The sequence below is a fragment of the Pinus tabuliformis genome, chromosome 9 (genome assembly GCF_031772625.1).
Source record: "Pinus tabuliformis cultivar Carrire ecotype Pingquan chromosome 9, CPIR1, whole genome shotgun sequence".
Taxonomy (NCBI): domain Eukaryota; kingdom Viridiplantae; phylum Streptophyta; class Pinopsida; order Pinales; family Pinaceae; genus Pinus; species Pinus tabuliformis.
Window position 1 is genome coordinate 395,581,520 of NC_142307.1, and position 288,358 is coordinate 395,869,877.

The window sequence follows — 288,358 nt, forward strand, 5'->3', positions numbered from 1 at the left end:
TCTTGAAACCCAGGCCTACAAAGGATACTCTTCAAAGCTTGAATCTAAAACTGGCAACTAATCGTTTAAATCTGAGCTGGAAATGATTTTATTTTTCTTCATTACAGGAGCTCAAAACTATGTCATCTTTTCTATTCCCATCCATCCTAAAAGAAACATCAAACCATAGTCTTTTGTCTTCAAAAATAGGGTACCAAAAAGTTCTTCTAGACTAAAGTAGAATTTTCAACAAGAATTTTCAGCAACATGATCATAGTTGGCCTGTTCTTCAAAATCTGGAAAAAAATATTTTCCTCATCAGGATTGCAAAACTTTTCTACCTTTATAATGAAAATCCGAAATCTCAACTAAATTATAATAGCTAACGATTATGAAACTTAAAACAATTTAAGATAAATAAATAAATTGGAAAATGAAATTTGCATTTAGCATTCTGAAGTGAAAATGGAGAAATATTAAGAATTATCCTTATACGTTATATGTATATGTATAGTATAAAGGTTTGTATTAAAAAGTTTGAAGTATAACTAAAATTCAAAATATCATTTTTGAAAATACCCATTTTTATAATGATTTACAATGACAGTGACATTGGTTTTTCTTAAATTCCACATATTTCAGTGTTGAAATTAAAATATACAATATACAAATAGTCAATATCATAGAAGTCAAAATAAATTTTATATAGAGATAGACTTTACATGGATATTTTCAAAATCAATCATGAAGGATGATTATGGATTAGGAAAAATGAAATTGGTGAAATGTTACAGTGGTATGTTTAGTATTTGTATGTAAATTGTATAATCTATTAAAGTAATAGAAGTTGTTAATGAATTTATATAAGCGACATTTCATTATATTAAAAGGGAATTTAGATATGAAAATGGAAAATTATAGAACATGAAATAGTAATGGGTAATAACCTGTCTACTCTTTTCTTCTTTTATTTTGGCGATTAATTGTAAGAAAATATTCATGGTATAATTATTTTGAAATATTGACCCTGTTTTGATTTTATTTCTATTGGAATGTTTTTCCCCTTTTTCCTCGTAGTCATGTTTTAACATAGAATTATGTTGGCTATTAGGTGGCCTTTGAAATTAATGTGAATCTTCACTTAGTGAAGATTATTTTTCTTGTCCAATTTTGTGCATGTTTATAGTTATGGTTACATCTCCTTTTCCATGCATTAATCAAAAGTGGAATCAATTCTTTTGATATCTCTTTATATTTCATAAACTATAGCCTGAAGGAAATTTTGTGGTTAGGTAAAAAAGATATATCAAGCAATTCATAACATTAAGAAATTTCATATGAGGATGACACCTCTTTATATGCTCCTTGCAACACACCTATTTTCACAAAGATGCTAATAAAATTATGGTGGTATTGATGAGTTCACAAAGAAATCAATATGCATCTTATCTACTTGATAATGTAAAATTAAAAGCTTGGAATGAACTTGTAAAAGAGACCATTAAATATGAAGTGGCATACATGCAAACTAGTTTAGTTAATATGTAAATTAAAGAGACACTAGCTATTTTGCGAAGGTGTGAGAAAATAGTGGTGTAATTTAAGGGAACTAATAAATATAAACCTAAGATAACAAGATACTAGCCTCGGGAGAACAACAAACCTATTATTAGAATAAGGTGATGGAAAAATATATAGACAACAACCTTAAGAAGTGGAAGCAACATTAATGATCAACTAACACAGTTGAATAATAAAAAGGGTCATTGTCAAGGGCCTGAAGGGTATGATAACATTGAATTAAAGAAGTGAATCCATAATAAAATTCATCAATTTGAGAAGATAAGTTATGTGATAGTAACAATATTTCCTAGTGTAACAATTTTATACATTTCAGAGAGAGGAGGAAAATAAACTAGTATGACTAAAGGTGAGAAAACAAGGCCAATTTAATAATATTTCTATCTTTGAAGCTAGTAGACACGGAGTGGATTGGTCAACATGATTGGTAAGGGTCAAAGTGATGGCCTATAGAAGTGTCATTATAGGAAGTTCTAAGCACTTGTAATCGGTGAGAAATGACAAATGATAAACTAGGAAAATGTTCCAAGGATAATAATTGTTTAACTTTTTGAAAAAGAAATACATGATGTAGACTAATGAGAAAACATTGAGCATGAAGTGTAGGAAGAAATATTGTTGGAAATATAGTTGGAAATTCTATAATGAGACTTTGATACATATAAATTGGCAAAAGAAGTGAGATTCAACTAATAAAGGGTGCAATTGAATAAATTTCACTCACGAGTGGATTGATCATATATTGTTACCTCATACAAAACAACTTACTAGTGCGCGTCATTAGTATTGAAGGAAGTTATTGCCAAAATACAATGGGCATACCAAATCATTCATAGATGATAATGATGGTAATGGTTCCAATCATTTCAAAGTCTAAAATGAATATTTAATGAGTGAAAATTACAGTGGAAGAATCCCTATTCCAACTTGAACATGGGTGAATCTACGATAATAGAGATCAAGTGGAAACTTGATGAGAAAAGCAAATCTTTTTAGGATGAACAATGAAAATTATGCAACTAATGAATAAATCATGAGGGGGCAACAAGCCCTCATGCAGGTAGATTAAGCATAAAATAAGACTTAAATAAGATGATCTCTTGTATATGTGCTATTTGGATAAGAAAAATATGTATAGTGATCATGGAATTTTAACTTGATATTGATGATTTAAATGATTATACAAATGGTAACATATTAGCAATGAATTTCATTGGGGAAGGAAGAATAAGTGATGAGAGATTAAGACTGAAGATGGTGAGGCTAATTTGAAATTTAACGATGTACTTAGATGAGTATACCTAATATAAATAACATGAAAAGATTATCTAAAAGTAATTGGTATCTTGATAGAAACATGACACTAATAACACTAGCGAGATAACATAAATCCTAGATGGATGTTGAATGTTTGTACAAGTAAATGAAATTGATGAATCATGATAAGAATACTTATAGAATATTATTCTATATTTGTATTGAAATGTATCTCAGATTAACGATGTTTCATGATATGATGGTATGAGGGTGATCATGCTCATGTGGTTCATATTTATATAGTTGTTACAATAGTGATGATGTATACTTATGATGATGATGATATGCATAGGCATTATGATGTTATGTCTAGGTATATTGACATATTCATTTACTACGTGATGATAGGTATTTAATGTTGAATACTCATGATGGATATGATATGCATAACGTGGCATAGGAATTATGATGCTATAATATGAGGTTTAGTGACATGTGGTTCATTTATTATGTGAAGTCATGATATGTCTTTGATGTAAATATGTTGATGTCATAACTTATGATGGTATTTCATGAGGTGAAGCATGTGATAGTTTCATACAAATTTATGACATGCATAAGCATGCAGTTCGTTATTATTCATAATGATGAATGTTCTCATGATGACATGCAAGACTTGGCATGTGGATTATTTTCTATGATACTATGATGGTATAGCTAATGCATTGGTTGCATATTAAGGTGTGATGGTTGACAGGACTCCAAAAATGGGCCGAGAGGGCAGGTTTATTTGATGATCTCGTGCGAACCCATACGCACGAGGGAGAATAAGTAACACCATATGGGCTGGGGACAAACTCAATCAACACTACATATGCCAGTGGTTCCTTTGTCTCGTGTATAGCTCTTGATGGATAGCTCTAGAAGAGCTATGGGATCATCTTGAGGAGGCCAAGTGCCTGATGTTCTAGGCTAGGTGCCTAGTATTGGATTGAGATGCCGAAGTCTGGAAGGGATGTAAAGGACTTCGATGCCTGGGGCTGTGCGCCTTAGTAGTTGTGGACGGAGTGGGCTAGCCTTGCGAGATGCCCGGGGTCATTGAGTACCAGACCGGATGCCTGCCTTGGGGCAGATGAGGTCTGAGTCAGGCGTGAGCCTTGGGGCCAGCCTTGGACTAGGATACAGACCGGGTCAGGCTTAGCTTGGTGCCGAAAGTGGGAAAAATGACAGAGATTCCTTGAGATTTCCCAGGGAATTGAGGACTTTCGATGCCTGCTGGTTATACTAGTTCAGCAGAGGGTGTTGGCAACATGAAGTAAATTAAATAATAAATAATAAATAATTCAACTTAACTTCAGGACAAAGTTCCTTAAAGTGGGAGAGTATGTAATATCCATCCCCCCCCTTTTTTTTTTTACAAGATCGTCTACTCATATATTATAAAACTGCGCTATGCAAAAGCTATTACATCAGATTCAAGAAGAGAAAGAAGAGATGAAGTCCAAAACCGGGACGCAGCCCTTGACTTCTGTGAGTTTAACTTGAGGAGAATATGTTGAAATAGATATCTATTGTACTGTCTGATGAACAAGCCATCTATAAGACTTACTTTGCTATTCATAAGATTAACACCAGAATTGGTTTACTGTGTCTTCCATCTGATCATCCTTCTGCTGGTTCTCCGTGAGGTTCTTGATATGATTGATGGCCTCCTCCAAATGCTGGCACTTCTCCTTAAGATCCTCGATTTCCTTCTTTTGTTTTTCGAGCTTTTTTTCGCTTGGATCGACTGTCGGCATGAAAATCGTCTTTGAGGTCGTTATGGTGCTTTACAAACCGGGCAATCAAGAAACAATGTTCCTTGCAAAGGGTGCAGGTGTCATTTCCTAGCACCCTATCCAGAGGATTCCCCTGAGGCTCTGCTCCCTCCTGTGCCGCTGGCTGCTGTATGTTCTCTGCCATGACTGAGAAGAAGCGGGTTAGCGAACAAAGAGTTGAATAATGACTTGGGTTATACCTGAGAACTGCGTGGATGGCCTGCTGATCGAAGTAGCTCTGCTTTTTGCCTTGCTTGTTGCTGAAGAGGAGATCAAAGGGAAGGAACCACAGTGTTCTGTGAACGCACTGTTTGCTTTCGCTGTGGTGAACTGCGTTGCCACGCTCAGGACGCCCAACTCTACCAATCTGAAACTGAAGAGGCAATGAGTTTCTGAGGAAATCGGGGAAGGGAGAGGGGATATAAAGGGAAGGGGGGGACCATTCATGATGAGAGAGAGGGATATTTTTTCCTGCGGGAACTGGGAGCGGATCCTGCTTCAGATTCGAAGTGCATTCTCCAGATGGGCGGAAGTGATGTTTACCTGAAAAGTCAGAGGGGAGATCACGAGAGGATTGAGAATGCATTGCTCTGGGATCGAAGGGAGAGGGGAGAGACGGCGGTGAGGAGGAGAAAGGAGAATCGAGGGAAGAGAGACCGATGAAGTGATTGCTGATATGACAGAATCCGGAGAGGTTGTTCTGATGTGCTTTCTGACAGTTTGATTTCTTATGGTATCGCCCTTTCATATATTCTTTCGTTCTCACGGACCTGTCCATGCTGCCTGTTGACTGCCTTACTTGCTAAGGAGTCCGCCTCTGCGTTATTTTCTCTTAGCACGTGCCTAAAGGTTACTTCACCCATACTTCTGATGTTATCAGTAATCCTTATCCTTATGTTGTTGAGGCTTGCTTTGCTGAATTCTTTGTCTGTGCTCATAGCTGAGATGATGATGGCCGAGTCCCCAATAATGATGGCGTTCCTTAATCCCAATCTGGATAGAATTGCGGTGCCTAGAAGTAAGCTGTAGGCTTCGGCTGCGTTATTCGAGGCCTTTCCAAGTCCCCATTCATAGCTGTAGATGGGATTCCCCTTATGATCTTTAATTATGCCTCCTGCTCCCGCTGCTCCGGGATTGTTCTTTGATGCGCCATCAAAGAAGAGCAGGGGGCGATTTTGATTGGAAATCCATCGACTTATGTCTTCTTTAGTTCCCCTGAGTTTCCAGTTGGAATGCTTCTGATGTGCTTTGCTCTGGGGGGGAGGACTCTGAGAGTGGCCGATGTTGAATTTACTGGACCAATCCCTTTCTTCTTGTGCCCAGCTCGTCTGATCTGGGGAAGCTATGAAGTTTGCGCTGACAGCTTCAGAAATGTTAGCAATTGTTTTTGCTATGACATTGTCTAGTTTAGGCATTTTGTTGTTAAAAACGTGATTGTTCCTGGCTAGCCAGAGGTTCCAGGAAAGGGATGCAGGGATGCACTTCCATACCCTGATTAGATTATTCTTGCCTTTTCTAGAATGAGGGAAATCTTTCTTCCAGTTCTTCTGTAGATTGTGCATCTGTTCGTGGGTTCCTCGAATCTCCAAGGGGCTTGTTAACTGTTTCCAACAACTTTTAGCGAAGGGGCAAAGTAGGAAGGAGTGTTGAATAGACTCCTCCTCTGCTCGGCAGAAACAGTAGATCGATGGGCCTTGAATTCCTCTCTTCCTCAAATTCTCAGCTGTAAGAATTTTCCCTTTTAAGAGGGTCCAATTGAAGTGTTTTACCTTTGGAAGGCATTCTGACTTCCAGGCAGCTGTGTGAAGGTTCCAATTTGCTGCAGGAGTTGTATTTTGTAAAGATTTATATCCTTCTTTTACTGAGAAGGACCCTCCACCAGTGTCCCAGATGTATCTGTCCTCGTTCTCCTTGTTGGTTGGTGCTGATCCAGATAGTGAAAGCTTCAGTGTGAGCCATAGCTCTTTGAGGTCCAGAGGGAGATGCAGATCTTTCCAAGCCAGCCATCTATTTTGGTTCCATAGAGATATATCATACAGGGTGATTATCTTTCGTTCCTCCATCCAATCTTGCAGGGGCCTGAGCTCTTGAAGAAGGTTTCTTGGGTTGGAGTTCATTATTCTGTCAGACCATACCTTGGTATTCTTTCCGTTGCCTGGGAGCTTGGAGACATTTTCTCTGAAGTGAGCCAAAACTTTCTTGATGAGACGCCACATCTGTGTGCAAGGCCTGTCTGCTATTGGTTCATTGAGGATGTTGGAATTTGGACCTCTGAGATATTTTCTTTTTATTGTCTCCACCCACCACGAGCCATTTTCTGTGAGAATCCTCCAGATCAGTTTGAGCCCCAGCGCCTGGTTGGAAAGGCTTGGAATTTTTATGGAGAGGCCTCCTTTTTCATAAGGAAGAGTGATTAAATGCTGCGTTTTTTATGTCTTCTTGTTCCTTCAACTCCCTGCCAGAGAAAACTTCTCATCATGAGTTCCATGTGTTTGTGGATACTAGCAGGAGCCATAATTACCGCATATTGATAAATTGGGAGGCCTGAGAGGACAACCTTTATAAGGATGGTTCTGCCAGCTAGGTTTAGCCAGGAGGCGCCCCAGCTCTGGAGTAGGCCTCTCATCTTTTCAATATGATTTGTCCAGACCTCTGCTTTGATGTGTTCCTTTGCCAGAGGCAGACCCAAGTAAGGAAATGAGCTCCACTTTTTTTGTAGTGGAATGTCCAGAATTTGGGCTATTCTTTGCTGTGTCTGATAGGGCACATTCCAAGTGTACAGTTTACATTTCCTGTTGTTCAGTTTGCCTCCGGAAGCTTGGAGGAATGCATCCAAAACTCTTTTGAACCTCCTAGCCATCAAACTGGAGGCTCCCCCAATTAATAAAGTGTCATCCGCGAATAACGAGTGATTTATCTCCTTTATTCCTCTTTCAATGCGTATGCCTGTGATTTCTTTTTTGTTGCGAAGATTTTCGAGATGAATACTGAGAGTCTCCGCCATGATAATGTAAAAGAAAGGGGAGAGGGGGCAGCCTTTCCTTAGCCCCCTAGAACTTCTGAAGGATTTGCTGGGTCGACCATTGATCAACAGGGCAGTCCATGGATTGGAGATACACCCGTTGATGATGTTAACAAAGTTGGAGGCGAAACCGAATTTTTTTAGGACTGCACTTAAGAAGGAGTGGTCCACTCGGTCAAAAGCGTTGGCCATGTCTAGTTTGATGATCATTCCACGATCTCCTCTGTTGTGACTGCTATGGATGGCTTCCTGAATTAAAATAACATTGTCTGTGATCTGCCTCTTTGGGACAAAGCCGCCCTGATTCTCTGAAATTAGAAGAGGGAGGAATTTCTTTAACCTGTTGGCAATTATTTTTGTTATGATCTTGTATGAGACATTGCAGAGCGAAATGGGCCGGAACCTATAAAAATATTTGGGGTTTGTTTCCTTGGGAATCAAAGCTATGTGTGAAGACTTTGTGTTGTCCCCCAACTTGTGATTTTTAAATGCATTTTTAACCATTCTCACAAAATCCTTCTTTATAGTTTCCCAATGCTGCCTGTAGAATGCAACTGTAAATCCGTCCGGCCCCGGAGCCTTATCTTGCTGCATGCTGAAGGTGGCTTCTTTGATTTCTTCTGATGTAGGTTCTTGCTCCAATTTGTTTTTGTGATCCTCTGTTATTTTGCTCTCTATTACACTTAGAAATGCATCGTTGTCATATTGTTGGGGATCTGCCGAAAGAAGTGCCTTGAAGTGATTAAATGCTGCGTTTTTTATGTCTTCTTGTTCCTTCAACTCTCTCCCTTCCACTTCGATTTTGTCTATCTGATTGCTGGCTCTTCTGATTTTGACATTATTGTGAAAGAAAGAAGTGTTTTTATCCCCAGCTTTCAACCATAAGCAGCGGGATTTCATTCTTTGCTCCTCTTCCTCCACTCGGTTTTGCCGATATAGCTCTTTGTACATATTTTTTTCCTTCTCTAAGTCCTCTGCTGTGTATTGCGTCTGTTCTTTTTCTTTGTGCCAGCTTTCCATCTCTGTTATCAGCTCTGTTTTCTTTTTCCTTTCCGAGGTTGCCTTATCCCTCGCCCATTGCTTTATAACTGTCCTAAGTTGTTTTAGCTTTGTTTCCCATACGAAATGTGGCGAGCCTAATACTTCATTTGCCCACTGTTTTCGTACAAGGGTGCGAAAATCTTCATGGGAGTCCCAGGCTTTGTTATATTTGAAAGGAAGAGGACCTAAGTTTATTCCTTTGTCCAAGGTGAGGACCACGGCCTTATGGTCCGATGCTGTGCCGTGAATTATATGACTCCTGATTGCTTGGAAATTACCTGCTACACCTTCCTGAATTAGGAACCTGTCCAGCCTCTCTTTTATATTGTGTGATCCTGTTCTCTTATTGGTCCATGTGTATTTGCCATTCGACAGAGGAGTGTCGATCAGATTGAAGAGCTGAATGATGGCTTCTAACTTGTCTCTCGATGGATCTGCATGGTAGTTCCCACCATATTTTTCTTCCACCTGCCTAATTAGATTCAAATCTCCCCCAAGAATTATCCAGCTGCTGTGGATAGTGGTGAGATCCGCTTCTATAGAGTTCCAACAGCTGGCTTTGTCTCTGTAATGGTTAGGTGCATATATATTATAAATGTAATAAACTTCTTGGGTGCTTTTGTTCTTTAGGTCTGTTCTGATCCACCAGTTGCATAGCTGTGAGTTGATGATTTCCCACTTATTTTTGTTCCATAATGTTCCTATACCTCCTGAAGCCCCATCTGAACCTTTTGATATGCCTGTGTAGTTTTTGAATCTTTGGGTTTGAAGCAGAAAGTCCTGCTCGGTGGTTTTGGTCTCCTGGATTAGGAGAATATCTGGCTGTTCCTGATTTATAAGGTCCTTGATTGCTTTCAGCTTTAAGGAAGAGCCGATCCCCCTACAGTTCCAAGAGACCAAGTTCATTATTTACCAGTTGTGGGGTGGGATCCTGATTTCTCCTTGGCCTTTTCGCCACTTCCTTTTAGCTTGCCTAGGAATGAATCCATGGGTTGTTGAGTACCGGTTGCCATCTCCTTTGCTGCTGTTTCGTCCCTTAGCTCTTTATTCGTTTTTCGACCAACTTTTCTCGGGGGATCGGATGGCTGGTTGGCTTCTTTTGCTTTGTTTCTAGTGAGGATTCTTTCGATGGTAGGAGGGGGGGAGGGAGGAGGGTTGGAGCACGGAGAGGCTGGGCGAGGGGATTGAGGAGGGGAGGGCGGAACTTCAGCTGTCAGGGATTCGAAGGGGTTGGAGGAGGAGGGGAAAGCTGAGGAGGGAGGGGGAGGAGGGGGAGGATGACTTGTTGCCGGAGGGGCTGTGGAGCTATTGCCCGGGTTAGAGGAGGACTTTTTCCTTTTAACTTGTTCCCATGGTACTTCAGCATTTTCCTCATTATGTTCTACTTCATTTACTTTTAACTTGCTACATCTATTGGCAAAGTGACCGTACTCGTGACATACCTTGCATTTGAAGGGCAGCTGTTCGTAATCCAGCTGCTGAATGTGCATCCATTGATCCACCTTTAACTTAATGGCTTCTGGCAGTCCTTTCCCAAGATCAACTTCAACGCAGATCCTTGCGCATGCATGCATATTCTCCCTTGGTTCCGATCTATCTATATATTTTCCGACTGCATTGCCGATCGCTTTGACCGATTCATCCCCCCAGCAGTGCAGGGGCAAATGGGGGAGGCGCACCCAAACGGGGACCGCGTTGGGAATGTCCATTTCCGGATCGAAGTCCGGGGTCCATCTGTTCAGATAGAGACCTCTTGTATCCATGAAGTAAGGTCCATTGCGGAAGATGAGGTGCTTGTCTTCTTTAGTCTCGAACAGGAAGGTGTAGTATCCTCGCCTGCAGAATCTGATGGCGATCTTTCCTTGGATCATTGTGCTCCAGTTGCGCTCCACCCATTTTTGGACAGTTCTTGGAGATGGCCAGAGACCAGTGAACTGTCCAACAAGACCTCTTTCTGATAAAGCTATTGCCGATTTCCTTGGGAGGGAAGGAGGTAGATTCACCTCAGGGATCTCATCCAGCTTTTTTATGAACTTTGTTAATGAGGGGCGAGGTCTGGCATCTGATGGCTCTGACAGAAGAGAGGCAAAGATTTCATCTGGGTTCTATGAAGCTGGAGGAGGGGAAGCAGATCCTGCCATTGCAGGCCCGCTGAGAACAGCAGGAGGGACAAACCGTCAAGCGGCCGGATCCCCGTAGGAGGGGTCCGCGCTAAACAACGAGAACGCAGCAGAGGCCCGACCAGGCAGAGCCTGGGGGCGAGGGCAGAGGCACGGGGCGATCGATCAGAGCTCCATCGCAGCGTCGCAGTCCGTCTTCCCGCCTTTTCCAATCAATAGCAGATTCAGAAGTAATATCCATCCCCTTAATAATAAATAAAAATAATAAATAATAAATAAAATTATAAATAATAATAAATAAATCACTTAATAATAATAATAATAATAAATCATAAATGATTAAATAATAAATAATATTAAAAATATATACAAAGAAAATAAATAAAATAGTAATAACCATACTAAAGTTCTAGATAAGAATAAGGAAACTATAAAAAAGAAGGAAATAAAACAAGAAAAAGAAACTATCAAAAAGAAGGAAATAAAACAAGAAAAAGAAACTATCAAAAAGAAGGAATAAAACAAGAAAATGAAACTATCAAAAGGAAAGAAATCAAAAGAAAGTTGCATGAGACACATGAAGTGTGTGCATGTGGTTCCTCTTCCAATGTTGTTCTATTTAATAGATGGTGAGGAAGATGAGAGACATTCCTGCATTCCATCATTCCGAGAGTCTATTTTTCATTCTCTTGGGAGAATGGTGTACTAAGACTTAGGAGTCATTGGCAGTAGTACGTTGATTGAGGGCTCGGGGGTGGCCAGTTGTAGCAAAGCCTTGCGCAATTGAGCCTACGGTTGGGTGGAGAGTAGTCCCCAAAACCTTGTTGTCATCTGGCAGACATCGATCACAGGTAATATAGGTATGTACTTATTTGTTGATTCTGATTTTAATTAGGAAATTAATTTTATATTTATTTTGGGCTGTTACACCCTTTCCCCACTCTATTTGGTTTATATATTGATAAGATATAAGAATGGCTAAACAACACCAATGGAGAGGGTATTCAACTAACAGGTTATGTGGTGAAGCTACTTTTGTATGCTGACGATCTTATCTTAATTGCAAAATCTGCCCAGGGTTTGAGAGAGCATTTGAAGGCGGTAGAGCTCTTCTGTCAGGAGGCTGGGATGCAAGTAAACACTAGCAAAAGCAAAGTCATGATCTTATATTTGAAACGGATAAATCAAGAAGTTAGCTTCATATTTGAGGAAAAACCCTTGGAGATAGTGGAAGAGTACAAGTACCTAGGAATTGTGTTTCACAACGGGCTTAATTGGGAGACATCCATAACTAAAAGGATCAAAGGGGGTTGAAGAGCTTCTTACCTTCTTCAGAACAAATGTAGGAAAACATAATTATGGGACTGGAGAACCAAGAAAACTCTTTTTGGAGTGTTGGTTACCTCAATTTTCCTATATGGATGTGAAGTTTGGGGGAGAAACATGTCAACAACGCTTAATCATTAGTAACCTCAAAGTCAAGTCAACGGTCCCATATGAGATCATGCTAGCTAAGGCTGGAATGTTCCCGATGGAGGCTTCAACAATCATTCGTTTGTTAAGTTATCTAAAAAAGGTGGAAAGCGTGGAGGCACATCGTTGGCCCAAGATGATTGCCCCATAAGAGCTAAAGCGTAAGAAGAAAACTTTGAAGAAGCAAAATGACAAATGGATGAGCAAATGGGGAATTAATTGGCTAGATTTTCCTATTTCTAAAGAGAAGATAAAAATTGGGTGTTTGAAAAATTCAAGATTGCCATGTGGGAAAAACAAGTTGGCAAAAAAAAAAAAAACAACGATAAATGTCAAAAACTTCGACCCATCACAATCGCATGAAGAAAAGACTTATTTGAGTGCCGCAATCAAGGGAAAGGCTAAAATTTTAATAGTGCAACTGAGGACTGAATCTCACCATCTTAGGTGCGAAATAGGCAGATGGATAACCCCCAAAGAAGAGTGAAAAGAAAGAATTTGTATCTTTTGCAAAGACAAGAGCGGTTGAAACCGAGTGGCACTTCATCATGGAATCTCCAACTTATGAGGATATTCATAATCAGTTTGAAAATGGTCTAAAAATCCACTGTTTAAATGCTGTTTGAAGAAACGAAGCTTCACAAAACTGTGAATTTCTTGATAAAAATTTATGACAACAAAAACTATTCTTTAAAGAAACCTGAAAATGTGATGTCTGGTCCAATGTGGAGTTTAGGTCCCTTAGACGTCATTAAAATTGATCTAATATAATATAATCTAATCTTTACCCATTAGGAAAATCTAACAATAAATTGATAAAAGTGGAACGACGGTATACCACCGCTTATAAACAAGCGAAATATTACAATACAATAGAATCGCAGCGAATATATACTACCGGGATAGCCCTCGAGCTACTATAAATTTATAAATCGAATATATACTACCGGGATAGCCCTCGAGCTACTATAAATTTATAATCGAATATATACTACCGGGATAGCCCTCGAGCTACTATAAATTTATAAATACAAAGACAAGACCTCCTCAAAAGAGACAAGTCTTGCGAAACTTTGAATATTGCTCTGATCCGTTAAAAGGTTAAAAAATATATTTATGCACTCCGGAGTGCATCGGTTGACTAGGCTTTGTCTTCCCTTTTCTCCGAGTTCAATCAGCCAAGCAAAGCTTTCAAAACTCGAAGAAATGGCGGAGAGGCCGTCGCTATTTGCTTATACGGCTTGTACTTTCGCAAGGTGAGGGAAATGGGTGGAATTCTGTAACAGATTCGGCGAAACCCGTATTGAATCGAATAAAAATGAGTGGAGAATCCCCAGCACAGAACATGTTAAACCAAGGAGGAGGAGGAGTTCACGGGAGCAGCGGCAATATTGGTGCAACAACTACTACCACCTCTGCATTGGGCTCCATGGGCTCCATGATGCCCAATTCAGTTGGTAGTCCAGCCGGGGCAGAACCCCAGCTTAACGCCACTCAGTTGCCCTCCAGTCAAGGGTCGGTGCCCCAAAATACAGGGCAGGTGTCCCAAAACTTAGGGACAAGTGTTCCTAATTACCTAGGACACACACAGATTTTAGGTCAACAGAAGCCAGGGATGGGAAGACAACAGCAGCAGCAACAGATGCTTGCTTGTCCTCCGTCTGCCCTACAAGCCCAGCAGAATTTGGGTTCCAATCCTAGCCAGTCCCCAACGGGTAGCCTCTCTTCCATGCATCGATCTTCTTCGGCGAATCGTCTTGGCCAGCTTCCGTATACTTCATCTGCAGTGAGGCCTCCTCCACTTTATGGGCATGGCCAATTGCCCTTCAACCCTCATTTGCAGCATCAACAACAGCCACAAATGACAAGGTCAGGCATGATAGGACAGGGTCCAAGCCCTGGGCATCTCTCGATTCTTTCTGGCCAGTCTGGTCAGCTTTCTGGTTTTTCTCCCCAGTTCTTGCCTCAACAGCAGGTATCGTTCCTCATTCTCTCATAATTTAAATTTGAAAATTTTTCTTTCCAAATCTGATATTAATACTTGACATTTATTCATTGCATGGCAGTACCAAGTGGTAAAATTACACTAGCACAGGCTCATTTAAACTAGGGTCCGATATGCATCTCCACGTTGCATATCTCTAATTCTAATACTTAACCCAAGATATGCATCCTCGATCATCTCATCCTCGACCTATTCAATCTTGAGGTGCATACTAAACCAGGTTTTAGGTAGGCTTTTGCTAGTTACCGTATTCGATGCACCTCTTCTAGATTTATTGCACCATTATACACACAGAATGTCCTCAATCCTATCCCTACCCCCACCCTCAGCCCCACCCCGGTCCCCAACCCCAACTGTAGATACCTCACTTTTCTCTGGATTAGTTGTCCAGGTCAGTATTAATTCCATCACTTATACACCAGAAATTTCAGTTGTTCAAAAACTACTGGGAAGTTTACTGGTTTTATCTTTTGTGCCTCCACCTCCTTTATACTCAACCGTGACAGAAACAACAAATATAGAATGCCCGTAAGCAGGGTGAGAGAAAGGTCCAGATATTGGCCTCCAAACAATCATCGATCCATAACCTCATAAGTTATAACAACGTCACATAATAGTTTGAGGCTGAGCATAACGACCAGGGTGAATGAACAGCAAATTGGGGTCAGAGGACCCAGTATTTGCTTCCTTCCCTACCATTCTTGTTGTCTGGCCCAGTCATGGAACCTACATTTTCATTTCTATCCAACAACAAGTTCCCATCTGGTGGCACTTGATTGACACCACACTTTCCTCTAGCAATGAGCGGCAGTTAAATGTCTGCTTCCTAGATGAGCTATCCACCTTGCCAAAGTGTTCCAATAAGGGCAGGTCTTGAGCAACTCCTCTCCTATCTCTCGGAATTGTTCTTAGACCTCTTATTTTTTAGGAGATAGGCCGGGTACTTCTTATTTTGTTATGTTTACTAACCCTGCTCTCGATTCTTCCTCTCCTATTTCCCAGAGTTGTTGTTCGCCTAGACTTGTTAATGTTTTAGGAGATATGATAGGCAGTTCTTATTTTGTTGTTTTTACGGACCGTGCTCTTGACTCTTGATTTCCGTTGACCTTTCTTTGGTCATGAGTGGACACTGCTATAATTTCATTTTCATTTATGGCTCCGGTAGCCCCATTCCCTAGTTGAACTGTTCCTAGGATCCTATGACTTTCCTCCCTGTTGCTTACCATATTGTTGTTTAAATGGCGATGAAAAGCTAGAATGGAAAGATTAGAACAAAGCCTGGGACTTGTGGATGATGAGTAGTTCTTTTAAGAGGACGATAACATTAAGGAAGTCATTATGGAGGAGCTATTAAAATTTGGCTCCTTGCGAGATGTTTGGGTGAGGCGAGGGAATGTTTACAATCTAGCCCTGCATTCCGAATTATGACTATTTCTCCTGAAGCATGTATAATAGTTGAATAGATAATATTCACCATGACTGGGGAAGAAAGAAAGGAGGTTAAATCTGGCATGGTTAGGAGTTTTAAGGTTTTTGAGGAAGAAAGCCGGAAAGAGAATTACCACCTGTGGAGAGTGGAAAGAGAACTACCACCTCTCTTTCCGAAGGTTGTAGTTCTCTTTCTGACCCTCTTTCTCAGGCACCCCAAAATACCTAGCCATGCTGGCTTTAACCTCCATTCTTCTTGCACAACAATGCTAGATTTTCTCCATTCTTTCTATTCAGCTGTTGTAGATACTTCAGGAGAAATGATCATAAATCGAAATGTAGCCTAGGATGTAAGCAATCCCTCACCTCATCTGAACATCTCATGAGGAACCAAATTTTAATTGCTCCTGTGTGATGACTTCCTTAGAGTTGTCGTCCTCTGATAAAAGACTACTCCTTTTCTTACTATCCTAGTCTGCACATGGTTTGGGTTTGAGTTCAGGTTTGGCAACGATTAGGCTCGGTTCGAATTCAATTTTTCCAATGAGGTTTGGATGAGGTTCTCTGTTAGGTTCACTTCTCTCTCTCTCCTCTCTCTCTCTCTCTCTCTCTCTCTCTCTATATATATATATATATATATATATATATATATATATATATATATATATATATATATACATATACATATATGTTAGGTTCGCCTCTCTCTCTCTCTCTATATATATACATATATAGATATTAAAATTAGTATTATCGGAACCAGTGGAATTGACTGGTCCGACCTTTTTTTGGCCCAAAACCGTTCCGAACCGGAATAGGCTGGTTTGGTATCGAACCAACCTATTTCTTTGAACCAACGGGTTTAGGACCTATTCCGTGCAAAAAAGAAATTGCCTTTTTTCTTTTCTTTTTTTTGATATTTTAGTTGGTTGGCCCACTTCTTACTCTCCCCCAGGCTAGCCTAATATTCAAGCCTATGGCCGTCAACCTAATAATCAAGCCTATGTCCCTAGTATTGCTATGCAATATCCTTTTACTTAAATTGTTAACATTACTATGAAATGACTCAGGGTGTTTAAGAGTGGTTCCAACCTCATTGGATTTCATATGGAGAAAGTAGAATTTTAGATTTCACTCAAAATCCAGTAGACTTAACAATTTTTCAGGATTGGGGGGATTGCAATGTTTCCATTGGATTTTGTCATGTACGAGGGTATGGAACTAGTATTTAATAAATAGCACCGAGCCTTTTATGTACTTTGATATTAGTTGCATTGGTTGTCGAACTCCTCTATCATGACTCTATTAAAATTGTACCCATCACTCAAACAAAAGCTTGACATGACATGCTACGTTTTTTCTATCTTATTTTAATGCCTAAATGGTTATACTGATGGCGAAGACCCCAATATAGGCAATGATTTGATGATATATAGGCATTTGTTGTAGGATGATTTTTTTGGATGCTAGAGGCCACCTAGAGCCTATTTGTTAATGTATTTTCGGTTCAGAGATGGATTGGATTCGATGGTATTTTGGTTATGTACACCCTTGGCCATCTAGAGCCTATCTGTTAATGTATATTTGGTTTAGAGATGGATTTTTGCACTCGATGCTATTTTGGTTATGTGAACCCTTACATGTTATGTAAATGAGAACTTTTGCATATGTGTATAAATGGTTTGGATTCATATGGATGCAGTGTGCACGTGAATATATATGTTTTTCTTTAAGATGCACATGAATATATATGTTTTTCTTTAAAATATGAATATTTTGTGTTTTTGGTAAACTATTTTTTTTTTCTTCTGTTTTTTTACCAGTTCCGGTCTGGTTCTCGGTCCACAAGGTTTTTAAGTTCGATCACCATTTCGGTTCTGATAACATTGATTAAAATGAAATATAACATAAAATAGTAAGAAATCAATGGCGGCAATAAACTAAAAAATGTTATGATGGACTTGGAAATTGCAAGGATTGAGCTTGAGCTGGGATACGAGGTTACAAGCTTGAGCTGTGGACTTGGTCAACAACGATGAGGTTTAATGGACCTCGAAACACTTTAGGTTCACTGAATTTCGAACCTCAAGGCTGAAGTTTGAATCTTGTGAGATAGATCCTAGGGGCCACAAGTCCTAGTCTTTGTTCTGATTTATTCATTCTAGCTCTTTGTTGGTACTTAAACCGAATGTTTGTTCCTACAAGCAACCACTATATCGACACATACATTTTTATAGGAGCAATTTAACTATTTGATGTTTGGAATTTTTTGGCTGGAATCCAATGATACAATTTTTGACGAGATTGTGATTTTTCGTTATTTAAAATGTGTTTTTGAATGCATAAATGGATTCAACATCATGAAAAACTCATAGGGCACTTAGATTGTGTAGATTACACGGTGCAAACTTACGATTCCAACAAATCCCTGTCGGATTTTGGGCAAAATCAACAAGAAAACATGCCCAAAAAATGTTAAAACCTTGAATAATTAGGCTACACTATTTTCATATGTCCGCTGTTAGCATTTAGGATGGTTGTGGATATGAAAACCACAACTCCTGATCTTCTCTAATCATTTCTAGCGGCAGGCTGATGTATATTTGTCCAAATTGTAGATATTTCTGGATTTTATTATTATTACATTCATCCCTAACCATGGGGAGACTACTCGCTAGTCACTATTAATTTCTTGATACGTACATGAACATCTAATATGAAATATCTGTTGGAGAATCAAGTAGGGGCGGCTATTAAAACAATTCTCTTTATACTTGATAAAAGCTTGTGAATTTATGTTATCTTCTTGTTATTCTTTGTTAAATTCTTTTCATCAAACAATTATCAAGATCATAAACCATGAAGATCAAGAAAGACAATGGACACAAAATGTACTTTTACTTCTTAGCTTTGTTACTTATAATAATATGTGTGAATCATCAAACAACTACCAAAACAAGAAGAGCAAGGACACAGAATATAGGTTGCAAGCCAGGGCCAAAACCTCTCCACTTGAGAGGAAAGCCCGCAAATCTCTTCTCTTCCTTATAATTCTTCAATTGATGATTTCCAAGACCTTAAGATTGACTTCAGAGCCCTCCAAGACCAAGGCCAACCTCTTCGGATGATATACTAACCCTGATCCTTTCAAACCTAGTCAAATCTCTTCCAGTATCACTTCTTCGACCTCCAGTTGCAGAAATTTCGACCTCCACTACAGATTTGAAAATTCGTGCCCCTAGCAATTGCTTCTACCACGTGTGAGCTTCGATCTGCCTTTTGAGCCCTCCTTTGACCTTCGCTTGACCTACTTGTCTCCTTTTCTCCAAGATTGAACTTGAAGATAGAAACCCTAGGTCTTGCTGCATAAACCCTAATTCTCCTTATGCAGCAAGACCTAGGGTTTCTATCTTCAAGTTCGATCTTGAAGAAAATTGGCCCAAACACAAATCTCCTTCGTCCTTCTTCTTCGTTGCCTTCCTCTTCCTCTTCCTTCGCTAGAATGAGTGGTGAGTGGATGTGCTTCAAGTAGGATGAGTCCTCTTCTATTTATAGGCTCTTCAAGGGTGGACGTGGCTTCTCCTCTAGGTTGACTTGCCAACTACTAGGCTAACTTGGTCTTGGAGGGTATCTGGACACTTTTTAAGACAAAAATAATTTTTTTTACAAGTTACAATGTGCCCGATGGGGTCTTCAACTTATGACAATGAATCTTTTGACTTCATGACCTAGGACAAACCCTAGAAGCACTGAATGGGTGCTTGACGCATAACATAAAAGACCTTGAGCATGAAACCCATGCTCCAAAAATAATAATAATATATTTTTTGTTTTTCATTTTACAGTTTACAAGAACCAGAAGTACATTTCATCTATATAAAGACCGAACCTAGTTACGCATTTTTCAACACTCCCTCTTAACTAGGGAGGTCTTCATACGTGGTACATGGACATTCTCAATCTGAAGAGATCTCATAAGAAGTGTCGGATTGGTAACCCATTTGTCTAACATCATATCAACTAACATTGTCACATAGCAAGGCCTTGACTAACAACTCTATCTCTCCACAAGATCAGAGCACAATGTTAGTGAGATCAATGATTTATAGACACCATCATCATTGTCTCTCAAGGTGCATACTCGACCCAGGTATTCATTGAGTATGACCTTCTTTGGACTATTCTTGTCTTGGATAACTAGGCCTCAAAGAATATCGGTCCATGACTACTCTTATATTTGATGCCTTACCTCACCCTCAAAGAGTATCGAATGCTAGATGGTTACCCAATCCTCCATTTTGTCTTCCCAAGTCAAGACAAGAATGATGTGCTATCTCTCCCTCTTGTTGATTTTTAACGTACCTCGGACAAGTGGTTTCCCATTGGTTAGCCATTACCTAGGGAAAGGTGTACAAAATAATTCTTTTCCTAAGTGTGACTTTATAAAGTGAAAGAGACTTTATAAGTGGTAAAGTCAATGTTAAACTATAAAGTGAAAAGTGACTTTAGACATAAAGTACAATGTGGTTACTTTAATTAATAGGTGAGTTAAAAAACATAAAGTGAGAATTAAATGCACATTAAATTATAAAGTGATTTTTTGGGGGGTAAAATCCATATTGTTCGTACAGTGGCACGAAAATCTGTATAGTCAGTACAGAATCTGTATGGTACATCCCGTATAGTTTGTATTCGTACAATACATATTTTCAACTTCAAGTGGGCATGGAAATCGAGGCAAAATGGGCACGGTTTTCAAGGAGTTTTGGGTTGAAGAGATAAGCTTCATTTTGCTGTTTTGTTTTCTTTGCAAATGTATTTTTCCTGAACTTGAAAGATAAATAAATTTGAAGAGCTTTCTAACAGGTTTTCCCTAGAGAAGATTGAAGGGGTTTTGCCTGGGTCTAAGTTGACCAAAATCTTTGTGTATTTTTGTGTGTTGCTGGTCTGTTTATGTCCATATTTATTTTTAGCATGTGTTGACAGTGCCATGTGTTTTAATCTGAAAATTTCATTTTTAGAATTCTATATGTTGAATATTTGTCATGGGAAAGGGCATTTAACTAAATGGGAGTGATAACATGAAATTAAACCGGGTTGAGATTGCAAGAAACTTTTTAGTCATCAAATTTCAACATGGTATCAGAGCTACAGGCTGAAAAACTCAGTTTGGATAGCAAATTGATATTCTGAGACAGCAAGGTGAAGTTTCACACAGACTGAACTTTTGGGACATCAAGGTGTGCTGGAAAGTTCATTTCTCCATTTTCTTGGTTTTGTAAAATTTGGATAGCAGTCATATGGCCATGTTCTTAAGGATAGAGGACAAACTGGATGGGATATCCAACTATGCCGTTTGGAAGTACAAAATTTAGAAAGTATTTGAGGAGTCAACAATTTGCGACATAGTGTGGCAAGTGGTTGTATCGCCTACTGCTGCAAATGAACTTGCTGAATTCACAAAAAATAATGCAAAGGCAAAAAAGATTTTGATAGATAGTTTGAAGGCTCATGTGGTTCCTCAGGTGAGAGGAAACACATATGCATAGCAGATGTGGAAAACTCTAACCACTCTCTATCAGAGTACCAATGAGCGCAAGAAGATGGTACTCAAAGAACAATTGAAGAACATCAAGATGACAAAGGATGAAAGTGTAGTTCATTATCTTCGTAGGGTCAAATAGGTACGTGATGATTTGACTGCTATTGGTGAGGCAGTTGCACCCACAGAGTTAGTCAGGATAGTTGTAGCGGGACTTCCTAAGTCTTGGGAGGTCTTTGGAGATGTTGTTACCTCTAGGGAGAATCTTCCCAATTGGGACAGATTCTGGGATGATTGTGTGCAACATGAGATACGAAAGACTGGCAGTGGTGGGGTGAATATAGCAGATGAGGATGATTTAGCCTTGACAGCCAAGGGGAAGAACAAAGGGAAGGCCAAGAAAGGGGCCTCATCAGATGGGGCTAAGGGAAAGGAGAAGAAGAAGAAAGATATGAATATGTCCAAAGTCAAATTTTGGGCATGTCAGAAGATGAGACACTATGCTGCTATGTGTCCTAAGAGGAAGAACAAGGGGAAGAAGGGTACTACAGTTTCAAAAGAGGTGGAGCAGTTTGCTTCACAGTTTGACACGGACTTTGCATTTATTACTTCTACATCTAGTAGGAGTACATCATCCGATGTGTGGTACATAGATAGCGGGGCTTCCTGCCGTATGATAGGTGCATGAGAGTACTTTTCAGAGCTTGCTGAGAGGGCACTTGATATTGAGATTGTACTAGGAGATGACCGCACTATGAGAGCCGTTGGTGCGGGGACTGTGACTTTTGAGAGGGAGTCTTTGCCTCCTTTTTGTGACCTTTAAGAGGGAGTCTTTGCCTCCTTTGAAGGTCATGGATGTTTTGCATGTTCCGGGGATGAAAAGAACTTGATTTCAGTGTCTCAGGAGGGCAGGTATTGATGCATCCTAGGGGAGCTTCTATCACTTCGGCCAAAGTGATTGGAGTCCGCTCTGGGAAACTATACAAGTTCAATTCTCAGTTGGCATGAACATTGGTGAGTAGCACATCTGGTAGCACTCACACTGGTACCACTAGTAGTAGAGACTTGTGCGAGTTATGGCACCGGAGGATGGCGCATATGCATCATGGAGCTTTGAGAGTACTGAGGGAGATCACAACTAGAGTTCCTGATTTTAGTGTCGAGCATTATGAGGTTTGCAGAGGGTGTGCTTTGGGAAAGTACACCAAGTTACCATTCCCAACGAGCGACAACAGATGTACAGGTATAATAGACTTTTTTCATACTGATGTTAGTGGTTGTATGTCTCATGTGTCTTTGGGTGGTTATGAGTATTATGTTATATACATTGATGACTACTCTAGGAGGACTTGGATATATTTCCTAAAGGTCAAGGGTGAGGTCTTTAGTCGCTTTAAAGAGTTCAAAGCTCTTGTGGAAATGCAGACAAGTAGGAAGATTCGGGTCTTGATGTCAGAGAATGGTGGCGAGTACACCAATGGTGGGTTTTCTGACTTCTATGTAGAGGAGGGCATTAGGAGAGAGTTCACGGTTCCTTACAACCCCCAACAGAATGGGGTGTCTGAAAGGAAGAACAAAGCTATTGTTGGGGTTGCTAGAGCGATGATTCATGATCAGGGGTTGCCTTTGTTTTTGTGGGCTGAGGCCCACAATACTGTTGTTTATCTTTAGAATAGGAGTCCTCATAGAGTATTGAGGAATATGACTTTGGAGGAGGATTTCACTGGAGAGAAGCCTCATGTGGGGCATCTTCGTATCTTTGGATATCTCACATATTCTTATATCCCCAAGGAGCGGAGGACGACGCTAGAACCCATGGCAGAGAAGGGTATCTTTATGGGTTACAGTGAGACTTCGAAGGCCTATTGGATCTTCATTCCTTCTAAATCGAAGAGTGGTGATTAGGAGGGATGTGAAGTTTGAGGAGGAGAGGGCTTATCAGAATCACGGGAGTATGATGAGAGAGTCACAAACGTCTCCTCGGCAGGGAGGTCAGGTACAGGGAGTAGGACCTCGGGGTTCTGGATCAACTGGTACAAGAGTTACTTCAGTGTCAGTGACATTTGGGGCACCAGTGGCGAGTTCACCGAGCACTGCTTTAGGGAGTCCACTGGTACAGAGTTCTAATGGTACTTCAGTTGACACAGGCACAGGTGTTGGTATAGGTTCTTTGAGGACAGGTGCTGGTACAGGCACACCAGGGTCAGTTGGCAGACCTTCGGGTTCACCAGACTGGGGGGCAGAGTATGAGGTTCCCTATGGGGAAGCTTCTTCAGGGAAGAGGAGGCCCAAGTGGCTTCTGTTGATTTGGGGTAGCATCGGATGTGCTCTAGCCATGAAAATTGGTGGAGAGGCTAAGGCACATGAGATCTCCAATACCCAAAAAGGGTTTGGGCAGATTCTAAACAGTTTGGGAGATATTAAAATAATTAATATTTTTAATGGAGTCCCTAAGTCTAAACTTAGGGAAAATAAAATATTAATGTGAATTAATATAAAATTGTGTTAGAATGGTCCAAAAGTCATGGATCAAGCTAGATCTAATCTTAGCCGTTGATTAGAGACCTAATCTCGACCGTTGATTTGTCAACAAGAAAAGTATAAGAGGAGGTTTGAGGGTCACTTGGAGAACACACCAAGAGATCAAGATTTCGACTTTCTGGGGTTGGGATTGCTGAGAAAATTGAGAGAGTGATTAGAGTTGCAGCTGAGGGGCAGTGAATACAGAAGCAGAGAGGCAGAGATAGCACCGGGAGGATCAACACAGTAGCCGAGAGAGGGACGCAGAAGCAGCTAAGGGTTCACGTAGAGGCAGCCAAGAGTTGCGCAGTGCCTCAGAGGGCTAGCGTGGGTGACGCAGAGGGCCAGAGCACTGATGCAGTGCATCCAAAGGCTGATGCAGGCCAAGCCAGGGTGACGCTGGGCTAACACTGGGCTAGAGAGAGGCTGACGCAGTCCCTAGAGGCTGACGCTGGGGTTTTGTGGGGCAGATTGGAGCTGTGGAGCTGCCGGAGTGTTTATACAGGGTTTCAACCAGAATATCTACTTCCTAGAAGAGAGGTACTACTGCCGAGAGTTTTCTCTGTTGGGTATACCAGATTTGGCACCCAAATTGTATTATGAAACTGCTTAATAAATCAAACCCTCAGATAGCTGCACCAGTTTTCCCGCATTGGGTTTTTCCGGGGACATTAGTCCAAAAATAACGGTGTCAGTTGTGTGCTTGTTTCTATTTCATTCAATTGATGATTTGTAATGTGTTGAGCATGTACTTGTATTTATTTCCAGTATTTACATGGTAAATAACTTGTTAATTAACAGAACAAGTAAGTAGGAATAAATCAGTAAAGTGCATGAAGGGTTTCTAACATGTCAGACTTAGAAATTCCAACAGCTTCAAGACACCTTGAAGGAAGCAGAGTCCGTTGGTCCTTCGAAGAGGGTGAACAGGGAGAGTGTGCCACCTGAGCGGTTTTGCAGTTATGTAGCCAAGGTTACTAGCATTGTTGGCTATGAGTCTACTAACTATGAGGAGGTTGTCAGCCAGGAGGTATGGAGAGAGGCTATGGTGGAGTATGCCTCTATCATTAAGAACAATGTCCGGGAAGTGGTGCCTAGGCCCGAGGGAAAATCAGTTGTGACTACCAGGTGGCTCTACAAGATCAAGCATGCTGCAGATGGTAGCATTGAGAAGTTCAAGGTGAGGTTTGTGGCTAGAGGGTTCTCACAGACAATGTTTTGAAACTCCGACTTCGACTCTGACTCGGCCGAGGGTTGACTCTGACTCGGTATTGACTCGGTCAACTCGATTTCAATGACTCGGTTGTTGTAACAAATACATTAAATATTTTTTTTTATTAAAAAAACATAATTTTAAAGATTTTCATTCACGTTTCCAAACACATAGCATTTGAATATAGATAGAAGACAACATATGATCAAAGTAGGCTGACGAATATATCCATTATATCAAAATGGCACCCCGTGCACTGTCCAATACATACATGATGATGATATAGAGATCAAAACAAAAACACAACCAAGGAGGCTAGAAATGGCGTTATCCTCCAAAATAGATTGTAAGTCATCAAGGAACTAATACAAGGGTCCAAGAGTGTTCCTCACTCCAAGAAAGTCCCAAAGTGCATGTACATCTTCAAAAGGTGCATCCTCCACCATGATGTCATCTAGGAGAGACTCGATGTCACCCTTTTCAAGCATTTGAGTGACATGGCACTCCTAAGGGTAAGCACTGGCATCAAAGAGGTATGTGTTAGCCCTCCTAAGTCATCTCAATGATAACTATCCTCATCTGTGCTTTGGAAGAAGGCACCATCCACCAAAACAGGGTCAAGGCCAGCCAGGGGGCATCTTCAGTCCATTTGGGCATATCATCAAATAGTCCAACGTCCAAGCTTTTAAGTTTAGTGTTTTAGCATTTGGAGGCTCATCAAGGGGTGTAGCATCATGTGGAATCAACTCAAGGCTTGATGCTCATCTTTGGAGGGCCAAGGTTGGGTCCACAAAGTTAGGTTTGCTTTAAGAAAGGGGCAAAAAACCTATTGGATGGTTTTGAAGAAGAATGAAGCTATCCCTTAAGGAATCTCTACTACATATGTGATACCATCTAAACAAAGTTGCAAACCTCTCAAGATCAAACGAGATAAACTTATTTAGGGACAAAAAACCATTAAAGTATCATAGTGAAAACTTTGGAGTCCCCCAAAGCAAAAAAATAAAAATAAAATCGTTGTTTTTTAGTTCACGGGCCGCTGTCATCCAATTCGACCGAGTAGGCTCGGACTTGGCCGAGTCGGCCGGGTTATTATCGAGCTGGTTCACTGGACGAGTTGACCCGGTGAGGCCTGGACTCAGACCAACTCGGCCGAATCGGTTCCGAGCCGGTCGAATCTTCAAACACTGCTCATAGATAGAGGGATTTGACTATGTTGAGACCTTCGCTCTCGTAGCTTGGTACACTTCTATCCGGTCCCTTATTTCTATTGCTGCAGAAATGGGTTGGCAGATTGTTAAAATTGGCAGCTAGGGCCAAACTCCATACGGGTCATCTTATTCATGGTTGATAATATTTTTATTAGATTCCTCTCGTTGAGAGGTGTCGGATTGATCTAAAGATCATCCGATTCCGATAAGTATTTATGGAGATATGAATTTATTTTGATTATGGAATAAGTATCAAGCCGACCAGCAACTCATGTAGGCTTAGAAGCTCAACAGTTGCATCTATTCAATCATCAACATTTGTATATAAATACAGGAGGTCTTTTCCTCATTTGTACACTCTCATCTCATTACATCTCTCTCTCTCTGGTGCGCGGCGAAATCTTGCACTGGTGCGCGGCGAAATCTTGCACTGGTGCAGGGCGAAATCTTGCACTGGTGCGCGGCGAAATTTGGACTGGTGTACGGCGAAGTCTTGGACTAGTGCATGGCGAAGTCTTGGACTGGTGCATGGTGAACAACTCACCGGTGGAGACTTGACAAGTTCGTTCTAGGGTTTGCTGCCCTAGTTTAGGGCTGATCTGAGGTTTGCTACTATTGATGTAAATCAGATTTATGTACTATTTCTCTCTGCTGAATTATTGAAGATAAAGGAAGATTTGATCAAAGGGTTTCCCCATATTGGGGTTTGTCCCTGGCTAGCCGCCACATGTTGTGTTTCTTGTCTTGGCTTGTTTTCTGTCGATCGTTTAATGTTCTATCTGCACTTTACTTAATGTACATGTGATTGATAATCTATGGATAAGAATAAGAAAAAGAAGTAAACTGCTCTAAGCATAGAACATACCATAACTTAACATGGTATTAGAGCTAAGGTGAAGACAAAGCCCGAGCAAGAGCAAGAGCAATCACCGAAGAGAAGATTGGCAAGGCTATCCTAAAAAAACTATTGGGTCCTCAACACTCTTCCCTGTCGAAGACAAGCTCCGTGAGAAAGCTGACTATCACGGATGGAAGATGACTCTCAATCTAACCTTAGAAGATCAAGGAGTGTTGGACCATGTGAGAGGCAATATTGCTGAGCCTCCATCAAATGCACCTGCTGCTGCCAGGAACAAATGGAAAAGCGGCGATGTCAAAACAAATAAGATCATCCGGGACTCTATCGACAAGCGCTTGGTGGCCTATGTTTTTGAGCTAAACACCTCCAAGGAAATCTATGATAGATTGGTGAGTTTATTTAAAGTTAATGATGCAAATCAAGTTTTGTTTCTCAAAAATACACTGAAGGAAATTAAGAAGGGCAGAGATGAGAGTATGCAAGCATACTTCTTAAGAAACACCGAGATCAGGAATGATCTCCTATCTATTGGGGAGATTATTACTGATAGGAAAATGGCACTCACGACTCTTGGAGGATTACCATCTGAATGGTATGTGTTCAAGACTACTCTTCTCAACAACAATGTAATTCCTGGTTTCGAGGAATTAATGGCAAGATGCATTCAAGAAGAAACAAGGATAGAAGAGCAAGAAATGCCCATGCCTAAAGGTCCTCCTACTGCCTTTTCTTTTCATGCTAAGAAAAAAATAATTCCGAGACTAAATCAAAAGGAAAGGCTGGACCTAAGGATGGAAGAAAAGGACGATGTTACATTTGTGATAAAGCAGGTCACTATGCAAGGCACTGCCCTGATAAAAGGGACTCTCACCGGGACGATGATCAAAATCCCTCTCATGGCAATCAAAGGAATGGAAAATCTAGTAGCAGAGGTAAAAGGAGTGCTGAAAATCAAGGAAGAGAACAATCATTCAAGAAGGCTAGAAATTCCAGGTATGAATCTAACACTGTTGACAATAAGCAGGATGAATATTATCTACTAGTTGCTCTATCTACCTCTGCTCCTTCGGACTCCCTGGGAATTTGGCTTATTAATAGTGGTGCCTCAAGGCACTTCACTGGTTACAAAGAAGTTCTCCATAATCTGATAGAGAAAGAATCTAACCTGGAAATTGTCCTTGGAGATAATATGAAATATCCCGTGAAAGGTGTCGGCAATGTCTCTCTTAAATTGAATCAAGGTAATACGATCCACTTACACGATGTATTATATGTACCTGACCTCAAAAAGAACCTGGTGTCCATTTCGGCAATGGAAGACAAAGGCTACAAGGTGGCTTTCATCAATGGCAAGGTACGTGCATGGAAAATCAATATTAAAGATGCCTTCACTCTTGGTTTTTGAGTTGATTCATTATATCAGGTCGGAGGAAGTTCGCTAGGTGTCATGTCTTGTGACACATCTCAAGCCTTGATCGAGAAAACTGAAAAGAAGATCAAGATCTTAAGGACTGATAATGGGACTGAATATGAATCTAATGGGTTTCATGACTTTTGTAAAGAGGCTGGCATTAAGAGGGAGACTACACCATATTCTCTTGAACAAAATGGTGTGGCAGAAAGGAAGAACCGTACGATTGTGGAAGCTGTCCGTGCCATGCTCCATGATCAAAGACTTCCAAAGTTTCTATGGGCAGATGATGCCCGAAGTGGATGAACCCATGGATCCTATTGATCCACCTGAGCCTTCCTCTTCTAGAAAGAGGCCCTCTTGGCTCAGGGGGCTACTTGATGATGCTGAAGGACACACTGCACCTCGAGGAACCTTTCGTGAAAGTAAGAAACCTAACAGGTATCAGGGATACCTGACCATCATGAGCACGATCATACAAAACGAGCCTTCATCATTCTCATATGCTGTCAAGCATCAAGTATGGAATGATGCTATGATCGAAGAATATGAGTCTATTATGAAGAATGATGTCTAGGAAGTAGTTCCCAAACCCCAGGACAAGACAATTGTCACTTCTAAATGGCTTTACAAGATAAAGCATGCAGCAGATGGCAGTACAGAAAAGTATAAGGCTCGTTTTGTTGCTCGTGGTTTCTCCCAGAAGGAAGGTATAGGCTACGACGAAATATTTGCACCTGTTGCCAGATATACTACCATCCACTCAATCATAGCCCTTACGACTTCACAAGGATGGAACCTACATCAGATGGATGTCAAAGACCGCGTTCTTGCATGGTTCGATCAAAGAAGAGGTCTACGTGGAGCAACCCGAAGGATTTGAGATTTCTGATCGAAAATCTCATGTATGTAGGTTGAAGAAGGCTCTGTATGGGCTGAAGCAAGCACCTCGAGCATGGTATGAGAGGATCGATAGCGACTTGATGAAGCTGGGATTCACTGAGAGTGAAGCTGCTGCTAACCTTTAATTTAAGGTTGAAGATGACAAGCCTCTCATACTAGTGCTGTATGTGGATGACCTCTTTCTAACAGGTGCAGACCCTTCATTGACAAATGTAAGAGGGAGTTGGCTTTTGAATTTGAAATGAAGGACCTAGGACCGATGCACTATTTCCTACGACTTGAAGTTTGGCAGAAGTCAAGGGAAATTTTCCTATCTCAAGGAAAATATGTGGTGAAGATATTGGAAAGATTCAGTATGGTGGACTGCAAGCCTGTTACTACCTCGATGGAGATTGATTTTAAGAAGTTAAGTGGTAGCATTGTTGGACCTGTTTTACAAAATGCCACCTGAGTATCGTCAACTCGTCGGAGCATTAATGTTCTCAGTGAACTCCCGTCCAGATATATGCTTCGCAGTCAACACGTTGAGTCAACATATGGTTGAACCTCACCACATACATTGGATTGGTGTGAAGAATCTGTTAAGATATCTTCGTGGCACAATTACTTATGGGTTAAGATACACTGCTGAAGATGTGAGACTACTTGGATACATTGATGCTGATTGGGCTGGCAATGTGGTGGACCGTAAGAGCACTTCCGGGTGCTGTTTCTCCTTGGGATTTGCTTTGATATCCTAAATGAGCAGGAAGTAGAAGTCGGTGGCTTTGAGCACCGCCGAAGTAGAGTATATTGCTACTAGCACGACCTCCTGTAAGGCAGTCTGGTTGTAAAAGCTCTTTAGTGAGCTGTTTGGATTTACATTGGATACCACCGTGATCCTATGTGACAACCAGAGTGGGATTCGTTTGTCAGAGAATTCCGTATTTCATGATCGCTCCAAGCATATTGATATTAGGTACCACTACATTCGAGATATGGTGATGTGAGGAGCAATAAGGCTCCAACATATCGGTATAGATGAACATGTCACCAACATTCTGACAAAGCCCCTAGGGAAGGTCAAATTCCTGACCTTCTGAGAATGATTTGGTGTCGTTCAAAGACCCTCTGATGAGGGTTCTGTATGATGTATTGAGCTCTAGGAGCTTGGGGGGGCGTGGGGTACTTCTTGGAGTGACATATGACCACAGGGTGAATCACCATCCCCTGGTGGTGCACCTTGTACAGGGTAAAAGGATCAAACTTCCCCTGTGACACCCCGTGGCGACTATGTAGCAAGATGATTAGTTCTCCTGTGAGGTCTGGATGATGTGTTCTCCATGACGATTATGTAGCAGGATGATTAGTTCTCCTGTGAGGTCTGGATGATGTGTTCCCCATGACGATTGTGTAGTAGGATGATTAGTTATCCTATGAGGCCTGGATGATGTGTTCTCCATGGCGATTGTGGGACAGGATGATTCGCTCTCCTGTGAACGGGATGATTCGCTCTCCTTTGGACAAGATGATTCGCTCTCCTGTCGAGGCGTCCTACCCATGCAGTCTGGGACTCATGGGAAGTACCTCTCATCTGATCAATGAGCAGGGAAATGAGGATAGGGACCATAGTAGTACCGATGGACGCATCGCTGTATCTACCGTACTCCTTATGCTAGGATGACCTTCATTGATCTGGGATCAATGATACTGGTCTGGGACCAGTGGTAGGAGTTGTACCTACTATGACACCGACTTTGGGTTGGTTGAGGAGTGGTCTGGGACCAGTGGTACACACTTTGAGAGTGACCTTGAGTCAGTGGATGATGATACTGGTCTGGGACCAGTGGTAAGAGTTGTACCCACTATGACACTGACTTCGGGTCGGTTGAGGATTAGTTTGGGACCAGTGGTACACACTCTGAGACTGACTTTGAGTTAGTGGATGATGATACTGGTCTGGGACCAGTGGTAGGAGTTGTACCCACTATGACACTGACTTCGGGTCGATTGAGGACCGGTCTGGGATCAGTGGTATACACTCTGAGACTGACTTTGAGTCAGTGGAGGATGGTATGATACATCCTCGATCATTTCTTCTTCTTCATAATTCGGACAAAGCAGAGCAGAGCAAAACAGAGCAGAGCAGAGCAGATCAGAATAGGGAAGAATAGAATAGAGCGGAGTCTAGCAGAGCAGGGGTCAAGCTGTACAGGGCAATGCATTTGATGGTTGCAGATGGAGTTCTCCCTAGTTGAGAGGGAGTGTTAAAATTGACAACTAGGGCCAAACTCCATATGGGTCATCTTATTCATGGTTGATAATATTTTTTTTAGATTCCTCTTGTCGAGAGGTGTAGGATTGATCTGAAGATCATCAGATTCCGATAAGTATTTATGGAGATATGAATTTATTTTGATTATGGAATAATTATCAAGCCGACTAGCAACTCATGTAGGCTGAGAAGCCCAACAGTCGCATCTATTCAATCATCAACATTTGTATATAAATACAGCAGGTCTTTTCCTCATTTGTACACACTCATCTCAACACATCTCTCTCTCTCTTGTGCACGGCGAAATCTTGCACTGGTGCGTGGCGAAATCTTGCATTGGTGCGCGGTGAAATCTTGCACTAGTGCGCGGCGAAATCTTGCATTGGTGCATGGCGAAATCTTGGACTGGTGCGTGGCAAAATCTTGGACTAGTGCACGACGAAGTCTTGGACTGGTGCACGGTGAACAACTCACTAGTGGAGACTTGACAAGTTCGATCTAGGGTTTGCTACCCTAGTTTAGGGCTGGTCTGAGGTTTGCTGTTGCTGATGTAAATCAGATTTATGTACTATTTCTCTCTGCTGAATTATTGAAGATAAAGGAAGATTTGATCAAAGGGTTTCCCCATATTGGGGTTTGTTCCTAGCTAGCCGCCACATCTTGTGTCTCTTGTCTTGGCTTGTTTTTTGTCGATCGTTTAATGTTCTATCTGCACTTTACTTAATGTGCATGTGATTGCTAATATATGGATAATAATAAGAAAAAGAAGTAAACTGCTCTAAGCATAGAACATACCATAACTTAACATAGATCCATCAGATGGATGTGAAGACCACATTTCTGAACGGAGTTATAGAGGAGGAGGTATATGTTGAGGAGCCACAGGGCTTTGAGGTACTTGGGCGGGAGACCCATGTATGCCGGTTGAGGCGAGCACTCTACAATCTTAAGCAAGCTCCAAGAGCTTGGTATTCGAGGATTGATACTTACTTGCAGCAGATGCATTTCACGAAGAGTGATTCAGATCCGAACCTATACTACATTGTTGTAGGGGATGATCCACTCATTCTTGTGCTGTATGTTGATGACTTGTTCATTACTGGGGCAGAGAGACTGATTAGTGGTTGCAAGGAGGATCTTGCTATGGAGTTCGAGATGAATGACATTGGGTTGATGCATTACTTTTTGGGGCTTGAGGTGTGGTAGGAGGAGGGGCATATCTTTTTGGGGCAGTGGCAGTATGCTGTGGATGTGTTGAGCAGATTTCACATGGTAGACTGTAGACCCATGTCTACACCTATGATCATCAACTGGTTCACATTCTAGTTTGGTGGATCCCACATTGTATAGGCAACTTATTGGGTCCTTGATGTATATGGTCAACACAAGGCCAACTATATGCTTTGTAGTGAACACACTTAGCTAGTTCATGGTTGAGCCCAGGACGGTGCACTGGGTAGCTGCAAAGTACATTCTTTGCTATGTGCAGGGGAATGTTAATTATGGTCTGGACTATAGGCAGGGAGATGGAGTGAGGTTGGCAGGTTACACAGATTTAGATTGGGCAGGGTGTGCTTCTGATAGGGAAAACACTTCAGAGTGTTGCTTTGGATTGGGTTCGAAAGTTGTGTCGTGGTTTAGTCAAAAGAAAAAGTTAGTTGCTTTGAGCTCTTTTGAGGCCGAGTATATAGCTGCTAGCTAGGCTAGTCGTGAGGCCATTTGGCTTCACAAGTTGTTGTATGGCCTATTTGATCAGGAGTTGAGATCGACGGTTATTCACTGTGATAATCAGAGTTGTATTAAACTCACGGAGAATCCAGTGTTTCATGACAGGTCAAAACACATTGACATCAGATATCGTTTCAACAGGGACTATGTTCAGAAGGGGGCGGTGAAGTTGGAGTATATATCGACAGATGAGTAGGTGGCTGACCTTCTCACGAAGTCCTTGCCAAGAGGCAAGCATGCCCAATTTAGGGACAAGATGGGTGTGGTGAGAAATACTTTTCTCGGTAAGAGGGAGTGTTTATTTTTAAATCTACCTTGGACAAGTGGTTTCCCATGAGTTAGTCTTTACCTAGGGAAAAGTGTCCAAAATAATTCTTTTCCTGAGTGTGACTTTATAAAGTGAAAGTGACTTTAGACAAAGTACAATATGGGTACTTTATTTAATTGGTGAGTTAAAAAATAGAAAGTGAGAATTGAATGCACATTTATTCTCATCCCTTGATTTAAATGAATCTGAGCCATTAGATCTCAGGGTTGCCCAAAAGTCATTTAGGGAAACAAAAGGGGGGAAAGGAAAGAGAGACTGTATTCATTCTTTATGAGCAGATTGGAGAAAGGAGGCTGAGAGTTGGAGAAAAGTTCTGAAGGAGAAATTTGTTGCAACAAGTTGAAGGAGTGATTTCTGGGCAAGGCTGGGCACGACATTCAAGGCATAGAAGATTGTAGAAGGTACAATATGAACAACATTTAATGCTGTGAGCTACACGCCGTTCGAGAGAAGTTTTTGAGTTTTTTTTGAAAAATCCGTACAATCTTTACAGGATTCTGTACTGTCTGTATCCATACGATACATATTTTCAGCTTCAAGTGAGCATGAAAGTTGAGGCAAATTGGGCTTGATTTTCAAGGAGTTTTGGGTTGAAGAGATACTTGGAAGGATCCATAGGGCTTGATTCAGAACTCCTTAGTCTTATCAAGCTTGTGATCATCGGAGTGGTCATAGGTTTGCAGTCCATCATGTCAAACATTTTCAACATCTTTATCATGAACTTTCCTTGACCTAGATAGATTTCATCAGGTCCTTGCCAAACTTCTAGTCCCAAATGGTAATGCATCAACCCTAGATCCTTCATGTCAAATTCTGCTGCTAGTTTCTTCTTACATTCTTCGATTCGACCTTCTACACCTGTCAAGAGAAGATCATCTACATACAGAAGAATGATTACAGGTTCGCCATCTACAACATTGATATAAAGGTTCAGATCAACAAAACTTTTTGTGAAGCTTATCCATTGTAGGTATGCATCCATTCTAGCATACCATGTCCCTGGTGCTTGCTTGAGGCCATATAATGCTTTCTTCAAATCCCAAGGATTTCTCTATATAGACTTCCTCATCTATTGTGCCATTCAGAAATGCAGTCTTGACATCCATTTGTTGGATGTTCCATCCCATCAATGCTGCCAGAGAGACCAATGAACGAATCGTTGTATATCTTGCTGTTGGAGCAAATGTCTCTTTGTAGTCGATGCCTTCTTTTTGAGAGAAGCCCCTAGCCACAAATCTTGCCTTATACTTATCTATACTTTCATCTGCCCACGTTTGATCTTATATGTTATGCTCTTAACCTGCAAGTCGATACTGGAATACAGAATATGCGAAGAAATATACCCAGAACATGGAATAGTGAGAAACAACATCGAGTATTTTATTATTCAGAAAGCAATGTTCACTTGCCTCTTCGAGGGGGCAACCTCCAATAGAGCAGAGCTCGATTACAAAATAAGACACGATGCTCCTCGCAGGGAGTCTCTATCCTTTATATATGACTCATACATGCAATACCATGGATCAATACCATGGTTCTTATTAATACCATCTATCTAATACCATGGCTCATTTGCAACTAACTGTGGTCTCGTCATTAATTGCGGGTTAACCACTTACAATTATTAATATGGGCTTTATTGACTCCTTACTTAACTATAACTATGACTCGATCCTACTACATAAATAAGGGGGTTAGGGTGGGACCCTAACATGCCCTCCCCCTTAAGAATAGCCTTGTCCTCAAGGCTGAAGCTGCGGAAACTGCTGAAGAATAGTGGCTGGTTCCCAGGTTGCATCTTCCGGAGAGGTGTCTTTCCACTTGACGAGGACTTCCCTGATCATGCGGCCATGCAGGTGTCGTTCTCGTGTGTCTAGGACCTGTTCAGGTTGGAGCCAGATTGACCCTTCTTCATCCAATTCAGGTAGACTGGTTTGAATTCTGCAATTGTTCCCAATCACTTTCTTGAGGCATGAGACATGGAAAACTGGATGGATTTTTGTAGTGGGTGGCAAAGCTAGCTTGTAGGCCACTTCTCTAATGCGCTGAAGTACTTGATATGGTCCGTAGAATTTTGGAGATAGTTTATGACAACCCTTGTCTTTGAGTGAAGTTTGCCTATATGGTTGCAGCCTCAAAAATACCTGATCCCCTTCTTGAAATTGGCACTCTGAGCGATGCTGATCTACCTGTTGCTTCATGCAGTTTTGAGCTTGATGAAGATTCTCTCTAAGATGGGCGAGCATGGTTGTGCGGTTTTGTAGGAGTTGATCCACTGCTTGTACCTTGGAGCACCCCTTGATATAAGAAGTAGGGGAAGGAGGGAGTTGACCATAAACTGCTTCATAGGGAGTCACTTTGGTGGTAGCATGATAGTTGGTGTTATACCACCATTCAGTTAGAGGCAACCACTGTGCCCATAGATGTTGCTTTTCTCAAGTGAAACACCTAAGATAGGTTTCCAGACATTTGTTGACGACTTCAGTTTGACCATCCATTTGTGGATGATAGGAAGTACTGAGTTTTAGTTGGGTGCCTTGTAGCTTGAAGAGATCCTGCCAAAAATTATTGGTGAATATCGGGTCATGATCAGACACAATAGAAGTGGGCATGCCATGCAATTTGAAGATCTGATCCATGAAAGATTGAGCGACCAAAGTCGGTGTAAACGGGTGGGGTAGGGCGCAGAAATGAGCATACTTAGAAAGTCGGTCCACAACCACCATGATGACTGACTTGTTTCCTGACTTTGGAAGACCTGTAATGAAATCCATAGAAACCTCCGTCCATATAGATGCCGGGATGGGCAACGGTTGTAATGTGCCTGGTGCTTTGACTGTCTCCCCTTTGTGGCGTTGACAGACATCGCATTCTGCTACAAAAGTAAGGATGTCCTTTTTCATGCCTGTCTAAAAAAATGATCTTCTAGTGCGAGCATATGTCTTTTGAAAGCCTGAATGTCTTGCAATGGGGGATGAGTGCAATTCTGCCAAAATGCGGCTTTTGAGGGTGGATGTTGGTGATATTACGACTTTGTCCTTGTAGCGAAGAATCTCATCTTGCCACGAGTAGCCCTTGGTGGAATTTGGATCCGCCTGCAATTGAGTAATGAGTTGGGAGAGCCAGGGATGTGAAAACCATTCCCTGCGAGCCTCTTCAATCCATTCTGGAATGGGAAGGGAAATTGCGAGCAGGGTACTTTCCTCCTCAAATTGGCGAGATAATGCATCTGCTACACTATTTTCGCGCCCTTTCTTGTAAATGATCTCATAATCATATCCCAGCATTTTGGCGAGCCATTTATTTTGTTGTGGGGAGGATAGGCGTTGCTCCAAAAAATATTTAAGACTGTGATGGTCTGTGCGGATTTGGAAACGTTGCCCTAGTAAGTAAGGTCGCCAGGTATCTACTGCATGTAATATGGCCATCATTTCCTTCTCATAGGTAGATTGTCCCAGATTCCTCCCACTTAGTTGTTGGCTTGTGAAGGCCAAAGGTCGACCTTCCTGCATTAAGACCGCCCCAATACCCGTATTCGAAGCATCACATTCAATGACAAAAGATTTGGTGAAATCAGGTAGTGCTAAGACTGCAGTGGAACACATGGCATTTTTGAGAGTTGTAAATGCCTGTTGTGCATCATCATTCCAGAAGAATAAATTTTTCTTGAGGAGTTGAGTGAGGGGCTTCGCAATGCGACCATAATTGTGGACAAATTTGCGATAATAGCTTGTGAGACCTAAAAATCCTCTCAGGGTCTTCAAGGTCTTAGGTTGAGGCCAATCCTGCATTGCCTGGATCTTTTTGGGGTCCACCTTGACACCTTCACGCCCCACAATGTGGCCCAAATACTCAACTTCTTCCATGCCAAAAGAACATTTGGACATCTTAACAAATAATTTATGCTTGCGGAGCAGTTGCAAGAGCAGATCTACATGCTGAAGATGTGCAACCCAAGTGCAACTATAGATGAGGATGTCATCGAAGAAGACAAGGACAAATTTCCTGAGATACGGTTTGAGAAGGTGGTTCATAAGGCTCTGAAAGTAGATGGGGCATTACAAAGACCGAATGACATGACCACTGGTGATGAATAAGGACTAATGCTGGGACGAATGACACCTGCTTCCAAAAGTTCCTTGATTATTTTTTCTATTTCATTCTTTTGGGTGAACGAATATCTGTATGGGCGCACATTTGGTGGTTGGGCCCCTGGAACCAAGGTGATGCTATGATCATGTTCCCCTCGCGAGGGTGGAAGCTCATGAGGATTGTCAAAGACTGGCAGATGGTTATTTAAAATCTGTTGCATCTCAGGATGAATCGGCAGAGAATTGGGTTTGACGGCCTGGATGGCATTAAATTGAGCTATAACTCCATGATTGCCCTTTTTTAGCAATTTTTCCATCCTATGTGAGCTGATGATAGAGGGAGCTCCCGCCTGGAGTCCATGGAGGGTATGTGTGGAGTTGTTCTGCTTAGAGCTCATATATAACTCTTGGAAATCCATTGTGATTGGCCCAAGGGTGCGAAGCCATTCAACACCTAGGACAATGTCGCACCCTCCCATGTGTATGGCAAACACGTGGGTCTTCAACTGATAATCCCCCATTTGAAGTTTGAGTCTTGACATTTTCACAACGGCCTTCACATTTCATTGTTCCCCCATCCGCAATTTGGACTTGGAAGTTAGAATTTGCTCGTACAAAACAATGCACTGTGTCCGCGACTTTTTGATGGATGAAATTATGTGTACTTCCACTATCAATCAAGACTACTACTGGGCGATGTTTAATAAAACCTCTGATTTTGAGAGTTTGAGGTGAAGAAATCCCTGCCAAAGCATGCAGCGAAATAACTGGTTCGTCAGGGACATTGTCCTTCTGGTTGTCCTCTTCTACCTCCTCCGATTCCTCAAGTGGTGGGGCTTCCTCCGATGAGCTGTAATCAGTGGCATCAATTTGAAAAAATTTAGGCTCCTTGCATTTATGACCTGGGGAGTATTTTTCATCACAGTAGTAACATAATCCCTGTTTTCTTCTTTCGGCCATTTCTGCAGGTGACACCTTTTGAACCTTAAGTGTTTGAGTCGTGCTGTGAGCCTGTGGGGGGCGACCCTTGGCAGTGAAATTTGGGCGAATGGACTGGGCTGCTAACGCACGTTCCACGTTACGAGCTACCTTGCAAGCCTCCGACCATGTGGGAGGGTGGTGTAGTCGGACGTGGGCTTGTATGGCCTCTTTAAGACCGCTAATAAAACATTCCGTGTAGAACGCATCTGAGAGATCCCTAGTGCGGAAAGCTAAGGCTTCAAAGGCTGTAATATATTCATCCACTGTGCTAGTCTGTCGGAGCTTAGTGAGACGACCCAAAAAAGAAGATTCCTGGTCAAAGCGCTCTGTAAGAGCTTTTTTGAAGGTGGCCCAAGTCAGAAAACTTCCATTGCAACGTTGATGCCATTCCCACCATTGCCATCTTTCATTGTCCAAGTACATGCTCCCCACCATAAGCTGAGTCTCATTATCTAAGATGTTATTCAGATTGAAATACTGCTCCATTTGTGCTATCCATGCGGTTGGGTGAGAACCATCAAATTTATGCATATCCAACTTGGGAGGTCGCGGACGGGATTGTTGGTGGGTGCCCCAGAGGTGAAGAGAGTGGCTAGACTCACCCTCACTGTGTCCATTGCCAATATACGCCTCCTCGCGGGCTTCCTCCTTGCCCTTAAAGAGTGTGTTAGTTAGTCTGTCAAGCTGAGCTTGGAGGGCTTGCAAGGATTGTTCAAGTTTGTCGATCTTCTCATTGGCCATAGCTTGCGCTCTAGTTTCTACCATGCATCAGTCCGATGTACTTGAAATTTGGGACTGCCTGAATTTTTTTTCACTAACACTTGAATGGTACCACCTTGCTCAGCTTGTCGTCCTGATTCTTATGGGCTAGATCATCAATAAGCGCCCCGGGGGGTCTCAGATTTTTTATTTTTCTTCTTTCTTTCTTCTGAAAACTCCTAACGGAGGTTTACTCCTTGCTTAGGAATACTGCAGTAGCCGAATCCCCGAAATGTCAATGCTGCCAAAAGCCCTGCGAAAATCACGCCCCGGTATAGGATCCTCACACAACTACTCAGATTTGGTGGATCTGAGAGATCTGTGTGGCTGATCGGATAGCTCTGAGCAGCAGCACCGATTGCTGCTGCGGATCTGATGGATCAGAAAGGCTGGTCTGCTAACTCGGAACTACGGGATTAATGTCTGCTGCTGCTGCAACCCCACTTGCGAGATATGATCTGGCAGAGATTATGCGTGATCCCAAGATAGAAAAGGGAACTATGGTCTCGAGGAGTGTCAGGTGCTATAGATCGCAATATACATAAGGGTCTGACAGTAATACTCGGCCCAATGTTTCAGGGTTCTAACTAAGGAGGATCAACCTTACCCTTAGCCGTACAACCCGACTACCCTATCGTACGGGCGAGTAATCTCTCAGAGTGCTGTTCTCAGTGTACTGTAGCAACAAGACGACCGACGGTTTATCTATGGCGAGGTGTCAAAGGAGCTAGGGGGCTTCCGATATACCCAGAGGGTACTTGGAAGACAGTGCGTGCGCGGTTCTGTCTAATGCGCTACTACTCGAAGGGGTACCCACAGGGGTTACAAGGGAGTCCAACAAGCGTGACCACCTCTTGTATTTCCTGCGTGCATGCCTCCCCAAATCCGCAGGTTTATGCGCTCAACGACAGATCCTGTGGTTTAAAGACGCCGAAACACGTCTCTAGCCAAATTTTTTTTTGCTAAGAAATGGAGATCCCACGGCCCTGGAAAGAGTTCTGATACCACTTGTTATGTCCTTAACCTGCAAGACGATACCAGAATACAGAATATGCGAAGAAATATACCCAGAACATAGAATAGTGAGAAACAACAACAAGTATTTTATTATTCAGAAAGCAATGTTCACTTGCCTCTTCGAGGGGGCAACCTCCAATAGAGCAGAGCTCGATTACAAAATAAGACATGATGCTCCTCGCAGGGAGTCTCTATCCTTTATATATGACTCATACATGCAATACCATGGATCAATACCATGGTTCTTATTAATACCATCTATCTAATACCATGGCCCATTTGCAACTAACTGTGGTCCCGTCATTAATTGCGGGTTAACCACTTACAATTATTAATATGGGCTTTATTGACTCCTTACTTAACTATAACTATGACTCGATCCTACTACATAAATAAGGGGGTTAGGGTGGGACCCTAACATTATAGATCCATTTGGAAGTTGCCACATATTTGTCTTTGGGCCTAGTTACGATCTCCCAAACACCGTTCTTCATTATAGATTGATATTCTTCATTCATGGCATCCTACCATTCTCGATGATTGACAGTCTCTTCAAAAGTGGATGGCTCTACTTCTATTAGTTCTGTAATGTGTGCAACATACCCATAATATCTCTTGGGTTTCTTGCTTTTCTCTAAATGAGCGTTTCGTTGCCCCATGACCTTCTACATCAAGTAGTGTAGATTTCAACTAGTTAGTTCTCTTTCTTGATTCGGTGAGGAGCACAAGTTGAATGGGTTCACTGGGACACTCATCTTCATGATGAGATTCTTCTTCTTCTTTGTTAACTTCTTCTTCAAACACTGGAAGTTCTTCGTCATTAGAGTCCATGGGAAGTTCCTTAGATTTCTTGAATGCAATACTCTCATCAAATATGACATCTTGACTTACTTCTATATGGTGTCCTTCCTTTATGTAGATCCTATAAGCCTTAGAGGAGTTACTGTAGCCAACAAATGTTCCTCTCATGCCTGATGGATCTTGCTTCTTTCTTTTGTCCTTTGGTATATGAATATATACGGGACACCCAAAGATACAAAGATGTTCTACAATTGGTTTCTTCCCAGTGAATACTTCTTCGGGAGTCTTGTTGTCCAGTGACCTGTGGGGACTTCGATTTTGAATATATACTACTGTCTTTGTGGCTTCACCCCACAAGAATTTTGGTAGATCTTGATCATGTAACATTGCCTTTACACTTTCTTCAATGGATCAGTTCTTTCGTTTTGCAACTCCATTTTGTTCATGATTATATGGGACTATCAATTCCCTCTTAATCCCAGATTCCTTACAGAAGGCTATAATTTCCTTTGGATTTATACCCTCCTCCATTATCAGATCTTAGTATCTTGATTCTTCTTTCTGTAAGGTTCTCTACTTCAACTTTGAATTCTTGAAATTTTGTAAATACTTTGTCCTTAGTTTTCATTAAGTAAACCTAGGTCTTTCTTGAATAATCATATATAAATGTGACATAATATAGATGACCTCCAAGTGATTTAGGAGTCATAGGGCCACATACATTGGAGTGAATGAGAGCCAAGATTTCTTTTGACTGTGAAGCACTGCTTCCAAATGGTCTCTTGGTATTCTTACCCAATGCACATTTCTTACATACTCCTTCGTGATCTTCTTCAATTAAGGGATTCCATCTACTATGGAGCTTAGAGTTGGATGGATTTTGAAATGAAAATGACCAAATCTTCTATGCCATAACTCACACAGGCTGATTTCAATGTGAACCAAAGCTTGTGCTAGAGGAGATATCAATCTGTAGAGTCTTTCTTCTCGGATACCAATTACTTTAGCATTCTCTATGTCTGAGTTTTTACTTCGTACTACAACCTTTCCATCATTGAAAGTTACTCTATTACCCTTATCTTCTAGAGTTGACATGGAACGTAAGGTCTTATGCAAACCTGGAACAAATAGGATGTTGTTTAGGTGACTATTGCTTCCATTTTCCAGCTCTATGGAGGTTGATCCAATTCCTCTTACGGGATAACCCTTATTATTTGCAAGTTCCAATGAGTAAGAAGATTTTCCCTTTGATAATGTCTTCAATTGTTTATGATGACTAGTCATGTGCCTAGATGAACCACTATCAATTACCCAATTGCTTTCGTCTTGGAATGTGCCATTGAGTGCCGAGAAGAGACCTTCATCTTTTGCCTTGATTGCTTCATCCTTTGTAGTGAATAGGAGATTCCATGCTTCCTTGAAGCTTTTCTTGATATAGCTTGCTACCTTTGAACACTTTTTGATGAGCTTCTTCAATGTAGTGGAGATCTTCATAATGCCCTTAGTCAACCTTAGCTCTGGTACCATGTTGAGAAATCAAAAGGGTAGTGATTATATAGATTTCTCTTTGCTTGATAACTGCTTGTGATGTACTTTTACTTATTAGCTTTGTTACTTATTATTATTATTATCCAATTTTATGTGTGAATCATCAAACAACCACCAAAACAAGAAGAACAAGAACAAAAAATATAGGCTGCAAGCCAGGGCCGAAACCTCTCCACTTGAGAGGAAAACCGGCAAATCTCTTCTCTTCCTTATAGATTCTTCAATTGACGAATTCCAAGACCTTAATACTGAGTTCAGAACCCTCCAAGACCAAGACCAAGCTCTCTAGGTGATATGCTAACCCTGATCCTGTCAAACCCAGTGAAATCTCTTCCAGTAGCACTTCTTCGACCTCCAGTTGCAAAAATTTCGGCCTCCACTGCAAATCTGAAATTTCGCCCCCCTAGCAGTGGCTTTTGCCACGTGTGAACTTCAATTTGCCTTCTTAGCTCTCCTTTGACCTTCGCTTGACTTTCCCTCACTTTAGGAGCATGAAGATTACCCTTGGTAAGGTTTGCTTGACCTACTTGTCTCCTTTTATCCAAGATTGAACTTGAAGATAGAAACCCTAGGTCTTGATGAAGAAACCCTAGTTCTCCTTAGCACGTGTGGGAGAAAACTAGCCCAAACACAAATATCCTTCGTCCTTCTCCTTCTTCGCTACCTTCCTTTTCCTTCACTAGAATGAGTGGTGAGTGAATGTGCTTCAAGTAGGACAAGTTCTCTTCTATTTATAGGCTCTTCAAGGGTGGACGTGGCTCTTCCTTTAGGTCGACTTGCCAGCTGCCAGGCTGACCTGGTCTTGGAGGGTATCTGGAAACTTTTAAAGACTAAAATAATTTTCTTTACAAGTTACAATGTGCTCGATGTAGTCTTCAACTTATGACAATGACTCTTGACTTCTTGACCTAGGACAAACCCTAGAAGCACTCAATGGGTGCTTGACCTATAAAATAAAAGACCTTGAGCATGAAATCCATGCTCCAAAAATAATAATACTATTTTTTCATTCTTTCATTTTACACTTTACAACAATCAAAAGTACATTTCATGATTCATCTATATGAAGACCGAACCTAGTTACACATTTTTCAACATTCTTGAGATTATTCCTTCTCCTAGACCTTCACTTCCTCTTTCTTCTTGCTTCTTATTGCGGATCAAAGATGAGATGATTGTGTGCTAATGAGGTCGAAGTTCCTTCTATATATATGCTTCTCATGAGGCTGAATTAGGCCTCTTCTAGGCTGACTTTCTATGGCAGGACCGACTTGGTCTTGGAGGTTACAAATGACTTTCTAGACAAAAATAATATCTTTTACATGTTACGACATGCCGAAATGGGTCTTATACAAATGAGAACGACTCTCTTGAATCATGACAAATATTCTTTTGGCTTGACAAACCCTGTATGCTTGACCTAATTGACCAATCAAATGGAGCATGAAACCCATGCTTGAAAATAATATTTTTCTTTCTTCTTTTGCTTTTTACATAAGATATACATAATGACATAAGTACAATGACACTTATGAAGACCGAAACTAATTACATTTTCCAACAATATCCACATCCATAGAAAAGTATGTACAATGTACATAAAACCCTTTAGCACCATGATGTATGAAAACAAATTTTTTGTCTACAAGACATAATGTGTTTAATCCATAGATAATATCCTTTATGTGGAGATGACTGTTTTGCCACAAATTATTTAGGGAGCTGGCTTGGGTCATGGAGTGTGATTAAAGGAAAAAAAATAAATTTTTGCTGAAATGAAATGAAATGATTGCGTCAGTAATGTATTGTATTATGAAGCTACATATTGAGTAAGATTAGACTTGATATGTGCCACTTCGAAGATTCTGACAATTTTTTTGCTTGCATAGAACATGGTGACTGACAGGCCACTGAAGCCAATCGTGAGTAACACAGTTGAAATAAAATATGCACAAGGAAAACCATAGGTCATAAGACTATTAGATGTCTCTTTTGTTTACACATGATGATGGCTGCTTTAGTGCTTTCCTTAAAAAAATTGATCAACACATTCCAAGCTTTTTGCACACATTAAAAATTTATAGCCCACTTAAGTGACGGGAACAGTGTTTTGAGCTGCTGCATAATTCTCCTCCAAAGATACTTTTTGTAGTAGTGCACAACAAATCACCTCCTTTTCTTATGGAAAACTTTAATATCAGTTACTATTGGTCACTATTCTGTCTCACTGATGCCAGTTATATTACATTGTGTCTTGTAGGTGAGACAAAAGCCAGGACAACTTCAGGGTTCCCAGTTCCAGCAGCCTGTTTCTTCAGGGCAGCCTTTGCAAAGCATGCAAGCAATTGGATTGATGGGGTCAATTAGTTTAGGCTCACAAAATAGAATGAGTGGGTCTCTTTATCCCCAGCAACGCATTGGACAAGGCACATTGAGATCACCACCGTCACAGTCTCCACAACAATCACTCTCTTCTCCTCAGGTGCAGTCTTCAGTTAAACAAGTTACAAGTTTTTAGACTATTTATTTACCCAGAGCTAATAAATACACTTGTCAAATTAATTTATATTCCAACCTAAACGTTTTGCTTAAAATACAAAGCTATTGGAAAACACCCTGAATAAAGTGTCTAGGCACACCATTTTTTGGTAATATTTATTTGTCTTTGACTACAATTTTTGGGTTGTAGAGATTAATTAACAGAAAATCATTTTAGCATTGCATTTTAAAAATGGATTAGGTGGCCATAGCTACCCAGCTGCCATGCTGATTCTGTCATTTTTTTTTCTCTTGGAAATGATACAATACATTGGAAAAATTATCAATGTACATCTTCAAAAGTTCACATAAGCTCATATATAACTGAGGGGATAATCACACCATGTTTGAAACTAGGGGAGAGCGGACAATTAGAATCTTATACCACTAGTCAGCATCCACAAAAAAAAAATTGGCTCCACTTGAGGTGCAGATGAAGCAAATGTGAAAATTTTGGAAATGTGCACTCTAAAGCAATTCAGAAATTTCGCCTCATGTACTTGAGGTTCCTCAGGTCCGTTTCAATGTTATCAGAACCAAACCGGTGATTGATCTGAAAAACTTTGTGGACTAGGAACTGGTCGGAACCGGACCGGATCCAGTAAAGAACCGGAAAAAATCGGTTTACTAAAAACACACAAAATTTTCATATTTTAAAGAAAAACATATATATACATGTGCATCCATATGAATCCAAACCATTTATACACAAATGCACAAAAGTTCTCATATATGTAGTATGTAAGGGTGCACATAACGAAAATAACATTGAGTGCAATCCATCCCTAAACCGAAAGTACATCAACAAATAGGCTCTAGATGGCCTCTAGCATCCAAAAAAAATCATGCTACAACAAATATATACATATCATCAAAATCATTGCCTATATTGGTATCTTCGTCATCAATATAACTCTAAGCATTAAAATAAAAAACATAGCATGTCGAGGTAAGATTTTGTTTGAGTGATGGTTACATTTTTAGTAGAGTCATGATAGAGGAGTTCGACAACCAATGCCACTAACATCGAAGTACATAGAGGAATTGGTGCTCTTTATTAAATACAAGTTCCTTACCCTCGTACATGACAAAATCTAATGGAAACGTTACAATCCCTGCAATCCTGATATCCTGAAAAATTGTTAAGTTTGTTGGATTCTGAGTGAAATCTAAAATTCTATTTTCTCCATATGAAATCTATTGAGGTTGGAACCACTCTCAAACATCCCGACTCCTGAGTCATTTCATGGTAATATTAAATATTAAGTAAAATGATGGAAATGAAAAATTAAGGAGAATGGCACTTTTACATCCTTAATATTTCATTTCCATCCTTTTACTTTAAGAATTTAACATTACCATGAAATGCATACCAATACTAAGATTATATGCTTGCATATTACGCTAGCCTAGTGGAGAATTAGAAGTGGGCCAACCAAATGAAAAATTAAAAAATTAAAAAATTAAAAAAAGGGGCAATTTTTTAACGCTGACCTGGGATGGTACAAACCACACAAAACCGGTCTTGAACTGGCCCGTTCGGTACCAAACCGGCTGGTTCGGTGGAATAGGCTCTTTCAATACAGAACGACTGGTTCGGAGGCCTGGTTTGGACTGGTTTTGGGCCAAAAACAGTCGGACCAGCCGGTTCCACCAGTTTTGGTATGGTTCTGATAACATTGGTCTGTTTCATAGAACTCTCAGCCTTGTGGCTGGATCTGAAATATTTATTATAATAGAAAACACTTCAATTCTGTCCAACCTTTTCACTAAGCAACCTCAAGAAGATAGATACTGAAATTGTACTTGGAAAAACAATAACACAGCCTTTAGGGCACAATCTCAACCAACACAAAGATCTGAAAATTACTTTTATAACAACAGAGAGTCTAAATCTGTTTCTTAGCTTCATCTATGCATGCTAAAACACATAACCTTTCAGCCTGGCTCCCTCAACAACGTAATTCATTAAAACAGCCATGAAACTATTCATGACAGTGGGAAACCAAACATAGAAATTTACGACTGCAATAGTACACTTCATATATTACACAAATGAAGATAATGTACAATACCTTTTAGCTCATCCCAAGTTGGTACAAGTCGCTTCAGCTGATCCCATGCAAGGACCCTCCATTGGCTTCCCAAGCCCTAGTTAGGGTGTCTACGATCAACAACAAGCCCAACCAACAATACAAAGACCTAGCATGGTATCCCTGTTAGAAAATAGATTAAAACAACATTTAATTCATCTTTTCCATCCATGACAGTTGTTTGTGATATTATGTTCTTCCTTTTATTTATTATGCTTATGTTCTTATCATCAAATAAATGCCAAAACAATGAAGATCACAGCCATACAAAAATGAACACAAGATATAGGCTCCAAGCCAAGGCAAAACCCCTCCAAGGGGAAAATCCAGAAATAACTTCTCTTCTTATAGAATCAACTTCGAAGGAGATTAACAAGACCAAACCATAGACCATGGCTGCCTGCAAGAACCAAGCCAACCAACCAATCTTCCTTCTGCAATGCAAGACAAAGTCTACCAAGAGCAGCAAAACAATATCCTTACAAAGCGAGGCTCTTCTAGCCTTTTGGTTCCGCAAGAGAAGTCTGTAACTGTCCCTGCAATTTTCAGACCTGAGATACACCCAGAAACTCTAGGTTTCTCACACGTGTGAGCTGAAAGATACAAAATTCAGACCTTGGATCTCCTTTAGGGCTTCTCCCTTCCTGCGCTAGCCTTTTCCTTGCTTTCCTAGGACTTTCACACTCCTTCCTAATTGCAAACCGAATCCAAGATGCTTATGCTTGATGTGTGTCACAATAGGTTGAATTTCCATCCTTTATATAGCATTTCCTAGGGCTCGAATAGCCCTCACAAGGCCGACTTCTTCCTAGCTGGCTGACCTGGTCTTGGGAGGCTTCTAGACACTTCCAAATACAAAATAAAATTTTCTTTCCAAATACAATGACTCTTTGACTCATGTAAACCCTAGGAGACCTAATGACAAATAACTTGAGCATGAAACCCATTCTCTAAAATAGTTTTCTTTTATTCTTTACATCATTTTCTTTCTCCTTTTGATAGACAAATAATATTTGCATCATGTTATGAGTCAAATGACAATTATGAAGACTGAAACTAGTTACAATTTCCAATACTCCCTCTTAACTAGGCAGGGATTCATAATTATCCAACTAGTACAAGGACAATACTCCCTTTGAAAAGTTCTCATAAGAAGAGTTGGATTGATAAGCCCACTGTAAGCATCAACATTATGATCAACTAGCACCGTCTTTGAGGCCTAGCTAGACAAGCTCTACTTCATTCAAGGGCATTATTCAGGGAGGCTTTACTTGTGATACTGCACTACCTCTACAAGGCACATATCTCATCTGGATGTCCACAAAGTATGTATGTTCTGTTACCATTCAAACCAGCAAGGGTCCTAGGAGGGGATCCTAAAGGGAAACTACTAGGTCAAGGGTAACAATGGAGCGATAACCCACCGTCACCTCAGCTAAGGCTCTTTGTTCTTATGAACTTTTACGAACATCAAAATTCATCCACAACATACAAACTAGTCCTCCAAAATGGATAGCGAAAATATCACAAGAGCAAATAACCCAATCCAAGTGATGATGATCAAAATGAATCATCTCACTTCTATCTATTCGATTTAGCTAAATTGGCCTAATTGAGCCCCTAAAATAAAACAATGTGCATAATAACAATACTTTTGGTGACAAGCCCACCAAATAGCTCAATAATGTAAAGATAAGCCTCTCATGAGGGTCGAATGATCAATAAAGTGAGTCGTTGGGCCTTTGAGGAGGCCTAATGAAGTCCATGGGGTGCCATGATGTAGAAATGGTCTCCAAATGTTGGTTGATATGATGGTATACAAATGAGTTACCATTCCGATTCTTCTTATGAGAAATTCTTCAGATTGAGAATGACCAAGTACCATTATGAATACCTCCTTAGTTAAGAGCGATTGTTGAAAAATTTAACTATGTTTTGTCTCCATAATGACATGTAATTGTGATTTTTGTAAATGATGAAAATAAAAAAATGGAAGTATTATTATGCTTGCTTCATGGGTTTCATGAGCAAGAGATTTTATTGGCTCCCATTGAGAGCCTTTAGGATTTGTCAGTAAAGTCAAAGAGTCAATGTCATGAATGAAGAACTCTTCTTGGGGATATGACAAATGTATACGAGTCTATAAAAGTGTCTAGAAGCCCTCCGACGACAAGCACTAGTCCTCCTCTTCAGGTCGGCCTCCAAATGAAGTAAATAACACATGTCAACTCACCAAATTAGAGACACATCCCTTCGTTGAGGTCATGTCAACTTATATATATGGGTAGACCACTATATATAGTCGTGAAAGGCATTCACATTTACATAGTTCATAAATTCAGACATCTCTCTGTAATTCAGGGGAACAGTTCTATGATAATTTCGGATCACAGTTCGGATGACATAGAAGGAGCTCAGATAGATGAGAGAAGGATAACGAGGATCTTTGTTTGGGCTAATTACTGAAACATAAGTTCAAATCTTTAAGTGAAGATCTCAGTGCTACAACAGAGGGATACAGTTCGGATGAGGGTATATATACCACAACTTATATAGAAGCCATAGTTTGGTGCTAGTTCGATGCTATGAAGGAGTTTGCTATTCAGTGATATATTATAGTATTTCGGTGTTGTTATAGTTAGGGCATTTTGGTGACAATACAGTGATATGGTTCAGTGCCATCTCAAGTATGCCTACAGTTCGTTGCTATCACACTATGCTCTGAAAGGAGACGATCTCAACCCTACAAAGGTCAAAGCGAAAGAGGAACTGAAAGGAGGAAGGAGAAGATAATCATGAGAACTTGGAGTGGCTAATAGGTCAAGGGTCTTGTTCTTGGTATTCGTCAATTGGAATATCTGTAATAAGAATTTGTGCGGGTTTTCCTCTCAAAGAGTGAGAGGTTTTGGCCCTGGCTAAGAGCCTACATTCTGTGTCTCTTGTCTATTTATGTTCATGCATTGGTTATTGTTTGATGAAGAAGAACACTAATAATCTAGGAAGAAAAAGATTCCAGTCTAAAGTTGTAAAAAGCATTCACAAGTAGTTACTAATCGAAGAGAAATCACTTAATACTAATGCTCTAGATTTCTCAACATGGCATCAGAGCTAAGGTGACAAAGTCAAGAAAGGAGGGCATATAATGAAGCATAAAAACTGATAGCTTGTAAACTTTAATGTAAAAATACAAAAGAGGTATTTGAAATAATAAGTTATTATATATATAAAATGTATATGTGATGATCAAATGTTACAATGAGGACTCGCATATATACCTAAGCAGGTGTCTTTTTGTGACTGGGCATGTCTTTTAGACATGCTTTTTAACTTAATGACTATTTAACATAACCAATATCTGATTATGTTAAAATTGGCAACTAGGGCCAAACTCCATGTGGGTCATCTTATTAATGGACGCCGATATTTTCCTTGGATCCCTCTCAACGAGAGGTGTAGGATTGATCTAAAGATCATCCGATTTCGATAAGTATTCATGGAGTTATGAATTTATTTGCGTTATAAGACAATTCGTCAAGGTCGGTCAGCAACCAAATAAACCCCACATGTGCTCAACGTTTTAGTATAAATAGAGGCGGCCTTCAAGTCATTTCAACACACTCAGGATCTCTTCCTCTCTCTACTTGTCTTTGGGTTTTAGTAAGAGGAGAGATCCTAAGGAATAACGTTGCCATGATCTTGAAAAGTCGGAAAAGCCGGAATTGCCGGAAAAGCCGGAAATGCCAAAAAAGACGGAACAACCGGAAAAGCCGGAACTGTTGGAAAAGTTGGAACTACCAGAAAAGACAGAACTTCCGGAAAATCCGGAAAAGACGGAACTGCTAGAAAAGCCTAAACTGCCGGGAACAGCCGGAACTGCTAGAACTGCCGGAACAGCCGGAGCATCTGTCTCCGAAGGAGAGCAGCATGCAAGGGACAACTAATTAACATTGGGATAGTTGTATGGTACTTAGTAGCGAATACACCAAACCTGGAATGTTACAGCTAGCATGCAAGGGACAACTAGCATGCAACAACAAGCATGCTAAAGACAACAAGCATGCTAGGGACAACAAGCAAGCAAGATGTGCCAACACATAGGTCAGTGTGGCAACATGGTGCAGCAATGGCACATAATGCAGTACAGTGATGGGTAAAGTCATGATTAATGAAGCATGATGAGATGTAGCATACAGATGATGGGTGCAGCACGGTGAGGTGCAACATCATGACGAAATGCAACACAATGATAGGTGAAGTAGTCACCTTGGAGAATCAGTTGAAGCAACATGTCTTCAACTGATCTTATGTATCATCTTCTTAGAGATGATCTATGCTCTTAACTAGATAAGTCAAAGTGTTGACTTCTGTTGTAAACATACTATCTCTCTCTCTTTGTTGAACTATTGAAGAACATATAAGAAGAATTGATCAAGGGTTCCCCACATTGGGGTTTGTCCCTGGCTAGCGCCACATCTTGTGTCCTCTTGTCTTGGCTTGTCTTCTGCGATTTATGTTTATGTTCTATCTGTAGTCTACTTTAATGTTGATGTGATTGCTAATCTGGAAAAGATATTAAGCTAACTGTGAAAATTGAAACAAATTGCTCTAAGCATAGAACATACGTAAAATTAACATGGTATCAGAGCTGAGGTTTAGACAATGCTCAAGCAAGAGTGAAAGAGTAATCACCGAAGATAGTTGGGAAAGGACAAAAGGATCATTGGATCATAGGTGGAATATGGCCTACCTAAACTTTAAAGATCACTTCATTGGAAGACTGGATCTCAGGGTGGAAGGAAAGGCAAATAACTAGTTCGGCCATTATGCGAAGGAGTGTCCGAATGGCAGGGACACATCACTTGATGATGTTAACAATCATTCTAGGGACATCTTTAATGATCAAAGGAATGACAGGTAATGCAGGTCATCAAGGAAATGGCCGACTCTTCATAGAAAGCAAGGAATCCTAGGTATGAAGAATCAAATGTTGTTTTTGATAAGATAAATGTTGACACCTAATCCTCAGCGGTTGGGTGTACCCGGAATATGAACAGTCATCAAGTAGATGAACTGTTCAGACACATTTCTGTATATAAGCAATAGTTACCTAATGGAATAATCAATCAGTTTTCTTCTGCCAATTCTGGAGTTACCCTGGCCTGACATGGTATCAGAGCGCAGGTCCCAGATTCCTTGTAACTCCTCTGTTCATAACACATCTGGCCATAACGCCTCTGCCTGAAACGTTTGTCTGGCCATAACACCTCTGCCTGAACGTTTGTCTGGCCATTGATTGCCTCTGTCCACACTTGATGCACCAGCGCTGTCCACACCTGATGCACCGGCTCTGAAATCCTTCCGTTGAGGAGATTTCAAAGGAAACGGCGTATCAGATTCAAATCTTTTTCGCAAGACGCTTTCTACCAACAACATCTCGCTTCAAAGTGGAAGAGTCTGCTAATTGAGGTAAAACAATGGCAGGCCGCAAATTTGCAAACACACCAAGTCCAGCACGAAGTCCAAGCAATCCACTTTCTGGCCTCAAATGACGCTCATTATTGTCCCATTTATAGCCGCCAATAGCTGCAAGAAGCACTGCATCTGATTGCTTGCAAGCAGCCAAAGTTTCATCTGGTAAAGGAACTCCTGTTGCATCTATTGCAGCTCCACCCACAAGCATTTCATTGAACTTAAAGTTTACATCTTGTTGGGAGCCCACGAGACGCAGCACATTTTTCGCGACAGACATAATCTCTGGTCCAATGCCATCACCTGGAAGAATGGTTATTTTATATGTTTTTGAGGCTGCTGCTGCGCATCGAACCCTGGCCATCGTTGATACAGTGTTGTTCTTCGCGTGACAGACCCCAAGCCTTGGGCGCAAGGTATTGTTATTATTGTTAAGGGTGGTGGAATTAATCACGCCAAAGGAAGATGAAAGACAGTCCATTGCGCTCCCTCCGAGCTCCAAACGATAGCACCTCCTAAAGGTGAAATTGTGCAGAAGATTGGATGATTCTGTGGAAGAAATCCAGCGATGGTTACAACTATTCGAAGGCCTGAAAGCTCCTGTCAGAGAACTATTAGCACCGTCCGAGTGGTATATGTTTCCATAAAGTTTGGTATTAAACCGCATGTATATGCCTTGTTGATGATTGACCAGCATATATATATTGACCAGCTGTTTGAATAAGTTTTGAATGCGCTGTAAGCTGTTTGAATAAGTTTTGGACGCTGTTTGAATATTTTGTGGAGGATATTTTATAAAATTTTGGAGACATTTGAAGAAAACTTAGTGCATAAAGAATTTGAAATCTGTTGCCCTTTTGAGTACAATTTCACTGTATATCAGCAGAAAGTTTTTATCAGCAGAAGTTCTTTTTATCAGCAAAAGTTTTTTTTTAGCAGAAGTATTTTTTACAGAATGCATTCAATCATCTCTATGGTAGGAATAGTTCTCACTGGCAAGGAGAACTATCCTGAATGGTCCCGGATGGTAAAACACACCCTCATCTACAACAAGTTGTGAAAAGGAGTGTGTGTCGGAGAAGAAGACAAAGACCCTGTGCAGCCTACATCAGACAAAGAACTCGCCATTTAGGAAAATAAGAACAACAAAGCCTATGCATTAATCGCAGCATCTGTAAATGAAGAAGTAAGTCGTCATATTTCATCTTATTCCACTGCCTTTGAAGCTTTACAAAAGCTGAAAGAACTCTATGACTAAACTCATCATATTTCATCAAGTTGTTCAGCTCATGATTAAACTCTTCACTCTTGAACTGAAAAATAATGATCCTCTTGCTCTTGCATCTGAAGTAAAGTCTATAATGCATGATATTAAATCCACTAAGGTTGAGCTGGATATCCCTCTTATTGCCTTTCTCAAAGCACTCTCTCCTACCTACTCCAATTATCTTGAGTCATTACAAGCAAATGGAAATCTTAAAGATATAACCTTTGACTCTCTTGTGAAAAAGTTTGCTGAAAGAGAGAAAGCCTTTGGAAAGAAGACAGTCCCTGAATCTTCTAAAGAGACTGTTTGCCTTGCTCATAAAGAAAAGCATCCTGCTCAAGATTCTACAAGAGGAAGAGGAAGATACTTCAGAGGCAGGGGGGGCAGACATTCTCAAGGAGAAAAGGCAGATCTGCATTGCATTCGCTGCAAACGAAATGGATCACATGATGCTTCTACATGCAAGCTACCATGGGACAAAATTGAGCAGAGAAGAAACCAGCAGAAAGGTAAAACTGATGATACAGACAAAGGTAAAGCACCTGAATCCGCTCACTATATTGAGGCACAATATAACATTGGAGTAAATGAAGATTTGTTTAATGCTTCACTTGCTTCTTCGAAAAATGATTGGTTGCTTGATTCAGGAGCAACCTGTCATATGACTCATAGAAAAGATTTTTTTGAAGATTTCACTGACAATGTTGATGGAGCAGTATACTTTGCAGATCAGTCAAAAATCAAGCGATCAGGGCTTGGCACAATCAGGCTTAAACTGCCTGGTCTTCCAGACTTTCTTCTGGACCATGTTCTATATCTCCCACAGCTCAAGAGAAACTTGCTGTCCCTGGTCCACATCCGCCAGCAAGGTCACTCCATTCATATGTTTGATGGCAAGCTTGAGGTAAGAAAAGCATCTGACCACTCACTTGTCATGAGGGGTATAGAAGAAGAAAGGCTTCTCAAACTGCAAGGAACCTCTGCTCATGCACAACATTTCTCATATATTTCTCATCATGAAGAAGGTACACTTCCATCAAGTTTATTATGGCATGCTAGATTTGGACATTTAAACTATGACAGTCTTCGCTTATTGAAGAAAAATGGTGTTGCTGGTTTGCCTACAATTCCTAGGAAACATAAGCAATGTGATGCTTGCATTCTAGGAAAGCATAGCAAACAATCTTTTCATGATTCACATTCAAGAGCACATAGGAAGCTTGAACTCATTCATTCAGATTTATGTGGTCCAATGGCTGTTCCTTCTGCAAATGGAAATAAATATATCATGACATTTATTGATGATTACACCAGAATGTGTTGGGTTTATTTATTGAAAAACAAATCTGATGCTTTTCAAACATTCAAGAATTTTCATAAATGGATTGAAAATGATGCACAATCTCATATTGGGTCTATTCGCACTGATAATGGAAAAGAATATACATCAAATGAATTTGAACACTATCTTCGCCAACATGGGATTAAACATCAAACAACTGTGCCTTATAATCCTCAACAGAATGGTGTAGCTGAAAGAATGAACAGAACAATCTTGAATATGGTGTACGATCCATGCTTTTCTTCAAAAATGTAAAGATAATGTTTTGGGCTGATGCTGTTCTATGTGCTGCATATATAAAGAATAGATGTCCATCTAATGCTATAAGAAACAAGACTCCTTATGAATTGTGGTATGGACATGTTCCTTCGGTAAAACATCTCAGGATCTTTGGTTCCACCTGTTATGCTTTGATACCAAAGGTACATAGAAACAAACTTGGTGCTAGAAGTCGTAAGTGTATCTTCCTGGGGTATTCAAACACATCTAAAGCATACCGCCTCTATGATGAAGTAAATAAAAAGTTTGTTGTATCTAGATATGTCATTTTTCTTGAATCATCCAAATCTGACAATGTTGTTGAGCGGCAATTTGATCGCTTGGATAGATTCGCAAAAACGAAATCATTTCAAGAATTTGATAATCAGATTCCACATCTTGAAGGGGGGATTCCTATACTAGAACAACATGTGGAATCTTCTTCTGAAGAACAATCTCCCCTGCATGAAACTCCAACAACGGATGATGCTTTAAGTGATGTAATTGATAGAATTGGGAGACTCAATCTTGATTCAGTGCCAACTCAATCAACAGAGCAGCCTGGACCATCTCACAAAGGTCCCCCAAAGTGGCTGACAAAGACACTTGAAAGTGTTCATCCTGATGAAATTGGAAAAACAAGAACCAGAAATTCAAACCGACAAAATGGAGGTGATGTAGATGACTCTAATTCACCTGTTGATATGGATGTTACTTATGATTGTGAATTGAACTTGTCTACAGATTTTGAACCAACTTTCTTCAAAGAAGCTGCTTCTCATGATGAATGGAAAGAAGCGATGCAAAATGAGTATAATGCTCTCATAAAGAATGGCACTTGGAAGCTGGTTGACCCTCCATGTGGAACCAAACCAATTGGCTGCAAGTGGGTCTACAAGAACAAGTACAAAGCTGATGGCTCACTTGACAAACACAAAGCTAGGCTTGTGGCAAAAGGTTTTGCACAGAAGGAAGGGGTCGATTATGAGGAAACTTTTGCCCCCACAGCAAAATGGGCCACCATTCGGACACTCTTTGCACTAGCTGCTCAGAACGGTTGGAAAGTCCATCAAATGGATGTAAAAACTGCATTCTTGAATGGAGATCTAAAAGAGAATGTTTTTATGTCCCAGCCTGAAGGATTTGCTGTGAAAGGACATGAACATAAAGTATGCAAACTTGTGAAGTCCTTGTGTGGCCTCAAACAAGCACCACGAGTCTGGTATGAAAAGCTAACTGAGCATCTTCTGAAACTCAACTTCAATCATTTTGATCTTGATGATGCAACTTTATTTGTCAAGAAAGTTGGCAAAACAGTTGTATATCTTGTGGTATATGTAGATGATCTTTTAATGATAGGGAACAATGAAAGCTATATTGCATCCATAAAGAAAGAATTAGGAAAAAGTTTTGAAATGACTGATTTGGGCTATGTTCATTACTATCTTGGCATTGAAGTAACCCAACATCCAAAATCCATATTTCTTTCTCAAAAGAAATACATTGGAGATTTGTTAAACAGATTTGGCATGACAGAGTGCAATCCTCTTTCTACTCCAATGGAACAAAACTTAAAGCTCACATCTATTGAAGGAAAGGAATTTGAGGATGCAACAAAGTATAGACAGCTTGTAGGAAGTCTCATCTACCTCACTATTACCAGACCAAACATTTCATTTGCTGTTGGAATCCTCTCCAGGTTTATGCAAAAACCTTGTGAGGGACATTGGTCTACTGCAAAAAGAGTTCTAAGGTACTTGAAGGGAACTCAACACCTTGGAATCAAGTATACACAGGTGGACGACTTCAGCTTGATTGGATACTCTGATTCAGACTTCGATGGAGACAAAGAAACTGGGGTATCTACTTCAAGATATGCTATGAGTCTTGGATCAGGAGCTGTCTCTTGGAGATCACGCAAACAATCAGTTCCAGCAGATTCCACAACAGAAGCAGAATACGTGGCAGCAGCTGAAGCAACGAAAGAAATTGTGTGGCTCAGGAAAATTCTTGAAGATTTGTAGGTAAAACAAGTACAATCAACTCCACTCATGATTGACAACACCTCTGCAATAAAGTTGGCCAAGAACCCAAAGTTCCATGATCGTACTAAGCACATCAATACTAAATATCATCTGATCCGACATCATGTTGAGGCCAAAACAATCCATCTCCATCATTGTTCCACAAATGAGCAAATTGCAGACATCTTCACCAAAGCGCTTGGAAGAGAAAAGCTTGAAAGATTCAGAACGATGCTTGGACTCACCAACATCCCTTCAGATTAAGGGGGGAATTGTTGACACCTAATCCTCAGCGGTTAGGTGTACCCGGAATATGAACAGTCATCAAGTAGATGAACTGTTCAGACACATTTCTGTATATAAGCAATAGTTACCTAATGAAATAATCAATCAGTTTTCTTCTGCCAATTCTGGAGTTACCCTGGCTTGACAATAAAGAAGCGTTATCTTGTATTGGCCCTCTCCTTCAGATTCTTTGGGAATCTGGCTTATAGATTGTAGTGCTTCAAGGCACTTCATCGGATAGATGGGTGCACTCTCTAATTTGGTAAAGATGGAAACAATTGTGGGATTATACTTGGAGACGATGCCACCTATCCTGGAAAGGGTGTAGGGAATGTTAACTCTCAATTGAATAAGGGTAACTCGATTCATTTACAAAATCTCTTTTATGTACCTGATCACAAGAAGAACTTGGTGTCCATCTCGGAAATGGAAGTCAAAGGTTTTAGGGTGGCATTCATCGATGGAAAGGTAAGTGTTAAAACATAGATTTTTTAAAGATGCTTTTTCTCATGGGTTCAGGGTTGGCAATTTGTATCAAGTTGCAGGATGGTCCATTGGGGATCATGTCAATTGACATATTGCATCTATAACACCGGAGGTCTACCTGTGGGGCCCTACCCGATGTGAGTCAGATGGTGATAGGGATGCCTGAATTCATGAAGAGCATGAAGGTACATGTTTGAGATGTACCGAAGGAAAATCTTATAAGGGGACCATTCCCCTCATGTAGCAGGTCCACAGGTTTGGAACAACCCGAGGAGTTTGAGATTCATGATCGGGAATCTCATGTATACAGGTGGAAGAAAGCCCTCTATGGCTTGAAGCAAAACACCCCGGGCGTAGTAAGAGAGGATTGATAGCTGTCTGATGAAGTTGAGATTACCGATCCAAACCATTACCCGAAGGTTGTGGATGATAGACCTCTCATACTGGCACCTTATGAGGACGACCTATTTCTGACAGGTGCAGACCCTCTCATTTGCAGAAGCAAGAGGGAGTTGGATTCCGGATGTGGAATGATAAACTGCAAGCCTGTGACTACCTCGAGGATCTTAACTTCCAAAAGTTATATGGTAGTGATGTCGGAGTAGATTTGGGTAATGCCTTTGAGTTTCATAAACTCATTCGCATTGATGTTCTTGGTGAACTTCCGTCCGGACATATGTTTTGCAGTTAGCATGGTGAGCTCATATTTGGTTGAGCCTCATTGGATTGGTGCCAAGAATCTTCTGACATATCTTCGGGGCGCAATCTCTCATGGATTGAGTTACACTGCTGGAAATATGAAACTGCATGATTATTCGAATGTTGACTGGGTAGGCAATGTGGAGGATCACTAGAGCACTTCTCAGTGCTGGTTCTCTTTAGATTCTGCTTCGATATCATGGATGAGCAGGAAGCAGAAGTCGATTGCTATAAGCACTGCTGAGACCGAATACATAACTATGAGTATGATCTCGTGTGAAGCCACATGGTTGTAGAAGCTCTTAAGTGAGTTGTTTGTACACATGATGGATACCACTGTGATTCTCTGTGACAACCAGAGGGGGGGATTCGATTATTGAGCAATCCCGTATTTGATGATTCCAGCAGATAGACATCAGATATTGCCTTATCTGCGATATGGTAAGTTGATGAGCGAGGAGGCTCCATCGCAATGAGACTGCTGTACAGGTCGCAGACATTTTTTCAAAGCCCCAGGGAAAGGTCAAATCTGTGACTTTCCTGAATGACTTAGAGTCGTCGAGAGACCTTCTTATAAGGGTCCTGCATGTTGCATGCATTGAGCTTTGGGAGCTCTAGGGGGCTTGGGGTACTTAGTGGAGCAACATACGACCACAAGGCGACTCACCCTCCCCTGGTGGTGCACTATGAATAGGATGATTAGTTCTTCCGTGGGCTGGGATGATTAGTTCTCTCGTGGCAACTATGGAACATGATGATTAGTTCTCTTGTGGGCCAGGATGATTTGTTCTCCGTGGCCACTATGGAACAGGATGATTAGTTCTCCTGTGGGCCAGGATGATTGGTTCTCAATGGCATCCACTGAAAAGATGATTCGTTCTCCTATGGATAGAATGATTAGTTCTCTTGTCGAGGCATCCTACCCATGCAGTCTAAGACTCATGGGAAGTACCTCTCATCTAATCAATGAGCAGGGAAATGAGAATAGGGACTATAGTAGTACTATCGATGGATGCATCGATGTATCTACTGTACTCCCTATGCTAGGATGACCTCCATTGATCTGGGATCAATATGAGTGGTTTGAGTCATTCTCTTGTGACATTGATCTGGGATCAATGAAACTAAGTTGGGATCAGTATGAGTGGTTTGAGACACTCTCTTGTGACATTGATCTGGGATGAATGAAACTGATCTGAGATCAGTATGAGTGGTTTGAGACACTCTCTTGTGATATTGATCTGGGATCAATAAAACTGACTTAGGGCTAGTAGGAGTGATGTGACACACTCTCTTGAGATGAAACTGACTTCGGGTCAGTAGAGAATGGTATAAGACATTCTTGATCAATTCTTTTTTTTTCATGATTCAGTAGAGCAGAGCAGGGCACTGATGGCAGAGATAGTATGGTCGGATATATGGATCAGCGGATGGAGTTCTCCCTAGTTGAGAGGGAGTGTTAAAATTGGCAACTAGGGCCAAACTCCATGTGGGTCATCTAATTAATGAACGTTGAAATTTTCCTTGGATCCCTCTCATTGAGAGGTGTAGGATTGATCTAAAGATTATCCGATTCCGATAAGTATTCATGGAGTTATGAATTTATTTGTGTTATAAGACAATTCGTCAAGGTCGGCCAACAACCAAATAAACCCCACATGTGCTCAATGTTTTAGTATAAATAGAAGTGGCCTTCAAGTCATTTCAACACCCTCGGGATCTCTTCCTCTCTCTACTTGTCTTTGGGTTTTAGTAGGAGGAGAGATCCTAAGGAATAACATTGCCCCGATCCAGAAAAGCAGGAAAAGGCGGAAAATCCGGAATTGCCGGAAAAGGCGGAAAAGGCGGAACTGCCGGAAAAGGCGGAAAAGCTGGAACTGCCGGAAAAGCTGGAACTGCCAGAAAAGCTGGAAAAACAAGAAAAGCCGGAATTGCCGGAACTGCTGGAAAAGCCGGAACTGTTGGAAAAGTCGGAACTGCCAGAAAAGTCGGAAAAGCCGAAACTGCCAGAAAAGACGGAACTGCTGGAAAAGACGAAAAATCTGGAAAAACTGGAATTGTCGGAAAAGCCGGAACTGTCGGAAATGCTAGAAGTGCCGGAAATGCTGGAACTATTGGAAAAGCTGGAACTGTTGGGACTGCCGACACTACCGAAACTGTCGGGAATAATCGGAACTGCCGGGAACAATCGGAGCTGCCAGAACTGCCAGGCATTGCCGAAACAACCAGAGCATCTGTCTCCGAAGGAGAGCAACATGCAAGGGACAACTAACTAACATTGGGACAGTTGTATGGTACTTAGCAGGAAATACACCAAGCCTGGAATGTTACAGCTAGCATGCAAGGGACAGCTAGCATGCAACAACAAGCATGCTAAGGACAACGAGCATGCTAGGGACAATAGGCAAGCAAGGGACAACAAGCAAGAAAGATGTAGCCAACACATAGGTCAGTATGGCAACATGGTACAACAATGGCACATAATGCAATACAGTGATGGGTAAAGTCATGATTAATGAAGCATGATGAGATGCAACATAGTGATGATGGGTGCAGCATGAGGCAGCACGGTGAGGTGCAGCATGATGATGAATGCAACACAATGATAGGTGAGGGAGTCACCTTGGAGAATCAGTTGAAGCAGCGTGTCTTCAACTGATCTCATGTATCATCTTCTTAGAGATGATCTATGCTCTTATCTAGATAAGTCAAAGTGTTGACTTCTGTTGTAAATGTACTCTCTCTCTCTCTCTGCTGAACTATTGAAGAACATATAAGAAGAATTGATCAAGAATTGAAACTCTTCTTCAATCAAGGAAGCTGCTGAAAGAAGCCTAGATGACCTAAAGGTAAAATAGGTATGTATGCTTGTATTCAATATTATAAATTCATGTTGTATGGTTGCAGGTAACTTGGATCACTGCACTATCTTGAGAAGCATGATCAAAGGAAAGGAATCTCCTCCTATGAAAGGATGCCGAAAGGCTCGAGTCACACTAGATGAAATCAACATAATATATCCTCATATGAAGTATGACGTGGCTGACTACAATTGAGGAACTCTGATCGGAAGCTCTTGGGAATGAAATGTGTGAAGAAAGGAAGGAAGAGATCGTGAGATATGCAACCATGGTAAAGGCAATCAACATCCAGAAGACCAAGAAGATTTGACTAGGAGATCTCTCGGAAAGATATGAAGACTCTGATGAAAGTTTGAAAAAGATGGAAACTTATGACAATGGATATATTTGGGTGATATGTCAACATGTATGCATGATGCTGATGCAATCTAGAAGATGTCATGATGAAAGACCATCACAAAGGTAATTTTGATTTAAGTGTTCATTTCTTATTTTTGAACAAATATATGGATGGGCTTATGAAATACTGCCAAAGGAAGAACTGAGAATGTCTTCCCTAAGGACTATGTAGAAGGATGTAAGATCCTTTCGAAGAAGATGGTATGAAGAAGGCAACATGGCATGAAGCAAGGCCAGATGCAGACTGATGGATCACTTTCTGAAGAAAGGAATGACATGAATGACTTGCGGATGAAAGTGATGGATGGTCTGTGCCTTATTAAGAAGTCCCATAAGATGAAGACTTTGTGACAAAGAAATTCATGACATCGAAGGTAGGAGTTCTTCAAGCAACTGGTTGTCCCATCATCTTCGACTTCGTGACAAAGAAATTCATGACATCCAAGGTAGGAGTTCTTCAAGCAACTGGTTGTCCCATCATCTTCCTGGAAACGAGTTTCTTACTTGGAAGAAACTTGGAAATTCTTAAGCCAAGAGGGAGCTTAGGTACATTACTTATGTAGGAATGAGTACATACCTTTATTGGAATAGACATGTCCTCCCTAATTGACAAGGAGGGATAAACACATCATTCTGGTCTTCACTAGGAAAGACAGAATGAGAGGATTGGATATTCATTTGTCATCCGATACTCTTTGAGGATGATATAGGGCATCCAAGATAAGAGTAGTCGTGGAGGACCAATATTTTTTGAGGACTAGGGAGTCCAAGATAAGAATAGTCCTCGTGGAACACACCTTGAGAACCCGAGTGGGGTATGTTCTGAGAGAGACAATGATGAAAGTGTCTGTAAATCATTGGTATCGCCAACATTGAAATCAGATCTTGTGGAGAGATAGAGTTGCTAGTTAAGGCCTTGATATGTAACAATGCTGGTTGATATGATGGTATACAAATTGGTTACCAATTCGATTCTTCTTATGAGAAATTCTTCAGATTGAGAATGACCAAGTACCATTATGAATACCTCCCTAGTTAAGAGGGAGCGTTGAAAAGTGTAACTAGGTTCCGTCTTCATAATAACATGTAATTGTGATTTTTGTAAATGATGAAAAGAAGGAAATAAAATTATTTCTATGCTTGCTTCATGGGTTTCATGAGTAAGGGATTTTATTGGATCCCATTGAGAGCCTTTAGGAGTCAGTAAAGTCAAAGAGTCAATGTCATGTATTAAGAACCCTTCTTGGGGATATGACAAATGTATATGAGTCTATAAAAGTGTCTAGAAGCCCTCCAACGACAAGCACCAATCCTCCTCTTCAAGTCAGCCTCCAAATGAAGTAAATAGCACATGCCGTCTTATATATATGGGCAAACCACTATATATAGGCGTGAAAGGCATTCACATTTTCACAGTTCAGAAATTTGGACATCTCTCTGTAATTCGAGTGAATAGTCCTGTGACAATTTCAGATCACAGTTCAGATGACATAGAAGGAGCTCAGATAGATGAGAGAATGATAGCTAGGATCTCTGTTTGGGTTAATTACTGAAAGAGAAGTTCAGATCTCTGAGTGAAGATCTCGGTGCTACTGCAGAGGGATACAGTTTAGATGAGGGCATATATCTACCACAACGAGATGATGATATATAGAAGCCACAATTCAGTGCTAGTTCGATGCTATGAAGGAGCTGCTATTCAGTGATATATCATAGTATTTTAGTGCTGCGGCAATAAGGACATTTCGGTGACAATACAATGATATGGTTCAATGCCATCTCATGTATGTCTACATGTTGTTGCTATCACACTATGCTCTGAAAGGAGATGATCTCAGCTCTAAGAAGGTCAAAGCGAAAGAGGAACTGAAAGGAGGAAGGAGAAGACAATCATGAGAACTAATGTCTTGGTCATGGAGTGGCTAATAGGTCAAGGGTCTTGGTTTTGGTATTTGTCAATTGGAATCTCTATAAGAAGAATTTGTGCGGGTTTGCCTCTCAAAGAGTGGCAGGGTTTGGCCCTGGCTGAGAGTGTACATGCTGTGTCTCTTGTCTATTTATGTTCATGCATTGGTTATTGTTTGATGAAGAAAAACACTAGTAATCCAAGCAGAAGAAAAAACATTCACAAGCAGTTACTAATCGAAGAGAAATCACCTAATACTAATGCCCTAGATTTCTCAACGAGTAGATACCCCATTAAGGCAGGGCAGTTAATCACCCACCAAGGGTTGGGACAATCATGGGTTCCTGAATGATGGAGGGGGCTCATTCAACGCCCATAGGAACTAGGGTGATGACAATGGATAAGGGGTAGTGCTGATGTTTGGCTTTTGCCCATGTGCTAATTTGTATGTTCCGACCATCTTTTGCATTTTGTGGTACATTTCTTGTTGAGAGTGACCAAATTATTCTTTTTTTGTTCTTTTTAGCTGCATCAACCTCCAGGGTATCATTTTAGGCCCGACCCAAGGTGTGGGCAAGCGGAAGGGGACGCTAACTTTATGTGGGCCTAGTGGACTCATGTGGACCCAGATGGGAAAAATGATGAATGGGGTCAAAATGAGCAGAAGTGGGTGATGTACGTGGTGTCTGGAAGTGGGACCACGCAACCAAAATCAAGATTTTTCATGTAGTGCGAACCCTAAAGCTAGTGGCCAGTAAAGGAGATTCCATGGGACTGGGATACAAGGCTAAACACCAATTCGGGTGGAGGAGGCAGGAGCACAGACTTGGCCCACTCTTTCCGCTGAATCCCCCCACCAATCCATGCGACAAAGCACCCTTGAAAAGTAAGCAAAATTACTCAACCAAACCAATGAAAAGTCATACCTTTGGGGTCAGGAGGCCCACCTTCAAACATATATTCATAACTGATGGGTGAGGGACCACATGGCTGGTTTAGGTGGCAGAGAAAATGGCACATCGAGCTATCAAGTGGCTGCAAGGCGCTGTTGGCTGCTGACCATCTAGGAGATTTTTTTTCCTATGCACACTACCCGCAGGTGGTGGGTAACATCTGTCTCCAATTGGGACATGAGCTCTTGGAATGATGTGCAAAGCTACCTCAGACAGGAGGTCATGAGAACTCCAACAACCTCTTGGTACCACAAAGCTGTTTCTTGCACATATTAAAGATGAAGCACATAGGGCAACATGTTTTTGTGGTGTCTTATGATCACCCATGCTTAGTATTAGGCGATATAAATCAACAAGGAAGAAAAAACATTTTCAATTCAAGTTTAATGTAAATGCAACTAATCTATCATGATAATATCATATGATGTTAGTTGTAATGCGAAAAATTAGTATGCAATGCATCCTACCATAACATGCATATGGTAAAGCGAATACTAAGTGTAATCATAAAGCCAGTGCAACCAACATATCATCATATCAATATACATATGCCTGCCAGTGTGATTACTGATGTAGCAAATCCCAAAACGAATGCGGACACAATCACAAGGCGAGTGGGAGGTGGGAAAATATGATATCCATTCCAGGTAAAAGGAAGCCCTAGGAAAAGGAAAATAAGTCAATTTAGAAGTGCGAGGCTTTTCCTCTAAGTACATAGTGGTGGAATGAGTGATCACTCTCAAGAATTCCCTATCACGATCATTGTTTATAATGTTATGCTTTGTAGGTGCCACAAGGTCATGATGGGAGGAGAAAGGATACTTGAAATACAAAAGGGGACAACATATTGGTTGCTCAATGGAGTGATTATATCCACAATCTTGAGGGTAAGAAAGGGAAGGAGGGTTGCATCTAATGGATGGTTCTTCCTCAACATCATACCTAGGAAGGTAAAGGGGCCCATGGTCACTGGAGATCATATGAAAAGGGTGAGGGAATCATTTGAGGAAGATTCAAGATGATGAATAATAGGAAAAGGCAAAGGGGAGGGTGAAGTATCATATTCAACGAGTTTTTCTTCCCCAAAATAATAATCTAAAGGCTCAAGTGATTTGAATATAGAATCATATGGAGGATAGGTGGGAGCCTTATCGATTTCCTTATTATTAGTATCGAAGATTGGGTCTCCCATAAAAGGAGAATTAATTACTCCCAATTGCCCATCTTCATGCAAGGAATAATAATAATTCTCCTTCCCAAGGGCATCAATGGATATGTCATCATAAATAATGCCCGAGATAAAGGGAAGACCAATCTCAGCCAAATCCTCCTTGTTGGTGTCGTAAATGGGAGCACAATCAAATTGAGGACCAACAATTTCCCATTTCTCCTTTTCAATGTGGAAGTAATTTCCAATGTCATCTTCCAAGGGGCTAGTGGGATTACCTTCCCTAAGTTCTCAAAAGGAGAGTCATCGGGAGTAATATCGTTGAGAAAGGTAAGGTCAACCTCAACTTCGCTTTCCACAACCTCATTCTTCCTAAGACATGTGTCCACAAAATCTTCCTTTTCATCATGTGGACCCAAGCAAGACTCATCTTTTTGCTCATTATTTAGGTTCCCAAGGTCCCCTCCAACTTCTTCGGATTGATTCCACTTTTCCATATATTCCTCACTTTGATGATGATGCTTCACACTTGAACTTTCTTCAATGTCACCTTTATCATACAATTGATTACCCTTTGTGGGGCTTTGCCACTGATTATAATATTTGTCATTGATTAGGTCCATCAGAATATTAAAAGCACAAGTTAGGCTAACAAGGTCAAGGAGATGACTAGGATCCTTGTCATAGGCACACCTCATTATGTAGAGTTGCTTTTGTGTTGAACTATGAAACCTGAGCATGGATTCTTTATCCATATCCTCCAATAAATCTTGATAAAATTCAACATATTTATCCACATCCTTTTGCAGTTCTTGAATGTCTTGGTCATTGAGTTTTGCAAATGTAGGACTAAGATTAATCTCTCTTTTACAATAGTCCATTTTTTTATGATTTTGCATATTAGGATTAAAATGGAGTCGCTAAGGTTTTTTAAAGTGCCTTGATAGTTGGTTGCTTTAGCCTACAAGCATTAACTTTCAAGCTCAATGAAGAACTATGGCTTCGTTCTTCCAATGGAGTCGCCAGTGATGATATGTCAATATGTCATATGGGGAACAAAACACACGTTTCGTGTCCCTGACAACGACACAAAAAATGTTACCGCTCAAACTAGCAATGGTCCTAGGAGGGGATCCTAAAGGGAAACTACTAGGCCAAGGGAAACAATGGAGCGATAGCCCACTGTCACCTCAGCTAAGGCTCCTTGCTCTTTACGGACTTTTACCGATGGGAGGAGACACGATATAAAGGGAATCACTAGATGAGTAGGTCAATGAAATGATAAGGGGTGATTCCAAAGGCCTATTCACAAGAGAGACTCAATTGTATGGTTTGCTTGCTGGGGAAGCAAGGTGATAGGCTCTCTAGGAAGGGCTAAGAGGGTCCTTGAGGTTAGGGTTTGAGAGTATATCTTATCAAGGAAAGCCCCTAGGCTCAAAAGGCCCTATGAATGCTTGGCTTCTACGTGATCTTTGTGGAATTGGAGTCAACAAGTTGTGGGACCACAAAGGGCCAAGTGGACCCAGAATTAGGTCAAGGGTATGGAGTTGATCAACTAAGGATGTACTTGACCTAATTAGGGAAGGGAAGACTATCAAAGAAAGAATCTTCTTTTGATGATTTAATGCTATGATCCTAATGAGGTCACTAGCCAATGGGACACGAAGGACAAGAATCGATCTTTGAGCTAGGGTTTGAAATACTCAAGATCCCACTGTCGGAATTTCATGAAATTTGTAGGGCCTCTAGAGGACACACCATTATAGTTGTGGGTAAGAGATCAAATTCTTTTGATGGCTAAATTGTGAGAAAAGTGATGCCCTAGGTGACCTATGGAGGCTAGACCTAGAAAAAGATGGGAAGGTGAGAAAAATAAGCTTTGAAAGTGATCATCTATGGAGGATTAGTGCCTTGTCCTTTGGGAGTGATGGAGTCAAGGAAAATTTATGGTTTGGAAAGAGTTCAACCAATCAAGGAGGCCTTAAAACAACTTCACATGGCATTAGGACATGAGAGCAACTGCTTCAAAGACTTTATACTTAGATTTGCAACAATTGATGACTTAACGAGATGTATTTATCACAAATTATGTCTAGGAACATTCACCCATTCATACATGGCCCATCACATGATGCAACGCTATAAAAGATCACAATTTCCACTAATTCGTATAGAAAAGCAGTGAATTTCAGACTTGTATAGCGAAAGCCCCAACAACATTCACGTGACAAAGTAAATAACAAGAATAAGCATGAAAAGAGCACTTACATGTACAAAAGAGTATATTCAATCATTAAATCATGCCAATAATGATGCTTCAAGACAAGAGAGAGATATCCAAACATCAAAATTCATCCATAACATCCAAACTCGTCCTCCAAAAGGTATAGTGAAAATATCACAAGAGAAAATAACACAATTCAAGTGATGATGATTAAAATGAATCATCTCACTTCTATTTATACACTCTCTAATGAATTGGATTTAACTAAATTGGCCTAATTGAGGTCCTAAAATAAAATAATGTGCATAATAACTATACTTTGGGCGACAAGCCCACCAAATAGCTCAATAATGTAAAGATAAGCCTCTCAAGAGGGTCGAATGATCAATAAAGTGAGTCGTTGGGCCTTTGAGGAGGCCTAATGAAGTTCAAGGGGTGCCCTGATGTAGAAATGGACTCCAAACATAGTCTACAAGAACCCCATATAAGGGCTGGAATAATGACATAAGCCCTCCCTCTACAGCGGGAGACATCTTGGCAATTGTGGGGTCAGCTGGGCATGGTGAACCAAGTGCATCATCCTCATCCCAAAGGTGGAACACGAGCAATCAATGAGTGCTGTTTGGGATCCATGAAGTAATATCTGCTATGGTGGAAACCCATGGCTTCCAACGCTCACCCTACAATTGCTAATGTGGCCCTCTGGAGGGCTAAGACCCTGTAAAGGGAGACCAAGCCCCAAATGAAAACCCACCTGCAATCTTGCATAAGGTCCAATGCGTCCCATTGCCCTCCAATACAACAAATGATTATTATAATCGAGTAAAATAACTTATAAATCATGACATCAATGGGGTACTTCATGGTGGCATGCCCTTCCGTAGTGGGTTTTGGCATGTACAAGTGTCTCCAAGCTCAATAGGGGGTTAACCAAGGACCCTATTAGGTGGTTTCAACTTTCAACCTCTAAAGGGGGGGGACATATCCATGGTACATCCTTGAAGTGGTAGGTGGCAAGTGATATAATAAGGGAATGGAGTGGGGATCAGGGGAATCATCCAGACCACATGTAATGGTGAAAGGGTAGCTATTATAAGGGAAGCCCACCCCTGCGTATATGAGTCTAGGATGTTACACTGCATGTTTCCAGATGTTACAGTGAGTATGCTGCTCCAAGTTGTTCTAAGGTGACAAATGCTACAATTGCTTGATCCACGCATTACACAGTTTATATGATCCAGTGTCAAAGTTTTGTTATATGAAGTGCTCAAATCGCATAGGGTATATAGCATGTACAACATAATATGCATGTGATGCAAGTGGTATTCATTTAATCGCATTATCCTAAGTTGCTATTGTATGGTTGATTTATATAACTATTGCTAAGTAATGATGAGAGTTTGTGTACACCCTTATAGTATGTATCCCATTAACAGTGACTAAGACATGGCTGACAGTATATATGACATGCAGACACCCTAGATATGTATGTCATGGCAGACAGTATGTATGTATGATATGGCAGTCATCTTTATGATATGTGTGACATGGCAGACATGATCCTCATATGGATATGGAAAATTATATTAATCGCAGACAGGATCCTCATATGAATATGACATATTATATGGCAGACAAGATCCTCATATGGATATGACATATTACATGGCAGACAGATCCTCGTATGGATATGGCACATTATATTATATGGCAGACAGGATTCTCATATGGGTATGCCACTATATTAACGACATACATAATCCTCATATGACATATTATATTAATCGTATGGCAGACAAAATGTTCATCCTCATATGACATATTATATTAATTGTATGGCAGACATAATGTTCATATGATGAGAGATCTCATCTTTCATAATGGTAGACTTATTATTCGCTTGGCATGACAAACATACTCCTGCATTGGAAGAATAGGCTAGTCATAGAAGGGCTAGGACTAAGAGGAAGCTGTCCAGATTTCAAAAGATAAGTATTGTACATCTCTTTTGTTGTCTTTTATCATCACTAATGTTTCTTGATGATGATGTAAAGTCCTTAATGATGATGGTGAGGATATGAACCCATAGAATGATAAATGATACATACTCCTTGTTGATAAGTACTCCTTGCTGACTATGATTGATGTCATGAATAATGTGATTGGACTCTTTCATGGTGATTTGAACTCCTTGATACTTACTCTTTGATGATGATAATCTGGATAATGATGAATTCGATGATATAGTTGATCTATATACTCTATTTCTTGGATTTCTTGACTATATAAATGATGTGTATCTCTTGAATGCTAACATAATGTTTTGATGATGATGTGGACTCGTGGATGATGATGATGTGGACTCATGGATGATGATGTTGTGGACTCATTAATGATGAACTCTTCGATGTAAACTTCTTAATGATGATATGAATGAAGTTAACTCCTTAATGATTTGGGTGTAGGATGTGGTTCGTCCTTTGCCTACGTGTGATTGTGATGTGTGATTGTAGGATGTGGTTCGTCCTTTCCCTACGTGTGATTGTAGGATGTGGTTCGTCCTTATCCTATATGTGGTTGTGAGTAGGATGTGATATATTCTTTCTCTGCTATTGATTCAGTATCATCCTCCCCATGTAGTCCGGGACACATGGGAAGTACCTCTCATCTGGTCAATCGGTTGGGAAAAGTGGTTAGGGACCATAGCACTACCGATGGACACATCAAGTACTGCCGTACTCCCTATGACTAGGATGCATGGTGTTCTTCAACTTGATCTGGGATCAAGTCTGATTGAGGTTTTACCTCTGGATTGACTTTTGTCAGTGGAGAGTGGTAAGGTCTTGTGACTCACTCTCGATCAATTCTTCTGCATTATTACATTAGTGTTCAACAACGCATAGTAGAGACGGGATTCAAGGTCTTGTGACTCACTCTCGATCAATTCTTCTTCATTATCACATTAGTGTTCAATAGAGCAGAGTAGAGACAGGATAAGGTATTGTGACTCACTCTAGAGTTGAGATGAGTTACAAAGATGGTTCATGGCGACAAGATGGCATAATTATCGGTGACAATGACTGATGGTTTGACAGGTGGAATTCTCCCTAGCTAAGAGGGAGTGTTAAAATTGGCAAGTAGGGCCAAATTCCTCTTTGGACAACTTATTTGATAAAGATAATCCTTGCATTAACTTCCTCTTCTCTAGAGGATCAAAATCGATCTAGGATCACCAAATTTGGATAAGAAAAAGTACTTATTCACTCAAAAGAAATTCTATAAGGCATAATCTTATCAAGGTAGGAAAATTTTGAAAAATTGAAATTTCAATTTGCCTCTAAAGTGTCAAGGTCAGATAATCTCCATAAGGGAAAATCATCATATCTATTTGTATATATATAGTCACCCTCCATCGTCATTTGAGAACATAAGAGTGAATCATATCTACCTCTGGAATGTTGCTGGACTAAGGCAGAAAGAAGAGTTTGGGGAAGGATTGTCTTGACGTTTTGGTGCGGATCTCTTGAAGGAATAGGGCCGAGACATCTGAGGTAAGTGTGGGCCATTTGGTGTCAGTTTCTACTATTATTTACCTTTTGTTCTAGGCTGCAGAGCTTGTTGTAGCTACAACAAGGTTGGAGTATCTTGTTGTAGGGTCTAGAGGCCTGATGTTCGGTCTCCTTTCTAAACCGCAGGCACAAGGAGTACACCGCTGCCCTATGTCACACGGTTCGAGTTCGACAACGATTAAGTTCGATTCGAGTTCGAATTTTCCGATCAGGTTCGAATGAGGTTCGGCATTAGGTTCGACCATACATATTTTTCAATATATATATATATATATTTATATATATATATATATCTATATATGACAAAATAATAGAAAATTCAAAATCGATCCATAAACACATGAACACAAATTCTTATTAGTAAACATACATGAATAATGTAATCATTCTAACATCTAGTTAAATGTAAACATACACAATAGTAGTTTGCAAAAAGAAATGACATAATTTTCAGTCTTCAAAATTTAAATGAATGTCAAATACTAGTAATCTTTAAAAAAATCACATAATCAAAACATGATCAAAATTTAAACATACACATCATTGTAGGACATCTTCAAATTTCAAAATTTTAAACATCATCAAAGTCATAATATCATCAAAGTCATCAAGATTCAACACACGGAATTCCATCATTTGGCTCATCTAGTGAGTCATCATCAATGCTAATATAATAAGGAAGTCATAAAGACCATTGCCAAATAGTTATAATCCATAAAATTGTTCTAGGAAATTCAAGAAACATAGATAATCTATACTTATGGCCTACTAGACTCTAGTATGACCAAAAAGCTCTCAATCATCATGTGCATATGGCATAGTAAAGGCACTAGAATGGTGATCATCAAAGTTATCAATAGATGGAATTCCAACATTTGGATCATCTAGTGAGTCACCATCAGTGCTAATATCATCTTCTTCTGGCTCTAAATCAGCATCAAACCATGGCTCGGAGGAACTAGATGCATCTTTGGCCACACTACTCAAGGCCAACTTCAAATTACTGCGAACATAAACAAGGTCTTCCAACCTTGTAGACAATAATTTGTTTCTTTTCTTGGACTGGATATGGTTAAAGCTACTCCAGTTCCTTTCAAAAGCAGAGGCACTTGATCCCTGGCTCAAAATACGAACTGCAAAACGTTGCAATTCAGGAGTCTCTGATCCATAAAACTGCCACCATCTCTCTAGAGGAATATTGGGCCTATCTTGTACTGCACTAGACCTTGCAAATATTCCCTCTTCCAACCTGTATGCTCGGAGCTGCTCTCTAATTCTCCTGCATTCTTCTTGATCAGGGACCAACCGTTCAACTGCATCATAAAGGCCATTCATGACTTCTGCATCATTTGTTCTTTCTATCCCAAAGAGTCTAGGATCCAAATAACAAGTTGCTGCATGTAAAGGACTATGCAACATCTTCCATCTTTCATCAATCATCTCCCATATTGCAATGTACTCATTTTCCTCATTATTAAAAGATTTTGCAATGGTTTTTTTAGCACGATCCATGCCCTCATAAACAAAACCCATGGAAGGGGTATCACTATCAACCATGCGAAGCATATCAACAATTGGTTCACATACTTTTAAGACCTTTTGAGCATTGTCCCAAAAAACATTCCCTAAAATCACCTATTCCAACTCCTTTCCTTTAGCTTCCTTTGAAAGATGAGACTTTTCCCACTCATTGTTGCAAAAAACACCTCTTATACTCCCTTTTTCTTCAACTAACCTTTTGATAGTAATATAATATGTGGCAAACCTAGTGTCACAAGGCCTGAGCAACTCTCTAGATGCATTATTCCTGTACAAGCTCAATGTGAGTTGATGGTTAAATATGAAGTGAGAAATTTGTTTCCCCCTCCGAACTGTCTCGTTAATCCATGGAAACTTTGCCAAGTCATGTAACAATAAGCCAAGACAATGGGCAGCACAAGGTGTCCAATATATTTTTCTGTATTTATCCATGACCATTTTTCCTGCTCCAACACAATTTGAAGCACTATGAGTTATAACCTGGACCACATTTTCTTCTCCAACCTCAAGAATAGCTTCCTCTAATTTCTTGAAAATAAATTCAGAGGTCTTCTTATTCCCTGATGCATCAACTACTTTCAAAAAAAGTACCCCTTTAGGGCAAGAAACCAACACATTAATAAGAGGTCTATGATTCATATCTGACCAGCCATCTGATAAAATTGTGCACCCTGTTTCCTTCCTAGAGTCTTTGATCTTCTGCAAATTGTTTGTAACTCTTTCTTTTGACCTCTTCAAAATAGTGGTCCTTAAGGTCTCAGAACTAGGAGGGACTTATCCTTTACCAAAACCTGCCATCATCTTACATGCGTTGATGAAGTAAGGGCTTCTTGCCACATTAAATGGAATTGCAGATTCAAAAAACATATCACCTACAACATCATCAACTTCTTGTTTCTGCATGGGCTTCCAAAGAGTATTTAATGTGGCTGTCCCACTTGATTTACTGATCTTTGACTGAGATGAACTCCCAACACCAACCGTGCTTGAAGAAAGTGCAGATAATGAATTGTAATTCATTGCAATTTCTGCTTGAACAGGTTGTCTTTTGTTTTTATTCACTTTCTTAGCCTTTTGTATATTGTCATAATCTTTCTGAAGTGTCTCCTTGAGTTTTGCAGACACATTCTTGCAACCTTCAACGCCACCTCCTTTGCCATTAGTGACAGAAAGTAAGTGGTCCATGACTCTAGTTAAAGATCCAAAAAATTCATTATTACGTAACTTGCATTTCAAATGCCTCCCATGAGGCCCGTCCAATTTCTCCACATATTTCCATCCTTCTGCCGTTGACTTTGGAGGTGCCATGACAAATATGTCTGCATTTTTGTTGGCAATGGCATATTAAAATTCAAATTTAAATAAATGATAAAATAGTGAAATTCAATTTTCAATTGATTAAAAGGTAAAAAGTAAAAAAATCTATTGAATCATACTAGGTCCTAGAACCCTGTAAATTTTTTTTGGGAAGAAGGAATGCAATTTCTTTATCTCATGGAAATTTTTGGGATGTCACTGTCTAAAGAGAACAAAACACTAGTTTTGACTTTTGAGTACAATGGTGGATGGATTGAAGACATTTAAGCAGGTTGCAAATGCATCATGCATGCACTTGATTATCAACAGTTTTATATAAACTTTAAAATGTATTATTGTTTTTTACTGTTATGTGGAAATAGGAAATTTAAAGGCATTGCTTTCAAGTTTCAAACTTTCAGGCTTCAGCAATGATTACCAACAGCCAATAAGCATAATAAGGAAATGAGAAACATGGAAATCCTCTGGATATCAAATTGACGCCTCTTCTCAGATGCTTGTCCTTTATACTAAATTAAAATAAGTTAAAATTGATCCAATGCTTTTTACTTATTTATATGACATTTATAATTATGTGTGCCTAGTTTCAGACTTTCAGGCTTCAGCAATGACTACAAACAGTCAATAAACAGAAAAAAGAAATGGACACAGAGCAGTGGACCATGTACTCGATTATTTTTTTGTTCATACCACAGAGAATTGTTCTATCAAGTATGTGAACACTGAACCCCTGTTCTGGGGTATACTGCATTCAATGGAAAAACAACTCATCTCAACTACCTTCTTAACCATTCAGAGAACAGAAAATGCACTGTGTTCTTGATGCCTTAAATTTTGTTGACCTTGGCCATACTATGTTATGAAGTATGGCTCTGCTGGCTATCAGATTATTTTAGGATTGTGATTTTGGACGCCAAGGTTTTGATTATTTATTTATTATGGTGGCTGTAATGAATGAATTTATATTCCGTTCATTCTTACTGCATTTGGATAAATGCCTTTACTACTTTTTCAATAGGCTATGAGAAACGTTTTTCTTTATAAAAAAAGTGGTTGGTTGATTCATAAAACCCAAAACAAAGAGCAGTGGACCAAGTACTTGAATACTTTTTGTTCATACAACAGAGAACAGTTCTATTAAGTATGCAAACCCTTGCTGTGGGCCCTGGGGTATACTATAGGCAATGTAAAGTTTAAACACAACTCAGGCTTCAGCTCCACTACCTGCTTAACCATTCAGACTCAAAGAACAGAAAATGCACCACGTTCTTTAAAGTGAATTGAATTGAAGATTAATACTTGTATTTGCTCATGAGGCCTGGACGGGATACAATTTCTAGTGTGAAATTATACAAGTTTGAAGGACTGCATTTTCCTCTGTTTATGGCAGACGGTTCTGGTTGGTCAACAAAGATGGCTGTAGCCTGTAGGCTGTAGGTGGAGGCAGTGATAGAAACAAAAAGAAAAATACAAGCAAAAACAAAAGCAAAAGCCAGAAAGGATGACCTTTTGTCACAGGTTGCTCAAACGGGCATTATAGAATTGTTGGGTGTTGAAGAAGAAGAAGACGCTCAAATAGCTTGTGGAATTGACAAATTACGAAAAGCTCAACAGAATCCTGAGTATCCACAATTCACTCATTGTGAATTGGATCCATCTTTTTTGTTAAGCCTCAACGCTGGGCTCATCCCATTTGCAAATCGGAATCTTGCCACAAGAACACTATATCAATCTGAAAAGCATTCAAGGCAAGCAATAGGATACTATGCAACAAATCGACGTGGAAGATGTGACACTACTGCACAATGCGCATCAGTTATTTATCCTCAGAAACCTTTATTTAAGACTATGTCGTCTGAATGCATCAATAACATGGACTTCTATAATGGTCAAAATGCAGTAGTCGCTGTTAATGTTCACTATGGATAACTTGCAGCAGCAAGAGAGGAGGTTGAAGAGGTCAATAAAGCTAAACAAATGACAGAACAAACATGGAAAGATGACAAGGAGAATCTTTTGTCTTCACTGGACAAATCTGAGAAAAATAATCAGACATTACATGGAAAAATTGAAGAATACCAGCATTTGTGGAATGCTGAAAAGTCAAATTTGGAAGGCACTGTTGCAGAGCTACAAAGAGAGCATGATCGGATAGATAATGAAAGAAAATTGCTGAGACAGAAGAATACAGAGCTACTGTTCAGTGTTAAGCACTGAAGTGCCTTCCATGAAGTTCCAGTTGAGTGAGAGTCCAGCCAGAATCTCAGCGACTTTTGGTGGTGAACCTGAACGTCCTTATTTTTGGGAATCTAAAAACGCGATTTGTATATTGTCAACAAAAAATAGTAGTCCATTGTGTACAAAACTATGCCCTCGTTTACTCTAAGTCTCTAACATCATTTAGAGCTTATGAAATATATGTAATCTGTATGGAATGGACATGGCTTAAAAATCAAACACCTTGGATACAAACAAGCTAGGAAATCACAGCAAGATTCAAGTGTCTATTTAAGACTCGGGCCAAAAACAACAGAACACTAAGTTAGCATGGATGGTATGGAGAAAAGCAAAGCACAACCGTTGTACATAACATTGATGGCAGAATATGCCAAGTCTCTGAATTCTTGATCGTCAGTTGCAAGACAGTTTTTATTGAAAACAACACTATGTTTGGTTGCCCACTGTCATGTCATAAAACAGATAATCTACAGGGATGGAAACCACCAGCAACAAAACATATGTTTGGTTCTTAACACAAATCTAATAAAACCAAAAATAGCAAAACCCACGAGACTTATGTGCAGAAAAACAACGAGTGACTGTGAGACTCGAGAGTGAATGTTAAAATTGTAAATACCTCTAAACAGAGAAGACTGAAGGTGCTGCGTCACTGCGTGCACACTGTGACACTGGTGCCGCGGTGCGTTGGTGGTCTACGTCGACTGCTCAAGGCCTCAGTCCTCACGCGGCAAGCCTCGGCCCTCAGACTCACTGTTTCACACTGCGTGCCCACTGCCCACTGCCTCAGGCACGTCTTCAAAGTTTTAAACTCACTGCAACTGCAAGTGCAAAGTTGCAAATGCAAACTGAACTCCACAAATGGCACAAACAAACGCTCAGCCGGCAGTGTGTGCCAAAACGCTAGCCAGCGACGGTTTATAAAAACTTATTTGGCGGGAACAATTGCTAAAAGGTGGTATGCAGCCCCTGGTTTTCTTCTAAAACCGTCAACAAAACTGTCAAGGAAAACCGTCAAACCTGAACAAATTCGTTGAAGTTTGCGATTCGGTTCGATCAGGTCTGTGAGGTTCGTTGAGGTTCGATAAAATTTGATCAGGTTCGAGTTCGCCTTGAGGTTCGAATTTCAGGTTCGGCGAACCTGAACGAACCTGAATTTCTTTTTACAGGTTCGGCGAATTTTGAACCTGAAGCTTCAGGTTCGCCGAACCCTGTGACTTAGCCGCTGCCTAGACTGAGAGTGAAACCTTTGAATCAGTGATCAGAATCCTTTGTGGAGCATCTCTGTGAACTGTTGTATGGCAAAAGAAGGTATTCATAACATCTTGATCTACTATTTTGCTGCTTATTGATTCAAAGAAACGCCGCAAACTTTTGAAAGTTTGAAGCTCTAAGATGAGCCACAGATCTGATCCTAAGGCCTGGCAAAGGGTAGCATCTATCTTGTCAAGAAACGCTGCAGTTAAGAAGAGGTGTTCTGATTCAGTTAGAAGGGTCATCAGGTATTCGCCAACAACCCTAACCCTCTTAAGTATATCAAGATTGCAGTATTGTGTAACCATCAATTTGTTTAAAGGCTGTGCTGTTAGATCAATTTGCTAGTCTGCCTTGACTTTAGATTATTGTTCTCATATCTCTCTCTGTTGGACATTTGATATATTTAATAAGAAGATTGATCATAGGTTTTCCCCTTCTTGTGGTTTTTCCCTGGCTTGAGCCAATTCTGTGTCTTTTGTCTTGGCTCGTCTTTTGCATTTATTGTCGACGTTCTTTCTTCAATTACTATCAAAGTGATAATGGATTATGTGATTGCTAGTGGAACTAAATTGGAATTATAAATGAGCTAACATGAACATTGAAGTGATTGTCCTAAGCAAAGATTAAAATTTAACAACTTTAGACTATTTTATAAATAATAGTATCATAACAATAATAATACTAGTAGGGATAAAAATATCAATTATTGACTTGTATGATCACGATTGATTTGATTTTAAAATGGATTCCATATGTCGAGATCTTCCTTGATGATTTAGACATGACTTTCTATTTTTGGAAAGTCACGTCCAAATTGAGACGCGACTTACTATTTTTGGAAAGTCATATTAGAATTTTTAGAAATGAAATTTTATTATAGGTTGTTCAAACTAAACTGAAAGATATGATTTCTTCTAGGAGAAATTCATTGCTGAGCTGTCAAATTTTAACACTCCCTCTCAGCTAGGGAGGAATTTCTTTTTGCTTCAAAGTTCTCTGCTTCCTCTGATCTCTTTCATTCATCTCAGTTCAACTCTGCTTAGTAACATCTGTGACAATGAAGTCACAATTTAAAGAAGAATCATCCACTTGACACAAATTTGTAAAGGAAAGAACCATCACTTGTCACATAAACAAGTACTATACTCAACCAATTTTCATCTCAAAAAAATAGGTGATAAAACACACATCACATAGAAAAGACTCAAACAAGTCACACAGACAAGAATCAATCACAACCGAGTGTCAAGTGGTGGAACACCTACATCTTAGACAAGTCACATAGACAAGTCTCACTACACGTATTGGCCAGATAGGTGTCTCTTCCCACGTCCCAGACTGTGGGTCAGATGCATACTGAGGCCTACTCTTGTGGCATACAGTACACAAGAGGTCCCTCATCCTCGGGAGCTTTTCGACATCATTCCCCAATCCTGTGAGCTTTGACAGGTGGGAAACATAACTCAGTGTTCTCGATCAACTGTGACTACCTCTTGGAAGGGTCACGTCCATAAGTCCAAGTTGCTCTCTAAAAACCAAGAACTTCTCTTTCGGTAAAGGCTTGGTAAGAATGTAAACTATCTGATTATCAGTGGAGATGTGGAGCCTCACTGCTCCTCTCTGCACCATACCCTGGTTATAGTGATAATTGATCTCAATATGCTTGGACTTGTCATGAAACACAAAATTTTCTACAAGACGCATCCCTCTCTTATTATCACTATATATAACTGTTTTGTCTGGAACTTGCTCAAATACTTCCCCAAAAAGCTTTCTCAGCGAAACCGCCTCACAACTAGTCATGCTAGCAACAATGTACTCAGCTTTAGCTATACTTGTTGCAACAAACTCTTGCTCTCTACTCATCCAAGAGATCATGGTAGATCCCAAGCTAAAGCAACACCCAAAAGTGCTCTTTCTATCAGCAGAGTTACTTGCGCAATCAACATCAATTTATCCATGAATTCTTACATTTTTAGCAGTATATTTCAATCCTAGATTTGTAGTTCCATGCAAGTATCTGAGTGCATGTTTTGCAGCAATCCAATGGGCATGAAGGGGATCAATCATATGCTGACTTAAAGTGATTACAACAAAGCATATATCGGGGCTAGTGTTTACCAAAAACATCAAAGCACCAATCAACTGTCTATACTCTGTGGGATTTGTTAGATAGGGTCCTGTAGCTTTTCCACACAATTTCTTAAAGTTTATTTCCATAGGAGTATGCATGGACTTACATTCTACCATAGCAAATCTTTCGAGAAGCTTAACAACATATTTTCCTTGAGAAAAATAAATTTCACCAAGTCTTTGCTAGACATCTAGGCCCATAAAATAATGCATCAAACCAAGGTCATTCATTTGAAATTCAGAAGCTAACTCCCTCTTACACTAGAGGATAAGAGGTTCTCCTCTTGTCAAGAATAAATCATCAACATACAATACCAAAATCAATGGTAGACTTTGGAATGTCTTGAAGTAGAGGTTTGGGTCTGCGCTACTTCTTGTGAAACCAAGCTTTATCAAGTAGCTATCAAAGCAAGCATACCAAGCTCTTGGAGCTTGCTTCAACCCATATAAGGCTTTCCTTAGTCTGCATACGAGTTTCCCTGTCATGCTCTTTAAATCCGAATGGCTCTACCACAAATACCTCTTCCTTGAGGAACTCATGCAAGAAAGAAGTTTTCACGTCCATTTGGTGAAGGTCCATCCCTGGCTAGCAGCTAAGGCAACAACAGATCAAATAGTAGTATATCGAGCTACAGGTGAAAAAATCTCATCATAATCTATTCCGTCTTTTTGAGAGAATCTTCTAGCTGCAAATCTAGCCTTATATTTTTCAATACTACCATCTGCACTAGGTTTAATTTTAAACAACCATTTGGAAGTGACAACTGATTTATCTTGAGGTCTAGGAACCACTTCCCAGACATCATTTCGGATGATGGACTCGTATTCTTGAGTCATTGCATCTTTCCAGTTCTTTTGCAGCTTCTTCAAAGGTGCATGGTTCCGCCTGAATGATGTTGCTCATGGCAGCAGCGTACCCTTGAAACTGGCTTGGCTTCTTACTTTCTTTGAACGTTCCTCTTGGGGTAGCATGTGGTTCAACATCTTGCAAGTTATCTCGCAGCCATAGTGGTTCTCTTTCTGGTAGGAGGATCATGTGGTGGAGGATCTAGAAGATCCATGGAACCCATTGGATTATCAACAAGCTCATTCTCAAGTTCTGGTTCAGACTCAGATGCAAGCTCTTTTTCATTAACAACTTGTCTTTCAGCAATGGCAGGAGGAGGAGAGTCTCTTGCTTTTCTAAGAGCTACATCTTCATCAAACGTTATGTCTCTACTAAACTCAATAGTTCTTTGACCAGGTACATAAATTCTATAAGCTTTTGAATTATCACAATAACCAACAAACGTACCTTTCCTACCTAAAGCTTCCAGACTCCAGTTTGTTTCTTTTCTCTTTCGGCAGATGGAAGTACACAGGACAACCAAAGATTCTCAAGTGACTCACCTCAAGGCTTTTACCAATTAAGACTTCTTCAAGAGTTTTATTGTCTAAGGCCGATGAGGAGTTCTGGTTTGCACATAAACAATAGTATTTGCAGCTTCTCCCCACAGAAACTTCGGTAGCTTTTGATCATGCAACATGGCTCTAATTGCTTCCATAATGGTTATATTTTTCCTTTCGTCCATACTATTTTGTTGTGGATTATACGACACAATGGTTTCTTTCTTTATTCCAGCGTCTTTGCAAATATCATTGAACTCATTGGAGGTGAACTCTCCCCCATTATCAGATCAGAAAGTTTTGATCAACTTTCTCGTTTGCTTTTCAATCAAAGTCTTGAAATCTCTGAACATGTCAAATTCTTTCCATTTCTTTTTCAAAAAGAATATCCATGTCTTGCGAGAAAAATCATCAACAAAAATCATGAAATACAAGTAACCACCAAGAGAAGTAACATACATAGGTCCACATAAATCATAATGTATGATCTGAAGTACCTGACTAGTTTTTGTTTTGCTTGAAGGGAATGGTCCCTTTATATGCTTTCCACTTGCGCATCCTGGGCAAACTCCTTCGTGATCCATTCTGATCTCAGGCATTCCAGAAACCATCTTCTATGCCATAGCTCACATTGAAGATCAATTTCATGGATCAATGCATGAATGGGTTTACTATTGACTTTGTAAAGTGCTTCACATCTTGATCCAAGAGTGAAGGCTTCTCTCATACTTGAGTTCAAATGCCAAGTTAGAACTTTTCCATAAATAAAATCAACTTTCATTCCTTTATCTTCTAGAGCAGATATGGATACAAGGTTTTTTTTCAAACCAGGTACATACAAATATTCTTGCAGAAAAATAGATTTGCCATCATCTAATTGAAATGAAACAGAACCATAACCTTTAACTTGGCGAGGAGAATTATCTACAAGGATAACATTTATATTAGTCTCACTCTCAACTAGATTAGAGAGTGTCTCTTTGTAACCAGTAAAATGTTTGGAAGCACCACTATCAACTAACCAACTATCAAATGAATTTGCAGAAGGAGGACTGGAAAGAGTAGAAATAAGAAAATATTATGATTGAGTTTTTGCTGCATTATTTCTATATCTTGGATTTCATAGGATGCCCTTTTCTTTGATTTTCATAAGAGTCTTTTCTATAATCAGGTTTGCTTTTGAATCTAGGAGCTCTTCTTCATTCTTTACAGTCATGAACAAAATGACCATGTTATTGACAGTTAAAGCATTTAACTTTTCACATGTTTAGATTCCCTTTACTTGATTTGAAAGCATATTTCTTTTTATTGCCTTTCTTTCTCTTGTCATACGCTGAAAATGAGTAGGTTCTCCATCTTCATGATGTGAAATTCTCCTTCTAGAGATCATTTTTGCCTCCTCTTGGATACACTTTCCCAAGAGCTCATCAAATGTGGGAATAGTGTTGATGTTGCTGATGGTGGTTACAAAAGTCTTCCAAACAGGAGAAAGGCCTCCAAGCGCAATCAACACCATTTTTTTGTTGGATACAACTTCACTAATTGTTGATAGTTGATTCCTGATTTTAGTAATTTTCAGGAAGTATGTTTGAACAGTGTCTCTTCTATTCATCTTGATGTCCTTAATTGATTCTTCAAGACAATAATGAGGTTCAAATTACTAATTGCAAACATTCCAAATAATTTGTCATACATTTCTTTAGCGTTCTTCAAACTAGAAACATAAGTGATGAGATGATCACTAAGAGAATCAAGGATAATTTTTCTAGCTTTGATTTCACCTTTTTTATATTTGGATTTGACTACAACACTTGCATTGTGTCTTCAACATACTCCAGAACTTCATGTTCTTTAGGAGATATTTACCTTTTCTTTCCATGGACCAAAGTTTGAAGCATCATTCAAATTCTCCTCTATCTTGAAGTAGGACGAAGCCATCTCGATCAGAAAACTTTGGCAGCAAATGGGGTTTCTTCAGGTGATCTCTGATCTCCTCGGACTTGTCTTTACCAAAGCTCTAATACCATGTTAAAATTTGAAAGTTCTATGCAAAAATTTAAAAATTCTTTGCAGAAACTTGAGAGTTCTATGCAGAAAAATGAATGTACTTGCAGAAAATTGAATGTACTTTGTAGGAAGTTGAATGTACTTTGCAGAAAATTGAATGTACTTTCCAAAAAGTTGAATGTACTTTGCATAAAAATAAATGTACCATGTTTTTACAATTACTTAGAGTGCAAATTTCTTCTTCACAACTTTTTAGAACAACAATTGTAGATAGAACATAAATTTAAGGATCATATGAAGACAACCACGCACAAATATGAGGCACTGAGAGTTAAGTCCAATGACTAGGGAAAAACCCAGAAGGGGAAAACCCAAATGATTCTTCGTTTATTAGATTTCTTAATTGTTCAACAGAGTACAGAGAAAGAGAGAGAGAGAATGAATAAAGTCATCAATGTGTGATCAACTTGCAGCTGGAGTGCTCTTGCTCTTAGCGGGAAAATTTCCTCCTTCCCTTGATTAGATCTTGTCCTACACACTTGCTCCAACTCTTTCTTACTCTTACTCTTCACTTGCTCTCACACGTCTCTTGCACACACTCAACTCTAGCTCTCCTTCTTGACAATGGACATGTTATTCTCAACTCTCACTTGTTCTTGCTTAAATAGATGAGAAATGAGAGTTACAAAATGTATTCATTCATTGAGCCAATAACAAGAGAATTGAATTCCATGAGGGAGGAGTTACTTGAGGAGAAGTGTAACTCATCCCAAGAATAGAAAAAGAGGTACACTTGTCTCGAGGAGTTACATTTCGAATTAAGGAGAGAGAGAGAGTATTTGGTGAGAGTTACAAATCGAGTTGAATGAGGGAATTACAAGTGCATTTAATGAGGAGGAGTTACACTTTTGTCATACATTCAATTAGTGAGGAAGAGTTACATTCTCTCAAGTGTGGAGTTACTACTTTATTCCAATAGAGAGGTTCAATTTTCCAAGTAAGAGATTCTCAATTTAATTTACTTATTTCATGAGAGACTTCGTTTTTATTAATCCATTAAAGGTGAATGACTTTAGACTATTTTTTAAATAATAGAATAATAATAATAATAATACTAGTAAGGATAAAAATATTAATTCTTGACTTGTATAATCATGATTGATTTGATTTTAAAGTGGATTCCATATGTCGAGATCATCCTTGATCATTTAGACATGACTTTCTATTTTTGGAAAGTCACTTCCAATTTGAGATGTGACTTACTATTTTTGGAAAGTCATATTAGAATTGTTAGAAATGAAATTTTATTATAGGTGTTTCAAACATAATTGAAGGATATGATTTCTTCTAGGAGAAATTCATCCTTGAGCTGCCAAATTTTAACATAATCCATGCTCAAAAGTGTCCATGATAAGCAAACTACAATACTCAATTTCCAAATGATAAGGCATACCTTTAGGTTCGGGAGGCCCACCTTCAAACATACGATCATGGCTGATGGGCGAGGGAACACATTGCTGGCTCAAGTGGTAGGGAAATGACATAATGAGCTAGTCGGTGGCTGCAAGGGGATGCTGGCTGCCGGCTGAGGACCATCTTGGAGAGGAAATTCTCCTAGGGATATTACCCACAATATGATGGGTAACATGCACCATGACGAGGTCTTGGAGGGTCTTTTGAGTCTATTTTGAGTCAAATATTTTTTTTTTACAATATGTAACATGTCCAAATGGGTTTTGACTCTTCAATACATGACAATGACTCAATTGACTTGTAGACTAAATAACAAGCCCTAGAAGCACTTAATGGGTGTTTGACCTAAAAATAAATTTCACTTGAGCACGAAACCCTTGCCTCAAGAACAACAATAATGAATTCATTTTTCGCTTTTCGTTAAATCCATAAAATCATGATAACATATGTCGTTATGACCAAACCTAGTTACATATTTCAATGTTGGATACTTGGAGGGCCACATGTGTGGCTTTTGTATTCACATTACTTGGTCATCTTTCTATTCCTGGAGATTTTTCTTGGAGGGTGCACATGTTGGAGGTTTCTACCTTTCTATTTTTGGAGTTTGTCTTGGAGTGCACACGTGTGGAAACTTCTATTTTCTCTTTTAGGGTTTGTAGTGAACATATTTTTTCTTGTAGAGTATTCCATCTAGTTGGCACATTGCACATTCATCCATGGAGCTGTTGCACATTTACACATGCCTATTGTGGACCACTTGCTATTCTTGGAGGAGGTGGTTATGGGCATTCTCCTAGGAAGATTATTATGTTATTTTACTACTCATACCTTTTGGAGGGTTCACTTACTGAGCTCTTCTAGGTTGACCTTGAAGCACATTTTAATATATTGCGGTTATTTTGTTATATCTTGCGTGCATGTATTCCTAGAGGGCACATTCCATGTGGACACCTAGCATCTTGACTTGGTATTGTACCTATTTTTACTGGTGCATTGCTTTTAGTTTCCTTTAGCTCAATAAGCCAACATAATAATATGTGTTTTTCCTAAGTTAAAAACATAGGCTAAGTTACATTAGCAACTTGTTCGCACTAGAGCTAGTATCTAAGTAGACTATGGTTGACTTATGCATGCCTAGACACACAGGCCTGTGCAGAAGTACCTGTCGGAGCTACAAACATCAACAGAACGTTGCCATTTTTTTGGGCAGAATTTACTACATTATTTTTTTTGTATTTTCTGACACTTCGCCTATTCACTGAGTCTTTCCCAAGTCCGAGTGTGACAGTATTGGTTTGATTAGGTTAGGGTTTAACTAATAAATACTTGTATGGGATTTTGGTATCGGACATTGCCTTATATATATTGACATCTACACCATATTGTAGATGAAGCAAGAGTATCATTTGCTCTTTTAATATATTCTGGTTTGCATTCTGTGTCCACATTCTTTTGTGTGAAACTCACAAGATGTTCAATACTTCCATCTACACCTTCAAGAATCATCAACCCAGTTCAGTGATAGCCTCACAATGGAGTCAGGTTACTCTCAACTTTCAGGTCCATATGTGGGTTTGCATTTGTTCATGTCAGGGATTTAAAAACAATAATATCTCTAGTCTTGCTTATTACTGAAACAAAGCACTAAATTTGAGATTTTGCAATGTTACTTTTAGATAGAGGCTTTTCAGTGCTGATGTTGCTATAACTTTTAATGATATTCAAATCTAGGCATATGATGGTATAATTGTTGCTGTAATTTAGTGGGATGGTCATCGATGTGTATATATGAGATAATGAACTTTTTTCTTATAGAAAAAATTATATTTTAGTATTAGAGTATATTCACAAATCCATTATTGGTGCGTTTTAAAATTCACATGCACTGATTTTGGAAAATGGCTATAATCAAAAGAACAACTGATTGTGCAGAAGATACAGTCACAAAATTTGCAAAGAGTTCCATCGTTAGGATCAATGGGTTCTCAATTATCTGGCCTTTCCCAAGGTGGACAATCAGCTTTGATTCCTAGTTCAGTTCCACATCCACAGCAGTGGTCAAAGATGCACCAGACTAACTTACCATCCACAGCTCCAGCATCTTATCAACTCCAACAGCACCAGAGGCAGCAACAGGCTCAAATACAACAGCAGGCACCACCATCACCATCGCAACAACAATCAACAATATTACTTCCTCAGCAATTATCTCAACAACAGAACTCGCAACAAGGGCAACAAGAGCATATTCAGCAATCTTTGCAGTCACAACAGTTATCTCGTACAAGCCCATCAACTGCCCATTTATCTACAATGACAACAGGATCCTTGTCTGGCACTCCTGCATCAAGTTTGGCCCCACAAGCAGCGATTAACAATCAAGTAACTGAGTCAAGCTCTCATATTCTTGGGAAGCGAAGCATCCAGGATTTAGTTTCCCAGGTATACCATCCATATGGCTCGTTTTTTTGTTGTTGTATAAGAACATCTTTTGTTAATGATTTCATGACATAGTATAAAAGTGCTCTGTAACACTTTTAGTTCATGATTTTCTAGAAATATATAAAGTGGTATGGTTGATTGTGCAGTCAATGTTGATGGTGCGCCACATTTTCTTTTCTTTTCTTCACTATTAACTTCCCTCATTTCATGAAGAAATGGTTTGATAGGTGTGTGCACTGTGCAATCTATTGTTCAGGTGATCTAAGATGGCCATTATTACGAGCAGTTGTCTTGAGACAAGAAAATAGTAGCACCTTACTTGATGTTTCTAGTCATATAGCTTAAAATAATACAATCTATAATCCTAATTTAAACTAACGTTTTCCTTAATAATATAAACCTAGTCTTACTGAAAGACCTTAACGTTAGGCTTTTATCTTGATAGAATGTTGGGATTCTCTCATCTACCTGCATTGCAGATTCAATTTTCATGGAGATAGCCATTATTCATGTTATACCATCTCATAGGAGGTATTGTGTATAGAGAACAAGTTCGACTGTTGATTAGGTGCTTAGAATTGAAAGGAAAGACAATGAATTATATTTCTATTAACAAATAGACAGAAAGGAAAGGCATTGCAATTTGAATGTGTTATGTAAAAAATTAGTTAGTCGTTAATTTTAGATTTATTATTTAGTTTTAGGATTAATTAGACGAAAGGGCACGATCATAAGATCATGCCCTTTCCCCAAAGGGTGCCCGTGGCAGTATTTAAGCCAGGAAACCCCATTGTAAAAGACATCATCTGTCTATTCATTTATTAATAAAATATTTCTATATATATTTCTGTTATCCAGAAGTTTTCTGTTTCATCTGGTATCAGAGCCACCACTGCGCTTCGTCCATCCGCTGCTCAAACTATCGCACCATTCTTCCGCCCTCACTCGTCCCTGTCTCTGCCACCCCTCTTTGTCGTTAGCCGTTTTTTTTTTTTCTCCCACCAATCGCTTGATCCCCAACCGTAATCCGTTTCTCCGCCTCTAAGCCGCACTGCCCCAACCACCGTCATCCGTCAATCCACTTCGCTCGGTATTTCTGTGCAGCCTGCTGTGTTACGACTTCCGTTAAATAGACGTGCTGCCAGCTCTGTGTCACGGTGATAGTCGATACAATTTTTTTTAAAAATCAAAAGGCTCGTGCTTCCAGCGTCATACCCCCTGTTTCAGTCGCACCGCGTAAGACGTCCCGGCATAGGCTCCTGTCAAGTTCCGAGCTACCATTAAAACCTACCTGCGTCTGCGGTAATATTTGCGGTTCCATTACAGTGGGTATCACGGTAAAATCGGAAGTGTAATCTGCCACGGTTGCTGCCAATCAACACGACTGTTGACTCTCCGGCGGCCTGTCGTTTTAATTAAAGAGCGTTCAATTAAAAGACGTAAAACGTAATTTCAAGCATTTTCTGTTTCATATAACGAAGGTTATTGATTATTGAAATTACGTTATATATAGTTGTAATATATAAATAACTATATTATATAGTTATATATTATACACTATATATATATATATTATAATTATAACGTGATTTGATTATATATATATATCATATTTAATTTATATATTATATATATATATAATCTAATTATAAGTTATATTATAACTTTAATTTATATATATAAGGTTAATAATTATAAATTATAATTATTATAATTTATAATTAATTAAAAAAATTATTATTAATTAAATTAAATTATTAAATTAAATTAATTTAATTATTTAAAAAAAAAAGGGAAGGAAAAATATTTTAGCTGGCAAATAAATACACGCCTCCGCAAACCCGCTCAATGTCGACAATGACAACGGCGGATTTTCAAAAAAGGTTGTTGGATGCAGAGCAAAAAATAAATAACAACCACGACGAGGTCAGTAAAAGATTAAATGAAGTCGAGAGCAAGCTTGGGGAGCAAGCGGACAAAATCAAAAATCTTGAAGATACGACAAATCGAATAGAGATAAAGATGGAAAGTCAACATGTCCAAACAGGAGTAAACTTCAGAGAAGTCTTAACAATGCTGAAAAGTCTGTGTAAAAAGTCGAATTGTACACCCGAAGAGCTATTAAAAAAAGGTGAAGAGAATCAAGAACACATCTCGTCAGATTCAACTAAGTCCACAGACTCTCATGACAAAGTTGAATCCCCAAAAAAATCAGCGACACACCACCAAGAAGCAAGTAACACTGCCTTTACAAACAAGCAACTTTGGGATACCCTTACTAATCAACACCCTCTTTTTGCTCAACCATTAGCCACATACCAGAAGAGGGTAAAGGTTGAGATGCCTAAATTCGATGGGAACGAAAAAAACAATGTTGCATGGATAAATAAAGCAGAAGAATACTTTGAGATATATGACATCACTGACGATGACGAAAAGCTCAGACACGCATCCATGAAAATGGAGGGAGAAGCATATAACTGGTATATGTGGTGGAAAAAGACAACACATGTCATTAGCTGGAGGAAATTTAAAGATGCATTCTTCATAAGATTCCAAGGTGTAAAGGAAGAAGAGTTCTTTTCAAAACTCATTAAACTACAACGAAAAGGAAGTGTCGATGAATACACTCAAGAATGGGAGACCTTAGTAACACGAGTACCTGGGTTATCAGAATCTCGTCTAATTCAGTCATACATCTCGGGACTCAAAACCCATCTACAAGCAGAACTTGAGATGCATGATATTACATCTATAGAAGAAGCAAGACGAAAAGCAAAAATAGCCGAAAAGAAATCCGAACCAATATTTTGGTCAACAGCGGAAAAAGCTTATGCAAGACGAAGGATACCCCAGTATGTGGACTCAAATAATACAAGATATGTTCCACCACATCGTCGTGAAGATCAAAAATCTAATGTGGAAATGCAAAGGATAAAAGAGGGTAAATGTAAACGCTGTGGTGAGAAGTGGGACCCCAAACATAGATGTGCTAAAGGAAAAGAACCAAAGAACCTATATAATTGTGAAGCAACCAATGATTCAAACAGTGAAGATTATGACGTAGAAGACACACAAGACGCCCCAGAATTCTCACCAGAACTAGATGATGGAAGTATTCCACAAGTATCATTATCAGCTATGACAGGTATATCACAACCTCAGACTTTAAAGTTAAAAGGACACATAAAGAAGAACAACGTAGTGGTTCTCGTCGACTCTGGAAGCACACACAATTTTTTAGATGCAACCGTGGCAAAGAGACTCAATATCTTTTCATTTCCCTTTCCAAACATGAAAGTGATGGTAGCTAATGGTAAGAAGATTGAAAAGGTAGGGAAATGCCATAAGGTCAATTTGCAGATTCAAGACTTTAATCTAGAGTCTCCATTCTTCACAGTACCATTAGGAGGAGTAGATGTAGTCTTAGGTATCCAATGGTTACGAACTTTAGGTACTTATGCCGCCAACCATCAAGTACAATTTATAAAATTCAAATGGGGAGGTCAGAAGTACAAGCTACACGGATTCCAAGCACCAGAAAATCAAGTTGTATCATCATCTCAAATGATGAAGCTGAGTCGAAGAAGAGCACCTACTTATGTAGTACAATGTCACCAATTAGAAATGTTATCTGCAAATATGACCAGAGAAGAATCACCAGAGATTCAAGACCTACCTATGAAGATGCCGCCTAATACGAAAATTGAGCATACAATAGAAGTCAAGGCAGGGTCAGACCCTGTCAACATCAAGCCATACCGATATCCACATCACCAAAAAACGGAACTGGAGAGATTAATCCAAGACCTTTTAAAGTGTGCGACCTTGATCATCTTAGAATATCTAATCAAGTGGAAGGACTTACCCGAAGAAGACGCTTTCTGGGAGAATGAACCATCCTTCAACAACATCCGTCGTTACTTATGCTTTGAGGACAAAGCATTCTTTCGAGAGGAAGGCAATGTTATGTAAAAAATTAGTTAGTCGTTAATTTTAGATTTATTATTTAGTTTTAGGATTAATTAGACGAAAGGGTGCCCGTGGCAGTATTTAAGCCAGGAAACCCCATTGTAAAAGACATCATCTGTCTATTCATTTATTAATAAAATATTTCTATATATATTTCTGTTATCCAGAAGTTTTCTGTTTCAGAATGTTTGAAACAAATTTTTCTTGTAGCCTACTTGGCATCTTACTGATCCTGTCTTATATAGTCATTTTATACCCAAATGTCTGAGCATTCGACTTATATATATATGTTGGTTTGGAGTCTGGACATCTCCAAGTTTCCAGCCAGAGTCAACATCATCCTTTGAACACATTGGAAAAATCCATCCACAACCTCTTCATCAAACTTAAATCCCCATGCATAAGAGTATGTGGGGTTAAGGTAGAGCCCTATTGCATGAATTGAATGGAGAGTGTTGTCCCACTGCTCAGAGATCACATTCCATATCTGAACTCGTCTAATGAATGTCTTTTCCCCTTTGGCTTCATACAAGTAGCCCATTGCAGGCATCTCACGATCAACCAAACGAGGAACCTTTACTAAAGGTTCTTTGATAGCACATAACTCCTCCACTCCCATCCAGAAACCTTGATTGTGTCTCAGAAGTTGGGCTATGGCTTGCCCATCCACTTTAGTGCTATATACACAAGCATTCCATTGATTTGAAAGAAACATCCTTTGCAGCTCCAATATAGAATTATGGAAACATTAAAGATAAATGAAGCTAGTTGCAAAACATGTGATATCATGATGGACCAACTCCTTGCCCCTTGTGAACTATCTAATGAGTCTAAGAACACACACACACACATTTTGTAACACTCCTAGTTGACTCGGCAATTTTTTTGATCCAAGGAATTTTGCCCATGAACTCTAACATCAACTCAATGCTGTGGGTGACACACAGAGTCTAATATAAGCTCCAATATCTATCCATGAGCAACTTGCCAACAACATCATAATTAGCAGTATTTTCTGTAATGACTTGGACAACATATTGTGGAATTATCCTCTGGATGAGGTTGTTTGACAACTCACATAATAACAATGCATATTTAATATATGCAGATGCATCAATAGATTTGATAAATATTGCCCCCTTGGGACAATTAATCAAGAATTAAGAATGAATTTCTGTTCCCATCTGTCCAATCATCTAACATAACGATGCATCCCATAATCTACCATGCCTGTGGATGAAGTTATCTAACAACTCCCATAATAACTATGAATCTTTAACATATGCAGATGTGTTAAAGAGTGCAACCAGGGGCCAATTCCACCTCTTGGAAGCCCCTCCTTTGATGTCTCATGACACCCTTGGATCACCCTTGATGGCATCTCCCTTCACCTAAAAAATCAGAATTTTTGCACACCTACAAATGGCTTTTTTTCAAGTCGGCCTCATCTCCACAAGTTGGCTCCCTTGGTCAAGAGACATGACCCTTGGCACCCACAGACATCTCTCACAAACATGTCTCCTCTGATTGGTTCATACACTTCTGAAGCAGCTTCATCTCTCTGACGTGCGAAGAGTTTTTGGCAGCTTTGATTTCTCTGTGTTGACTTTTCTACAGCTGACTTTGACCAGCATTGACCGAGAGGTTTTTGGCATCCTCTTTCTGTGATTTTTGTGGGGCATTTTCTGTTTGGTCAGCCCGCATATTTTGGCACAGGATCCGAGGTTTTTTGGGAAGTTTGACGTGCGTTGCCCATAGGTTGACTGGTGGTTTCTCTCTCCTTTGACAACAAAATTTTGAGACTGTTTTGACCCTCTTTTGATCAGCTTGTTAGGCCGCATTGACTGGTTATTTGACCGAATTATTTGAAGGTTGTTTGTCTGGGCTTTCGAGCCCCAAGAAGTTATAAAAGAAAATTCAATGAAAGGCAAAGGCATATGAAGAAGGGTGGAAAATCAAAGGCCGGGGTAACTCATGTACCATGATTGCTCCCTCCTACATTCATACACCCAATTGTGGGCTTCCCTTATTCTGGCTACCCTTGTACTGTGGCATGTGGCTTGGAGCCTTCCCCTGATGCTTCATTCCATTCCACCATTATATCACATGACACATACCGCTTGATGGATGTACCATGGACATCACACCCCCTTTAGAGGTAGAAACCACTTAATAGGGTCCTTGGTTAACCCCCTTATTGAGCTTGGAGACACCTGTACATGCTAAAGGTCACTATGGAAGTGCATGCCACTATAAAGTGTCCATTTGATTCCATGTTTCATAAGCTCTTCTACTCAATTACTCTATTGATTTGTTGTTACTGGAAGGCGGGGTGATACATTGGATCTTATACAGGATTGCAGGTGGGTCTCCGTTCGGGGTTTGGTCTCCCTATACGGGTTCCAAGCCCTTTGGAGGGTTGTATTGGCACTTGTAGGGTGAGCGTTGAGAGCCATGGGCCTCCACCATAACAGAGAGCAAATTGCCACTTCTCCCTCGACACCATTCATTGATTGTTTGTGTTCCACCTTTTTGGATGAGGATGATGCACCTGGACCACCATGCCTAGTCGAATTCACACTTGCACCACACACTTGGCAGATGTTACAGGACCTAGATGAGGATGTCTCACCATGGGAGACAGAGGGAGGGCTTATGTCATCATTTTAGCCTTTACAGATGGTATACGCCACACCGACACGCTCTTATTGTGCCCCCACACCCACTTGGGGACACCGCATTTGATTTGCTTGGATATCAAGGGTCCAACCCCTTGGTCACTATGTTTGGAGCCCATTCTCTCACCTTGGCACACTTTGGACTCCATTAGGCCTCTTCAAGGGCCCAACCACTCATTGTATTTACTATTTTGCCCTCTTGAGTGGCTTATCTTTGTATTATGGAGCTATCTTTGTGGGCTTGTAACCAAGTCATGTCATTATTGTACATTATTTTATTATTTGGGGCTTAATTAGGCCTAATTAGGCAAATCAAACTCTTCAAGAAGGATAGAAATTGATGTGAGCTCATTTGAATCTCATCATCTCTTAGATTGGGATTATTTGTTTCTTTTGGGAATTTCGCTAAGCCTTTTGATGGATGAATTGGAGATTTAATGCATTTCAATGTTTGGAAGAGCTAAAATTATTGTCTTGGAGCTTCGATTTTCTTGCATCTTGATGATTGGAATAATGTCGCTATATTTGTGAGTACTCGTTTCATGTTTATCTTGTATTTTCTCTCATGTAATGATCGATGAAATATTTTCGTTCATGAAGCAAGTGTAATTGCCCTTATGCTTATGTGAAGTTGCTTGTTTTGTCTTTGTGAGCGATTTTTCATATGATCATTGTGAAGTATGGTGAATTATTGTCCTAGGGGTACATGATGGTTCATTATTTGCCTTGATAAGTCATCATTTGCAACATAAAAGAAGTATAAATTTCCCTTTGTAACCTAGTTGCTGCTAGGGCCATACGAAGTTGCTGGGGAACTCCTTGATTGGAATTAAGCCTATCTAAGCGTTGATCTCATTTGACTCCATTCTCCCAATTGGCTAGGCACTGGTCTAGTCCTAAGGTGATCACAAAAGAATATTCTTCTCACCTTCCTTCTTTCTAAGCCCTAACCTAGTAGGCCTCCTAGGGCATCATCTAAAATCATTTCTAGCCATTGAAAATCCTTGAAAATTGGTCAACTACTGCGCTGGGGTCTTCTTGAGAGGTCCTCCAAATTTGAGGTCGATCCCATAGTGGAATCTCAAGATATTTCAAGCCCTAGCTTGAACACCGTTCTCATCCCTAGGTTCCCTTTCTTTGGTGGCTTCATTAGGATCATTGTACTCAAAGTCAAGAGAAATCCAATTCCTTTGATCCTATTCTTCTCCCTACCTTGGTGAAGATCATCAAATTGTTGCTCCAATCCAAACCGTTCACTTTTTTTAGGCCCACTTGGGTTTCTTTGTGGTCTCACTACCTTATAACTTCCATTTCGCAAAGATCACTTAGAAACCCTAGTGTTTTAGGATTCCTTGATCTTGGGCACTTCTTTTCAAGTAACATTTCTCAAGCCCTAGGTCTAGGTATCCTCTTAGTCCTTCTAAGAGAGCCAACCATCATGCTTCCATAGCAAGTAAGCCCATTATCTGAGCATCTCTTGTGAATTTGCCTTATGAAATGTTAAAATATGCGACTACGGTCAAATTCGGCTTTGGATAGTTCCTTTGATGGAGATGATAATTGCATTGAATTCCTCTTTTCGAGAGGACCAAAATCAACCTAAAGATCACTCAAATCGGATAAGGGAAAGTGAACTTATGAAGGAAAGCCTATAAATACAAGTGACCTCAAGCTCATTTGTGTTGAAAAGTGTAACTAGGTTCGGTCTTCATAATGACATGTGTGATTGTGATTTTATGTAATTGATGTAAAGAAGAAAAATAAAATTATTTTTGTAATGCTTGAATCATGGGTTTTATGATCAAGGAATTTTATTTTTAGTTAAGGCTCCCATTGTGAGCTTTTAGGATTCGTCATCATGTCATAAAGTCTATTGAGTCAATGTCAGAGATGGAAGACCTATATGGGCATATTATACATTGTAAAATGAAGTTTTGTTTTGTGTCATTAACCCTCCAAGACCATGCCACAAGCTCCCCTTGAAGTCGGCCTAAGGATAAATCTAAAATAGGCATGTCGACCTTGTCACCTAGAGAAGACTTATTTTGGATGCACAAACCACAATAAATAGGGAAACTCTACCTCACTTGAGGATAGAATTCGGTCCAACAATCTGATCTAAGAGGTGCAAAAGACACATGAAAGAAGCCTCATCACCAAGCGAAGGAAAGGGGAAGACAACCGCGACATTTTCTGATCTGTTTTTGGGCCAATACACTCCACACGTGCGAGGAAGTGTTACTATCTATTGTAGGAGAAATCGAGATATCATAGTCTCCTTTGTAGGGCTGATGAAGAGAGCAAACAAGTTCATTATCAAGCCGAATTGAAGGAGAAAGGGTATCCATCTAGAGCGAAGGAATTTAAGAGAGTAAATCTCTCACACGTGCTGCAATTAGGGTTCTCGAGGAGGCCGAAAGTTGTAGACCTGATCCAAGAAGCCAAAGATTTGAAGGTTAGCCAAAATTGAAGGAAGACAAGCAGTTTGATTTGTGTTGACTTGGGCAAGAAAAAGTATCGATGAAGAAGTATCTTGTGACTTGGTCTTGGAGAGGTTGTTGTGTCAGGGGTCTTGGTCTTGGTATTTATCAATTGAAGATTCTATAAGAAGAAGAATTTGTTTAGATTTTCCTCTCAAGCTTGGATAGGTTTTGGCCCTGGCTAATCGCCTACATTCTGTGTCTCTTGTCTTAGGTTATTCTTTTTGCGTAAAATATTATAGTGTTCTTCTTCATCAAACAACTATCACACCATCATTGTATCAGAGCTAAGGTGACAAATCAAGTAAGGGGCATCTCATCAAGGGACACACAAGCACTCAAGGATCAAATCTCGAAGGACATCGAAGCAAGGTCAAGATCTACAAAGAAGTGTCAAAACCCTAGATCGAAGAAGAAGTCTACACCTGAAGAAGTTCAGGGATCCTCAAAAGACCACGAAGACCCTACTCAAGTGGAATAGACCTTCAAGGTCAATCAAGGACATTGTCATCATCTTCAAAATTTCTAAGGCAATTTCCCTTTCATTGAAGCAAGGTCCTTAACATTGAAGAAGATCATCCAAGAAGCATCAAAGATCTCATCAAGAAGTCACCATTGATCATCATCAATAAAGGACATCACGATCAAAGGATCTAAAGTGATCTCCCTCTTTTTGGAGTCAAGGATCATTCTTGAAGAGAACTATCTTCATCAAGGAGAAGTTCTCTATTATCTACATCATCATCAAATTCAAGGAGGCAGCAAGTGGAAGAAGCGTCTTCACAAGTAAGTATATTTATGTCTACATCTGAATGTGTCAAAATGTCTTTTTGCAAGGAAAACAACAAATTGGTTGGGGCTTCAAACTTTCTTGCATGGAAGAAGAGGACAGATCTGAATCTGATTGAAAATTAGGTCATGGAACATGTCAAAGGCCCAATCACCAAACCATCGAAAGAAGATGCTCAAGCACTTACAAAGTTTATGAAAGGGGAAGTAAGGGCTCAAAGGATTCTCATAGAATCCATCAAGGATCCCCCCATCCCATATGTATATAAACTGAAAACTTCAAAAGAAACTCTAGTCACCCGCATAGCTCCTCCTGCATGCGACCGAGAAGTTTGACTCAGATTTGACCGAATACCGAAGTTGACTGTAGTTGACCGCAGACAAGAAAGGTTGTCTTAGACATATTTTGATACGGGAAACATATTTCAAAATGTTTTTGGGTTTTTTCGCTGGATGATACTATATTGGGCTCATTGTATTATCTACTGAACATTTTATGAGAATCTAATAGAAGAAGAATATCAAAGGCTTTTCCCCTGGTTTTTGGCCAAATTTGGTGTCTCTTATTGATGTGTTGATTGTCTCCTTTTGATGTGTTGATTGTCTCCTTTGTTATTACGTTTATTGTTCTATCTTCAATTACTGTTGATGAATGGAAAGACTAATTGTAATTGGAAAGATTGTTAATTGAAGTATTGAATTGGGCTAAAGTAATTGATAAAATATAGAACAATTTGAAAAATTAACACGGTTTCAGAGCTAAGGTGAAGGACAAGCCCAAAGGGAGACCAACATTGAAGCAATCATCTTTGGAAAGTTGAAAGAGCCAATCTAGCCAAGTCAAGATGACTTCCTTCTTCAAGGAAAATGAGAAGTTAGGTGACTCATCTAATTTTGCTGCATGGAAAGTCAGGTTGGAGATCATAGCTAATATCAATGATGTTTTGGACTACATTCAAGGAAAAGTACCTTAGCCTCTGGAGAATGCTTCCGCTGTCGTCAAGAACAAGCAGATGAAAGGTGAGTTAAAAGCAAAGCAAATTATATCTTATGGTTTACAAGATAATCTACTTGTATATATGTTGGAAACCTGAGAAGGTCTAAGGACATGTAAGATAAGATAGCTGGCATGTATGAAGTCAACAATTTGAATCAAATCATCTCCTTGAAAGATCAACTCAAAGACATAAAGATGAACAAAGGAGAATCCATGCAAAACTACATAATGAGGATATCTCGTCTTAGAGATCAATTGCAAAGAGTTGGGGAATTTGTGCCTGACAGAGAATTGGTGATTGTGACTCTAAGAGGTCTCCTTCCTATTTGGGAAACCTTTATTACTACTATAAGCAACAATAATGTCCTCCCGTCATTTGATGAAATTGTTGGAAATTTCACTTGAGAAGCATCAAGGATGATATCAAAAGCATGAAGAAGGAGAGCCTGTTTCATTCATCACTTATGAGAAGAAGAAGAAGAAGAAGAAAGGAAAAGGAGGTCCATCAAATTCAATAAAGCCTCTTCCCCGAAATCCAAATAGAAGGAAGGAATTTTGAACATTGTTACCCACCATTTTGTTGGTGATATCCCTAGGAGATTTTTTTTCTCCATAATGGTCCTTAGCCCGCAGCCAATAGCCCCTTGTAGCCACCATCTAGCTCATTCTGCCATTTCTCTGCCACCTGAGCCAGCCATGTGGTCCCTCACCCATTTGTCATGATCGTATGTTTGAAGGTGGGCCTCCCAAACCTAAAGGTATGCCTTGTCATTTGGTGATTGAGTATTTTAGTTTACTTATCATGGAAACTCTTGGGCATGGATTAATGGGGGGATTTGGCAGAAAGAGTGGACTAGGTCTGTGCTCTTGTCCCCTAGGTCTCTTTTGGATGTTAACCTTGGACCTTAGTCCTGTGGGATCTCTTTTACTGACCTTTGGGCTTTAGGGATGGTACTACATGGGAAACCCCGATTTTGGTTGCGTGGTCCCACTCCCCGATCCACATATATCACCCCCTTTTTCGCTCATTATAATCCCATTCATCACTCCTCCCACCTGGGTCCACATTCCTCCACTAGGTCCACAAAGGGTCAACCAACCCCTCCCCTTTGCCCACACCTTTGGTCGGCTCTGGAACGATGCCCAGAGGTTGATGCAAAAGAAAAGAAAAGAAAAGCATAATTGGCCACATTCAATAGGAAATTGTACCACAAAATGCAAAAGATGGCCGTGACAAACACATTTAGAGTGTGGGCAAAAGCCAATACATGAGCTCTACCCCCTTCCCTGGCCATCACCTTGGTTCCTATAGGCCCTAGATGAGTCTCCTCTATCATTCAGGAACCCATGATTGTTCCAACCCCTAGGAGGTATCCACTGCTATACTTTACACATCATGCTCTCATGCCTTTGAGCCCCGAGCAATTAACTAAAGAAAAATCATAAAACACAAAAGGCATATCAAGAAGGGTGGAAAAATCAAGGCCTGGGTAACTCATGTGCCACTTTTGCTCCCTCCTTCACATCATTTACCCAAGTATGGGCTTCCCTTTCATTAGCTACCCTTGCACCATGGCATGTGACCCAAGTTTACCCCTTCATCCCTTACTCCGTTCCATCACTTTATCACATGCCACCACCATTTGAAGGATGTACCATGGAGATACCACCCTCTTTAGAAGCAGAAACCACCTAATAGGGTGCTTGGTTAACTCCCTTTGAGCTTGGAGACATTTGCACATAAGCCCACCATGGAAGGGTATGCCATTATGAAGTGCCCACTTGTTTTCCATGGTTTGTAAACTCTTTACTTGATTTCTTTAATGACTTGGTGTACTAGAGGGCAAGGGGACATATTGGATCTTATGAAGGATTACAGATGGTCTCCATTTTGGGTTGGTCTCCCTATACAGGGTCCTAATCCTCCATAGGGTTACATTGGTACATGTAGGGTGTGTGTAGAGAGCTATGGGTTTCCACAACAACAAATAACATTCCATGGATCCCCAGACTCACTTAGAGATTGCTCGTGGTTCACCATGCCTTATTGGCTCCACAACAATACCATACACTTGGCAGATGATTCAAGATCTATATGATGATGTGGCATCATCTATACCATCATCCTAGCCCTTGCAGATGGTCTACAAGCATCTTTGCTTTGTTTGGAGACCTACGAGGACACTTGTGTGCCCCCACATCCATTTGGAAGCACCACAGGTTTATTACTTGGAGAACAAGGGGCCAACCCCTTGTCCAATACTTTTGGGAGTCCTATTTCACATTATGGCACCTATGGACTTCATTAGGCCTCCTTTAAGGTCCAACGACACAGGTTATTGATCATTCGACCCTCTTTAGAGGTTTACTTCTTTGACTGAGCTAGTTTGGTGGGCTTGTCACCAAAAGCACTTGTTATTTTGCACATTATTTTATTCTAGGGTCTAACTTAGGCCAAAATAAGCTAAATTAAATTCATTAGACATTGTATAAATAGATGATGGATTGATTCATTCTCTCATCATCACTTGGATTGATAATATTCCTTTGTGAGATTTTCGCTATTCTCTTTGGAGGACCAAATTGGATGGATGCATAAATTACGATGTTTGGATATCTTCATTTTTGTCTTGGAGCTTCTATATTGGCATATGATGATGATTGGATGTACTCATTCTCACATGTAAGTGCTCTTTTAATGCTATTTTTTCATTCTTTTCTATGTCACATAAATGATGCTGGGATTTTCGCTATACTAGGCCGAAATTTTGCTGCTTTTCTTTGGTAAAAGGGTATAAATTTGTCTTTATTAGCGTTGCATCATGTTATGTGCCATGCTTGAATAAGTGAATGTTCCTAGAGTTATTTCATTGAAATTTATCTTGACAAGTCATCACATATTGCACATTGAAGTATAAAGACCTTGACGCAGTGTTTCTCATGCCTTAATTGACATGCAAAATTGTTCTATAGGCCTCCTTGACTGAATGAAACCATCCTAAGCATTGGAATCAACTTGACTCCATTTTTCCCAAAGGATTATGCACTGATCCTCCATAGATGATCACCTAAAAACATATTTTTCTCACCTTTCTCTCTTTCTCTCTAGGTCTAGCCTACATAAGTCACCTAGGGCGTCGATTATCTCACAATTTAGCCAGCCAAACACTTCGATTTTTGGTTCACAATTGTGATTGAGTTTGCTGTAGAGGCTCTCCGAATTTGAAGCAAATTTGACGGTGGGATCTCGAGATATTGCAAGCCCTAGCTAGGGGACCATTTCTTGCCCTATGTTTCCCTTGGCTAGTGACCTCATCTGGATCATTGCGTTCCATTCCAAGAAGATTTTCCCATTGATCCTCTTCTCTTCTGCAATTAGGTCAAGCCCCTCCTTGAGTGATCAATTCCTCTTACTTGACTTAATTTTGGGTCCACTTGGTCCTGGGTCGTCCCGCAGTGTTTTAAAGACAATGTCACAAGGACCATTTTGAAACCAAGTTTTCACAAAGGTATCTAGGACTAGGTCCCTCTTCATAAGTCTTATTTGCAAACCTTAGCCCTTGAAATCCCCTTGGCCCTTCTTATAGAGCCTTACACCTTGCTTCTCAAGCAAGTAAGCTATACATTTGATTCTCTCTTGTGAATAGGCCTAGGGAATCACTCCTTACCTCTTCATTGACTCATTCATCTAGTGATTCCCTTCATATCGGGTTTCCTCCCATCGGGGAAAGTCTGTAAAGAGTAGGGAGCTTTAGCTGAGGTGACAATGGGCTATTGCTCCATTGTTTCCCTTGACCTAGTAGTTGCCGCTCTAGGATCCCCTTCTAGGACCCTTGCTAGTTTGAACGGTAACAAACATCGAATGCTACAATTGTCATAAGAAAGGCCACTATGCTCGAGATTGCCTTGAGAAGAATAATGGACCACGCCACAATACTAGAAGCAACAACAACAGTTTCAGTGATCAAAGAAGAAGAGATGACCGAAGGAATGATTGCAATGGAAGAGACGAAAGAATAATAAGAGATTCTCCAAGTGATCATGAAGAAGATTGTCGTCCACAAAAGAAGTCAAAATTCTCTAGATATGAAAGTAATGTTGCAAATCAAACTAAATATATTCTTATTTCTGACCTTACTAGTTCGTCTCCTTCGGATTCGTGGGATAGTTGGTTAGTTGATAGTGGGGCCACTCATCACTTCTATGGTTATAAGCAGTGTTGAGAATATCGTTATCGGCAAAATATCGGGAAGGGTCCAGAAAATATCTTATCGGCAATATCGGCAAAAATATCGGCAAAATATCGGCAAATATCGGCAAGCATAAAAAATAATTTTTTCAAATTTTTAAATATAGCCGATATTTTCAAAATATCGCGATATTTTGCCGATATTTTCCGATATTTGCCGATATTTTGAAAATATCGCGATATTTTCTCGGCGATATATCGTTTTGCCGAAAATATCGCGATATTTTCGAATATCGCCGATATATCACCGATATTATCAACAGTGGTTATAAGGAAGTTCTCTCTAATTTGGTAGAGAGGGAGTCAAATTTGAAAAAAATTCTTGGAGAAAATTCCACTCATCCCGTTAAAGGTTTTGGGTTTGTCAAATTTCCTTCGAATTCTGGGGAATCTATTTTGCTCCATGATGTGATGTATGTGTTGTGGTTGAAAAGGAATTTGGTATCAATATCTGCTTTGGAAGACAAAGGGATGAGGGTTTCCTTCATCAAAGGAAAGGTTCTTACTTGACCTGTTTGATCACCTATGAGAGATGCATTCACATTGGAATCAAGATATGGAGGACTCTTTATTGGAAGACCTCTTATAGCATTGGTCCATGATACTAATCCTCTAAGCGAGCTATGGCATCGAAGATTGGCCCATCTACATTATGATACTCTTTGGAGGAATTAGTCTCAGGGATTCCCAAGGTTCAAGCCCATCATGATGGAGTATGTCCAGGTTGTGCCAGTGGAAAGAAGACAAGGGGACCATTCCCTCTAGCGAGAACAAGACAACTCATATCCTCCATCTCATTCAGTCCGACATATGTTATCTGATGCCCGTGCATTCTATTGGAGGCCATCTCTACTACATCAACTTCATTGAAAACTTCTCAAGAAATACATGGATATATTATTTGAAGCACAAGGATGAAGCCTTTGAAATGTTCAAGGAGTTCAAAGCTTTGATCGAAAATTAAATAGGGAAGAAAATCTAAATATTCAGGTCCAACAACAATGGAGAGTACACATCAAAGGAGTTCATTAAATATACTTTGCAATTTATCTGAGGTCACAGTCAAGGAGGTCACAATTTATATGAAAACAAAAGAGATAAGTCACGCGAATTTCACGAAAATATACGTTGCAGAACTCCAATATATGATAGGGGATGTTGTAAAGGGTCTTCTTAATATGAAATGCAACTGCTATCATGATGATACAACAATGTAACTAAATTGCCATGATATGTTCACGAAGGTTGAGGTTTGAAAATGCTTTTTAGAGGATATGGAACATGACTAGGAACTTCATTTAGAAATCATAACATTTGTGAGCAAGGCGACAAGTTCACAAACCCTAACACATTCGAAAGGATGAGAACCAAGGTTGAGTGTGGTTCTCAACACAAGATACCTACCCGTCATTGCAATGCATATTAATAGGAAGGTAATGCTTGAAAGTGCATCATAACAACAATAAATCAACAAACCCTAATGTATTTGATAGGATTAGAATCATGATGAAGAAAAGTGAGCATGAGTAATACACATCATTGTTGGAATGCACAATCAAAATTAAAAAATAAGCGTGAATTACATTATTATTCAGAAAGATGTTATATATAAATACATTGAATGACTGTTGGATTCATCTTCCAAGGTCCCTTGTACTCCATTGACTATTCACATTCCACACCCAAAACCATTAAGAGGATTAGGTGTTCAACATTCCCCCCCTTAATACGAAGGGGTATATACTAGTCCAATAAGAGAGTTATAATACAAATATACAACAATACATGAGAACAATAGGATGAAAGTGCTGTCTCAAATGAAGGTATAAGGTGGGAGAACTCGAGGTCTAAACCGACAGTGGTTTAAGGATGACCACTGACACTGGAACACTCACTGTAGTTCCCAGAACTCTTCCAAATCTGGTAAGAAGCTGTTAGTCTTCTGCCAGAGGAAGTGTCCCTAATGTTCTAAAAAGGGAGACCATCAACTTGGAAAAGCGAGGCCTCAACTCGCTGAAAAAAATGAGAATCTCAACCTGAAAAGCGAGGTCCCAAACTGCGGTGGTTTAAGGTTGACCATCGACTCTGGAACTCTTAGTGCAGTTCCAAGAACTATTCCAAATCTTGCTACATGCTGAAGTCTTCTACTAGAGGAAGTGCTCCCAATTTTGGTTTTGAAGATGACAGTAAACTGAATCATGCTCATACCTTTGATTCTGGCTGCAACTTTGATTTTGGTACAGGGGCTTTGCTTTTGGTGTTACTTTGGCTATGGCTTAGGCTCTTCGAAACTTGTCTCTGATCATAAATCCCCCCTATTAGATACAAGATGAGAAGATGATATCACTGTTACTCAGGCTTGCTTGTACATGCTTGATTAATAGGGATTTAAAACTCATGAAGCCTCACTGTTAATACCCTCTTATCCCATACAAAATGAGAGGATGAATATGTTTATAAAATGTTCACATGAATGAAGGTAAAAAAGATAGTGATCCTCCATGCACCCATCTACAATGTAATTGCAAATTCCCAGGATGTATAGTGCTTCTAAAACTGAAGAAAGAATACTCAAAACCAACATTTGAAATTTAGGTAAATTGAAAAACTGGCAGAATGACATAGATCCCTCTACGGTCTTCAACATCTCCTTAGCCATATAACTGCTAACCATAGTCTCTACTGCCCAGGGTTTCTAGGGAGCTCCCCCCCGAACCTGCTCTCGAAGCATGCTCTATGTTGCTAACACAATTTTTTTACGAGGAAACAAGAGTTTTTGAGTGGGGCAACCTAATATTCAAGCCTATGGCCGTACTAAGTCACCTGACAGGGGGACACGCGACATGCAGGACATGAAAATTCGAGTGTCCGACACGAGCACATTGACCCCTCGGAACAGAACATGTCAGGACATGTTATATATTATTTTATTATATATTTATATATATATTATAAATAATACTAAAATTTTCATTCATGATACAAATTTAGACATATATCTAGATTCTACATTGTAAATTTAAAATTTGTAAGTTTTACAAAGTAACATTATGCATACAAATCAGTGTTGCACTAATCATGATTTTATCGCGATAAAATCGTAAAATCGCGGATTTTTAAATTTTGCGATATAATCGGCCGATAAAAACGAAATTTGTTTTTTGCCCGATTTTTATGAAAAAAATCACGATTTTTTGGAAAACAATCGCAATTTTTTGTTTGTTTGTTTGTTTATGAGGAGGAGGTGACCCAAGCTACCCCTGTCACCAGTAGAGGATGTGGTCTACCTCCTGTAGCTCCTAGTTCTTCAGCTTCTAGAGTACGATAGAGTCTGCTGCCAACTCCACCGACATCTACATATAGAGGGGCAAAGGAAATCAGTAGTATTAGACTTTAGTTATTTGGTTCATTTCATTGTATATGACATTATGACTCATGATATGAGATACATTATTATATTTTTTGTTGATATTTTGAGGCTGAGTTGGGAGTCATGAGTCAGGACTTACTATTCAGGACATGATTCACGGTTATGTGTGATGTGGCACTAGAATGATATTAAACATCTTATATATTAGTTCTTTTATCCTATTTATGTGTCAATGTATTTATTTTATGTTGTAGATGCTTTAGATATTACAAAAATTGAAAAAAATGAATATTTTTGTATGTTACGATTTTTTCCCGATTTTTTCCCCGCACCGATTCAATCCTGATAACGATTAGTGCAACATTGATACAAATACAATTGTTATAGATTCATTAATGATCCAATAGAATAAAGACATGAAACTGTAGTTTTCTCTTTAAGTCATCAAAACCAAAACGTGTTACATAGGTAGTAGCAATGCCAATGTTAAATAGAAATAGCAAATACAAAACAACTACAAGCCTCAAGGTAGTAGGTAGCTCATGATTCATGAGTCATCAATCATCATCATCAAAATCAGCATCACTGTCATCGTCACCACTGCTCTCCTCTGTTGCATCCTTCTTCTCTGTATCCAATGTCATCTCTACATCTACTGGTGTGGAGGATGACCCCTCAATAATATCACCATCATCAAAAGTGACAGACTCTAGCACTAGGTCATTAAGATGCAAGTTGGCCATTTCCAACTTAACACTGCTGTCCAAACCCATATCATCAGGAAAGACATCCCACATGTTTGTCTTTCCCTTCAAGCACTCATCCCTCTGCCTGTAAATAAGACGAAGGTTGGTGTGCACATACAACATTATCTCTGCCTTAGATTGCTCAAGCCCGCTCTTCTTGACACTATACAAATTCCCATATGTGCTCCAATTCCTCTCACAATAAGAGGATGAGGTCACCTAAGAGAGGAGCCCTAAGTTGCACGAAACGGGTACGAGTTTCCGAAACGGGAAGCGATACGAAACGCGACCTCCCCAAATTTTGGAAACGGGGAAATGCGAATATATATATATATATATATATAGAAAATATTTAAATATATATATATATATATATATATATATATATGTATGTGTGTGTGTGTGTGTGTGTGTGTGTGTGCAATCATAAATCATAAATGATACATTATAATTTATTACATTTAAGATTTAATTTACATCACATTTACTCATGAATGATCACATAATGAAAATAAAAATATCGGAATATCCAAAAGCAACCTTTATTAGATATCCAAATCTCAAAATCAGCCTTTATTTATATTAATATATGAGGCTGCAAGTACAATAAAGACTATAAGGCTGCAAGAGAGAGATCCAAATCAGGATTTTCTGCATCCACATCCCATTCTTTAGAAGGACCACTGTTGTATTGGGAGTCTCCTCCTACATAGTCGAACGACCTTAGTGCTCTTGATTAAATACACGTTTCATACCCTAGTACCCTACATGATCTTGATTATTGGGAGTTTCCCCTGCATAGAGGGCTTGGTTCTCTTGATTAAATACAAGTTCCATACCCTAGTACATGATAAAATCCAATGGAAACATTGCAATCCCCCTAATCCTGAAATCCTGAAAAACAAATAAGTCTGCTGGATTTTCAGTGAGATCTAAAATTCTACTTTCTCCATATGAAATCCAATGAGGGCGAAACCACTCTCAAACATCCTGAGTCATTTCATGGTAATGTTAAAAATTTAAGTAAAAGGATGAAAATGAAAAATAAAGGAGAATATCACTTTTACTTTAAGAATTTAACATTACCATGAACTGCATATCAACACTAGGGAAAAAATTCACTTTTATAACTTTAGACACACATGTAGAAAATAAAAAAACAAATTTGAAAAAAAAAAAAAAAAAAAAACAATTCAATTGGGAAACGCGGGCTGTACAGCCAGGAAACACGTTTCCGACCGTACTGCCACGTTTCCATTTCGGGAAACGTGGCAATACGGTCGGAAACGCGTTTCCTGGCCGTACCAAACGCGTTTCCGCGTTTCGTCCCAGTTTCCAGCCGGAAACGGCCTCCCCCCCCACGTTTCCTGTTGGGTCCCTATAATACTAGTGATTACCCCATTACTATTGTAGTTATACCCCTTATTTATATTGTTGTGCCCCTATTACCCCCATATTGTTATTTCTGTGCCCCATAGAATCCCTCTATTGTTATTTTTGTGGCTTTATATTATTATTGTTAGGTCGGCTGGATTATATTGTGACTCCATAGACTCCTGTATATAGAAAGGAGGTTTTGTCATTTGTGTCATCAAAGAATTGTTCATTTATGTAATGTAAAGGAGGTTGCCCCCTCGAAGAGGCTGAATTCTAAGGCGTTGATCTATCTTTTCCATCTTTTCTTGAGCTGGTTTCATAACATTTGGTATCAGAGCTTTGGATTCTAGGGTTTCGCTGCTCCAAACAGGTCATCGTGGCATTTTCGCTATAACTTTTTTCTGTGACGTTTCAGAAGTCGCAAAAAAAACCCATTTGAGAAGAAATCGCGCTGAACTTTGGGTCCGAATTTCAGAGCTTTTTGCGCGATATTTGCGGAGATATGATCTGAGGAAGTTGGTCTTTTTGCAGACTCCTAAATTACATTCAAAACAGGTGACCTGGGGAAAATCGTCATAACTTTCTCTCTGGGGATCGGATTGAAATTTCGTAAGAAGCTACAGAAAGAGGACGGACTATAGTTTCTTATATGTGAGTTTCAAATCCAAAGGTTGAAACAGTGACTCGTGGCATGTCGTACAAGTTCGCTCTACTGAACTAGTCTAAAAGCAAGTCACTGTGGGAGATTTCATATAACTCTTCCTTGGAGAATCCAATTTGGGTCAGACTTGTGGCATTGGAAAGAGGACACAGAGGGCTACTACAGATCACAAATTCAGAACTAGATGATTGGAAAGTACAGAGATACATCAGAGGCAATATCGAGCTCCTACAAAGTGAAAAAAGGTGTGTAGATTTTCTTAAATTTTTGCTTAAGCTTGGTTTGAAAATTTATTTTGAAGGAATTCAAAGGGCATAGTAGAGCATTATTATCGGTAACTGATGCCCCGAGGAAAGAAAATGCAAACACCTAGTAAGGAACCTGAAAGCTCTAGCATGACTCATGAAGAAGAGGAAGAAATGCAACATGATATATCAAAATTACAAGACCAAGTGCAACAACTGTCCCTTGCACAAAAAGGAACAGAATCTAAGATGGATGGTTTAAAGAAAGATGTAGAAGCTAAGATGGATGGTTTAAAGAAAGGTGTAGAAGCTAAGATTGACTGTTTAAAGAAAGGCGTAGAAGCTAAGATGATTGACGTGGAAGCTAAGATGGATGATTTGAAGATAGATTTGAAGACAGACATGGACGAATTGAAGATAAATATGAATAAGTTGCTACAAGAAATGGTCCCTAAGGGTGAAAGGGTACTAAAGGAAACTCATGATGAGAACAAAAGAAATGTTAATCATGATTCCATAGACGCTAATGTTGGATTGAAGAATCATCATATTCCAAAAATCGATATGAGGAAGTTTGATGGCAAGGATCCCGCCACATGGATATTACAGATGGAGCAATTCTTCGACCTCAATAATGTGCAAAACGCACAAAAGGTATGTATGGCATCTGTATATTTGGAACCAAATCAGTTTGTATGGTATCAATGGCTTTGTTCTCGTAAACAATTTATCACTTGGGCAATTTTTACAGAAGAATTGATAGCACATTATGAGGATACAAAAAGCAACACTTTTTTTAGCCAATTGATAAGTCTCAAACAAAAGGGTTCAATAATGGAGCACATTGAGGAGTTCCAAAATTGAACATAAGGGTAAAAGATATTCCAGAGGAGCATAGGATTGATGTGTTCATAGAGTCTTTAAAGGATAATATCCAACATGATGTCCGCCTTTGGGAACCCGATTCATTAGAGAAGGCATTCAGGTTAGCAAGAAAAATGGAAAGCAAAATTATGGCAACTAGGAAGCATACCACTCACAACTATAAAGACGGAAGTGTTGTTGCCCCTAGTCTTCCATAACCTACAAGGTTGACACCACAACAATTGGAAGAAAAAAGAGCAAAAGGGCTTTGTTACAATTGTGATAGCAAATACACAAAAGGTCATAAGTGTGCTGAGAAGAAATTATTCTACATAGATTGTGAAGAGGAAGAAGAAAATGAGCAAGAATGGTCAAAAGAAGAGAATATACCCCAGGAACAAAGCCTAGATGAAGAACGAATAAATCCGACCATATCTTGTAATGCATTGGCGGGAATTACCACTCCTCAAACCATCAAGATAGAAGGACAAATCAAGAAGGAAAAGGTAATAGTGTTGATTGATTCAGGAAGCACCCACAATTTTATTCATTGTAGGGTAGCAAAAGAATTGAATTGCTTCCTATATCCAGCACCAGAGTGTCAAGTGATGATTGCAAATGGAGGAACAATAAATTGCTCTGGAAAGTGCCATAATATCAAGCTATCCATGGGAGAATATGTATTGACTAGCCCAATGCTTTCCATTCCAATGGGAGGTGCTGATGTTGTACTAGGAGTCCAATGGCTACAATCCTTGGGTACAATAGCTTTTAATTTTCAAGAACTTTTGATCAAATTTTCTACGGAAGGAAAGGAAGTTGAATTAAGGGGTATTGGAGGGAAACCAGGAAAGATAATCAACTCTAATGGCATGACTAAGCTTCTTAAAAAGGAGCAAAGAGGTGTAATTGCACAATTATGTTCGCTAGATGTTTCCACATTGGAATAATCTATTTCTCCAGATCTCCAAAAAGTCCTGGACAATCATTCCAAGGTATTTGAGACTCCCAAAGGTCTCCCACCTATGCGTGATCATGATCATGCTATTCATCTGATTCCAGGAAGTGTTCCTCCAAACATAAGGCCGTACAGATATCCCTATGCCCAAAAAAGTGAAATTGAACGTATGGTTGCAGAAATGCTAGAGGCTGGTATAATTCAACCGAGTCAAAGTTCTTTCTCAGCTCCAGTAGTATTGGTGCACAAGAAGGATGGATCATGGCGCATGTGTCCGGATTATAGGGAGCTCAACAAGCTCACTATTAAAGATAAGTTCCCCATTCCTGTCATTGATGAATTACTCGATGAATTGCATGGATCAATTTACTTCACCAAGTTGGATCTTCGTTCGGGATATCATCAAATCAGAATGAAGATTGAAGACATTTCGAAAACGGCATTTAGAACTCATGAGGGTCATTATGAATTTTTGGTCATGCCTTTTGGCCTTACCAATGCACCTTCAACATTTCAAGGTTTGATGAATTCAATTTTCAAACCATTCCTTAGAAAATTTGTGTTAGTATTTTTCGATGATATACTAATCTACAACAAGTCTTGGAAGGATCATGTTGAACATGTTGACAGGGTTCTACAACTATTGGAGGAGAAGCAATTATATGCAAAAAGATCCAAATGTTTCTTTGGAGTCCAGGAGGTGGAATATTTGGGTCATATTGTATCTCATGAAGGAGTTAAGGTATACCCTAGCAAAATTAAAGCCATTAAGGAATGGAAAATCCCCACATCCATAAAGCATTTGCGAGGATTTCTTGGGTTGACAGGGTATTATCGCAAGTTTGTTAAGAATTATGGGAGAATAGCAGCACCTCTAACAACATTATTGAAGAAAGATTCATTTTCATGGACTCCGGAAGCAACAAAGGCCTTTGAACATCTTAAAGAGGCAATGTGCCAAGCACCGGTCTTAGCTACACCGGAATTCACAAAAACCTTTATTGTGGAATGTGATGCTTCAGGAAATGGAATTGGTGCTGTTCTAATGCAAGATGAAAGACCCATTGCTTTTGAAAGTTGTCCAATCAAGGGAAAGTTTCTAAGCAAAGCTATTTATGAAAAGGAAATGTTGGCAATACTCCATGCACTTAAGAAATGGCGACCCTACCTAATGGGAAGACACTTCAAGGTAAAAACGGATCATGATAGCCTTAAATACTTTTTAGAACAAAGATTATCCTCTGAAGAGCAACAAAAGTGGGTCACAACGATGTTGGGTTATGACTTTGAAATCATCTATAAAAAAGGGAAGCAAAATGTGGTGGCAGATGCACTCTCAAGAAAGGATGAGGACGTGGAAGCATTGTTGTGTGCCATTTCTATTATCCAACCAGATTGGATAAACGAAGCAAGGAAGGAATGGAAGAATGATGAAGAGGTGTGGGCACTTATTCAAAAGCTACAACAAGATTCCAGTATTTCTGATACATTTAGCTGGCAAAATGATTCGTTATGGTACAAAGATCACTTATACCTCTGTAAGAATTCCCAGCTAAAACAAAAGATTTTTATGGAATTGCACACTTCTCCCCTAGGAGGGCACTCAGGATTTTTAAAAACTTACCACAGGGTTAAGAAGGAATTTTTTTGGGATGGCCTTAAATCAGATATTCAAAAGTTTGTGGCGGAATGTTTGGTTTGCCAACAAAATAAAGTTGAAACAGTTAAGACACCGGGTCTATTACAACCTTTATCCATTCCAATCCAACGTTGGGAGGAGGTTTCAATGGATTTTATCACAGGTTTACCCAAGTCTGAGGGAAAGAGTGTCATCATGGTGGTAGTTGACAGACTTACCAAGTACGCACACTTGTGTGCATTATCACATCCATTTAAAGCCAGTACAGTTTCTACTGCATTTATGGAAACAATTCAAAAGCTACATGGAAACCCAAAGATTATTGTAAGTGACAGAGATCCCATTTTCACTGGAAATTTTTGGACATAATTATTTTCTTGTCTTTGTGCTCAGTTAGCTCATAGCTCATCTTATCATCCTCAATCTGATGGGCAAACTGAGATAGTAAACAAATGTTTGGAAGGATATCTTCGTTGCTTTGTATCTGATAAACAGACACAATGGGTCAAATGGTTGCCTCTGGCTGAATGGTGGTATAACACTTCCTTCCATACAGGAACAAAAATGACCCCATTTATGGCACTTTATGGGTATCAACCACCATCCATCACATCATATTTAAGAGAAAATTCTAAGGTTTAGGCAGTGGAACATCACATCGAACATCAACAACAAGTCCTCCAACTCTTAAAGGATAACCTCGTGTTGGCACAAAATAGAATGAAACAACAGGCAGATCAACATCGCAGTGAAAGAAGTTTTGATGTAGGTGATTGGGTATTCCTACGGCTACAACCATATAAGCAAATGTCCCTAAAGCAAGCTAAGAAGGATAATAAATTATCACCAAAGTATTATGGTCCGTACAAGGTGTTGCAAAAGATTGGTACTATGCATACAAATTGGAGCTTCCTGCAGCTTCTCGATTGCACCCAGTTTTCCATGTTTCATGTTTAAAGAAGGTTATAGGTGACAAGCTCCCAATTCAAACAATATTGCCAGAACTTGACGAGGAAGGAAAAATTATATTGGAACTGGAAGTAGTCACAGAAACAAGAACTCGACAGCTACGAAATCGATCAATTTCAGAGTATCTTATCAAGTGGAAGAACTTATCCCCTGAAGATTCCACATGGGAGGATGAGAATTTTATGCAGAAGTATCCAGAACTACTCAAGCGTTGAGGACAACACTTTTTTGAAGGAAAGGGGCATGTTGGGTCCCTATAATACTAGTGATTACCCCATTACTATTGTAGTTATACCCCTTATTTATATTGTTGTGCCCCTATTACCCCCATATTGTTATTTCTGTGCCCCATAGAATCCCTCTATTGTTATTTTTGTGGCTTTATATTATTATTGTTAGGTCGGCTGGATTATATTATGACTCCATAGACTCCTATATATAGAAAGGAGGTTTTGTCATTTGTGTCATCAAAGAATTGTTCATTTATGTAATGTAAAGGAGGTTGCCCCCTCAAAGAGGCTGAATTCTAAGGCGTTGATCTATCTTTTCCATCTTTTCTTGAGCTGGTTTCATAACATTTCCTGAAACATAGGAGGAGCCTCATGGCTAACTGTTGTAGAGGAGGGCTTGTTGCCCCATGAGTTGCCCACTAGGAATAGGGCTTCTTAGCCCCCCTGTCTCTAATCACATCATAGCCTGCAAATTTTCGAGTGCTAGTGCAAAACTCTGTAAAGACATCCTCCCCCTGATCAAGGGATGTTCTATCCTGAAAAAGCCGCCTCAATGCATCCTTCCTCCCTCGTGAAATTTCGCCATCCATGTGAGCAGGGAATCTGAGGGAAGGTCAACCATTCAACCACTCATGGCTTTAGTATTTTGGGTTCAATGAGTGAGCCAAACAATGCAAAGGTGTGTAATTCTTGTCCCATCTGCTGACAAGAATATCCTGTATGCTGGCGAAGAAGGCCTTTGATGATGTCTCATACTCAAGACACTCACTCTATAAAATAATGGTCCTCATGGACTCAATCATGGAATCCCGTCCCTCATAAACCTCTCCTAGGATGGGTTGGTTTGTATCTGCAAATCGTAGCAAAGTAATGATATGGTCCATGATCTTAATAGCGAGATCTACCCTCTCCCCCCAAGCATCATCTAACACTGTATCCTTCACTCTTTTTGAGGCTGCTTGATCTGTCTTTCTGTAGAAAGACCAAAACTTTGAAATAACCATGGGCGCAAGAGAGGTCTTGACCTTGCTTAACCTCTTCAACATGATGAATGAGGAGGCAAATTGTGTATCTGCAATCTTCAACAATGATAGATGGGTGTAGTCTAGGACACGTTCCAAGACACACTGGACACGTGTCCTAGAGAATCATGTCCAATTCGTGGGATTCGGGACACGGGGGGGGGGGGACGAATCCGGTTTCTTAGTGGCCCTAGTATTGATATGCGATTTATGGTAATGTCAAAAGTGACATTCTCCTTTGTCTTTCATTTTCATCCTTTTAGTTAGATTTTTAACATTAGCATGAAATGACTCAGAATGTTTGAGAGTGGTTCCGACCTCATTGGATTTCATATAGAGAAAATACAATATTAGATCTTACTCAAAATTCAGCAGACTTATTAGTTTTTTAGAATTTTAGGATTGGGGAGATTGCAATGTTTCCATTGGGTTTTGTCATGTACTAGGGTATGGAACTCGTATTTAATCAATAACACCAAGCCCTTGCATGTACCTTGATGTTAGTGACATTGATTGTCAAACTCCTCTATCATGACCTTATGAAAAATGTACCCATCACTCAAACAAAATCTTGACTTGACATGCTACGTTTTTCTCTTATGTTATTGCTTAGGGGGTGATATTAATGACAAACATCCCAAGATAGGCAATGATTTTGATGATATGTAGGTCTTTGTTGTAGCATGATTCTTTGGATGCTAGAGGCCATCTGGAGCCTATTTGTTGATGTATTTTCGGTTCAGAGATGGATTGTACTTGATGCTATTTTGGTTATGTGCACCCTTACATGCTATATAAATGACAACTTGTAATTTGTGGATTTGTGGTTGATGAAGATTATAACTACTAGATGAATGATGTTATATGGTTTTTGTTATGAACAAAATAACATAAATATTGATTTAATAATAAAATAAAATAATTAATTAATTATTAAAACATTATTAATTATGAAAAGTTGACATCAAAAGACATGAACCTTAAATCCCTTGTGGCCTATCAATGCCTATAAAGGTAAACTGCCACAAGGCAATATAATTACCATTCATATTTAATTCAATGATACAATTATTATTTACTCTTACATACAAAATCTAGACATCTATACGCATATTGGCATTTTCTCCCTAACAGTATATGAACCTCACACGGTTATCAGAACCACTATAAGGTTTTCCTCCATGACGATCACGAGGGCACAAAAACTTGTAGTTCCCCCCCCCCCCCCCCCCCCCCTCAATTTTTGGCACATAATTCCACAAGGGTGTCATTGGAACTTTTCCTCTTCATCCCCTTACTCTTCAAACCCTTCCTCATCATACATTGGGTCACTCATATGGGGACCACTATTCTCTTCTTCTTCCCTTCTATTTCTGCTCCCCACCACTATTATGAAAACCAAAAGTGGAATGATACATATAAGCCAAAAGAACAACATTTTGGAATATAAGCTGCAATAAAATGAGCAAGAAGAAAGAATGGGGAAGAGTAGGAGAGGGAGGAGAAAATGCTATCAAGAATGACAAAAAAAAGGGATTTTGGGGTTTGCACTTACATGTTTATCTATTGTAGATGACAACCGTTCTTTACTCCTCCAAGCTCCCCTTCCTTCACTCCAAGCTCTCTTCTCCTCTCTTCTCCAAGCTCTCCAAAGATGCAAGAAAAAGAGAGGGGGGAAATGCCTTTAACCTCATCCTCTCTTTTCCCTAACTCACCCTCAACCCACCTAAACCTCCCTTAGACCCATGTCAAATGAAAAAAAATAAAAAAGATGGCCCCTGTGCGAAACCGTCCACCTTCTCCTGGATCTGCTCGTGATTTGCGACAAATCTGTTTGGGGTCTGTCGCTGATCCTTTTCGAAAACGCGGATCAGGGCCTTGTGGATCCTAAATCACAAGAATCATGAAAAACTAGCAAAATCATGGATCTGATTTTCGGATCCGCAGTTCTATCGGAGGATCGGAGGTGAATCAGTACAATACACAAATCCGTCTATAGATCTGGGGGGGGAGGTTACCGCAACAGTGTTTATGAATCATTCTGATATGGCACAACCAAATATCACTTCCTTCTTCGCGTGATGAACCAGAGAGGTGAGAGGCAGGAAAATAAGATGACCACGTATCAAGGGCCATGGATGAGGAGGGAAAGGAGAAATTCCACATGTGCCACTAGATCCTCTCTTGCAACCTAAGAATGGAGAATTCAACAATCAAGCTCATGAACATTCATTGAAGAGAAACCTTAGGCATACAGTCCTCTAGGTCATCTCCGAGATCACTTTCAAAGTGCTCTTCTAGATGATCAGAGGAGGACTCCTGCTAAAGATATTCTTACTCATCACTATAATAATCAAGATGATCAAGGGTGATGCTTTCCTTTGGATGGCAATGACATTCTTCAACTTCTTCATTGTAGATGAGACCCTCTTTTTGTAGGGCAATAGTCAAGTCTTGGATGACATCTTCAACATGACCCATTGGTCCCTAATACTTGAGGAATTCTTCAATAAATACCCCAATAGAAGGGATGCTCTTTGGTCTGCATCGTTGAAGCCAATCCCTTTGATCTTCCCCAAAGGAATTAATGAAGAGCCACATGAGAGCATCCTCCTGAACCATGTTGATCTTTGAGGTATACTTGAAAAATTTGAGAACATGATCCACAACTAAAGAAGGCTCATCATCGAATTTTTGGGGTATTCTTCATATAATTTGCCTCCCACCGATTTGGATATCTAGGGATTTCCTTGATATCCAAAGTAGGGAACATCTCATGCAAATCCCAATGAGCCATTGCTTTGAGCCTTGCACAACAAACAAATGGGGAGTTGCCAGGGGCAATTAAAAATGCCTCGAGAAATGCTTGCTCCACCCTACAAACATTGGATTTTGGAGTTCAATGAAGAACAAGGGCTTCATTTTTCCAATGGAGTTACTAGAAAGAGATTTATCTTGTCGCTAGGGGTGCAGCTAAATATTCAAATTTCATGAAGGTAGATTTTCTTCGTCCTTGTCAACAACACTAAAAATGTTGCTGCAAATTCTAGCAAGCTTTGGAATTGGGTACCCTACAAGGCTGACTCTAAACTAAGTGACAACAATGGGGTAGTGACCTACAATCACCATAGCCAAAACCCCCTGCTCTTTACAAATTTCCATTGATGGGAGGAGTGCCGTTATGTAAGGTCACCTAATTGGTATTCTAAGCAAGGTTACTTGGAAGCGTGGGCGACGAGCGACATTTTCAAAATCTCTTGGTTTGAGAGCAAATCAGGGCGAATTTTTATATAATATATAATTTATATATTTTGATGCATATATGTCAACGAAAGCATATATAATGATGAATTAGATATAAATAGCATAAAAACATGGATTAAACCATACAATATCTATCATCTAGAAGTTATAATCTTCATCAACCACATTCGCAAGTGACAAGCTCTCATTTATATAGCATGTAAGGGTGCACAAAAATGAAAATAGCATCGAGTGTAATCCGTTTCTGCACTGAAAATACATCAACAAATACGCTCTAGATAGCCTCTAGCATCCAAAAAAAATGCTACAACAAACTTATGCATATCATCAAATCATTGCCTATCTTGGGATCTTTGCCATGAATAGCACCCTTTAAGCAATTAACATAAGATAGAAAAAATGTAGTATGTCAAGTCAAGATTTTGTTTGAGTGATGGGTACATTTTTAGTAGGGTCATGATAGAGGAGTTCGACAACCAATGTCAGGGTGCTTGGTGCTCTTGATTAAATACAAGTCCCATACCTGTTGTCGCTGCAACAACACCATCCAAAATTTTGCCTACACTTGAATTTTGGAGCCTATTGTGGATCTTGCGATCGGTCGTTCTGTAGTCACTTCTTGGCCTGTGATGCTTTGTTAAGATTTTGGGCTCCCTTCTTGGATTGCAAGTGTCAAATTCACTTGCTCACACCTCAGCCCGTAATGGATTCATGAGATCATTCTTTCATGCAAGCTTGAAAAGGCCTAGCGCAGTCCGTCGATACAGTGTCTACGCCATGCTCAACCCATGTTGATAGTTATTGCGCATGTTCATTGACAACCTCTCACTTTTTGCTACGTTTGTACTTCTATTTTTGTAAGTTTTTCAAACTGTCACTTTTGTGCAACTTCATTTTTGTGAGTGTTGTTTTCATGTTTTCGACTGTCGCTTTTGCTTGCTTTCACTTTAATTAGTGTCATTTCCATGTTATCTTCGCTGTAACATGTGTCGCTCTCACTGTCGTTCACATATTGCAAGTGTTGTTCACACTTTTCTTTCGATATCACATGTGTTGTCTTCTGGCATGGTAAGTGTTGCGTATCATGTAAAGTGGAGTTTTGGTTTGTCTCAAGGGGTAATCTTTGTAATAATGAGTTTGTTCTTATCATGTAAATATGTATCACACTCATTCCCAAAGTTTTAAGCATTGTCACACAAGTGTCGTCATTGTTGTCATGAAGTGTATCTTTAGTGTCACAGTTGGAGTGAGTTGTTGCATTGAGGAGAAGTATGTTGTTCACGTGTTTTGAGTGTTCCTTGTCATGTCGTCAAGTGATCTCGGTGAGTGATCATGTTTAAGTTGTGCTTTGGTTCAACTTTTCCTCACTGATCCAACACTTAATCAAAACTGGAAAAACTCCTCGACCGGGCCACTCCGCCTTAGATAGCCCTCATGGACTGTGCATTGTGCAATCTCAATCCTCAAGCAACAACCTTGCCTCTTGGCATTGCACATTGTGCAGTATCTGCCTTCCGGAACTGCGCATTGCGCAATCTAAGTGCGCAAGCTAAGCCCTTGAGCTCCAGAACTGTGCAATATTTCTCTCCAGTCTAGCCTGAACTGCGCAGTGCGCAATCTTAGTCCTCAAACCTTATCCTTGAGCTCCTGAATTGCGCAATCACTTGGCCTCCCTGCATCCCAAAACTGCCCAGTGGGCAAACTCAAGGCTCAAGCCTCCACCCTAAACCCTTGAGTTCCTCAACTGTGCAGTCCCTCTGCCCAGGCCTTCCTCAACTGTGCATTGCGCCGTCTCAAGGATCAAGCCACCAGGCCGAGTCCTTGAGTCCCTCATTTGCGCAATGCCTTGGCCTGTGTCCTTCTAGAACTACACAGTGGGCATCTTTAAGCCTCAAGCCCTTGCCTTGAGATCTTAAGTCCCTCAACTGTGCAATCTCTTGAACTTGACCATTCTAAACTGCACATTGTGGAGTCTCAAGCCTTAGTTCCATGCTCTTAGTCTCAAGCCTTAGTTCCACACTCTGACCATCATTGTTGCTTCCTTGTGAACTATTTCATTGGTTGATCAACAATTCAATCATATGTATGTTTTTGTGTGCCTTTTCTAGATTAGTACTTCTACTTGTTTTTAAAGGGCCCACTTTTCCCTCCCCTTTCGGTAGAAGGACCTTGATACTTTCGGCAGCTGAACATTTCACAAGGAATACTCACTTGCTGATCCGAAGATACTTGTGTATTACTCCCTTATGCCGAACTTTGTAGCCAAGGAAAATCTACAATAATACATGGCAGCAGCGCTGATAGTCCGGATGGGGCTCCTACTCCAAACAGTGTGAGGTCTAATTGGGACTTCACATCGGGGAGACCCTCTAGTTGATGGATTTCCAACACCGTCAACAATGGCACTAGAAGGAGAGCCAGATCACAAACTGTGCCTGTTGAGTCTGTTTTGAATCTCTTATCTTAATGGCTCATCCTGAAATCATACTCTCGGGGTGTTTTTCTAACCTATCCCCTGGTAAAATTTCAATCCTTGATGAGTCTCTCCATGACTTGTCTCAATTCAAGTTTGATGGTGAGGGCGATACATGCATTATCGAGCACACATCTCTTTTCTTTGAGTTATGTGAATACTATGAAATTGATTGTGAAGATGTGTCTTGTATTGTTTTCTGCCTCACCCTTGAAGGTTGAGTTAACCGATGGTGTCACACTTTACCGCCTGCTTCCATTCATTCTCTTAACCATTTCGTCAAGGAGCTTCATTTAGCATTCGATAGGTATGATTACCAAGATGTTTATAAAAGGATCAATCAACTTAGAATGAAGTCTGATGAATCAGTTGGGGATTTCTCTAATCGATTTCATCACCATTGTTATGAATTTCCTGAAGAAGATATGAATTGAGATTTCTTGAAACAAAAGTTTGAGTGTTTGGTTAATATCTTTTTGCATGGTGAATCTAGACCACCTGATGTTTCTTCATCCCCAACTCTTGTAAACCAAGAGACACCCCTAATCTCAGAGGAGGAACCTGCTATTCCTGTTGTTCCTTGTCCTCCTCCTTTTCCGGTTCCAACGAGGGTGCCTCCTCGCGACGTTAATAAAGTTGAGGAATCTGTAAATCAAGTTCCTAATCCATCTTCTCAGTCAACTTCTACTTTTCATGCTTCAGATTCAGTGGAGGAAATCCCATAATAGCTCATGAAGCCTATGGTGAAGACTAACTCCTCCATTCCACAAGATGATGTTATTGCTCATAACTTATGTCTTGAATATAATTCAGATTTTTGTCATCCTCTATCATCTACATGTCGTGACTCTTTGTATGGTGATCCGCTTGATCAATCTGCTCCACTAGCGAGCTTTCACACTCCTAATTTTCAAGTTGCTGGTCCAAATTTTGATCAAGTTCAAGGTAGTCACATTTCACAAGTATAGGAGGAGGAAGGTGAAGATTCTTTCAATCTTTCCTCTACTTCATAGTCCTCCATGTCAAGATGATGCTCTTACATTCTTGAGTGATTTGCAATCCTCTAATCTTGGTAGTGAATCAAATGAAATCCATTTATTCAGATCTGTAGCCTTGGGGAATAATCATTCTGATGATGATGATTCTATTTATGTACGTGATAACGAATGCCCAAGTGCACCAACCGTTTTTTCAGTTCCTCTAGAGGATTTTGATCTGAGAAAATTAGATCTGGAATCTGATGCAACCGAAGAAAATGTTCTTATTGAACCTTATTCGTCATCCCACTATCCCTTTTGCTCTCTTGTTTGCGATGCATCTACATGCGATGAAGACATTCCATGCTCTTCAAGTTCTTTATCGGACGAGTTCACTTCTCAATTGACACAAGGTAGTGAGGTTGCCCATGATGAAAAAGAAGATAATCAGATCATTGAGTATCCTTTCCATCTCGTATCATCTCTTGTTTTGCATGAAGATAACTCTTCAAATAAGCTTACTCATGAAATTTCTCTTGTTCATGCATCTCTAGATTTGTGATCAGAAGAATCTCTCGACTTGAGTAATTTGTTGGTCGAAGTTGTAAATTTCGATCAAATCAGTGATAGAGATGGTTGCCATTCGGTTAATAGTGGTCTCATAGAAATTAGTGAAAGCAATCATCCTCACACCATGCATGATCTGGTTCATTCTTCAAAATGCGATTTTAGAATCCTTGAAAGTTCCGGGACTTGTCGGGAACCGAGGCACTTCAACTTCCGTTGATGGTTATGTTAGGATCTCGCAACTCTGGTAAAATCCCTAAACCGTGTCAGGTCTGGTTTTCCTCACAAAACTCTTCTTTCTGCATGGTTTCACTCAATGTAATTTTCTTCTTGAAATATGTTTGGCATTGTGGATATAATCTTTTGAATTTTCAAGATTTGATGTCTGATCAGATTCAAGCTTTTGTTTCAGTTGATTCATCTCCATGCAAAACTCTTGCTCTTAACTTAGGTTTGGAGAGTGTCTCTCTCACAGAAGTACGAAACTGTGAAGTTGATTATTCTAAAGATTATCTTTGGCCAAAGGAGTCATACTTGTCACATTCTTTTGAAAACAATTAGCTCCTGATCCTTCTTGTGAATATTCTGATGCTAATCTTTTTCTAAACCGCACCTGAAATCCTCGAGCAATAGTAAATGCATGGATTATTTGACAGATCAAATTCTTCTTCACTCATTTTACCCTAACTGGTTCCATGTGTTTTCTATACTAGCATTCCTTTTTAGTTCTTTCGACTATTACGATGCTAGTGCAATGTGTGACCAATTACAAGGAAATGGTTTGTTACACATCACGTGAAGAAGATGATTCTATTATGCAAAGCATTTGCGAAACTGTTCAAATTGATTTATCTTTGGTAATTACAAACTGGGAATTTGATGCTTTAATCAGCCCATCTGATCATGATTCTATCTCTGATGACTGTCATTCAACTTACTATTTTCCCATCAGCACATCCAATGACAATTGTTTTACATCTTTTGATCTTTGTGGTTTATCATCTCACTATGCGGTACTTGTCAAGCAGTTGAGGCACTTCCACTCGCTGATGGTTTTGTCAAGTCCTCACTGTCTTGACATGCATGCTAAATATGATCAGATCTATTTTCCCTCGCAAGATTCTCATCATAATCCCATGCCTCTAATTGAAAATTCAACTTTTTAAAGATTTCGGGGTTTTCAAGAGGATTGTCACGAATTTTACGATCCAATCGTTGAATGGTTGGAGCAATCTTACTTGGCAAGCTCCGTCGCAAATAACAAGTTTTTATCTTTTCGAGGTTTGTTGAATGACAGTTTTCATCGAAAAGGTAAGAATGTGAATTGGTTAGAAGTAGTGGCTATGGCTTATCTTTCTTCTGACAGGCAAGACCTTATCATAATGCATACATGACACATTATAATTTATTACATTTAAAGTTTAAACATTATGATTAAATTGTCTAATGTCAATGCATAAATTATAAGTCTCTAAATTTGCATCACATTTACTCATGAATGATCGCATAATGAAAATAGGAATATCGAAATATCCAAATCAACCTTTATTATATATCCAAATCAAAAAATGAACCTTTATTTATATATGACGCTATAAGTACAATAAAGGCTATGAGGCTGCAAGTACTATAAAGACAAAAGACTAATCCTCATAAAAAATAGAAGCAAAAGCATGCTCAACTGTGGATGGTGGTGCTGAAGAAGATGATTGGTCAATTCCTCTTCTTGGCTCTTGGTCCTCAATATTTAGGGCAGCAAGAGAGAGCTCCAAATCAAGACTTTCTGGATCCACATGCCATTCTTTAGAAGGACCACTGCAATATTCTGGACCCCTACGAGATGCAAGGCGAAGGTTGGAGTGCACATAAACAAGATCATGTGCCTTCTGTGAGCCCAACCTGCTGCGCTTCACAGAATGAATAAAACCATAGGTGCTCCATTTTATTTTTGCTGATGAAGAGCTTGCCATTTGTGAAAGAACATGAATGGAAAGGTTTTGCAAATGTACACCATTTGCTCCATGACAAATCCACCACCTAATTGGATTCATGGTGCTTCTCTCCTCCAAAGCTGATATATCTGAATAATCATCTAATCCTGCAACAAAATTGGCAAATTCTTCCTTCACCTCCTTGTGTAGATGAGTTGGAAACATTCTCATAAGGGCTTTTTTCACCCCATTAGCCACCGATCTATCCTTATGGTCTGCCTTCCTCTTCCCATTGCTTTAAGCAATAATCTCCTCATCATAAAATTTGGGGTTCAAGGCATGTGCTAAAGTGTGCAATGGAGTTTTGAAATTGTTCCACTTATCAACAATGATTTTTTTGGCTAAATCAGCAAAATGATCATCAACAAACAAAAGCTTGTGGAGACTTTTATGAAATCCATGCCATCATATACCTCTCCTAATAAAGGTTGGCAGTGTCAACATTCTGAAGAAGCTCAAATGCAGGGGTTGTGAAATTTAGTAAGAAATCTATTTTGCTTTAACAATCCTCATCAAGGCACAATCTACACACCATATATCCCTACTTTGACTCTGCGTGTCTGCACTCAACCCAAAGTTGACTCACCACCATAGAAACTAATGCTTGCTTAACCTCAACAAGGCGGTGCAACATTAGGAAGTTTGAGGCATATCTTGTCTCAACAACTTTTAACAACTCCAATTTGGAGTAATCTCGAAATATTGTTTGGTATTGGTGGTGGTTGGTGATGAATTTAACAATCCACCTTGCTTTCCCTGTGATTTCCTTTATCCATGGAACTTTGTTGTCGATCTCCTCTAAGATCAGATTCAGATTATGGACAATGCAGGGTGCCCAAAAGATGTGGTCATACCTCTCCTCAATAATTAAACGTGCAACTTTGCAAACTGGTGCATTATCTGTGATAAATTGCACCACCCTGTTAGGTCCTATTTGTTCAATAGATTTTATAATAACATCAACAATGAACTGTGCAACTTTTACCTCTCTTGAGCAGTCTTCCGCCTTTAAAAACATTGCTCCTTTCGGTAAAGTGGCAATGATATCTATCAATGGTTTGCGCTTTGTATATTTCCATCCATTTGAGACTATGGTAACACCAGAGCTACTCTAGGAAGAACGAATTGGTGATAAGATATCCTCCACAAGCTCCTTCTCATTTTTGAGAAGCTGAGTTCTGACATTCTCATAGTTGGGCCCCTTGTACCCTTGAGGGGCTTTGTTAATTGCCGTTATCATATCTTGCCAATAAGGAGAGCGAACAACATTGAATGGGATACCACATGCGTAGATGCACCTAGCCACTCTGGAATTAGTTTCTTCTCTTGCTTGCACATTCACTAATTTAGTAATTATGCTATCTTGAACTGAAGAGGATGTATTTTTGGATGGTGGTTGTTCATGTTGTTGAGTGGCTCTCCTCTTCCTTGCTTCAACTACAATCCTTGGCTCAATGTTTGGTGGAGTTTGAGTAGTAGCTTGACTAAACTCTTCATGCCTTCTTTTAATTCCATCCACCTCATCTTGCTTTCTTTGATATGCCCTCCTCGCCAATGGGTTTGTTGTTTTTGTGCAACCTGCAATCCCCTGTCCTCCTCCATGCAACTAATGTGCCTTCACTCTTGGGTAGGAGCCCTTGTACGAATTACTGCAAATATTACATCGCCATTCCCATGAGCCACCACCTCCACATTTTTGAAGCTTCTGAACATGCCTCCAAAGAGGATAATATTCAGCCCTTGGGTTGGACTTGGGGCTTGAACTTGCACATTGGTTGGAAGTCATTACTGCAAAAAAAAAAAAAAAAATAAAAATCTGTAAAGAAAAAACGTTTTTCATATATTTGGATGCATAAACCCTTGAAAAATAGAAGAAATAATGGGAAAAAACTAAGAAAATGAATGCTTCTTACCCAAATTAATTTTTTTGTAGCTGAAGCTACCGCAAAATGCCAGAAAAGACAAGAAATGTGGTTGTAGCTGAGCGCCAAAAACTAAGAATGTCGTAGCTGGAAACTCTGCACTCCAAATCTGCTTGTGAAATCTCTTTCTCTCGCTATTGAAATCTCCTTTTCTCGTTGTTGAAAACACTCTAGCTGAAACTGTTGCTCTCCTCCTCTTTTCTCCTTGCTAAAATCGTCCGTCTCCAAGTGAAATGACTGGCTCAAATCGTGTGATGTGGGAATGAGGCGAGGGTCTTCTTATAACTTGCGAGAGCCATCTAGAAACATCCAAAAGATATTATATTTGCCCAATAAAGAAAAGCGGAAAAAACATAACTTAAAGGTGGAAACGCGATTGTACGACTAGGAAACGCGTTTTACGCTGTACTGGGCCATGTTTTCCCTCACGTGAAATGTGCTAATACAGCTTGAAACGCGTTTCCAGGCCGTTCCAAAGGCATTTTCGCATTTCCATTTCATTTCTACCCAGAAATGCTCTCAGGACCAATGTTTCCTGCAACATAGGTTTACGCCATGCTCAACCCATGTCAATAGTTATAGTGTGGATGTTCATTGACAGTCTCTCACTTTCTACTGTGTTTGTACTTCTATTTTGGTGAGTTCTTCAAATTGTTGCTTTTGCACACCTTCGTTTTCGCGAGTATCGTTTTCATGTTTTCGATTGTCGCTTTTGCTTTATTTCACTTTAATTATTGTCATTTTCATGTTATCTTCACTTTGGCATGTGTCGCTGTCACCGTCGTTCTCATATCGGAAGCGTTCTTCACACTTTTCTTTCCATATCACATGTGTCGTACTCTGGCATGGGAAGTGTTGCTTATCGCGCAAAGTGGACTTTTGGTTTGTCTCAAGGGGTAATCTTTGTGATAATGAGTTGTTTTTATCATGTAAATATGTATCACACTCATTCCCAAAGTTTTAAGCATTGTCGCACAAGTGTTGTCATTGTCGTCGCGAAGTGTATCTTTAGTGTCGCACTTGGAGTGAGCTATCGCAAAGTTGTCGCATTGAGGAGAAGTCTGTTGTTCATGTGTACTGAGTGTTCCTTATCATGTCGTCAAGTGATCTAAGTGTGCGGTCATGTTTAAGTCATGCTTTGGTTTAACTTTTCCTCACTCATCCAACACAGTCAAAACTAGGAAAACTCCCCGACCATGCCACCTAGCCTTAGTTAGCCCTCCTGTACTACGCATTGTGCAATCTCAATGCTCAAGCAACAACCTTGCCTCTTGGCATTGTGCACTGTGCAGTATCTGCCTTCCAGAACTACGCACAACGCAATATCAGTGCTCAAGCTCAGCCACTGAGCTCTAGAACTGCACAATCTTTCTCTCCAGCCCAGCGTGAACTGCGCGTTGCGCAGTCTCAGTCCTCAAGCCTCGGCCTTGATCTCCTGAACTACATAGTTGCGTAGTCTCTTGGCTATGTTGTCTGCCAGAACTGTGTAGTGGGCAAACTCTCATGGCTCAAGCCTCCAACTTGAGCCCTTGAGTCCCTCAACTGTGCAGTCCCTCTGCGTAGGCCTCCCTCAGTTATGCATTGCGTAGTCTCAAGGCTCAAGCCTCTAGATTGAATCCTTGAGTACCTCAACTGCGCAATGCCTTGGCCTTTGTCCTTCCAGAATTGCGCAGTGGGCATCTTCAAGCCTCGAGCCTTTGCCTTGAATGCTTAAGTCCCTCAACTGCGCAATCTCTTGAACTTGGTCATCCTGAACTACGCATTGCGCAGTCTCAAGCCTTAGTCTTGCACCTTGGCCTCTGGAACTGCGCAATCCCCATAGCCAGTCACTCAACCAGTCACCAGTTCTAGCCCTAACATGTGAGTTCATGAAATATGTTATGTTAGGAGTTTTTCAGACTGATGTCAACTTGTCATGAATGGTTTTTAGTTGCATATACATTATCTTTTCATGACAGGATGATGATGTAGGAAAAGGAGAGGAGGACCATGCTAAAAGACACATATGGAGCTAAAGAGATAAGATGATCATCAGAGGAGATGACCAAGGAACAACAAATTACAACAGAAGATCAAAGATCAGGACCGCATGAAGGCTCCATCCGATTCACAACCCTTTGGAGGGTGGATATGAAGAACGAAGGATATCTCTCATGAAGATGAAGCATTGAACATCTCTTATGGAAAACAAAGTAGCAACAAAGAGTGGCTTGCCATTGCCATGTCATCATGCAATCCGTGTCATCAATGTCATGTCATGTCATGAGTCATCATGTGCCACATCATTTGTGGATTATGTAAATTCTATATTGGAAAATATAATTTAAAGTGGAAGTCCATGAGTCATCCATGTAATGTGAAAAGTCATGTGAGAGTCGAAAGGTCATAGAAAAGTCAAACAATCATGAGGGTAGTCCAAGAGTTACATGGGAGGTGAATGATCACGCCATTTGTTATATATACACCTTCATTGTACATGTAAAGGAATTTTCACTTTGGTTTCTCTCCAGGCATTAGAGAGGAAGATAGTTGTTTTGGAGGAGCAAGTGACCGCTCTAATGCTCCAATATTGGGGCTAGTGGTGTTCACTATCTTAATATATCTTGGAACTTTTACTTAATTCAGAAGCTCGTTGAGCCGACACACTTTCATGCATATGTTGTGAATATTGTAAGATTGTTATTTGAATGTTTGCGATGTATGTTGTTTCTCATCTGTACTAAGGAAATTGAACTATTTCGGTGGCTTTGGTACTCATCTTGTTAAAAGTGTGTTGTATTTACTTTAACAATTGTTGCTTCTCTGCGAACTATTTCGCTGGTTGATAAACCATTCATTCTCATGTATGTGCTCATGTGCCTTTTCTAGATTAGTACTATTACTTGTCTTTAAAGGGCCCACTTTTCTCTGCCCTTTTGGTAGAAGGGCCTTGATACTTTCGGTAGCTAAACATTTCACAAGGCATACTCACTCGCTAATCCGAAGATACTTGTGTATTACTCTCTTGTGCTTAACTTTGTAGCCAAGGCAAATCTACAACAATACATGGCAGCCAGGCAGATACTCCGGATGGGGCTCCTACTTCAAACGATGTGAGGTGTAATTGGGACATCACATTGGGGATACCCCCTGGTTGACGGATTTCTAACACCAACTATAACGAACAAAGTTCGTACTTGTAGTAGAATACTCGGAAGATTTGATATAAAAGAATGTCCATCATGGAACAGATAATATATTATATTAGATTATTTGAATACAACTAGATGATTACAATGAGGGCGAGGGTATGCTTATATATGTTAGGCAGGTGCCTCTTCACTAACGGTCATGTCCTTAGGGACATACCTCTTCATTAACTAATTACTAACTTGTTAATCATTATTTATTGTTATTATTGTTTACGTTATTTTTAATATTTTATATATATTTTTTATTCATAACATTGCCTTCTTCTTCAAAAAGCTTTGTCCTCGAAGCTTACTGATGAAAGGGCTTGATCTCTTTTCTTGTTTTGAAGATCTTCTCGTTTCAGTACTTTTATATTCGCTGATACAAGACGATATGATTCTCTAAGTGATAAACAAAACTGTCACACTGAAAAGGGATCAGACCATCCTAAATTAATCTTTTGTGGAGCTTGGCAATTACTGAATAGCTGGGATAATTTGTTATCATCAGTCTGGATTGTGCCAACATCATTATTCTTTAGAACATGAGTTTGTTGTTTCTGTTTTGAGAGATACATATACGTAGACTGATTGAGATGTCTATTCTTGTGATTCAGATGTAGATAAGGAGTTCTTTTGGTTTGTTTTTCCTTTAATGTATGTGTTGCAATATTCTGATTTACTTCAGATTCTAATGTTGTTGAATTGGTTACAAAATATTCGCTTGGATTTTTCATCGTTTTAACTGCAACTTCTGAATATGTCGTGCCTTTAACTAGGTTGTCATTTTCTTGAGTTCTGATATTGACTGGCTCGGTATTTGTGCCTTTTTCTTCAACTTGGATGGTTACGTCTGTAGACTTCGATACATCTTTCGTGTTGAGTTCTTCTAGTTTGTTTTTCAAGGATTTCTTGGCATTTTTATGTTTTTTAATTTGTGTCAATAATTTCACATTTTGGTCCTTGAGGCGAATAACTTCTTCGTTTTTGTCAGTAGCGATTTTGTCAGCTTCTCTTTACATATTCTTTATCATCTTTTTACTCTCTTGAGAAATTACTTTTGAGATATCTTGTATGTCTTCTGGTGTTACTAATTTCGGCTTCACTGTAACATCTTGTAGTGTTATTTTTTTCTTTTTGTGAGAAAATGTTAAAATTTCATTTTTTGTATTTTGGATAAAAGACCCTAGTGATGCCATCTAGGGTGAACCTAGAATTATATCACTATTGTCACAAAATAAGGTTTTAACAGTGAATTGCGAAACAAAGATATAGCCTTCAATGTTTAGTTGTAGATTGCTTATGTTATTTTGTTTATGATTCATCGAATCCATCATTTCAATTATGTTCGATTTAGGGGTCACTAATTGGTTAGCACATTTAGTACTAACATAATTTTATCCTCATTAGGATCAATAGAGATTATAATGTCCCTTCCTGCAAGTGATCCTTTGATTTTGAATAGTGCATTAACGCACATCATACAAGTTTTAGGAATTCTGCCATCACTGATCTTCATTTCTTCTTCTTTCATCATTTTCAAATTCCTCTAGAGATTAACTCCTTTTGTATCTCCTTTTGTATTTGTTGATGAATTTAGAGTTCTAAAGGTAACCTCTTTAAGTATATGTGAACTTTATATAAAAATATATATAATATATATCACCCTTTTTCAAAAGAAAAAAAAAACTCAATGAATGTTTCTCTTTTAATGGGTACTTTTATACTTCAAATAGACCCCTAAATATTGACTTGGTAATGGAACTTCGAACCCTTTTGAATTTTCTTCCTTTCAAATTTGTGTATTTCAATACTTTCTAATCTCTCCCTTTTTTATTTATTTATTAAATATAATAATAATAATACTTTTATTTTTAACTTAATATATAATGATACTAATATTTGTTTTTGGTAAGAACTTTTTTATAATGTCACGATGATGCTTTATACGCTTGATGAGTCACCCACTTAATAGAGTTACACCATTTCATATATTAGGGTCACGATGTTTTCCTCACTGTTTGATTTCTGAACAATCCATCAATTTCCATTGAATGAACAATGATAGATAGGGACCAAATCGGTTAGCAACAAAAACAAAATTTTGTTGGATGGCTGATCAGTCTGAGTGATTTCAATTGGCGGTTGGTGGCAGTGGTTTATACCACGAGCAAAATGAATAGCGAACCAGGTTTGAATGCGTTGAATACCAATGTAACAAACAAAGTTTGTACTTGTTTTAGAAGACTTAGCAGAAATGGTATATAAGAATGTCCATCATGGAACATATAATATATTATATAGGAATATTTGAATACAAGTAGATGATTACAATGAGTGTGAAGGCCTACTTATATACCCTATGCAGGTGCCTCTTCACCAATGGTCATGCCCTTAGGGGCATATCTCTTCATTAACTAATTACTAAATAGTTAGTTATTTTTATTGTTATTATTGTTTACATTATTTGTAATATTTTATATATTTTTTATTCATAACATCAACAATACCCTAGTACATGACAAAATTGAATGGAAACATTGAAATCCCCCAATCTTGAAATCTTGAAAAAATGACAAGTTTGCTAGATTTTGAGTGATATCTAAAATTCTACTTTCTCCATATGAAATCCAATGAGGTTGGAACCACTCTCAAACATCTTTTTTCTTTGAAAAAAAATTGCGTTGGAACATCGTTGTGACAATTTTTTTGTGAAAAAAACCAGGGAGCGATTTTTTTTTTTTTTTTATTATTATTATTTTTTAATTCTTTATTGCGGCAGCGCGATGAGAAGTGCACTCTGGGAGAAATTCGAAGGGAGGGGTGCCGCTCCCCTGGAACCCTAGTTCTAAGGTGAAGGTCTAAGGTGACTTGATAAGGCCTTCCACTAGAAAGACACAATTTCGGCCCAAGGTTTTAATGAGAAGCAAATTCACTTTCTTTGTAGAGATGTAGGGTTGAGAGCACAAGACCTAGGGCTTGATTGATAGGTTGAGTGTTGGGGTGGCCAAAGGTCAAGACAAGGAGAAATGGTTTCCAACAATGATTTTCAACAAGAACAAGGCTCATGAAACCCTAAAAAAGCCTCCAAGTTGAAGCTAAGTCCAAACTAGGGCTGGCTTAGGGCTAGTAACTAAGGAAAACAATTTATGGATGAAATGGAAGTGAATGCCTACCAAAAGAAGGCATCTTGTGGGAACCACTAACCTCTTGGCATTTAGACTCTCCAACTTCAGAAATTCCCTTGCCCTAAGAATTCACACCAAGCCCTAGCTTGGCCGCTTATTCTTAAAGGCGCTGAATTACATAAGAAAGGAAGAAGAGTAGGATTTATGGATAAAATTTAAAGTGATCACCAACAAAGGAGGGCCAGTTCCTTATCCTTGGGTGGATGGAGTCTATGAGTTGATCAAATGAACGAAATATTGATAAGGAGGAATGATAGTTGATGCCCTAGCATAAAAAACCATAAGAATTTACATATACAATGGATCAAGGCTTTTGTTGGGAGAGCTAGTTAAAGTTCAACACTAGGATATTCATTCACATGTTATTCATGATTAATGCTTGGAATAATAACATCTAGATGCCATTCAATATATATTCAACAAACTAGGGCACAATAGCGGTGCCATAGATTCAATATATTCCATACATTAGACATAAAGAAAATAGATATTCAATAATTAGGTCACTTATAAAGATAATATGCAAGAATCAAGATAATCCATCCATTTATCCGAGACAATAGCTCCAAAGACAGATGGGTTGTTCCAAATATCAAAGTGCATTCATAGGTCACATCTCTACCACAAGGAAAGAGGGCCGAAGTTCTTTAAGGAGAGGCCAAAATCTCCAAGTTGTGATGATGATTTACAACAAATGATCTCTCCTCTACTTATATGAGGAGTCACAAAGTTAATTTTAGCCTAATGCCCCCTAAAACAATAAAATAATGATGCAACAAGAAGTTAGGTCACAAGCCGACCTTATAGCAATGACAACATAAACGATTGCCCACTCGTGAACCGTAGGGAAGAATGCGCTGACGCCATCCATGTGTAGGCCATTTAGTTCATGCTTTGAGGGCTAAGGTTGCCAAGTGAATTGTAGAAGCCCTCTAAAATCGAGATGTGAAGGTTGGCCTTCACATTTATGTCAATCTCTCTCTGTGGGCCCCCAAATTGCATCTTGGGGTCAAAATGTGGTCTCATGGGTCTCCAAGTGGCCAAAATGCCTGTCTCTGCTCCAACGTTGGGGGCTTTCAAGGTGGTGCTATCCCTCCCACGTCTCAAGTGTGAGCCCATTCTCCTCTGGCCCCTGGATCAACTACCATCGCTCTAATAGTGCTAAGCCAACTGGGGGCATACTAGGTCCTGGTGCATCATCCCCTAAAGTCATAAATGTAGGGCAAAGTATTGGAACATTATGTGTGTTGGAGGTGCCCATGGGTGTGTATAGTGCTCTATTGCTGCTTGGAGTCCCATGGCTCGCAATGCCTCGCCTGTGGGTATCAATATGCTCCACTGGAAGACCTAGGCCCCAGTGAAGTTTCCCAAGCCACGACTATGGAACCACATGACAATTACACCCAATATCCAATGCTAGCAACTACATTGTTAGATACATTTAATCATTTTTGCATCTAAGTGGATCAAACTGAAAGTAATGGGCAATTTGACATTTCAAATAAGTCTTCTCTTCCACAATCAAGGCTTTGAACTTGCAATGGTGTTACCTCCCTAGGTAGGAGTGGTTAGTAGACCACCTTATTAGGTGTTTCCAACCCCCAAGGGGAAGTGGAATGTCCTTGGTCTACCCTTCAATTAATAGGTGCCATGTGAATAATGATGAAACGAAGGGGAGAAGACGTCATGGCCAAGTGCCATGGTCAAAGGGACCAACAATGATGGGCTCCTCATCTTGACTGTACATATGCGGGGAGGGATCAATTGTGGATGCCTGAGTTACCAACTTGGCCTTTGTTTTTCCACCTCTCTTGTGCACCTTTTACTTTTTATTGATTTTTCTTTGCATTACTGATTGTTGCTCAAAGGGTTAGAGCTTGCTTTGTATGATGTATATTAGTTAATACCCCTTTAACAATGAGATAGCTCATTGCCCATCAAGGGTTGGGACATGCAAGGGTTCCTTCTTATAATATGAAGAGCAACATGTGTTCAGGGACTGAGTGATGGCCATAATGAGTGAGATAGGGCTCATGCTATGCTTTTGCCCACGTGCTAATGTGTAAGTCTTGACCATCTTTTGCATTTTCATCTTCTTTTGTTTTTGGATGTGGCCATTGTATGCGTTTTTTGTTCTTTTGGTTGCATCAACCTTCTAGGGCAAAGTTTTGGGCCCTACCCAAGTATGAGGATGTATGGTGCCAAATCCCAGAGTACCAATGGTTAGTTGAACTTGATGAAGGGAGGTGGAATGTAGGGTTTATAATATAAGATGGAAAGTGGTAAATATAGAATAGAGAGAGATGGGACTATGTTATCTCAATTGACGTATCCCATGTAGTGACCCTCCTATACCCATTGGGCCATTAGGGGAGGCGCCCCTAGATTAGGATGAAAGATTAACCCCCCATTTAAGGTGAGGGAACAAGATCGCTGTCAAAACCCCTCTTTATTCTAGGTTAGTCCATAATCCATGTCAAATGCCCAAATACAAACAAGCATAAGCACCCGATTGCAAAATGAATAACGTACCTTTTTGATCGGAAACCCACCTTCCAACATGTGCTCTTGCCAAATGGGCGACAAAACATATGATTGATGCAGGTGACATAGATATGAGTGGCACATCGTCATCGGCCAGTATTGGCTGTCAGGGGCTGCTGGCTGGCCGACTGGAAGAGATGATGGGAGAAAAAATTCTCCTATAGGGTCACCCACTTTTGGTGGTTAACAGTGCAAAGAACGAAAAAATCATAAAAATCATGAAAATATCTGCATAAATCGACAAACATCAGCAAAATTAAGATGCCACCAGACTATTAGTAAAAATTGGCAAACATCGGCTAGGCCAAAGAATCACAAAATCTGGATAAAATTATGATAAAATCGGGATGTTTACAACATTGGCCTCTATGGCTTACACCAAGCCCTGTAGATTTTTGCAAAGGGACCTTTTAACTTGAAATTTTACCGTAAATCACCCGAACCCATAATTATTACATACTTATCCTTGGCTGAGTCTTGTAGTAGAAACCTTAGGGGGCATTTAGCTTAAGTCTACGTTGGTTACTCGATCCCTAAGATCTATTGGAGAAGCCTCTCTTATGGGGATTGTATAGAACCATAGAAACGAGGGGAGTAGTTGCTGAGGTGACAGTGGTAACTCTCCTTATGTTGCTTTCAATCAAAATTGTTTAGTGAGGCTTTTCACCAAGTTGCTAGATTTTGCAGTAATAGGGAACATGGCTGTAAGTTATAATTAACAGATTGCCTAACATAAAATGTTTTGTGATTGAGTACAAACATGGCAGAATGGATATACAAACGAATTCTCAAAACATATTCACTTGACATTTCTGCAAATTGTTTTTTTAGTTTTTTCACAGACCATACAACCATAGAAGCGGTGAGAGATTGAACTGACTGTTGATTAATAATGTTGTATTTTTCTAATCCTTGATTAAGAAATTGAACCTCCATACAATTATTTTCCAAATACAAAAGAAATACTATTTTTATTTTTTATCTAATTGAGGATTTTTCAAAAATCAATATATGTAAAGGAAATGACTGTATGACATGAATGTATGAGTAATTTATTGTCTATTTTATGCAGATTATGAGTTTATGATCAATGTTTGCACCATAGATTGTTGGCAGGAAACAAGTAGGGTGTTACTCTTTGTAATCAATTGGAACAGAAGATGGGTCCAATGAAGTTGAATTTGAGTCTCTAACCTTTTGCTTCTCATGGATTCAGGTGGACTCACATGAAAAGTTAGATCCTGCAGTTGAAGACTTTCTTTTAGAGATAGCAGAAGATTTCATTCATTCGGTAATGTCTTTAAACATAATCGTCTATCTTTCAGGAAGTTTTTATGGTTTTATGCCAACAGACTTATTTGTGTCTTATTTACAATACTTATTAAAGCTAGGGTTCTGAATAAAAATTGATGGAAAATACGCTATGCAAAATTTTAGTAGCTCGGAGGATACTGCTTTATTGAAATAACCTGTTAGCTTTCCTTTTATGAAAGGTCATGTTCAAGGTACTTTTGGTTGACAGCCCAGCTTTGCAGGGAACTTATTTAAGTAATAATAAGATGATAAGATAATTTTATTAATTTTCAACAAATGGCCACATAATTAGGTCAGTGGGACTGGATAATTTTTATTAATGTCCAACAAATAACAACATAGCTAGGTCAATGAGACTGGAATACAACCAGTATAAATACAACGTGGAAGTGCCAGCGCAACTCTTATTGACAAAGCTATCTGCTTATGTTGTCTCTGATTGACAAACTTGCATTTCATTACTGTATGTAGTACTCTGGCCAACTATATAGGGCAGTTCTACTGTAGTCATTTTGTGATAAAAATTATAGGATTTCATAGGCACTTTTAGCAGTGAGTTTTGATGACCACCATTAAAATGTCCAATCGAGTGCCTGTATATTCATAGTACTGTAGATTTGCTGGATCTGTAATATAATTACTATGGACAATCGGAGGCATGGCTGACCTGTCAAATGATAACTCAATACTTGTAGTGAATAGTATACTCAACTAGATCGGTAAGATATGGAGAATCATTCCTTTGCAAGTAGACATAACATACTCCATGACTATATAGACAAGTATTTACCATAGTGACATGGGCTCTTCTATCTGTGCCACCAACTGTATCTGTACATGTTGTGCCCACATATTTGATGATTTCTATTACAAAGGAAACCTGCTATATTCGTTTACCTGTACTTTAAAATGTTTTCATCCTTAGCGTACCATACCTGTTGCCGCTCAAGCTAGCAGGGGACCTAAAGGGGATCCCTAAAGGGGCAAATGCTAGACCAAGGGCAACAAATGGAGACTTAGCCCACAGTCACCTCAGCTAAGGTTCCCCACTATTTATGGACTTTCACCGATGGGAGGATACCCAATATATATGGAGTCACAAATGAAGGATAAATCGACAAATGGATATAGAGTGACCCAAATGATCCCTTTACAGAAGAGTTTGAAGAGTGGAGCTTGTTTGCTTTCTATGTAAGGTACAATGTCTTCTAGGAGAAGGATGGGAAGATTTGAGGGTTAGGCTTAGGGAATATGACTTGTGAGAGAGTTTCCCAATCCCTGAAATCCTTATTGAAATTGGTATCCCAGATGGTTCTTGAAGAATTGTCTTTTCAAAGGAATGGGACCACATGGGACAAAGTGGACACAGCCTTGGTTAGGATGTAAGAGTTTAACAACCGATGATATTCTTAACCCAGATAGGAAGGGGGATGTTGAAGAAAGTGTAACTAGGTTTGGTCTTCTTAAATGTACTTTTGATATTTGTATTTTTTCAAGAAAAGAAATATTATTTTTGTTATATTTATCAATGAGTTTCTTGCTCATTGAAATAGGTCTAGCACATGTCAAAGTGCTATAGGTGAATCAAAGAGTCAAAAGAAAATGTTGAAGACACTTAATGGCATGTTACACAATGTATATATTTGTATAAGAGTCAAAGAATATCCCTCCAAGCAAAGACAAGTCCTCTCCATGCAATGACATCTTCAAAGGAGCAAAAACGTAGAAGAAAAACGAAGTCGGCCTATTGTCCTCAAGTCGGCATAAAGGAGGGACAGTCCTCTATACATAGAGGCTGTCTACTCCTCCAACGACCAGCCAACACACCTGTGAAGTTAGCGAAGAAGGATAACTGAGAAAAGGTGAAGAAAAGTCGAGTTTAAGGCGCCTCTAGTGAAGCGAAGAAGGAGAAGTCTAAATTGAAGTTGAAGGGACTGCTTTTAGGGTGAGAAATAGCCACACATGCGAGAAATAGAGGATAGTTTGCGGTTACATCAGTAGCAAGATCACAATCATACATATCTTAGTGTTTGGGCTAGAAAGTTAGGCCTATAAAGCCTCCTACTGAAGCGAAGAAGAGGCTCTCCCAAGCAAAGGTCAAAGGAGCCTAATATTCAAGGAAAACACCCACACGTGTGAGAAACTAGGGTTGCTGTGCTGTCACTTCAAGCCTACAACTACACATGAAGAAGAAACTTGGTTGTTCAAGAGAAGGAAGGTGTATCCATAGGTGAAGGATCTCACTAAGTATAAAAGATAAGCATCTCTTCTAGAGCTCACATAAACAAGGTCTATCTCAAGTCGAAGAATGAAGGAGGACGAAGTGCCGGGAAACAAAGTGCAAGAAGAAGAAAGGACTTGACTTGTGCTTGGAGGATATTCTTGTTAAGGGTCTAGGGTTTGCCAAGGGTTTTCCTCTCTAAGAGAGAGAGGTTTTTCCCTTGTAGAGAGCCAACATCTTGTGTTCTTGTTCTTATGTTTTTGGTAGCAGTTTGATGAAGTAAACACACATGCATTAATAAGAAGAGAAGAAGATTAAGCTAACAAGATAAATTGTAAAAGAGCTTCACAAATTGTTATCAAGTCTAGAAGAATCCTACTATACCTCATTGCCCTAGATTCTTCAACATGGTATTGGAGCTAAGGTGACACATCAAGGAAAGGGCATCTCAAGAACACTCATAAGGTGACTCATCAAGGAAGAACATCTCAAGAACATCTACAAGGTTGAAGCATCAAGCCAAGAAGTCTCAATCACATCAAGGACAAGAAGGTCTACCATCTATCATTCATCAAGGAAGACTACAAAGCAAGAAGAAAAGCCTTATATAAAGGCACCTACAAGAAGAGCAAATCAAAGAGGGACCTACATCAAGCTACACCATGTTCAAAAGGAAAAGCACTACAAAGTCAAGTCATCAAGCAAATCTCATCATCAAGCAAGTCCATTTGGAGAAAGCAACTTGAAGAACATTAAGATCTAAGGAAGGCAAGCCATCAAGTCTTCTAGAAGAAAGCAAGTCCACTACATCTCAGACTCTATAAAGTAAGTAAATGTCCCCTCCTGAATATACCTCAATGTCTTTTTGCAAGGAAATCAACAAATTGGTTGGGACCACCAACTTCCTTGCATGGAAGAAGAGGACTGATTTACTTCTCAAAGAGAATGAACTTATAGACCACATCAAAGGGAATATCACATTCTTTCTAAGGAGCAAACTCAAGCCTCAACCAACTACAATAAAGATGAGACAAGAGCTCAAAGGATTCTAATAGAATCCATCAAAGACTCTCAAAAGAAACCTCAAAAGAAATCTATGACAAGCTAATAGAGCTATTCTTGGTAAGCACTGCTGGAGAAGTGATATCTCTATGAAATGATTTGTACAAGATGAAGATATCAAGGGATGGAATAGCTCCATACTTCATGAAGATCTCTGAGTTGAGGGATCAACTTCAAGAGCTAGGAGAAGTCATGTCTAACAAAGAAATGACAACTGTAGTACTCAGTGCTCTACTTGAGGGTTGGGGAAATTTCACATCAAGCATATATGCCAAGAAGGAAGCTACTCCACTAAGTGAACTATGGCCTCTATGCAAGATAGAGGAAACTAGACTCAAAGCAAAGGATGATGTGGGATCAAAAGAGCAAACATTTGCAACCATGGCCAAGAGAAAGGGAAAAATTGGCAAATTTGGTCCACGAAGAACAAGCAATAGAGATATGTCCAAAGTCCAAGGCTTTGGATGCCAAGAATATGGACACTACAAAAGGGATTGTCCTAAACTTACGAAGGACAACAACAACAAAAGAAAAAGGGAAGAAGCTCATGTAACTCAAGAAGTGAAAGAATAAGACAAGAAGCAGAAGAAGGAAGATCCTCCAGATCTCTACTATGACTAAGTCAATCTCTTTACTCAAAGTCTTCTTTCAAAGTTTTGAGTAGTATAGGAGCATGTAGAAATAGAATATAATGCATGGTTAAAGATATCTTCTAGAATATAGGAGCATGGTAGATATAGCTCAAGATATTCATGTAGAAGGAGCATACCTATTATAGGACCTCATCCACAATGAAAGAATAATTGATCATGATTAAAAATCTTAGAAGGCCTCCATCATCAAAAGGAAGAAACATTTGCAGGGTAAGGGTCTTCAAGATCCTCTGATAGAATCTTCAAAAGAAGGTTCATAAACAAGAGCAGATGTCTCATTGGGAGTCCCATTCATGGGATTCAAGAAAAGGATGATATGCAGGCAAGAAAAGATGAAGCAAGAAAGGCCACACCAAGGACAATCAAATGAAGCCAAGATGATCAAAGAAGAATCAAGATGAGGTATGTATGCATCAAAGTTAAGTCATGTCATCATATATATATTATTGAGTCATGGTAATAGTTCTATGGCATGATTAAGTATAAAAGGACATCTTTCACAAATGACATGCTCAAAGGCATGTATTACAATGCAATGAAGGTCAAATTAAAGGTGTTGATTTGATCCTATGAGGCACTAGCCTTGGGGATACCATGGCAAAGTTTGATCTTGGAGCTAGGGCTTGGATTTTCTCACAACTCCACCATCGTAATGGCTTCAAAATTGGAGAAGGCCTTGAGGAGACAACAACGCAGGGGATACTGGGAGATCAAACTTTTTGGAGTGCTATTTTGTCGGGAAATTGATGCCCCAGGTGACCCAACATGGCTAGACCTAGAAAACGGTGAAAATTGATTGATTTATGGGACCACCTCTTGGTAGATCAGTGCCTTAGTCTTGGGAGAATGGAGTCTATGATAAATATGAATGAGGAGTTTGTTCTTAGTCAAGGAGCCCTTAAGACTACCTTGCTAGCCTTCTAGGGCAAAGGGAAGCAACCTTACAACTTCTATACTTCGACTTGCAAAAGGAGATGGCTTATCAAGATGAATTTGTTGATATAATTATCCCTAGGAAATTTCATTCAAATTACATGGCCCATACATTGAGAGATGTTATATAGAGACAAAATTCCACAATTTAAGCAGTAAATGCATGCAACAGTTAGCCCAAAAAGTAGCGAAAATCCAAATCCAATGTATATGACAAAGTAAAACAAGAATAACATTAAAAGTATATACTTACATGTAATAGAACATATCGAACCATCCATGTTTTGGCAATAGAGAAACTCTGAGATAAGACAAACCAAATCCACACATCAAAATTCATCCATAGAGCTCCAATTCATCCTCTAAGCAAAAGTGCGAAATTCTCAAGAGAGAGAAGAGATCCAATCCAAAGTGATGATGAGCAAATGAACTCATCTCACTTGTATTTATACACTAACGAGGCATTCAAATTAGTCTCCTTGGCCTACATAACCCCCAAAAATAAAATAATGTGATAATAATCTAACTTGTGGTGACAAACCCACCAAACGAGCTCACAAATGAAAGAATAAGACTCTTAAGAGGTCAGATGATCAATAATACATGTCGTAGGGCCCTCTAAGAGGCTTGCTGAGGTCCATGGGTGCAATAATGAAGAGTAGGACCCTTAAAAGTGATGGATAAGGGGTTGGCCACATGTTCTCCAATCAATAAACCTATGGTGCTCCCAATGGGTGTAGGGGCACAATAATAACCTCATGGGTCTCCAAACTGGTGGAAGATGCTTGTAGATCGTCCGCAAGGGCTCTGATGATAGTGTAGGGATGCCACATCATCCTACAAGTCCTGGGTCAGCTACCAAGTGCATGGTACATATGTGGGGCCGACTGGGAAAAGGTGAACCAAGAGCATCTTGCTTGTCTAATAAGAGTATCTCGAGCATCTTTGAACATCCTCAGAAATCCATGGAATGCTTTCTACTATTGTGGAGACCCATGGCGCTCGACACACACCCTACATGTGCCAATGTATCCCTCTAGAGGATTAGGACCTTGTATAGGGAGACCAAACCCAAGACAAAGACCATCTGCATTCCTGCATAAGATCCAATGCGTCCCCTAGCCTTCTAGTACAACAAGTCATTAGAGAAATCGAGTATATGAGCTTACCAAGCCCGACCAAAGGTGGGGGCTTTATAATGGCCTACCCTTCCATAATGGGCTTGAGGATGTGCCAATATCTCCTAAACTCCAAATGGGGTTAACCAAGTATCCTATTAGGTGGTTTCTACTTCTAAAGCGGATAATATATTCAAGGTACATCCTTCAAAATGTGGTGGCATGTGACAGATAGGTGAATGAAGTAAGGGATGAGAAGGGGCAGCCCTGGGCCACATGCTGGGGTACACGGGTAGCTAATAAAAGGGAAGCCCACAGTTGGGTTTATAATGTATAGGAGGGAGAAATCGTGGTACATGAAGTGCTCCGACCTTGATTTTTCCACCCTTCTTTATATGCCTTTTGCTTTTTTATAATTTTCTTTGATTAACTTCTCTAGGCTCAAGGGGTAAGAGCATGATGCATAAGATATAGCAATGAATACCCCCTTTAATGGTAGGGCAGTTAATTGCCCACCAGGGGTATGGACAATCATGGGTTCCTATATGATGAGGGAGCTTCATAGAACTTGTAGGAACCAAGGTGATGACCATGATGATGGGGTAGAGCTCATGTGTTGGCTTTTTCCCACGTGCTAAATGTGTTTGTCTCGACCATCTTTTGCATTTTGTGGTACATTTTCCTGTTGAATATGGCCAAATATGCTTTTATCTTTCTTTTTAGCTGCATTGACCTCCGAGGAATTATTACAGGCGTGACCCAAGGTGAGGGCAAGGAAAAGGGGCGAGCTAACCCTATGTGGACCCAATGGAGGAATGTGGACCTAGGTGGTAGAAGTGATGAATGGGGTAATAATGAGTGGAAAGGGGGGTAATATAAGCGGATAAGGGAGTGGGACCACGCAACCAAAATCAGGGTTTCTAGTGAAATACCATCCCTAAAGCCAAATGGTCAGTAAAAGAGATCCCACGGGACTAGATTCCAAGGTTAATATCCAAAAAGGGTCTAGGTTACATGAGCACAGACCTAGCCCATTCTTTCTGCCGAATCCCGCCATTAATCCATGCCTAAAAGTGTTCATGATAAGCAAACTACAATACTCAATTACAAATGACAAGGCATACCTTTAGGTTCGGGAAGCCCACCTTCAAAGATACGATCATGGCAGATGGGCAAGGGACCACATGGCTGGCTCAGGTGGCGAAGAAACGACACAATGAGCTAGTTGATGGTTGGAAGGCGCTGCTAGCTGCTGGATGAGGACCATCTTGGAGAAATTTTTCTCCTAGGGATATCACCCACAAAATGGTGGGTAACATTTGGCTCCAACTGGGACATGATCTCTCGAAGAAGTGGGCAAAGCTACTCGAATGGGAGGTCACGAGAACTCCGACAATCTCTTGGTTACTATAGACCTGCCACCTACACATATGATAGATGAAAAACACGGGGCAACATGCTTTCATGTCGTCTCATGATCGCACATGTTATATGTTAGGCCATAAAATCAACAGAAAATAAAAATATGCAAATATGCATCTATCTACCATGAGAAATAGCATATGACGTTAATTCTAATGCGGAAATGAGCATGCAATGTATCCTACCCTAACATGCACATGACAAAGCAGTTATTAAGTGTAATCATAAAGCCAGTGCAACCAACATATCATCAAGTCAATATAAATATGCCTGCCTATATGATTACTCATGTAGCAAGTCCCAAAGCGAATGCAAACCCAAACACATGGAGGATGCTGTGGGCAGGAAGTGGGAAAATATGATACCCACATATGGATGATTATGTGAGAAGAGGTAAGAAAAGGATGTAATCTAGTCCATGAGATCTTCTCTTGCAACCAAAATATAGAGATGTCAACAACCAAGCTCATAAACTGGCACAAACACACTAAATTACTAAAAAAAATCATATTTATTATTATTAAAGATAAAAGATGATTACAAATTGAGGGAGGCCCCTGGCTTTATATTTCCCTGGGTGCCTAACTAACTAATTTTTATATAACATTGCCTTCCTCCCAGAAAAATTCTTTGTCCTCAAAGCATACGTAACAATGGATGTTGTTGACGAAATGTTTCAATCTCCCAAGAAGCTTCTTCCTCTGATAAGCGCTTCCACTTAATCAAGTATTCCTTGATTACACGAGATCGAAGCTTCTTTTCTCTGGTGGATATGATATCTTTTGGTTCTAAAATGACCCTTCCTTCATCATCTAATGATGGAAACGTTGTTTGTGCTGATTGATGGCCGCCCAATGCTCTTTTAAGGCAGGATACATGTAAGACGTTGTGAACACGACTTTTATCCGGAAGGCTTAAACTATATGCAACTTGGCTGATCTTTTTGTGCCAATTTATTTTTGCCTTTTTGTTTCAAGGACAATTGCTTGTATGGATGGAGCTTGACATATACCCATTCTCCAACTTCAAATTCTCTTTCGGTTCTGTTTCGGTCAGCTTGTTGCTTCATACTGTTTCTTGCATTATTTAAATTTTCTTTTAGGGTTTGGATGATTTTTTGGGTTTCTTCTAATTGGTTTTTAACAGTTGGTAGATTTGTGTGGAGGGTAGCTAGATCCTTCCATTTCGAAGGTTCGTACCTGTACAAAGCTTGGAATGGAGTCATTTTTGTTGATGTATGGTAAATAGTATTATACCATCATTCGGCAAGATGCAACCACTGAGCCCACTTATTTTGTTTTTCTGTAGCGTGACAATGTAGGTAGGCTTCCAAACATTTATTGAAAACCTCCATTTGTCCATCTGTTTGAGGGTGGTAAGCGAAACTCATATTTAGGTAGGTTCCTATATGGTTGAACAACTCTTTCCAAAAATTACCCTTAAATTTGGTGTCTATATCACTGACAATGACTTTCGGAAAACCGTGTAATTTTTAAATATTTTTGCAAAATATCTCAATGATTTGTTTAGCTGAGTCTGATTTCTTCATTGCAATAAAGTGAGCATATTTGGTGAGTCTGTGGACTACTACGAAAATATTATCCTTGCCTTCAGATACAGGTAATCCCTCATTAAAGTCCATTGATATTTCTTCCCATTTTTGATTCAGAATGTTTAAGGGGTGAAGTAATACAGGTGTCATAATATTTTCACTTTTATTTCTTTTACATGTGTCACACGCTGCTACATACTTCTGAATATCGCGACTCACCCCCTTCCAAAAGAATGATTGACGTGCGTTGTAGTAAGTTTTAAAGAATCCTACATGTCCGGCTGACAGTGAATCATGTGACTCCTTGAGTATCTTGGATTTAAACTTGGAGTTTGAATTCAGATAGATTCTTCCTTTGTACCATAGAATGTTGTTCTTCCATTCAAATTTTGAGTTGTCTGGAAGGTTTATTGATTCTCGTAGTTATTTCTAGATCCTTAGCATACTCACTTCGAATATCATCAAGCCATTCAGGAACAACAACCGAGACTGCAAGTAGTGCTAGTTCTTTATCCTTCCTAGACAAGGCATCTACTACTACAATGTCTTTTCCCCTTTTATGTAGTATCTCCATGTCAAAGGTGGCAATTTTTTCAATCCATTTTTGTTGTTCTTCGGAAAGTGTTTTTTGTTGAAGGAGGTGTTGGAGACTGTAATGGTCTGTTCGAATGGAGAACTTACTTCCCAAAAGATATTGTCTCCACTTAGCCAGTGCATGCATAATAGTGAGCATTTCCTTGTTGTATGTGGACTTAAGACGCTCTCTTTTATTGAGCTTCCTGCCTTCAAAAGCTATTTGATGCCCTTCTTGTCTTAACAGTACACCTATACCGAATTCGGAAGCATCACACTCGATGATAAATGGTTTAGAGAAATCTGGAGTTGCTTATACCGGGGCATTAGACATAACTTCTTTCAGTTCTTCAAAACACCTTCCTGCTTCCTCATTCCATTGAAATGAATTCTTCTTTAAAAGGTTTGTTAGAGGTGTAGTTATATGTGCATAGTTTTTAATAGATCTTCAGTAATATCCAGTCAATCTTAAGAACCCTCTTAGCTTGGATATCTTAACTGGTTTGGTCTATTCCTTTATAGCTTTGATTTTGTTAGGGTCCACTTTTACTCCTTCATGGGATATTATGTGTCTGAGATATTCTACTTCTTCCTTCCCAAAGGTGCATTTGGATTTCTTGGCGTAGAAATGATGCTCTTTCAGTAATGTAAGAACTTTATCTAGATGTTGTAGGTGCTCCTTCCAGGTTTTACTGTAAATTAAAATATCATCAAAGAATACTAATACAAACTTCCTAAGATATGGACAGAATAACTTGTTCATAGTGGCTTGGAATGTTGTTGGTGCATTGGTTAACCCAAAGGGCATTACTTTAAATTCATAGTGACCTTCGTGTGTTCGGAATGCTGTTTTTGGTATGTCTTCTACCTTGATTCTTATTTGGTAATAGCCTGACCTTAAGTCCAATTTTGAGAAGTATTTTGCGTCATGTAGTCCATCCAACATTTCGTCGATAAGGGGAATTGGGAATTTGTTTTTAATCGTTATTTTGTTTAATACTCTATAATCAATGCATAGCTTGAATGATCTGTCCTCCTTCCTTACCAATACCACTGGAGTAGCGCACAGACTCTTACTTTTCGAGATGATCCTAAATTTTAAAAGGTCTTGGATTAATCTCTCAATTTCAGTGTTTTGGTGATGTGGATATCGATACAGCTTAATGTTGACGGGGTTTGATCCTGCTTTGACTTCTATTGTATGCTCGATTTCCTTGTTAGGAGGCATTTTCATGGGCAAGTCTTGGAATACCTTTTCATGCTTTTGAATTAGCTCTTGTACTTTTGGTGACTCTTCGCTGATCATGTTTGCAGATAACATTTCTAACTGGTGACATTGTACTACATAAGCTGGTGCTTTTCGAATCATCTTCATCATCTGGGATGACGACACAAATTGATTCTCTAGTGCTTGGAGTCCGTAAAACTTGTACCTCTGCCCTTCCCAGTTAAAGCTTATGAACTGCTCTTGATGGTTGGCAGAGTAAGTGCCTAGGGTTCATAGCCACTGGATACCTAAGACCACATCTACTCCTCCTAATGGTACCCTGAATAACGGGGATTCTAAAATAAAGTCTTGAATTTGCAATTTCCTATGGCATTTCCCTACCTTTTCAATCTTTTAACTGTTGACTACCATCACCTTCATGTTGGGTAAGGGAAATGAGAAAATGTTGAGTCTCTTTGCCACGGTTGCATCTCAAAAATTGTGGGTGCTACCGGAGTTGATGAGAACCACTACATTGTTCTTCTTTATATGTCCTTTCAATTTTAGAGTCTGGGGTTGTGATATACCTGTCATAGCTGATAGTGAATCTTGCGGAATACTTTTTTCATCTAATTCTGGAGAGAATTCTGGGGCAGCTTTTGTTTCTTCTATGTCTAATTCATCACTGTTTGAATCATTAGTTGCTTCACAATAATATAGGTTCTTTGATTCTTTTCCTTTTGCACTCCTATGTTTAGGGTCCCACTTCTCGCCATAGCGTTTGCATTTGCCTTCTCATCCTTTGCATTTCCACATTAGATTTTAGGCCTTCTCGAAGATGTGGTGGAACATATCTTGTATTATTTGTATTCACAGACTGGGGCATTCTTCGTCTCGAATATACTTTTTCCAGTTTTGACCACAATATTTGTTCAAATTACTTTTCCGCAACTTTTGCTTTTTGTCTTGCTACTTCTATTCACGTAATGTCATGAAGCTCAAGTTCTACTCGTAGATGAGTTTTATGTCTGGAGATGTATGATTGAATTAGACGAGATTCTGATAAACCAGGTACTTGTGTTGCTAAGGTCGCAATTTGATGAGTGTTGAAGAGAACTCTTCTTCCTTCACACCTTGGAATATTTTAAAGAATGCATCCTTAAATTTTCTCCAACTGATAGTGATTGTCGTCTTCTTCCACCACATATACCAATTATATGCTTCACCTTCCATTTTCATGGAAGCGTGTCTAATCTTTTCGTCATCATTGTCAATATCGTAGATCTTGAAATATTCTTCTGTTTTATTCAGCCACGCAACGATGCATTTTTTGTTACCGTCGAATTTGGTTAGCTCGATTTTTGCTCTCGTTGATACGTCACTAACGGTGGAGCGAAAAGAGGGTATTGATTGGTGAATGTATTCCAGAGATGCTTGTTTGAAAAAGTCGTGTTACTATTTCCTTGATGGTGCATGGATGATTTTTTTGGAGACTCCGCTTTTTCATGAGAATCTGCTGAATTTGTTGAATCTGATGAATTGTGCTGTTGATTACCTCCATCATCTTGGAGTAGTTGTTCGGGTGTAACCTTCATCCTGACACACAAAATGCTCGACAATGACATTGTTTGATTATGATTCATTTCAGATTTGATATGGTTTTGACCGAGCTATAGTTATATCTGATTTATCGTATCCTGAAGCTTCTTGACATCGTTAGAATGCCAGCTAACCTTACTCTCGAGATCGACTAATTTATGGTCGAAATCATCAGAGTGGCTAGTAATCCTATTCTCCATATCAATCAATTTTTTGCTGAAATCGGCCATTGTCATCGACGTCATTGAACGGGTTTGCGGGGGTGTATATTTGTGCGCCAACTTTTAATTTAATTTTATATTTTATGTTATAATTAAATTAAATTAATTAATTAAATTATATAAATATATATTTTATTTATACAGTTTTATAATTTTATACTATATAGTTATTAATGCAAGGTGTGCTGGACGAACAATACAATAGGGAACGGGTGTGCTGGACGGACAATAGGGATGTGGTGGAAGGCAATCAGTGGATGGCGGAGAAGAAGCACAGGTAGACGGTAGTGAAGATGGGTGTGGTGAGAGATAGGGAGACGAGGCTAACAGGGTGTGGTCGAGAATAAGGTGGATAGAGATAGGGAGACGACGCTGACAGGGTGTGACAAAGAATGAGGCAGACAGAGAACGGATACGGATAGGGCTGCAGATGCAGATAGCGGAGACAGATGGTGTTATGAATATAATTCATAACAATTAGATAAATAAAATAAATATGAATATTAAATAACTAAATATTATTTACGTTAAATAGTCATTAAATTAAGTGAAAAGGCATGTCTAAAAGACATGCTGATTCATGAAAGGTCACCTGCTGAGGTATAAAAGTAGGGCCTCATTGTACATTCAGATCATCTTATATCATCTTATAAATTATATATATATTAATAAATTATTATGTTAAATACCTGTGTGTATTTTTATATTAAGCCTTCAAGCTACTAGTCTTCTTTCTTCAGCCATAGTTTTTATGCTACATATGGAAGATATGGACAGGGTTGCGGCTGCGAATAAGAGAGACGGATGGCGAATACGGATAGGGCTGCAGCTGCGGATAGGGGTTGCGGATATTTAGTGCATGATCGTGGACAACAGTGCGGTGTTGAGGGTGGACGTAGACAGAATGGCATGTAGGAAATTTTGTGTAGCATTTTGCTGGAGAACCGAACCCTTTAAAACCAGATGGCATAAACACGCTAAATTACTAAAAAAACTCATATTTATTATTATTAAAGATAGAAGATGATTACAAATTGAGGGAAGCCCCTGGCTTTATACCGCCCTGGGTGCCTCTTGGTGAATGGGCATGATCTTTGATCATGCGCTTTGCCTAATAACTACTTAACTAACTAATTTTTATATAACATAAACTTTTGATGGATGCAGGGAGGGAGGGTTTTTTTTGCTGGACTTGTGTTTCCAACCACCAAAAATATGTTTTACAGGCCCCTAGGTGAGTACCTTGTACCAAAACTTGATATTTTAAGCTCTATATTGATTTATAATCACTTTTCTTACATTAGAGTTGAGCTCTTTTTATTTTCTAGCTATCAAAATCATTAAATATTTTTTTTGAAAATTTTTCGATGAATAAACATAATCTATAAATCTAAAAACCAATATCTAGCTAGCTAGAAATTACATTTTTAGTCAAAATTTAATAGAGTGGAGGTTCAAAAAGCTCTATAATCATCTACATTGCCAAGAAATGTGGGTTCGGCAACGAGTGCGGGGATGGGTACGTCGCTTTTTGAAACAGGGTACGTGGGTTCGTTAGGGGTATATTCTAATATATATATATATTTATCATATTTTAAAAATTATAATGTATATGAATTTTGAAATCTTCTGGCTTACAACAGGTAAAATAAGTCATTTAAAGACTCAAACATGAACATTCACTTTGAAATTTCAAATTTGATATGAATTGGAAATTGCAATTTACATATTGACGTGAATCATGATAATAGATATTAGAATCATAAGTATATGTCCATTGTCATACTACATTCAAAATTTGCCCTAAGGTATTTCCTAACATGAAATACAATTTTTCAAAATTCCAAAAAAAGTGAAATTGAACAATGAACAAGCTCAGGTTTCCTTAAGCCATGTCATTAGTATCCATGTCATGAACATCACTAAGTCCTTCAATCAACAGGCTCTCTAGGGAGGGATCACACTCATCTATAGCGTCCTGCTCATCCATAGTAATTTGAGCTAGCTCAATAAGAACATCTGGCTGTATCTCCTCGTGCACACATGTAGCATCATCTGTGTATTATTCCCATCTCTTGAAAAGACCCTCCCTGTACCTTGGGTCTTTACCCGATATGAGACAAAGTGTGCTATGAATGTAGACTAAGTTCTCAGCCTTCTTTGAACCCAACCCGTTTTTCTTCAATGAATGGATGAAAGCAAATGTGCTCCAATTCCTCTCACAAGCTAAGGAACTAGCTACCTGTCCAAATAATCGTATCGCAAATTGCTGCAACTCAAGAGCATCAACACCATGAAGCCACCACTAATCAATTAGATCCTTCTTGCGCCTATCAAGCAAAGGATCATGTGAACCAAAGATACCTCGGCCATGTGAAAACTGGGCAAATTGAGTTTGTATCTCAGAGGCCACTTTTGTAGAACCATAGATTTTTTAATCGTAGCCTTAAACCCTTTCGCCACCTCTTTATGTTGGGAAGGAGATCTCCTTTCGGTTGTGGGATCATACCATTTTGGATTAACTGCATAGGTTGACATGTGAAGTGGGGTGTTTAGTTTATTCCACTGCCCATGTATAAATGATTTCAAATGTGGCCATAAAGTAGGATCTTTTCCATCTGTGATGGATTTGATCCTCTTGCACATAGAGTCCATGTTTTCATAAATCTCACCTAAACATGGACCATTTGTGTCTGCATAGTGAAGCATATCACAAATTGGCTCTATAAACTCCACAACAAATTTGATATCAACCCAAAACTGATCATCCAAAATCAACCTCTTCACCTCTAGAGTTTAGTTGAGGTAGATAGCCTCCACTGGTCCCACATGTCACTAATAGTAATAACTGTGGCAGCTAAAGCGTCCTTCATTTCCACAAGCCGTCTAAGCAAAATGTAGTAAGTTGCAAATCTAGTATCTGCTGGTTTAAGAAGCTCCATTTTGGCATGCTTGTGGTAAATGACTTGTGAATGGTGGTGGTTGCATATAAACATTTGAGTTTTGCTACCGTTGTCAATTAACATTCGAATCCATTCAATTTTCTTGATGTATTTCAATGCATTATTCAAAGAATGCATTGCACATGGCATCCAAAAAATATGGCTATAGTATATCAAGAAATAAAAATAAAATAAAAAAATTGGACTCTTTCAATCTCTCATCTACAATGATTTATGATTCAATGAATATTGAATAATAAAAAAATTTAAAAATCAGTGTTGTAATAAAAAAATTAGATTTACTGTACTCCTTTTGGACCATCATTCCTGCTACTTTGCAAACTGGAGCTGCATCAGTAATAACTTGAACAACATTCGATGACCCTACCTAAAAAATGGCTTCACATAATTGGTCTTTCAAGAACAAAGTGTTCTTTTTTTGACTAGAACTATCAATGACCTTTAGAAAATATGGACCAAAAATTGAAGAGACAATCATGTTAATCAACGAACGATTTCGACAGTTAGTCCAACCATCCGTAACAATGGATGATCCATCTACACACTTAGATGCCTTCAATGTCGACATCATCTTCCCAGGATGTGTTTTCTCCTTGTCCACCAACAAAATTTAGAGCTTTTCATAACTAGGTGCTTTATACCTCGGAGGTCTAACATTAATAGCATGAACCATTTGATTAAAATAGAGTGAATGGACCGCATTGAAAAGAATACCACATGCAAGAAAATATCTTGGTATTGCAAGATTAACACCCTCCCTACCTTTCACATCAAGCCTGTCGTAAAGGCCACCAAGTTTAGGCTTCTTGCGTGCATCGTTGGTAGTGCTTTTTGATGCTCTTGAGGGCACATGCTCATGACCAATTTGAACTTTTTCATCATCAGATAGCAATTCTTCCTCATTGGAGTCATTATTTTCATCAACATTATGACATGGCTTGAAGATTTCCTTGCTTGCCTTACCATCAGCCTTGTTGCCGCTCATGTTGTACAGGCACAGTGCGACAACGAATCAGGGCGGGGACTGTCACTTTGAACCTCGCCTTCTCCTTTCTAGCTATCTCCCAACGACAGACTATGGGGGGTAGTCCTTGTGGAAATTGAAAATGCAAAACTTGTTAGCAACCAAGTTCGGGAGACACGATTGAACGACCAAGCCACTTGGTTGATTTAACAAGTTAAGAGATTATATTAGATTTTTATGAGAGACCAATTCCTTATTGTTAAAATTTGGCAACTAGGTTCAAATTCCACCTTGGGACAACTCATTTTATGTAGATGATGATTGCAATGAGTTCATTTTTTCAAGAGGACCAAAATTGATATAAAGATCATCTAATTTGGACAAGCGGAAGTGTGTTTTTGAATTTATGCCTACAAATGTGCAAATTGTTTAGGTCGACGACATCATCATGTAGGCTCATGAAGCCCAATGGACGTGTGACTTCACCCTCAATGACTTGTATAAATACAAGTGACCTTTCACCTCATTTTGCATCATCATCACTCACACATTTCTTCTCTCCTTCTCTCATTGGTTCGTACAACTATTGGGAAGATGTTCTCTCTCTCACACGTGTGGCAGGAAGACGATTTTTATGGGCAAATTGCAAGGCCGAATTTAAGGACTCTTGCAGGAATTTGACAAACGTTGACTAGACACTTTGACTCATCATTTGATTGCAATTTTTGTGGGAAAAGTTTGTTTTTGACAGGACGTACATATTGGCACAAAAATCGAGGCATTCTGGGCACTGTCACTGTAGCAGAAATTTGCAGGTTGACCTCAGACTTTAGGGAAGAAGTTTGACCAAGTTTGACCATTGACTTTGGGACTATTTTGGGCTGATTTGACCTCCTATTCAAGTTGAGTTTGACTAGGTTTGACCGAGCTTCAAAGGAGACATTTTGCTATTGTTTTGACCACCGTTTACTTTTTAGTTAGGGCTGAATTTAATTGCAGATTTGACAGGGCTCTTTTGACTTGGATTTGACAAGTTAACTTTGACATTTTGAACTCTCTTTCTTTGCTAAACATTTAGATATAATAATAAGAATTGATCAAAGGGTTTTCCCCACATTGGGGTTTTTCTTTGGTATCCGCCAAATTTGGTGTCCTCTTGTCTTGGCTTGTCTTCGACATTTATTTTATGTTCTATCTACAGTTATTGTCAATGTGATTGCCAGTTGAAGACTAAATTAGAAATTGTCATTGGGATGCTGAAGGAACATTGAAGTAATTGTGCTAAGCATAAGAACATTCCTCTGTTAACTAAAATTAACATGGTATTAGAGCCTAGGTGAAGACAAAGCCCAAGCAATAGAGAGAAAAGCAATCACAAAGAGAGACTTGTTGGACAAGGAAAAGCCTCTACATCTCACTTCAACACTGAGGATAAGCTCAATGACAAATCTGACTATCGTGCATGGAAGATGACTTTGGACTTGACTTTGGAAGAGCATGATGCAATGGACTATGTGCAAGGAAAAGTGGCGGAGCCTCCTTCAAATGCACTTGCTGCTGAAGACAAAGTATAAGAAAGGTGAGGTCAAAGCTAAGAAAATTATCATTGACTCCATTCAAAAGCATTTGGTTGCTTATATTTTTGATTTGGGAACCTCTAAGGAGATGTATGATACGCTGGTTGGGATGTTCAAAGTGAACAATTTAAATCAAATCCTCTTTCTCAAGAACAAGTTGAAGGATATTGAAATGAATAAAGGGGAGCCTATGCAATCCTACTTTATGTGAATAACATGAATCAAGAATGACTTGCCATCTATTGGAGAAGTTATCTCTGACAAAGAGCTCACTCTCCTTGCTCTTGGAGGTCTTCCAAGACCATGGGATGTATTTGTAACCGCCATTCTCTATAATGACATAATACATGGTTTCAATGATTTATTAGCTAGAAGTGTTCAAGAGGAGACTAGGATGATGGAGAGAGACAAGCCCTCCAATAGAAATGAAGCTATTGCTTTCTCTGCTCATGGAAAGAAGAAAAATAATGCTGGTCCAAAGAGACAGGGTCAAGGATTCAAATAGGGATTCAAAGAAAGAAGAAAAGGAAGGTGCTACAATTGTAACAGGTTCAACCACTATGCTAGAGAGTGTTCTCACAAGAAGGATTCCCCAAGGGATGACGACAACAACAACAACAACTTCAAAAGCAATGGCAATCAAAGGAACAATAGGTTCAACAATAAAGGAAAGAGGAATGCTCTCACTGCTCGATATGGAAATGGTTGACCTCCCAAAAGGACTGTTATGAATTAAATATTCATAAATATATATACATAGATTTAAATTTAATATATAAAATATTAATAAATTAATAAATTAATTTTTATAAATAACTTAACATTAAGTTGTTTAATTAAGTTTATTGAAGAGGCATTAGTCAAAAGACATGTCTCTTATTTGGCATGGCCAGTTAACTCCTATATAAGGAGAACCAGAATGGCCATGTAAACATCCAATTCATTATTCATTAATAAAAAAATATTACATTTGATTATGAGCATATTAGTGATTCTGAATGTTTAAAAACATGAGCGTACAATCAGACTTTGCTAGTGGTATCAAAGCCCACGATCTTCTCGCTTGGCAGACACCACGCTACCTCGTGGGCTGTCAGCCCTGTTGGCCTTCCATTTTCCTTCGTGACCTGTCTGCTCTGCGTTAAAACCCTGCCATTTTCCCCCTCTGCGTTGACCACTACAGTCTTGCGTTGACTCCGTGCTGACCGTGATCTCACTATTTCGTTGCCACCATCCCCGATTCCTGCACCAACGTCCCTGCCTTATCGTCCACCCATATCGTCCACTGTCCCGTCGATGCTCCTTTGGTTCTCCGCATCTTTGGCCCACGTCCCCGACCCCACTTGTTGTTTGTCCCTTCGTGCTTCCCCGACTGTTGACAAACCACATCCACGGGCATTACAGTGCTGCTCTATTGCCATCAGCAGGATCTGGTCCCCCCCCGCCCCCTGAACCCATGCACGCGACATTTTTTAGGAAGACTAATCCACCCTCAGCCACACAGAGTCCCAAGACTCTAAAAGGCGAAAATTCTCCAGATCATGAGTTCCTAATACACGAAAAGTTGCAAATACCGCAACTACTTTGCGAAGGAAGCCAATACTATACAAAGTCCACCGAAAAAAACCACCTTAAACTTAAAAATGATTTGCCTAAGTATGATGGGACCATAAGGGCGCCATTGTATGGGTAAATAAAATGGATGCCATCTTTGGAGCAAATCCACCACTAAGTGAGCAAGAAAGTGTCATGACTGCATCCAACTACCTAGAAGCATAAGCATATGATTGGTTCTTGTGGTGGTCTACTAAATGTGTAGCGTGCTCGTTCAATTGGCAAAATTTTAAAAACGCTCTACTAAAACGGTTTCATGACGAGGAAGAAGATGATGTTTATGAAAGATTTGTTCACCTTAGACAGAAGGGATCAGTGAGTGAATATACACATGAATGGGAGGTGTTAGCAATAAGACAGGGGATTTTCAGACGAAGAACTATTAAAAATGTATCATTGTGGCCTTAAAGATTACATTCGGGAAGAGTTCAAACTATATAAACCCCAAACCATTGAAGAGGCCAGACACACAACCATAATTATTGAACGGAAATATAAACTCTATAGAGCACCATATGGCAATAATGAAAAATAAAACAGCTACTCCAAGGGGAAGAAAGGTAAACCATCGTCAGAGAACATTGGTAAGTACGTTTCACCACCAATGCGCAATGGAGGAAAACAACAATCTTGTGTTGAAAGAAAAAAGGATGGCAAGTGATGGACATGCGAAGACAAGTATTTCGCAGGACACAAATGCACAACGCAAAAAATTTACAATTGCGAAGCAAAACAAGAAGAAGAATCTTCAGAAGACAACTTCGACAAAGAAAACAATGAATAAAATGAAAACCCTAATCCAGAATCAGAAGAGGATATGCCATGAATTTCTTTGGCAACCATCACAGGGATAACTCAACCACATACACTAAAGCTTAAAGGCCACATCAAGAAGCATAACATTATCGTTCTAATAGACTCAGGGAGTATGCACAACTTCGTAGATGCAATGTTGCAAAAAGATTGAACATTTTTTATTATTATCCTATAGCAGATTTAAAAGTAATGGTAGCAAATGGGAAATGAATAGATGGAGTAGGCAAGTGCCATAAAGTCAAATTGCAACTGAGTGAATACGAAGTGGAGTTCAGTTGGAGTAGATGTCGTTTTAGGGATACAATGGTTGCAAACACTAGGCACATATTCAACAAATCACCAAAAGAAGTTCATTAAATTCAAATTGGATGGAAGGAAGTATAAGTTGTTTGGGTTCCAAGCTTCACCTATTCAATTCATCTATGCTCAATAGATGAAAAAACTTGTTTGCAAGGGAGCCCCATCATTTGTTGCACAATGTCAGCAGTTGGAGTTATTATCGATAGAAGGGACTCACCAACCATCAAAAATTTCATCCTTGATCCAGAAATACGAGAAGGTTTTTCAAGATCTGCCAATGAAATTACCCCCTGAAAGGAAAATTGAAGACATCATTGGAGTCAAACCAGACTCGACACCAATAAACATTAAACTATATCGTTACCACCATCATCACAAAACATAAATAGAACGATTGATATAAGACCTGTTGAAGCATGGAATCATTATGAAAAGTAGAAGTCCATACGCTACACCCGTAGTATTGGTCAAGAAGAAAGATGGATCCTTCCCATTATGTATAGATTACAGAGGGTTAAACAAAATCACTATCAAACATAAGTTTCTGATCCTGTTCATTGATGAGATGCTAGATGAGCTACACGGTGCATAATACTTCTCAAAATTAGATCTAAGATCAGGTTACTACTAAATACGGGTAAGACTAGAAGACGTCGAAAAGACAACATTCCGAACTCACGAGGGGCACTATGAGTTTAAATTTATGCCATTTGGATTAACACATGCGCCATGAATGAACTTTTCCACCCATATTTGCGGAAGTTTGTATTAGTTTTCTTCGATGATATTCTTGTTTACAGTAAGACATGGAAGGAACACCTCAAGCATTTGGAATAAGTACTATCTGTATTAGAGAAGAATCAATTCTATGCTAAGTTATCAAAATGTACCTTTGGGCAAAGAGAAGATGAATACCTAAGACACGTTATGTCCAGGGAGGGAGTCAGAGTGGACCTCAACAAAATCAAAGCAATCAAAGAATGGCCCAAACCTAAGAGCATATCCAAGATAAGAGGATTTCTAGGTCTAAACGGGTATTACAAAAGATTTATAAAAAACTATGCACATTTGACAGCACCCTGACCAACTTGTTAAAGAAGAATGCTTTTCAATGGAATTACCAAGCAGACAAATGTTTCAAGAATCTAAAGGAAGTAATGTCAACGACACTGGTACTAGCAACTCCTAATTTTTCCAAACCGTTCATTCAGGATTCAGAATTGGAGCCGTATTAATGTAGGACAACCACCCTATAGCATTCGAGAGCAGGAAACTTAATAAATGGGAAGGCTTGAAATCAACATACCAAAAGGAGATGCTTGCCATCATACATGCCTTAACAAAATGGCGCCAATACTTGTTCGAAAGTAAATTTTCAGTCCGAACTGACCACAACAGTCTTCAATTCTTACTCCAACAAAAGACATTATCAACAGAACAAAAAAAGTGGAAGGAGAAGTTGTCAGCTTTCGACCTGGAAATATTGCACAAGAAAGGGAAGGAGAATGTTGTAGCTGATGCGCTCTCACGTAAGGATGATGACAACACAACATGTGCCACCATGGTAGTTGTTCCGGAATGGTTGGATGAAATATGAGCAGAATATGCCAAGGATGAGGATTGTGATTCTATGATTAAAAATATCAATCAATAAACCAATTTCGAGTGGAAGAATGACATAATATGGTACAAAGGTAGAATTTACCTAACACCAACATCCAAATTTAAGATGAAAATTTTAAAAGAATCTCACAATTCGCCTGCGGCCGGACATGTCAGATTCTTCAAGACTTACTACAACATCTGACAATGATTCTATTGGAAGGGCATGAGCAAGAAAATCCAGAAATATGTTGCAGAATGTGATATTTGTCAAGGGAATGAGAGTGAAAATATGCTAACCCTAGGTTTGCTACACACGTTGCACATTCCAAATCAGAAATGGGAAGAGATTTTGTTGGACTTCATTGAAGGACTACTTGTATCTGACATTAAGGATAAGATATTTGTCATAGTGGATGGACTCCCTAAATATGCCCATTTTATGGCTATAAAAAACACTAACACAACTAAGCAAATTGCGGATATGTTTTGTAAAAACATCTACAAACTACATGGGTTTCCCAAAGTCAGAGTAAGTGATAGAGACGCCAAGTTCAAAGGCAATTTTTGGAAGGAATTCTGCCACTAGGAAGGAATATCCCTCAACATGAGTTCAACTGATCGTCCCTAGACAAATGGTCAAACTGAAGTCGTAAATAAATGTGTGGAAACATATCTTCGTTGCTTCGTCACTGAAAACAAAACAAATGGACCTAGTAGTTACACCTGATGGAATGGTGGTATAACACCACCTACCATACGTCGACCAAAATGACACCTTTCCAAGCTCTCTATGGTTATGAACCACCCAGATGGAAGGACTTTGCATTACTCGATTCTAAGGTTCTAGTAGTCAAAAACCACTTAGAAGAAAACCAAAGAACCATTAACTTATTAAAGGAAAATCTAACCATGGCACATAATAGAATGAAACAACAAGCATACCAACGTTGCACTGAAAGAGAGTTCGAAGAGGGAGGCTGGGTCTTTGTTAGGCTTCAACCTTATAAGCTATTGTCATTAAAACAACAAGGAAAAAATAAACTATCACCTAAATATTATGGGCTGTATCAAATAATCAAAAAAATAAGTAGCGTAGCTTATGAGTTGAAGTTGCTAGATAAGTGTCGAATCCATAATACCTTCCATGTATAAAATATCAAGAAACCACTAGGGCAAAACCATATAGCTCAAACAGAGATACCAAAGACCGATGAAGGAGGAATCATCCTAGAACATGAGGTATACTCGCTACTAGGGAGAAAGTATTACGGTCCAAGACAATTAAGGAATTCCTCATCAAAGATCGATGAAGAAGGAGGAATCGTCCTAGAACTTGAAGGTATACTCGCTACTAGGGAAAAAGTATTATGGTCCAAGACAATTAAGGAATTCCTCATCAAATGGAATAAATTACCAGAGGAAGATTCATCGTGGGAGTCATAGCGTTTTCTTCAACAACATTTGACCTTACCTATGCTTTGAGGACAAAGCATTTTTAAGGGAGAGGCAATGTTATGAATTAAATATTCATAAATATATATACATAGATTTAAATTTAGTAAATAAAATATTAAAATATTAATAAATTAATAATTTATAAATAACTATTCTCACAAGCATGAAAATCAACTGCTCATCTAGGGATACCTGACATATGGCATCAAGACTGGCTCAGATATACAAATGCTCTTACAAAATCCCATGTCAGGATTATCGACGGGGATGACGAACTATTTTGGGCACAGGCGAAGCATGGATTATACACTCCCAAAGTTGGATTTCCTCTTCTCACAGGTCGCCGACTATTGACTGGTGGTGGAACTTACTTTGGAAATTGAAAGCCCCCCCACGCACTAGGCTCTTCATGTGGATAGCTCTTCAACATAAAGCACCCATTGGGGAAAATCTTATGAAGCGATCCTGCTATGGGCCTACATGGTGTTGTTTATGTCGACAAGACTCTGAATCTATTGAACATCTCTTCCTCCACTGTTCCATTATTAAGGATTTTTGGGCCATGATCCTCTCCTCCCTCTTAATATCCATCATCTGGCATGACAATTCCATCCAGGAGGCTTGGCAATCTTGGTGGTCTTTGGTCAAACCACTAAAAGCTAGGAATCTCTCTTTACTAGTCTGCTGGGCTATTTGGCTAGCTCGAAATAAGCTTATATTTTCTAATCTTAACTTCACTGGGTTTAACGAAGCTCTTTCAAATCTGATAGAAAAGGATACAAATTTGGATATCATTGTCGGGGACAATGCCACCTATCCCGTGAAGAGAGATGGGAGTGTTACTCTTCAAATTAATCAAGGTAACACCATTCATCTACAAAAAGTACTATATGTACCCGATCTAAAGAAGAACCTAGACCCTGGTATCTATCTCGACGATGGAAGACAAAGGATTCAAGGTGGCATTTGTTGATGGAAAGGTATGTGTTTGGAAAAGAAATTTCAAAGAAGCATTTACTCTTGGATTCAGGGTTGATCACCTATATCAAGTTGGAGGAATTCCATTGGGAGCTATGTCTTGCGACACATCTCTTCAATCCGAATTATGGCAACAAAGGTTTGCTCATCTTCATTATAAGGCTCTACCCGATGCAAGCAAGATGGTAATAGGTATGCTCAAATTTAAAGTAGAACATGAAGTTGTTTGTAAGGGATGTGCCGAAGGAAAACATACAAGGGGACCATTCCCCTCAAGGGATAGCAAGACTACCAACATTTTGCAATTGGTTCATTATGATCTATCTGGTATGTTGCCTGTGACATCTTTGGGAGGATACTTATATTATGCTATCTTTGTGGATGACTTCTCTCGCAAAACTTGGATTTATTTTTTGAAGAAGAAGGACGGAGTGTTCACATGGTTCTGCTCTTTCAAAGCCTTGGTTGAAAATCAAACAGGGAAGAAGATCAAGATATTGAGGACCGATAATGGAACCAAATATGAGTCAAATGAGTTCAATGACTATTGTAGGGCTGTTGGCATATAATTGAGGAGAAGGCACTCATCTAGATTAGGCATATAATCAAAATTGACCAAGATCTTGCATCTCACATTAGATAAGTGTTTGGTAATTGGAATTTTGAGCTCAATTTATAATTGCAATACATTATTGTCATTTCAAGTTTATTATATTTGGAGTATCACTTTTACTTGAAGTACATGTTTATTTTCCTTGCAATTGTCCTTTAATCATTTACTGCTCATATCTCTGGTTATCTTGATCTAATTTTTGTACTAACATTTCATTGCAACATTGCTTATTTTTTTCCTTTTTTTTTTAGCTGTGGTTTGCAGACACCCTGGTCATTGGGTGGCTGCTATGTCCATGGAAAAATCTGGGTTGATCGACCTCGAAGGGAATCAAGCCCCTCGGCCAATAACTAGGCCTAATCCCAAGGGCTTCGGGGAGAATGGACCTTGTGACCTCCCGATCGGCGAGGAACTGATTTGACCAGTTGAGCTAACCCTTGGGGCTACAATATTGCTTATCTTGTAGCTTGAAGCATCTTTCATTATCATGCAAGTTCTTCAATTTATTTGAGCATTGTTATTAAGGCACCGGTCTCTTATCTTAAGTGTCATATTAGTTTAATTGAATACATCTACCTCACATTGCTCAATGCAATAACTCTAAACTTGCCATCTAATCTTAATTCAAGTTACTAAGAGAAGTGATTGCCTTGCCTTTTGATCTCCTAGACTTGTTGATTTCAACAAGTTTCCCCTTAGTTTTCCATATTTTAGGGACTAGACCCCTTAGCTTGCGTAGGAGAGAGATTAAACGAAGAGAGTAGGGATCAAAGTGAAAGCCCCTACTCTGAGCATTGCACTGTAAAGACTATACCTTGTGGGGTTGGAAACGTTTCCCACGTTTAGGTGTACATCTTGGGTGACAACAAGGCCAACAAGGGGCTTAAGCTTCTTGGCTAAATGCTTAGCTAGAAGGTAAATTGGCCCACCTATTGTCATTTATTTTCAGATTAAATAAAGAGAGTACAACTAAATAATTTCACTAGCTTCTCATTAAATAAAAGAGAATGGTGGTGAAGTAACATAAAATCTTATTTAACATCATGAGTTTTATATTTTAAAATTAAATAAATAACAAATAAACAAATGCAGCTAAATAAAAGAGAATGATAAGTAAATAATGTGAAAGCCTATGAAACATTGTGAGTTTTATATTTTAAAATGATCTGAATAATAAATAGTTTATAGTATTTCAAAGTTTACACAAAATCTATCCAAATATTGTTCAGTGTTTTACAAACCGGCCGTTTCGAAACCGAAACGGCCGAGTCGATTGCTGGAGGAGTGACCCGGCCAAGTAATCGGTCCGGTTGACCGAGTCACACATGACTCGGTCAACCCGGCCGGATCCAGTTTGACTCGGCCGAGTCACAAGGGGACGGCTGGGCAGGTCAGCGAAGTCCATTCTCAAGCTAATAAGGACTGTTCTTGCAGACTTGCACAACTGTATGAGGCTTAAAACTCTGAATCATTTAGCTCTGTGATTGGCTTAGTCAATGAGATCCGTTTCACATTTATTACCTATTCACAATTGAATTTCCAAGGTGACTTGACAAGCAGATTGAGTAGGACTACATCATCAATCATTACTTCAACAGTGCCTCCAATAGTAGCAGTTAGAAATTAATGGTAGGCACCTTCTGACAGTGTAAGGTTCAGTGGCTTATATTGCAACAGTGAGAGGTTCATGTTTCATTGGTTTGCAGTAAGGGCATTCACATTGCAGTTGTGAGTCTTGATGATTCTAAGTGAAAAGACAGAGGCACTGTATGTAGTAGCATTCCTCTTATTGACTGAAGTTGAAGATTTGTAGAAGAATATGTCTTTGTCTATAGTAAGGTTATCATCATCGGAATTGGTCTCATGAGCAGGAGTTCATTTACATATTCTGGCTTACTTCATCAACAGTCCTTCATTCTAAGATAGGGGGCAGTAAAGGTTTATGTTTCATCATTGTTGTAGCACTCTGGAAGGTGCTTCATTGCTATATCTGAGCAGCTATAAGACGCATGCCAGTAGCCTCCTTGGGCAGAGGTTGAGATATTTTCAAGGTCATAGAGCTGACCTAAGACATCTAGCTCTGAGCCTCACTGCTCGCAGCATATTTGTTGATATATCCTTTCGGCACCAGTGCAACAGTGTAAGATTGAAAGCAGCTTGGCATAGTTGATTTAGCAACTGCGCCATGAGCTCCCTATTGCATATTCATTCGTGAGCATTGCAGTGTTTGTGTCGAGGGCAACAGTGGTTGTTGTATAGTGACAATGTCAAGATTGACAGTCAAGGTTTAATGTACAAATTGAACAGAAGCAAAGATCCTACTTTGATCATATGTTGTCTTCCATCTATATTATAATGCTGTGTGTTTGGAAACATGAATGAAAATCTTTAAAATTATGTTTAAAATATTTAAAATTATGTTTTTTAATAAAAAACATAAATATTTAATGTATTTTTTACAACGACCGAGTTATTGAAATCGAGCCGGCCGAGTCATTACCGTTTCGGAGTCGGAGTCGGAGTCGATCCTCGGCCGAGTCGGAGTCTTAAAACATTGATATTGTTGTAATATATATTATTATTTTTATTGAATTAATAATGAAGGGTTCTTTTGGGTTTACCACGGTTAACTATTATTCAATTAGAAGATGATACTCAGAGTTTGTCATTTTTAATTTTTTTTTTTATTTCGCCTTTTCAACCCATGGGGTTGACATCATCATCTCAATCATATTGGTTGAAATGTCTTTTTTAGTTAAAAGAATTCTATGATGCCCATTCTTTACTCCAAATTTCCCAAATGTGTTGTTCAAATCATTATAGATAATGCCTATATTTTTGTTGGTAAATAAATACAAACCATATTTTGGACTCCATGTGCTGCACATTGCATGGACCTCATGCTTGAGGATATGGGCAAAGAAGATTGGATTAGGAACGCTGTAGATCACGCCAAGAGCATTAGAAAATAGATTTATACCCACTTATGTGTATTGAATCTAATGAGGAAAAGCATTGAGGCCGGGAGCTTATTAGCTATGCCATCACTGGATTGGCAATGAACTTCTTCAAATTTGCAATTTTCCTTTCCTAGGCACAAAACTAGAAAAAGTGTTTGCAAGTGATGAATGGAATGCATCTTAGTGGAGCTGTAAACAAGATGGGAAAGAGACCATAAAGAAAGTTTTAAAGAACTCATTTTGACAAAAGATGGTAGAGGTTGCAAAAATCATTGAACCCCTTGTTAAGGTGTTGCAGTTGGTGAATGGAAAAAAATTGGCCAGAGGATGGCTCTGTAGTTCATGCCGAGGATTCAATTCTAGCAATAATGATGTGTTTAATGATTGATCATGTTTATCAGCGATATGTAATAGGGTAATAGCATGTTGTATTTGAACTAGCATGTTGTATTTGGACTCTAGAGGCCATTTAGAGCCCTGTTGATTATGTATTTTGTTTTGCATATGTATTGCACTCAGTGCTGTTTGTTATATTCACCCTTAAATGGTGCACACTGCATACATGAACAAACTTTGCATTTTTTGTCTCCATTGGTTTCGAATTTTCAGTATACATTGATGTACATGGATATATATTCTTTGATTAAGATTTTCACTTTTATATATTTTTTAGTAAACTGGTTAATAACCGAATCATTGCTTGATTCCAGTCCAAATTCCTTGGCCAATGCCAAGTCCATTTTTGACTTTCAAAACATTGACCCATCAGACATAACGCTATGAGATCTAGTATTTATTAGGTATTTTCGTCAGACGTTCATTGCCAAATCTATTTATTTCTAATGAGTCTGACAGATATATGGCACCATTAAATACACTGGTTTTGGAAAGCCACCTTTCAGGTCTTATTTGGTAAACTATTATTCCCATTCATCAAGTCCATCAGCTCAAAGTCTCACTTACCTATATGTTGGTCTAGTTAAATAAAATGATTTTATAATGCGACAAATTTCAACAACTGAGCTAGTTTGGTAACTGCGGTGCCATAATTGCAGGGCTCATTATCTTGTGGGTTGATTGATGTGATTATTACTGGAAGAGTGCTTAATGGAATAAAGTATTCAGGAATATGTTCACCTTCAGAATATTGATGAAAGCAAAATGATAGAGCTATGCATCTGTTGCACCAAACACGTATTGTTTTATAAACCAAGAATGGACTCTGATGATGTACCTGTCTGTTTTTTGTTGCATTGTTTGTTAAAGCACAAGGGAATGAAATGGTGTTATTTTTATTTTATAATGGTAGTAGCAGTATTGTTTATTTGACTGAAGTTATTGTTGATTGCTATTGTTTGAGCAGGTAACCACCTTTGCATGTGCATTGGCAAAGCATCGGAAATCGGCAACATTGGAAGCCAAGGATGTCTTGCTACATTTAGGTATGTTGCACCAATTATTTTGTTCACAGCCTTTTTTGTGATCTTATGTAATATTTGTTATTGTTCAGCTTCTTATATTCATGGCACAAATGAAAGCCAGGGAATCACCACATAGTTAGGATAGGAGAGTACTTTCAATTTGGTGATTGGTATGGTTAATTAAATTTAGGTGATTATTGAAGAGGATCTGATTTGATGTAGAAAAAAACTGGCATTTATCAATCCCGGGATTTGCTGGCAAGGATTGCAAGACAAATAAGAGTCCTGTAAGAATAATTTCTGTTTCCTTCCTTTTCTCTTTCAATTTAAAGATGTTCACTTAGTGAAATATTGCCAAAGAGCATGTGGATTTAGATACTGAACATTAGTGTTGCAGTTTGCAAAGTACGACAAACATAATTTTCCTTTATGTGGAATTCTATCAAATGTATAGCATATTTAAATACTCTTTTTTGATGTGCTGCGTGTCATACTGCAGTGATGGAAAATGTGCTTTTTACTTTATCTTGATTTTTCTACAGTATTGCACCAGCATTCTATCTTGTTTGTCTAGGAGTGAAAAATTCTCTTACATACTCTTCCTCATTTGTTTTTGTTGCGAGAGATATGCAGTCTGTTAGTGAAGTTCACTTGCAACGGCTTGCTGTGGTATGGTTCAGTCACTTCCTGTTCTTATATTCCATATATTGATTTATATCTGTGGCTTCTAGTATCTACATTACATTGGTGGTCAGTTTCCCTTGAATTGGGAAGTTAAATTTGGATGAGCATATTTAGAATAATAATTCTTTGGATGATACTATCAGATTCAAAAGTCAGTGGCGGCCCCGCAGGTGCAAACGAAGGCTGGAAGTACCAATGATTCTGCAGGATTAGCTCCCGGGAGCTCTAATGCTGGAAATCAGGAAGCAAAGGCAATACAGAATTCGTCTACAGTCCTCCCAATTTCAACTGGATATCCTGGTGTACAAAAAGTTCCTAGATTTTAATTGGATTTGCGGAAATATTAACATTGCAAATGGAAGTATTTCTCTAAATTTATGCATGTAGGGCTGGTAGTTGAATCTGCATTGGTACAACTTCCTTGTGCTTCCGTTTCTACAATATATTAGTGGCATCCATCGATGAGTTACCTTGTCTGAATATGTTCTTTGTAATTTTCAAATGCGACATGCTTATGGGCTTGTGGCCTGCAGCTATTCCAAGTCATAAACCACATATTATCTCTTGCACAAACATATGGTGGGATTTTAAATCAAGCCCAAATATTTGTGAGAGTGCATATTCATTTACCTGAGTTGTAGTATTTGCGAGAGCTGTTGTAAAATTGATTTCTTGTAACATAATTTCCTTGTATTTATTACAATTACGTGGTATCTACTGATATATTGGTGCTCAATGTTTCCTGTTAGAAGTCAAATAAATGCGTTTGTTGTTTTTTATTCATTTATTGCTTAGTACATGACACGGCCAAATTTCTTACAATTCAACAGCAGACTTATTAAACGGTAAGGGTATTTTCTTAATTTTATAAAAATCGAAACGAAGTTTTTTTATTGCCAAGATAGTTGTACATTGGCTTGATTATGTGACAGCTTAAACAGAAATCAGCTATGTACCTATGTATTCGATAGACTATATTCATTTTAATATTATTGTCAAATGGGGAAGGACCAAGACATTTTAATTATTCCTACATACCTATATAAAATTACATCTATAACCAATTTTCAGTAGTCCCAAGTATAAAAACTTGCAAAAGATGACTAAAGGAATGAGGGTCTGGTACCGAGACTCAACTTGTATTGGAAGGCTTTTTATTGACTGTTGCCTTAGCCAAAGATTCTGCTATGTATGATTTTAATTGCCGAATATGAGAAAATCTATAGATAAAAAGTTAAAACAAAGCCTTCTTAATAGTGCACAAAAAATATGGTTCAGTCCAGTGTAGTTTGACTTGGCCAAGATTGCAAGTTTTGGCGAGTCTTAGCGGGGCTGAGTATTCATTCCACACCAATGTTATCAGAATCAGACCAGAACTGAATGGTTCAACTGGTTTGGGCCAAAAGCCAGTCTGGTTCCAACTTCAAAACCAGAATAGGCTCAGGACCGGTTCCATGCAGTCCATACCTGCATGGGCCAGCATAAACTTTTTTTTTTTATAAATTTTTTTCATTTGGTTGACTCACTTTTAATTTTCCCCCAAGCCAGTCTAATATTCATGCCTGTGGCCCTAGTATTGTTATGCAATTCATGGTATTGTCATTCTCCTTTATCTTTAAATTTCATCCTTTAATTTTTTATGACTCAGCCTAATATTTATGCCTATAGCCCTAGTATTGTTATGCAATTCATGGTAATGTCATTCTCCTTTGTCTTTGATTTTCATCCTTTTACTTAATTTTTTAATATTACTATGAAATGCCTCAGGATGTTTGAGAGTGGTTCCAACATCATTGGGTTTCATATGAAGAAAGTAGAGTTTTAGATCTCACTAAAAAATTCAGTGAAATTAAAAGTTTTTCAGAATTTTAGGATTGGGGGGTTACAATATTTCCATTGAATTTTGTCATGTACGAGAATATGGAACTAGTATTTAATCAAGAACACCAAGATCTCTGTGTACTTTTAACATTACTGTAAAATGACTCAGGATGTTTGAGAGTGGTTCCAACATCATTTGGTTTCATATGGAGAAAGTAGAATTTTAGATCTCACTCAAAAATCTAGTGAACTTAAAAGTTTTTCAGAATTTCAGGATTGGGGGAATTACAATATTTCCATTGAATTTTGTCATGTACGAGAGTATTGAACTAGTATTTAATCAAGAACAACAATATCTCTGTGTACTTTGATGTTAGTGGCATTGGTTGTCAAACTCCACCATCATGCCTCTACTAAAAATGTATCCATCACTCAAACAAAATTTTCACTTGACATGCTACGTTTTGCTATCATATTTTAATGCTTAAAGGGTTATACTGATGATGAAGATGGTTTTAACGATATATAGGTATTTGTTATAGCATTATTTTTTTTTGGATGTTAGAGGCCATCTAGAGCCTATTTGTTTATGTATTTTTAGTTCAGATATAGATTGCAGCCGATACTATTTTGGTATAAGCACCCTCACATGCCATATAAATGAGAAATTTTGCTTATTTGTGTATAATTGGTTTCGATCTCATATGGATGCACAAGACTATATATGTTTTTCTTTAAAATTCAAATATTTCCGTGTTTTTGGGTAACTTGTTTTTTTGGTTTGGTTTTTATATTGGTTTCGACTGGTTCCAAGTCCACAAGTTTTTCAGGTTCGGTTCCGATAACATTGCTCCATACTCAACCCTGAACCTGCCACTTGCTAGATTCGCTAAGACTTGTCAGAAATTTGGCCAAGACTCACCATACTTGCTGAGTCATTCCCATTTTTTTTTGTTTTTGTATTTGTTGAGTCTTTCCGAAGTCATTGGGTCTTGCTAAGTCCCAAGCTAACTGAGTATTTGCCAAGTTTGAATGTGACCACTTTGGTTCAGTTTGTTCTTCTGTTTAGACACATATATCACAACCTAGGAATCCACCTACACTAAAAGTATGCAAACTAAAACACCTTTCTTTAAAGCTAGTTTAAGACCCTTGATAATTTACCGAAGTATCTTGCCATTATTGGATTTGTTGGAAATACTGAGAGGGGGGTGAATCAATATTTCTTAGCAATTAACACTTTTTAATATTTTCTCAGAGCATTAGTTAATCTTCAATTATTATTATTGTTCTTCTTCAGATGATCATAAACAATAGTCAATAGTAGACAACACTATACAAGAATGTAGAAAGATAAAACAAAGGACACAGAGATTTTTAGGTGGAAAACCCCCTTTGGGTCAAAAACCACTAGATGCTTTTTCAGTGATTGTCTTCTCCTTGTTAAAAGAAAATTGATTACATCAAGATTTCATCTACAACCGAGGGAGGCGTCAACCCCCTAATTCACAGGCTACAACTTGTAGGATGCTACTAGACCCTAATATCCTATTGCAATTAGAATGGCAACCCAACGCCCTATAGATCAGACTAAACTTGATGAGTGTCCCAACAGTCTGTTTACACGCTGTTGTCATAGAGGATGCTTCTTCGCCCTGTTAGTTTATCAACCACAACTGAATGGGCACCACAATGCCCTGTGCAAGCCACAACTTGCCCTAGCACCACCGTGAAGTGTTATAATGCCACGACCTAATGGTGACTCCAATCACCTTCCATGCACCACCTTGCCACTTTGACGAGCCAGAAAACCACGTTTCATTATTTTTAGACTGGATCCCTTGTACTCTGAATCAATGTAGAATAGTTGTAAGAAATATGTAGAATAAATGTCGAATCCTGGTAGCCATTGATCATTGTTCCCATAAACTGATCACTGCACAATGCTACACATCAAGCTATCACTGGTCAACTGCACATCACTGTCAATACACACTGTATATCACTGTCACTATAAAGCACTGCACAACTGCTGGCTATCACTGCATGTCACTGCTCATGAATGAATAATCATCAATGCACAACCATTGATATCATCAGGCTGCACACGACGCTGCAACCATCTAGCACTGCGATTAAATAATAACACAAATCAAGGTTCCTCAGGTCATCCCTATGACCTGCCTCTAATGCTCTCAAATTCTTCCCTTGGAGAGCTACCGAAATACTTGTAAACACTGTTGTTTAGCTGATCAAACCTTGTTGTCCATCTTTACGTTAGTTTGTACAACTGGATGATATTGCCTTCAGCACTTGCTGCCCTGCAATATTGCAATTGTGTCATTGCACATAGATCCCTAGGTGGAGAAACCCTAGGTCGGTATTGTCATATGTTTGTGTGCTTAAGTTTATATGTCAAGTCAGTCAACCAAGTGAAAGCTGTCATATGGATATTGTTGACATATCACTATAAGGTCAAAGTCAACCATCATAGAATGCTCACAAAGTCAATCATTGTTTTATTTCTCAATCAAGGTATTGTTATGTTAAGCAACTATCAAGGTCATGCAATTGTTTCACTAATGTATCAGGTCAAGGTCTATGTCACTTGCTGTCCCATAACATTACTTGTCAAACATTTTTACTGTCAATCATAAGCCCACAATCAATCATTAAGTCATCTTTGTCGCATGTAGTCACTATACAAGGTCATTTGTCAAGTCAATGGTCATAGTCAAACATATACCATGCCCTTTACATCAAACAAGGTGTTGTCCATTAACAGGTAGTTATATAATGTATACAAGGGCTATAGCTTAACAAGAATTGTATGCATTTCCACACTCAAGGAACAAGAATACTATGTCAAATATCGAGTCAAATCAATGGTGTAAAATCAATGTTGAGACAATCGCAAGAACTATTCACAACTACCTTGCTATACCATTATATATCACTTGTTTACAAGTGTTCCTTCAACCTTTGAAGGACTATTTGCTAGAAAATTGTATACTTGAAAACTGTGCCAAAATTAGCTTTGTCTACAAGTTGGTTGTAAACATATGGTGATGACTTATTTAATACTACCTATCGTCTTCTTCGTTGATCCGGAATGTTCTTTTCAAAAGGTTAACAAACTTAGAATCAAGACTTCTTGTAGAAATCATAGGGCCGAAGGTTCTTGTCTCTTCAAGCCACAAAGGTTGTTTAGCTTTAGTGATTGGGTTTTCTGGATGTGCTATAGTCCTTAATTGTCCTTGTTTCGGAATTTAAAATACTCTTTACTGTCCTTGTAGTCCTGCTATAAATATAATGATCTCTGCTGGGCAATAATAATAGATATTTTCTTTAGAATGTGATGCCTAGAGGGTCGAGACTTCCTTCGAAAGAATCTTCTTGAAATGGTGATGATCACAAGGTTTGGAGACCAAAATGGATTCGAATCTTCAGAGGGAAGAGCCCTCATGTTCATATAATAATAACATCAACCCTGAAGTGTCATATCTTATTTGAGTGAGTCAACAAAACAGAGTGCCAAAAATATTCTAGAATGAGACCTTGGATCGGTGTGTTGACCATGGCTAGATTTGCAAAGAGTTCCTATACAATTAGACCAGCAATAAGATATTCAAGCCCAACACTAGATGCCCTAGTATTAGCCCTAGGATTTTGTGCCCAAATGGATGCCCTAGCTGCAGGGTCTATATAATCAAGGAAAGTTGCCCAACCAAACATGAAATGAAAAGTAGAACTTACCTTAAAGGATTGAGCTTCAGGCCTAGCCTTGACAGATTGAAGTGATGATGTCAAGAGAGTTTCCCAAACAAAATCAAAACCTTAAGCTTTTGAAATTTCACTGCCTCAGGTGTCCTTAATTAGGCCGAAGGTTTCAGAGGTTAAGGTCATGAAGACAGTTCGTTGAAATGATAATTCTGGAGGAGTATACATGATCTTTTTATAGGCTTATGTGTGGGTATAAGAGGGGCTCCAATTAGCATTTCAATTTCCTTTTACAAGACAACTAACTCACTTTTCTTTTGATGATATACATTATGTATATGTTGGAGTGACGTGTGTTCATAAAGTTTATTGACTTGGATAGTTTTGAAGTCTTAGGGGCTTTGTTAGGTAGGCCTTTTTAGGATATTTCAAAAACACACTCTTTGGTGTGTTTTTTAGGTGACACATGAGTGTATTAAGTCAATGATTGATTTATTGTCTTTGGTTTTTGAAGTTATGTACCTTATACGGGGTGAGATTACAGTGATAAATAATGTCATATGTTGACAACCGTAGGAGGAGGTGTCATGTCACTACTCCTGGGGGTTTTAGCCAAAAGACTGGGCAAAAACTGGAGTCACTAACTTCAATTGTGAATATATCTCAAACTAGGAGGCCTCTCGGGGTGTACCACGTATCAACAAAAACATCTTTTCGAGGAGAATCTAATGACATAGATCTCGGACCCAAACTCAATGATTTGTCTTGCAAAAAACCCTCGACAAAGTCGGGGTACATCCTAAGTCCAGGGAACCCAAACCCTAGGACTTTGGTTTTCAACCATCCAACATTATAACTGCCATCTTGATGTAATCCGACAATTACTAAGAAGTGTTCATTAACCATTTGACATTAATCACTGGTGTTTTTGTTCAACATCAAACCCAATCAACTCCATGGGTTGACATCATTGACAACACATCCAAAAGTCTCCCCCTTTGTCATTGATGATAACACACTTATTCCTCTTGTGAGTACAACTCCTTTTGTTTTCATGCTTCACCTCCTTCTCGAGATTTCAATCTCCTCCTCAGGTTTTTCTCTCCCCCTTTGACATCAATGGCAAAGGGTTACTCTTGAAAATTTGCTTGCTTCACGTGATGCTCCCCTTAATGAGAAGCCTCTTGTAATAGTCTTTCAATGACGATCCGTGTGTCCCTGTGCCCTTGAGAGAAGTTTTCCTTTGTGAACTTGTAATCCTTCAACTGCTGTGCTCCCCCTGAACCCGTTATGACACTGCCATCTTGTTCAAACTATCTGTTTGTCAATCATAGACTTGTGCCATATACCACTACATAGACTCCCCCTCTACAAACTTCAAGGAGTCAACAATCTAAATTGTTCAAAATAGTGAGTCACCTAATGGGCTGTCTTGACTTAGTCATTATTTGAAGCATCTGCTAATTCCTCATGACCTTTTGCTTTTACGAACCTTGAAAACATAATTTTTGAAACCTTCTTATTTGCTTGGTCTTCCTGTCCCTGTTTCCTTTTCCAGACCTTCTTGTTCGTGCAATCACGAGCCATGTGCCCATAGTTATGACACTTGAAGCATTCAATGTTGTCCATAGGCGATTCCATCTGATATCTGCAACCGCGGGCGCTATGGCCATAGTTATGTCATCTGAAACATTCAATGTTTGGCCCATCTAGCACATATTCTCTTTTGACAAAATCATCGTAGAACTTGTCTCGTGATGCTACAAACTTGCTTCTAGAGTTTTGCAGATAATGATTGTACCTGTCAAAAACTTCACAATCCCTAGCCATATGTCCATAGTTAGCACATAAAAAACAATAACCATTAAATAAATGTGTGTACCTGAATGGTTCATTCGGATGCGATAGTCCTTGATAGTTGTACCTGTCAACAACTTTACAACCCCTGGCCATATGTCCATAGTTAGCACATGGAAAACAATAACCATTAAATAAAGGAACATACCTGGAAGATCTTTCATTCTTCTTTGGAAGCAGTTTTGTAGTCTGCTTTCGTCCTTTGTTCTTGATTACTTTGGTCTTGTTCTTCGGAGTTGCAACATTCTTCTTTGGCTTTTCACTTTGATCAACTTCCTTCTTATAATCATCCTGTGAAGATGTGGAGCTTGTACCTTCATCAACTGGAGCTTTACCATCTTTAATTGCCTTCATTTTTGCTTCTTCATCTGTCTTATCTTCTAAGTGTTCTTTATGCGATCCCTTGAGTTTGTTGATCTCATCATGAGTTGCATTAGGTTCTTCTTGCTTTTGAGCAAGATCTTCTTGAAACTATATTTTCAAGGTCTCCTTTCTTTTTTCTACCTCCTTAACTTGTAGCTTGAGAAGAGTGGTCTTCTCTACTCTGTTGAGAACCTGTATCTGTTCCATTTGCTTCTCATTTTCAATCCTGAGCCTGCTTATTTCTATTGAAGATGTTTCTAATTCCTTTTGCCTTTGGTTAATTGCAGATATATATCTTTGATTAGATTCTTTCCTTTTAATTTCTGCTTCATGCATTTGTTGTTTGAGCCTATTAATCTGTGCAAAGGTTGTGTCGAGTTCTTGTTGCTTATGTTGGACTTCTCTCTTAAGGTCCTGTGTCTTTGTATTTTTGAGTTCTTCCAATTGTACTCGAAGACTGCTAATGATCTTCCATGATTCATCATTTTCCTTGTTGAGTACTTTTGCTGTTTCCAATTCTGCTTCCAGAGGTCTTTCCCTTTCCTTTTGGCTTTTGAGTTCTTTTATCAGCTTGATCACTTGATTTTAAAACTATGTCTTACTCATTTCTCCAATTTCTTCATCATAATCAAAAGGATTTGAATTTTCAATAACATCTTGACCTGATTGCTTTGTTGAATATAGATTATAAAGCTTTTCCCAAAGAACTTTAGCTGTTGAACATTGGCCGACTTTTTTTTTCACAAAATTTGGCAAAACATTCAAAATTACATTCATGGCCTTTGAATTGTACCTTTTAGCTTCGTCGATAGATGTGTCTCTATAAACAATTGATCCCTGTACTCCATGTGCATGCAAATGTACTTCCATCTTGGATTCCCATATCTAGTATGTTCTATGTTTTAGCACAATTTACTTCAATGTTTCTTATCAACTCAATGACAATTTCCAATTATCTTCAGTAACAATCACATTAACTTATACACATTGACATTAAATGTAGATAGAACATATAAACATATGCAAAAGATAAGCCAAGGCAGGACACAAGATGTGGCGGATGCCAGGGACAAACCCCAATGCGGGGAAACCCTTTGATCAAATCTTCTTATTATTCTTCAATAGTTCATTAGAGAGAGAGACAGTACAAATATTAGAAATAGATGCCTAAAACAAATATGCCAAATCAGCGGTCAATACAGCCCTAATAAAAAAGTCAACGATGGTCAACGCTGCCCCAAAATGTCCTCCAATTAGCTTTGTCAACAATAGAAGAATGAAACCTCCAAAGAGGGTCAAAGTCAACCCAAAACAAGCTCGGTCAACCTAGTTAAAGTCTACTGTAATTTTGCAGTCAAACCATAAAGTCAATGCAATAGTCAACTCATTCAAATAGTCCATAATCACCTCGGAATCTATGCCAAAGAATGCGACCTGCAGAAATCAAAATTTTATACCCAAAATAGAAGTCAGCGCTGGTCAACGCATGTCCTAGTCCTGAAATTTTCGGCCTTCAAAGCTAGTCTAGAAATCTGCCTTCCTTCCACACGTGCAAAGAAGAGAGCCTCCAAGGTCTACGAATAAATCAAGAAAGGAGAGAGAAGATGGTGTGATGATATGAGTGATGTCCAAATGAGAGAAGGTTTACTCCTATTTATACAATTCGTTGAGGGTGAGGAGACACATCCAATGGGCTTCATGAGCCTACATTTGATTGAGGCCGACCTTGACAATTTGTGCATGAGAAAGAATAAATTCAAAATTCCATTTATGCTTGTCAGAATGAGATGATCTTTATATTAAAATACTACCTCTCGAAAAGAGGGATCCAATGCAATAATCATCTCCATCATATGAGTTGTCTTAAGGTGGAAGTTGGCCTTAGTTACCAATTTTAACACTCCCTCTCAACTAGGGAGAAATCCACCTGCCAATGCATCATCATGCTAGCCTGTCATCCTATACCATTTGTGCCATCACTACCATGTACTTCTCTGCTATGTTCTACTCTGTTGAGCCATGAAGTAATAATGAAGAAGTGATCGAGAGCGAGTCATAAGATCATACCACTCTCCACTGACAAAAGTCGGTCCTTGATCTTAGATCAAGTTGTTGGACACCATGCATCCTAGTCATAGGGAGTACAACAATACACGATGCGTCCATCGGTAGTGCTATGGTCCCTAACCATCTTTTCCCAACTCATTGACCAGATGAGAGGTACTTCCCATGAGTCCCAGACTCTATGGGTAGGATGTGTGCCGGGGCATCAACATGAGAAGGTGAACCACTCATCCTGCTCATATGCCATAGGAGAAGGTGAACCTCTCATCCTATGCATATGTCAATCATAGGGGAAAGTGAACCCCTCACCCTACATGCATTTGTTCGGGTAGGGGAAGGTGAACCACTCACAGGGGAAGGTGAACCACTCACCCTGTATCCAACGCACTGCTAGGGGAAGGTGAATCACTCACCTTATGGTCGCTCATATCTCCAAGAAGTACCCCACACCCCCAGGAGCTCCTAGAGCTCTATGTCCAACTCATACGAGACCCTCATTGGAGGGTCGTTCGACGATTCCAAGTCTCTCTCAGAAGGTTAAGAATTTGACCCTCCCCAAAAGCTTCATGAGAATGTTTGCAACCTGCTCATCTGTTCTAATATGTTGGAGCTTAACTGATCCCTGTTGTACCATATCCCGGATAAAGTGGTAACCGATATCAATGTGCTTGGAGCGATCGTGGAACACAAGATTCTCTGATAGATGAATCCCACTCTAGTTGTCGTAGAAGATCACGGTGGTATCCAACATGTGCTCAAATAGCTCACTAAAGAGCTTCCTCAACCAGACTGCTTCACAACAACTCACAGCAATGTACTCGACTTCGATGGTGCTTAGTGCAACCAATTTCTCATTCCTACTCATCCAAGATATAGAAGCAAACCCCAAAGAGAAGCAACACACATACGTGCTCTTAAGATCCACCACATTGCCAGCCCAATCAACCTCTGTATGTCCATGTAGCCTCCAATTCCTAGTAGTGTATCTCAGTCCATAGTGGATTGTGCCTCGGAGATATCTGAAGAGATTCTTCGCAACAATCCAATGAATGTGATGAGGCTCGACCATATATTGACTCAACGTATTCACAACGAAGCGTATGTCAGGACGAGAGGTGACCAAAAACATCAAGGCCCCCACAAGTTGACGATACTCGGTAGGGTTCGATACTCCGGTCCCAACAACACTTCCACACAACTTCTTAAAGTTGAGTTCCATCGGAGTAGTCACGGACTTGCAATCCACCATTTCACATCTCTCAAGTAGCTTCACAATATATTTTCCTTGAGAAAGGAAAATCTCACCTAGCTTTCGCCAGACTTCCAACCCTAGGAAATAATGCATCAGTCGTAGGTCCTTCATCTCGAATTCAGAAGCCAACTCCCTCTTGCATTGATGAATGAGAGTGTCATCACCTATCAGAAAGAGGTCATCCACATCAAGGAACCGAATGCGAGGTCTGTCCTTTACAACCTTGAAGTATAGGTTCGGGTCAACATCGCTTCGTGTAAATCCCAACTTCATAAGATAGCTATTGATCCTCTCATACCAAGCCCTAAGGCCTTGCTTCAACCCATAAACAGATTTCTTCAACCTTCATACATGTGTCTCATGATCTTGTACCTTGAACCCCTCGGGTTGTTCCACATATACTTCCTCCTTAAGAAAACCATGCAAGAACGCAGTTTTGACATCCATTTGAAGTAGGTTCCATCCTTGCGAGGCAACAAGGGCTATGATCGAACAGATGGTGGTATATCGGGCAACAGGTGAAAATATCTCATCATAGTCTACTCCCTTTTGAGAGAAGCCTCGAGCTAGAAATATGGCTTTAAATTTCTCATCACTTCCATCAACTCCATGTTTGATCTTGTAGAGCCATTTCGAAGTGACCACTGACTTGTCCTTGGGTCTAGGAACCACATCCTAAACATATTCTTCATGATCCACTCATATTCCTCATTCATCGCATCCTTCCAAATTTGTTGCTTCACGACTTCTTTGAATGTACAAAGCTCATATTGTGCAATGGTATTCATTGCAGCTAATTACCCTTGGTACCTATTTGACTTCTTACTTTCACAAAATGTCCCCGTCGGTGCAATATGTTTCTCAGTGTCTTCAAGAGTATCTTTGAGTCACAAAAGGTTTCTTTCTTGAAGTAGAGGGCTCACTAGGAGGTGGAGCAATGGGATCATCATACCTTCAACATCAGGCATTGGTTCATTAGACGAAGGTTCATCCTGATTTTCTGCATTAGCATCATCATTGTTCTTCCTAGGAATAGGAAGATCTCAGATCTTTCTAAGAGCAAAATCTTCATCGAAAGTGACATCATGACTTAATTCCACTTCCCTTTGACCAAACACATAGATTCTATATGCCTTTGAAGTTTCATTGTAGCCCACAAATGTTCCTTTCTTCCTAGATGCATCTAGTTTGTTTCTTTTCTCTTTCGGCACATGAAAATATATGGGACAACAAAAAATTCTAAAATGAGAAACATCAGGTTTCTTACTGGTGAAAATTTCTTCAGGTGTCTTGAAGTCCAAAGCTTGGTATGGGCATTAGTTTTGGACATACACATCGATGTTGACAACTTCTCCCCATATGAACTTCAGAATACTTTGATCATGTAGCATGACACAAGTGGCTTCTATGATAGTACATCCTTCATTTCAGCAACACCATTTTGTTCAGGAGTATAAGTGGTAGTTGTCTCCTTCTTAATTCCAACTTCTTTACAATAGTCTTTGAATTCATTTGACTCATATTCAGTTCCTTTATTGGTCCTTAATATTTTAGTTTTCTTCCCTGTTTGATTCTCGACCAAGGCTTTGAAAGAGTGGAACCACTTGAATACTTCATCCTTCTTTAAGAAATAGATCCATGTTTGCAAGAGAAGTCATCCACAAAATCAATATAATACAAATATCCACCCAAAGATGTCACATACAACATATCTGATAGATCAGAATGGACCAATTGAAGAATATCAGTGGTTTGTGTCTCACTTGAGTGGAATGGTCCCCTTGTATGATTTCCATCTTCACATCCTTGACATACATCTTCACGATTTAAGTTGAATTCAGGCATCCCTGTGAACATCTTCCTTACATCGGGTAAGGGTTTGAAATGAAGGTGAGAAAATCTCTGGTGCCATAATTTAGATTGAAGAGAAGTATTACAAGTCATTGCTCCCAACGATCTTCCTCCAACCTGATAGATACCTTCAACCTTGAATCCAAGAGTGAATGCATCTCTTGGGTTCCTTTGCTAAACACAAACCTTCCTGTCAATGAATGTCACCTTAAAACCTTTGTCTTCCATCGAAGAAATAGAAACTAAGTTCTTTTTCAACTCAGGTACATATAACACTTTTTGTAAGTGGAGGGTTTGACATTGATTTAAGTGAAGAGTAACGATCCCAATTCCTTTCATGCGATAAGTGGCATTATCTCCATGTATAATCTGCATATTTGTCTTTTTTCGACCAATTTTGATAGAGCTTCTTTGTAGCTAGTGAAGTGCCTTGAGGGACCACTATCAATCAACCAATGGTCCAATGTATCAAGAGGAAAGGCGATGGTGATTTGATAATCACCCTATGAGTGACCTCAGTGAAGATTTATTAAACAAAAGGTATTATAGACCCATGTGCTGGTGTGTGTGTGTTCTGTGTTATTGAAACAATAGATCGATTAGATTGCCAATACATAGAAAGTAAATGGAAAGATAGCAGAGAAATACAGTACGCAACACAAAGACACAAGCAATTTTTAATAAGGAGTTCACCGTATTCTCCAGGGCTACGTTTCCGGTCCAGCTTCAATGGTGGCCTTATTTTATTGTGTCTTTCAGCAGAGAAATTACAATGCAAGGATTCAATATGAGTTCTCTTGAAGCAGAGTTTGCTTGGTAGGGTGGTTCTTGGATTCCCCAAGCCACTTGGAGTACACAAACTATTGTTCTTCCTACCAGCTCTGTGACCCTCGGTCTAAAGTGGAAAGAGCCAACTGTGATGCTCAATCCGGACAGATTCCTCTATGGGAAGGCTTGATTCTTCAAGCTCTTTGGTGCTCGATGCTGCCTATGATAAGATCGGCCCTCTGTCTCCTCTGCTTGGCTTTACTACTCTCTGTGCTCGTCCTCCTCTCAGGGTTCACTATTCACTGTCTCTCTTGGTCGCTTGGACTCTTCGTTCGGAATCTCTCTTCCTCTGAATCCCTGTTCACTGTCTCTGTTCATGGCTTTAGCCATTCGACCTCCACGCTTGTTTGATTCCTCTCCCACCTGCGTCAATTTGCATGCCGCTTGTGTGCTTGGAATTCCCTGTTCGGCATCAACATGAACGCTCAAGAAGTAGCCACGTGTCCTCACTGGAACAACGCCAGCCTGTTCGTCGATTTATTTCTTTCTCCACCGTGGCGGTCAACAGATTCCAAATCCTCTTAAATCGCGGCTTAATCCCCTATCAATTCTGCTCTGTCTATCAGATGCAATCTCAGCCGCCGATCTGGCTCCTCCAGATCCAACGTCATTCGCACGCCGAGTGCGGTTGACTTGCTCGATCGATAACGCGCGATCACGGCGGTTTTTCTCTCACCTCCGTTGCCACGCGTCGATCGCTGAGGGTGCTCGCTCCGTTTTCTCCAAAACCGCTTACCGTTCAAGGGCGCCCCGATCAAACTGCCGGTTTCCAGGTTGTGGGTCCCACCTTCGTACGATGGCGCTTTTTGTTTCTCCGCCCATGGTCCTCTGGCTCCCAACGTGACCGAGTGCTTAAGGCTCCTCCTTTTCGGCCCTGTTTTCCAAGCGAACACACATCGAAAATCAACTCCTTTTCTCGATCCGGGGCTCCTAGGGGCTATTTTGACCTCTTGCGCAGTTTCCATGGGCCTCGGTCAGTGCGCTTTGACCGAGGTCCTCGTCGTTCCGCGCCGGCTGCCATGGCCACTGGTTCAGGCTGTTTTTGATTGCTGTTTTGGGTTCTTCAAGGATTTGTTTCATCCCAATATAGTCATGGTTTTGTGACAGTCGTCTATGGATCCAATTTGGATCACGGCCTCCCAACTGAAAAGCCTTTGGACCACCAAAATTTGGTTTTCTTCAAGCAACGACTAAGTGAGGAAACTGCTGTCTCACTTGTCCAATCTCAATCCACTTCGCATTGCTCGGCTTCGAACCTTTAAGCCCAATTCTGAGGTATTCCACCTGTCCACTGCGCGTCGTCCTTACCTTCCTGTCCAACACTGTATCTTCCTGCAACTCATTAAGATATTCAGGTAGTAGGTCATCAACAGAAGGCAATTGACTCTGCTGTTCAGGTTCCTCAATCATTGAAGGTTCAAACAACCTCAAGCAATCTGTGTTCACGACTGAGTAGATGTGCATTTAAATTGGGAGATCAAGGCGGAAAGCATTCTCACCAATCTTCTCAAGTATCCTGAAGGGTCCATAGCTGATAGGTTTTAGCTTCTTGCCTTCACCTTGCATCCTGTCCTTGCTGATATACAGCGAGACTTGGTTTCCAACTTGAAAACTATGCTCCATCCGATGCTTATCATGCCTAGCCTTGTACTTGGCTTGGTTTTTTTTCCAGCTGTTCCTGTACTCCCCGGTGGATCTCCTGGATCTGTTCAATGAACCTAGTTGCTTTGTCCACATCACTGTGTCCATCAACCATGATATTTTTACCAAAGACAAAATCCAAGGGAGACCTTGGTATGAAACCAAAACAGGTCTCAAAAGGAGATCTCTGGGTAGAAGAGTGTTTGGCTCTATTGTAAGCACGCTGCACATAACACAAGTATTCATCCCAAAGCTTAGGGTGTTTGCTGCAATATCCTCTCAGTAACTGGATCACTGTCCTGTTAACTACTTCTGTCTGGCCATCTATTTGTGGATGAAAAGCTGTGCGTTTTTTCAATTTGGTGTCCATTAGTTCCCACAGACTGGACCAAAACTTTCCCACAAATCGGGTGTCTCGATCAGATATAATAGAAGTGGGTAATCCAAAATGAACCCATACATTTTGAAAGAATAATTTTGCAGTTTGTTCAGCTGTAATCTGTTTACTACAGGGTATCAAAATACACATTTTGCTGAACCTATCCACAACAACATATAGATAATCATGACCTTTCCTAGATTTAGGCAGTCCTCCAACAAAATCCATGGAAATGCTTTCCCAAGGGTGAGAAGGAACTGGCAATGGAGTGTACAAGCCTAGTTTTCTGTTACTGGGCTTGCTTTTAGCACACACAACACACCTCTTTACATATCTAGAAACTGTCTCACTCATCCTTGGCCAATAACAAATCCTTTGCAGCTGTGCAACTGTTTTACTTACCCCAAAGTGACCTGATATCAGAGAAGTGTGTGCTTCCCTAATTATCTTTGCTCTCTCGGTTTGTGGAATGCAGAGTTTCCCACAATGATATAGGAGTCGGTCCTTCACATGGTAGTCCAATTCTTCTACTCTTTTGCCTTGACTCAAAGTTGCATATACATCTTTAAAGTCCATATCCTGAGCATACTGTTCTATGTAGCTTTCATGGAGCACAAAATTATGCTTAAGTATGGTAGATGCATTTATAATGGGTCTAGATAACATGTCTGCAACCTTGTTATGTATGCCCTTTTTATATCTGATGACTAAATGAAACTGTTGTAGAAAACCCATCCATCTGTAATGTCTTGATTGTTGCAACTTAGTTTGGGAGTGTAAATATTGAAGTGGCTGATGATCAGTATGTATTACTGTTTCTTTTCCCATTAAGTAATGTTTCCACTTTTTCACACTCTGAACTAATGCATACAATTCCTTATCATATGTAGGATAGTTAACTACTTCAGGATTAAAAGTCTCAAAATGATAACATATGGGTTTACCGTGCTGTGTCAACACTGCTCCCATGGCATAGTCACTGGCATCAGTTTGGATTTCAAAGGGTCTTTGTAGATCTGACAGTGCTAGTACAGGTACTGTACTAATTTTTTCTTTCGAGGTGTCGAAGGCTTTCTGCTGTTTGCCTCCCCACTGAAATACCTTGTTCAATCCTGTCAAAGCATGTAAGGGAGCTGCAATTGAGGAAAAATTTGAAATGAACTTCCTCCAATATTGTGCTGCTCCTAAGAAGCTTCTCACTTCTGTAGCAGACTTGGGCTTAGGCCAGTTTACAATGACTGCCACTTTAAAGGGATCTATTTTCAATTCACCTCCCCCTACTATCTGACTCAAATAATTTAGAGAGGTTTTGCCAAATTCACATTTGGAGAGTTTAACATAAAGTTTTTCTCTTTTCAAAACATCTAATGTCTACTTAACATGCTTTAAATGTTCTTCCCACGTTTTACTAAAAATCAGAATGTCATCCAGATACACAATAACAAAATCATCAAGAAAAGGTCTGAGTACATCATTCATTAACCTCATGAAAGTAGCAGGGGCATTGGTCAAGCCAAAAGGCATAACCAGCCATTTATACAATCCCTGCTTTGTTTTTAAAGTAGTCTTCCATGCATCTTGCTCTGCAACTCTGACCCGATGGTATCCGCTGTGCAAATCCAGCTTGGTGAAATAAACAGCTTCCTTCATTGATCTAAAAGATCATCTATGCGAGGAAGGGGATAACGATTTTTGATCGTTATTTTATTCAGTGCTCGGTAGTCAATGCACATTCTCCAGAAGCCATCTTTCTTTCTCACCAAAACGATTTGTGACCCACATGGTGATGTGCTAGCCTGATGAATCCTTTCTCGAGAAACTCCTGCACCTGCTTCTTGATTTCAACATTCTCTAAAGCAGATAACCTGTACATCCCAATGTTAGGCAAAGGAACATCTTGCTGCAAAATAATATCATGTACTATTCCCTTTTTGGGTGGCAGACCTTGAGGTTCTTGAAACAAGACATCATACTCTGAAACAATCTTTTCTATATCAGCTTGCTGATCAGAATTACAACCCTCAAATACATTGGTTTTATTAGTTTTCTTTTCTTTTACAACCATTAGTAACAACCGTTTGCATGAATTTATCATTCTTTTCATCTGTCCTGAGTTTATGAGAGTATAATTATTCTTGAGCTTATGAGCTCTTACAAAGTATTCGATTCCATCTTTAACAAGTAGATACTTGTTCTCAGCTCTATAGAAAACAACCTTTCTGTCATACAAGTAAGGACTTGCTAAAACAATTCCACATATATCCAAAGGAATTACATCTAACTCAACCTCATCTACAAATGTTGACCCAAAAGAAAACTTGAGTTTGCACTGTCTAGTCACTTGTAGTTGTGCTTTATCATTCAACCATCCTAATGGGTATGGTTTCTTGTGAGGTGTAGTTGCTAATCCCAATTTCTTTACAATTGCTTCAGAAATCAGATTTACTTGTAAGCCACTATCAAACAAAGTATCAATCTTTTGATATTTGGAAACTACTCGAATATGGAAAAGCTCACGCCTTTTTCTCTCATGTTCTTCCTCAATGACAGATTGAGCAGAATTACTAGTTGATGCTTCAGAGTTCTTACCTTGTATACTTGTGGCTGCAATGATTGTTTCATCTCTCGAGTTTGACCCCAAATCCTTCGAATAGCTGCAACAATCTTCTTCTTCTTGCCCTCGGACTTCTTAGGTCTCAGCTCTGGGTGCAGAATCCAACAGTGTTCATCATCATGCCCCTTATTTTTACAGTGGGTGCATGAGGCTTTGCTTTTCTGTGCAGTGTTAGCCTTCCTTGCTTTCCACTTCTGATTTCTTTTATCCTTCCTCTTGCTTACAGTGGGTTGGGATGGTCCCAGAACTTCTGGATTTCCATTCTTGCCTCTAGCTTCTAGATGAGTAGCTTGTACAGATACCTCATCTATACTAGTGGGATTAAACATGAGGATGGTATGCCTCATGTAGCTGTGTAGACCACCAATGTACTTCAAAAGAGTTTCTGGTGAGTCTAATGAAATACCCAACATCAATGCTCTCTTTCTGAACTCTTGAGTATACCCTTGTACACTTTGCCCTTTCAACTGTCGAAGAGTTTGCCAACTCATCATGGCTTGTTGCATGTAGGCCAATGGATAAAACTGCTTCTTGATAGCATAAACAAAGTCACTCCAGACAGAGATGGTCTTACCATGCTTCCTCATATCAGCTTGGGTTCTGCCTTCCCACCAAACCAAGGCATTGCCCCCTAGGCGAAGGCTTGCCAGCGGAATCTTGCTCTTGTCTAAGTCTATATTTTGTACTCTGCAATACACATCAATTTGTCTTATGTAGTTGTCCAACTTTTCAGCATTTAGCTCTCCATCATATATAGGCAAATCAAATTTAACATCTAACTTAATCAAAGATGCTTTCTTATTATGCACAGGGCTATTAGGAGGTGTAGGGAAGCTTTCTTCTTTCCCCTTTCCTTTGGAGTGCTCATGGGAATGAGATTCATCTTCTTCTTTATCTTGCTTAGAGCCTAATGAATCTTCACCCTTATGCTTTCTAAAGTCCCTATACATTTCTTCCACCATGGAATTTATAGCTAGGAAACTTTCTATGAATTGTGATTCTGGCCCTACAGAACCTTCTTCCGCCATTTTCTTTCGAGAATAGACTCTCCCAATTTCAAGATTAGTTTCCACAAATTCTCCTTCTCCTAATTTGAGCTTTGATCTAGTGAGCATTCACAGCTAAACCAACATAAGCTTGTCTAACCTTACAGCCTAGAGCTCTGATACCACTTGATTTGATAATCACCCTATGAGTGACCTCAATGAAGATTTATTAAACAAAAGGTATTACAGACCCATGTGCTGGTGTGTGTGTGTTCTGTGTTATTGAAACAACGGATTGATCAGATTGCCAATACACAGAAAGTAAATGGAAAGACATCAAAGAAATACAGTAGGCAACACAAAGACACAAGCAATTTTTAATAAGGAGTTCACCTTATTCTCCGGGGCTACGTCTCCGGTCCAGCGTCAGTGGTGGCCTTATTTTATTGTGTCTTTCAGCAGAGAAATTACAATGCAGGGACTCAATATGAGTTCTCCTGAAGCAGAGTTTGCTTGGCAGGGTGGTTCTTGGATTCCCCAAGCCACTTGGAGTACACAGACTCTTGTTCTTCCTACTAGCTCTGTGACCCTCGGTCTACAGTGGAAAGAGCCAACTGTGATGCTCAATCCGAACAGATTTCTCTATGGGAAGGCTTGATTCTTCAAGCTTTATAGTGCTCGATGCTGCTTATGGTCAGCTCGGCCCTCTGTCTCCTCTACTTGGCTTTATTGCTCTCTGTGCTCAATCCTCCTCTCAGGGTTCACTGTTCACTGTCTCTCTTGGTCGCTTGGACTCTTCGTTCGGAATCTCTCTTCCTCTGAATCCCTATTCACTGTCTCTGTTCATGGCTTTAGCCATTCGACCTCCACGCCTGTTCAGTTCCTCTCCCACCTGCGTCAATTCGCTTGTCCCCTGTGTGCTTGGAATTCCCTGTTCGACGTCAGAATGAACGCTCGAGAAGTAGCCACGTGTCCTCACTGGAACATCGCCAACCTGTTCGTCAATTCGTTTCTTTCTCCACCGTGGCGGTCAACGGATTCCAAATCCTCGTAAATCGCGGCTTAACCCTTGTCAATTCCGCTCTGTCTATCAGACACAATCTCCGCCGTCTGATCTGGCTCTTCCAGATCCAACGTCATTCGCACACCGAGCGTGGTTGACTTGCTTGACCGATAACGCGCGATCGCGGAGGTTTTTCTCTCATCTCCGTTGCCACACGTCGATCGCTGAGGGTGCTCGCTCCGTTTTCTCCAAAACCGCTTACCGTTCAAGGGCGCCTCGATCAAACCGCCAGTTTCCAAGTTGTGGGTCCCACCTTCATATGATGGCGCTTTTCGTTTCTCTGCCCACGGTCCTCTGGCTCCCAACGTGACCGAGTGCTTAAGGTTCCTCCTTTTCGGCCCTGTTTGCCCAGCGATGCGCTAACACGCATCGAAAATCAGCTCCTTTTCTCGATCTGGGGCTCCCAGGGGCTATTTTGACCTCCTACGCAGTCTCCATGGGCTTCAGTCAGCGCGCTTTGACCGAGGTCCTCGTCGTTCTGCGCCGGTTTCCATGGCCACTGGTTCAGGGTGTTTTTGATTGCTGTTTTGGATTCTTCAAGGATTTGTTTCATCCCGATATAGTCACGGTTCTGTGACAATCGTCTATGGATTCGATTTGGATCAGGTGGAGAGGGTAGAAATAAGATAAAATTCTTTTTGCTTTGCAACATTAACTTTTTCATACTTGGAGTTTCTTGACTTCTTGGGAGGACGACCATTTCTATTTCGAGCAACGAGAGTATTCCTCTTTCCTTTGTTGTTGAACCTATTGTTCCTTTGATTTCCATTGCCCTTGAAATTGTTTTTATTGTTGTCATCATCTCTTGGAGTATCCCTCTTATGAGGACACCGTTTAGCGAAGTAGCCAAACCTATTACAATTGAAGCACCTTACTTTCCTTCCTTCTTTGAATCCGGACTTGAAACCTTGTGCTTGATTCCTTGGACCATCATTGTTTCTTCTCTTAGAATGAGTTGAGAAGGCAGTAGGATTGTTTCCATTTGAGGGCTCATCTCTTTCCATCATCCTTATTTCTTCTTGAGTGCATCTGGCCAATAGTTGATCAAATCCCGGAATCTTGTTATTGTTGAGGATGGTAGTGTTGAACATATTCCAATCTCTTGTAAGACCCCCGAGAGCAATAAGAGAGAGCTCTCTGTGAACAGTGACTTCACCAATAGATAGGAGAACATTTTTGATCTTGGTAATCCTCATGAAGTAGGATTTGATGGATTATTCTCTATCCATCTTGATATCTTCAGCTTGTTCTTGAGAAAGAGAATTTGATTTGCATTTGTGTTAAAATTGGCAACTAGGGCCAAAATCCATGTGGGTCACCTTATTTATGGGACCTGATATTTTTCTTGGATTCCACTCATCGAGAGGTGTACGATTGATCTAACGATCATCCCATTTCAACATGTATTCATGGAGATGTGAATTTATTTGTATTTATTGACAATTTGTCTAGGTCGGCCAGCAAGCAAAACAATGTTTCACATCCTTAGTTTATCCTCAACGTGGCATATAAAGGGAGGACAACTTGTGGCATTATTTCCATCATCTCATAATCTCATTCTTCTCTCTCCAAGTCTGATTGGGTATGCGTAGGAGGAGCAGGTCACTCACACGTGGGAAGAAGGAAGGACGCAAGTCTGATCTAGGGCAGCGTTGATTAAGGTTGACCGTGGAGTAGCAGGGTTGAATTTTGACTGCGTTGACCATCGAGGAGGTATATTTGACTACGGATTAGTGTGGGGAGTCTCTTCCAAGCAAGCCACAGTTCTGGACAACAAGCGTTGACCTGTTTTGACCATCCATTTGACCAACGTTGACTGTTGAAGGTTGACCGCAGACCTACACATCCGTTGAATTCTATTTGAGCATCATTCGTGGACTGTTTTGGGTTGCCTATAATTGCTGTTGGAGGTTGAGTTGACTGAGGTTAGGGTTTTACCAACTTTGACTTTGCTGGGTAGGGTTTTATTACTGTTCTCATAAAATCACAAATTTGTGTAATTATACTATCTCTCTCTCTCTCCGCTGAATTATTGAAGAATATAAGAAGAATTGATGAAGGGTTTCTCCGCATTGGGGTTTGTCCCTGGCTGGTGCCACATCTTGTGTCTCTTGTCTTGCCTTGTCTTCTACTAGTTACATTTAGGTTCTATCTGCATTTTACTATTATGTTGATGTGATTGTAATTCTGGAAATTGATATTGCGCTAATAAGAAAATTTGAAGTAAATTGCTCTTAAGCATAGAACATACCATAATTTAACATGGTATCAAAGTTGACGTGAAGACAAAGCCCAAGCAAGAGTGAAAAGAAATCACCGAAGATAGTTGGAAAGGTCAAAAGGCTTCATGGGTTTCTCATCCCATTTCTCGGCCGAACATAAGCTCTGTGAGAAGTCTGACTATCACGGATGGAAGATGTCTCTTGATCTGACATTGGAAGAGCAAGAAGTGTTGGACTATGTGAGGGGCAAAATTCCGGAGCTTCCATCAAATGCACCAGCTACTACAAGGAACAAGTACACTAAGAGTGATGTCAAAGTGAAGAATATTATCCGATAGTCAATTGACAAGTGTCTGGTGGCCTGCATTTCCGAATTGAACACCTCCAAGGAGATCTACGATAAACTGGTAAGCTTGTTTAAAGTTAGTGATGCAAATCAAATTTTGTTCCTCAAAAATAAGCTAAAGGATATTAAGAAGGGCAAGGACGAGGATATTCAATCCTACTTCTTAAGGATCACTGAGATCAAGAATGATCTTCTATCGATTTGAGAAGTCATTCCTGATAGGGAACTAACTATCACTACCCTTGGAGGGCTCCCATCCGAATGGTATATATTTAGAACCACTCTTCTCAATAATGATCGAATTCCTGGATTTGAAGAATTGATGTCGAGATGCATTCAAGAAGAGACAAGGATGGTGGAACAAGAAATGCCTTCGCAACCCCATTGCTTTCTCCTCTCATGCCAAAAGGAGAAATAATTATGGGTCTAAAAGTCATTTCAAAGGAAAGCCCGGATCGAAGGGTGGAAGGAATGGAAGATGCTTCATTTGCAATAAATTTGGCCACTATGCGAGGGAGTGTCCAAATAGAAAGGACACATCACATGCTGACGATCAAAATCACTCCAGGGGAAACTCCAACCACAATCAAAGGAATGGCAAGTTCAATGGCAAAGGAAAGAGGAATGCGGGAAATCAAGGGAATGGTCAACCCTCCAAGAAAGAAAGTAACTCCAGGTATGAATCAAATGTTGTTAACAATAAGCAAGGTGGATATTATATGATATCAACCCTCTCCACCACCTCTCCTCCAGACTCGTTGGGAAATTGGCTTATTGATAGTGGTGCTTCAAGGCACTTCACTGGTTACAAGGAAGCTTTGTCTAATCTGATAGAGAAAGAGACAAACTTGGAGATTATTCTTGGAGACAATTCCACCTATCCTGTAAAGGGTGTAGGGAATGTTCCTCTTCAATTAAATCAGGGTAATACGATCCATTTGCAAGAAGTCTTATATGTACCTGATTTCAAGAAGAACCTGATGTCCATTTCGGCAATGGAAGACAAAGGCTACAAGGTGGCCTTCTGTTATATACCTAGGGGGGATAATATGGGGTATCAAGGGAGGTACCCAAGGTAATAATGTAATAATGAGATGGGCCATAGTAATAAATAAGGTGGTTAACCCATGTCATGTAAGAGACCACAAGTAGTTAATAATAATGTAATGGGCCCATGGTATTAGTTTGATGGTATGAGGGAACCATGGTAATGATCCATGATATTGTATGTATGAGGGCTATATAGAGGCTAGAGACTCGACATGGGAGATAGTGAAGGATTATTGTATGAACAAGGATATGGCTTGTGGAGTGCTCTCATTCCTTAAGGAGTGAATGTATGGTGTTGCCCTACCTTAAGGGTTTTGATATCAATAAAGAATCATTTCATATTATTTCTGGGTTTATTTGCATTGTTTTATATTTTTATATCAGATCTATAATATTCTTGGGTTAGATCTATAACAAGTGGTATCAGAGTTATAACAAGTGGTATCAGAGCACTTTCTTGGGCACAAAAGTGGAGATTTTTTTATTTTTATTTTTATTTTTATTTTTTATATATATATATATATATTTTTATTTTTGCAGGATTTCATGGGCGGCGAGTTTGTAGATCAGATCTGTACATTTTGGTGCAAGATTTGCTAAATCTAATTGCAGATCTGGATTATTTATGAAAAAATAGCTGTTTTCAAAAAAAAAAAATCGGTTGAATCGGAGTTTGGATGAAGGAGATATCGCTGATCTAAAAATCAGTGGGGTTGCAGACAATTTTTCAGGGTAGCGAGTTTGCGGTGCAGATCTGGACGTCCTGGTGCGAAATCTGGAAAATCTAATTGTAGATATGGATTCTTTGTGAAAAATACCCAAATTCAAAAAAAAATCAGTCGAATCGGAGTTCGGATGAGGGAGATATCGCTGATTTAAAATCAGCTCTTTTTTGCAGAAATTTTGGTGATGGCGGGATAGTTGCAGTGCAGATTTGAAATTTCATTACCTGGATCAAAATTTCTATCACATGGGCAGATGCAGAATGGTTGTTCCATTTCCAAAAATAGGTCATAATAGGGATTCTGAGCAATATTGACTAAACTGTGACAATTTCAAATTTTCGCCAAGTAAGTGAATTTTTTTCAAAACTCTCTTCATGGCTTCTAGCAAGGTTCTATTATTTACAGGAAAAGATAATGGTCCTACTATTGAAGAATACATACAAAAACACAAGTTATTATGGAAAAATCATTGGAGAACTTTTGTAGTGTGTAATTTTGAAGACGAGGCAACCACATGGTGGGGATTACGTAACCAAAAGAAGTGTTTCAACCTGTCCGATGAAGAATTTGAAAAATTACTTTTAGACAGAGGGTCTCATGCCAGAAAACAAGATAAGGAGAAACATGTGGGGCTATTTCCTACTGGTATATCCTTATTGCAGCTTCATGGATTGATTCAGAAAGAGAAGATCATTGTTTCTATAAATCCTAGTTGCAAGCATAATTTTATCAATGTTAATTTGATAAAAAAATTGCAAGTTCCAGAAAAACACATTGAAAACACACAGGTGGATGATGAGGATTTTCAATTGTATAAGGATTTGAAGATTTCTATGGATAAGTATGTGTTGCATGGTGATTTTTATGCTTCAGATATGGATAACATGGATGTTGTTTTGGGATACCCTTGGATGGAATCAGTGGGTACTATCAATATTATTGTACAGAAGAAATTCCTGAAGCTCTGGTATAAAAAGAAGAAAATTACATTACAAGATATTTCTATTTATAAACAGGTAGAGTGCAAGGAGGCTGAAGCAGAAGATGTTCCAGGGTCTGACATATTAGATGATGATCCAGTGATGATAGACAATCAAACACAAACAGAGGCGGAAGCAGAAAAGGTTACAGGTGCTAATACATCAGAGGAGGGCTCAGTGGTTGAAGTCATGTTGGAAAAGAAGACACCACAACAGGCACCACAGCAGGGTGAATTAAAGAAAAAGACACCGTGGGTTAAAACTTCAACATATCATCACCCACATCACCCCGCAAGAAAACAACCAACAAGATGGCAACCAATTAGCCACAAGGACAACAAGGTACGTGTGTGAAAAAATAATTTTAAAGATGCTTTTACTCTTGGGTTCCAAGTTGACTCTTTATATCAAGTTGGAGGAAGTCTGTTGGGAGTCATGTCTTGTGACACATCTCTACAGTCTGAACTATGGCACCAAAGATTTTCCCACCTTCATTATAAGGCTCTACTCGATGTGAGACAGATGGTGACAAGGATGCCCAAGTTCAAAATAGAGCATGAAGGTGTATGTCCGGGATGTACTGAAGGAAAGCTCAAAAGGGGACAATTCCCCTCTAGCCATAGGAAGACCTCTAACATTTTGCAGTTGGTTCACTCCGACATATCTGGTATGATGCCCATGAACCCTTTGGGAGGATATCTATATTATCTCACTTTTACAGATGATTATTCTCGCAAGACTTGGATATACTTCTTAAAAAAGAATGATGAAGTGTTCACCTGGTTCCGTCACTTCAAAGTCTTGATCGAAAATCAAACCGAGAAGAGAATCAAAGATATTAAGGACTGATAATGGGACCGAGTATGAATCTAATGAGTTCCATGAATTTTGCAAAGAAGCTGGCATTAAGAGGGAGACCACAACACCATACACTCCTGAGCAGAATGGTGTGGCTGAAAGAAAGAATCGTATGATTGTGGAAGCTGTTCGTTCCATGCTCCATGATCAAAGGCTTCCGAAGTTTCTATGGGCTGAAGCTGCGAATACTACCATATATGTTCAAAACCAATGCTCTCAGCAAGCATTGGATTCCAAGACTCCTGGAGAAATGTTCACTGGTAAGAACCTTGATGTCTCTCATTGTAGATTTTTTGGATGTCCCGTATATTTTCATGTGCTGAAAGAAAAAAGAGGCAAATTGGGTGCATCTCGAAAGAAGGGAATCTTTGTGGGCTATAACGAAAATTCTAAGGGCTATAGAATCTATGTCGCTGGTCAAAGGGAAATCGAGATAAGTCATGATGTCACCTTTGACGAAGATATGGCTCTTATCAAGGTTGACAATCTTCCTATTCTAAGGAAAGATAAGGAAGTTGACACCAGGAAGTCGGACAAGAAGGAAGATGAAATGATGCCCGATGTTGAAGAACCTATGGATCCTATTGACCCCCCTCCACAAGAGCCTTCCTCTTCTAGGAAGAGGCCCTCATGGCTTAGGGGACTCTTGAAGATGCCGAGAGACATATTGTACCAAGAGGGACTTTCCATGAAGGCATGAGGCCGACTCGGTATCAAGGATACTTGACTATTATGAGCACCATCATTCAAAATGAGCCTTCATCGTTCGAAGAGGCCGTGAAGCATCAAGCATGAAGCATCAAGTATGGAAGGATTCTATGAATGAGGAATACGAGTCCATCATGAAGAATGATGTCTGGGATGTGGTTCCCAGACCCTCGGACAAAACAATTGTCACCTCGAAATGGCTTTACAAAATCGAGCATGGCGCTGATGGAAGTGCTAAAAAGTACAAGGCTCTCTTTGTTTCTCGAGGCTTCTCTCAAAAGGAAGGTGTGGATTATGATGAGATATTTGCACCTGTTGCCCGATACACCACTATCCGCTCGATCATAGCCCTTGCTGCTTCGCAAGGATGGAACCTACATCAGATGGATGTCAAGACCGCGTTCTTGCACGATTTGATTAAAGAGGAAGTCTATGTGAAACAACCTGAGGGGTTTGAGATTCATAATCGAGAATCTCATGTATGCAGATTGAAGAAAGCTCTATGTGGGCTGAAGCAAGCACCCCAAGCTTGGTATGAGAGGATCGATAGCTATTTGATGAAGGTGGGATTCATTAGGAGTGAAGCCGATCCGAACCTTTACTTTAAGGTTGAAGATGATAAGCCTCTCATACTGGTGTTGTATGTTGATGACCTCTTTCTGATAGGTGCAAACCCTTTCATTAAAAAATGCAAGAGGGAGTTGGCTTCCGAATTTGAGATGAAGGACCTAGGATTGATGCACTATTTCTTAGGGCTAGAGGTTTGGCAAAATCTAGGAGAAATTTTCCTATCTCAAGGAAAATACGTGGTGAAGATATTAGAGAGATTTGGTGTAGAGCACTGCAAGCTTGTGACTACCCCGATGTAGCTTAACTTCAAGAAGTTATGCGGTAGTGCTGCCGAACCTGTATTGGGAAATGCTTCTGAGTATCGTAAACTCATAGGAGCATTGATGTTCTTGGTGAACTCCCGTTCGAATATATGTTTTGCAGTCAACACATTGAGCCAATATATGGTTGAGCCTCATCACTCACATTGGATAGGTGCCAAGAATCTTTTGTGATATCTTCTGGGAACAATCACTCGTGGACTGAGATACACTGCCAGAGATGTGAGGCTACATGGTTATTCTGATGTTGATTGGGCAGGTAGTGTGGTGGATCAAAAGAGCACTTTCAGGTGCTATTTCTCTTTGGGTTTTGCTTCGATATCCTGGATGAGTAGGAAGTAGAAGTCGGTGGCTTTGAGCACCACTAAGGCCGAATACATCGTTGCGAGTACAACCTCCTGTGAAGCTGTCTGGTTGCGGAAGCTCTTTAGTGAGTTGTTTGGTCATACACTGGAGACTACCATGATCCTCTGCGACAACCAGAGTGGGATTTGTTTATCAGAGAATCCCGTATTTCATCATCGCTCCAAGCACATCGATATCAGGTACTACTTTATCTAGGATATGGTACAATGAGGAGCGATAAGGTTTCATCATATTGGAATTGATGAGTAGGTCGCTGACATTTTGACGAAGCCCCTGGGAAAGGTCAAATTCTTGACTTTTCGAGAACGACTAGGAGTCGTGGAGAGACCCTCTTATGAAGGTCCTGTATGATATATACATTGAGCTCTGGGAGCTCCGGGGGGCATGGGGTACTTCTTGGAGCGATGAGAAACCATAGGGTATGTGGTTCAACTTTCCCCTAGTGGTTTTCTATGTATAGGGTGAGTGGTTCATCCTTCCCCTATGATATCCCGTGGCGACTTATAAGCAGGATGAGTGGTTCATCCTTCTCCTACTGAGACATCCTACCCATGTAGTCTGGGACTCATGGGAAGTACCTATTATCTGGCCAATGAGTAGGGAAATGAGGATAGGGACCATAGTATAGTAGTACCGATGGACGCATCATGTATCTACCGTACTCCCTATGCTAGGATGACATTGATCTGGGATCAATTGGAATTGACTTTGGGTCAGTAAGTGGTATGAAACACATTTTTATTTGGAACTGACTCCGGGTCAGTAAGAGTGACATGACTCACTCTCTTTTGGCATTGATTTTAGATCAGTAAGAGTGGTATGATACACTCTCTTCATCGGGACTGACTTCAGGTCAGTAAGAGTGCCATGAAACACTCTCTTTTATCTGGGATTGACTTCGGGTCAGTAGAGGATGGTATGATACATTCTCGATCACTTCATCTTCTTCATAGTTCAGCAAACTAGTGTAGAGCAGTGCATTGATGGCATAGATAATACCAACAGGCAAATGGAGTTCTCCCTAGTTGAGAGGGAGTGTTAAAATTGGCAGCTAGGTCCAAACTCCATGTGGGTCACCTTATTTATGGCAACTGATATTTTTCTTGGATTCCTCTCATCAAGAGGTGTAGGTTTGATCTAACGATCATATGATTTCGACATGTATTCATGGAGATATGAATTTATTTGTATTTCTTGACAATTTTTCAAGGTCGACCAACAAGGAAAATAATGTTTCACACCCCCAGTTTATCCTCAACGTGGCATATAAAAGGAGGAGACCTTGTGGCATTATTTCCATCATCTCATCATCTCATTCTTCTCTCCTAGTCTGATCGGGTATGCGTAGGAGCAGGTCACTCACACGTGGGAAGAAGGATGGACGTAACTCTGATCTAGGGCAATGTTGACTAGGGTTGACCGTGGAGCAGCAGGGTTGAATTTTGACTGCATTGAATAGTGAGGAGGTATCTTTGACTATGGATTCTTGTGGGGAGTCTCTTCCAAGCAAGCCACAATTCTGGACAGTGAGTGTTGACCTGTTTTGACCATCCATTTGACCAACATTGACTGTTGAGGGTTGACTGCAGACCTGCACATGCGTTGGTTGCTGTTTGACCATCATTCGTGGATTGTTTTGGGCTTCCTATCGTTGCTTTTGGAGGCTGAGTTGACTGAGGTTGACTTGAAGTTGTTTATGACCTATTTGACTAACTTTGACTTTGCTGGTTAGGGTTTTATTACTGCTATCATAAAATCACATATTTGTGTAATTGCACTATCTCTCTCTCTCTGCTGAATTATTTAAGAATATAAGAAGAATTGATCAAGGGTTTCCCCGCATTGGGGTTTGTCCCTGGCTGATGCCACATCTTGTGTCTCTTGTCTTGCCTTGTCTTCTACTGGTTATATTTATGTTATGTTCTATCTGCATTTTACATCATGTTGATGTGATTGCAATTCTGGAAATTGATATTGGGCTAATGAGAAAATTTAAATTAAATTGCTCTTAAGAATAGAACATACCATAATTTAACACATTGTTTGTTTTGAACATCCCAACCAACTTTTCATACATCTCCTTAGATGTTTCCAAATCAGAAATATAGACAACGAAAGGCTTATGAATGGAATCAACAATAATCTTCTTAGCTTTAAACTCACCTTTCTTGTATTTGGTTTGTGCAGCAATGGATGCATTTGAAAGAGGCTCCGCTATTCTTCCTTTGATATAGTCCAAGGCATCATTTTCTCCTAATGTCAAATCCAAAGTCATCTTCTATGCATGATAGTAAGATTTTTCCTTAAGCTTGTCCTCGGATTTGACGAAAGATGTAGTCGTCATTGGGACTAGTTCCAAGTCCTTGTCCAACAACTTCCCTTAGTGATTGCTTTGCTTTACTCTTGCTTGGGCTTTGCCTTCACCTGAACTCTGATACCATGTTAATTTTAGATAAAAACGGTATGTTCTATGCTTTAGCACAATTTACTTCAATGTTTCTTATCAACCCAGTGAAAATCTCCAATTATTTTTAGTCGCAATCACATTAACTTATACATATTGACATTAAATGTAGATAGAACATAAAAACATATGCAAAAGACAAGCCAAGACAAGATGACACAAGATGTGGCTGATGCCAAGGACAAACCCCAATGTGGGGAAACCCTTTGATCAAATCTTCTTATTATTATTCAATAGTTTAGTAGAGAGAGAGTACAAATATCAGAAATACATGCCCAAAAGAAATTTGCCAAATCAACAGTCAATGCAGCCCTAACTAGAAAGTCAACGATGGTCAAAGATGCCCCAAAACGTCCTCCAATTAACTCGGTCAACAACAAAAGAATGTGGCCTCCAAAGAGGGTCAAATTCAACCCAAAACAAGCTTGGTCAACCCAGTCAAAGTCTGTTGTAATTCTGCAGTCAAACCAGAAAGTCAATGCAACGGTGAGACAGTTCCCAGTCGCCTCAAAATCCGTGCCAAAGAATGCGGCTTGCAGAAATTGAACTTCTGCGCCCAAAACATAAGTCAACGCTGGTCAAATATTTTTGGCAATGCATGCCCTAGTCCTGAAATAATCTGCCTTCAAAACCAGTGCAAAAATCTGCCTTCCTTCCACACGTGCGAGGAAGAGAGCCTCCAAAGTGTACAAACCAATCAAGAGAGGAGAGAGAGGATGATGTGATTATATGAGTGATGCCCAAATGAGAGAAGGGTCACTCCTATTTATACAATTCGTTGAGGGTGAGGAGACACATCCATTGGGCTTCATGAGCCTACATTTTCACTGAGGCTGACCTTGACAATTTGTGCATGAGAGAATAAATTCAAAATTCCATTTCTTCTTGTTAGAAAGAGATGATCTTTATTTCAAAATTGTACCTCTCGAAAAGAGGAATCCAATGAAATAATCATCTCCATCATATGAGCTGTCCCAAGGTGGAAGTTGGCCCTAGTTTCCAATTCTAACAGTTGTACCTATACCTTCCTTTGAAATCCTTGCAACCTGCTTCTTTGACTTTCCCATCTCCATGCTCTAAAAAATGCCTTCCAATTATTAAGCTGTTACTGAAGGAACCAAGCTCTGATACCAATTGTTGGAAACACTGAGAGGGGGGTAAATCAAGATTTTTTTAGCAATCAACATTTTTTAATATTTTTTTCAGAGCATTAATTAATCTTTAGTTATTATTATTTTTCTTCTTCAGATGATCATAAAGAATAATCAACAGTAAACAACACCATACAAAAATGTAGAAAGATAAAACAGAGGACATAAAGATTTTTAGGTGGAAAACCCCCTCCGGGTCAAAAACCATCGAATGCTTCTTTAGTAATTGTCTTCTCCCCGTTAAAAGAAAATTGATTACATCAAGATTTTAGCTATGACTGAGGGAGGCGTCAACCCCCTAATTCACTTGCTACAACCTATAGGATGCCACTAGACCCTAATATCCTATTGCAATCAGAAGGACGGCCCAACGCCTTATAGATCAAGATAAAACATCATGAGTGCCCCAACACCCTGCTTACCATTTTTCGTCGGAGAGGATGCTTCACTGCCCTGTTAGTTTATCAATGACAACCGAATGGAAGGGACAACACCCTATGCAGGACACAACTTGCCCTAGCACCACCCTATTGCCTTGAAGTGTTATCAGGCCACAACTTGTAGGTGACTTCAATTGCTTTCCATGCACCACCCTGCCACCCTGACGAGTTAGATGACAGCGTTTCACAATTTTTAGACTGGATCCCCTGTACTCTGAATCAATGTAGATTCGCTGTAAGAAAGATGTAGAATGAATGTCGAATCCTGGTAGCCACTGATCAATGTTCCCACAAATTGATCACTACAAAATGCTACACACCAAGCTATCACTGTTCAACTGCACATCATTATCAATACACAATGTATATCACTGTCACTACAAATCACTACACAAATGCTAGCTATCACTGCATGTCATTGCTCATGAATGAATAATCATCAATGCATAACCACTGCTATCATTAGGCTGCACACCATGCTGCAACCATCTGGCACTGCTATCAAATAATGACACAAACCAAGGTGCCCCAGGTCATCCTATGACCTGCCTCTTATGCTCTCAAATTTTTCCCTCGGAGAGCTATGATCATATCTATAAACACTGTTGTTTAGTTGATCAAACCTTGCTGTCCATATTTACGTCGGTTTGTACAACTGGATGATATTGCCTTCAACACTTGCTGCGTTGCAAGATTGCAATTGTGTCACTACACACAAATCCCTAGGTCATACAAAAATAAAAACCCTAGGTCAATATTGTCATATGTTTGTGTGCTTCAGCTTATAGGTCAAGTCAATCAACCAAGTGAACACTGTCATATGGATATTGTTGTCATATCACTATAAGGTCAAAGTCAACCATCATAGAATGTTCACAAAGTCAATCGTTGTTTTATTTCTCAATCAAGGTATTGTTATGTTAAGCAACTATCAAGGTCAGGTAATTGTTTCACTAATGTATCAGGGCAAGGTCTATGTCACTTTCTGTCCCATAACATTAGTTGTCAATTGTTGTCACTACACACAAATCCCTAGGTCATACAAAATGAAAAACCCTAGGTCAATATTGTCATATGTTTGTGTGCTTCAGCTTATAGGTCAAGTCAATCAACCAAGTGAATAGTGTCATATGGATATTGTTGTCATATCACTATAAGGTCAAAGTCAACCATCATAGAATGTTCACAAAGTCAACCATTGTTTTATTTCTCAATTAACGTATTGTTATGTTAAGCAATTATCAAGGTCATGTAATTGTTTCACTAATGTATCAGGGCAAGGTCTATGTCACTTGCTATCCCATAGTATTAGTTGTCAAACGTTGTCACTGCCAATCATAAGCCCACAATCAATCATTAAGTCATCTTTGTCACATGTAGTCACTATGCAAGGTCATTTGTCAAGTCAATGGTCAGAGTCAAACATATAGTATACCCATTACATCAGACATGGTGCTGTCCATTAATAGGTAGTTGTATAATGTATACACGGGCTGTATCTTAACAAGAATTGTATGCATTTCCACACTAAAGGAGCAAGGTTACTATGTCAAATATCCAGTCAAACCAATGGTGTAAAATCTGTGTTGAGATAGTCAGAAGAACTATTCGCAACTACCTTGCTGTACCATTATATATCACTTGTTTACAAGTGTTGCTTCAACCTTTGCATGACTATTTGCTAGAAAATTGTATTCTTGATAACTATGCCAAAATTAGCTTTGTCTACAGATTGGTTGTAAACATATGGTGATGACTTATTCAATATTACCTACCATCTTCTTCACTGATCTGGAATGTTCTTTTCAAAAGGTTAAAAAACTTAGAACCATGGCTTCTTCTGGAAATCATAGGGCTGGAGGTTCTTGTCTCTTCAAGCCACAAAGGTTGTTTAGCTTCAGTGATTGGGTTTTCTTTATGTGCTACAGTCCTTAACTACCTTGGATTCAGACTAAAATACTCTTTATTTTCCTTGTAGTCCTGCTATAAATGTAATGATATCTGCTGGGCAATAATAATAGATATTTGCTTCAAAATGTGATGCCTAGAGGGCTGAGACTTCCTAGGAAAGAATCTTGTTGAAATGGTGATTATCACAAGGTTTGGAGACCAAAATGGATCTAAATCTTCAAAGAGAGAAGGGCCGTCATGTTCATAAAACAATAAAGTCAACCCTGAAGTGTGATATCTTATTTAAGCGAGTTAACACAATAGAGTGCCATAAATATTCCAGAATGAGACCTTGGATCAATGTGTTGACTGTGGCTAGATTTGCAAACAATTCCCATACAAGTAGAGAAACATTAAGATATTCAAGCCCAACACTTAATGCATTAGTATTAGCCGTGAAATTTTGTTCCCAAATGGATGCCCTGGCCGCAAAGTCTGTATAATCAAAGAAATTTGCCCAACCAAACATGAAATAACAAGCAAAAGAACTTACCTCAAAGGACCGAGCTTCAGGCCTAGCCTTGACGAATTGAAGTGATGATGTCAAGAGAGTTTCCCAATCAAAATCAAAACCTTAAGCTTATGCAATTTCACTGCCTAAGGTGTCCTTAATTAGGCCGAAGGTTTCAGAGGTTCAAATCATGAAGAAAGTTCGTTGAAATGATAATTTTGGAGGAATATACACAATCTTTTTATAGGCTTATGTGACTGGGTATAAGAGGGGCTCCTATTAGCATTCCGATTTCCTTTTACAAGACCAAAAACTCACTTTTATTTTGATGATATACATTACATATATGTTGGAGTGACGTGTGTTCATAAATTTTATTGACTTGGATAGTTTTGAAGTCTTAGGGGCTTTGTTAGGTAGGCCTTTTTAGGATATTTAAAAAACAATTTCCTTTTTCATAAAATTAATTTAATTTAATAGTTATTAATAAATTGTTTGTTTGAGCTCTAAGGATTTTGTACACTAACCCTCTTTGGTATTTTTTTTAGGTGACACATGAGCGTATTGAGTCAATGATTGATTTATTGTCTTTGGTTTTGTAAGTTATGTAACTTATACGGGGTGAAATTACAGTGATAAGCAATGTAATATGTTGACAACCGTAGGAGGAGGTGTCATTCACTACTCTCAGAGGTTTTAACTAAAAGGCTGGGCAAAAACTAAGGTCACTAACTTCATTTGTGGATATCTCTCAAACCAGGAGGCCTCTCAGGGCATACCACATATCAACAAAAACATATTTTCGAGGAAAATCTAATGACATAGATCTCCAACCTAAACTCAATGATTTGTCCTACCAAAAACCCTCGACAAAGTCAGGGTACAACCTAAGTCCGGGGAACCCAAACCTTAGGACTTCAGTTTTCAATCATAATTGCCATCTTGATGTAATCCAACAATTACTAAGAAGCGTTCTTTAACCATTTGACATCAATGACTCATGTTTTTGGTCAAAGTCAAACCCAGTGAACGCCATGGGTTGACATCAATGACAACACCATCCAACAAGATTACAATCTTCACCATTGTGAAGCGCTACTCTTGTACTAGGCAACCGAGGATTTATTTTGATGATACTAATGAAATCTAGTTTCCAGAACTTGAATAAGGATCCCATATGCAAATCGAGGTCTAAGATAAGGATTTGGAGTACTAGTGTTTGGCTTCCCTTTGTAATTTGAAAGCAATAAGAAATTATTGAATATCTCAACTTTCATGGAATTTATTACAACGAAATCTAGCAACTAGTGCAAAGTCTCCCTAGGTGACCTAGATAATGTACAATACATGGGAGTGTCACGATTATCACCTCAACGACTACTCCCCTCTTTAGTGAAAGAAACAATTCAACACAAGGGAGGCTTCAATGGTAGGGCTTAGTGATCAAGTAACTCAAGGATCAAAAGCTAACTTCCCCATAAGGATATTATAAAGTAAATCCATTGGATAAAGGAATAGCAAATACAATTTAATGTGGATGGAGTATACTCCTTGTTTTGGTTCAAGGGATCTATGGGTCAATCTAATGACCAAAGTTGGCCTAAAGAGTCTCAAATAGGTTTCTTGAACATGCAAAATCAATAAATATTCAAAGTTGCTATAAACTAGGGTTTTAAACTAATGAATTACGACAACAATAGTTTATAACAACAAAAAATTTAGTGATAAAAATAATGATTAACTATGATACATGATGGTTAACAAGGGAGTAATTTAAGGATTGGGTTATAATAATTTTTGATGGTTAATAAGGTATATAACAACAAATAAAACTTTAGTCACGAAAATAGTGATTAACTATGCTACATGAAGGTTAATTAGGAAGTAAATTAAGGACGAGGTTATAAGAATATATATATATATATATATATATTTTATTGGTTAATAAGGTATATAACAATAAATAAAACCTTGATGTCAGCCTTAGAAAATGGTTGAAATATGCATGAAAATTTTCAATTTTGCTTCTCTAATGCACTTTTAAACAATGTTTAACCATCTGACATATATCAACAAGTCATTAAATGCTGAAAATATAAGATTTCACTGTAAAATAACCCTAAAGAACTCCAAAAGAGAGCTTGACTAGTGCCTTCCCAATCTAGGGCATATGGAGTCTGGGATACAAACAATTCTAGGATTTTTTTGGATTGATTCTAAATACAAACAAACTAACTTACCGAGGGATTGAGATCTAGGCTTTTGATTTTCTATATGATTAAGGGAAATAAAATCCTACCTCTATTCCTCAAATACTTGGAGGAATGGTTATCACTATAATCTCACCTCTATACGGGGTGAGATTACAGTGATAAACAATGTCAAATGTTGACAAACTTAGGAGGAGGTGTCATGTCGCTACTCTTGGGGGTTTTAACCAAAAGACTGGGCAAAAACTGGTGTTACTAACTTCAATTGTGAATATCTCTCAAACCAAGAGGCCTCTTAGGGCTTACCACATATCAACAGAAACATCTTTTCGAGGAGAATGTAGTGACATAGATCTCTAACCCAAACTCAATGATTTTTCCTAGCAAAATCCATCGACAAAGTCGGGGTACATCTTAAGTCTAGGGAACCCAAACCCTAGGATAGGTTTTCAACCATCCAACAATATAACTGCCATCTTGATGTAATCCGATAATTACTAAGATGCGTTCACTAACCATTTGACATCAATGACTGGTGTTTTTGGTCAAAGTCAAACCCAGTCAACTCCATGGGTTGACATCAATGACAACACCATCCAACAAGATTACCATCTTCACTATTGTGAAGAGCTTCTCTTGTACTAGCCAATCGAGGATTTCTCTCGAAGATATTGATTAACTCTAGTTTCCAGAACTTGAACAGGGATCTCATATGCACATCGAGGTTTGAATAAGGATTTGGAGGACTAGTGTTTGTCTTCCCTTTGTAATTGGAAAGGAATAGAAAATTCTTGAATATCTCAACTTTCATGGAATTTGTTACAACGAAATCTAGCAACTAGTGCAAAGCCTCAATAGGTGACCTAGAAAATGTACAATACATGGGAGTGTAACCTCAACGACTACTCCCCTCTTTAGTGAAAGAAACAATCCAACGCAGGGGAGGTTTCCTTGGTAGGGCTTAGTGATCAAATAACTCAAGGATCAAAAGCTAACTGCCCCATACATATATTATAAAGTAAATCCATTGGATAAAAGAATACAAAATACAATTTAAGGTGGATGGAGTATATTCCTTGGGTTCAAGGGATCTATGGGTCAATCTAAAGACCAAAGTTGACCAAAGTTGGCCTAAAGAGTCTCAAATAGGTTTCTTGAACATGCCAAACCAATAAATATTCAAAGTTTCTATAAACTAGGGTTTTAAACTAATGAATTGCAACAACAATAGTTTATAACAACAACAAATTTAGTCATAAAAATAATGGTTAACTATGATAAATGAAGGTTAATTAGGGAGTAAAATTAAGGATTAGGTTATAACAATTTTTGATGGTTAGTAAGGTATATAACAACAACTAAAACTTTAGTCATGAAAATAGTGATTAACTATGCCACATTAAGGTTAAATTAGGAAGTAAATTAAGGACGAGATTATATTTTGGATGCTTGATAAGGTATATAACAATAAATAAAACCTTGACATCAACCTTAGAAAATGGTTGAAATGTGCATGAAAATCTTCAATTTTGCTTTTCTAATGCGCTTTTAAATAATGTTTAACTTTGTGGCATACATCAACAAGTCATTAAATGCTGAAAATATAAGATTTCACTATAAATTAACTCTAATTTAACATGAAATATAAAGAAAAATAATTTTTATATTTTGAAAAGAACGCCACAAGAGAGATGGGCTAGTGCCTTCTAAATCTAGGGCATATGGAGTCTGGGATATAAACAAATCTAGGATTTCTTTGGATTGATTCTAAATCCAAACAAACTAACTTATGCATGGATTGAGATCTATGCTTTCGATTTTCTATATGATTAAGGGAAATAAAATCCTACCTCTATTCCTCAAATACTTGGAGGATTGGTTAGGTTAACAGGGTACAATGAAACAAATATCAAATAAATTAATTGAGCTCAAGAACATTAATCCCATTGAACATAATGTAATGATAAAACAAATAAACTAACCAACTTCACAATGCAACTTCCAAGATCCACTATGAGATTCACATATGAATCCATGAAAAGTGATCACATTACATCACACATATATTCAGGAGAAGTCACTCAACTAGTCCTCCATAACGCACAAGAGGAGAGAATTACTAATTAAGAGAAGTGACGATCTAAATGTGACAATTAACCAAGAGACAAATCACGTTCCTTGTTCATAGAAGGGAAACCAAGTCAATTTAGGTTTAATTTCTGTAAGAGCTTCTAAAAAAGTTATCCATGATACACATTGAATATATCATGAAGCCAAGTCCCCAAAGATAGCCAAAATAATGAAATAACATGAAAATAAGCCTCAATTAACCCACATGTGTGAGTATAAAAGCCTTAAAGGATGACATCATCATTGAAAAGCATGTTTCTCCATGAAAAGGTGCAACGGTTGACCAAAGGGGTTTGTCTCATCCTAGAAGGCAAGTCTTCTAATAGAAATGGTGCTTTATCATCAATTAAAACCTTCTCAAGACCAACATATCTTCTAGAAAGCCTATGTCATCATAAAGGTGATGTCATCACGTTACAACATGATTTCACTAGAGTAGAAGGTGCAAAATCCCCCTCCATAGGGGTCTTATGTTATGATTATCCTTAATCACCATAAAGAGAAGAACAATGTCCATCAAGAATGTATAATGCTAGCATGCTAGCATGGGGGTATGCTGTCATGCATTGGGTACCTTTGATCTACAAGCAACATCCATGCTTAGATCATCATTGTCTAGGGCTTTGAGGCTGAGGGATGTTGATTTTTCAAGTGTAATAGATACAAGCACTAATTTCTAAAACACTGATAATTACATCTAATGATGTAGATCTTCTTTTAGCACTTTTGAGTTATCATTAAGCAATTACACTTCAGAAATTCAACCATAAATGTACAAGAAAAGTAGAGATCACAATGCACAAAGAGAACACAAGATTAACCCTAGGAAAACATGGGGGAAAACCCAACAACCTTTTCCTTAGAGACATTCTTCATTTCAATAAGAGATACACCTAATTTTGCTAGTCAATATGATGGTTAAACTGACCTACAATGCTATGGTCAAACTTGGTCAACAAACCCTCTTGTCAATTCAATTTTCTGCCCAAAAACCTTGTACTGCTCTGATCTACCTAGGCCGAAATTCAACCTCCCAGAATCTTCCCAAAACCTCGTCCCTGTTGCGCAAAATATTCTTCCCAGAATTTCAGCGCTACTATGTATAAACTCTACCTGTTGCCTAGAATATGCCTAGAAAGGCACACGTGCAAAGTCAAGGAAATATAGAAACTCTAGTGATGAATTTGTCGTTCTTCTTCTTCGCTTGAATGCTGAGAATATATCTTTTTTTGTGTGAGAGTTAAATGGTTTCTTGTGGAGGAGTTTGAGTACCTCATATATAGTGTTCTCACTGTCCAAATGGGTGTCTCTTCATTGGGGATGACTTGACTTGAAAGAGGGCCGACTTGACAAGTTTGGAGCAAAAAATGCAAAAATTGCTCTTTTGAAACTGATACGAAGAACATGTCTTACATTTATCTTTTCAAGGGCTAAAACATAAATTATGAAGGTCGACCGTAGCTACAAAATTTAATACTCTGTCTTAGCTGGGGAGGTATTCATAATGACTATCTAGATGTTCTCATGTTGACAAATTTCTCTATGAAAATATTATAACAATTCATCATCAACATCATCCAATTACCATAATTTGGTCAACCACTGTAACACATGGTAAATCATTAGCATCATCATCATTCAATTACCATAATTTGGTCAATTACTGTGACACATCTAAATTATCATTAACATCAACTAGTCACCATGATTTTGGTCGGCGCCTTTGACCCATGGTATATAGATTAGTCTTGGTTCACCAAAATCTTGGTCAATCTCTTTGACTAGTGGTGAAAACCCTAGGGACACACTCAATCCATTTGAGTAATATGGTCCCAAATCTAAAGGCCTCACTCTAGGACATGATGCTAAATGAGCTCACTCTACCTATCTGGAGAGTAATTTGAGGCTGATGCTGAAAGGCACCCACTCAACTAAGTGATCCTAGGCATATAGGACCATTCTTCCTAATCTGGTCAATATGCTTGACACAGGAAGAATGAATGTCCTCCACTGGACCATTCTGCTTAGTGTGGTCAACATAGTTAATGTGACAACCCAATTATATTTGGCTTGTGAATGTATGTAAATATTCTTGTATTTTTACTTTTAAATTTAAAATGGGCTAAGTAAGGGACATATTCCAAGGGAATGAGGGAGGTCAATTCCCTGAGAAGTTCAACTTACTGTAAGGAAAAAAATGGATTGTTTGGAAAACCATTGAAGGCTGGTGGTTGTGTTCTTAATGGAACCAATGTTGTGAATTTATGGACTGCAAAGGAAGGACACACACCCATGCTTTCTTTGGAACTGTACATAATAGGAAAATGACAAAAAATTAATGAGCAAGAGCTACATAAGAAACTGGAAAAGTAAGGAAGTTGACTTGGGGAAGAATGGCATGGAAAATGCATGGTAGTGAGCAAGGGGGTGCGTGGAAGAAGAGGCAGAATGAACTCCTAGAAAAACAAAAGAGCACAAGTAGGAAAAAGCAGGGAAAAAGAGCGCACACATAGGAAAAAGAGGATAGAGCATTTTGAATAGAGAACAAACTCCTGGAGAAGACAAGAAAAATGGCACGCATAGAGGAAGAGTTTCGTGAACATTTTCTTTAGCAATGCGGAGAAAGCATGCACAAGAACCGTTGACGATATTTTTTAAAGGATCCTCAACATTTTGCGCAGGAAACACACATAATTTTATGGTGTATATCAATGAGTAGACTTTGGCTTGTAGAAAATACACTAGGGAGGCTCGTTGGTGGTGATTGACACATGCACCAAAGAATACATAAGGCATTTTGCTGTGAACAACAAAGATGTGGAGCATGCCTAGGTTTAATAAAAAACCAATTATTCCTACAATAGTGTGGAGGAGATCTGGCTCTGTCACCACTCTCAAGAAGAAACTTACACTTTCAGTTGAACAATTGGAGCACAAACAGAGTTCCTTCAGGTGAGGTTTAATCTCAGGATGCCCTGGGGAGCTGGAGGGTGGAGATGGCTTTCTATGGATTCCCTTGACAACCTGGGGTAGAGATTTAGGCCTTGGATTCATGGTAGGGAAGCCTTGAAGTCTCCTTTTCTTGTTTTTCATTTGGTTCTTCATAGTGAGTTCTAGATTGCCTTCATTGGGTGGAACCATTGTGTTGCATGCTTCTAGGGTGGAGGTGAAGCCTCTAGATTCCCTACAATGTGTGTGTGGCTATTGGATAACTAAAGGGTGGAGGTGGTAGGCCTCTGAATTCCATGTGCATTGGGTGATTACTGAGTAGCTGGTGGGTGGAGGCAAGGGGACCTCTGGAGTCCTTGTTTCAGCTGGCAGTTGGTGTATATTCCCTTGAGCAAGACCACCTCAATCTCTAGAATCTTGCTCGACTATGAAAACTACAAGTAAGTTTGGCTACAACTTGTCTATGGTTGGGTGGAGAGTTGATGTTCCTAACTCACTTACCCATCTTCAATTTTAAATTCAAAATAAGTCGCTACACATGTATTATCTGCCATTAAATGTATGTGTATATTGTTAAGTTGGTTCTGTATTGTTGCATGAAAGATGCATGGTTTCTTCATAGGAATGTGATTTCATGTGTGTTAATAGACACCAAATCTCCTCATATACATACTTGAAGGAATGATTGAATTCTATGCATGCTATGTGAGCATGAATAACATGGATTTTTAGATCATATCATTAAATGAATCTCTGTGTGTATCTGTGAGATTTGATGAATTTGGTGAATGACATGAATTATGGACATCTCTGTGTATATGTCATGTGTATTATTGATAATGACACACACGTCTCTATGATGTGATTGAGGGAACTGGTTGAGTTCCTTGTGGTTTGGTGAAGGGCACTGTGGTGCTTGTTTAATGTACTTTAATTTGCAAATAGACTTCATGAGATCTGTATTGTCCCAAAAAATTGGGGAATAAATTACCCATGAAGTTTGATAGTTCTTACTGATTATATGGGCACAACGAGCCATGACTTCCATAGAAATAGACTATGGAACATATCACCAAAGTTTCAAGGTCAAGTCTTAGCAGGTTGCGCCTACACAAGATTGGTTGAAATTCACAAAAAAAAATTCCAAGTGTAAAAAGCCCTGCCAACAGGCTTGAGTCCGCCTGTGGGACTCACCAGTTCAGGAGTCAGGCCAGGTCGGGGGTCGAACCCTGTTGTTTAGTTTCATATGATGTGGAGATGAGACAAGCCGACCCTCAACTCTCTTGAAGTGTGTGCTTGTGCACATGCGTTTTTCCATAGTGGCGAGGCATGTGTATTAGGCACCACATGGGGCTCTATGAGGACGTGGCATCGAGTGCACCTCATGACCAAGTCATGTGGCAGAGTGGTAATGTGCTACGTGGGCACCACGTGAAGACCACTTGGGTGCCACATGGAAGAGAGGAGAAAATGACACATTAAAATTGATAAAACTTTAGGGGATCACAAGTGGTGATCCAAGAGTCCAAATTGGGTAAAATTGGATGTCACTGGAAAAGTCTCGTCAAGATGAGTGCGATGATGATGTCTGTTTTGGGTTTCATAAACATGGAGTTAAGTAAAAAAAATTTATAAATAATACCCATTATCTCGAACTACACTAGGGAAATTGGGTTACTAAGTGAACAACTCACCCAGGGTAAGGTGGTGTGTTTACATAGTGGTATCAGAGTCTCCAGGTTCAACACTTGGATTGGATGGGCTCTATCATGGACAAGTAACAACAAATTTTTTGCAAGGGGGTCTCATAATGAATTTTAGAAAATTAACTAAGAAAATGTTTAGGTGTTAAAAGTCAGTATGAATTGATTGAATTCTTGCATGATGGATATGCTTGTGATTTAATTATGTGGCATGGTGCTAATGCATGAATCCTTTGGTATAGGGTGGAGCTCAACTCCAAGGGTAATAAATAAATGCAATCATGGTGGCATCCTACTCATAGAATTTGATTCATATTGCATATTAACTACAATGATGTTCAACATGTTATTTTGATAGATGCCTTGGAAATTCATGTGCTCGTTGGCTTGCATCTTGAATGTTTGGACAACCAATGGTTGTGACCTTGTAGAGTGCCATTTCTTTAAGTTGCAGAATTTCCTACAAGGCGGTGAGTATGGCTATTTGTAGGATACCATCACTATTGATTGAGTGATATGATCTTACATGCATGAGAATGGTTATATGATATAAGGGATTTGTTAGGAAAAATACTGAGAGGGCGGGGGGGGGGGGGGGGGGGGTGGGGTGTGTGGGGAATCAATATTTAAAACTTAATTGAACTTCTTTTTCTATTCAGATTTATGTACGCGACTTTAATGAAGTAAACCTGCATATGTATGCTACTATTATGCAGACAATTAACGTATATCCAGTTAACTGTCTTTTCAATTAATTCTTCATCATTTTAACTTGAACTAGTGTGTCAGTTAAACAGTAAACAAGTGCTGTAAGAACATAATGAATCAATACACATAGTCAACACATATGAATGCCAGGATGTTTAGGTGGAAACCCAATGTGGGAAAAGAACCACCGTTGTTGTCTTCTCTGTGTTCTTCTTAAAAAATATTCTTTACAATCTTGTAGTGGCGCAAACTCATACCAGTATGCAGGCATCCACCTGTAGAAGGCTACAACCTTCTCTCGTTCTCCAATACCTACTGGAAGGGAGATACAACCCCCTTATCTTCAATTTTTTGTGGATAACTTTTTAGAATGTTTCAAACTAGATCCACCTGATCAAAAAATTACAACATGTAGGCCACCTTTCATCAAATTTTGATACTGAACTTACTACCATCATCAAATCACTGAAAAATAAATCAATCATTAAATCTCATTGTAACCTATCAAACTAAAATAGAACAGATCATGTGAACGCACTGTCAATCATCAAGACATACACTGTTATCTATCACTGAAACCTTGATCAACAATATGTCAAAAGGTATATACTACTATTTTGAATAATACCCGCGTATATACATGCTCTCTCTTCTTATAACCCGCGTATAGATCTCAAAACATTGAACCCCGAAACTGAATCATTGCACTTCTGAAATCAATCACATGCACATATTCTTCATCACAGATATTTGAGCTACTTACAGATCATTACATACCACATCAATATGGTTCAATATTTCATTCAAAAACCATTCAACTTCACCAGAAATATCACGTACATGTTATTACGAAGAAGACCTCATCAACAGAGAGTGACAAAATTGATTAGACATCATTAACCGCTCATACTTCAAAAACCATAGCATATGTATGTGACCCTTATAAAATATTTCTGCGAGTGTACGTGCCTTTTACAAAGCACACCCTCGTATAGATCTATCCTTCCTGCAGAATTGACACACAACTTATCTATAAGCAGACCCACGTATGTATGCGTCGTTAATGAGACAAACTTGCGCACAAATATGTAATTATTTAGTTATTCCTTCGCTGCACGACATAACTTCAATCAAACCCAAATTTCGGCAAACTCAATAACAAACATATGTTAGAACATTGTATCACCAATCAACCCATAAGAAAATTATGCAGTCATTTCAGATCCACAAGATCTAATCCCACATCTTATTCCTTTTGCAACCTTATTTCATATTAAACAATTCATCAATAGCCTATTACTTGCACACCAAACACTTTGATCTTCATCTCCTTATATAGCTTAAGCCTTATCCAATAACACAAGTCAAATCCTAGTAATGCCGATGGTATTCTTAGATGGGATCAAATATCCATTGCTGAGCTCATTACTATGGGTCAATACCATGGTAAAGATCCTTGGTATTCAGGTTACCATGGCATGGAAACTGTACACGCTTTTTATTATCCATACTCGTGTATGTATGAGACTTTGTTTCACTGAATCCGCGTGTATTTATCAAAACATCACCTTGATCATTCTTCTGTCTCTGGATTGCTATGACTTTGTCCAAACTCACTGTCACATATGTACTAGCTCGTAATAACATCTTGTTAGTATCATATTGACAGACTTCATCAAGTAGGTTTCCATCAAGGACAAAACATTTGTCATAATGCCAACAATCTCCCCCTTTGGACTTGATGGCAATCATTGTGGTGTTTGGTTACCAATCATCCGTAGATACTTGTAGATAGACCAAACTTCTATCCAAGCAGGATTTCTTAAAACACCAAGTTATTCTCCCCCCTTGACATCAAGGACAAAGGGATGACCAATGTTGAATGAAGTGCTGTAGATCACAAAATTAAGTGTTGCTGAATACTGATCATTGAACGTGGACCATGCTCCCCCTGAGAACATGCTGAATTCTGTGAAGATATACAAAGAAGTAACCAGACATGACTTTTCCTATCACCAATAACTGCTATTAACCAATCTCCCAATGCAATGGGGTTACATATTACATCAAATACCCAACATGGGATGACATACATAATTGACTTGAACCCAATAGTACATACATGAATGAATATTAAAATTATTACATCATAGGTCTTTACATGTTTTCTGAGTTAGTAACCGAAGAACCCACAACAATACCCATATTCCGTCAACGTTTCAAATCTCAACAGGGATCCATCATCAGGACTATTTTCAAATGTTGATCGTAGAAGAGCTAAATTGCGAGATTTAAATAGTTATGAGGTGAGTGATTATGGTTTAAGGAAAATGAAGGTCGACTGCTTAATAATTAATATTATCCAAATATTTAGGTTTTTATTAAATTAGGTTTTTTTATTTTAATTCTAATTCATATAATTTTAAATTTTGATGATAAATTAACAGTAATAAAGAAGAGCTAAATTGCGAGATTTAAATAGTTATGAGGTGAGTTATTATGATTTAAGGAAAATGAAGGTCGGCTGCTTAATAATGAGTATTATCCAAATACTTAGGTTTTTATTAAATTAGGTTTTTTTATTTTAATTCTAATTCATATAATTTTAATTTTTGATGATAAATTAACAGTAATAATACATAGTATTGGTGAAATCTCTTAGTAATATTTTCTCATAATATTATGAGAAAATATTACTAAGAGATTTCACCAATACTATGTATTATTACTGTTAATTTATCATCAAAAATTAAAATTATATGAATTAGAATTAAAATCAAAAAAATCTAATTTAATAAAAACCTAAGTATTTGGATAATACTAAAATATTACATTATTACTGTTAATGACTATAGACCAGGATAGGTTCAATACTATATACCATATAGGATTTGTACTATAAGCATTGGACAACGACACCATGAACCTTATAAAAAAGAAAGTCAAGAACATGTATTTATTCAGTAGCATAATCAAGAAATCATAATGCCAACAATGTACTATAAGCAGCAAGGAAAATGATCCCCTTGAACCTATGCCCACTGATTGTTGTTAGATCTGATTATATCAACTTATTCATCAGTCAGGTCAGCAAAGCAACTTCATTCATCAAGGAACCAATGTCATATTGGAGCAATTCATAAACCATAAGTATCTGATCATCATCAGACTGTATCTAACTAATATCAGGACCAACAAACAACACTTGTCAGAAGCATATCATAGATATACCTATACTTCATCACAAGGAAACATACATGACTGTAGGGATCACAATACACATATATACGCGACTGTGCTTCATCAAATACACGTACATACCATAAAATGCAATAAATTTCACTTTCAACTCCACCTAAACTTGAAGGATTGGTTAAAATTATTAACGAAGTGGTGAAGCAGAGGCCACTCCTAATTTTTGTTTGAGATATTGAAAGGAATCACGTGGAAGAGGCTTCGTAAATATATCCGCAACTTGTTATTTTGAGGGAACATACACCAGTTTGGCCTTTTGTTCAAGCACCTTTTCTCTCAAAAAGTAATATTTGATTTGGAATATTCTTGGATTTTGAGTGCATGACATAATTTTTAGAAATACTTATGGCACTGATATTATCACATAGAATGGGAATAGGTGGAGAGAAATTAATTTGAATATCCTGCAATGTTTGCATCATCCAAAGAAGTTGTGTGTAATAAAATGCAACAACAACATATTCAACTTTTGCAGTAGATAAAACAATAGAGATTTATTTTTTGCCGAACCATGACTCCAAGCAGGGTCCCATGTAGAATGCTCCTCCACTAGTGCTTTTTTGGTCATCAATGTTTCCTGCCCAATCTGCATCTATGTAAGCATGAAGAGTAAGATCTGCATCTTTGGGATACCATACACCAAAGTCTTGAGTTCCTTGTTGATACTTAAATATTCTCTTGACTGCATGAATATGAGTTTCTTTGGATTTGCTTGAAATCGTCCAACAGTTCCATCTGCATGCATGATATATGATCTTGTGCTTGTAAGATAAAGTAAGCTTTTGATCATAGATCCGTCTTCTGGTTGGTTGACTGAGGGAGAATCATCACGTGAGCTGAGATTTCATCTTGTTACCATTGGAGTGCATACAGGTTTGCAGTATTCCATTCCATATTTCTTCAAAATCTGCTTGAGGTACTTTGTTTGAGAGATGAAGATGCCATTTTTTGATTGCTATACTTGTAGACTAAGAAAATATGTTAGTTCACCAAGTAGGGACATTTCAATTTCTTGCTGCATGACAAAAGCAAAATTTTGACTCATGGACTCTTCATTGTTGTCAAATACGATGTCATCTACATAAACAACAACAATCAAAATTTTACCATCATCCATCTTTATATATAGGTTTCTATCTCCAGACCCCTTAGTGTGTTAATTTTAGTATGTTCTATGCTTAGAGCAATTTATTTCAATTTTCGTAGTTGGCTCAATATCTTTTCCAGATAGGTAAACACATCAACATTAAAGTAAACTGCAGATAGAACATAAACATAAATTGCAAAAGACAAGCCAAGACAAGAGGACACAAGATGTGGCACTAGCCAGGGAGAAACCCCAATGTGGGGAAATCCTTGATCAATTCTTCTTATATGTTCTTCAATAGTTCAACAGAGAGAGAGAGATAATAAATTTACAACAGAAGTCAACATTTTGACTTATCTAAATAAGAGCATAGATCATCTCTAAGTAGATGATACATGAGGTAGCTGAACTCAGTTGAAGACATGCTGCTTCAACTGATTCTCCCAGGTTACTCCATCACCATGCTGCACCTATCATTGTGCTACTCCTCATCATCATGCTACACTTCACTGTGTTGCACCATGCTGCACCCATCATCACTATGTTGCATCTCATAATGCTTCATCAATCATGACTGTACTCATCGTTGTATTGCATCATGTACCATCATGTGCCATTGCTGCACCATGTTTTCCATACTGTTCCATGTGCTTGCTGCACCATGATTGCCACCCTGCTATTTCATTGTTAGCATGCCTTTGCTGCTGACCCATTGTTACATTGCTGTACCGTGCCATCATTGTAACATTGATGCTATCATGCTGTCATTGTAACATTGTTGCTATCATGCCATCATTTCTTTCATGCTATCCATGCATCTTGCTGCACTATCATGCATTCAAACTTCATGGGTCACCTTGCTATCACATTCCTAGCACTATTGTCCCACTGTTAGTGACTGCTGCTCCTATGATTTCTTGCTGTCCCATTTGTGTTTGCAGCACTATGTGACCTTGTTGTCCCATCTTCATTTGCAGCACCATGTGACCTTGCTGTCCCATCTTCATCTGCAACACCATGTGACCTTGCTGTCCCATCTTCCTTTGCTGCACCATGTGACCTTGCTGTCCCATTTTCCTTTGCTGCCAACACACCATACAAACACTGATGTTTGTCACTTCATTACTGTTGTAATTTCTAGGACTGGTTAGGGCACACAATAGTCCTTAATCGTCCTCAAATCTGGCCCAAAATTTCCCTTATGAAATGCGACCTACCCTAGTGTGAGAAAACCTCATTTAGATGATTGCGTCTAGGGTATTCTAGGACTGCAACTAGGGTTTCCTTAGGACAACGTCTAGGGCTTCCTTAAGACAATGTCCAGAGCTTCCTTAGGACTGCGTCTTAGGGTTACTTCCTCCTAGATTTCTCTCACACTAAAACCCAAAACAAGTGGAGAGAAAACAAGCCAATGACATTATTTTCTTTCTTTATTTCATTAAAGGACATAAACTTATATTTATCACCTTTCATATGCTTTGATCATTCACTGTCAATGTACCACAAATTTTCTTGATCCCTTGCATATAAAGCTAGACCACAATTTCCAGATTCCATGGTATTCTTTTTCCATACCTTAGATGTTGTTGCCTTGTGTTCATCTTGAGGTGTTGATCGAATTTTGCTTCTACATTCAGATTCTTTATGCCCAAATTTATTGCAAATGGAACATTCAATTTCATCTTGAAGAGGTGAGAAAGTATTGTAAGAGTATTTCTTTACCCCAATCTTATTATTTTTCTTTCTTGCTTCTCTATTTATGATAGTTTTGTAAGAAACACACTGAGCAACCTTATGACCAAAATTATGACAAGTGAAGCATTAACCATTAAAGTAGGAGTTTCTGGGAGTATAGTACTTTCTTGTGTAGTTTTCCCTTTGATTGTAGTAAGAGAGATTTACCTGAGAAGTGTTTGATTCTTTATTCTTTTGTTGATGGCTAGAGTTTCGTTGAGTGATTCCTTTTACTACATTGAGATAGCTTCCTGTATCTGTTTCAGAAGACTTTACAGTGTTTGATGATTCTTCATTGTATCCAAGGCCTGTTTTTATGAGAGGAGAGCATTGCACTTTGATGATTTCATCTAAGGTTTCAAATCCTTTAACAAACCTAATATTTAGACCTTTTGTTTTCTCAAGTTCCTTCCTTAGACTTACTATTTCTAGTTCTAAATTTTCATTATGCTTCTCCTTTTCTAGGATTTGTTTCTTTAGAGTTTCTTCTGCTAGTTTAGCTTCTTCCAAATGAATTTTAAGCTGAATTATTTCTTTAATAAAATTATCCTTATCTTCTAGGGCATCCATAAAAACATCAACGATCTCATCAATACATTTATCTTCAAATGCCATAAGTAATTGATATTCTTGATTAGACTCACCTTCTTCGCCATTTGAAATACCATTACTATCTTCGTGAGTGTAGAAGATTTTTGTTTTGTTTTGTTTTTGTTCTTGTTTTTTTTTTTTTTTTTTTTCGATCTTTCCTCTAAAATTTTCTTTTGTTGAATTCTTCCATTTCTCATGATTTTCTCTATAAGGACATTTGGTAACATAGTGACCAACTCTTCCACAAGAAAAACATTTGAAAGGAAGCTTACCTCTGAATCTTCCAATACCTACTTGAAGTTTCTTCACGAAAATTTTCCTCTTCTTCATCTGATACATAACCTGGTTCCTTAAGTTCCTCCTTTTCTTTTCCTTTAGAAGTAGCCTTGAATGCAGCTTCTCTAATATTCGAGGGACCCCATTTTCTCATTTCATAGGCTGTTAGAATCCCATGAAGCTGTTCAACAATAAGGTTCTTCAAATCCTACATTTATTCAATGGCAGAGACTTTTGAATCGAATTTTGGAGTTAGAGATCTTAAGATTTTCTCAATTAGAGATGATTCTTTTATTTCGTCACCAAGATTTCTCATTGAATTAACAATCTCATTTACTCTAAGAAAGAAACTTGCAATGCTTTCATCATTATGCATTTTGAGAGTTTCATATTTAATTCTAAATGTTTGAAGTTTGGCGCTCTTTACCTTGGTGTCGCCTTCATAAATTTGGATGATCTTATCCCATATAAACTTTGTGGTATTCAACTGTATGACTTTGAAAATTTTTGATTCTACCAAACTACCTAACAAAGTATTGACAACTTTTTCATTGGTCTCATACTTTTTCTTTTCTGCTTCATCTGTAGGAACGACAGATGGATAATGATAGCCTCCTTCAACGATACCCCAAACATTAGCACCAATTGACTATAGGTAATCACTTGTTCTAACCTCCCAGAAAACCAGATTGGATCCATTAAACAATGGTGGCCGGATGGATGTTACTCCCTCTTGGTTGCTCATTTTGATGAATCTTCCTACAAGCAATCAAACTTCTTTTGAAGGACCTGCTCTGATACCAATTGTTTGGAAAAACACTTCGAGGCGGGGGGTGAATCAATATTTAAAAATTACTTGACCTTCTTTTTCTTATTTCTGTATGCAACTTTAATGAAGTAAACTTACGTATGCACACCACTGTTATGTAGAAAACTAGCATATATCCAGTTAACTATTTTTTCAATTAATTCTTCATCATTTTAGATTGAACCAGTGTATTAGTTAAGAAGTATACAAGTGCAGTAAGACCAGAATAAATCCACACACAAAGTCAACACATATGAACACCATGATTTTTAGGTGGAAACCCAATGTGGTAGAAAAACCACCGCTACCGTCGTCTCTAACTTCTTCTTAAAAAATATTCTTTACAATCTTGTATTGGCGCAGACTCATACCAGTACGCAGGCACCCACCTACAGAATACTACAACATTCTCTCATTCTCCAACACCTACTGGAAGGGAGCTACAACCCCCTTATCTTCAATCATTTGTGGATCACTTTTCAAAATGTTTCAAACTAGATCCCCCAAACATTACAACCTGTAGGTCACCTTTCATCATATTTTCATGCTGGACCTACTACCATCATCAAATCACTGAAAAAAAAATCAATCGCTGAATCTCATTGCAACCAATCAAATTAAGCTAGAACATATCATGTGAATGCACTATCAATCGTCAAGCCATACACTGTTATCTATCACTGAAACCAACTGCTGCCATTGCAAACCTTGATCAACAATATGTCAAAAGGTACTTGCTACTATTTTGAATAATACCTGCGTATATACACTCTTTCTCTTCTTATAACCCACATACAGATCTCAAAACATTGAACCTTGAAATTGAATCACTGTGCTTCTGAAATCAATCACAGACACATATATTCTTCATCACAGATCTATGGGTTACTTACGGATCATTACATACCAACATCAATATGGTTCAATATTTCATTCATAAACCCTTCAACTTCACCAGAACTATCACATACAAATTATCATGCAGAAGACCTCATCAACAGAGAACAAAAAAACTGGTCAAACATCCTTAACTGCACATACTTCAGAAACCCTAACATATGTATGCGACCCTTATAAAATATTTCCGCATATGTACACACCTTTTACGAAGCACACCCGCGTGCAAATCTGTCCATCCTGCAAAATTAACACATGACTTATCTATAGGTAGACTAGCGTATGTACACGCCTTTCATTAGACACAGTTGCGTATAGATATGTAGTTATTGACTTATTCCTTCGCTGCACAAAAAAAACATTAGTCAAACTCAAATCTCAGTGAACCGAGTAACAAACATATGTTAGAACATTGTATAAGAAAATTATGTAGTCATTTCAGATCTACAAGATCTGATCCCACATCTTATTCCTTGTACAACCTTATTTTAGATTAAACAATTCATCAATAGCCTATTACTTGAACACCAAACACTTTGATCTTCATATCCTTATATAGATTAGGCCTTATCCAATACCATAGGTCAAATATTTAGTAATGCCAATGGTATTCTTAGATGGGATAAAATATCCATTGCCGCGCTCATTACTATGGGCTAATACCATGTTAAAGATCCCTGATATTTAGGATACCATGATGCAGAAAATGTACACGCTTTTTATTCTCCATACCCGCATATGTACGCGAATTTGCTTCATAGAACCTGCGTATATTTATCAAAACATATCCTTCATCATTCTTCTATCTTTGTATTGTTATGCCTTTGTCTAAACTCTTTATCACATGTGTATTGGCTTGTAAGAACACCCCGTTAGTATCATGTAGACAAACTTCATCAAGTAGGCTTCCATCAAGGACAACACTGTTGGGTCCCTATAATACTAGTGATTACCCCATTACTATTGTAGTTATACCCCTTATTTATATTGATGTACCCATGTAGTGCCCATATTGTTACTATTGTGCCACATAGAAGCCCACTATTGTTATTGTTGTGCCCTACAATATTATTGTTATGTAGGCTTTGATTGTATTGGGACCACTTAGACTCCCATATATAGAAAGAAGGTATTTTCATTTGTATCATCCAAGAATTGTTCATTTATGTAATGTAAAGGAGGTTGCCCCCTCGAAGAGGCTGAATTTTAAGGCGTTGATCTCTCTTCTCTATCTTTTCTTGAGCTGGTTTCATAACATTTGGTATCAGAGCTTTGGATTCTAGGGTTTCGCTGCTCCAAACAGGTCATCGTGGAATTTTCGCTATAACTTTTTTTCTGTAACGTTTCAGAAGTCACAAAAAAAACCCATTTGAGAAGAATTGACGCTGAACCTTGGGTCCGAATTTCAGAGCTTTTCGCGCAATATTTTCAGAGATATGATCTGAGGAAGTTGGCCTTTTTGAAGACTCCTGAATTACATTCAAAACAGGTGACCTGGGGAAAATCGTCATAACTCTCTCTCTGAGGATCGGATTGAAATTTCGTAAAAAGGTACAGAGAGAGGATGGACTGTAATTTCTTGTGTGTGTGTTTCAGATTCAAAGGTTGAAACAGTGACTCGTGGCACGTCGTACAAGTTCGCTCTACTGAACCAGTCTAAAAGCAAGTCACTGTGGGAGATTTCACATAACTCTTCCCTGGAGAATCCCATTTGGCTCAGACTTGTGGCATTGGAAAGAGGACGCAGAGGGCTACTGCAGGTAGCAATTTCAGAATTGGATGATCCGAAATTACAGAGATACATCAAATTCAATATCAGGGTTCTATAAAGTGAAAAAAGGTGTGTAGTTTTTGTTTTAATTTTTGTGTAAGCTTGGTTTAACGGAATTCAAAGGGCATAGTAAAACATTATTATTGGTAACTGATGCCCCGAGGAAAGAAAATGCAAACACCTAGTAAGGAACCTGAAAGCTCTAGCATGACTCATGAAGAAGAGGAAGAAATGCTACATGATATATCAAAATTACAAGAACAAGTGCAACAAATGTCACACTCACAAAAGCTAACAGAAGCTAAGGTAAATGGCGTGGAATCTAAGATAAAGGGCATGGAAGCTAAGATGGATGGCATGGACGCTAAAATTGATGGCATGGATGATAAGATGGATGAATCGAAGAAGTTGCTACAAGAAAGGGTCACTAATGGTGAAAAGGTAGTAAAGGAAACTCATGATGAGAATAAAAGAAATGTTAATCATGATTCCATAGACTCTAATGTTGGATCGAAGACTCACCATGTTCCAAAAATCGATATGAGGAAGTTTGATGGCAAGGATCCCGCCACATGGATATTACAGATGGAGCAATTCTTCGATCTCAATAATGTGCAAAACACACAAAAGGTACGTATGGCAACTTTATATTTGGAACCAAATCAGTTTGTATGGTATCAATGGCTTTGTTCTCGTAAACAATTTATCACTTGGGCAATTTTTACGGAAGAATTGATAGCACATTATGAGGATACAAAAAGCAACACTTTTTTTAGCCAATTGATAAGTCTCAAACAAAAGGGTTCAATAATGGAGCACATTGAGGAGTTCCAAAAATTGAACATAAGGGTAAAAGATATTCCAGAGGAGCATAGGATTGATGTGTTCATAGGGTCTTTAAAGGATAATATCCAACATGATGTGCGCCTTTGGGAACCTGATTCATTAGAGAAGGCATTCAGGTTAGCAAGAAAAATGGAAAGCAAAATTATGGCAACTAGGAAGCATACCGTTCACAACTATAAAGACGGAAGTGTTGTTGCCCATAGTCTTCCACAACCTACAAGGTTGACACCACAACAATTGGAAGAAAAAAGAGCAAAAGGGCTTTGTTACAATTGTGATAGCAAATACACAAAAGGTCATAAGTGTGCTGAGAAGAAATTATTCTACATAGATTGTGAAGAGGAAGAAGAAAAGGAGCAAGAAAGGTCAAAAGAAGAGGATATATTCGAGGAACAAAGCCTAGATGAAGAACAAATAAATCCGACCATATCTTGTAATGCATTGGCGAGAATTACCACTCCTCAAACCATCAAGATAGAAGGACAAATCAAGAAGAAAAAGGTAATAGTGTTGATTGATTCAGGAAGCACCCACAATTTTATTCATTGTAGGGTAGCAAAAGAATTGAATTGCTTCCTATATCCAGCACCAGAGTGTCAAGTGATGATTGCAAATGGAGGAACAATAAATTGTTCTGGAAAGTGCCATAATATCAAGCTATCCATGGGAGAATATGTATTGACTAGCCCAATGCTTTCCATTCCAATGGGAGGTGCTGATGTTGTACTAGGAGTCCAATGGCTACAATCCTTGGGTACAATAGCTTTTAATTTTCAAGAACTTTTCATGAAATTTTCTGTGGAAGGAAAGGAAGTTGAATTAAGGGGTATTGCAGGGAAACCAGGAAAGATAATCAGCTCTAATGGCATGACAAAGCTTCTAAAAAAGGAGCAAAGAGGTGTAATTGCACAATTATGTTCGCTAGATGTTTCCACATTGGAATCATCTATTTCTCTAGATCTCCAAAAAGTCCTGGACAATCATTCCAAGGTATTTGAGACTCCCAAAGGTCTCCCACCTATGCGTGATCATGATCATGCTATTCATCTGATTCCAGGAAGTGTTCCTCCAAACATCAGGCCGTACAGATATCCATATGTCCAAAAAAGTGAAATTGAACGTATGGTTGCAGAAATGCTAGAGGCTGGTATAATTCAACCGAGTCAAAGTTCTTTCTCAGCTCCAGTAGTATTGGTGCACAAGAAGGATGGATCATGGCGCATGTGTCCAGATTATAGGGAGCTCAACAAGCTCACTATTAAAGATAAGTTCCCCATTCCTGTTATTGATGAATTACTGGATGAATTGCATGGATCAATTTACTTCACCAAGTTGGATCTTCGTTCGGGATATCATCAAATCAGAATGAAGATTGAAGACATTCCGAAAACAACATTTAGAACTCATGAGGGTCATTATGAATTTTTGGTCATGCCTTTTGGCCTTACCAATGCACCTTCAACATTTCAAGGTTTGATGAATTCAATTTTCAAACCATTCCTTAGAAAATTTGTGTTAGTATTTTTTGATGATATACTAATCTACAGCAAGTCTTGGAAGGATCATGTTGAACATGTTGACAGGGTGTTACAACTATTGGAGGAGAAACAATTATATGCAAAAAGATCCAAATGTTTCTTTGGAGTCCAGGAGGTGGAATATTTGGGTCATATTGTATCTCATGAAGGAGTTAAGGTAGACCCTAGCAAAATTAAAGCCATTAAGGAATGGAAAATCCCCACATCCATAAAGCATCTGCGAGGATTTCTTGGGTTGACAGGGTATTATCGCAAGTTTGTTAAGAATTATGGGAGAATAGCAGCACCTCTAACAACATTATTGAAGAAAGATTCATTTTCATGGACTTCGGAAGCAACAAAGGCCTTTGAACATCTTAAAGAGGCAATGTGCCAAGCACCGGTCTTAGCTACGCCGGACTTCACAAAAACCTTTATTGTGGAATGTGATGCTTCAGGAAATGGAATTGGTGCTGTTCTAATGCAAGATGAAAGACCCATTGCTTTTGAAAGTCGTCCAATCAAGGGAAAGTTTTTAAACAAAGCTATTTATGAGAAGGAAATGTTGGCAATACTCCATGCACTTAAGAAATGGCGACCCTACCTAATGGGAAGACACTTCAAGGTAAAAACGGATCATGATAGCCTTAAATACTTTTTAGAACAAAGATTATCCTCTGAAGAGCAACAAAAGTGGGTCACAAAGATGTTGGGTTATGACTTTGAAATCATCTACAAAAAAGGGAAGCAAAATGTGGTGGCAGATGCACTCTCAAGAAAGGATGAGGATGTGGAAGCATTGTTGTGTGCCATTTCTATTATCCAACCAGATTGGATAAACGAAGCAAGGGAGGAATGGAAGAACGACGAAGAAGTGTGGGCACTTATTCAAAAGCTACAACAAGATTCCAGTACTTCTGATACATTTAGCTGGAAAAATGATTCGTTATGGTACAAAGATCGCTTATACCTCTGTAAGAATTCCCAGCTAAAACAAAAGATTCTTATGGAATTGCACACTTCTCCCTTAGGAGGGCACTCAGGATTTTTAAAAACTTACCACAGGGTTAAGAAGGAATTTTTTTGGGATGGCCTTAAATCAGATATTCAAAAGTTTGTGGCGGAATGTTTGGTTTGCCAGCAAAATAAAGTTGAAACAATTAAGACACCAGGTCTATTACAACCTTTATCCATTCCAAGCCAACGTTGGGAGGAGGTTTCAATGGATTTTATCACAGGTTTACCCAAGTCTGAGGGAAAGAGTGTCATCATGGTGGTAGTTGACAGACTTACCAAGTATGCACACTTTTGTGCATTATCACATCCATTTAAAGCCAATACAGTTTCTACTGCATTTATGGAAACAGTTCAAAAGCTACATGGAAACCCAAAGATTATTGTAAGTGACAGAGATCCCATTTTCACTGGAAATTTTTGGACATAATTATTTTCTTGTCTTGGTACTCAGTTAGCTCATAGCTCATCTTATCATCCTCAATCTGATGGGCAAACTGAGATAGTAAACAAATGTTTGGAAGGATATCTTCGTTGCTTTGTATCTGATAAACATACACAATGGGTCAAATGGTTGCCTCTAGCTGAATGGTGGTATAACACTTCCTTCCATACAACAAAAAAAATGACCCCATTTATGGCACTTTATGGGTATCAACCACCATCCATCACATCATATTTAAGAGAAAATTCTAAGGTTCAGGCAGTGGAACATCACATCGAACATCAACAACAAGTCCTCCAACTCTTAAAGGATAACCTCGTGTTGGCACAAAATGGAATGAAACAACAGGCAGATCAACATTGCAGTGAAAGAAGTTTTGATGTAGGTGATTGGGTATTCCTACGGCTACAACCATATAAGCAAATGTCCCTAAAGCAAGCTAAGAAGGATAATAAATTATCACCAAAGTATTATGGTCCGTACAAGGTGTTGGAAAAGATTGGTACTATGGCATACAAATTGGAGCTTCCTGCAGCTTCTCGATTGCACCCAGTTTTCCATGTTTCATGTTTAAAGAAGGTTATAGGTGACAAGCTCCCAATTCAAACAATATTGCCAGAACTTGACGAAGAAGGAAAAATTATATTGGAACCGGAAGCAATCACAGAAACAAGAACTCGACAGCTACGAAATCGATCAATTTCAGAGTATCTTATCAAGTGGAAGAACTTATCCGCTGAAGATTCCACATGGGAGGATGAGAATTTTATGCAGAAGTATCCAGAACTGCTCAAGCGTTGAGGACAACACTTTTTTGAAGGAGAGGGGCATGTTGGGTCCCTATAATACTAGTGATTACCCCATTACTATTGTAGTTATACCCCTTATTTATATTGATGTACCCATGTAGTGCCCATATTGTTACTATTGTGCCACATAGAAGCCCACTATTGTTATTGTTGTGCCCTACAATATTATTGTTATGTAGGCTTTGATTGTATTGGGACCACTTAGACTCCTATATATAGAAAGGAGGTATTTTCATTTGTATCATCCAAGAATTGTTCATTTATGTAATGTAAAGGAGGTTGCCCCCTCGAAGAGGCTGAATTCTAAGGCGTTGATCTCTCTTCTCTATCTTTTCTTGAGCTGGTTTCATAACATTGCTGGACCTACTACCATCATCAAATCACTGAAAAACAAATCAATCGCTGAATCTCATTGCAACCAATCAAACTAAGCTAGAACATATCATGTGAATGCACTATCAATCGTCAAGCCATACACTGTTATCTATCACTGAAACCAACTGCTGCCATTGCAAACCTTGATCAACAATATGTCAAAAGGTACTTGCTACTATTTTGAATAATACCTGCGTATATACACTCTTTCTCTTCTTATAACCCACATACAGATCTCAAAACATTGAACCTTGAAATTGAATCACTGTGCTTCTGAAATCAATCACAGACACATATATTCTTCATCACAGATCTATGGGTTACTTACGGATCATTACATACCAACATCAATATGGTTCAATATTTCATTCATAAACCCTTCAACTTCACCAGAACTATCACATACAAATTATCATGCAGAAGACCTCATCAACAGAGAACAAAAAAACTGGTCAAACATCCTTAACTGCACATACTTCAGAAACCCTAACATATGTATGCGACCCTTATAAAATATCTGCATATGTACACGCCTTTTACGAAGCACACCCGCGTGCAAATCTGTCCATCCTGCAAAATTAACACATGACTTATCTATAGGTAGACTAGCGTATGTACACGCCTTTCATTAGACAAAGTTGCGTATAGATATGTAGTTATTGACTTATTCCTTCGCTGCACAAAAAAACATTAGTCAAACCCAAATCTCAGTGAACCGAGTAACAAACATATTTTAGAACATTGTATAAGAAAATTATGTAGTCATTTCAGATCTACAAGATCTGATCCCACATCTTATTCCTTGTACAATCTTATTTTAGATTAAACAATTCATCAATAGCCTATTACTTGAACACCAAACACTTTGATCTTCATATCCTTATATAGATTAGGCCTTATCCAATACCACAGGTCAAATATTTAGTAATGCCAATGGTATTCTTAGACGGGATAAAATATCCATTGCCGCGCTCATTACTATGGGCTAATACCATGTTAAAGATCCCTGATATTTAGGATACCATGATGCAGAAAATGTACACGCTTTTTATTCTCCATACCCGCATATGTACGCGAATTTGCTTCATAGAACCTGCGTATATTTATCAAAACATCTCCTTCATCATTCTTCTATCTTTGTATTGTTATGCCTTTGTCTAAACTCTTTATCACATGTGTATTGGCTTGTAAGAACATCCTGTTAGTATCATGTAGACAAACTTCATCAAGTAGGCTTCCATCAAGGACAACACATTTGCCATAATGCCAATAGGATTCAGGGAAAAATACCTGGGAGATGTGCATTTTGCATAGCACCTCCTGGTTCAGTGAGTGATAGACATATGTATTATGTGTTGGTTGGGATGTGGAGATCCCATGGTCTGCATGTGCTAAGAGGCCAAGAACCTCAGTGGAGGTTGATTTTTTTTCATATGTTGATGTTATGTTTTCGTTATGAATGCTTGTTCTTCAGGTTTAATGTATTCCTTGTTTAGGGAATGGGATGAAACATGTAAAAATGGTTGGTTGAAGCTTGTAAGGAAGGTTATCTCACCTTGGGATGAAGCATCCATGTTTGATACTTAGGCTAGATGAGTGCAAGGACAAGGTTCCTATGTAAACCTTGTGAATAGAGGATCGTAGCTCTACTAAAAGATGAGATTGCAATATTATAGTTTATCTTGTATTATCTAGAAGTCCCTTGTGCTTTATCACCCTCTTCAATCATTACTTATTTTGTCCATACAAAGTATTCTTCTAGTAGGGTGGACAAAATAATTGAAGAATGTGGCACATATATGAGGACATGGTGGAAGATACTAATATGTATGGTGATCAATTTTAAGAACTACCTTACTGTTATTGAATATGAATAAAGAGGCTGATTTTAATCATGTTGTTGATATGGATTAAGGTGTTTATGCTCTTAATAATTATAAATCTTCTCTCTGTTTTTGTATTGTCTACAATTTTAATATTTGGGACACAATTGCCCATTTAGGGAGGTTACTTTGCTATTTTATTTTGACAAGGTGAGGCCATTAGAACACATATGACATTGATTTCTGATTAGGCCATTAAAACATTGACCATATTGATTCCATTCATGCTTGAGGCTATATTCACTAGTGACATTGTCATCTATCCTTGTCTTCATTTAGGACCTGGAACGTTCCAACATTATCCTAAGAGGTTATTATCTTGTTTTACCTACTATAATGCCGACTTATTAATGCTTAAAAAGAAAAGAAGAAAGGAGGTATATGGGAACACATTACCTAAAGATTTGAAAGTTATTAATGTTGTTTACTAGCACTGAAATTAGGATTATTTCAGTGTAATTCTATAACATCTGCATATGGTGATGTCGTAGTTTTGGGACAGTTGAATCTACCAAGACTGCAAGATGGCTGTTGGTAGAGCCATTAAATGTATAAGTAGTTTCAACCTTGCATCATTGATTCCTTTTATGCTTAAGGCTATATTCACTAGCAATGTTGTGATTTATCTTTGGCTTCATTTAGGACTTGGAATGTTCTACATTAGAGGAAATTCCGGCCTAAAAGTTGGCTCCTAAGGAAAAATAATAAAATAATAAAATAAGAGTTATGAATTTTGGAGGGAAAAAAAAGAAAACTAATTATTTCAATTGTATTTTTGGCTTATCTACTTATAGGTTTACTCAAATTTCAAGTGTAGACACTTGTTGGATGTGGAATTAAATCCCACATCCAGCAAGTACCCATTTTGTATACTTTTGAGAAGACCCACATTGGTAAAAAATGAAGATACATTAAAAAACGTGTTGATAAAAATTGAAGATACATTAAAAAAATATATTCAATTTTTATCAACATGTTTTTAAAAATTATCTTCAATTTTTATCAATGTGGATTTTCTCAAAAGCATGCACAATTGGTACTCGTTGGATGTGGGATTTAATTCTGTATCCAACATATGTCTACACTTGCAATTTGAGTAAACCTCTAAGGAGATAAGCCAAAAAAACAATTAAAAAATTGGGTTTTCTTCTCTTCCCTCCAAAATATTTACTTGTACCTCTATATAAATTTAAAGGATTTTGATCAATTTACATATAATGACATGGAAATTACATGAAAATTTCATGGACACCTTTAGGCTTAAATTTCCTCTAATGACATTATCCTAAGATGTTATTATCTTGTTTTACCTACTATAATTCTGAGTTATCAGTGCTTAAAAAGAAAATAAGAAAGGAGGCATATGGGAATGCATTGCGTAAATATCTGAAAGTTATTAATGCTATACTAGTGCTGAAATTAGGATTATTTCGGTGTAATCTTGTAACATCTGCATATGATGATGTCGTAGTTTTGGGACAGTTGAATCTACCAAGACTGTAGGATGGTTGTTGGGTTAACCATTAAATGTATAAGTAGGTTCAACCTTGCATCATTTGACAAATTCTTAAATTGCTTTCTTTTATTTCTGTGAAGTTTCACCTATGTGGTAAGGTTCAAAGTATATGACAAGAATTGGTTACAATGCTAGGGATAGGAGCTGTGTGCAAAATAATTATAGGCGAATATGAATATCACTTAAGCATAATGACCTTATTTGTGCTGAATTGAGATTGCCTATAGTTACCATGACTATTGGACACAGTAAGAAGACAAAAACAAAATCTCTAAAGAGTTTTAACAAATGTAGTAGGGGTCTCGATAAAGAGATTGATAATAATTAAATTGATAATTTTGGGAAAATGACTGAATTCTAATCCCATAAGGGCATGATTATGCATGACCTAATGCTAATATGATAAATAGTTTTAAATAATTCCCTTAAGGTTCTATATGCCTTGATTATTAGTCTTAGTATACAAAAAGAATTTAAATTGTTGTTTGGTCTTGGTACAGATGTTAAATGAGATTAATGATGCTAGTTTGGGCATAATAGCTGTTTCCAATAATAGTTGAACTCATCAAGGAAATTGAAATCTTTTGAGAGTTGATATATGCATGCACATGTAGCAATTCTGGTTTTTGAAAATTTATGTTGAGAAAAAAATATATGCTTATTCATGTCATGGATTTTAATACATATAACTAATATGTAAACTGAGATATGTGTTTAGTTGCAGGGAAGTGTGCTTGGTACAATAGGACAAGCCAACTGGTATATTGTTATATATAGTAATGCACTAACAATCGTGTGTATATGGTAGCGTGTTGGAAGGAATTGCAGGGTAAGAGAGGTTGCCATAAAATTTTGAAGAAGTCTCGAGCTGAGATTTTATTTATGAACTGTTGGAAACACTGAGATTCATGGGGATCGAGTCATTGTTTCTATTGAAAGTTTTGTGCAATTGGTGTTTCACGATTGGTTTTATGCTTGATTTACGATTTTGACTGTGATTGGTGCATGGCCATGCCACTTTGTTTATGGTTTTGTATTGCTGTTTAGACTTCTATGTTTCCTTCATTTTCTTCTTGTTCTTTCCTTCTATGTTTTGGGGGTCTTGGGAATTTGTTGGGGAAAGAGGAAAACTAATGGAGCTTGGGAAGAGCTGAGTGGAACCCAATAGGAAATGTAAGACTCGGATAAAGCCCAACACACGAATAAAAGGTAGCCGAAGGCATGAAAGAAAAATATGACATTCAGTTCGGCTAGTTGGGTCCATATGGATAAATAGATAGTGGCAGGACAACCATGAAAAAGGTAACAAGGAAAGTTAAAGTAAATGGGCTTGATATAACGAATGCCTTGGCCAAGTTGGGAATTGTTGTTCTCAATACCATGCATGCTTTGCACAGATAAAGGAAGTTCTCTTAACCTTGACCTTATGAACACATGTAATTATGTTGTGTTCACGATCATGCTGATGGTTGAATAAACATATATGATGCCATTGTGATTGATAGGTTATTGTTTGGATTGTCCTTGTGAAATAATAATTGATTATGCTTATGTATTTCACATATGAATGGATGGCATGTTTGTGATTCTTGACTATGTGAGGAATAAATTGGGAAAAAGTAGCGTGGTTGATCTATGTCTTTAAAATCATGTGAATATGATTCTTATATTATGCTATGTCTATATTTGAACATGGAACATTGAAGGATATATTAGCAAAAGAAAATCAGTGTGACTTGCGGCATGCTGGGACAAAAATGGATGATTAAAACATCACATATCGTGGATTTGCATTATGAATGCACACGAAGAAGAGTGGGAAAGACAATAAAGATAGTACGGTTTGGTTCACCTAAATAGAGATGGCGTGGTCTCTGGATTCTATGTTACAATGTGTTGATTCATGTGTATATGTACATGTGTTATGTATATGTGGTATTGTGCCATATGTTTGTGTGTTGTGTTATGTGTACATGTCATGTGTTTGTTATGTTATGTTGCGTAACGTGTTTGGGGTGGGCAGGTATTGGATTGTCTGGGCCCTTGTTCTATTTAATGGGTTGGGTGGAGGTAGGGTTAATTTGGATTCTTGATGATCTTATTCTGACGACATAAGACTACTTGGTTTGGTAGTGCCGATACTCGCGGGGTAGTGAATAGTCTTACACACACACACACACACACACACACACACACACACACACACACACACACACACACATATAACAATCACATGGTGGAGGTGAGCCTTTGGATTCTCTTGTTGCTTAGGAAACTGATCGAGCAAACGGAAGTCAGAGAAGAGAAGGCATTGGGTGCTTTCCACTTTGGAAACCAATCCAATGTGTGTACAAGGTTGAAGAGAAGAGAAGACACTAGGTGCTTGCCAATTCAGTGTGTATAAAGACATAAACAAAGAACAATTTAAAGGTGAGTATCAATATTTGAATTTCTAAATTATGAACATAATATAAGGTTTTGATTTATGATGGTTGGGTTTAGAACTAACTAACTATGATATTTGTATACATGATGATTTGATATATGGGCTCATTTGTCTTATCGAGAATGGAAAATGACGTATGGTATGAATTTATTATAATCCCTTATGATGAGTCTAATGCACATTTATGTGCTTTGAGGTAGGAAAGCATGGAAAATTGCCCAGTTTGGGTGGTTGGAGTTGCATGCAAGAGAGAAACAAAAACAAAGGAATTAGAGCATGTTGGTAAAATCTTTCAAGGACATGACCATTGTGGGACACTAGTGCCAACTATTTCAACTGATTTACATAAAGCATGTTATGACCGATATGATGTTTGAGGTAGGGGTATGCCTTGGTTTTGAGACCCTTTTGATGTGAGCAAACCTTGCCAAGGGATGGATCGCCCGATGTTGAGATTTGTAGCTTGGGAGGTACTCCAAGCCCTAAGATTAAAGGGTTTGGAGGAAGGAGCTCCACAAGTGACCTTGTGGGTTAAGAACCCAAGCCTGTGGTATTGGAACCCAAGCATGTGAGTGTGAAACCGTGATGAGATTTGATGATGAGAGTGATGGAGATGATATAGGGCTTCGAGAGAAATATGAGGCAACGAAAATCATCGAAATCCGAATTGTAGATCTTGAGATATTAATTTTTAAAGTTGTTGTGTGGGCTTGCACATGAAAAAGTTGTTGTGTGGGATTACACATGAAAAGATCAAGTCGACCTAGTGTTAAGAGGCCTAATGATAGTTAGACAAGCCCACTTGGATGATTTGATGGAGCCTTTATGTTTGGTATAAATATAAGGTGAGTTTGTGAGGTCATTTCACATCCAAAAGCATCAAATCATTACCAATTCATCTATGAGGCAACCACAGTCAATTGAGGACAAGGTGTGGGAGCAAAGGGGACTCTTTCAACTTGTATTTGTCTCTTATGCAGGTACACATTACAATAATAGGAGGCCACAAAAGGCTTGATTAAAGGCTGTTTGGGGTTGCTGTAAGGGTAATGCATGCCTAAACAAAGACTGGGAGTAGAGGTAAGCAGTTTGGAGAGGGTTGGTTTCTCCCTAGGACAACAATACTTGATAGCAAAAGCAAGGAGTAGGTGGACTGTAGCTAAGGAGGTTTTTGGAGACAAAATTAGGTGTTTGACCAATTTTTTATCAACCCTAACCAAGAACAAAACCTACAATAGTTGAGCAGACCCAAGACAGAGGTATGTATTGGTGACGTTGTAGTTGTTTTGATGCAGGTAGATGGTGTCCTAGGAGAGGAAAATTTGTGAAGTATAATGGTAGCCAAAAGGAAGGGTAACCAAATATGTTGGATGCCCTAACCAACGAGAAGATGCTAAAACAATTTGTTGGTGCCTAGATTTGTGAAATAACTCTTTTATTGCAAATCAAAGGGAAACATTTTGAGATCTCTAGATCAAGCCTAGTTTGGATGGTGTGTGAGAAGATCTGAAGGACAATGTATTGGACATTCAGTCTCTGTTGGAGGGCACTATGAGAGTGGACTAAGTTTGGGGCTAGATAAGTAAGAGTTGGAGAAGCCTAAAAGACAACTTGATGGATTGTAGAGGCTTGCTTCAAGCCATAAGGAACGAGTCTCTTGATGGACTAAGGGATTGGTAGATGTGGCAAAAGAAGAGCCTAGGGGTCTGATAAGCCAAGAGCAGTTGAGTAGCCCTATACTTGCCTTGTGGAGAAGGACATCTACAACAAAAGTTGGAAAATCCTCCTAGTCCACGTTCATTGTGGGAGAAAGAAATCTTGCAGTGATAGGTGGAAGCTCTCCGTGCCCTATGTTAGTCTTGATTGGAGCACCACATGAAGACTATAGTGGGCTGAAGTCTTGCAGTAGCTGAAGATCAATAGTGGGCAGTTGAGAATTGTTCACAAACGAAGTTTCATTAGAGAAATTTTGAGGTAAAAAATGGGCCTCAAAACAAAAAAGTACAGCCGAAATCAACTTTATAAGAACCAATAGGATTCAAGATGATGATGCCAACCATGGGGGATGATTCACCATTTTTGGAGTTAGAAAGTAAAATGATTAAAATAAATAAATATATAAATAAACTACTTTTTTAACTCGATTTTCAACTTATCTCCCTACAATTTTACTCAAATTTTGAGCGGGAGAACTCATTGGATGCATAATTTAATTCCTCATGCAAGGAATACCCATGTTGCATACTTTCGATGGACCCTCCTACACGAAAAATTAGAAATACATGAAAAACTTGATTGCAATAATGTATTTCTCATTTTTTTGTGTAGGAGGGTCCATCAAAAGTATGCAACATGGGTACTCCATGGATGAAGAATCAAGTTACGTATCCAATGAGTACTACTGCTCAAAATTTAATTAAAATAGTAGGGAGATAAGTTGAAAAAGTAGTTTTTCTTTTTTCCCTCTAAAATTTGATGATGTAATATAATATTATTTGATTATTTCCACTATTATTTTATAATATTCCTTATGAGGTCCATTTTAGACCTCAAAATTTCTCTAATGTGAATAACTCAACATGAGTCTTGATGTGTTGATCCGTTGAAGGAATAACAATAAACAAGAGAGCAGATTTGAGCCGAGATTCAGTGGTCAGATGGACTTGCTGCATTGATAGAGGCAGGTGTTGTAGATCAGGAGCCGAAGGATCGAGTAGATGTTTTCAAGGTATAACTAAGAGAACCCGAGAGAGTGCGCCATAGCCAGATTGTTAGAGTATCTTGATTAGGGTAAATTGATGGTCATTACAAGATACACCAAACCCTAGTTTTTGTATATCTTTGTATTAGTGGATATATGGGGGCCATTATACTTGGTACAGAAGTCTTATACTATTGTATCATTCAATTGGATTAATATAATGAAGTTGGGTTATTATACATATTTTGTAAAAAGTTGTGTATATTTTGTGCACTAGCAGACTTACTGCTATTTATATTCCACTGTGAAAAGTAGATTTGTTGTGATACTTGGTTTGGTTGTGTCGATGAATTAAGATTCTATTTTAGACACTAGTATTGTGGAAAAACATGGTATCAGAGGTACTTTGAAGGGCCAGTGAATCAGAGTGTGCACATCAAAGTAACTCAGAGGGATTTGTGGTTGTCTAGGTCATGGAGTAGGGGGTTCAATTGAAGACATAGAGATGTGGTCTTGACGTACTACATGTTGAGATGGGCTAGGAGTTATGGTGGATCCATGGTGAACTTGGTGCACTACAATATTTTATGTGGTGGTTTGAAGAGTGTGGAATTCCTATGTCTTGTCATGGATCGTTGGGACAACTCGAGGATTGTTTTAGCTTGGATGAAATTGGCATGATTGATATTGCTTCATGTGATGGACTGTAGATTGGCAGATTAGGTTCTTCATTGAATCATGATGTTGCATATCTGAGATTGGAGGGATGTGCATGAGTTGTGTTTTATCCAAGAGGATGAATGCCTGTATGACTAGGGTTGTAGTGATGATGGCACTTGTTCAAATACAACTCAAACTGACCTTGTAGGACATGCGATCAGTGACAGGTTGAGTTAGTGGAGATCCTGTAGACTTAGAGGGAGCAACACTATGGAAGTGTTAAGTTCTTTAGGTTCTGATGAGATGAGGCAAAGCACTATTAATATCGCTGGTTTCATTCTATAGAGTATTCTGTAGTGATGAACTACAGATGGGCTAGTGTCATCAGTGATGATGTTGATGGAGACTTCCTAGTGTTGGAAGTACCTCCCTCACTAAGAGGGAATGTTGAGATTTGTAGCTTTTGAAGTACTACAAGCCCTAAGATTCAAGGGTTTGGAGGAAAGAGATGCATAAGTGACCTTGTGGGCTATGAACCCAATCTTGTGGGCTTTGCACCCAAGCATGTGGGTGTGAAACTGTGATGAGATTTGATGATGAGAGTGATGGAGATGATAGAGGAATTTGAGAGAAACCAGAGGCAATGAAAATCAACGAAATCCGAGTTGTAGATCTTAAGATATTAATTTTTGAAGCTATTGTGTGGGATTGCACATGAAGAGATCAAATCGACCTAGTGTTAAGAGGCCTAATTACAATTGGACAAGCTTACTTGGATGATTTGATGGAGCCCTTATGTTTGGTATAAATATAAGGTGATTGTGTGAGGTAATTTTGCATCCAAGAGCATCAAAGTGTTATGGTCCCAGCCTAATCCCCTTATTTATGTAATAGGATCGAGTCATAGTTATAGTTAAGTAAAGAGTCAATAAAGCCCATATTAATAATTGTAAGTGGTTAACCCGCATTTAATGAAGGGACCATAGTTAGTTGCAAATGGGCCATGGTATTAGATAGATGGTATTAATAAGAACCATGGTATTGCATGTATGAATCCTATATAAAGGATAGAGATTCTCCTTGAGGAGCATCATGTCTTATTTTTGTAATTGAGCTCTGCTCTATTGGAGGTTGCCCCCTCGAAGAGGCAAGTGAACATTGCTTTCTGAATAATAAAATACTTGCTGTTATTTCTCACTGATCTATGTTTTGGGTATATTTCTTCGCATATTTGGTATTCTGGTATTGTCTTGCAGGTTAAGAGCATAACAAGTGGTATCAGAGTGCTTTCCAGGGTCGGTGGGATCTCCATTTTTTAGCAAATTTTTTTTTGGCTAGAGACGTGTTCCAACGTCTTTAAACCAGGGGATCTGTCGTTGAGCGCATAAACCTGCGGATTTGGGGAGGCATGCACGCAGGAAATACAAGAGGTGGTCACAATTGTTGGACTCCCTTGTAACCCCTGTGGGTACCCCTTCGAGTAGTAGTGCATTAGATAGAACCGTGCACAGACTGTCTTCCAAGTACCCTCTGGGTATATCGGAAGCCCCCTAGCTCCCTTGAAACCTCACCATAGATAAACCGTCAGCTGTCTTGCTGCTATAGTACACCGAGAATAGCACTCGGAGAGATTACTCGCTCGTATGATAGGGTAGTCGGGTTGTACGGCTAAGGGTACGGTTGATCCTCCTTGGTTAGTACCCTGAAAAATTGGGCCGAGTAGTACTGTCAGACCCTTATGTATATTGCGATCTGTAGCACTTGACACTCCTGGAGACCATAGTTCCCTTCTCTATCTCGGGATCACGCATAATCTATGTCAGATAAGATCTCGCAAGTGGGGTTAAAAGTCTGAGACCCCCTTGGGGTGCTTTTTGGTGACTTAGCCCATAAGAATCAGGACAACGAGCTGAGCAAGGTGGTACCATTCAACTGTTAGTGCCAAAAAATTTGGGCGGTCCCAAATTTCAAGTAGATCGGCTCAGTGCATGGTACAAACTAGAGCTTAAGCTATGGCAAATGAGAGGATGGACAACCTTGAATCATCCTTGAAAGAAATCCAAGCACAGCTGAAGGAAATAACTACAACACTCTCTAAGGGCAAGGTGGAGGCATGTGAGGAGGCATATATTGGCAATGAAAACAGTGAGGGTGAGTCTAGCCAGTCTCTTCACCTCTTTGGCACCCCCCAACCATCCCATCCACGACCTTCCAAGTTGGACATGTATAAATTTGATGGCTCTAACCCAGCCGCATGGATAGCACAAATAGAGCAATATTTCACACTCAATTACATCTTGGATAATGCGACTCAACTTAGTGTGGGTATCATGTACTTGGGCAATGAAAGATGGCAATGGTGGCAATGGCATCAACGTTGCTATGGAAGGCCCTTGACGTGGGATACATTCAAAAAATCTCTTATGGATCGCTTTGACCATGAATCTAATTTTTTGGGCCGTCTCACTAAGCTCAGACAGACAGGAATAGTGAATGAATATATTGCAGCCTTTGAAGCCTTAGCTTTCCGCACTGGAGGTCTACAATATGAGTTCTACATAGAATGTTTTGTCAGTGGTCTCAAAGAAGCCATACAAGCCCACGTCCGACTGCACCACCCTAGCTCATGGCTACAGGCTTGCAAGATAGCTCGTGAAGTCGAACGTGCATTGGTGGCCCAGTCCAATCGCCCAAATTTCATCGCTAAGGGTCGCCCCCCACAGGCTCAAGGCACTACCCAGACACTTAAGGTTCAAAATGTGTCACTAGTAGAAATGGCGGAAATAAGAAAGTAAGGATTATGTTACTACTGTGATGAGAATTACTCCCCCAGGCATAAACGCAAGGAGCCCAAATTTTTTCATATTGATGCTACTGATCACAGTGCATTGGAGGAAGCCCCACCACTTGAGCAACCAGAGGAGGAAGAAGAGGACAACCAACAAGACAATGTACCTGAAGAACCAATTATCTCACTGCATGCTTTAGCAGGGATTTCTTCACCTCAAACTCTAAAAATCAGAGGTTTTATTAAGCATCGACCAGTAGTAGTCTTGATTGATAGTGGAAGTACACATAATTTTATCCATCAAAGAGTCGCGAAAGCAGTGCATTGTTTTGTCTGAGTAGTTTCTAACTTCCAACTCCAAATTGCTGATGGGGGAACAATGAAATGTGAAGGCCGCTGTGAAAATGTCAAACTTCAAATGGGGGATTATCAATTAAAGACCCACATGTTTGCCATACACATGGGAGGGTGCGACATTGTCCTCGGTGCTGAATGGCTTTGCACACTTGGCCCAATCACAATGGATTTCCAGGAGTTATATATGAGCTTTAAGCAGAACAACCACACACATACCCTCCGTGGACTCCAAGCGGGAGCTCCCTCTATCATTAGCTCACATCGGATGGAAAAATTGTTAAAAAATGGCCACCATGGAGTCATAGCTCTATTTAATGCCATCCAGGCCTGCGGACCCAAGCCTGTTCATATTCATTCTGAGATACAACAGATCTTAAAAAACCATTTGCCAATCTTTGACAAGCCTCATGAGCTTCCACCCTCGAGAGGGGAACATGATCATAGCATTACTTTGGTCCTAGGGGCCCAACCACCAAATGTGTGCCCATATAGATACCCGTTTGCTCAAAAGAATGAAATAGAAAAAATAATCAAGGAACTCTGGGAAGCAGGCATCATTCATCCTAGCATCAGTCCTTATTTATCGCCGGTGGTCATGGTGCTCAAGAAAGATGGGGAATAGTGTATGTGTCTAGACTTTAGGGCCCTTGATAAGTTGACAGTCAAAGATAAATTTCCCATTCTGGTTGTTGATGATTTTTTGGATGAACTAAATGGGGCTCAATTCTTTACTAAGCTTGACCTTCGCTCCGACTACCACCAAATCTGCATGAAAGAAGTAGACATACCAAAGATTGCTTTCCAAACTCATGAAGGCCATTATTAGTTCCTGGTCATGCCATTCGGTCTTTGTAATGCCCCGTCCACTTTTCAGAGCCTTATGAACCACTTGCTCAAACCATATCTCAAAAAACTTTTTCCTTGTTTTCTTTGATGACATCCTCATCTACAATCGCACCTAGGCCGCACATCTTCAGCATGTAGATCTGCTCTTGCAACTGCTCCGCAAGCATAAATTATTTGCCAAGATGTCCAAGTGTTCTTTTGGCATGGAAAAAGTTGAGTATTTGGGCCACATTGTGGGGCATGAAGGTGTCAGGGTGGACCCTAAAAAGATCCAAGCCATGTAGGATTGGCCTCAACCTAAGACATTGAAGAGCCTGAGAGGATTTTTGGATCTCACAGGCTACTATCACAAATTTGTCCGTAATTATGGTCGCATTGCTAGGCCCCTTACTCAACTCCTCACGAAAAATTCATTCCTCTGGAATGATGAAGCACAACAGGCCTTTATAGCTCTCAAACATGCCATGTGTTCCACCCTAGTCTTAGCACTACCCGACTTCACCAAATCTTTTGTGATTGAATGTGATGCTTCGGGTACAGGTATTGGGGTAGTCTTAATGCAGGAAGGTCAACCCTTGGCCTTCAGGAGCCAACAACTAAGTGGGAAGAATCTGGGACAATCTACCTATGAGAAGGAGATGATGGTTATCTTACATGCAGTAGATACCTAGCGACCATACTTATTGGGGCGACGTTTCCAAATCCGCACCGACCATCAAAGCCTTAAATATTTTTTGGAGAAAAGCCTATCCTCACCACAACAAAATAAATGTTTCGCCAAATTGCTGGGATATGATTATGAGATAATTTACAAGAAAGGGCACGAAAATATTGTAGGAGATGCGTTATCCCGCTAATTTGAGGAGGAAAGTACCTTGCTCGCAATTTCCCTTCCCATTCCAAAATGGATCCAAGAGGCCTGCAAGGAATGGTTTTCACATCCCTAGCTCTCCCAACTCATTAATCAATTGCAGGTGGATCCAAATTCCACAGCGAGCTACTTGTGGCAGGATGAGATTCTTCGCTACAAGAACAGAGTCGTAATATCACCAACATCCACCCTCAAAAGCTGCATTTTGGAGGAGTTGCACTCATCTCCCACTGCAAGACATTCAGGCTTTCAGAAGACGTATGCTCGCACTCGAAGATATTTTTTTTGGACAGGCATGAAAAAGAACATTCTTACTTTTGTAGCTAAATGAGACGTCTGTCAGCGCCACAAAGGAGAAACATCAAATCCCTAGGCACATTACAGCCATTGCCCATCCCGACCTCAATCTGGACGGAGGTTTGTATGAATTTCATTACGAGTCTACCAAAGTCAGGAAACAAGTCAGTCATCATGGTGGTTGTGGATAAAATTTCTAACTATGCTCATTTCTGTGCTCTACCCCACTCGTTTACACCGACTTTGGTTGCTCAATATTTCATGGATCAGATCTTCAAATTGCATGGCATGCCCACTTCCATTGTGTTTGATTGTGACACAATCTTCACTAGTAACTTTTGGTAGGAACTCTTCTGGCTACAAGGTACCCAACTATAACTCAGTACTTCCTATCATCCACAAATTGATGGTCAAACTGAAGCAGTTAACAAATGTCTGGAAACATACCTTAGGTGTTTCACTTCAGAAAAGCAACATCTCTGGGTACAGTGGTTACCTCTAGCTGAATGGTGGTATAACACCAACTATCATGCCACCACCAAAATAACTCCACATGAAGCAGTTTATGGTCAACTCCCTCCTTCCCCTACTTCTTATATCAAGGGATTCTCGAAGGTACAAGCAGTGGATCAACTCCTACAGAACCACATAACCATACTGGCTCACCTTAGAGAGAATCTTCATCAAGCTCAAAACCGCATGAAGCAACAGGGAGATCAACATCACTCAGAACGCCAATTTCAAGAAGGGGATCAGGTATTTTTGAGGGGAAATCCTTGGTTGGTGGACTCCATTTTCTCAACCTCAGATCAACGAGGGAACAGGGATGTTATTCCAATTAAAATAAATTTTATGACGCTTTGACACAACTTGGTTTTTCAATTTTTAAGAGTCGAGAAAAAGCTAAATGTGACTCTAGTCGCCTTCGATTTTTAATGAGCCTGAAGTGACAAGTGCTCAGATGGACCTTTTCTATTAAGGAGTCCGAAAAGGAATGAAAGTGACTACTTTGGAAATCTAGATAGAGGGATTACCAAACCAATCACAAAACTGCAGAATAATTTTTATGGTACGACAGTCAATCTTCCCGAATGCTATGTTTAGTGCATTGCGATCAATAGGGCGACAGACACGACTTCCTAAGGATAAAGGATATAGCCTATTGTGGTCTCCTAATATATACTCGATGGTACGTGGGAGCACAAGTTCGTACTAGCACTTGTTGTCTCAAAGAGGAGGAATCACCCAACCTATGATGAAAGTGATAGTTACCAGGCTTTACGATGCCAGAATACGTCTCTAGCCTAGACTTATAAATGTTGTGCATTAGGTTCCAAAGCGTTTTTATGTTCATTGAATTTATTTTACAGTTGATCTTTCTTAAGAAGTTCGCCTTTAAGGTTCACTGCGTGATGTAGATATACAATTCCTAAATATGCAATCTAAGATGATAAACAATCATTTATTCTTCTTTTTGCAATGAAAATCCTAGCTACTAAGGAAAGAGAAGTGAAATTCTTTCAACATAGAGTAGAGAGCAAACAATAGATGCACTATCCTAAATCAAAATCAACAAGCAGTCTAAATGCAAATGCATATGCATGTATTTGTTTTTTGCTTTCTTAATGTGTGAATGACAAAAAGAATGCTAAGTACAAATTTGAACTATCTTTTCTCTCAAAGTGACAGTACTAACAATTTTCTCTTCAAAAGACGAAAGGAAGACAAGGACATCACTTTGCGATTTTCAATTGAAAACTGCTTTCGACACTTGAAATACTATTAATTCAAATCAAATACAAGAGTAACAGTGTAATCAACTATCAAAAAGAGGAGGATTCTTTTCTTTGATTGAAAACGACACTTGCGACACTCTCAAATCAAAAGACGACAGTTTGATTAAGCTACTGTTTGTAAAGGAGAACTATAAATGGCGAAAAATACATAAAAACATTCACAATTCTTTGTACAATGGAGGCTAAATAATGCAAAGGAAGGGAGTTTCAACAATGGTATATTGATCACAGACAACACAACTCCTGAATAAAGCTGGAGACAATGAAGAAAAAACGAAAATATGGAGGCAAAAAAGTCTTATCTGGTCATCACACCTGTAACACAGGGAAATAGGGATGCATCTCACCTACTACACACAGGAGGTGCGATGCATCTAGACTATCAAAAGGAGACAGTGCAATGGTCCAGGGACGAGACTGGGTTTGGTTTTTTTCTCACAGTTTGCAGCTTAGTTCAGGGATTTAAGCTGAGCTAATGATAGTCAGTAAATACAAAGTACAGGGGTTGATCTAATGAGGTTACTTGAGCCACCACTAGGGAAATTAGGATGTTTGCAAATTAGTTGTTCAGTTTATAAACAAAACCCAGAGATGGACTGAAGCAACATTGATTGACTTTGCACTTGCATAGCAAATGCAGTTCGAAGGCTAGCTGGCTTAACTTCAGGCTCTGTCTGTAGTTTATAAAGCAAACAAATATAAACAAGCAAACAAGCTATTCGCTCCCCAGCGGAGTCGCCATTTTGCTATCGGGAAAACTAATGTTCATTCAGAGCTACTAGTCCCACTAAGATGGGTAGCTATCTTAGAAACAAACAAACTAAAGTCACTTGTGTTTTCCTTTATGAGAGATAGATGAGAAAGAAGCAGAGAGTACCAACCTCAGTCTTTCGCTTGGCTCCTTGCTTGTTTCCTTTCCCCTTTGATAGAAATTCACCACTCTTTCCTCACTTGTCCCATTTCAAAGGACACCTATGGAGTCAAATCAGCATGATACCATCAAGCATAACGATCTATAACCATAAACAATATAGGATCAGATATATATTAACCATACAAATGCATATATCAAGACAAGATTCAGAGATACAAAAACATATGGAGGAAAACTCAAATAGCTTTATTTATAGAAGTAGTAGAAGAGAGGATTACAACCCATTGGTTTGACCCAACGCAATCCTCCCAGCATGAAAGCCCTCTTCACTTCATGAAAAGCTTAGATCACCCAACAATGTTGCACAAAGAAACCAACAACGCTTCCTTACAAAATACAAAATTCCAGCCTTTTGGATCTCTAGGATGAGGGATCCATATATAGATATTTGCAGATGGGTGAATCAGCTTCTGGAATTTTGATTAGTGTCCTCTCTTTGATAGTTCTTGGTTCCACTTGGAGATTTCATGATCTCTTACTCATCCCTGGGCGAATTTAGAGAGGCAAGTGTCAAATGGGCACTTTCTAGATGATTCTCTAGGTTTCCACCTATCCAACTGCCTCCGCCATTTCTCTGCTCTCGCTCATCGCACCCCATAGAAGGGCTTTTTAGTATGCATCGCCCTTTTTGCATGTGGCAGGTGAGATGCATCGCACCCTTAGCACTGAGCAGTTTGTATGGTCCAGTTTTGACCAGTTTTGAGTAGTTTTTCAGGGAGAACTTCTTGGGAGATGATGTAATCAGCTGACCTTGCTCCTTTAGGGTATGAAACAACACTTTTAGGGACTTATAATCCCTTGGTTTATGGACATATGTGATTGGGGTTGCAGTGCCCAAATATGTCTATAACAATTTGGTATCAATATCTTCTTTTCAAGATAAAGGGATGAGGGTTGCCTTCATTAGGGGAAAGGTTCTTACTTGGCCTGTTGGATCACTTATGAGAGATGCATTCATATTTGGATCAAGATATGAATGACTCTATAGGGTTACTGGAAGACCTCTTCTAGAATTGGTCCATGATACTAATCATTTAAGTGAGCTATGACATTGAAGATTGGCCCATATACATTATAATGCTCTTCCAAAATTGGAGGAATTGTTCTCATGGATTCCCAAGGTTCAAGCCCATCATGATGGAATATGTCTAGGTTGTGCTAGTGGAAAGAAAAAAAGGATACCATTCGCTTCTAGTGAGAACACAAAAACTGACATCGTCCATCTCATTCATTATGAAATATGTGGTCTGATGTCCATGCATTCTATTGGCACCATCTCTATTATATCACCTTCATTCATGAATTCTAAAGAAAAACATGGATATATTATTTAAAGCATAAGGATGAGGCCTTTGAAATGTTTAAGGAGTTCAAAGTTTTGATCAAAAGTCAAACAAGGAAGAAAATCAAAATATTTAGGTCTGACAATGGTGGAGAGTACACATCAAAGGAGTTCATTTATTTTTGCAATAAGGAAGGAATCAGGAAAGGGACAGTTGTTCCCCATACTCCTGAACAAAATGGAGTAGCTGAAAGAAAGAACAAGTGCATTATAGAAGCTGCCCATGCCATTTTCCATGATCAAAAGTTTCCAAAGTTCCTTTCGGGAGAAGCAAAAAATTTCGATGTATATGTTCAAAACATGGTACCTCATCAAACATTGGACAACAAGACCCCCGAAGAAGTATTTATAGGTGTAAAGACTGATGTTTGTGATCTTCGTATCTTTGGCTGCCCCATATACTTTCATGTGCATAAGGATAAAAGAAATAAGTTGGAGGCCTTAGGAAGAAAAGGTACACTTGTTGGATGTTATGAAAATTATAAAGAATTTAGAATATATATTCTTGGTCGAAGGAAGGTTGAAATTAGCATGAGTGTTACATTCAATGAAGATGCCAACCTTAGAAAACAAAGGGACCTGCCTCCACCTCCTCCTCCTGAGAAGAATGATGATATGGATATTTTGGATGGTCCTTCCATGCCCAAATCTGAGACAGATATTGTTGATGATCCCATGTAGCTCATGGATCCGTTAGATCCTCCTCCATGTGATCCTCCTACCAGGAAGATGCCACTTTGGCTTCAAGATAATCCCATTTGAAGATCATTTAGAGAAAGGAAGAAGCCATGCAGATACCATGGATAAGCTGCGGCCATGAGCACTATGATTCAAGATTAACCTCCCACATTCAGAGAGGTCATAAAATAACAAATTTGGAAAGATGCCATGGCCGAAGAATATGAATCAATTACGAATAATGAAGTATGGTATGTTGTGCTGAGACCAAAGGGGAAAATTGTGGTGACTTCAAAGTGGATATTCAAGATCAAGCATGGAGTTGATGGTAGCATTGAGAAATACAAGGCAAGGTCTGTGGCTCGAGGATTCTCTTAGAAAGAGGGAGAATATTATAATGATATATTTACACCTATGGCTTGATATAAAACCATTAGTTCGATAGTCTCCCTTGCTGCAAGTCAAGGATGGACCCTTCATCAGATGGACGTAAAGACTACAATCCTCCATGGCATGTTACAAGAAGTGTATGTTGAGAAACCACATGTATTTGAAGTAGATGGTCTAAAGACACATGTTTTCATATTGAATAAAGAAATGTATGGTTTGAAGCAAGCCCCTAGAGCATGGTACATGTGCATAGACAATTATTTGATGAGGCTAGGATTCACAAGAAGCAATGTCGATCCCAACCTCTATTTCAAGGTAGTCTAAGGTATGTCATTGATTTTGGTTTTATATGTTGATGGTCTATTCTTGACAAGTAGTGAGACCTTGATGATCGAGTGTAAGAGGAAGCTAGCCTCTGCTTTCAAGATGAAGGACCTTTGACTCATGCACTAATTTCTAGGCCTTGAAGTCTGGCAAAGGCTCGGCGATATTTTATTTTAACAAGGAAAATATGTTGTGAAGCTTCTAGAAATATTTGGAATGACAGAATGCAAGTACCTACCCACATCACTGGAAATGAAGTTCAAGAAGTTATGTGGAGAAGCTGCAGGACCCTATTTGGTGAATCCATTCGAGTATAGATAGTTGATTGGGGCTCTGATGTTCCTAGTGAACACCCCCCCGGACATATGCTATGGAATGAATACATTGAGTTGATTCATGACTGAGCCTCTCCATGCACATTGGATCACTGCCAAAAACATTTTGAGATATTTTCAAGGGACGTTCACACTTGGTTTGAGATATTTTGCTAGAAATACTTCATCGATACATAGATTCTGACTGGGCGGGAAACATTGTCGACATGAAGAATACGCTTGGATGCTATTTTAGCCTTGGATCTTCCATGATATCTTGGATGAGAAGGAAGAAAAAGTCTGTGGCATTGAGTACCGCTAAGGTAGAGTATATTGTTGCCTTCATGGCTAGTTGCGAACTAATTTGGTTGAGGAAGCTCTTTAGAGATCTATTTGAGCAGGTCCTATACACTACATTGATATATTGCGACAAAAAGAGTGGGATCCATATAAGAGAGAATAATGTATTCATGACAAGTACAAACACATAGAGATTCAATATCACTTCATTTGAGACATCGTGTAGAGAGGAGCCATTAGACTCCATCACATATCGACAGATGAGTAGATTGTAGATATTCTCACCAAAGCTTTGCTGAAAGGGAAGTTCTTGATCTTCAGAGAGAAACTTAGACCGATGGATGTGACCCATCCTAATAAGGGGCATTGCTGATCAAGGAAATTGAACCAACTCTTCCCCCTTGTTTGAGCTACTAGGGTGTGGAATTGAGATTGAGGGCTCCTGGGATTGAGGTATCTATAGACAATAGGGTATCATCCCTATCTTTTACCCATAGGGTCAAAGATGTTACTCCCCTATCTTGGTCTTTATATAGCATACCCAAGTTGGCATCATACCCAAAAGATGGTCTTGTTGGGATTGTCCATCTCCATCTAGCCAACGGTTGAGGAGGCTCGGGGGCATGTGATCCTTAACTTTTGGTAAGTCTGGTATTTCGCGCAAGCTCAAGTTGTGATGCATATGTTCTACCACATGACTCTTGAGGGTCATTGTTGGGAAGATTGGTAGGAAATAAGATGGGTTGACATATTCTCCCATATATCACCTGTTGCTCGATATGGGGTCGAAGATGTTTAGCTCCCCCGTGAGATTCTGAGTTGAGATGCACTCCCCCATGTGGTTTCAGATTGATATATACTCTCCAATGATGCATATGGTTGTATCTTTTTCTCCTCGATGATTCCTCTTCTTTAGATTCAAGAATGTTTTAGTAGGTAGAGTTGAGCAAAGATGGAAGATATGATGACAAAATGACATGCTTATCGATGGTTAGATATTGACAAGAAGAATTCTCCCTAGTTGAGAGGGATTGTTAAAATATGCAACTACGATCAAATTCAACTTTGGACAACTCATTTGACGAAGATTATGTTTGCATTGAATTCCTCTTTTCGAGATGATCAAAATCGACCTAAAGATCACTCAAATTAGATAAGGGAAAGTGTACTTATGAAGGAAATCCCACATATGCACATTTGGACAGGTTAGCCCTAATAGAAATTAGTCACCCTTGGAAGCCTACAAATACAAGTGACCTCAAGCTCATTTGGACATCACCAAGCATCTCCTTCTTCTATTTTTTTTTATTGGTTTGCATAGGTCTAAGGTTGGGATGACAAAATAAGTTCGCAAAGGTATGAAATTACAGGGTCCAACTATCGCATCTATTTTAGGGTTTTTAGGTTACAGTCACAGGCACATTGCAGGGAAATTTTGACCACATCCGCTAGCTTGTAGGCTCAAGGGTGCAACTAGAAGCCTTTATTTTCTCACACAGATCCTCTTGCATGTGACCAAGATGTTTGACTTATATTTGACTGAAGACCGAAGTTGACCACAGCGAACCACATACAAGAAAAGTTGTCTTTGAGATATTTTGATGTTGGAAACATATTTTTGAATGTTGTTGGGTTTTTTTTGGTAGATGATATTGTATTGGGCTCATTGTATCCTCTACTGAACATTTTATGACAATCTTATAGAAGAATAATTTGAAAGGGTTTTCCCCTGGTCTTTGATGTGTTGATTGTCTCCTTTCTCATTTCATTTATTGTTTTATCTTCAATTTCTATTGATCATTGGAAAATCTAATTGTACTTGGAAATATTTCTAATTGAAGTATTGAATTGGGCTAAATGAATTGATACAACATAAAACAATCTAAATATTTAACAAAAGAACACTACCTCATATACCAAGTTGAGGAGATTGAAAAGTGTGGACTTGTAAACACAAGATCAATGTGGATGGTTGAGAGGCATTTGAAATCAATGAAGGATTTGGTTAGAGAAAGAACGTGTCCTGCGGGTTCTATGGTAGAGGGATATATGGTATATCAAACACTAGTTTATATTCTTCAATATAGTGATGAAATAGGAAATAATATTAATGTATTGGATCACATTTTGGATTTCAACTCAGATGTGGACAATTTTGAAGGGGAGCACTTATTGGGGAAAGGTAGAATGAGAAAAGCAAGATGTAAGTAGATATATAGTGGAGATTTATAACACATTTGAATTTTTTTGTTTTCATGTAAATCATACTTATTTAATTTTTAGTATTCCTTCATAATCCATTATTATGAAGGTATAACATGTGAACTAATTATACATATGTGAATTGTTTTATTTTAATACAGTTAGTCGAGAGTGGGATGCAATAAATTTATACATTGAAAACAATCAATATTGGATTAAGGTATGGATTGAGTGATGAAAACAAGCTAATAAGGGTAGGTTATCAAGGTATGGTGTGTCTACATTGCTCAAAGAAGCTCAACGTAGTGGAGATACCATTCTTACAAAGAGGGAAATTGATTTAACATATGGTTTAAAATATTATTAGGCAAGCATATTCACCCATACTACTTAGTTCTTCTATAATTATAATGATGCATATGACATGTTTTTTTCTTAATTTTCAAAATTTTCAAGTATATATATACATGTTTATCAATTGATAATGGGTTTTTAAATGTATTTGATGTATTAATGTTGAAACACCACAACAAATTATGGTGTTGTTGTAGATCGTTTTTCACTGTGTTTTAAAATTGTGAAAAAGAAAAATTATATATTTCGAAAAAAAAATCAAAATCAAAATCTAGAATAAGTATTACGATTTTGATTTTATGAAGGGTGGATTAATTTAATATTGAGAATGGTGCAACATTAATTCTGGTGGGATACATATTACACTGATTAAACAACAAGCAAATTTGTTGGGTGGAGTTAATTATTGTGTTGGGACTCCTCGACGGTTCCAACGTGAAACCACAAATTGCTCGATAGTTATGCCCATGGGTGCTTCCGAAGAGCAATCAAAAAATTGGTGGTTGAATATCAATCAACGATTGATGTTGTTTGTGGGATCACTACCAGCAGGTTCTCCCCGTCTTAGTATTTTCCCCCGCAACATTGCAACAAGCGAGCACGATCTAGTAGATTGGTCCTCCATGTCATCATGATGTCATTGCCATGTCACCTGATCACATCATCACATCTTTTCCACGACATCATCCATCCCATACACGTCACTTTGGAATTTAACTCTATTTTCCCTCCCATTTTCCGTTTTCCCATAAACTCCATTTTAGCCTCATTTCTCCATCTGTCATTCTCAATTCCCCATATTTGTAGCACGTTGCAGTCACTGTCCTGATTAAATTCGAAGTCATTATCACCAACCATCCATTAACCAGTTATTTATACGTCATCTACACATGTTAAAGTCCTCAGAATGTTGAAGAAAGTCATTCTGTTAGGTTCTTCTACCCACATTCCTCTCATGGACATCGAGAGGGATGTTTTTGATCCAATTTTCTCTCTGAATTTAATAGAACTTTGTTAGCATATTTTATTCAACCAAAAAGAGTATTCTGCGTATGTTGTAGTCGTAAAGACTATGCTCTTTACACTCAGAAGTGATTTGTGATGAATGCATTAGGTGAACAAATTTTTCAAGTGTCTGCTCTTTTGATTCAACAAGCATTAGTTTTTCCACCTTCAAATATTTATACCTCATTCTCAGAAGAAACCTTGTTGTTAGCTTTTCAAAATTTTTCTGGGAAGGATTATGCCCAAATGACCTTCTTTTTAATGCCTACAGTACAACAATTGCCTATAGAGTCCACTCAAGTTTCTCTTGAAACTTTTTTTGAAGATGTAAGACCAATTTTGCAAATAATCGCCTAGGTTTTGGGAAGGAAGACACAACTGTTATTGACCGAGAAATTTTGGGGATGTTTAATTTAATGTTGCAACCTGAGACTGTACTTGATATACCTACTTATTGGGAAAAACTAGTTAATTCTTAGTTGTCAGACCTTGCTCTTATTGGTTGTTTTAGATTTCCTTCATAAGTGACTTATCTTTTCTTGTACACTCATGTGGAGAGATTCATGCATTTGGGTCTAAATATAATGGATGTACATAAAAAGAGAAAATCAGTGGTGAATTGGATAGATACCTTAAGAAGTCATGCCAATTATGAAGGATTTATATACTTTGTTTTCACTTACTGTAAAATGTGTTTTCAGTTGTCCAAAGAGTGAATGAGAAGAAAAGTTTGCAGTCATCTTCCAAGTCGTAGAAGGAATCAAAGCCTACATTAGACCCTCTCCATTGGAAATTTCTATGAACAAGATTTCCAACGATATGTGGAAGTACACAAATGGACTCTCGGATCAAAATATATGGTTTGCTAAATTTCAAGGATTGAAGCCTTAGGAAGGAAAATCAGAGGTCTGATATATCATAGATCTTATATCGAATGTCCAGTGACACCAGAGATCAGAAAACGCACATCGGAGCATCATGCATATCGACGATCTCAACATTAGAGCATCAAGCATATCGACAATCTCATATCGGATGTCAGGTATCAGTGCATCACAACGTCAGAGCATCAACACATTGGAAGGTCAACGATCAGATAATCATAACTTCTGAATGTGTGAACCTTTTAAAAATTTGTGATATGGATGAAGTGATGATAGTGTTAAAAACTGTCGAGAACACCGATAAAGTATTTACAAAGAATTTCATCTCAAAACCAAAGGTGGGCGGACCCTTTTCTCTCTCCTCTAGTAGGATGTGTGGCAGCATATGATTGGCTTCGATAGTGACATATGGCGGTGTATGATTGGTTCTGATAAAAATATAGTGGCATTTGAAGTCAGCATGACATGGTGGTATAGAAGGACACGTGGCAGGTAGTTTTGGCATTTTGAGGGGACCTAAGGGGACAAATCTAGGTGACACATGTCACCACTCATGAGGTGCCACATGGAGTGATGACATCACATCAAAGATCACATATCAGAGGTTGAGGATGTTGAGACTTTATAATAGTTGGCGCTTGAAAAAGTTCCGATAAGGGGGTGTTACACAATATTTTGTCACACCTCTTGCAATTCCTTGTGACATACCCCGAAGTGCCCTAAATATGACCATCATGCAGTGTACTCATTCATATATGTAGCTTAGATCCTCCCTAAAACATTGATTAGAAAATTCCTTGAGCTTCCCATGAAGGAAATAGCTCTAAAACCCTAATTTGAGAATCATTGCCCTTATGATACTAAAAATTGTGATGGTCCCCTATCACACTATACTAGACTCGTGATTCCATCGCTTTGTTTGTTTGTATACCCGCGATGATTCCTAAAAGGAAATTTTCCTAAAGAAGGAGAGAAGCTTCATGATCTAGAAGCTTCCAGAGCGACAAGCTGGAGGTTGTTCAGCGTAGATGAGGTTGAGTTCTCCCAACTTGGCCTCTTGGTCTTATCCCTATGAGCTACCTACTTGAGATGAGGGCCTTCTCCTATCTTTGGAGAGATCCTAATTCCCTTTCACTCCCTATATATTCATCCTCTCCCATTCCCAAATGGTTGGTCTTTGTCTATTTTGCACCCTTATGCTAAGATTGTGCCTATATGCTACTCATTTGGCTTGGAGAGCCTATCATGGACTTGGACATTCATTCAAGGAGAGCCTATTGACATCAAGTTTTGGTTGTATTATTCCTCCTTTATTCTATTAATATACAATTGCTGTTTCATTTTCCCTAAATGTGTATGCTCATGTATCATTTAGCTTAACGCTCCTTGATCTATTAAGTAGGTTACTTTTGAATATGCTATTTGTATATTCATGCCTTGTTGTGTCTTGATCTCTTGTGTAGGTGTATAAATGCTGTGAATAGCAAGATCGAGCCCATGACACAAGTGATTCAAGGTCTTCAACAAAGGAGAACATGATAGCATCAGAACAAGGTAGGCCATCTTCTTCATCTCTCATTTCAATTGTAACTTAGGAAAGTATCCAGGAGATTGTCACGTAGGTTGCTAGTCCCACTCATTGGGCTAGAGGGATCGTCTATGTCTATAGAGAGGATTGCCTAGACAACAAAACAATGACTCCACTAGGGAATCTATAACCCTTTCCATTCAATCCTTCACCTTGAATTTATGATGAGTTTAACCAATTGTCAGTTTACTAGCTTGTTTACTTTTATGTAACTATTTTCACTTGTTGGTGATTGCTTGAGGACATTGAGATTTGTTTAGTCTTGAAGATTTTTTATTTTTCCTTCATCTTTCTCACTCATCGCAAGTTTATCCCTCACAGTCGCGATGTCATCACAGATTCTTTAATTACAGTCACAATTATCACTTTTTTGTCCTTGTTTCTCCTATAACAGGCGTGATGATCCCAACACATAAGAAAAATTAGGTTTTTTCTTCTTGTCCTGAGCCTTTTTGTCCTTAATCAATGATTTTCCAGAGTGTCTATTGTGTGTTTGTCCTAATTTTCATGCTTGATTGACTGCAATTGTCTCTTGATTTGGTTTTTGTGTGTTTAACACTTGTTTTCTTCTTAGGGTTTCTAGCTCACCCTCCACTCATTAATTGATCTGCCTCTTAGAGATTGATCACTCCTATTCAAGAGTCTTCTGTGAAGACATCTTTTACAAGTGCTTTTGGTGCTTTAGTGTGAAATTTTTCTCATTAGTGTCGAATCATATTGATGCTTTGCAGATCATTTTACTTCCATTGTCTCACATAGATCACAAATTGTTTGCTTTGGTTGAATTGAACGAACATGCTTGTTATCATTATTGTGTTTCAGAAAGTGGAAGTGTTTATCATTTAAGTATTTTCAAGATGTTCCTTTCATTTAAAATCATAAAGTGAAAGACATTTTCACGATTAGTGAATTGTTTGCATTTCCCTTTACTTTTTGCACTCGTTTGCATTGATCGAATTAAAGTGAAAGGAAAATCATTATTGCATCTTTAGTGAAAAGAAAAATATTTTCATTTCTATGGCATTTCAGTTGTTAGTAGAATGAAGGATTATATTTCATTTTTACATATTGCATTGGAGAAAGTTGTGTTAATGCATTTTGGATTGTTTGATGCGTTTCCTGGTTGTTTATCTTCCTTTTTTAGAATAGCCTTCATCGAATGAAAAAGTTTCATTTTCATCATTTGGTTGCATTTTAGGAATAGGTGACATCGTTGAGCCATCAAAACTGAAAATTAATTCAATATTAACTTAAAATTTACCTCAATTAACCTAAGGAGCATTTGTCACTTAACGTAAATATTTAGAGGTCTAGGCTAGAGAGGTGTTCTGGCATCGTAAAACATAGAAGCTGTCATTAACTGCCTGCAGTGTATCCTAGGGGTGAAATCTCGTCCCAGTATGGAAGTATATAGCAGGTTCTCCAGTAGTTTAGGGTATATCGGAGGAACTTCAGTATGAAAAGTATATGGGGATGCTCTCATTGACTGGTTCTGCATTAGACAACGCTAAGATAGACTTGTGCTCCCTTTACTGTCACATATATATTGGGAGACCCAATTAGGTTGCTATCCTTTAGCGATAGGTAACCAGGTTAGACGCCTTGTAAACGTGATACGCAGAACATAACATTCAGGGAGATTGGCCGCTGTACGTTAAGTCCTTGGCTTCGGCTGGGGTGTATATTGCGGTTCACGGGTACTTGGTAATCCATCTTGCCTAGTTTTTACCCATTTTGATTTATTTGTTATTTAGTTTCAATAAAATGAAATACCAATGATAACATGTATAACCTATGCAGTTGCTTCTTGGCCCCATATTGAGTAAATCCTTGTAAATTTTAATTTTAATTAGCCCTCAACGAATATCCTCTCCTTCTTCTACTCTTGAGAGAAAGTCATCGTGGTTGAACCATTAAGTTCACCCCAAAGTTTCCCTCCATTGTATGATACTGAAGGGTCTTCACAAGGAGTTCATCCGAAACTTCCTCAGTCACTTGAAGCTCAAGGCTTTGAACTTGGGATTGTCCCAAGCATCCAACCTCTTGCTTCTCATCCACCACTTTCAGATTCCTTGTCACCTCAAGAATCTGATCCTAAAACCCCTAAGAGTCCACAAAGGTTTCTCTTATATCCGTTGAATCCGTTATTTGATCCTGTTGTGATATCTCCTTAGCATCCTTACAGTCCTTACGATCAACCAAGTGTTCCTTTGGAGTTATCTCCTCATACATCTCGAATTCCTCCTTGCCAGTTGTTTCCTCCCATGGATTCAAAGGGTGAGATCCCAACCTCTCCTCCAGGTCTTTCGGAAGTTTTCACTACTCATACTTCTCATGTTGATCATGAACAAGGGTATGAATTTCCTCTAGAAGGCTTTCCTTTTATGGGAAGAGTCCCATCTCACACACTTCTTGAAACTAGTGGGCCTATGTTTCCACTTGGTTATACAACCTTAGCCCAGTTAGTTTCAATAACTCCTAGTGCTTCATCTTTGTATCGAAATCCTATTTGGTCATCAAATTCCATGCCCACTACTGGTCCGTTTATCCCAAACATGACCTATCAAATTCCTGTACAAATTGTTGTTACGTCAGTTCCTATTCAACCTATGGTTACATCACAACCTGTAACATTGTTTCAACTGTCCATTCCGGTGTAGCCGAATGTTTCAGGTAAGGGCTCTCTAAGTTCCTCCACCCCTATGTCAAGTGGACATAATGTACCACCACCTGGGGTGAAAAATCTAAACATTCCTCTTATGTTAGGTGGAACCCATGTGTGTGGATCAAAAACTCACATGGTTGGAGTCAATCAACCTTTTTCTGGTGGTATTCCTAACTCCGTTGGTCCATCCAGGGTGGGAAATGTCCAGTATCAACAACCGCATATGGCTCAGATTCCAATCCAATAAGATTATGTCTCATATGGTTTGCAAGATTTGGTAAATCCACCTTACACTCCACAGGCAGGAGTGTATGTCTAGCCTGGTCAATCCACTATTCCTGGTGGATATGGTCAGATCCAATTCAGAAATTACCAATACCCACAGGGCATGCCTCAAGGAACTGTCCAACAACTGTCACAACAACAAGGCAACCTTTGCAATAGCAGGGGCATCCTTTGCAGCAGTATCAACAACCTTTGCAATAACAAACACAATTTGTTCAACAACCTACTCAACCTGTGTATCTGCAAGGTCAACCTTTGCAGTAGCAAGGTCAACCTTTTTAGTTGCAAAGGTCAACCCTTGCAACGGCAAGGTCAACGTTTGCAGTAGTAAGCTCAACTTGTCTATCAACAAAGTGAACCCTTGCAAACACAAGGCTAACCCCTGCAGCAACAAGACCAATCTCTTCATATCCAGGGTCAATAGGTGTAACAACCTTACAATCCATATGTCACATATAATGCTTATCAACGCCATGTGGTAGGTCAATATCAAACCTACCCTGGACAAAATCTGCCTTATGGTCAATGTACCTTTTAGTGGGGGCAAAATCAAGTTCCCTATGGTCAAAATCCTCCGTTGTGGGGGAAAAATCCTTACCAGCAAGGTTGCAATCTATAGGTTGGGCATCCTCAAAGGCCCTACATGCCTTTTAATCCGCAATTGCCATTTTTAGCCACATTGGAATTGCCTGATGTCTCAAGGCTCACTAATGATCCTATTCTTCATTTTCCTTACTGGCCTCTAGTTCCTACTAAAATTCCAAGCGATTTACCTAAATTCAAAGGAAATTCTAAAGAGGACCGTCAAGCCAATGTGATGACATATCACTTATGGTGCTCTTCAAATTCTTACATTGACGATTCTATCTGTCTTCGCTTCTTTCAGAGAAATTTAATGGGTGTTGCCGAAAAATGGCATGTCGAGTTACCTTGAGGTACCTATGCCGACTTTAACTCTTTAGCTATGGCTTTCCTCACCCACTTCCAATTTCCAGTTTGTTATGAAACTAGTACTTATTTGCTAACATCTCTTAAGCAAGATACTATGACACATATTTCTAATCATATCTATGAATGGAGACATTAGCATCGCCTCATCAAATTCAAGATTCCTGATGAGTTTTTAACTGAATGGTTCATAAAATAATTCGTAAACAAGATTGCTAAAGATATATCAATGGGTGGCTGTGTTACCGAGGACCAAGCTATTTCTCGTGCCCAGTATCTAGACTTAGTCTATTCCCAATTTGGCACGTTATATGAGATGTTTCATGATGCTCCAAGACCATCTTCGGATCTGACATCTTCAAAGTATCCTAATGTACCACCTATTGATGGTATAATTAGATCAGTGTCCCAGACCTCCACTAAGACTTCTTCGAAGAAAAAGTCTATTTATGATATTGGTTCTAATCATCCTTCGAAAAATTCATCAAATCTTGATAAAACATCCAAGGTACATGTCGTCCAGTTTACCATGACAGATAAGGCCTCAAAAGGTAAGAAAAAATGGTAAATATAAAGCCAAATCGGATACCCCGAAACAGGATTGTTACATAGTATTTTGTCATGCCTCCTACACTTCCCTATGACATACCCGAAGTGCCTGAAACATGACCATTATACAATATACTCTTCCATGTATATAGCTCATATCTCTCCTAAGACTTTGTTTGGAAAATGTCTTGAGATTTCCTTGAAGAAATAGCTCTTAAAACCCTAAATGAGAGTCATCGCTCTTATGAGGCTTAAAACAATGATGGTCACCTGTTGCACTATGTTTGACTCGCGATGGCATCACTCTGTTCCCTTTCATACCAGTAATGATCCTAAAAAGGTAATTTTACCAAAGGAGATGAGAAGCTTCATGATCTAGAAGATTCCAGAGCGACAATATGGAGGTGGTTTCGCATAGATGAGGTCAAATCCTCCCAACTTGACCTCTTTGTATTATCCCCTACCTCCTTGAGATGTGGGCCTAATCCTATCTTTGGAGAAGTCCTAACTCCCTCTCCTAGCCTATAAATTCCTGCTCTCCCATTCCCAAATGGTTGGTCTATGTTTATTTTGCACCCTTATGATAAGCTTGTGCCTAGAGGCTATTCATTAGAATTGGAGTGCTTGGAGAGTTTCTTGGCTTGGACTTGGATTACCACTCAAGGAGAGCCTTTCAAATTCAAGGATTTGACTGTAAGATTCCCTTTATTTCCTAATAATATACAACTGTTGGTTCATCTTCCAAAAATATATATGTTCATGTATTTATTTAGCTTGACATTCTTTGATCAGTTAAGTAGGTTGTTATTAGATTTGCTATTGGTTTTGGCATGCTCTGTTGTCTCTTGAAACTTGTGCATGCAAATAAATGCTGAGAGAAGCATGAACAAGTCCATGACCCAAGCCGTTTGAGGCCCTCAACAAAGGAAATTGGAATAGCATCAGAATGAGGTAAGTCATCTCTTTCGTTCTACTTTAAAATTATAACCTAGGAAGATGTCTAGTTGATTATCACTTCAGTTGCTAGACCCACTCATTGGGCTAGAGGGATTGTCTCTGTTCGCAGAGAGGATTAACCTTGTCAACAAACTGGTGACTCCACTATGGAGCCTATGACCCTTTCCTTCTCTTTCTTCACTTTGTCTTTTGACGAGTTTGATCAACTATTCATTCTTAGACCTCATTGTTTATCTGTAATCAGTCTCACTTTCTGGTATATGCTTGAAGGTTGTTCATTTGAGTTGTTCTTGAAGATTTTGTGTTTTTTCTTTGCTTTTCTCAACCATCGCATTTTTGACCCTGACAGTCACAATGATATCACGGGTTTTTTTGATTATAGTAGCAATGATCGCTACATTCCTCTTAATAGGTGCGATGATTATAGAAGATTAAGAAATTTAGGGTTTGTCTTCTTATTTTCAGTTCTGTTTACCTTCTCCCAGTGATTTACTAGTGTGATCTTGGTTGACTCTCTTATTTTCTAATTGCAATTACCTTTTAACTTGGTTTGAGTGTGCTTGAAGTTTGATTAGCCTTTTAGGGTTTCTAGGTCTTCTAGGTCAACCTTCGTCCACTCGTTGGTCTTCTCATTATAGATTAGAGGTCAATTACCTATGTTAAAGAGTCTTTGTGTGTTCAAGCATCCTTTGTAGATCACTTTTGGTTCTTGTGTATTAAGTTGTTTTCATTAGTAGATACTGTGAAAGTCACTTAAGTTCTATTTGACAAACAATATATTACAAACTATTTGTCTCATTTGAATCAAAAGGAAGTGTTTTCTTTTAGTTTTGTGCTTCGAAAAGTGAAAGTGAAAGCGTTTATCTTTTCATAGTTTTTGAAGCATTTTGAGTTCCATTCAAATCATTAATGTGAAAGATATTTTCATATTTGTCGGCCTACTTGCATTTTCTTTTACTTTTGCACTAGATTAAGTTGGTTGCATTTTGAAAAAGAGAAAAAATAATCATTATAGCTTAAGGTAGTTTTGCTTTAAGGTTTGTTTTGGAATTGCATTTTGCTTATCATATGAAAGATTAGATTTCATATTTTGCATTTAGTGTTTGGGGATTGTCATGGATGCACTTTTTCATTTGGTTTGATGCATGATTTGAGTGATCTTCTTCCTTACATAGATAGGTTTCATCGAATTGAAGGATTTCATTTCATCATCTAGTTTTCATTTTAGGAATAGGTAACATCGTTAAGACCTTGAAATCAAAACATAATTCCAAGATCAACTTTAAAATCTATCAATTAATCTAAGGAGCATTTGAAACATTAACATTCATATTTAGTGGTATAGGCTAGAGAAGGAGTGCATAAAAGCTATTCATTAGACTTGGAGAAGGAGTGCTTGGAGAGTTTCTTGGCTTGGATTTGGATTACCACTCAAGGAGAGCCTTTCAACATAAAGGATTTGGTTGTAAGCTTCCTTTTATTTCCTAATAATATACAACTGCTGGTTCATCTTCCCAAAATATATATGTTCATGTATTTATTTAGCTTGACATTCCTTGATCAGTTAAGTAGGTTTTTATTGGATTTTCTATTGGTTTTGGAATGCTTTGTTGTCTCATGATCACTTGTGCAGGTACATAAACACTAAAGGAAGCAGGAACAAATCCATGACACAAGCGGTTTGAGGCCCTCAACAAAGGAAATCAAAATAGCATTAGAATAGGGTAGGTCATCTCTTTCGTTCTATTTTTCAATTACAACCTAGGAGGATGTCTAGTTGATTGTCACTTCAGTTTGTAGACCCACTCATTGGGGTAGAGTGATCGTCTTTGTTCGCAGAGAGGATTAACCTTGTCAACAAGGATCCACCCAAATCATCAATTGATGATGCTTCCAAAAGAAAGCTGAAATATCCTTGCCTCATTTGTGAGGAAGACCATTATACCAAGAATTGTCCCTAACGTGTTGAGATTAACCATTTATTGAAAGGGACTCCGAATATTTTTAAAGAACCATTTCCATCTCAACAGACAGAGTTGGTAGACCAACCAAAATCCTATGATTCCTCTGGTTCTAAAGTTTTCATGATGCAAGGTTCATTACCTATCCCTATTGTTACTTAATTGAAGGATTATCAAACCCTCAAAAGAAGATGATGGAGAAAGAAGTCACTGACATACCTTCTACTTCCACTCCACCTAGTTCTAGTTCGCTCCATATTGAGCGATCTAACAATGAATCCGTGATCCGAACACCTCCCAAAGGTGTGCTTCAGAAAACATCCTATAATTTGAATGCTAGAGTTGCACATAATTATAATATAGTTGAGGCTCTCGCTCAAGCACCTTTGGTGATGTTTACTTTGGAAGTTCTCCAAACATGTCCAATGCAACATAAATCATTGTTGTCTACTATAGGCACCGTTGATCCTACCGATTCGAGTTTAATTACTTTCGATCTTGAAAACCATGTTCCTCGTCTTCCTCACCAGATTGATTTTCTGATTCAATTTATCATAAAATGAAAGACGATGCATCAGACTATTATTGATGAATGTTCTTCCACCTACATCATGTTTGATTCATGTTAGAAGGTCATTGGCTCTCCTCCACTTAACCAATCCCTGAACACTTTGGAGGCCTTTGATGGCAAAGGTTCCCGTCTGTATCGTATTCTCACAAATTTTCCTATCACGTTAGAAGGAAAATCTGTTGAGCTAGAAGTGGAAGTTGTAGATGCTAATCTCAATTACAACCTTCTTCTCGAGCGAATTTGGAACCATGCCATGTTTTGTGTGGTTTCTTATTTGTTATGGGTGCTTTGTTTTCCTCACGAAGGAAAAAATGTCACCATCAACCAACTGTATTTTTTCTCTTCTGGTGCATCAAAAGACAATGTCCCATATGTGGGAAATACCTAAGTTCCTTATGAGAGTGTGGGGGAAGGTATTTTTAAATATTATGCTTTAATGGGTACTTTTTCTCTCCCAACTTTGAATATCCCTTTGATCAATATAATCTCTACTTTTACAGATCCTTGGATTATTCCTTCTCTGGATCAAATTGCTTCATTTGGCGATTCTATGTTGTTACGTCCATTAGAACAAGCTTATCAAGAAATTGTCTTAGCTTCAACGGCTGCCTCAGAAAGTCATGCTATTTTTAGTATGAATTTGGACACTTATGTGCCATATCCTTGGCTTGATTCTTGGGATTCCCTGAATCCTTTGAACGAGACATTCCCCACCGATGAAAGTATTTTTGAGGTTATGTCTCTGGACAAAATTCCTTGGAACGACCTTCATCATCGTTCTTCGTTTCTTCCAAGCCTCAATGAAATTCCTTCGTGTCTTGAAGATTTCGTTTCTCATAACCCAACGCATCCACTTCAGACGCCTTTTTTGGTGCACGAAGTCCTGTTTGGGGGTAATATGGGAAACATTATTGCAACGATGCCTCTCGACATTTCCATTAAACCTAGAATTATTGAGAACGATCATATTGGGGTTTCCTGTTCTCTTGATGAGATTAGGGTTTACATCGAACTTTTCAAATAATTTCACAATGTCTCTGCATGGTCATATGAAAAAATTCCTGGTATTGATCCAACTATTGGGTGCATGAAATACCCACATATCCTGGTGCGAAGCCTATTCATCAACAGTTTCGTCCCGTGCATCCTCGGAAGACTGCTGCTATTAAGGCAAAAGTTGAAAATCTTTTAAAATATGGTTTCATCTATCTGATCCCATAAAAATATTGGGTGTCTAACATTGTCCCTATTGCTAAAAAGCAGGGCACGATCTGAGTCTATGTTTATTACCGTGACATCAATCATGCATGCCTGAAAGACAACTATCCCACTTTGTTTATCAATCAGACCATTGACGAGTGTGTTGGGAGCGAGATTTTCTCTTTTATGGATGGCTTTTCCGGATACAACCAGATCAACATCTCACCTGCTGATCAAAACAAGACAACCTTTATCTGTCCATGGGGCACTTTTTCCTATAAGAAGCTTCCTTTTAGTTTGAAAAATGTTGGCGCTACCTTTCAGAGAGCAATGTCCTATGTGTTTCATGATATTCAACACATTGTTCAACCTTATCTCGATGACTTACTAGCCCATTCTGCTAAGCATCATGACCATCCAGACCACTTAAGATCCATCTTTTTGTGATGTCGACACTATAACATCCGTCTTAATCCACACAAGTGTGTTTTTTGCGTAGAATCTGGTCGGCTCTTGGGTTTTGTTGTGTCCCGCGAAGGTATCTGAATAGATCCTCTAAAAGTTGAGGCTATTGTAAACTTACCCCCTCCTACTTCACTGCCTCAATTGCAAAATTTGCAAGGAAAGGTTAATTTTCTTCGTCATTTCATTCCTAACTATGCTGAACTTGCCAAGGGTTTTACTCATTTTATTAAAAAAGGGGATCCCATTCATTTTGGATGAAATTGCCCAAAAATCCTTTGATGCCTTAAAAGACACGCTTAACAGTGATCCTTTAATGCATCCCCCTGATTAGCGACATGATTATTTCGTATACTTGGCTGCAACTCACAATACCATTTCTATGGTGTTGGTTCAGGATGATGACGAGGGTAACAAACATGTGGCTTATTATTTAAGCTGGAATCTCCTTGAAACTAAAACTTGATATTCCCTTATCAAGAAACTCGCCTTGGTAGCTTTCCATGCTGTTCAAATATTTCGTCATTATATTCTTCTATGGAAGACCATGATGATTTCTGATTGTAACCCCATGACCTATATTTTGACACGTCAATTACTTCGGGAGAAATACTCTAAATGGATTGCCATCCTACAAGAGTTTGATTTGTAGTTTATTGCCACCAAATCAAAGAAATCACTTGTTTTTGTCGAACTAATTTGTGCCCTTCCTTCCGCAAGAACTTCTACCAATTTTACTAAGAAAATTCCTGATGAAACTTTGTTTCTCATTAGCACTCTTGACCCGTGGTATAGAGATATTACTGTTTATATTCAGACCCAAAACTTTCGATCCAAGTTGCCTTGATCCAACCGATGCCGCATTCGGCATCAGTGCCAACCCAATCAGATTCTTGGTGATACATTATACTGAGTCGGTGTTAACTCTGTTCTTCGCAAATGTCTAACGCTTGAAGAGGTTGAATGAGTCTTGAATGACTGCCACTCTGGGGCATGTGGTGGTCATATGTCAGGATATGTGACTGCTCAGAAAATCCTCTGTGCTAGTTATTTCCGCCCTTCCATTTTTAAGGATTGTATTCTGGCTATTCAAAAATTCCATGAATGTCAAATTTTTAAATGCAAGCATCGCACCCCTCTAGCATCCTTACACCCAGTCGTTTCCATTGGCCCATTTTCTATATGGGGCATAGAATTCATGACATGTAACCCTCACTTGGTCGGGGGGCATGGCTATATTATCATCACCATCAACTACTTCACTAAATTGGTCGAGGTGATGCCCACATATAATGTTGACGTTATCATTATTGCTCAGTTCCTCTTCAATCACGTTATAACCTATTTTGGCATTCCTCAAGCCATTGTAACTAACCATGGATCATATTTTCGTTAGTACATGATGGCAAAGTTGACTACTCAATTGGGTATTCGCCAAGATAGCTCAACTCCTTACTATCCATAGGCCAATGGTCAAATCGAAGCAATTAATAAAGTTATGATTACTATCCTTCAACGAACCATTGGGAAGCACAAAAAGGATTGGAATCTGATGTTATTCTCAGCTCTTTGGGCTTAGTAGGCTTCAGGTAAGGTGACCATTAGATTTACTCCATTCCAGCTAGTTTATGGTTTAGAGGCAACACTCGCGATTGAATGCGAAATCCCTTCATTGAAATTAGTTGTCAAACTTCTTCCTAATACCTCACCTAAAGAGGAGTGATTACTCTACCTTGAGAGGCTTGATGAGACCCGTCACATTGTTGTGATGGTATTCAAAGCCCAAAAGAAACATGTCAAAGCTCATTTTGATCAAACCATTTCTCCATGCACTTTTTCTGAAGGTGACCTGGTCGTCCTTTATGATCAGACTAACGATAAGTTGGGCGCTGGAAAGTTTGAACTTATGTGGCATGGGCCATATATCGTCAAACGTGTCTTACAAAAGGGTGCTTATGAGCTAGTTGATTATGAGGGAAATGTATTGTCACATCCCCACAACGGGTTGTATTTGACAAAGTATTATGTGTGAAATTCATGTAATTACCTTTTGTACATTAGTGTGTGAATTCATTGGTGTGTGTTTTTATATTTTATTTTTGGTGGGCTTGTTTGCTTTGCAGACATGTGTTTTCTACTTACCTTGTGTTCCACTTGGTTTGCAGATGTCGTCAAATCATTATGTCAGTTTTGCTGATGGTGCTTGTCATAGCACACAAAATTTGTCTTCCACATCTTGGGCACTTTTTGCCCCTGATGGCGAGTTGGTTGATTTGCACGGTATTTTCGTAGGATGAACAACTAACAATATTGCTGAATATAGTGCAGTTATTGAACTATTGTCAGAAGAAATTGCTCTTGGCATTAGAGATTTAGTTCTTAAGTTAGATTCACAGCTCATTGTGTTACAATTGAATAGTCATTACTTAGTAAGAAATCCCCAAATTTTGCCTATGTATCTACGTGTTCGATTACTGGAAAGAAATTTTGATTTTATAACATATCAACATATTCCATGCAATTTGAATACATTAACAAATGAATTATAAAACTACGTTCTTGATAAACATTTTCATAATTTATAAAACCAATCACATCATCATGATACACGGACACATAACTAGAAAATAAAAACACACACACACACACACATATATCGCATCTGTCAGAGTGTTTAAACATAAAAATCTAAAAAAATAAAGTGTTCTGAGTCACTTGGCTTTCAAAGCCTACAACATGTGAAAAAACTACTAGAAAATCGAAGCACCTGCATGGTGCTCACGATAACACGAGACTTCCCTAATCGCTTGGCCTAACAATTGACGAAGTGTCGTAGATACCCCTACTATGTGCATCTGGTATCGCAAGGGCACATCATCTATAGTAGCATACTCTGGAATCCCTTGTGTGATCACATCCAGATTACGTTCCATCTCTCTTATGGGGTCCGCTCCTTCCTCATAGGGATCATCTGCTACCTGCTCAGCTACTCACCGTGCTATTGGAAAAATTCCAAGTGGTATTCCTGGTCCAACATATGCACATTTATCACAAGTTCAGTCTCAACTACACTTTCACAGAAAAAATCATAAAAACTTGAAAAATCCAAAAACAAGTTTTACCTGCATCAGTCCACTGTTCACCCAGTGGTAGAAGTAGATTCGGGTCCCATCTAAAATATGTTCCTGCATAGGCATAGTTGTCTACAATGTTCAATTGACGTCATAGCCAAATAAAAAACTATGGTGGGAAATTCATTTCCTGACCCCCTCCTCCTCGAGGCATGAGTTCACTCCATCTGACCAACCTTGGATCCTGTGGATTAGGATTTGGTACCTCTGTCCACTGATACCAAAATAGGGGCACACACTCCAGAAAGAAAGTAACCAAAATCAAACCAAAGCCAAACTGTTTCAAGTTTCCATGCTTACCCTTGGTCAGCTGCCTCTTCATATTGGCTAGTAACCCCGAACACCAGTTGAATACTGTTGGAGTGAGGGATTCTATTGCATACTGGAATTGGGATTTTGAAGTCTTGTGCAAATCTTGCATCCCAAATACGTGAGCTGTGGTGGATCGGATTGTCCTCAGGGGAAGATTTTTGACTGTAGCTATCTTCACCTTCCCACCCATTGTCATCTCAACACCTAGGCAATGTCTCGTGACTAGAGTACTGGTGCTCTCACCTCCAGGACGAGACTCGAAGAGTTGAACTCTTTCTCCTCTTCATGACAATCCAGTGATGAAATAAATATCAGTTTCCTCCAACTCCAACTCCTAGTCCCCAATGATGAAGATTTCTTGATCAATGTCCCATAGGTTGATCAAGTAGTGTAGCAATTCATTTTGAGCTCTTAGACCTATAGTCCTAAAGAACTTCAGCAACCCAGATTTTCTCAAAGCATTGATACATTCCGTATCTTTGGCTTCCTAGTGGTATTCCACCTCATGGCCTCTTTCCTTCCATTCTAGAACCAGGATTGGCTAAAATCTCCTATAAAATATCATTATACAATAGTTAGATGCTTTTCCATGGAGCAAAATTCAAATATTTTGCTTTAAAAGAGGGGTTTTCCTTAAAACATTCTGCCCCGAAACCATCGCAACTATTTTTATTAACAACAAAATGCCATTGCAAGGGCCTTTCGGCTCAGGGGTGACCGTCGTGGGTCCAATGAGCAAACCCGTGATGATTGCCCACATGGTAAAAAATGAAAATCCTCCTACTAGAAAGAAAAAATTCGTTAAAAATGCAACAAAATGTAATTAAATGCAAGAGAGAAGGCAAAGCTCTTACCTGCTGCTGACAACTCGAGAAATGATGCCCTGGATTTTCCGCATTGTTCACTTGAAAATCGAAGAAAAAAGGGGTAAAGTGCACTCTCAAACTTACTACAGTGAAATGGTAAAATTATTTTGACTTGTGGTTTATTTATAAAGTTTTAAATTCAGTTTTTCTATTATTTTATTATATTTTATTATTTTTTTCGATATCAGTGATCGGTGGTTATCTTTGTACAGTTACAGGTACTTTCTGGTGGACACAGTGATTATTATTGATTGATTCAACGAGTTCTTGTTTTATCTCTTTTTCAGACTCGTTAAAAATAAATGAAAAAGGAACCCCCCTAGAGTCATATTTAAACTCTTTCTGGCTCTCGAAACATGAAAAGATCACCGAGTACTTGTATTTTCGAACTCGTTAAATTAAATGAATTGACGATGTCTCAGTATACATTTACCCCTTTTTTCGGGTTGAGATTGACTATTTACAAAAAAGGTACATCTTGGTGAACATGGTCAAGAGATTCTCTCGAATATTGTTTTCTACCTTTTCGGGTTCGAGGGACAAATTACGAAAAGGGACATGTTGGAGTTTTCTTTTTCATATCTTTTTCAAACTCTCTAAATATGAGAAAGATACAAAGTTATTCTTACATTGAACTCGTTAAACATTTTACGATGAAAGACTCGTCACCAGGATGAGACTAAGTTTCTCCTTCCTAGGACTCATAAAAACTTACTAGGATGTATTCATTCGGAGAATGAAATTACATGAGAAGCATATGCTATCCCCTTCAAGCTTGTGATACAAATAATTGGGGTACTCGCTAGAAATAGCAGGGAAAAATGAAAATGAAACATCCTTTGCATAGGCAACATGTTGCTCTTGAACATGACACTCTATTGCATCTCGTGTCAGGTTTGGGATATCATCCCTCAGTCACTTTTCCTCCCGGGTTTGGGTGATCCTTTTTTGCCTCTCATCTAATTATTCCATTTTGTCATCATGACCTTTAGTCCTATGTTGAGTCAAATGCTACCACACTCTAGAGTCGTGTCGCCAATGTTCAAGAGAAGTCCTATCTATAGTCTTTTACCTATATATTGTTTGACCCATTGTTACAATCTTGGATCTTATTCATTTCATTCCAATTTATTCCTTGTTTTGTGTCAATGATGGGGGACTCATCATGGCCCTCCTTCGACAAGTCACTTCCTTTCGACTTATGCTCATTATCCAGGAAGTTGACTTACAAACTCCCTTTCAGTAACTGTTGTAGTGGCTACAACCACCCTCCAAAATTTTTCCTTAGCTTCGTTTTGGACCTCCATACCAACCATCCTTAGCAGCATGTCCTACACTCTCAAGTATATAGCCTTTAGCTGAGTTTCAATGGCCTTCCGACCTGTGCATGTCAACCTGTTTGTCTCCCTCATGCAGGCTGACATTCCGGGCTTAGACTATTTGTTGGCTGAGAGACTCCCCGAGAAAATTGCGCAATTTTGGAGGGAACCAACCTTCCCTCCATAAATTTCACAAATCAGTTGGGAAACCTACTGGGCTCCATAATTGTTGAGAAAAATCAGGTAGTCCTTCTTCAGAAAACTGCGCAAGCTGACCTGACATTGGGCCTTAGCCTAGAAATTATGCAGTTCTAGAGGCAGTGACCTGCTCAGCTCAGAAATTGCATAATGCCTGACAGGAAGCTAGCTCTGCTCAACCCAGAAACTGTGCAAGTTTTCAACCCAGGCTCGCAGACCAATGCATGTGCCTTCAGTTTGACTGGTTCCCTCTAGGACCGAGAAAAACTGATTTGCATGCATTAGTTTCTTTTCCTTAAATAACAAAAGGAAGCACACAAAAAGAATCCCTAGATTTTGGGGATCTATTTTTAGTGGTTGGAGGTTACATGCAAAGATCATTTTAGAAACCTCTTGCCAAGTGTCGCTTTTTCCTAGATTTGTGGCATGCACGTCATAACCTCCATCTTATAAAAACTTATGAACTGGATGTTGTAGAGCTCATTCCTCACATCGATCTTGCAACTCTGACATCCCACATCTCATCCAGGAGTCTTCGACACTTGTAGCTTAGTTGTTTCAGGGTAAGTCTGCTTCTCATGTCTTGCGCTGCATTTCTGTCGCTTTTTGTGTTTTTCTTTGTGTAAGTGTTGTCATATTGATTTCAACAAGCGATTGTCGTCGTTTTAATGTATGTTAGCTTGTAGACACATAATTTCAGTTTTCGTTTTCATCTCACCATTGTTGCATGCATGACACTATTTTTGCAGTGACAGTCATCATTGCGACAACCCACTGCACACACATGCATGTTTTCCCATTTTCTGAATCCCGCACTTACTGTTTTCATGCATGATCATTCACTATTGTTTACACTCAGTTTCAACATGCATTCAGACTTCTCATGTTTTTAGTCGCTAGTTGGCGGTTCTGGGCTACCTTGTCCTGGACCTTGCTTTGCCCGACTATCATTACACATTTATGGAAGTAAAGGCTCTACCTTCCCTTTATAAATTACACAAGTTTGGCCCAAAACTGACCTCTAGGCTTGCATTGTACAATTCTGGAGTCAGTGCATTGCTGGCCCCAGAAATTGCGCAATTCATTTTTCTGGTTTGCATGTCACTGCTGACTGAAATTGCGCATTGTGCAGTTTCAGTCCTCAACAAGTCAGGCTGGACTGTGAATTGCATAGTTCTAGCAGTCAGTCAGCCTCTCGATAACCCAGACTATGCCTTTCACAGTTTTAGCAGTCAGTTTCCTTGCCTCCCGGTGAAAATTGTGCAATCTTCACAGACAGTGACACAAGTATGTCGCATGTCAGTCCTCCAGTTGTTTTGGTTTTCAACTGGCAGATTTTTGGCCATGAGTGTTGCTACATCTCTAGGTACCACAGGTGTTCATCTGGCTCTCAACAACATAAGTACAATGGCTACTAGGAGAGCAGAGTCAAAGACACTGTTGAGAGCGCAACTAGGGATGCAGTCGATCAAGTGTCTATGAACTTGCCTATCTATGAAGACATCAAGTTGTTCATAGACATGGATATCAAGATGAAATGTCAACAACATCACAACGAGAAGTACCATGAACAATAGCAGAAGGTAGCAGACCTGCATGTGACAAATGTAAGAGGAATATTGTTGACAACGTAGAGGAGGAGCAAAGTTGCAAGTTCAAGTAGATCCACTTGTGATGAAAGCAGCTTTGGAGATTGAGGTTATGAGGTGACAGCACGACAAGAGGATCATGCGAAGGTAGAGAGAGAAATAGAGAAGGAGTTGCAGGCGATGAATTAGAAACTCAAGGAAGAACAAGAGCTGCAAAGACGAGAGGAGTTGCAGTAGGAACAGGTAGAGCAGGAGGCGCAACATGCACAGACTGATGAAATTGTGCCCATACAGGTTATAGACCTAGCCCAACAGCTGGAGCAGAGTATATAGGGTGAGAAGTGTCATCAATTGGATGCAAGGGTGTTCAGGAGCATGGATGTCATTATGTGCACGCATGCGATCCCACCCATTGGCACACTCACTGAGGTAGAGACAAGAACCAAGTCCAATCGGAGATGAACATGTATTTCGACAGGTTGATGTCCATAGTCACTAGCACACACTTGGAGATCAACAGAGACACTATGCATCAGTATGTTGTTGGTCCAACTGTACTCAAGACAAGTATGCACATGTTATTAGACAAGTTGGATAGAGGAGCCATATCGGTGTACCCAGATGCAATGGATAGGAAGTTTGCTTTCAATAGGATGTCACCACTGAGTGCATGGACACCATCATGGATGACCAAGCTTGGCATCAGTTCGCCATCATTGATCATCACGACGATGTTGAAGAGTTGGTCTTACCACAACCACCCGAGTCTTAGTGATACATTGCATTTGCTCAAGCCTATTTTGTCTCACATGGGTACATGTGCAAATTGTATGTAACATCTTGTAAAGTGAAAGTCCAAGTGTCGATAGTTGAATGTAACATTCATGTAGCAGGTGAAGAGTCACGAGGGTAGGTGAAGGGTCACCCCACCCTTTTCTATTAATAGAACCTCATAACTCATTGTAAGGGCTTTTGGGAAGCCAAGCTTCTGATAAGAGTACCTTAGAGAAATCTTGGAGTGTATTGTAACGAGCGTTGACTTCTCCATAGTGCAGAGCTAGTACATCTCTTTGGAGGAGCAGGCGGCAGTGACTGTAACGTTCCATTATCAGGACTAGTGGTTGGTCATGGTTGTACTATATGATTGGAACTTTCACTTCTTAATATAACAGATCCAACACATTTCATTCATATGTTGTTACTATATTTCAGTTATCTTGGCTACTCTATTGATATATGTAGTTGTTTTCTTATGCATGTATGTATAGACTCTTTTTGTATATGTATGTATGAATCTTACTGAGATGTGTTTTTGGTTTAGCCATCACTTTGGATTGTTGGTTCACCTGCCTTCTAGTTTGTGATGCATCTTTGCTCGTGTGTTCCCTTCCAAGCCACATTTTTCCAAAGGTTTCCAAGGTGCACACTCACCCCACCTTCCATGTGTTAGGCCCATTCATGCACCTTCCCAAGGACATCTTACTTACCTCTGCACGCAACCGCGTTCAATAAGATATTGTACGACCCACTGCTGGGACTCCTACACCAAATGGTTTGAGGTCTAGTTGGGACTTCTTACTAGGGAGATACCCTGACTTGTTGGCAGGTCTAGTACCATCAACATTTTGGCACTAGGAGGGCCAGATGACAAGTTGTGTCCTCTCATCCTGTTTGAATCCTCACACATTTGTCATGGATACTATCAAACTCATCCCTCCGTGATGTTTTTTGCATGTCAAACCTCTCGACATCACAAGGGAGTTTTTTGATCTCATGTCGGAATTCACGTATGATGGTGAAGGTGAAGTGGCCTAGCCTGCATACTTAAAAGACTTCTATGCATTTCTTCATGATGCAGATGACTTCTCTGATGAAGAGCTCGGCCTGCTTCTTGCATACACACTTCGCGAATCCCCACAATGGTGGCGCTGTAGTCTACCTCTCAATAGCATGTACTCAGTTGACCAGTTCTATTATCTCATTGAATCTACTTTCCATCATTTTGATCTAGAACCTCTTGAGAAAAATATGTGAAAACAACGAAAGACTCCACAAGAATTGCCTAAGGATTTTAGGGACCGCTTTCATGTATTGCAGTTTGAAGCTCCAAAAAGTCAGATGAAATTCCAGTATATCATGGACATATTTGAATATTTCCTTGCCAAACCTATCAATCCCAAGAAGAAGTTGAAGTTCAAACCCCACTCATCATACTTCAGTGATGGAGTTGCGCAATAACAGATGAACACGGTCATTGTCACAAGTGGCTGTTAGCCGTACTCTCATCAAACATATCCACCACCGCAGAGTGATGTGGGAGAGCATGCACACACGTCTGTTTAACTGTCACATCCTCCCAACATCACTTCTCTCAATTTTTACGCAAATTTGGTTTCAAATCCCATGGGTTGTCACATGCATGTCTTACCTCAACTTCTGTCTTCGTGTTCTACTGATCCTTCAGATTGCACTGTCTTGTGTTCTTCCATTTCAAACTCTACACCTGTTGTGAATGAGGATCAAGCTATTGATAGAGTTGGTGTTGCACAACCAGCCTGCATTGTCATTCAGGAAGAGTATGTCTGGGTGCCTGAACATCAACCCATGATGAAGTATGATTCCCTTTTGTTCGTGCCTACTCCATTTTTCCTTGACACCTTTGGTGATTCTTCCATCCCTGATTTTGCATGTGTATCTTCGTCTACGGATGCACCCATTTTTTATCATTAACAAAACAAAACAGATGTCAGTCTATCATCTGACAATGGAGAGGACAAATCATTCATTGAAGATCCACTTGATTTTTCTTCTGCTTTTTCTAGAAACACATAGGGTGAAAATTATCTCTACTCATCTACCCCTCTGTGCGATTCATCAAATCATGAGGATGTTGACGAACATCCTGAATTTTCTGGTCGTGGAAGTCATGATCTCTGTACTTCTTCATTTGATCACGATGTTGATTCACTCACTATTAATCCATCTAAGCCATTGGCCTCTGATGATTTACCTATCATAGAAGTCGAAACCCCGTAGGCTGTCAAGGCACTTTAGCCCAAACTGATGGTAAAGTCAGGATCTCATTGTCCTGAGGTTGATTTCACTTATGATCAGGAAATTGCTAAAACATACAAGGCTCCTCATCACTCATCTGTATGCATTGAAGATCAACCAAACACCCATATTTCGCTTCCTCCACTCGAATTACATGATTCCATCACTCTTGCACTGAAGGAATCTTACATGGCAAGCACACTTGTGCAATGTAAGTGGTCTGCCTTTCTCATGTTTTCTTGCATGTCACAGTCAAGAGAATGTGTATGCTTAACATTTGCACATAGTGTAGCACAACGCCATGGCAAGTCCACAGAGTACACGTCATTTGCTTTCACTCACTTCTTTTCTGTGGATGCACGTAAACCCATAGTGTGTTTGTCTTCATTGTTATATCTTTCATGTTTGTTGGTTTGCACGACTGTGCTGTTCGCGAACCATGCCTTCACCAACATGGGTCGACCAATGTGCCAATGGCTGCATTGGAAGTATCACTTTACATAAGTAGACCCATGCATCATTAGCTTAGGAGTAGGAGTAGTGTTTGCTTTTGGTTTGTTTTCTTGCGTGAATGTTTTCTTCTTACTTTGCATGTTTGTTTGTTTCCCTGCTTGTTTTCTTACTCGCTTTTCTTACACATTTACTTCTACTTTTTCTTTGTTTTGTCGTTTGTTTTCTTGTTTACATGAAACCGTGTGTGACTCTTGAAACAAGTTGGGTAAAATATGAGAGGACTTGTATAGTTATCAATACTTGGTTATCTGTCATCCTGTCATTGTATGAATAACATGTTGTCTTTAGTCCATGATACATCAATGGAAAATATGTTCTAATCGAAGTGAGCCTTAGTGAAATCACAACGCTTGCATGCTAATAACTAGTGTCACCTACTCTAGTTGGTTGTTTTGGGTTAATCCTTGTTAGCTCAGCCAAGAAGAGTAAGGTGAGGGGGAAAAACCTTAACAAGCACGTCATAGGTATATACAAACTAATTATCTGGAGGAACAACCTCTTCTACTCTCAATAATTCGGGATCCCTCTCCTGCCTCTGAAATGAATAAGTGCTATGCACAGTTATGAAAAAAAAAAAAAAAAATGAAAATGTGAAAAGTTTTGAAAAAATGAAAATGAATAAGGCGAAAGACGAGAAAGAATTCCTACGCAAAGAGGTGATACATGTGACTCCACCGGGGTATTGATCAAGCTCATTGGAAATGGAACAATGCTTGTGTTCCTACGTGACTCCATCAAGGTACTGTCCAAGCCTGCTGGCAGTGAAGCAACATCAGAGATGAAAACTTAAACTCTGACTATCATATGGTGTGTGCACCTATACTCCTCATCCCAATTGAAACAAATGTGTTGGCTTGGCTTGGAATGTGTGTCGATTGATCAATAGCATGGTGAATGCTACATATTACAATCATGCGAGTGTGGAATCCAAGATGACCAGAAAAATAAAGAATACATCCAGAGGTGTTGGACTTTCTTTTCATGAACAAGGTCCATGCAAAGAGTTGGAGATCTACTAGTGTGTTGCCAAGTGTTGTAGTGGCTACAACACCCCTCCAAATTTTTTCCTTAGCTTCGTTTTGGAGCCTTCCTATCAACCATCCTTAGTAGCATGTCTTGCACTATAAAGTACATAGGCTTCAGCTGAGTTTCAGTGGCCTTCTAGCCTGTGCATGTTATCTTGTTTGTCTCCCTCCCACAGGCCGACATTTCAGACTTAGACTATTTTCTAGCTGAGAGACCCCCCTAGAAAATTGTGCAATTCTGGAGGGGAACCAACCTTCCCTCTAGAAATTACGCAAATCAGTTGGGTAGCCTGCTGGGCTCCAAAATTGCGCAGAACAGTCAGGCAGTCCTCCTTCAAAAAGCTGCACAATCTGACCCAACACTAGGCCTTAGCTTATAAATTATGCGGTTTTGGAGGCAGTGACCTGCTCAGCCCAAAAATTGTGTAATGCCTGATAGGAAGCAAGCTCTGCTCGACTGAGAAACTATGCAAATTTTCAGCCCATGCTCGTTGATCGATGCATGTGCCTTCAGGTTGACCGGTTCCTTCTAGGACTGAGAAAAATTGATTTCCATGCATGGGCTACTTTTCCTAAAATAGAAAAAGGAAGCATGAAAAGGGCATCCCCAGATAATAGAGATCTATTTTTAGTGGTTGGAGGTTACATGCAAAGATCATTTTAGAAACCTCTCGCCAAGTGTCGCTTTTTCCTATATTTGTGGCATGCGCGTCATAACCTTTGATCTTATCAAAACTTATGAACTGAACGCTACAGAGCTCATTCCTCACATCGATCTTGTAGCTTTGACATCCCACATTGCATCAAGAGTCTTCGACACTTTCATCTTAGCTGTTTCAGTGTAAGTCTACTTCTCATGTCTTGCGCTGCATTGCTATCACTTTTTGTGTTTCGCTTTATGTAAGTGTCGTCTGCTTGATTTCAATGAGCACTTGTTGTCATTTTAATGTATGTTATCTTGTAGAAGCACCATTTCAGTTTTTGTTTGCATCCCACTCTTGTTGCATGCATGACACTGTTTTTGCACCGAAGGTCACTGTTTCGGTGACCCGCTGCACACTCATGCATGTTTTCTTGTTTCTGAATCCCGCACTTACTATTTACATGCATGATCATTCACTATTGTTTACACTCACTTTCGCCATGCATTCAAACTTCTCATGTTTTCAGTCTTCCATTGGTGAGTCTGGGTTGCCTTGGCCCGAATCTTTATTTTCCCAGCTAGCATTGTGCATTTCTGGCCCTAGAAATTGCACAGGTCTAGCCCAGGATTGAACTCCATTTTTCCATTATGCAATTCTAGGAGGCAATGCCTTGCTGGCCCCAAAAACTGTGCAATGCAGTTTTCTGGTTTGCATGTCACTGCTAACAAAAATTGTGCATTGCGCTGTTTCAGTCCTCAACAAGTCAGGTTGGACTATGATTTGTGTAGTTCCAGCAGTTAGTCAGCCTCTCGACAGCCCGGACTGTGCCTTGCATAGTTTTGGCAGTCAGTTTCCTAGCCTCCCGGTGAAAATTGCGCAATCTTCATAGATAGTGACACAAGTATGTCGCATGTCAGTCCTCCAGTTGTTTTGGCTTTCAACTGATAGATTTGGCCATGAGTATTGCTATGTCTCCAGGTACCACATGTGTTTGTCTGCCTCTCAACAACACAGGTATAATGGCTTCCAGGAGAGCAGAGTCAAAGACATCGTTGAGAGTGCAACTGGGGATGCAATCAATCAAGTGTATATGAACTTGTCTATTTATGAAGACATCAAGTTTTTCATAGACAAGGATATCAAGATGAAATGGCAGTGACATCATAGTGAGAAATACCATCAGCAACAACAGAAGGTAGTAGATTTGCATGCGACAAATGCAAGAGGAATATTGTTGTCAACGTAGAGGCAGAGAAAAGTTGCAAGTTCAAGCAGATCCACTTGTGATGAAATAAGCTTTGGAGATTGAGGCTATGAGGTGATAGCGCGACAAGAGGATTGTGCGAAGGTAGAGAGAGAAACAGAGGAGTTGCAGGTGCTGAAGTGGTAACTCAAATAAGAACATGAGCTACACAGATGAGAGGAGGAGTTGTTGCACGACCAGGTACATCAGGAGGCTCAACATGCACATACTGATGAAACTATGCCCATACAGGTTATAGACCTAGCCCAATAGCTGGCACATAGCAGACAGGGTGAGCAGTGCCATCGATCACATGCAAGGGTGTTTAGGAGCATGGATGTCATTATGTGCACACATGCGATCCCACCCATTGGCACACTCACCGAGGCAAAGACAAGAACCAAGTCCGATTAGAGTTGAATATGTATTTCAACAAATTGATGTGCATAGTCACTAGCACACACTTGGAGATCAGAACAGACACTATGCATCAGTATGTTGCTAGTCCAGTTGCACTCAAGACAAGGATGCATATGTTATTACACTAGTTGGATAGAGGAGCCATATCGGTGTACCCAGATGCAATGGATATGAGAGTTCGCTTTCAATAGGATGTCACCATTGAGTGCATGGACACCATCACAGACGACCAAGATTGGCATCAGTTCGCCATCATCGATCATTGCGACGATGTCGAATGGTTGGTCTTATCACTACCACCCAAGTCTTAGTGATACCTTGCATGGCTTGCTCAAGCCTATTTTGTCTCACATGGGTACATGTGTAGATTGTATGTAACATCTTGTAAAGTGAAAGTCCAAGTGTCGATAGTTGAATGTAACAGTCATGTAGTAGGTGAAGAGTCATGAGGGTAGGTGAAGGGTCACAAAGGGGAATGTAAAGGGTCACCACACCCTTTGCTATTAATAGAATCTCATAACTCATTGTAAGGGATTTTGGGCATCCAAGCTCCCGATAGGAGTATCTTAGAGAAAGCTTGGAGTGGATTGTAACGAGCCTTGATTTCTCCATAATGCGGATCTAGTACATCTCTTTGGAGGAGCATGCGATAGTGACTATAATGTTCCATTATCATTACTAGTGGTTGGTCATGGTAGTACTGTATGATTGGAACTTTCACTTCTTAATATAACAGAGGCAACACATTTCATGCATATGTTGTTACTATATTTTAGTTATCTTAGCTACTCTAATGACATATTTAGTTGTTTTCTTACGCATGTATGTATAGAATCTTTCTATATATTTATGTATGAATATTACTGAGATGTAATGTTGGTGTAACCATCACTTGGATTGTTGGTTCACCTACCTTCTATTTTTTGATGCATCTTCGCTCATGTGTTCCCTTCCAAGCCGCGTGTTTCCACAGGTTTCCAAGGAGCACACTCACCCCACCTTCCATGTGTTAGGACCATTCATGCACCTTCCTTGGCTTGCTACGCATTTCACACCCTTGCTACCAAAAATGACATCTTACTTACCTCTATGCGCAACTGCGAAAAGGCGATACCGTATGACCCAATGTTGGACTCCTACACCAAATGGTTTGAGGTCTAGTTGGGACTTCTTACTGAGGAGATCCCCTGGCATGCTGGCAGGTCCAACACCATGAACAATACCTTAGAGCTTGCATGCCTTAATGGCAAGTTCTTTGCATTCAACAATAGGGTTTCATCATTGGCCTTTGATCAGATGATTCCACGAGTGTTCGACTTTAGCTTCATTTTCAAATTCATGGATTGTATTGTTGTACCTTGAGAGCCATTGTCATTATTTGTGGTTTCTCTCATGCCTGTTAACGATCCACATCATTGGTCGGTAATTAGGTGGTTTTGTAGCATGTTCGACTTCGACACATTCATTCACATGTTAGAATTCGTACTTTGATCAGGTTGGGATGAGCGCAAGACCCTGAGTCTTGTCTGATATGACTTAGGTTGCATAGGCATTATATGTTATTCATGATTGTACACATGTTTCGACTACGTGGATGGTTGTGACCATACCGTGGGACTTGACATTTATGATGATCCTTCTATATCGAATGGTTGCATCCATACCTGAGATCTCAGATTTACAGATGATCCTTTTCATGTGGATGGCTATGCCCATATGATGGATCCTTTCATATATTCGGATGGTTTCATCCATACCATGGATTCATGTTTGATATAAGATATGTATATGTATATGTGTCCTTGATTTGCAAGTCTCCTAACAATTCTTGTCCTTGAAAAAGCTCATAAAGCATCTCATCCATTACCTCCTGCACTTCCCTATGACATACCCCGAAGTACCCGAAATATGACCATCATGTAGTGTACTCATTCATATATGCAGCTCAGATCCTCCCTGAAACATTGAGTGTAAAATGCCTTGAGCTTCCCATGAAGGAAATAGCTCTAAAACCCTAATTTGAGAATCATCGCCCTTATGATACTAAAAACCACGATGGTCACTTGTTGCACTATACTAGACCCACGATGCCATCACTCTATTTGCTTGTATACCCCTGATGATCTCTAAAAGGAGATTTTACAAAAGAAGTTGAGAATATTCATGATCTAGAAGCTTCTAAAGCGACGAGCTAGAGGTTGTTTAGCGTAGATGAGGTCGAGTTCTTCCAACTTGTTCTCTTGGTCTTATCCCTATGAGCTACCTCCTTGAGATGAGGGCCTTCTCCTATCTTTGGAGAGATCCTAACTCCCTTTCCCTACCTACATATTCATCCTCTCCCATTCCCAAATGGTTGGTCTTTGTCTATTTTGCACCCTTATGCTAAGATTGTGCCTATATGTTGCTCATTTGGCTTAGAGAGCCTAGCATGGACTTGGAAATTCATTCAAGGAGAGCCTACTGAAATCAAGGCTTGATTGTATGCTTCCACCTTTATTCTATTAATGTACAACTGCCGGCTCATTTTCCCTAAATGTGTATGCTCATGTATCATTTAGATTAATGCTCCTTGATCTATTAAGTAGGTTACTTTTAAATATGTTATTTGTATTTTCTTACCTTGTTGTGTCTTCATCTCTTGTACAGTTGTATAAATGCTATGAGCAGTAGGACTGAGCCCTTGATGCAAGTAACTAAAAGGTCTTCAAAAAAGGAGAATGTGATAGCATCAGAACAAGGTAGGTCATCTTCTTCATCTCTCATTTCAATTATAACTTAGGAAAGTGTCCAGTAGATTTTCACATAGTTTGATAGTCCCACTCATTGGGATAGAGGGATCATCTTTGTCTGCAGAGAGGATTTACTAGAAAACAGGGGGCTCTCATATTGGGGCTGACACATGGTCATAAGAGCTCAACGAACCAAGAGAACATAGCAGTTAACAAAGGGAAAGGGACCCCGGTAGGAGTCTGAAGGCTTAGCATCTTAAGGCTAAGTGGTAGGTCATGACCATCGGTCTTATGGGATACACATTTCAAGGAGAAATGGAAAGGGGCCAAGGGCATCATAAATCATTGTTTTTGTAAAGTCTTTTAAGAAAAAAGTTCCTATAAGGAAAAGCTCTGATATAACACTATGGTAACATTACAGGAAATATTGGGATTCAACAATGTGACACAAAGAGGTAAGAGATGGATGAGTCGATAAATATGATTCCTGAACACCACCAAAGCCACTAAAAATGTAAACTTTGAAACGGGAAGTATAAACTCAAAACGGGAACTCTGGCCCAAAAACCCCAAAAAAACCACAAAACAGTGCTCAAAACGAAAAGTGTGTATACTGGAACGATGTTTTTTTTTTTAGGTGTCAATTTTGCGGTTGTTTTAAAAATGGCAGTGACTACGAAATTTTCTACGAAATTTTCCTGCAAAATATAGCTTCAGAACGAAAGTGTTGATACTGGAATAATGATTTTTTTTTAGGGTCAATTTTCATACTTTTTAAAAAATGCTAATAAAACCAATTTTTTATGTCTCAAACAAAGTTAAATTTTAAGGAAAAACACATTAATGTTTCTCGTAGAATATCATTTTTCTTTCCTAAGTATAAATTTAACATGTTTTCAACCACAACATGCTAGATACAAAAGAAATTGAATTTTTTTCAACTATAAAACTAAAAAAACATGAAATTATGAACAAATTATATCACTGAATGAATTCAAAAGTCTTTATTTGTACACTGAATAAAACATACATTATATCTCTAATTTTATATTGCATTGTAGATATTTAAACAATAAAATTTATCATACTTAAGACATAATCCAACAACATAAAAATGCTTCATAACTTCTCATTTAACAAAATATGGAAAACATTAATTTTATTTGAAGATACGATGCATACATCAGTTATATAAACTGTCTTAAACAATTATTCAAAATCACTCATATTTTCTTGCACACCATCAGAATTCACATCTTCAGATGAGTGACTGGATGCTGACGAAGATGTTCCATATTCTTCTCTGTCATCAACTAGTGCCCCATCTGAGTCCACATGCATGCCCAAGATTCCAGGTTTCAAAAGTCTTCTAGATCTACGACTGGTTTCAGCAGAGTCTGTGAATTTATTTGTAGCTATGGATTTTTAGATCAACAAATCAAAATGAAATTGCAAATGTTTTAAAAAATAACAACACCTTGGAGATATTGTTGCTTTGTAGTGTTGTTATAGCTTCCCTTTGCATTATTAAATATATCCATGGTCTAAAAATAGTTTAGTGAAACTTTCATGCGCATTGAGCAAATGGAAATAACTTTGAGCTATAGGCATATTGATTTTCAAAGCAATTTTGCAAGGTGAAATATTGTAAAATTGTACATAGACTATCCAAGGCTAGTTACAATTTTTACTCAATTTACTAAGATGGAATACGAGATATAATGTCTAATTAGCCGACATTTGAAATCATTCAGCTAGTAGCACTAGTTTTTGTAGCTTTGTTTCTAATATTTCTTATTGTAATTGACACTCGAAAGTCTTTAAAAAGGAGAAGTCTTTAGTATACTATGTTGTTCTTTGTTGTAATGTTGAAATGAAGTTAGGCTTTGTCTATTTGTTTAGATAAGCTCTACTGAGAAACAATACTATGAAATTATGAAAAAAATTGCAATCATAGAATATGCTATGATGCAAACACAGAAAGTTCTATAGTAACTCGCGCAAATGGAAGAGACTAATAGTCACATATAGCGCTATGGACATAAAGCAAATAAGAACACTAGTGCTAGGCACCCTTAATGCAAAAGTGGTGGCAAGTGAGTTAGATATAGGTTATTTTGGTGCATATGTTTTCACTGAATAATACAATATGTCTCTTCATATCCAAACCATATCAAATTAATTTGTTTATTTTGTCCCATTTCTTATATTTTCACTTAGAAAGAAAAACAGTAAGGTTCTATTGATCAGAGTTCGATGTTTTCAGAATCTATATTTGCATTTGCTTTGCAGTTCTTTAAAAAATGTTTTTGTAGAATATTTTGTGTATTATTATTATTATTATTTTAGAGAAAATTCCCCCCCACACCCCCTCTCCCTCCCCCCGCCCCCCAACAAAAAGAGACATTTCACTATGGATATTTGATTCTATGCTCGTCAAAATTCAAATTCCCAATCTTCACAACAATGGTTGCATGGATTCAACACAAAGTGGTTGTTTGACTATATAATGCAATTAGATAACACCTTAATTTTAGAATAAAATAATTAAAACTCATTGTGTATTAAATTCAAGTGATGCAACATTTATAAACATTTGTGACAAAAATATTGTTATGTGGCTTGGAAAGTTCATTAGATTTACATATTCTCTTTACTTATAAAAAATTTAAATGACTTGCATATCATAGTTCTTATAGGTTTTGGCAATTGAATATATGTATGTATCTAAACATGTTATTGTCCATTGAAAACAAATTATGGATTGCAAAAAAATAATTATAGAGACATTTACAATCTCCTCCACATATATATATAGTCATGGACACAATTGTGAGCACACTTATGCTCTATATGGAAAATTCATAGTAATTAGGTGCTTTGGCAATCGAATAAACTCAAAGAAATTAATAGAACTTGGGTCAAATAGTGCGACATTCATATTATTAACACATATAAAATACTTGAATCTTAAGTATGTAGATTTTCGTTTTTCCTAACTTGAGAGATCACACTTTCTTGCGATGATGAAGTATTTGCAAAAGATATGTACTATTCAAATATTGTTCCTGTGTTTTTTTCTATCTCGTACTGGTAGTTTTCTTTGATTGAACCATGTTGACAATATCAACTATTTCCAGAACATATGCCCCATTCAAATATGTTTGTTGATTTTTTCCCCATTTTTTGCCAATATGCATAGTTTCATGAAATGAATCATATTCCCAACTCTATATTCTCATGGTTCTTGAGGTCTTTGCGCTTGCAATGCATTATATTCCTCTTCATGTTATGCTTTTTCAAGTTAATAAATTTCACTAGCCACCCTCAATATCAGTAAACATTGGCTGAATATTATTCATCAAAACTATAAAACCAATCATTCTAAACCAAAATACTTTTCGTAATGAGTCAAATTGCAAATTAAATTGTTGAAAACTTGAAAATCCTTGACCTGCTACCAAAAAAATTGTATTCTAAAAAGCTGGTTTTTTTCTTGCTTGCTTGCAAAATTACATCTTCTTGGGTCTACCATTCTTGCTCACAATGAGCATAAAATCCATGTTTTAATTCATTGAAAATGCCAAACTAATGAGTCCAAATTGTGTAGAAACTCTAAAGTCAATATAGTTTTCATATTGGACATTAAACATTGTGATGAGATTCATATTTGTTTGGCTCAACATACCCTTTTAAACACATTAAGAACTAGATCATACACCCTAGAACATATAATAGACAATAAATTTCGATTGTCAACTAGCGATTGACCACTGATCGAAACTTGGCACCACCGGCTCGCAACTCTATTGCTCTCAATCTGTTGCGCTTCCGCGCTTGTTCTCCTCAAAATTCTGTACGTTTCTTGCATTAATTCCTCACTATCGAAGAGTCTACCTAGTTCTTCACTATGCATAGCTACGACTTTACGCCATTATATGACGCGTAAATTCCAGAAATTATAAATGATTTATGGTTTTTCTTTTGGCGTTCAGAGCTGCCTTTCGATCAAGCTTATTGAAGGTACATCAATAGTAACTATTTTGGAACATGAATGGAGGACGGGAGGAGGGATTTATGGGTCCATTAGTTTTTACAGCGGCAGCGGCACCCCTGGTCCGCCCCGCCCCCCCGACCGGCAGCGGGGCGGACTGGGGGCGCCCGCAGCGCCACCCCCGGGCCGCCCCGCCCCGCCCGACCGGCGGCGGGTCGATTCCCGGAATCGACCCGCCGTCGGTCGGGCGGGGAGGGGCGGCCCGAGGGTGCCGCTGCCGCTGTAAAAACTAATGGACTAGTTCAGATTGTCGGGGATGCCAATAACCTTTTTGAATCTTTGCATTTTCTCCAATCTTTCTCCCACCTTCGCCATTTCCTCCATTTCCTTCACACCACGTTCTCCGCTGATAATGAGATTTCCCCGTTTATCCACCTGCACTTTCAGATTTTCTTTTCTAAAGCCTGCACACATAAATGATTGATTCAATTTCTCAAAAAATACCCTATAAACAATTTCATAAAAAAGAAAGAAAAAAAAATCGAAAATGTTTAACTATAGATATTGGTGGAAATGACGTATCTGGGACATCAACGATGAGGATACGAGCTTCAGGAGTCTCCTCCGTGCGTACTGCAGGTTCAAACACAGACTCCATCGCCGAACTTAATCTCCTCTCTTTAATAAACTGGCCGGGAATGGAAGACAAATATATGTGGATGCTGCAAATAGCGGGTTAAGGTTTGCGTCTTGTTTTTTTATGACTACACAAATGATGCTCTACACTACCACAAAACCAAAGAAAATAGAAGGTAGATGGTACCAGTCCGTGTCTGCATATTTATATCTACAATTGAAAAAACAGAAAGAGCCACACGATTTGGATGGCTTGGGATGAGTGTCTCAGTGTCGGCAAGACAAGTCGATATACCTTTACTGCCCTCTCTCTCTACTTTACTTTCTCTTTAAAATTAGAACTTTTCCCTTTAAAATTAGAACGGGAGGTGGAAGATCTCTTGCACCCACGCAAGACATTGCGGCTGATACCAATTTTTTTGGCAAAAGCTTCTCGTAAACATTTTGAGATTCTTTCGTGTAATTCGAACATCCATATTCTCAAGGCTATGATTCCTTCTTTACGAAGCCTGGCAGATGCTACGCTTCTCTCAATAGTAGGAGAGGAACTGGAGAAAAGAATGTCGTATACAAAGAGATATCTCATTATATATGTCATTATGCTTTTTGCTGGATCGAATTGACTTGATTTCTCTTCCCCTCAAATAGATTTATTCCCCTGCATTTCGATGTGAGAAAGGGGGACTTTCAGTCCGGACCTGCTATTACCTGAGCTAGCTCTGCTATTCAAGCATGCACATAAGTAATATGCCTGGCTGGCAGGTTGTATGCCATCCGAGGTGTTGTAGTTCCGCCTGTGTATTCCCAGGTATTGTCTCACATTTTCAGAATTCCAAGGAGCTTGTATTATATTATAATAGAAACATTTCAATCGTGCCTAGACAATGATATAAAAACATGACATTACCAGGTTCTGTGGAATACAAGCTCCGCTTTGGTATTGAGAAAATAACATTTGAATATATGTGGAAAACATATAAAGCTTCCATTTTTTTTTGGTTCAAAGTGTGGAATATAGGTTAATAGTGTAAAATAGCATTCAAAGATACGTTTTTTAAAATGTCTTTTTTAACTTTTCATTTGTGTTTGTGTTTAATTCATTATTTTTATGTTATGTTATTATTTAATTTAATTTATTTATTTATGTTAAATTGTTAGAGTTTTGAGATCATTACATATTTAATTTTTGGCTTGAGAAAGAGAATCTAAGAGAACCTTAAAATTTTGTTCAAAGAATTTTGAACTCGTGACCTTCATATTTCGAAAATTCAAAACTAGGAACTGTTTTACTTAAATTTTTAGTTTATTGTTTTCAGAAAAGGTTTGAAAATGATACACAAGTATACAACAACTTTTTGGATATATTAAGAATGTATAGGAATGGGAGCAAATCCGTGGATGAAGTCCACAAAGAGGTACTTTCAATTGTTTTTACAAAATAGGAATATAAATGTTATTTTTTTTCAAATCCTCTTGAGCTATGTTATTTATGAACTGATTTAATTTTATTTGTTTGTGTTCAGGTGGAAACACTATTTTACCATCATCAAGATTTACTCGAGGAATTTGTATGTTTTCTAAGATAAGATGAAAATAAGTTCAATTTTAAAAATTGCTAGATCTAAAAAGAGAAAAGAAAAATTAGTATATTGGCAAGTCTTTATTCAGTGCATTTTCATTTTGTTTTGAAATGGGACATTTAGAAAAATCCTTTTGTGTTATAATTTTGAGAGTCAAATGTGTTTTTTGTGTTTGATGAATTGTATTATTCTTGATTTTTTCATTTTTTATAGTGGTGTGTCATTTTTCTTATACTTTCATATGAATTGAGCTAAAAGGATATGCTTTAATAGCATGATGCCTGTTGATATACTGGTCAATGATCAAATTGCACATTACAACTTCACAGTTGTGAGGTTCTTGTTTTAGCAATATCAACGGGCTTAAGGATATATGTATATACAAGAGTTGTGTTTATAAATTTGCATTATCCTGAACTAAGATTCAAGGCATAGTGCTATATGGTCTTATTAACTAAGAGGTTAAGAAAGGAATTGTCTAATGACTATATCATTTGAATAACATTGATTTTTCACTTTTCATGTTTTTGTAGTATAGTTTTGAAGGTAGTTGTCATTGAATTTTTCAACTTTGGTCATATATGAACTCCAATATGACCCTACAACATATAGGTTGGGCACATATTGAGAATTTGTATTTGAATTCTATAAATGTGGCATATTGATTGTAAATCTACTGTTCCATATTTGTGATGGTTTATTGTTCCATATTTGTGATGGTTTTAGTTTTAGGAACACTATTGAGGGTTTCAATGTACTTTGATGTAATGAGTTTTTGTTAAACTAAATTCATCCATGAAATCTTAGAAATTAGTTGACTTATCATATTTTATTTATTCTAGGGCACTATGCATTAGTGTTTCTTTTTTATCTATTCAATCAATGGGTTTAATAAATGAATTCCTTTTCATTGGGAGAATTTGGAAATTGTATCTATAATGTGACAAAGAGCCACCCTCGGGCTGCCCCGCCTCGCCCGATCAGCGGCGGGTCGATTCCCGGAATCGACCTGCCGTCGGTCGGGCGGGGAGAGGCGGCCCGGGGGTGCCGCTGCCGCGGAGGGGGCGGGGGCGGGGGAGGGGTGGGTGGGGGGGCCAGGAGGGGGCGGTGGTGGGGGATGGGTGGGCGGGAAGGGGGCGGTGGCAGTGGGAGGGGAGGGGGCGGTGTGGGTGGAGGGGTGGGCGGGGGGACCGGGGAGGGGGCGGTGGCGGGGGAGGGGTAGGCGGGGAGGGGGCGGTGGCGGTGGAGGGGTGGGCGGGGTGGCGGTGGAGGGGGGGCGGGGAGGGTGTGGGCGGGGTGGGCGGGGGGGCAGTGGCGGTGGCGGTGGCGGTGGCGGGGGATGGGTGGGCGGGGTGGGTGGGGAGGGGGCGGTGGCGGTGGAGGGGTGGGCGGGGGTGGTGGCGGTGGAGGCGTGGGCGGGGGAGAGCACAACTGTGATTTTCGCATTGATTTTTAAGTTAATTATTATTTTTTG

At 39.0% G+C, this 288,358-nt stretch overlaps 1 protein-coding gene across 2 annotated transcripts; it reads left to right on the forward strand.

Moving 5' to 3' along the window:
- The first annotated feature begins 13,333 nt into the window (after window positions 1–13,333).
- LOC149148808 (transcription initiation factor TFIID subunit 12b-like) lies at window positions 13,334–168,128 on the forward strand. 2 transcript variants are annotated; one of them, XM_089445664.1, is made up of 8 exons: window positions 13,337–14,265; window positions 45,150–45,371; window positions 87,716–88,225; window positions 136,784–136,858; window positions 166,651–166,729; window positions 166,931–166,995; window positions 167,342–167,377; window positions 167,536–168,128. In XM_089445664.1, exons 1-8 carry the CDS (start codon window positions 13,609–13,611, stop codon window positions 167,716–167,718), a joined length of 1,827 nt encoding a protein of 608 aa, XP_089301790.1. In that variant the 5' UTR covers window positions 13,337–13,608; the 3' UTR covers window positions 167,719–168,128. The 2 variants fall into 2 exon arrangements, with proteins under 2 accessions (XP_089301792.1, XP_089301790.1); XM_089445666.1 differs by lacking the exon at window positions 87,716–88,225 and having other exon boundaries at window positions 13,334–14,265.
- Window positions 168,129–288,358: the final 120,230 nt, after the last annotated feature.

Excerpts from the sequence above, each read along its gene's own strand:
- LOC149148808 (XM_089445664.1), top strand. The coding sequence starts at position 13,609 with ATGAGTGGAGAATCCCCAGCACAGAACATGTTAAACCAAGGAGGAGGA. Across the intron at positions 166,996-167,341 it reads GCAAGACAAATAAGAGTCCT|TCTGTTAGTGAAGTTCACTT; the intron begins GTAAGAATAATT and ends AGAGATATGCAG. Across the intron at positions 167,378-167,535 it reads ACTTGCAACGGCTTGCTGTG|ATTCAAAAGTCAGTGGCGGC; the intron begins GTATGGTTCAGT and ends TGATACTATCAG.